Below are 288,358 nucleotides of genomic sequence, written 5' to 3' on the forward strand. Positions count from 1 at the left end.
TTTGAAGACTGCACTGTTTTTGGATGATAGGAATATACTATGTATTTTTTTTTCCAGAAAGTATTGTTGGGGGTATTTCACTACATTATGTATGACAAGATATGGGGATGCAATCTGTAATTTTGACTCTTAAACACAAGCCTCAAGCCCCATACAGAACAAACATACAGTGCCTTGCAAAAGTATTCACCCCCCTTAACATTTTTCCTATTTTGTTGCCTTACAACCTGGAATTAAAAATGATTTTTTGGGGGTTTGTATCATTTGATTTACATAACATGCCTGCCACTTTGAAGATGCAAAATATTTTGTATTGTGAAACAAACAAGAAATAAGACAAAAAAACAGAAAACTTGAGTGTGCATAACTATTCATCACCCCCCCCCCCTCCCAAAGTCAATACTTTGTAGAGCCACCTTTTGCAGCAATTACAACTGCAAGTCTCTTGGGGTACGTCTCTATAAACTTGGCACATCTAGCCACTGGGATTTTTGCCCATTCTTCAAGGCAAAACTGCTCCAGCTCCTTCAAGTTGGATGGGTTCCACTTGTGTACAGCAATCTTCAAGCCATACCACAGATTCTCAATTGGATTGAGGTCTGGGCTTTGACTAGGCCATTCCAAGACATTTAATTCCCCTTAAACCACTCGAGTGTTGCTTTAGCAGTATGCTTAGGGTCATTGTCCTGCTGGAAGGTGAACCTATGGTGGCCCTGAAGTGCAAAACACAAATGCAAAAAGAAAAATGCAATTGCAAAAAGAAAAACACAAAAACAAAAAGCAGAACGCAATTGCAAAAAGAAAAACACAAACGTCAAAAGAGAAACACAAAAACAAAAAGCAGAATGTTAAAGCAAAAGGAAAAACAGCAATGGCAATGGCTTTTTTCTGGTCACTCTTCCGTAAACCCCAGCTCTGTGGACTGTACGGCGTGAAGTGGTCCTATGGACAGATACTCCAGTCTCTGCTGTGGAGCTCTGCAGCTCCTTCAGGGTTATCTTTGGTCTCTTTATTGCCTCTCTGATTAATGCCCTCCTTGCCTGGTCCGTGAGTTTTGGCGGGCAGCCCTCTCTTGGCAGGTTTGTTGTGGTGGCATATTCTTTCAATTTTTTAATAATGGATTTAATAGTGCTCTGTGGGAAGTTTGGGATTTTTTTTTATAACCCAACCCTGATCTGTACTTCTCCACAACTTTGTCCCTGATCTGTTTGGAGAGCTCCTTGGTCTTCATGGTGCCGCTTGCTTGGTGGTGCCCCTTGCTCAGCAGTGTTGCGGACTCTGGGGCCTTTCAGAACAGTTGTACATATACTGAGATCATGTGACAGATCATGTGACACTTAGATTGCGCACAGATGGACTTTATTTAACTAATTATATAACTTCTGAAGGTAATTGGTTGCACCAGATCTTATTTAGGGGCTTCATAGCAAAGAGGGTGAATACATATGCATGCACCACTTTTCCATTTTTATTTTTTTAAACAAGTTATTTTTTTCATTTCACTTCAATTTGGACTATTTTGTGTATGTCCATTACATGAAATCCAAATAAAAATCCATTTAAATTACAGGTTGTAATGCAACAAAATAGGAAAAATGCCAAGGGGGGTGAATACTTTCACAAGGCACTGTATATATGGTTGAAATGTGTGATCCATATACTTTTAATGTGCCACAGTGTGCCACTTTTTTATATTTAAAATTTATGGTATATATCTATTTTATAGGTTGAAAATATATGGCGGGGTTAATTTCTATAATATATTTTAAATACACAACAAAGGGACAATTGTGGCATATGAAATGTATGTGTCCCACACCTATACTCACACTATTTATTTTAAGTCTTTCTGAATATTTACATCCCAATCTGAACCTAATAACTAGGTGTCTGCTCACTGCCATGTTATGAAATAAAATGAAATACAAGTCACAAGAATACCTGTGTTTCCTTTTTGTTTTGTTTAGCCATGTTATATTGTGAGATTCTACAACTGGTCTGTTTAACTAAGTAGGCCCCACTGAGCAATCATACCTTCCGTGGCGATTGTTTAGTATGGAAAATATTTTTCAGAGAGTAGTTACATTACAGCTGGACAAATGCACACTAAAGTTTATTCCCAGCTACAGATATTGACTTTTAGTGTTGTTCACCACCGTTTTCGCTACACATCGTCTCTGTCTTGTGTGTGTTTAGTTATTATTGATAGCTAATCCCGATTCTGTCCCGTCCGCGCACCGGAGGTCCGGCTGCGCTTTCGGTTTCAGTTTCGTTCACAAGAAGAAATCTCACCCGCATGAGGTGCTCCTCCGCTGGCTTGCGCCCGCACTCAGGAGATCTCACTCTCTCGGTTCGCCGAGAACGAGCACTGCTAGCCCTCCCGGTCCGTGCGTGCAGGCCTCGGTTTTAGATCCCGCTACGGCTGGTGGTCTACTACCCTTGGCCCCCGCGGACCGCGGACTCCACGTCACCTGGTGTCCACGGAAACCCCAGCACACACGGTGTGGTTAAGCCTACGGGCCTATGTGGCGCTTGTATCCAGCACCTGATGCTTGGTATACACAGTGTTCAGTCCGGCAACAGCAAGGTTACATGTGGTTGGTGTCGCAGCGCCCCCATGTATATAAATGTTCCGGGTGGAGACGCGCTCCACTTGTTGCAGAGGCGTTCCAGTTGTGTGCCCCCGGTGCAAACACTGATCGGAGCCTCTGCTGCACATTTCCCTGTGCATGCGCGTGTGCGCTCGGCGTTGAGCTCTTCTCGACCCCGCTACTGTGCCGCTTGTGGCCAACGCACCTTGCCCGCCTGGAGTGGGGAAGTCTTATGCCCCGTCTGTCTGGGCACCGACAGCGGGCGCGATTTGGCCGCGACTTCCGGAGGTCCGCCATCTTACCGTGCGCCGCCGCACTTGCCGCCGCGCCCGGCGATTCCCCAGTCCGGAGAATGACGGGGGGGCCTCAGGGGCGCTGGATCTCCGCCTCTCCCCGAGCCCCTCCGTCCCCTCCTCCAGGATGGTAGTGCTGGGGACAGCCGCGCCTCCTGTGCCGGCGTCCCCACCTACTCCCGCTGCTGCGCCAGCTGTCGCTCCCACACCTGCCACGGCAGCTGCCCCCCTCGCGACAGCCGCGCTGCCCCTGCCTGACGTTCCCGCGGTGCGCGCGAACAACGAGGAGGTGTGGTGGAGCAACACCCCCGGGCTCCCTCCCCCTCTTCTGAGTCTTCGCTGGCCTCCTCCCCGCCGCACCATCAGCGAAGGAGGTCAGGCTCAGCGGACAGAGAGCGCAATTATCTAGACGACTGGCTGGTTTGTTCTCACTCGAGGGAGCAGTTTCGGATTCACACGGACCTGATTTTAGGCCGCCTCTCCGAATTGGGCCTTCGGGTCAATCGAGAGAAGAGCCGCCTGACGCCAACTCAGCAGGCACAGTTCCTCGGACTGCGCCTCGATTCCGTTGCCATGCTCGCCACGCTGGTGCCAGAGAGAGTTGCCTCAATACACGTGTCTCTCCCTCTTCCGACTGAGAGCTCATGTCAGGGTGTCCCTTTGCCAGAGGCTGCTGGGTCTCCTAGCGGCTGCATCACAGACCCTCCCCCTCGGCCTCCTCCAGTTGAGGCCGTTGCAGTGGTGGTTCAGGTCTCTCAGGATGCACCCTCGCCGCGATCGAGCACGCCGAGTCACAGTTACTTTGGCGTGCTGGAAGGTGCTCCGTTGGTGGCGGAGCCCCCACAATTTGACCCTCGGTGTGCCCCTGGGGCCAGTTTACCACCGAGCAGTCATGACGACAGACGCCTCCAAGCAGGGTTGGGGAGCAGTCTGCGATGGACGTGGAGTCTGAGGCAGGTGGACGGAACCCGCACGGGCCCTCCATATCAACATCCTGGAGTTACAAGCAGTACTCCTTGGACTGTCTCATTTCCTGCCAGTCCTGCGGGACAGACATGTGCTGGTCCGGACGGACAACACAGCAGTGGTTGCCTATATCAACAGGCAAGGAGATCTCCGGTCGCGCAGACTGTACTGTCTAGCACGCCGTCTGCTTCTGTGGGCGCAACCACGGTTCCGTCCATCAGAGCAGTTCACCTCCCAGGCCTGTCCAACACGGCAGCGGACCTCCTCTCTCGGGGAGGCCCCCCAGTCTTTGAATGGCGCCTCCACCCGCTTGTGGCGGAAGTGGATCTCTTTGCCTCAGCAAAGTCCCACTATGGTTCTCCGCTCAGGAACCCTAGGGATCGACACGCTAGCCCACTCCTTTACACGTTCCCACCGTTCCCCCTTCTCCCGGTGGTCCTGGAGAAGGTCAGGAGAGAACGAGCGACAGTTGTGCTGATAGCCCCACAGTGGCTTCGCAGATTCTGGTTCACGGACCTGATCGCCCTCCTCCACGGAGAGACTTGGCAGCTCCCAGTGACAGCGGACTTCTTGTCAAGGTGCAGGGCACGCTTTGGCACCCCAATCCGGGCCTCCTCCAGCTCTGGGCCTGGCCCCTGAGTGGGAGCAATTGATTGCCTGGGGTCTGTTGGACGCGGTAGTTGCCACTATTCAGTCGGTGAGAGCTCCCTCTACGAGGTCGCAGTATTCCTACCGCTGGCGGACGTTTAGCACCTGGTGCCAAGACGGCGGTCAAGACCCAATTAATTGCCCCATCGGGGTCATATTGCAATTTCTACAAGAGCTGTTGGACCAGGGCAAGTCCCCGTCCACGCTCAAAGTGTATCTGGCGGTCATCTCCACATGTGTCCGTTTTGCGGGACATGGCTCCAGGGTCACGCTACGGCCTAACCCTGCATTCCTCCCGAAAGTGCTGTCTCCATTTCATGTCAACAGGCCTATTGAGTTGATGGCTTTTCATCCTCCTCCCTTCGCTTCAGAGCAAGAGAGTCGGCTTCACCTGCTCTGCCCTGTGCAGGCCCTCAGGTGCTATTTGGAACTCACTAAGGACATTCGGCACTCAGACCAACTGTTTGTGTCTTATAGAGTGCGGACACAGGGCCAGGTGCTTTCAAGAAGCGCCTCTCGCATTGGATTGTGGACACCATTACCATGGCCTACGAGTCTACCGGGACCCCGGTGCCTGATCACCTAGTGGCCCACTCGACTTGAGGCGTTGCCACATTGTGGGCCCTTTTTCATGGTGCCCCCTTGGCAGACATTTGTGCGGCTGCAGCTTGGGCCTCGCCGCTTACATTTGCCCAGTTCTACAGGTTGGATGTGACGAGATCGGTCCTTTCCATTGGGAACCCGGTGTTGGCTGCAGTTGAGCGCCAGTAGCCTGCAGGCTCTGGTTCCTGCCTTTCCTTTCCCAGTCTGCCCCTGTAAGTGCATCCTGAGGGAGCTGGTGAACCGTGTCTTTCCCTTCCACCGGACTATGCCTTCCAGTCGAGCACCCACGCGAGCTGCTCCTGGATGTACAGACAGCCCTGTCGATGTGTTCCCGGGGCTTGTCGTGCGGCCTACAGGCATGTTGCCTTACGAGGCCACCCTGTATATAGTTCGTTCATTGTAATTGTGTTGCGTTGGTGCATGCGTTTGGCCTGTACCCCACTCTGTGTATTGGTCAGCAGGGTTGCACTGGCCAAGGGTTGCAAGGTCGCGCGGGAGTCCAAGCTCCCGGCAAAAGAGGACGAACCTGCGCTGACATCACGTTTTATAGAACAGGAAGTGGGAAGGGACCTGTTCTGAGTGACGAGCACAGGCGCCAGTGGCAGCTTTGATAGAGTGACGTTTTGATCGGGTTCCCGCGGAAGTGCGCAGAAACCCCTCCCCCTTGAGCAGTGCTTCCTTTTTCAGATAACCGGGGTTGTATACGCAACCTATCGTTTTATTTATTTAGTTAGACCAACATGTCATCAACAATCCAAACACTATAACACCCCCAGCCAAAAGCTTGGATGTATACGGCATTATTAATACATATAAATAGAAAAAATAAAAAATAAATGTTTCCAAATGGTATTTAGATTGGTCATCATGATTCACCAAGGGCCATCTATAAAGTACCTTGGTACTGGAATCAAATCAATGATTAGTCATTACTAGTCATTATTAGTCATCCCACTGGGACCTCTGCTTAAAAAACAACATTTATTTATTTTTATCCTCAAAATAAATACATGTAATTTTCATGACCTAGCCTCACATAATTACCTTGATTTCTGTGCCACTGAGGGCTGTGTTATGGCTAAAAAAACCACTAAAACCTTTAGATTTACACGTGATACTATTTATCTGCCTGGCTCCAGCTCAGAAAAGTTCCCTTACTATAGAACTGTCAATCACATTAGCCTTCTGGCCCTAAAGTCTTTCACAATAGCAGACATTGGGAGCCTGCTGCCACTACCTCCAGTGTGGATTCATCAACTGCCACAATCAGACGAACCCATTGATCACAAGCAACAGTGCCATTTACTTATTGACTCGCCGTAGTGTAGACAGGCTTCATTTTTCAGCTGAAGGTGTCTGCTTTGTCCTTTTAGTCAGTCACTGACCGTCAGCAGAATAAGGTGGATGGGGGTAGTATGTGAATAAACAATAACTCCTCTGTGCCAGGCCTAAGTGGAGAACAGTATTTTATTGTGATGTATAGTACTGTGCAAAAGTTTTAGGCAGGTGTGAAAAAAGTAAGAATGCTTTCAAAAATAGACATGTTAATAGATTATATTTATCAATTAACTAAATGCAAAGTGAGTGAACAGAAGACAAATCTAAATCAAATCCATATTTGGTGTGACCACCCTTTGCCTTCAAAACAGCATACAGTGGAAGTCATTAAGAACTATCTTCAGCGTAAGGAAGAACAAGGAGTCCTGGAAGTGATAGTATGGCCCCCACAGAGCCCTGATCTCAACATCATCGAGTCTGTCTGGGATTACATGAAGAGAGAGAAACAACTGAGGCTGCCTAAATCCACAGAAGAACTGTGGCTAGTTCTCCAAGATGTTTGGGCCAACCTATATGCTGAGTTCCTTCAAAAACTGTGTGCAAGTGTACCTAGAAGAATTTATGCTGTTATCAAGGCAAAGGGTGGTCACGCCAAATATTGATGTAGATGTTTCTTCTGTTCACTCACTTTGCATTTTGTTAATTGATAAATATAATCTATTAACATGTCTATTTTTGAAAGCATTCTTACTTTCACACCTGCCTAAAACTTTTGCACCGTACTGTATATGTGTATTTTAGTAGTTTAATAGAAACACAATTTGTTTATGCCCACGGCAATCCCACAATGCCCCACAGCCCAGCTATTACGCTTATGTCCACAGTAAAGCTACATCATGGCTGTAATAAAGCTTGCAGAGGTAGTGAGCCATGATACAAGCCACAGAAAAGGTAAAGTATGATACAGTATAACCAGGGAGAATCGGGCCAATTACAGTGCAATTTTACAGTGGTAAACCTTCATGAGTATGAGGTACCTGGAACTGTTAACCATCTGATCCTGTAGGAGCATAAGGAGCCAAAGGATGTCACTGGAGGCACAGATAATTCATAATCAACCAGAATATTCCATCTACCCCTCCCTGGTGGGTCTGGGTTAATTGTCTGCTTAATTGTCTGCTTTTAAAGACTCCTGGATATATAAAGGCATTAAAAACATAAGCATTTCTCCTGCTCACCTTGCTAGGATGCATGTGATCTGTCAAGATCTAAGGACCTTGCCCCTCCCTAGCCTTAAAGAATGATGGCCAGAGCATGAGCCCAGACAAGACGAATGACTCACTGATGTTGTCTGACCATTCTGCTGACCATTCTAAATCAAGTTAGAGATCAACCCTATTTGCAAGCCTTTCATGTTTCTCTATTTGTCATATAACAGGGAGGGATGGGACAGAGAATTCACAGCAATTGTACATGCGCATATACAGGTTTAATGAGAGAGAGACAGAATGCGATACAATTGCGACAGATAATACACATGCAGCACAAAACCAAGCACAAAATGCTGGTTTAAACACTAAAATGGCAGTACACACCATGCAAAGCCTAACAGAGTTGCTTACCACAAAAGGTACTACACTTCTGCTGCACATCGATACAGTTGGAGGCAGATTTCTACAGTTGGCAAGTACTCAGTTTAATATGGGAGGATTTTACTGTTCATGTGTACAGTAAGAAATAACATTGGGTGCTTACACACAGGCTTGCTTTAGGGGCCCGATATTCAAACTTCAAGCAATTTCCTTTCAAAATGCGTGCCTCAACTTCAAGTTTTTAGGGGGGCTTCATGGGGCTGCCATTTTGTTTGTTGGTGTCAGAGTGGGGGGGGGTTGCTGACGTTGCATGTGTTAGAGTGATGGGGGTGGAGGTGGCTCACGTTGATGGTGTCAGAGCAGCAGAGGGGTGGTGCTGACGGTGCCAGTGTCAGAGCAGGGGGGCTCACGGTGACGTTGTCAGAGTGGCGGGGGGGTACTGACGGTGCCGGTGTCACAGCTTGGGGGGGTTGCTGACAGTGCCACATAAGAATAGAATTACAGTACAGACAATATTGTGGACATAGTAGTAATACATATTACCCAATACCCACAATTGTCTGTATGTATGTAGTGTCGTACTGTAGCATAATACACAAACATAGAATCAATTACTACTGCTGTGTGTCCAACATGAATGTGTCTAGCACCTACTGCACTGCTATGTAGCTGCAATATTCTTGGTGATATCCATAAGAAAGCTATTAAAGTGAGTTTATTTTTATCTTTTGAAAATACAGTGCTTACAGTTTGGGGTGCCAAATGTAAAACAACTTTTTTCGAGTCCAGATTTAAGTGAACACTCAAGCCGTTTTTCCCACATGTATATATATATATTTTTTTAAATAAATGCTAAATCTCCATTTAAAAATCTATAAATATATATTGATTCATTAAATATTTAGCTAAATTCTAAATATGGGCTTTGCAAACTAAACATTTAACTTTGAAATAAATATTTAACTTAAATCTTGAGTCACAAAATAACATGTGACGTTGTGCTGATGTCTGAGAATGTGTACTTGAGTAAGCGAGGGTTTAGGGTGCAGGGCAAAGCTAAAAGTGTTAAATGGGACACACTTCAGTGTTACCATTCAGCACCTTTACTTTTTACCAAGAAAGTACCAATGCAATCTTTTCTTGTCAGATTGTAGTTGTAGAATGGAGACTGCTGTAGCATTTGCATTGTTCCTCTTTCAAATAACTTTTTCAAGGATTTAGAACATAAGAACATAAGAAAGTTTACAAATGAGAGCAGGCCATTCGATCCATCGTGCTTGTTTGGTGTCCATTAATAACTAAGTGATTCAAGGATCACGTCCAGTCTATTTTTGAATGTTCCCAAATTGTCAGCTTCAACCACATCACTGGGGAGTTTGTTCCAGATTATAACAACTCTCTGTGTGAAGAAATGTCTCCTGTTTCCTGTCTTGAATGCCTTTAAACCCAATTTCCATTTGTTTCCCCTGGTCTGTGTGTCCCTGCAGATCTGGAAAAGCTCCTCTGGTTTAACGTGATTAATGCCATAATTTTGAAGACTTGAATTGAGACTTCAAGTGCGCACGTAGTCTTCGCATGTATAACCTGTGCGGCCAAGATTGTTTCTGCTGAGCCACTGATTTTAGTATCATCTGCAACTTTGACAAGTTTGCTAACTATCCCAGTGTCCAGATCATTAATATAAATTAGAAAAAGCACAGGCCCTAATACTGATCCCTGTGGAACTCCACTAACAACCTCACTCCAGTTAGAAGCAACTCCTCTAATCGACACCCTCTGTTTCCTATACATCAACCAGTTCATAATCCATCTACTTACATTACCCTGAATGCCTACAGCTTCCAATTTGAAGATCAGTCTTTGGTGTGGAACCTTTTTTAATATGGAGACAAGTGTGTGAAGAAAAATAACAAATCCAATCGAAAATTGAACCGAATCGAAAATTTGTGGAATAGTTACACCCCTATTAGTGAGCAAACATTTTAATAGCTTTGTGGCAAAACGTGAAGCCAATTAAACACATAATTCAAGTTCTTGCTATGGATATACTGCTAGAGGTTAACTTTTTCACTAGTATACACAGTTTAATCTAAAATGTATTATGTTATGTAATCCTATGCTAGCTGCTTTTTTTTCCAAAACGTGACATTTGACTTTCCTGATTTATATCAAAACGCAATATATCAATTTTAGCCAATTAGCATCACGCTAGTTTTCAGAATAGCACTGATCTCTCAAACGGTGAACGTTCACACAATCACAATGAATACATCATTCAGCACTGTTGACGAAACTTCAGACAATATCACAAATTACAAACCCGTACTTAATAGCAATTTGCTTTTTGGAAAGAGATGTTTCTTTAAAATACAAGGGACAGACTAAAACTAATGACAAAATGGAATGCTCATTGACTATAATGGGGAGTGCAATCCCCAGAGACTAAAATGTGGAAAACAAAGGGACGGTCTATATCTCCAAATCGCACACAGGAACCCTAAAATCCAGAATACACTTTCTTGAAAATAACCTAATATACACTCACCTAAAGGATTATTAGGAACACCATACTAATACTGTGTTTGATCCCCTTTCGCCTTCAGAACTGCCTTAATTCTACGTGGCATTGATTCAACAAGGTGCTGAAAGCATTCTTTAGAAATGTTGGCCCATATTGATAGGATAGCATCTTGCAGTTGATGGAGATTTGTGGGATGCACATCCAGGGCACGAAGCTCCCGTTCCACCACATCCCAAAGATGCTCTATTGGGTTGAGATCTGGTGACTGTGGGGGTCAGTTTAGTACAGTGAACTCATTGTCATGTTCAAGAAACCAATTTGAAATGATTCGACCTTTGTGACATGGTGCATTATCCTGCTGGAAGTAGCCATCAGAGGATGGGTACATGGTGGTAATAAAGGAATGGACATGGCCAGAAACAATGCTCAGGTAGGCCGTGGCATTTAAACGATGCCCAATTGGCACTAAGGGGCCTAAAGTGTGCCAAGAAAACATCCCCCACACCATTACACCACCACCACCAGCCTGCACAGTGGTAACAAGGCATGATGGATCGATGTTCTCATTCTGTTTACGCCAAATTCTGACTCTACCATCTGAATGTCTCAACAGAAATCGAGACTCATCAGACCAGGCAACATTTTTCCAGTCTTCAACTGTCCAATTTTGGTGAGCTTGTGCAAATTGTAGCCTCTTTTTCCTATTTGTAGTGGAGATGAGTGGTACCCGGTGGGGTCTTCTGCTGTTGTAGCCCATCCGCCTCAAGGTTGTACGTGTTGTGGCTTCACAAATGCTTTGCTGCATACCTCGGTTGTAACGAGTGGTTATTTCAGTCAAAGTTGCTCTTCTATCAGCTTGAATCAGTCAGCCCATTCTCCTCTGACCTCTAGCATCAACAAGGCATTTTCGCCCACAGGACTGCCGCATACTGGATGTTTTTCCCTTTTCACACCATTCTTTGTAAACCCTAGAAATGGTTGTGCGTGAAAATCCCAGTAACTGAGCAGTTGTGAAATACTCAGTCCGGCCCGTCTGGCACCAACAACCATGCCACGCTCAAAATTGCTTAAATCACCTTTCTTTCCCATTCAGACATTCAGTTTGGAGTTCAGGAGATTGTCTTGACCAGGACCACACCCCTAAATGCATTGAAGCAACTGCCATGTGATTGGTTGGTTAGATAATTGCATTAATGAGAAATTGAACAGGTGTTCCTAATTATCCTTTAGGTGAGTGTATAATATAAAAGTGTAATGACATGAAATGACAGCTGATTTCCCTGGAATATTGAAAACAGCCTCCTGTCCTGACCAGTGATGAAGTTAGTTTAATAAATAATAAAATAAAGTTGACAGGTGAAGTGAATAACACTGATAATCTCGTTATCATGGCACCTGTCAGTGGGTGGGATATATTAGGCAGCAAGTGAACATTTTGTCCTCAAAGGTGATGTGTTAGAAGCAGGAAAAATAGGCAAGTGTAAGGATCTGAGCGACTTTGACAAGGGCCAAATTGTGATGGCTAGACGACTGGGTCAGAGCATGTCCAAAACTGCAGCTCTTGTGGGGTGTTCCCGGTCTGCAGTGGTCAGTACCTATCAAAAGTGGTCCAAGGCATGAAAAGCGGTGAACCGGCGACAGGGTCATGGGCGGCCAAGTCTCATTGATGCACGTGGGGAGTGAAGGCTGGCCCGTGTTTTCCGATCCAACAGACGAGCTACTGTAGCTCAAATTGCTGAAAAAGTTAATGCTGGTTCTGATAGAAAGGTGTCAGAACACACAGTGCATCGCAGTTTGTTGCGTATGGGGCTGGGTAGCCGCAGACCAGTCAGGGTGCCCATGCTGACCCCTGTCCACTGCCGAAAGCACCTACAATGGGCACGTGACCATCAGAACTGGACCACGGAGCAATGGAAGAAGGTGGCCTGGTCTGATGAATCACGAGTTCAAGGTGTTGACTTGGCCTCCAAATTCCCCAGATCTCAATCCAATCGAGCATCTGTGGGATGTGCTGGACAAACAAGTCCGATCCATGGAGCCCCACCTCGCAACTTACAGGACTTAAAGGATCTGCTGCTAATGTCTTGGTGTCAGATACCACAGCACACCTTCAGAGGTCTAGTAGATGGACTCGACAGGTCAGGGTTGTTTTGGCGGCAAAAGGGGGACCTACACAATATTAGGCAGGTGGTCATTATTAATGTTATGGCTGATCGGTGTATAGTACTGTAGAACCGTCTCAGAAATAAGTGGAGAAGTCGTCGAGATAAAGCAAACAGAACTTTAATCGAGCCGGCTCGGAAGCCCCACGTCAGAAATAATTCCTTCAGTGAGACTTAATGTTTACAAACATGAGTACAACTTTATAAGAAAAAATGACGTAACATCTTATGGCCGTTCATCCAATCGGAAGATACAGGTCCGGGTCCGTTTACGATCTGTCCTCCCGTGAAGAGGTGATGGATACAAAAAGCAGATGTCCGTCTTTGATGTGCACTAGGAAGATGCGATCCCACGGTGGTCATTTACCTAGTGTCAATCGCTCAGTAACAGAAACATTCCTGCCTATCTTGAGAAACGATTAAGTCATAAACAAATTCACAGCAGACATCTGTAGGCTATTTCAGCACTGTGTAATCTTTCATTACTGACAAGAGATTCTAACAAACCAACCTTGTTGACCCTTTACTTGTCCTGCTAAATCTAATCTGCTCAGTCAGTATACAAACTACTTCTAATGCTAGTATTAATATAAAACATTATATAATTATCACAAAACACTTTCTTCAACATCCTATACAGAGTCTTCAGTACTATGCAAAATGTTTAGGCAGGTGTGGAAAAATGCTGTAAAGTAAGAATGTTAATAGATTATATTTATCAATTATCAAAATATTTGGTGTGACCACCCTTTGCCTTGAAAATAGCATCAATTCTTATAGGTACACTTGCACACAGTTTTTGAAGGAACTCGGCCGTTGGTTGGCCCAAACATCTTGGAGAACTGACCAAAGTTCTTTTGTGGATTTAAGCAGCCTCAGTTGCTTATCTTTCTTTATGTAATCCCAGACAGACTCAATGATTATTATTTATTATTATTATTATTATTATTATTATTATTATTATTATTATTATTATTATTTATTGGCAGACGTCCTTATCCAGGGTGACTTACAAAATATAATATAAGTAATGATGTTGAGATCAGGGCTCTGTGCGGGCCATACCATCACTTCCAGGACTCCTTGTTCTTCTTTACGCTGAAGATAGTTCTTAACTTTCGCTATATGTTTGGGGTCATTGTCATGCTGTAGAATAAATTTGGGGCCAATCAGATGCCTCCCTGATGGTATTACATGATGGATAAGTATCTGCCTGTACTTCTCAGCATTGAGGACACCATTCATTCTGACCAAATCCCAAACTCCATTTGCAGAAATGCAGCCCCAAACTTGCAAGGAACCTCCACTATGCTTGACTGTTGCCTCATTTGTGTACCGCTCTCCAGCCCTTCGGCGAACAAACTGCCTTCTGCTACAGCCAAATATTTCAGATTTTGACTCATCAGTTCAGAGCACCTGCTGCCATTTTTCTGCACCCCAGTTCCTGAGTTTTTGTGCATAGTTGAGTCTCCTGGCCTTGTTGCCACGTCAGAGGTATAGCTTTTTGGCCACAAGTCTTCAATGAAGGCCACTTCTGACCAGACTTCTCCGGACAGTAGATTGTTTTCTGCCAATTCTGAGCTGATGGCACTGCTGGACATCTTCCGATTGCTTCTTCAAAAGAGCTTGAACAACACATCTGGAAACCCCTGTCTGCCTTGAAATGTCTGCCTGGGAGAGACCTTGCTGATGCAGTATAACTACCTTGTGTCTTGTTGCTGTGCTCAGTCTTGCCATGGTGTATGACTTTTGACAGTAAACTGTCTTCAGCCACCTCACCTTGTTAGCTGAGTTTGGTTTTCCTCACCCAGTTTTATTCCTCCTACACAACTGTTTATGTTTCAGTTAATCATTGTGTTTCAACCTACATATTGAATTGATGATCATTAGCACCTGTTTGGTATAATTGTTTAATCATACACCTGACTGGCAGCAATTTTAAAGGGGCAATTTGTAGGATTTACTTCGAAGGTCAATTTGTCTCAAGACTTCATTGTATTTATCCAGAGCAATGGGTCAATGAATGACTAATGTGGATCGCAGGGTTTCGGAAGAAATAAACAAACCACATTGAAACAGAGCACAAACTCACAAAACCTTAAGGCAATCAGAAATCTGATTGAATACAATCTACAGAAGAGTCCAGCAGAATATTACACCCAGACAATATATTAACTGAGAAATAGGTGAATTATTGAGATTTAAACACTTACCTGCACCAAAGTCTTAGAATTTGAAAGTTGCTAAAGGTGTTTATTTAACAGATAGGCTTATCTGAGGAGAATGTTAGACACCCTGCCACGTTTTTATATTTATTTTTAGAATGCATAAATGCATCATCAGGAAGTTAAGCACTTAAGGATGTATCCAAAAAGCTTTTAGCTGAGCAGCCATTTCATTTTTATGTTTTGTAAACAAAAAAACAGCTGCAAAGGCTTTATTAACAAGCTATACAAGTCAAATGCTAATAAAATATTTAATCCCCTTGTGTTTGTTTTGGGAATCCTTCTCTCAGTGAGGTCCAGAGCAAACTTGTAAAGCTTTCTTAAAACAGTCATTGGTATGGAGCCAGTTATACTACCTGGCAATGATCAATTGGCAGTGATCTGTACATTTTCCCAGTGACATTCAAGAGAAGAAGCTACTCAATTTCCTATGGCTGCCTCATCAGAATAATCCCAGGTTTTATCAGGTTGTGAATCATTTGTTGTCTTTCTTTTTCAACATGTTTGTTAAGTTTGTTGATTATAAATCACATATAAGAAACTTGCCAATCGCAGAGCAGCATTTCCAAACATTTCTATACCTGTTATCTTGCGAATTGTCAGTATTGAAAAATTCTTAAGGAGCCAACATTTCAGTACACTTAAATGCTAGTGGTGCCATTTTCACAGGAAGTATATTTGATTTTAATAAATAGTTTTGTTAGGTTTAAGAAGCATAAAAACACAACACAGGCTACTGTAGGACAGTTACAAAGATCCAGAGGATCCTTTACTAAAACATTTTTACAGGAGTAAGGGGGTTGATTGTTAATTTAAAGTAAAATAAAAAAAATGTTCACTGTAAAAATATTTGTGTGTAAAAATTATGTTTGTTTTGATTTCTCAGCCTAATGATGGCTTGCTTCACTCACAGTGACAGCTCTTTGGACTTGAGAGCTATATTACATATTGAGGGTTAACAGCAACAGATTCCAAATGCAAATACCACACTCAGTTTCTCTCTCTAAAATTCCAGACCTCAAAGGATTTGCAACCAAGTATTGAAACTCACAATTTAATTCATGATTATGCTAGTTTGTCCAATTACTTTTGAGCCCCTAAAACTGGGGGGGCCACATATAAAAATGGGTGTAATTCCTACACCGTTCACCCAATTTGGATGTAACTACCCTCAAATTAAAGGTGACAGTCTACACTTAAAGCACATTCCCTTCAAATCCATTGTGGTGGTGTACAGAGCTAAAATGATGACAAATGTGTCACTGTCCAAATATTTATGGACCTAACTGTATGTGAATCTAGTAGAATCAGCATTACGCTGCATTTGTTTTGAATCTAAACATTTTATCATTAAGTAAAAACTCACTACTGACTTTCAACTGTGTTTCTGTTGTTCACCCTGACAGGTGTAAAGAAGTAAGACACAAAGAAGAAGAAGAAGAAGAAGAAGAAGAAGAAGAAGAAGAAGAAGAAGAAGAAGAAGAAGAAGAAGAAGAAGAAGAAGTCAAAGGCCAGAGATGCCTGAGCAGAGTAACGACTACCGAGTGGTGGTTTTCGGGGCGGGGGGAGTGGGCAAGAGCTCGCTGGTGCTGCGCTTTGTCAAGGGTACCTTCCGTGACACCTACATCCCCACCATTGAGGATACCTACCGGCAGGTGATCAGCTGTGACAAGAGTGTCTGTACACTCCAGATCACTGACACCACAGGCAGTCACCAGTTCCCCGCCATGCAGCGCCTCTCCATCTCCAAGGGGCACGCTTTCATCCTGGTCTACTCTATCACCAGCCGCCAGTCCCTGGAGGAACTGAAACCCATCTACCAGCAGGTGCTACAGATCAAGGGCACCATGGAGAACATCCCCATCATGCTAGTGGGCAACAAGTGTGATGAAACCCAGCGCGAGGTGGAGACCAAGGAAGGGGAGGCCCAGGCCACCAGCTGGAAGTGCGCCTTCATGGAGACCTCAGCCAAGATGAACTACAATGTCAAGGAGCTCTTCCAGGAGCTGCTCAACCTGGAGAAGAAGAGGAACATGAGCCTGAACATCGATGGCAAGCGCTCCAGCAAGCAGAAGCGGGCGGACAAGATCAAGGGGAAGTGCAGTGTGATGTAGGCCCGGAAAGAGGGACTGGAAAGTGGGTGAAGGGGATGGGGGTGAGGATGGGAGTGGGAGTAGGAGTAGGAGTGGGAGTGGGAGTGGGAGTGGGAGGGGAGGGGAAGGGAGGGGAGGAAGGGTTGGGTGGTCTTGCTGGAGAAGCATGAAGGCTCTCTGACAAGATACATATCCCGCACCTATGCTAAGAGCCAGCCCGCAAAAACTCTTGACCTCTGCATCCAGAACGGAGGCAGCAGATTCAGTCCCATTGCATCGGTTGTGCATTTAGAGTTCAATGATCATACATTTGGGAAAAGAGGTCATTCTTCAAGACCAGGGAAGTGGAATACCCAATAGCATAGCCTAAAATGTTTATGTAGGACTTTGAAAGAGAGCACCATTTTTCCATCCCACCTTCTCCTTCACGGTCTCACGCATCCAGCTCTGCCTCCGCTTCCAAGATCTCGTTCTCCTTACCTTACAAGTAGTGGAGGACTCTGCAGCTTCCCCTTCATAATACAGATGGAGGATAGGAAGAAAAAAGAATCTGCAAGATTGTCCTGTAGGATAAGATTAATTTGTACCATATATATCTAGATCTCCGAAGTTTCTATTTTTCAGAAGAAGAGTATAGGAACAAGAGAAATATGTATTAATTTGCCAAAATGTAAAAAGACAAGATTTGCCATTTGGAAAACCTTCCTTTTGGAATCTTCTTGCTCTTTAACCTAAGGCTGTTAATGACTAGCCCCTCCCCCAACACCCCCCTCCAAAACAAGATATATACAGTGAGGGAAAAAAGTATTCGATCCCCTGCTGATTTTGTACATTTGCCCACTGACAAAGAAATGATCAGTCTATAAATTTAATGGTAGGTGTATTTTAACAGTGAGAGACAGAATAACAACAAAAAAATCCAGAAAAACGCATTTCAAAAAAGTTATAAATTGATTTGCATGTTAATGAGTGAAATAAGTATTTGACCCCTTCGACTTAGTACTTGGTGGCAAAACCCTTGTTGGCAATCACACAGGTCAGACATTTCTTGTAGTTGGCCACCAGGTTTGCACACATCTCAGGAGGGATTTTGTCCCACTCCTCTTTGCAGATCCTCTCCAAGTCATTAAGGTTTCGAGGCTGACGTTTGGCAACTCGAACCTTCAGCTCCCTCCACAGATTTTCTATGGGATTAAGGTCTGGAGACTGGCTAGGCCACTCCAGGACCTTAATGTGCTTCTTCCTGAGCCACTCCTTTGTTGCCTTGGCTGTGTGTTTTGGGTCATTGTCATGCTTGAATACCCACCCACGACCCATTTTCAATGCCCTGGCTGAGGGAAGGAGGTTCTCACCCAAGATTTGACGGTACATGGCCCCGTCCATCGTCCCTTTGATGTGGTGCAGTTGTCCTGTCCCCTTAGCAGAAAAACACCCCCAAAGCATAATGTTTCCACCTCCATGTTTGACGGTGGGGATGGTGTTCTTGGGGTCATTCCTCCTCCTCCAAACACGGCGAGTTGAGTTGATGCCAAAGAGCTCGATTTTGGTCTCATCTGACCACAACACTTTCACCCAGTTCTCCTCTGAATCATTCAGATGTTCATTGGCAAACTTCAGACGGGCCTGTACATGTGCTTTCTTGAGCAGGGGGACCTTGCAGGCGCTGCAGGATTTCAGTCCTTCACGGCGTAGTGTGTTACCAATTGTTTTCTTGGTGACTATGGTCCCAGCTGCCTTGAGATCATTAACAAGATCCTCCCGTGTAGTTCTGGGCTGATTCCTCACCGTTCTCATGATCATTGAAACTCCACGAGGTGAGATCTTGCATGGAGCCCCAGACCGAGGGAGACTGACAGTTATTTTGTGTTTCTTCCATTTGCAAAAAATCACACCAAATGTTGTCACCTTCTCACCAAGCTGCTTGGCGATGGTCTTGTAGCCCATTCCAGCCTTGTGTAGATCTACAATCTTGTCCCTGACATCCTTGGACAGCTCTTTGGTCTTGGGCATGGTGGAGAGTTTGGAATCTGATTGATTGATTGCTTCTGAGGACAGGTGTCTTTTATACAGGTAACGAGCTGAGATTAGGAGCACTCCCTTTAAGAGAGTGCTCCTAATCTCAGCTCGTTACCTGTATAAAAGACACCTGGGAGCCAGAAATCTTGCTGATTGATATGGGATCAAATACTTATTTCCCTCATTAACATGCAAATCAATTTATAACTTTTTTGTTGTTTTTCTGTCTCTCACTGTTAAAATACACCTACCATTAAAATTATAGACTGATCATTTCTTTGTCAGTGGGCAAACGTACAAAATCAGCAGGGGATCAAATACTTTTTTCCCTCACTGTATATATCATAAATGCGTTGCAATTTTAGATATTTGGTCTTCACTGTTGTAAGAGTAATATAACAGCTCCACTAATAGGGTAATTCTAACGTACTACATTGTGTAGCAAAAGCTTTGTACAGAACATCATATTATTTTTTGCCCCTTGCCATTGAGTTGGCAAATACCTGGCTAGGCCCTATATGGCAAGATCAGAAAAATAGAAAGTTTTAGTCTAATCTGTGATTAATCTATATCAAGTACTAGGTACCATATGAATATAGAGTCTACAATTCAAACCTCCATCAAAAGTATTATCTTACAGTTGTTAATCTTTATCAAATCATGCAAACAATTATTCAGTAATAAGATAAGATTGGGGCAAATGGTCCATAAATAGAACAGATTCAGCATAATCATCTGCAGACAAATAGATCTATGTATGGTTAATGTTTGATTTCCTTCACTGAATCAGATATATTCTTGGACTTTCCAAATTGTAAATAATTTAATTGATGAGGACCACATTTCTGAAACAGATAATATTGCATTGGGAATTAAATCCTATAATGGAACAGTGGTAATAATAAAGTGGTTAGATGTTCTTTAGGTGTACAGAATGATTGAAAGTCTTCACCCCCCCTCCACTAGGTCTTTGCACAAAAATGCAAAACACAAGGTCTGCATGGTGCAGGCATTGATGAGAGTGAGTTTTTTATTCCTATGTTGTGTGATTCACCCTATGCAGTCCATAGTTCTGGAAGTGTTTACATTAGAATAAAGCTCAGAGAAGGAACATTTTCCAAAAGACTGGTAGGATGACATTGGGCTGTGTGTAAGGTCTAACTTGAGGTCTCCAAGCAATTTTTATTTTTGTCCTGTTTTATTGATTCAGGAAAAAAAAAACATTCATAGTAATCTGGGGTGGATGGAAGGCTTTCAGAAGTAAATTATTCACAGTACAAATATAGCACAGGCTTCCTTTTACAGGAATGCCCCTCTTGTGTGACATTGGTATCCCACCCACCCCCCATTACTTAAAATTCAAGTCAAATTGGTGGGTTTAAAAGGTGTCTTTTGAACAAAAGAGTCTGGGGCCTTCCCCCCTGGATACAGGCAGAATCACAAAGCCTTTGCAAGCTCAATTCATTTTCACCTTTTGTTTTGGAGACTGGGATTGTGAGTTTAGGAGAGACACAACTTTTGGTTTGTTACTGGATGTTGGTGTCTTCCAACCCAAACCAAAGCTAAGACTGCAGAGGATTCCATTTGAGCTCTTCCTTCTTCATCATTTCTCTGAAATTTAGGGCATTGCAATGTAGAGCAGCATAATCGTAAAGTATGTCCTCCACTGTCACTACAGCAGAAAGCTCTCTGGCCACCTACAAAGTAATTTTAATCCAATATGTAAGATCCCTTGTAATGAACAATCACGTATATCTGTCAGATCAGTGTAAGGAAGTGGTCTCCTAAGTGAACCCCAAACCATCAGGGTTTCTAGGTGACTAGATTAGTTCAATGTCAATCAATCTAAGCTGGTTTGGAGGGCACACCAGAAGGTCCTGTAGCTCTCCAGGACCAGGGATAGGAACCCCTGCTCAAAATCATCTAAAGCTGCTAATTAGATCTGAGACATTGAAACATATCGTTATAATGTTGAACCTGATGTTCACAGATTAGAAATGGGGGGGAATCCCCATTCAGTAAGAGGGTTACAGGCTGTTTTTTTTGGGTTACATTTTTGTTGCTTTTTTCTGTGTTTCAATCCTTTGCCTACCATTGACACACATACACGCCAAGACAGAATTTGTTTCCCCCACAGCAGTGATCTCCAACCCTGGTCCTGGAGGTCCCCAATCCAGTTAGTTTTACAGTGTACCCCTAAATGACCAATTTCTAAAGACTGTGAGCAAGTTAGGTATTGATCATTCAAGCAAGTATAGTCACTTGTTTATGGGATTTCTGGTTTTAATTAAAATACTACCTGTTTAAATTAATTAAATGTGTCCAAGTCTTTATAACTTGAGGGCTTATAGGTGACATATAGTACCTATAGAAAGTCTATACCCCCTTGAACTTCACATTTTGTTGTCAGTGTCTCAGGGTTTCATGCATTTAAATGAGGATTTATCTACACACCATGCTCTACATTGTTAGGGAGAAAAAGTTATTATTGTAAAAAACATATTTAAATACAAAACTGAAATATCATCATTGGATAAGTCTTCACCCCCCTGAGTTAATACTTGGTGTAAGTAACTTTGGCAGCTGTGAGTCTCTTGTCATAATGGCTAGATAGACTACAAAGATTGATAGTCGTGATTTTAATGGCATCTCTTACATGGGCTGGAAGATTGTTCCATAGTTTCAGGGCCCTATAACTAAGTGCTCTGGTACCTACATTTTTATTTGCGTATTTTAAGGATTGTTTATTTTAGGTATCATTACTCAGTTTTGTCATTGCATGATGAACTTTTAAATGTCTGTCCTTTTAAATTAGGACTTCTGTTTTATCAGAGTTAAGCATAAGGGAATTGCTTGTCTTCCAAGTTTTAATCTCAGACAGACAGCAGATTAATGTTTGTATGGCTATGGTATTGTTCGGATTTACTGACTAATATAATTGTGTGTCAGCTGTGAAAGTTAAGATTATGTCATCGACAAATATCACTTACTTTTAAAAAAGTACATGTCTGAGAATTGTGGTAACCTCAGTTAAATTTGAGCAGTTTTATTAATTTGTACATATTGGAGTCTGTTTGTCAGATATGATTTTAACCAGGACAGAACATGGTGAGATAAGGACATAAGAAAGTTTACAAATGAGAGGAGGCCATTCGATCTATCATGCTCGTTTGGTGTCCATTAATAAGTAAGTGATCCAAGGATCCTATCCAGTCTATTTTTTAATATACCAAGTTTTCGGCTTCAACCGCATTGCTGGAGAGTTTGTTCCAGATTGTAACAACTCTGTGTGAAGAAGCGTCTCCTGTTTTCTGTCTTGAATGCCTTGAAGCCCAATTTCCAATTGTGTCCCCGGGTCCATGTGTCCCTGCTGATCTGGAAAAGCTCCTCTGGTTTGATGTGGTCGATGCCTGTCATGATTTTGAAGATTTTAATCAAATCCCCATGTAGTCGTCTCTGTGTTAGATAGGCCAACACGGTTTTGGTGGTGAAGTCATGCCACAAATTTTCGACTGGAATTAGGTCAGCGCTCTAACTGGGCCACTCAAGGACATTTACTTTTTTGTTCCTTAGCCACTCCACTGTAGTTTTGGCTGTGTGCTTCAGGTTGTTGTCATGATGAAAGGTAAACTTCCATCCCATCCCTGTTTCAGTTTTCTGGCAGAGGGCAGCAGGTTTTCCTCAATTTCCTCAACTTTGCTGCATTTATTTTCCTTTTTATCCTAACAAGTGCCCCACTCCTTGACGATGAGAAACATCCCCATAATATGATGCTACCACCACCATAGGGATAGACTTCTTTGGGTGAAAACATTTTGCATTTAGGCCAAAATGTTCTGTCAGACCATTAAACCTTTTGTCACATGGCTACAGAAACTACTGAGTGTTTTATTGCATACTTCAAATGGGATTCAAGGTGGGCTTTCTTCCTTAAAATTACCATACAGGTGCTCATGGTTCAGTCTTTGCTTTGCAATGCACTACCCAGGGAACATACAAGAACTGCTGAATCTATCCTGAAATCATATGAATCTCTACAATTTAACACAGGTGGAGGCCACCTAACTTTTTAAATTATTTTTTGATAATTATTATTATAAAAGGTGATTGCTTACACCTGAGCTAATTTAGGATTGCTATTATAATGGGGGTGGACAGTTATTCAATCAAGCTATTTCAGTTTTTATTTTTAATAAATGTATACAAATGTTTAGAATATTTGAGGTAGGATGTGTAGATAAATGAAAAAAAAAAAACAACAACAACATGATTTTAATGCCTTCTCATTCCAGGCTATAAGACATGAGAATTATGAATGGCGGTGTAGACTTTCTATGGGCACTATATATAACTTGCTGGATTTGGGCTCTTCATAGTCAGGGTGGGAGATACCTACACTATAAAATCTTCTGGTAGCTCTTTAGTGGCACTGGACTACAACAAAGTGAATACAAAATACTGAAAAGAAATACAGAACATTAACCATGCATGTGATCTTGCATTTTCTTTAGGCTCTCATCCACATTATAGGCCTGAATTTTCCAAGCAGGTAAAGGATTTATGGAGTATTGGCATGTGTTTATTATAGATAATGTAACATATGTACAGCTTATCTTCTCACTCAAATGGTTGTAAAAAGCCCCCATAAATGTTCCTAATTTGCAAAACTGCAAAATGAAATACAATTAATTGAAATTGCTGGTCTTACTCATAAGTAAATAATTTACAAACTTTGGAAAATCACACTATCCAATAGTGGATCTAAGGAATAGATATGGGGTTCTGAAACCAACATGAATAATTTTTGCCAATACACTATATTTTGAGATGCAGTGTCAGACTTGAATTACAGATAACAAAGCAGAGCTCTCTGTAGCTATAGTGAGTTAATACAATATTTAAGGAACTCCAAAAGATTGTGGAGAAACTACACTGACACATTTTAGTGTCATCATAGGGGCAGTCCTTTCATTCCATAAATAATGCTAATCTGTTTAAATATTGCACACTGTCTTCTAATATAACCTGGCCTAACATTCTAGTCTGCATATCTAGGTAGCTGTGAATTTGCTATATATATAGGTATTTTACAACAACTGCTTATTTTGAATGGGACTTGACCGATGTTCGTGAAAATGCAACTCTCAGCCATGACAAGGTAGAGTCACACAGGCCACTGCGGATGGGAAAATAAACAAGCTCAGGAGTACTTTCCCAGATAATTAATTAATCAGCACCTTGATGATAAACACTATCCACAGGCTTGGTTGAGAAGGTGGCTTTTAGCAAATGCAGATAGTCTTAAATGGGCTGCTCAGCAATAGTGTTCAATTAAGAATCCTGTGATCTTTAATACCCTCTAAGTTTATTTTATGCTTGGGAGACCATAGGGATCTGCTCACATCTTTGGATTGCTATATACACTCACCTAAAGGATTATTAAGAACACCTGTTCAATTTCTCATTAATGCAATTATCTAACCAACCAATCACATGGCAGTTGCTTCAATGCATTTAGGGGTGTGGTCCTGGTCAAGACAATCTCCTGAACTCCAAACTGAATGTCTGAATGGGAAAGAAAGGTGATTTAAGCAATTTCGAGCGTGGCATGGTTGTTGGTGCCAGACAAGCCGATCTGAGTATTTCACAATCTGCTCAGTTACTGGGATTTTCACGCACAACCATTTCTAGGGTTTACAAAGAATGGTGTGAAAAGGGAAAAACATCCAGTATGTGGCAGTCCTGTGGGCGAAAATGCCTTGTTGATGCTAGAGGTCAGAGGAGAATGGGCCGACTGATTCAAGCTGATAGAAGAGCAACTTTGACTGAAATAACCACTCGTTACAACCGAGGTATGCAGCAAAGCATTTGTGAAGCCACAACACGTACAACCTTGAGGCGGATGGGCTACAACAGCAGAAGACCCCACCGGGTACCACTCATCTCCACTACAAATAGGAAAAAGAGGCTACAATTTGCACAAGCTCACCAAAATTGGACAGTTGAAGACTGGAAAAATGTTGCCTGGTCTGATGAGTCTCAATTTCTGTTGAGACATTCAGATGGTAGAGTCAGAATTTGGCGTAAACGGAATGAGAACATGGATCCATCATGCCTTGTTAGCACTGTGCAGGCTGGTGGTGGTGGTGTAATGGTGTGGGGGATGTTTTCTTGGCACACTTTAGGCCCCTTAGTGCCAATTGGGCATCATTTAAATGCCACGGCCTACCTGAGCATTGTTTCTGACCATGTCCATCCCTTTATGACCACCATGTACCCATCCTCTGATGGCTACTTCCAGCAGGATAATGCACCATGTCACAAAGGTCGAATCATTTCAAATTGGTTTCTTGAACATGACAATGAGTTCACTGTACTAAACTGGCCCCCACAGTCACCAGATCTCAACCCAATAGAGCATCTTTGGGATGTGGTGGAACGGGAGCTTCGTGCCCTGGATGTGCATCCCACAAATCTCCATCAACTGCAAGATGCTATCCTATCAATATGGGCCAACATTTCTAAAGAATGCTTTCAGCACCTTGTTGAATCAATGCCACGTAGAATTAAGGCAGTTCTGAAGGTGAAAGGGGGTCAAACACAGTATTAGTATGGTGTTCCTAATAATCCTTTAGGTGAGTGTAGATGTGTGCATGTATCAATCCAAGGATATATGTATGTATGTACATGTGTATACAAATGTGTGTGTGTTTGTGTATATATATATATGTATATGTATGTGTGTGTGTGTGTGTGTATATATGTATGTATATATATATATATATATATATATATATATATATATATATATATATGTAAAGACGTGTGACAAATTAAAGGAAAAACCAACATAAAGTGTCTCAGTAAGGTGTTGGGTCAACACAAGCTGCCAGAACAGCTGCAATGTGCCTTGGTATAGATACTACGAGTCTCTGGAACTCTACTGGAGGGATGGAACACCATTCTTCCAAAAGATATTCCCTCATTTGGTGTTTTGATGGTGGTGGTGGAGAGTGCTGCCTAACACGTCAGTCCAAAATCTCCAATAGGTGTTCAATTGGGTTGCGATCTGGTGACCTGCGAAGGCCATAGCATATGATTCACATAATTTTCATACTCATCAAACCATTCAGTGATGCCTTGTGCCCTGTGGATGGGGGAATTGTCATCCTGGAAGAGACCACTCCCATCAGGATAGAAATGTTTCACCATAGAATAAAGGTGATCACTCAGAATAACTCTGTAATGATTTGCAGTGACCCTTCCCCCTAAGGGGACAAGTGGACCCAAACCATGCGAGGAAAATGCCCCCCACAGCATAACAGAGCCTCCAGATCCCCTCACTATAGGGGTCAAGCAGTCAGGCCTGTATTATTCTCTTGGTGTCGCCACACATCCACTCACCCACTTGTCAAGAACATTAGCCAGTTGAGCAGTCTTTGTGACTGAAGCTCCTGCCATTCGTGCCCCAATAATGACCCCAATTTCAAAGTCACTTTCCTCTTGCCATCTTGATCCAAAATCGAGGTCAACTGGGCCTGCTCAGTGTTTTTATACATGCCACAGAGCATAATAGGATGTTAATTGCTTAATTGTATCATGCAGTACACTTCTTTGGAGGCATCTGCATTCGTTATGTTCCTCCATTTATTCAGGTTTTGCCTTTAATTTGTCACCCGTCTGTATATATATAGCATTTAATATAATATTCATATTGGAAAAAAAATCTTGTCTTCAATGGCAATGTTTTCATCCTAACTGAGGCCACACCCTGGTTTCAGAATTTTAACTTCGTCACAAAGCACTTTATATCATTCTGTTGAAACAAATACTTGAAAGGTTTCAACGCCTGCCCAACATGGTTCAAGTGACAGCTGTAAGACAATTAAAAATTCAATATGTGTGTCTAAATCATTTAAAAAGAAAATAGTTTTTATAAATCCACAATATTGCAAAAATCAGCATTTAAAACCTCAAATTTGGGAAATGCTAATTGTTAATCTGCTCACTGTTCACTTCTATGTGCTGGAGGAGGGATTGCGAGTGCTAACATAAACACACACACACATACATGTACTCAGAAACATGTGCTACCAGGCCACCTGCCTCTTCTCAAACAACCCAAACAACAGATACTGTATATATAGTTCTGTGGGGAGGACTGATGCAGCTCTCACTGACAACAGTTCAGAGCTCACAGCAAATGGTAAGAAAATGAAAAACAAACATGCTCATGATTAATACAAAAGTAGAGTACAAGTGTCTTCATCTGACTAACACAAGATTTAAATGGAATGCAGCCAAAGAGAAATCAGCTTTTCTGACTTCCAATTGCAAAAATTAAAAAGCACAATTTTGTTTAGTGTGATCCCAAGCAATAGTTTATTACCTGTACTATAACCTTACCACGCAGAATGTGGCTATCATAAATTTACTGCTGGGAAAGCCCTTAAAATTGATTTTATTTAGCACAGCTATCCAGTTTGTAGACCAGTATTTATTAGTTTTTTCAAATCTGTGTGAACTCTGAAAAGTCTGATTCATTTTCATGTGATGTATTGTTTTCACCCACATACATGAACCTGTATGAGTTTATTAATGATATATGTACCCTCAAGATATGTTTGAAATTTGTAATAATGAAAGATATCTGTAGATATTTATATATATGCGTTTATATGCTAAGGCACAGTGTAATTAGGATATAGTCCTTTCATGTGCTAACATACTTACGAACAGGTTAATAGAAAAGGGTAAATATACTGATGTCTAAGGCTGAGGTGATTTTGATCCTTTTATGTATCTTGTTTTCCCTACAGTTTTTAATGACACCCAAAGTTTCTGAAGTATAGACCTTCATTTGAAACAATATTTTTCAAATAAATTTAGTAAGTAGAAATCAATGAAGTAGCAGTCCAAAGTTTACACACCATCCGTCTTAACTCAATTTGGTCATCTGCAATCTTCTCAAGGCTGAATTAGGGTTCTGAAAATTCTGAGACGATATAATTTCTACACAAGTATACTTTAACAATATTTATTCAACCAAATGACTCACTGACTACTATTGTTTCAATGTATAATTGTGCATGCTTTAACTACCTATATTTACACTTATGTTTTGTATGTCGCTCTAGATAAGGGCATCTACTAAGAAATGTATAATAATAATAATAATAATAATAATAATAATAATAATAATAATAATAATTTATGAAACCAAATGAATCACTGAATCTTGTTGTTTCAAATGAAGGGTGTGAATATATTCAGCTACATTTGTATATATTAAAAACACACTTACAATGTTTTACAGTTAACAAGTTTCTGAAAGAATCCCTCTAAAAAGTAATGGATCCTATTGTGATCTCCCCAATCCAACAGTAGGCATTTTTTAAGTTTTCTCTTTTCTTTTATAGAGATATTCAGTCTCACTGCAGATCACCTATTCCTAACATCTGCTACAAATGGCAGCTTCACCCTAATCTTAACCAGAAATATAGTCTCCCTTTAAGAAATTGTCCATTACATTTTGGGGTAATACTTTAGATTAGGATGCAAATGGCATGTATAAGTGCTTCATAATTTAGAACATCTTAAAGTAGTCACAGTGCGTTATGAACCAGGTACTAACTGACATCCATTCATTTGTATGTTATGCCCAAATGGCACATTGTTCCTATATGTTTAATAAATGTATCATTCTGTGCTAATATGTATGTTTATGAAACATTTAGAAAGGGATATTTGCAACCCTTAAGTTAAAGTGTTGCCCATTTTGTTTATATGATTTTGCAGATCCAGCCCTCATACATTTTGACATGTTTTAATTAATTCAGGGTACCTTCTAAATGTCTTTATTTTCCATTGCGTGGATTTCATTGGGAGTTGTAATGGTGTTAGTCATCACTGTTCCCACACAGGACTCATGGCTGCCTTAAGTGTATGACTAGTAAAGCGAATCATTACTTTGTTTGGAAAAAAAAAACAAAGACACCACACGAATGACAGGATTAATTTAATTGCCATGGTTTTTGTTTTTGTGTTTTTAAAGCAGGTTTGACGTATTTTCCCCCTGTTTGGAATACTGTTGCATGATTTCAGAAGGCGGCATTTTACAGAGATCAAAATGCCTAATTTGCCTGATTTGAACATTATTTAATCCTTTTCATTCTGCTACTATCTTTAGATTCCAACATTTTTTTAAAGCCTCTATTGTCACACCTAAAGTATTGTGCTGTGGCTTGGCTCTGTTTATAAGCTTAACATGGGTTTGCTGAAAATACAAAACAAATTACTAAAATAAACCCAGAGACAATCACAACATCACTCACCGCCTCCACTTTTTTTTTACAATGTAAATTGTTATCTTTCTTTTGATTTCCGTGTTTAACATAACTGTAGGAGAACCATTTAAACAAGAACAAAATTAAAACACTAAATGTTTTGTTGATAGTGATGATTCCAAAGATACTGCTGTATTCTGTTGTGAGCCTTCTCCGATGTTAAAATGTCAGTGTTCTTTAATTGAAACTACATAATAACAAGAATCCAACCTTTTATTTGTCTCACTGACAAGTAGGGGGTACTGTTGTGTGACCATGTATCATTGGTTGGAACATGGAAATCATATGTTAGCAAAATTCTGCAATCGAGTTAATGCAGGAAACATAGAAACGAACAAGTGAAACAAATTAGCCACCGCTGTGTCTTCTATTCAGAAGAGAATAGTTTTTAAATGCATTTTCATTTCATGATGTACCTGAATTGAGGAAAATAAACCACTTGAGAACACAAGAGAATCACAAATTAAGGTGTTTGGGAATCTCAACAAAAAATGTTGTCAGTATGTCTACATGTAACACTTACTGTGATCCAAGGGGGAAAGAAGGTTAGTTAGATTGCTTTTCAAGCTAGAGGAATATACATTGCTTATACCTCTCTAACTAATAAATGCTTTATGCTTTATGCCCTGATATGTCATAAGGAAGGAATCCTGCTTCACTATGTCAGGTAAATAAGAAGCTTCAAGCTGACTTAGAAGCAAGATACTTTCTGGTTTGGGTTTTTGGATTTAACAAAAGGCACTCTTCTGCAAGAATCATGTATAATTCCTTTTGCATTACTCTGATGTAAATAAAACTAAAACAGACTTGTATACGTGTTTCGGGTAACAGTGGGTCGATGCTGGACATTTCAAGTCGAGAGGGTAATGAAAAATGATTACCAAGCCCTAGTTGCAAAATGCACAAAAACCCTTCTCCTGTATCTTGAAACTGTGTTGCCGATTAAAGCAGGTACCATTTTCCCCTGTGCCTAATTTATGTTGTCCAAAAAACAAAACACCACTATATAAAACTGTAGAGTATATAAAACTATATATTGTTTATTTTCTTTTATCAAATATAAATAAAATTAACAACGGCCAACTCATTTTATTTTTAAATCCAACCGGAATTCTAGTCCCATGGGCCAGATTCTCCAATCTCTAGGCAATTGGGTCTGCATCCTCTTTGGGGATTTGACCTGTCTTGCTTACCAGGTAGACAACACTAAATGTGGAAAATTTCCTTTAGCTAGGCTGACCATATGGTTCCATAATCCCCAGGGCATTTTCAAAGAGGGCAGGTTTTAAAATGTAAACTGGAAGAAATTAACACAAACTATTACACCTCAGCTAAGATGAATGTTGATGCCTAATTACTGTACATCACAAACAAGTCACTCCAATCAGCTGTTCCCCATTTCCTACTGCTGTCAAGTGTTCACACAATTGGCTGTGATTGGAAGAGAAACAGTAATTTTACACGCGTTTATAGCCTACCAGAGGACAGATGAGGTGACTGACATATTTGTGTCCGCAAAGAAATAATAATAACGAATATCAATGTTAATATGCTTTCTTTTCTAGTAAAGTAAAACAGCTGGTGGGAGAACCTTGTTTGCCATGCACTTGCAGTTCAACATCAGTATTTGTCTTGCTAAAGGTTTGATAATGTATTTGTTAATTTCTTTCAGTTCAAGGGAAAATCTTAAACCCTGTCCTGACCCCCCCCCCCCCCCCACTCCTTTCACTACCCTCTAAGTGTGTGACTCACCCTGTATGACCTCCAGAATACTGTCTCACCTGGCTGACCAATGCACAGCTCAGTCATATGCAAATTTACCCACTATCAACAGATGGGTAATTTGTTCTTGGTAAAAGGCAATTTTGCCTTGGGGATTGGGTTGTACTGAGGGATCTCTATGGTTGCTTGTAGTTAAAAGGCAACAACCAAGTTCAGGAAGTCTATATCAGGAAATGTAAAAAGGGGACCACACTCGATCTCATAGTGCAGAAATATTAAAATCCCATCCAGGAGGGCCACTTATAGGGTTTTTATAGATCTCTTTAAATCATCACCTGCATTAGATATAGGAAAGAGGCTTAGTTAACTAATTAGGATCTCAGGTGGAATTAAAACCAACAGGTCTCCACAACCAGGTTTGAAGAACACTGTCACAATCTGTCTTTTTCTGGTATCGGTGATGTTGATTTGGGGGGTCACCAATTAGAATTCAGTTGGTGCCATAATTCTAGAGATGGCTGGGGAAACCACAGATACATTTTGTCTCTCAGAACCTTACCCAGCATGGTCTCCACTGGTATCTAACAGTATACTAATGCCAGCATGATGGCAGGACAAAAACTGTGAAGCATCCTTTAATTTTTGTTTCACTATTATGAATTATTATTATTATTGTTTGATTTTTTGTATTCAATGTGAGATGTTCTAGCATTTGATTCTAGCAATAGTCTTCCTATTTAATATATATATATATATATATATATATATATATATATATATATATATATATATATATATGTGTGTGTGTGTGCTCATGCATCCCATGACAAAAGAGAACAAATAAAGAAATACAAATAAGTGCAAAATAATGATTTTTTTAAATAAAAAATAAAATAAAAAATGCAACAACTGAACTGAACCTCCTTTGTAGTCATTTGTAATTTGCCCAAGTGTGTGTACACATTGAACACAGGTTTGATTGTCACTGTTTACTACTTTGTTGTTTATAAATTAATCAATTAAGGGTGACCTCTAAATCCTCATTGACTGGTGGACGCGAGGGCTGGCAGTTAAAACAATATGACGTGCAAACACTAATACCTTGCGCAACTACCGAAAATATTAATGTTACGCAAATGTATCTAAAATCAAAAAGCATCTGACTAGAATTAGGTGAAAACCGAAAACGCCCACATAAAATTCAATCAAATGAATTGATGGTTAACTACACGCGGTTAAAAAAACATATGTATGGCTTTTGTTTATTCTTTAATCTGGAATGAATCCATGAATGAATAAAAAAAGATTAAAGTCTGACTTCGGGGAAATTAAAAGGTCCAGAGGAGGTTTTCCTGTTGTATTTAAAATATTACATTATCCTGTGTATGATAACTCTTAATTTATAGTTCTCTGTAATATATGCATTACCTTGTGGGTCACTTGGAGCCTGATGAAAAAACAAAAAAACCTTCCTTGGGAAGTACGACAGATAAAGTTGGATTTACCGTATTACTCGGTATAATGTCTGCTTCCTAGCCAGCTAACACACAGCGTTGCCAACGTTATGGCAGCATTGTGTGTCAGCAGGGAAGAGAGAGTTAACTGTGTGACAGGCGAGCGAAGCAATCGGTCCCGCCTGAGTTTTTCAATGGAACTGGAAGCACAAGCAAGCGCTCTCCCTCTCTGACCTTCACTGAGGCAGCAGGCAGGGTATGCCTCACAGGGCGTCATTCATTCAATGCCTCGCCGCCAGCTTGACTACGTGCCCTGTCTTCCATCCACGTATCCTCATCCATTTCTCTGTCGCTTTGCCAATTTACCTCACCTTGCTTTTCGTCACACTCTTGCATGCTTTCGTTTGATTCCCAGCTTCCCAACAGGTAGGTTACGTGTCCTGCATCTCGCCCTGTCCTAGACGTGGCTAATGATACATCGAATAAAACAAAAAAGGGACGGCATTTCTCTAACCTAACTGCATTAGCTCATTTACACGAGTTTGATTTTGAATGGAAGGGATATTGTCAATCACGGACCTATTTTGAGAAATACTATTTTCGATCGTTTTAATTATCTAAGCATCACTGACAGCTCCCCTGTAATCTGTAAAAATAAGTTGTTCTGACAGACGATGGCTGTAATTTCTCAAAATCTGAAACACTGAACCGCACAAGGGCGCCGGCAGGTGCAGCCCAGGGGACCATTCTGCAATACAACTGCTCTATACATCATAAAAACGTGCAACCAGCCAAGTCCAAAAAGCACGGTAAGAACAGTGTCGATCAATCATATTCGAGCCTGCTGACAGAGAAATAGTTGCTACTTGAATGAAATTTGCAAACACGATTCGTTTTCTGTTGTGGTTCATGACAATTTATTAGCCAATAGCCCTATGTGGCATTATGTTGTGGCTTAGGATTGTTATTTAACATAAGCCTATTTAGTGGGGAGCAACACAGCATTAGAAAATTATTTATCTATCTATCTATTTATTTATTTATTTATCAGCAGGCACCCTTTTCCAGGGCAATTTACAAAACATAAGAGCATGTCCATTTATACTGTCATTTATCTTTTGTTGGATTTAAATGTCAAATTCTGTTTGGGTACATCCAAACAGCCAGCTGTCATCAACCCAGGACTGGTATGAAATCAGATTACAAATCGCAGATTGCAGATTACATTTTCCCAAGTATTGTGACTATCATTATTCATGTCTGAAGTGTATAAGGCAACAACAAAATGTGTAAAATACTCTTAAAATAATTATAAAAGTTTTCTTTGCTATAGGTGGTGCAGTGCTATAACTACAGCTTCTAGCTGGATTTGTAGTCATTCTAATCTGGGGTCAGATTACTGTTAAAAAATGGTCTGTGATTTTGCACTGAAGACTTTTTCATCGGAACTCTAGAAAAAATGACAATTTCTAAGTGTTCAATTTAGGCCACATTAGCCCTGGCTTTTACAAGCCCATGAGAGACTTAAAACAGTTATTAACAAATATGTCTTTACCTATTAAATCCCATATACATTTGTAATCTTTACAGTTTCTGGAGAGAAGAACTTTAAAGTTAAAGCAACACACTGTTAAAAAACAATAATAATGTGTTCTTTAACACATTATAGAATGTAATTAAGCACAATTTATATTACACAAGCAGCATCAGTTATGAGGTGAAACACAGGGACAATACAGCATGCTTTCACATACAGCACAAAAAAGCTACACACAATTTATTAACACATGTTGTGTAGTTTTTACACATAAGTTTTAAGAGTATAATATTGGTTTAGAAAAAATACATCAAACTGAAGGTGAAATGGGATGATGTGGTCTAGATTTCTTTGAATAGCCTACATGAAAAAGACAATACAGGGATTCACCAAAATTGCTGAAAATACCTTATTTGAGTGATTATACAGACGTGCTCAAATTTGTTGGTACCCCTCCACAAAAATCTAAGAATGCACAATTTCCTCTGAAATAACTTGAAACTGACAAAAGTAATTGGCATCCACTATTGTTTATTCCATATTTAATAGAAAATATACTTTCCTTTTGATTTTCAAAATAATATTGTAAATAAAACAAATGAAAATGGCATGGACAAAAATGATGGGACCCTCAACCTAATATTTTGTTGCACAACCTTTAGAGGCAATCGCTGCAATCAAATGTTTTCTGTAGCTCTCAGTGAGACTTCTGCATCTGTTAACAGGTAGTTTGGCCCACTCTTCCTGCTTTTTTATGTTTTTCTTTCAAAAGTAGAGTCCTCCTGGGTCTTCTTCCATGGAGGCCACTTTTGCTCAAAAAGCGACAGATGGTTCAATCAGAAACTGACATACCTTCACCTTGGAGTTCAGCTTGTATCTCTTTGGCAGTTATCCTTGGTTATTTTTCTGCCATTCACACTATCCTTCTGTTCAATCTCGGGTCGATTTTCCTCTTGCGGCCGCGCCCAAGGGAGGTTGGCTACAGTTCTATGGACCTTGAACTTCTTAATAATATCTGCAACGGTTGTCACAGGAACATCAAGCTGCTTGGAGATGGTCTTGTAGCCTTTACCTTTACCATCCTTGTCTATTATTTTCTTTCTGATCTTCTCAGACAACTCTCTCCTTTGCTTTCTCTGGTCCATGTTCAGTGTGGTGCATACAATGATACCAAATGGCACAGTAACTGCTTTCCTCCATTTAAATAGGCTGAATGTCTGATTACAAGATTGGAGACATGTGTGATACTAATTAAAGAAACAAATTAGTTTGGAATATCACTATAATACCATTATTTATTATATTTTCTAAGGGGTACCAACAAATGTCTCCAGGCCATTTTAGAATATCTTTGTAGAATGAGAAATAATTAATCTCTTTTCACAGCTTCTTTGCTTTATTCTATGACATACCAAAGGCATGCAAGTATACACGATGCAATAGCTTTTAATTTAATTTAATCACTTTTCAGGAGGAATGAAGCATTATTTCAATGAGCTGTAAGGGTACCAACAAATTTGAGCACGTCTGTATAATAATAATAATCAACAAGAAAATCCAAAGAACTCAGTCAATTCACTCCTCTCTGATTGTTTAATTTATTAAACTTGTCTTAATGATGGTACTACTTTTTTAATTAAATGTTGGCATAACCATATACAATTGCTAGATTGCAAATCCTATATGAGTAATAACTGTGTTGTTATTCCTTATTTTGTAGGCAGGAGTGGAGAAATAGATAATGTTATGGCAGAATTAATTATATGAATAAAAAGCTGAAAATAATGTTCCGATCACTAATCTCCAACACTTGTCAGGGTAGTACTATTATATTTATAAAAAAGACATGGCAAAAGTTCCTCTGATATGATTTACACAAGGTATATTTTGAGAGGTCTTTATTCAGCTGCTGAAACACGGCAAACATTGGCCTGACATAATAGGCATAAGATGCACAGCAAGCATGATCATTAATAGGAGCACCCAATAACCATAAACCTCTTTCTTAACTATGTGCATTAATTATTTATTAATTAATATATATAATTGGAAGAAATGAGAAATACAAATCTGATCATAAATGTGTTTCATAGAAGGGATGACTGGCATTATATGAGGATTAATCCTGCAATCCAATGCATGGATTTTTCGGTCCAACATTAGTGGTTGTCTTTGAAGTTGTCTGTCGGGGGAAAATAACGTATAGGCATACATCAGCATAATTTCACGCTTGAGAAAAAATGAGGGCAATGCAGTAGAAAAGCATTTCTAAAAATAATACTGGCTACAAATTAGTCAACATGAGAAGGAAGGTGCAGTTTCGGGAGTTCAAAAGCTGTGGGGCCTGCCACTGTGTTTACAAGGCCCCATTGCACCAGAGGGGAGCCAGGCTCTGTGGTAACAGCTAAAGGGCTCAGAAGGCCTCCCTTCTGGGAACACAGTGGGGCTTTGACGACCTCCCAGAGTTAAGCTAATGTAAGTAATCAGACCGCGGGCTTGGCTTTCCAAGCATTTTCAGTGCAGACAGAGATATTGCACACCAAGCACAAAAAGATAGGGACGTATGATTCATGGCCGAAATGGGGCAATGTAGGCAAACTGAGATAATTATGAGGACATTTATGAACTTGGTGGAGAATTTGTGGTTTTGGGAAAAAGAAAGAAAAAGGAAAAAAGCTCAGACAAACAATTTTTACATTTGGCAGGCATTTTTATTTTTATTTTTCTCTACAGTCCATAATCATTCATGTACAGAAGCGATTGTACCTCAATGTGTGAATGCGTGACCTGAAGCTTTGCAACCTCATTCTTTGGTCTTTATATTCACTTGCAACAGGTAGGTATTTTCTGTGGTTGTGGAAAGTGACAGAAGTGACAGAAACGCTTTAGATTACATGGCCCAGTTTAATATTAAATAGATATTTAGTTGATAATCAATTAACATGCAACTACTTCATAGTTAATGTTCAATAGGACATTAATGTAATATCTTTAGATATGTAATGCGTGAATACATTGATATGTAATTGCAAAACCAAATTATATTGTTCATTTACATTCAATATCATTTTAATTAAGAGTCAGCATATATAAACTTTGGCACTCAACTAATATGCAACTGTAATAGCAACTGACTTCCAAATAAAATATATATTACATGTATTTTTAACAATTTAAAACCACGAATGAAGAGAATCCTGTGTCACATTGTCAATGACTTCTGATGGTAGGGGTGGTCTTACACATACTACATATATGAAAGGTTTTAATTTATATTATTGTATTTGCACCTTACCAAATGCCAGTTTGCAAGGACAGCCCTCAAGTCAGTCTCTACTTAGGTCACAAGGTGTACAAGGTACAAGGGTTTCAGGAATGTTGATTGATTGAAGGGACTGGGAGAAGTGACTGACAAGGAAGGGCAATGGCAATATCTAGTGGGGAAAGGTGGAAGTGCTTGGACTTGGAGAAGCATGCTGGTCTGTAGCTGTGACATCACCCCCCCTCCACGAGCATGTGCAGCCGAACCAGACTGGACACGGCAGGGCGGTCATGGGGCCGAGGAGCAGGCGCAGTGGAATGGGCCAGGTGAAAGTCTGCGATGAGAGACGGGTCGAGCACATCACAAGCAGGAACCCAGGAGCGCTCCTCTGGACCGTATCCCTCCCAGTCCACCAAGTATTGCAGTCAACCCCACAGGCGACGGGAGCAGAGCAGGGAGCACACTGAGTAAGCAAGGCCATCATCCAAATCCAGTGGAGGAGGAGCAGCAGTAGACGAGACAGGCTGGGAAGGAGAAGGTGAGGGACAAAACTTTAATAGGGCTTTAATAGGGAGACATGGAAAGTGGGGGCGATAGTGTAGTGTGGGGGCAACTGTTGGCGGTAGGTGACCGGATCGCAGAACCTGGAACAGACAGATATACCGGGATATACCAACAGAGTTTTTTGGAGGGGAGCCTCAGCTTGATGTCCGGGTGGACAGCCAAATCTCCTGTCCCGGCAGTTATTGAGGCGCTGGACGCTGATGACGGTGTGCTGCGGTTCTCTGGCGGTGGATCACGGGTTGCAGCTGGGTGTGCGCCGCTTGCCAGACTGCAGCACTGCGGCAAAACCAGTTGTCCAGTGCCGGGACATCCGTGGATTCCTCATCCAAGGGAACAGGGCAAGCTGGTAACCGAGGGTGCACTGGAAGGGGGTGAGGCCAGAGGAAGAGTGCGACTCTAGTCCTTCTGGGACATGCTGTAGTAGGAGCCAGAATGCAGGAGGGAGACTGGATGGATTCCACGGACTGAGGGGGCAGAAGAGGAGTCAAACTGGTGAGAGAAGAGAGGGAGTCTGCCTTGACGTTCTTCGATCCCGGGCAGTAGGTCAGTGTGAACTGGAACCGGGTGAAGAAGAGCGCCCAGTGCGCCTGACGGGTGTTGAGGTGCTTCGCTGACTGGATGTACTGCAGGTTCCGGAGGTCAGTCAGAACCAGGAAGGGATGCGCGGTGCCCTCCAGCCAGTGTCTTCCTCCTCGAAATTCACAGCGAGGAGCTCATGGTTGCCAATGTCATAGTTGCGCTCCGCCGGTGACAGCTTTCGGGAGAAGAAAGCGCAGGGGTGAAGCTTGGGTGGCTGTCCGTGACGTTGGGAAAGCACAGCCCCCACTCCGGACTCAGAGGCATCCATCTCCACAATAAACAGGAGAGAGGGGGATGCCTGAGGATGGGGGCTGTCGTGAACAGGGTCTTGAGGCGGGTGAATGCGGCAGTGGCGGAGTCTGTCCAGGTGAAAGTCCGGGGGGATCCCTTTAACAGAGAGGTCAGTGGGGAGGCAACAGTGCTGAAATTGCAGATAAACCGCCTATAAAAGTTTGCAAGCCCAGGAAGCGCTGCAGCTCCTTCACAGTGTGGGGCTGTGGTCAGTCGGTTACAGCACTCAACTTCTCCACATCCATGTGCACGCCGTGGGCATCGTAACCCGTAACCCAGGAACCCCATTAGCTGGCGGTGGAACTCGCAATTCTCTGCCTTGACGTACAGTCCGTTGCACAGCAGTCACTGGAGCACCTGGTGCACCTGGGAGACATGCTCGGAGAGGGAGGAAGAGTAGATCAGGATGTCATCTATATAAATGATAACAAACCGATGCAGGAAGGATCTCAATGCCTCATTCACGAATGCCTGGAAGACAGAAGGGGCATTAGCGATACCGAATGGCATGACAAGGTACTCGTAATGGCTGGAGTGTGTAATGAACGCTGTCTTCCATTCATCCCCCTCTCGAATCCAGATGAGGTTGCAGGTCCAGTTTTAAGAAGTAATGGGCTCCTCTCAGTTGCTCCAGAGCGGCCGGCACTAAGGGCAGCGGGTACCGGTACTTCACAGCTACTGCATTGAGCCCCCTGTAGTAAATGCAGGGCCAAAGACCCCCCATCCTTCTTGGAGACAAAAAAGAAGTCAGTGCAGTGGCAAACGGGAAGCCTGGGTCTTGCTGAACACCGCCGCCAGGTCTGTGTATTTAGGGGGGATCTGAGCAGAGAGAAGGGGGCTCTCTATGTGTGTTGCCCTGCAAGGGTGAGACAGGCACTGGGAAAAACAGCTCTGCCCCCAGGATATTATGTCCCCATCAGTCCAGGAGATGACTGGGTTGTGGTGATCAAGCCACTGCAGGCCAAGAATGATGATCTCCAGGAGAGTCAATGATGAGGAAAGGCAGGGTTTCTGAATGAAGCAGACTGATGGACATGGTGATGGGACTCGTCTTTTGGGACACTGGACCTGAACCAATGGGCTGGTTGTTGACAGCTCAGCATACACGGTGAAAGAGGGATGTGGTGTTTCATCACAGTCTCCCTGTTTATGAAATTCCCCGCAGAACTGGAGTCCAGCAGCACATAAACAAAGACACGTTTATCCCCGATCTGGATCCGAGCTTGAACATGGCACTGAACTGGATTGACAAGCGGGCACAAGGTGGCGCTCACAGGGTTGTCAGGGGGAGTGATGGAGGAGCCAGGACAGGTCAGACATGCAACCCGGAAGTGCAACGACTGACCGCAATAGAGGCAGAGGCGCTTCTGTAATCTCCTCTATCTCTTTGGGGGACAGGCGCATTCTGCCCAGTTTCATGGGCTCTCACACGGGGTTGGGTCAAGGGCCGAGGCTGGCAGGCGGATGAGACACAGCGGGAGTGGACCGGGTTCCCCTCGTCTTCATCAGGTTGTCCAACCTGACCGCCAGCTGGATGAGTTGCTCCAGGCAGAGCGCCTTGTCTCAGCACACGAGCTCGGCTTGCAGGTCCTGGTCCAGTCCCCAACGGAACACAGTGAGCAGAGCCTGATCAACGCATCCGCTGCTCGCTGCCAGGGTGCGGTACATCAGGGCATAATCCGCACCAGACGAGGATCCCTGGTACAACACGAGGAGCTGTTCTCCATCATCTTTCCCCTCTGCTGGGTGATGGAAGACATCCAGGAAGTGTTTCAGGAAGGCACTAAGGGACTGTGTCACCTCACCCTGTTGCTCCCAGAAGCCCATCGGAGTGCTTTCCTGGTCAGGAGGGTGGCGATGAAGGCGATCTGAGCCGCCTCATGGGGATGGACATGGGCAGGTGGGTGAAGTACAGCTGGCACTGTAGTACAAAGCCCTTGCAGTGGTCGGGGGCCGTCGTAAAAGTTTGGGAACCCCTGCACTAGATGTAGTTCTGTAATTGGTGCTGTCAGAGCTATGGTGTTTCTTGTAACTCAATGATGTCTAAAGGCCCTGTGCATGCTCCTTTTTTTTTTTTTTAAACGTATGAAGAACCTTCTTGTACCTGCCAACAACACCCTTGATGTCTTTTAACTGGGGGAAAAGAAAAACAAGCTCTAAATTTCATATTTGGTTCTCCTATTGCTACAACTTCGTTAGTACCCATGATTTATTGTTTCATTTATGAATACCAAATGTATAAAATATATAACAGTAATAATAATAGTATTTTCATTTTTTATCAGCATGCAAAAAATGCATGTATTACCTTTTCACATAATCATCATTGAAAAGGTATAAAAAATCAAAATGTATAGTTACTTGTATAATTTCCTGAAATAATATTTTATTGAGACTACCCATTTAGTTATGGTTTTCACCTCGCACCCTTAACCCTTGGATATAAAGTTTTTTGGTGCAACTAACTATATTGGTGCAGAAAATGTAATTATTAAGTGAATTAAGTTAAGGTTCCAGTTTCATCAGGTATATAAACATGGTTGCAAGTATAGTGTGGAGGGAAATAGAAATCATTTTGTGCTTCTGTGCTTTGTGTGCTGTGACCCTGGAGGTTTCTGGCAAGTAACTATTAATTTGCTTGCATTCTTTAATTATGAGAACCTGTTATTTTCTAATTTCTCAGTTACTCCTTTTTAGTTTATCAGCAACTTACATTCTCTACTTGTTTCTTATTAAAGTTGAATTGTTTCAAACCTATCTTTGTTATGACCTTCCAAATGTAGCTGGTAATTTAGAGGATATTAATTATTATTCATGAGTAATAATTGTAATAATATTGATGAGATGGGTAGGCTTATTTTAGAATGCCAATGAAATTACTAATCATAGTTATTTAGATTACCAATCAGACACTGTTTGTAAAATGTCAGACCCCTTGAGGGTATGTCCCAAAATGGGAATAAATGCTATGTAATTCCTTGAACTCTTTGGAAAAACAGCATTATACTTGTCTAATACTTTTTGTTGCTGTGTTCTGCTGTTTTTTCCCATGCACTTAATACATTCTGATAAGAACTGCTGACTCCAAATCTTTCTTCCAGCACAATAGATTTAGGTATAAAGACTTTACAGTTCATTCAGATCTCAAAAGAGGTGATATGTTTATTTTTCCAATACCTTCTGTTTGTCTTTTGGCCTTTCTTTTTCTTTTTTCAATAATCATCAGAAATGGACATTGTTGATGTAGAGGAGGAATCTGAATTCGAGGAGTTGACAGTGCTGCTGTGACCTAAGGAGATGTCTGAGTTTTCTTTTTGCCCTTGCATAAAAAAAGTAAAATGTATTAATCAATTCAGTCAATCAAATATATTGCAAACAAGTAAAAAAAATCAAAATCTCTACTTTTGTGGTGTCAGCAAAATTCCTAAATGCATTTTTGTTTGATCAATTATATAATTTTTACAATAAGATTAAATTAAACTGTTAATTTCATTGAAACAAAACTTGCAATGTTTTGTAACATGACCTACTGCATAGGAACTACTTTACCATCCTTTACACCATATCCCTGCCTGTGTGTGAGTTCTCACAAGACCCTACCCATTTAAAAAGCCCAGCACAGTGGGAACCCCCCCATGGTGTCACAAGTTGCAACACCTCAAACCTAAACATACATTTTATCAAGTTTGTTGTTTTTTAACAGTCATTTTGAAACACAAACACAATATTTGATAATTACATATTTTCAACTAAATAGTTTTTTTTGGCATAAAAAATGAAAACGTTGGACAATGCACCATGGACTAATGATCAAACAATCTGCAAATGTTTTTGTATTTGACAGCAACGTTTGAATAAGTTCCCTTTCAAGTCGAAAGACAACCATTACCGAATGGGAAGAGTCTTCTGACCTGCCAATCATATGAAAACTTGTACCAAAGCTGCCCAATAGGGGCCCTGCTGGGAGGAGGAGTCCCTCCCCTCATGTCTGCCATTTCCTCTTTCACTGCCGTGAATCAGACATGTGCTGCCTCACAGGATTATTGACAAATATTTTGATTAACTCTTTGTGGAGGTAAGTTTTGTGCAGTAGTATTCTTGCACATAGAGCTAGTTTTGGCTCCTTTACAGAGATCTACTGTGTAAATGACCTCTTTGTAACATATTCTTGAGGTGTGTTTTAGCTCAGCGGCTGCTTGTTCTCCACGAATCCTCGACGTCGACACATCGATATCGATGTCCAATCCTCAACGTCGACACATCAATATCGACATCGATGCATAGTTATTGGTGTCGAACATCCCTTATCCTATATCAAGGATCAGGATTTAAGCTCCTTTTTGGATAACTTATTAGAGGAGGCTATCAACATTAACATCTTCTCCCAAGAATTAAACCCTGGAATGAGGCAAAAAGGGGCCTTCCACCACTGCCTTCACACCACAGTGTGAAGCAAAGCTCCCTTCAGATGATGGGCATGATCTTACAGGTGAAGAGGGGTGCCGCCACTGCACTCAGATGCATGAGAATGGGGAACCCCTCCCTAGCCTCCTCCAAGGTGTCAGCATGTGACTGCAGAGGCAGAGGCTCAGCACAATCATCTGTCAGTTCTGCCAGAGGATGACCCCCACCAGGATAGGTGTCTCCGCCCCTCTGGTGCATCTTCTTCTTTTAGCTTAGGGGGCTTTCCAGCTAGAGAGCAATTGGCATCGCCCCCCGGCGAGCAGATGCTCACGTTCCCCACTCCCCTCACTACTTCTTCCCCAACACACTCCCCCACGGCAAATACCACCATGCTACATCGCTGGGAAAATGTCAATGGGCTGCACCCGGTTAGTCACAAACACTGCCAACTGACTGTGACTCCAGTGTGCAGGAGGACACTGGATTGGTGGCAAAATAACAGCAATTTATGCCTCAGATCTCCCATCAGATGCCTTCACAGGAGGGAAGTCATCACGACAGATGCCTCCAACTCCAACTGAGGCACAGTCTGGAATGAGATCGGGGTACAGAGGACATGAAGCGGTCTCTGATCATCCTCCCATGTCAATGCACAGGAGCTGCAAGCTGTGTCACTGCTACGCCACTTCCATCACGTTCTGTCGAACAAACAAGTCTTCATTTGGACAGACAACACGACAGTGGTGGCTTACATCAACCATCTCCAGTCGTTCAGGGCAATACACCTGCCAGGTGTCCAACATAGCGGCAGACCTCCTCTCTCAGGGAGAACCTGACAGCTTGGAATGGAGATTGGATCCTCAAGTGGTAGAGGCTCGGATGAGCTCGAGTCAACCTCTTTGCTACAGTGCCCCTGTGGTTCTCACTGAAAGCAGGAGGGGGTCCCCTGGGTGTGGACGCCTTGCAAATCCGTGGTCTCAGGAATTACTATACGCCTTCCCCCCACTGCCATGTCCCCCGATAGCCCCCCGGTGGCCGAGACAGTTATGGTTCGCTAACACTAGTGCAGATGCTCAGTGCAGAACCCTGGCAGCTCCCACTACACAGGGACATGCTGAGTCAAGCAGTTGGACTCCTGTGGAACGCAAACCCAGCACAGCTGCAGTTATGGGTCTGGCCCCTGAAAGCCTCCGTCTAATGTCACTGGGACTGCCAGACAGCATTGTAGAGACACTGTAGTTGGCCAGAGCCCCTACTACCAGAGCTCAATATGCTTAAAAGTGGTCAGCTTTCCAGAACTGGTGCCTAGCCAGAAACATGGATCCATTGTTGTGCCCCATGATGAAGGGAAATCTGCATCCACTCTGAAGGTTTATCTATCTCAGCATACCATGAGAAGATTGACACTGTCTCCCCAGGAGCCAACTTCCTGGAGACACAATTCCTAATGGGAGCGAGGCAGCTAAGACCACCATTGAAGGTCACAATTCCAGTTTAGGACTTGGAACTGATCCTTCAGGGGCTTAGAAGAGCCCATTTCCACAACGGAGCTCCACTTTCTCTTGATTAAGGTTTCTTTCCTTTTAGCAAAAACTTCGGCAAGGAGAATCAGTGATTCATGCCTTGTCTGTGGATAAAGCCTGTCTGATCTTCTCTGGAAGCAAAAACAGGGTCACACCAAGGATGAACCCGGCCTTCCTAACCAACGTTGTGTTGGCATTTCACATCAATCAACTCTCATCTTGGAGTCATTCCGCTCCCCTCCACAGGTGTCGGATGAGGACTGCAGACTTCACACACTGTGTCCGGTCTGGGCCTTGAGGTGTTACATGGAGAGGACTTCAGCTCTGACCAACTTTTTGTCTGCCTAGGGTCTACCACCAGAGGGCGGGCAGTGACAAAACAACGTCTGGCTCACTGGGTGGTGGATGCGATCCGTCTCTCATCTATGAAAATGCAAAGGTTCCTGTGCCAGAGCACCATTACCCTTCAGGGGTCGCTCGGCCAGACAACCTTCATGACAAAGAAATGAGGAGGAGATACTTCACGAGAATGGGGGTGGGACTCCTCCTCCCAGCAGGGCCCTATGGAAGAAACTCAGTCTTCAATCAGGTTGGAATGTTCATTGCAATGCCTTTATTACATGCAGCATGGAGAGGAACAGTGAATCAAGAAGATTCCAAATTTGCTCTGACTCACACACAAGTAAAATATCTTGTTATAATTTACAATTCATGACTATGTTATCTTAAAAGATAGCAAAGCATAATATATATCTTTATAGGTAATAGTTCATAGGTCAATACATGGATTAGGGAGCAGACACTTAAATCATACTGTTTGACATTGTCTCCAAGATGCTCATCGAAAATAACAAACAGAGGTCAAACTACCTTCTGGCCTGACCCTTGGCTTGACCTTTTCTTTCTTAAGTATACATGTAGTAAGCCTTGTGAGAGATTAATGTCTAGCTTTACTTCCACAGCCCCTATTGGGCAGCTTTGGTACAAGTTTTCACATGATTGGCAGGTCAGAAGGCTCTTCCCATTCGGTAATGGTTGTCTTTCTTTTTCAGGGAACCAAAGTTATGATAATAACCCAACGTTATTATACCTAACATAATATACCTTTATTCTATAATTCTATTTATACTAATATCTCTATTTTAGTAAAAACAACCAAAAATACAACTTTAACAGTCATAGATTAAGATTTTGCTCACTCCTCTACAGACGTGTGGTCATGGTGAAACCTGGGATTACTCAATTCCAGAAAGCCAATTTGATTTGATTGGATGTGACAAAAAGGTGGCATTGGCATTATACAACATAGTGTGGGAAAAAATACTGTTTGAATAATATAACAACAGTAATGCTGCATGGGAAGTAAGCCAGCACAATCTGTCAAATGACCTACTCTCGTACATTTATAGAAAGGAAACACCACGACAATCTAAAAGGCATATTAAGTGGCTCTTGACAAATTGTTCACTGAATCCAAAAGTGAAATGTACCCACTGCAGGCAGGCAATGACATTGGTAGAGCATTGCTCTGGAAAAGATGGTTTCAATTTGTAAGCTACCAATTTGATATATTACTGCACTGTACTGTAGCTTCTTTGTGTTTTTCTGTATTTTTGAAAGTATACAATGTAGGCTATTAATAAATTGTGATTAATATGATAAACCACAATAATGAAATGCAACACCCGAAACCTTATGATTTATATTAATTGTAAATGTGTGCGTGCATGAAGAACCCTCAGATTTTAACAGGCTTTCACTTTAAATCGTGACAGGGAATAAAAAATGTGTTAGACTTGTGGTGGAACCCAAAATTCTTCAGCAGCAGCACAATCACCAAAATAATTATAGTCCTTGAAATCAATCAAAATGGAGCGCTGAATAGCTGCCAACTCCCTCCACTGGTCCCAGTCTTCACGCCCCTCCATCCATCTTCCTACTCTTCTGTCTGCCAATCAGCAAGCACAGCCTGTTTTGCAGAGGAAAATAAAATAATAATAATATTATAATAATAAATAATGATAATAAATCTCTCTGATTTGGGTAGAATGTTAGTTTTCAGGAGAAGCAAAGTCTGTGCTGGAGCACGAAGAAGAGAAAAAAAAAGACAACTGCATTCATGTTCATGTATAATGCATCGGAGCGTTCCTGGGCATCTGACAGAAATACCCTTTATATCTCAGCTCTCCTGCCTTTTTTTCCCTCTTGCCCATGGAAGAGACTCTCGAGCTTGTGTGAATGTCATGTGAGAGAGGCAAGAGAGGAGAGACTAGAGATGGAAGCTGATGATGTGAACACTGTGATTGGAATACTGAAGCGACTGCTCCCTTACTCCACAGAAGGCAGAGAGGGAGAGAGAAAAAAGTGAGGGATGGAGAGGGAGGATGAATGAGAGAGGGGCCTGACTGAAGCAATCCCTGAAGCAAATCCTGCTCCCTGAACAGCTACCCCTCATAAATATATTTTTATTTCTCTCTTAGCAGGACATAATCTTCAATAAGACGGACTTCACCTTTCCTAGAAAATAGTTTTGTGTGTCATGTTTTTACCTATATTTATATTGCCACTTGCATCAGATTTCTACAGCAGAATTCAGTTATAATCTAATGCATATCATGCATAGGCTTATTTTATTTGGGGGTAGTGTGCCAATATGCAGTTTCCTTTAATACCCTTCTATATTTAGAATCACCTAATACAACACCTGTGTTTAACTCAGAAGAAAGGTGGCTCAACCATTAAAAGCTTGAGCCCTATATTCTGGACAGAGTTGGTTCCAGTCTGAACTATGTGAAACAGCAGAGACTATCACCTTGGAAAAGTCCTAGTAAAAACAGATTTTTAAACCAAATCAGTGAGGTGAAACCTGGGTCTTTCTTGCCCTATTTCTTAGACACCACTGCTTACAATGTGTTGCCTGTCTACCCAAACTGGGATAGAGCGTAGGTATCTGTTGATCAGCTTGCGTTGGCTGGGATTACCAGGCATCTGTGAGCTCCGCAGTGAAAGCTGCTTCAGTCCTCCCCATGATGCCCTAGCTCTGCTCTGCTGAAGCACTGTGAAAAGATGCAGGTGGCTTAGCAAGTGCATGTTCAGGTGGACGGGTGTGTAAGAGTGTGAGTGTGATGGAGGCCTACCTCCCCTGCCTTAAGTTTAGGAACAAGCTGACTAATGGTTATTAGTGACAAAATGAGATGGTGCAGTGGAGGAAGAAACAACCAAGGAAATTGAGGATTTGCTCCAGATAAAGACACAAGCGACAAATAAGACCTCAATGAAGGTGCAATGCTACAAGTTATACAAATCTCAGAGTTAGTCACAGTCCATTGAACAGAGATACAGATCTGCACATTCCACCTTTCAGTTGTTTTGCTTTCTTGTTTCTATTATGATCTAAGGACCCAACTGGGAACAGTGTTTAGCCTAAAAAAGTTCTCTAAATAATTGAGGATAACGCTTATCAATAAGTAATGGGCAGGTTGTGGAGTTGGAGGTTTCTCCCTAGTTCCCAGATACTTGCTGGCAAATCCCTGTTGTAAACATCCAGTATCAAAATGCAGGAGTTTAGAATCACTTGCATCGGTGAGCAAATAGCAGTGGAAAAAACTGAAGCATCCTCTTGTTTCTTATGAGTAGATATGTGGGTGTCCTAATTTTCTCACCACTCCCCCCTCTCTCTCCCCACGCTAGTTAGGTTTATAGGTCTTTGTTCTTGTCGGAGAGTGTGAAGTGTCGGGTGGCTTCTGCCCCCCTCTCCCCACAATGTTTATGTTTGTAATTCTTTGATCTTGTTGGTCAACTGTAGGGGGTGAATGGGTCAGATCCTCCTGTATTGGTGGGGGCTTCTGGGGGGCACCCAATCTCTTAATTAGTGACTCTGCAGTCTCTGTTTGTTTTTTTAATATACATGTAATGGTTTAGGAAAGCAGATCAACAATGTCTATTGTCTTTGATGCAGTCCAGTCCCAACCATCAAAGGTTTCAGGCCCCCCTCCTCATAGTGTGATTATCCTAGTCTGTTTTAGATCTTTATAGTTATTCTCTTGGTACAGGGTAATTTCTAGCTCTTATAAATGACAGAAATAGTCTTAGTGTTAGTGGGTTATAGACAGTGATGGCTCCAGGATTTGAATATTGACCGGGCAGGACAAAATCATTGATTGGCAACAAAAGATTAAACAAAACCTAAGTTCCCTGGACCACTAACATGCAATAACCTATATAACCTATATATTTTTTTTAAATGCATCTAGGGCTGCAAAATCAATCTAATATTTATCGCCATCAGAATTTTGCTATACTGATAATTGACCTGCTTCTTTGTGTGCAACAAATTAAGTGCTCAAAGTACATAAATTAAGGCAATAGGCAGCATTGAATACACATGGTTTTAAAACACTATGCCATTGATAAACAATACAATGTTTGCTTCAAACAAATTATTTATTATGCCACAGGTTAAACATTTTTTTATTCACTCAATTCTCTTAATGGTTTACACAATATGTGGGCATTAGGTAATGGCAATTACTTATAACATGAATCATAATGCCATGTAGAAAATTAACTAATTAACTTTTAAATTTGGAAAACCTCACTTAAATGGGAAGTGCTGGCCATTTTCAGTAGAACGTGAATAAGTGGATATAGCCTACCAATTAAAAGAACATATCCCTTTCAAACCCAAATGTACTAGTCCTACTAATTGCTACTAAAGTAGGAGGCATTGAGGTTTTGTTTTAAAAATGTCTATAACCTCATCATAATTTAAGCTGTCTGTAAGATCACTCTCGAATGTCAACAGACACAGTGAGTTCAGGCGCCCTGTGAGCATGGAGCTCCTACCCGCTGTCTTTATACGATTGACGCTGGAAAAGAGTCGCTGAACAGTGCATGCAGTCATTGGAAGGGTAATAAGAACCTTGAGAAAATTGTATATGTTTGGAAATATCTCGTCACTGCAGCAGTCCAACACTTCGACTAGAATTGAAATTGAATCTACTGTTCAAATCACTAATCTGGCAGTCCAGGATTTCATTGGCCATAGTGCACAGATCAGTGTAGCTGTTCACCCTTCTAGATTTTCCTAGGGAAGTTGCAACAAAGCCATCCTCCTGCCGACTGGGGAGCTTTCGTTTGCGTGATGGGTGTGCAACGTCCCAGTTTTGAATATCAGTTTTCTCAATTAGTTCTTGTGATAATTGCACAACCTTTTGGTAGACATTGCTGTCACTTGAACGCAAATCACTAAATGACTGCTTAAGCCCTTCAATTAAATTAATACATTCCGTTACAGACAGAGTGGCTGACTGTAAGCCTTTTGTGGCAAAATCAGAGAACTCAAATAGCTGTCCAAATAAAACGAGCAAGAAACTGAATTTTTTAGTTAGTATCTGCTGCAGCTGTGTTTGTCCAGCCGCACCCTCTGAATATTCTGTCAAAAAATTCACAATTACGTCAAAAAGGTTGAGCACCTTTGTCACTGAGGTTGACCTTGAGTTCCACCTTGTGTCGGATCCCCGTTCAAGTTCAAGTTCTGTAGCTCCAAGAACCGGGCGTGTTGCTGAGCCCCATTCATGTATGCGTGTAGAAGTTCAGAGTGTCAAAAAAAGTGGCGGCGTCAGCTAATGTCTATGCCACAGTTGATAGCACCATGGCAGTGGATGTACATGGCATTAATTAATTTGCGTCTTAGGATGCCTTGAACTCCCCCCTTATGCCCAGACATGACCAACGCCCTGTCAAAGCTGAGACCAATACATAATTCAGGGTCTAGTTCAAAAGGGTTAACAATCTCTGTTATTTTTTCTGAAATGCCCTCCACTGTCATGTCAGCAGTCTCCAGGAAGCCAATAGCCCTCTGTTTGATCTCCACATTATAAATATAATGTAGACAGACCGCTACCAGCTCTGGTTTTGAAATGTCCTTACACTCATCAGCTAGGATAGCAAAGTAGGTGTCCTTCTTCTCGTGCACCTCCTTCTTTATTCTGCGCAGCAAGCGAGTCTACTCTATGATTGGTTAATGGATGCAATTACGTCTTATAGGACTTACTTTATATGTATATGTATTGTTACATAGCAACAGCAAAATAACAAAATTCATTGTTGATTGCAGAGCAGTTAAATTATAATCTCTCTAGATGGCTCTGGATTGAATTGGCTGCGATAATTCTAATATTTTACATGTTTATCTTCTGTTCCATAGCAACTAGAAGGACAACATGATTGGGTATTGTTTCGATCCAGATCCTTACACATTTTTAGGCGGGTCAATGAGTAAATTGGCCCCAATAGTGCCGCCAATGCTCACAAACACCCCACCGCACTTTCATAGGAATAAATATGAGGGCAAGGGGACAGCACAGAAGCCTCATAATCACCTTTCAATTTAAGTGAAGACCACGGCTTACTGAAGATCTACAATGGCCTGAAACAGCATCAGCGATTTTTATTTAAACACATTTTTCGGTAAGTCTTCAGATTCATTTAATTGTTGCAGCACGAATTCATGTTCATGTTTTGAAAATAAGGCTATAGCATCTGTTTTAAGGTCTGTAACCTTATTTTACAGACAGTCAACAGGAGTTAATTTCAAACACCAAGGCGATTATTTGCAACACCTCTGTGAGCTTTTTGTGTTTCTATAGGTCTGTGTATGAAACGTCTGTGTGCTTGTGTGTGTTTTTAATCGGTTCTTTAGAGTTTTGAAACGTTTTAAGTTGTATCATGGGTCTGTAAGATGTTTGAGTACAGTTTTGTTAATTTTAAAACCTTATCCTTGTTAACAGTTTTAAGAAACGTGGTCCGAGACAACGAAAGGCCCTCCACATTGAGTCCACTAGTCCAGCCATAAAACATAAGAAAATGTTATTCTGTGAGGGTAAGTAATGTCTTTCAAACTTTAATGTTTAAAATGGATTTGTTTGTTTGGCCCGCTGAGGGCTTGTGGGTAATGTCGTGGGGTGTGAGCCCATTTGATGTAAAGTGCAGGTTCCTGGGAAAGGTGTTTAGGAGGCGGGGCAGGCCTGGGCATGTTCCTGGGAAATGTGTTTAGAAATGGCTGATTGCCCGCCCATCTGGTTATGAAGTCAAGCTTAGGCTGTCAGAAAGGGTTTAGTAAGTAGTTTGGTTTGTCTACAGCTATTATACTTCTGTTTAAAATGTATAGAGAGGTTTTTTTTTTTTTTTTTTTTGTTAAGTGTTTGTTGTAAAGGATTAATTGTATTCATTTTATTTATTTTTTAAATAGCTTGTGAAAACGTTCCTGAAGCAAGAAGCCCCGGGATCAGGCAGTGTTTACACTTGGAAGGTTCGTTTAAAAGCGAAATGTGGCTAGTGGTATATAATAATTTGTTTTATTATTAATAATAATTATATTATAGGGCTTAAATACATCGTTTATAATGACTTATTTACATTGTATGTGTATTCTGTTTTACATTTATTATAATGCTTTAGATAGCTGTTTGTATTTTATTAAGTCTGTATAAGTATATTGTCTGTAAATAATAGCTGCGTTGTGTAGTGTGAGTTCCTAAGGCTTTTTTTCAAATGTCTAAAAACAACAAAAGCATAGCATTTAAACCCTTTGATTTAAATTAAGTTTGATGGTTTCTGTCTTCCCAAGACTCATGGGACAGTCATTCAGTGGATGATCTTTTCTGGGCGATTACTCTGTTTAAGTGGGACCACACATCTTCAACGACAAGATCGCTGAGAGGAACACCCTCGGTGGTCCTGGAGACTTGGGTCACCGCCAGCCAGAGCTATTTCAACCCCCAACGCTGGTCCGGTTTCAATGTCGTTTGGACCACCCCCTTTCTTGGCTACAAGAATGCGGAGCGGGACCCCCATCTTTGTCAGGTTGTGAGTCTACTTTCGACCCCTTCATCCATCGGCAGGCTTGCACCGATCGATCGAGATTTCCTGGATCCACCCCCCTTTGAAGCCGCTCCAGAACACCAGCCCCCGGTGCTAATCCCGGAGGCTCTGCGTGAGTTGCTAACGGCTTTGTTAGAAAATCAAAGACTTGTGGTAGCGGGGCAAAACCTGGTTATAGAGGGGCAAAACATTATTATTAACACCATTACTAACACCTTAGACCGTTTTAAATGTTTTAGTAGCCACAAAATGGCTCAATAGCGAGAGAGGGTGTTGTGTTGTGTCCAATACCATTTTCATGAGTGGAAACGCAACAAATACCCGAAACAGCAGTGTCAGCTCTGTAATGCAGACTTAACCCAGGAGGCCGAACACTAGTGATTTATTCAGCCTGTTAAAAAGGCACCGCTGCACAATCTGTATGTCTTTTTTTAATTTTTAATGTCGCCAGGAAAACGGGGTCCATGTGGCCAATATATCCATTTTATAGACATGTTGGTTCGTGAGTGGGCGTCCCAAGGGGAGGGTTGTGTCCGGGATTTCTTTATAAAATGCCACTGTCCAAAATACCTCAGTTACACGTTTATTGTGCACAATGCTAAAGGTTATGATTCTTACCTTTTGATGAATTATCTGGTGGAAAACGGTGTGACCCCTAAAATTATAGCGCAGGGGAGCAAGATCATGTGTTTCACTGATGAAACTTTCAACCAGCATTTCATAAAAATTTTGCTGAATTTTCTCCCCATGAAATTGAGCACTTTGCCTAAAACTCTGGGTTTTGAGGCTCAGAGGAAAGGTTGGTTCCATTCCACAGAATTCTTTACATGATACAATACAGTTAAGGGTGGTGTTTTTGATTTCAGAGAGGAGATGGCCACCTATTGTAAAAACAATGTGATGATCCTTAAAGAAGCCTGGGTATGTTTTCGATCCGAGGTTATCAAGACTTCTGGGCTCGACCCTTTGCAATGCGTGACCATAGCGTCTCTCTGCATGACAATGTATCGCACCAGTTTCTTGCAGAAAAACACTATAGCCGTCACCACTTCTGACAACTGTTGCACTAGACAAAAAAAGTTTTTGCCTGTCGCCATACAGTGGCTGGAATACCTAACAGCCAGGGATAACATCTTGATCAGTCATGCTTTAAATCGCAGGGAAGTCAAAATGGGTCCCTACTACTTGGTTTTAGCGAGGTGTCTGGGTTGCGTACCGCTTACGAGTTTGCCGGTTGTATTTACCATGGGTGCCCGCAATGCTTTAACTCTGTAGCACAAGAACTCTGTGGTGATATGTACTATGATTTCCAGGAATGAATTGAAACTTTAAAAAGCGCCTATGGGTTGAATGTGGTGGTGATTTGGGAACACGAGTGGACCACCCTGAAGCAGCAGGATGAGGGGGTGCAGGGGTTCATGGAAACCTATGACTTTCCAGAGCGTCTTGAACCCCGGGATGCGTTATTTGGGGGTCGTACCAATGCCATTTGTTTACATTATGAAGTAAAGGAGGGGGAGAGAGTAGATTACTATGACTTCACTAGTCTGTACCCATTTGTCAACAAGACCAAAATTTACCCCTTGGGGCACCCGACCATTATTTATCATGACTTTCTCGAACTCAGTCATTACTTTGGTTTGATCAAGGTGACCATGTACCATCCCCAAGGTCTGTTCTTGCCCATGTTGCCTTATAGGTGCTTAAGAAAATTGATGTTACCTCTGTGTAGAACGTGTGTTGTCCGCACAACGATGAAAAGACATCGCTGATGGGGGTCTGGTGTAGCATTGAGCTTGACAAGGTAGTGAAGAAAGTTTACAGAGTTGTTAAGGTGTATGAGGTTTGGCATTTTTCATAAAAATCTTATGCTCTTTTTACCGAATACATTATGACCCATCTGAAAGGGAAGCAGAAGGCCTCCAGCTACCCCTCTTGGTGTGCTGACGACACAGACAAAGAGCACAACATGCAGCAATATTTTGAAAAGGAAGGGATCCAGCTAGAACTGGACAACATAACTGTAAACCCGGCTAAAAGACAGATGTTCAAACTGATTTTAAACAGTCTGTGGGGTAAGTTTGGGGAAAGAAATAACCATCTAAACACCTTATTGATTAGAAGCCCTGAACAGTTTATAGAATTTATGTTTTCCAAAGAACAGAATGTATCACACTTTTAATTCTTAAATGACCGAGTAGCCCAGGTCCAATGGAGGACCCCTAAAGATTTCCCGGCAGCACAGAAATAGTATAACCAAAAACATTATTGATAGTTTGTATTTGCAGTAATAAGTTATCTCAATTTAAGATACATCCAGGTACATTACAAATAGTTCCTGTGCATCCTAGCTGGTTCTGTGATCTTAACAATGAAATAATATAATAACAAAATAACAACATACATAGCCTAAAACAAAACAAATCACACAAACTGAATAAACTAGTCCTAAGCCATGGCTCTTAAACAGAGTGCGTTCAGGGGTTCCTCACATTTCAAACCTTTAAACTTTTACAAACTGATAGATAGATAAAATATTGTAAGACGTCAGTAATGTGTTAATTGCAGAAACAAGATGCATAACATTCCTTGTTGATACTTAAAAATAACGCCCTAATTGCATTGATTTCAAACTGTGTTTTTGGTGCTGGTGAATTGAAACCGGTGATAACAATAACATGGATGGACAATACATAGTGTGTAAAACCCCTTTATTAAAACAAGTTGCTTAATCAGTGTATCTTCACAGATAGAACAAAAGAAACTGCAGTCTTTATAAGCATGAAACGTACTTACAATTTACAGACAAGTTTTCAAGAAAATGTGTTTCAAGATAACAGTGATTAGCAGAAAACAGAAACCACCTCCTACATGTAAATGACTGAACGTGATGCACATTCTCTGACATTAAGACATTAAAACAAAATAAGTGTATCAAGATCATGCCCCCTCAGTTGGAATATTGTGCCCCTCACATTTTATTTTGATCCGGTTATTAATTGTCCATGTAGAAATGTCTTATGGTAATGTGCATTCTTGTTACAAAACTGATGTGCATTTTACTTCCCCCCCGGAGCGCACTTTGCCGGCACCCTCCACCCCTCCCCCCCGCCCCTGAGCGGAACTTCGCCAGCACCTTGGGGACCCCCGAGACCTCAGACACAATTCGAGCACTGACTGCACCGCCCCTCTAATCAAAGACCTACTTGTGCCTCCCTGCCGAGTTCATCCTGCCGCCGGGACTGATCAAGATGCATTTTAATTGTTTGATACAAATAAGCAATTTCAATATGTCATCCATATTAGAATGTGTAGTACATTTTGTTTCACTTCTGTTTCACTGCTTTTGTTTTTTAATAAAGAGAAAAAAGTATTCCAAAAGTAATCTAAAAGTATTCTGATTACGTTACTGACTTGGAGTAATGTATTGGATTAGGTTACAGATTATTTTCATAACAAGGTAATCAGTATTCTGTATCTTGCATTCAGTTGCATCCACAACTGAACGACCTACATTGGAAAACAATAGTCTTAGCTGCGTGCACTCCGACTTTAAGATCCCTATTAAGTGTTGAAGAAGTAGCTAGAGCGACTTCGTGGAATGAGGTCTTAGAACTAATAAGCGAAGCTTTTGGTTGGAATGCAGCAGATTGGGGAACTACATTTTATTCTGCAACACAAAGAAAAGGCAAACATGTAAGGGCATATGCCCTGTGAAAACGGACTCTATGTGTTTCTGGATACAATTGACAATGATATATATGACGAACAGTTAAAGAAATCCTTTTTACATGGATTACACCCTGATTTGAAAGCAATCCTGGGCATCTCAGTTGATGCAACCAAGGATTGGGACAATGTGTTCCCTAAAATTCACAGAGCACAGGAATTAGTAAAACAGGGAGCTTGGAAATCTGTTAAAATTGATAACAATGTGACTCCTCCCACCTATGATGAGTCGAAGGCAGCACCGACTGCTCCTCAGTACTAAACTCCTCCCCTATATCCGCAGAATGAGGTACTGCTCCTGCGACAGGAAGTCCAACAACTGTGCGCTGATATCATAGGGAATGCAGCCCATGCACAACAAGCATAGGGGTGCGTGGCCTCCCTGAAGGTAGAAACAAAGCTCTACCGGGACAGATGGAATAGGCCGATCTTAAGAGCAGCTGTTGACGGAGGCCCACAGCAATGCATGCTCTTAGACACTGGTGCTTCTGTATCTGTCCTACACACTCAATCTCCACACACACACCCTTTATCTACAGGTATTACATCTGGGTATCTGGGTTTAAGGGATACATGACTACTGCTATGAAGGTTACTAAATGTAATTTGAAAATAGGGGATTATCAAACAACTTGGTCTCCTATATTAATGCCTTTACTCAGGTCAGTCAATTATTGGTTTGGATGTCTTGAGAACTGAAGGTGTAATATTTGATTACGCTATTAATCAGATTTGGTTTAACAAAGGCAGAAATGTTGTGTACACTGTTAGTGATTCACATGCAGTATGTACTATTAAGTCACCAGGTGAATTACTGCTACCATTCAATGAAAAGTGCAGCAGTGTACAATGTCAGGAAATTCAGGAAAAAGGCAAACATATTCTTAAATGGTTTCACATCAATCAGGTAAAGACTGTTAAGTGATCACTGCTACCCTTGATCTTTCAGGTGTTCCTGAGAGAAAATGGAGACCCAGATGTTGTTCCTCGTTGGTTTCCTGGGGGTTGCCATTGATGATGCAATAGTTCACAAACAACCATGAGACTCCATAACCATTATGGGGATTGCAAGACTAAATTTGTTCTGAATGTTGATAATCTTGACTTGATGTAGAAACTGCTATACAGATGCTCATTCCTACTTATACTCTAGGATTTGTTTTGATTCTGCCATTGTATACTGCTGAAAATGTGATGAGGTCCCTGCGTAATGTGTATGATTTAGGTGTTATTGCACATGGAATAGTGATAACTCAACCACAATTATCTCCATTTGCAGGTCAAATGAGAAGCTTATGGCATGTTGTTGATCGTACTGAATGTTGTATTACCTATCGCTCTACTACAGGGGTGGCTAACCCTGGTCCTGGAGAGCCGCAATCCTGCAGGATTTCCAGGTCTCTCTTAATTACCTAATTAAGACCCATAATTGGTTCAATTAAGCAGTTAACGATCTGGATAAAACAAAAACCTGCAGACCCTGTGGCTCTCCAGGACCAGGGTTAGCCACCCCTGCTCTATTATGTTGTGTACATGTGACGTTATTGGAGAATCATTAAAGTTTAGGGTTGGTAATATTACTAAGTTATCAACCTTACATACTGTACCTGTGGGTTCAACAGGATACTTGCAAGCTCGACTAGTAGGCAATCACATGTGATGCATTACAACAGACAATTCTTATTACTACTGTATACTACTTGTATAATACTACTACAGTTTAGAATGTCAACTTATATTCCGCAAGATTTAAATTTCTCACCTACGTTGCGGGCTATGTTTGTAGAGATCCTGAAACCTGTTGATGCCGAGATTTTAAAGAAGTTAGAGCCTTTGTTGAAACATTCTGATATAACTCTCCTCAAACTAAAAATTCAAACACAAAAAGTTCAACAGGGGATACAACATATGATTTCTGAAGGAAATATGGAGATAACTTACAAATGTTCTCGGTAGAATTTTGCTTTTAAAGGTGCTACTTTCTTGTCTGTGTCTGTGTTAATGGTTACTATATGTATGTTTTATTATTTACATTGTCTGATATGTACTTATTATAGTGATGTTATCACCATTCGTCGTGAGACATTAGTCTCACATAATAAGCTTGTTTGGTAAATCCAGGTTTTATAATAAGCATGGTTATCCAATCTACCTCACAAACTTATATAACCTCACAATTACATATAATGGGTGCATTCACTAAATGTATTATGATTATTTATTTATTTTATTATTATTTACTGAAAGGTCAAACATCTGTTGAATGTTTTTTCCCTCTCAAGGTGGGGACTGTAAGATATTATTTGTTAGAATGTATTTTTCTATGGGAAATACACTCACCTAAAGGATTATTAGGAACACCATACTAATACTGTGTTTGACCCCCTTTCGCCTTCAGAACTGCCTTAATTCTACGTGGCATTGATTCAACAAGGTGCTGAAAGCATTCTTTAGAAATGTTGGCCCATATTGATAGGATAGCATCTTGCAGTTGATGGAGATTTGTGGGATGCACATCCAGGGCACGAAGCTCCCGTTCCACCACATCCCAAAGATGCTCTATTGGGTTGAGATCTGGTGACTGTGGGGGCCAGTTTAGTACAGTGAACTCATTGTCATGTTCAAGAAACCAATTTGAAATGATTCGACCTTTGTGACATGGTGCATTATCCTGCTGGAAGTAGCCATCAGAGGATGGGTACATGGTGGTCATAAAGGGATGGACATGGTCAGAAACAATGCTCAGGTAGGCCGTGGCATTTAAACGATGCCCAATTGGCACTAAGGGGCCTAAAGTGTGCCAAGAAAACATCCCCCACACCATTACACCACCACCACCAGCCTGCATAGTGGTAACAAGGCATGATGGATCCATGTTCTCATTCTGTTTACGCCAAATTCTGACTCTACCAACTGAATGTCTCAACAGAAATTGAGACTCATCAGACCAGGCAACATTTTTCCAGTCTTCAACTGTCCAATTTTGGTGAGCTTGTGCAAATTGTAGCCTCTTTTTCCTATTTGTAGTGGAGATGAGTGGTACCCGGTGGGGTCTTCTGCTGTTGTAGCCCATCCGCCTCAAGGTTGTACGTGTTGTGGCTTCACAAATGCTTTTCTGCATACCTCGGTTGTAATGAGTGGTTATTTCAGTCAAACTTGCTCTTCTATCAGCTTGAATCAGTCGGCCCATTCTCCTCTGACCTCTAGCATCAACAAGGCATTTTCGCCCACAGGACTGCTGCATACTGGATGTTTTTCCCTTTTCACACCATTCTTTGTAAACCCTAGAAATGGTTGTGCGTGAAAATCCCAGTAACTGAGCAGTTGTGAAATACTCAGACCGGCCCGTCTGGCACCAACAACCATGCCACGCTCAAAATTGCTTAAATCACCTTTCTTTCCCATTCAGACATTCAGTTTGGAGTTCAGGAGATTGTCTTGACCAGGACCACACCCCTAAATGCATTGAAGCAACTGCCATGTGATTGGTTGGTTAGATAATTGCATTAATGAGAAATTGAACAGGTGTTCCTAACAATCCTTTAGGTGAGTGTATCTTATTGTCTGGTTTGATTCAGGAAGCCAACATCTCCCTCTTTTTGCCTACTTCATGAGAGTCCGAGGGGCATGCTAGCAGTTAAACTAGAGATAAGAGTACAAGGGCAAACACCTCAAAGAGGCCAAACAGTTAGGTTTCTTACTGCCATACTGAAATATGGTGTGATGTTGGCAAAATGTGATTGGTTAAAGACAAAGAGAAGAGAAGAAGAGAGAAGACAGAGACAAGAAATAGAGGAAGAGCAGAAGAAGAGAGGGAGACACACCTGCTGCCGACCTGACCAGACTGAACTAAACTGCCCTGTGAGGAAAATAGGAGAATAGGGCTTATATCCTATCCTTTCTGTAATCCAGCAGAAGCTTTATATTACTTATGTTCAGTAATGTAATTCAATTATATTGGTTTTCTATTTTTGCTTCATCCCTCTAAAAAGAATCTTAAAAGAGAAACCAATTGACCTGAGTTTTCAGTTCGACTATTTGTTTAGATTGACTGAAAAACCAAGCATATGGAATTCTTTTACACATTAATGTGTTCATAGCTGTTTTTACCACGGCTTATGCCGGGCTTGAACTGTACAACTTAATGAAACAACTACAGGAACGCACCCTCTATCATGATACCGACTCTGTAATCTTTGTCACCAGACCAGGGGATTGGGTCCCACCCCTCATGCACTACCTTGGGGAGTTAACGAGCAAGCTAGATCCTCAGGATCATATAGGGGAGTTTGTTTCAGGGGGTCCTAAGACATACACATACCGAATGGCTGCTGGTAAGACCTGTATGAAAGTTAAGGGGATCACTCTGAATCATTTTAACAACAAGCTCATTAACATTAAGTCTCTGACGACCGTGGTCCAGAGTTTTGTAACCAAAAAAGACGATCCTCCTCATGAGATTATTACTTCCGTACACCAGATCTGTTGGAATAAAAAGGGCTACACGCTGGAAAATAGATCACTAAGCAAATGGTTCATTGTGGTGTACAATAAAAGAGTGTCTCGACAACATAGTGTGGTGTTACTTTTGCTGGCAACTGCTCTATGTTGATTTGGCAGCGAAAATAAAAAATCTGAAATTTGTGCAGGCCCTCCTCGCTTCGTTTTGTGACAATGAGTTGCTCCCTCCCAGTCAAACTAATGTAGTGGTCCTTGACGACATGATGGAGCTGGCTAGTGACAATAGTGAGGTGGAAAAAGCCTTCACAAAGTACACTCATCATAGGAATTTAAGTATTATTTATTTAGTTCAAATATTTTTTCAAGGTAAAAACAGCCGCACTATTAATTTAAACGATAATTATATAATTATTTTTAAAAACCCCAGAGATAAACTACAGGTTATCGTCTTGGCTTGTCAAATGTACCCCAACCAGACCAAGTTCTTTTTGGAGGCATTTGAGGACATGACCAAAAAACCCTACGGGTACTTAAAAGCACAAACCCAGGTTTGTGCCCCCCAGATTGGCCAGCGGTGTATGTGCTAAAGAAAAGGAAATAAGAATGTCTGTTCAGATTAAAAGAAATCTGCCACTTTTGCAAATGTTATTTGAGGGGAGCCCACGCCAGAGGAAAGCTGTGCTGGCAGCGGCCCCTTCGGATTTGATAGAGACCCTGTGCGAAATAGCTTTAAACATCTTGCGTGGAAACATCCCCCTAACCCCTTCTCAACATTCTAAACTCAAAAAACAAAAAGCTTTTATCAAGATCATCACTAACAAGAAGTATTCTATTAAAAGAAAAAGAAAGAAGATTAATCAAAATGGAGGGTTTATAGGTCTGCTCTTGAGCATAGCGGTACCTTTCCTAATCAGTCTTCTGACTTCGAGAGTGGGTTAATAATGGAATATGCTCAGAAAAAGTTTTTCATCCCTCAGGAAAAGCTTGAGAAACTGAGAAAAAATGTTGTCATTCCAGAACCCATTAGAGAAACTGCCGAATATAACCTGGACTCTGAAAAGAAATGTTATTGGCACGGGCCGACATAAATCAGCATTCCAAAGCTCAGTTGCATAGCGCCATGTTACAACACTGTTGAGGGTGCTTACTCAACCACCGTGTGAAGCACCTAAGAAAAAGTCAAAAGTACAGCTTTTTGCAAAATAGCACAAAGTAAACAAACCAAAATGATTTTAACATGTTTAACATTGTGTGTATAAGAACTCCAGGTTAAGTAGTACAAAGTTGCAGTGTTTTATTATTTTTCTGATCTCTTTTCTTATTTCTTTTTCTTTTCAGGAGGAACAAAAAAAGTGCTGATGCTAAAGTGCAGGAAGCAGTGTACTGTTTCTGAAACCTGAATTTAGCCAGAGCTGCTGTTTTTCTTTTAAATGTATTTATTTCATTATTTATCTTCTTCTCATTAACTCCAGAGGAAAGGTATGCATTTCTATTTTAATAACATAAGAACATAAGAAAGTTTACAAACGAAAGGAGGCCATTTGACCCATCGTGCTCGTTTGGTGTCCATTAATAACTGAATGATCCAAGGATAAATGTTCCAAAATTTTCAGCTTCAACCACATTGCTGGGGAGTTTGTTCCAGATTGTGACAACTCTCTGCGTGAAGAAGTGTCTCCTGATTTCTGTCTTGAATGCCTTGAAGCCCAATTTCCATTTGTGTCCCCGGGTGTGTGTGTCCCTGCAGATCTGGAAAAGCTCCTCTGGTTTAACGTGATCAATGCCATAATTTTGAAGACTTGAATCAAGTGCGCACATAGTCTTCTGAGGGTGAAGAGGTTCAGTTCCCTCAGTCTCTCGGAGTAGGACATTCCCTTCAAACCTGGAATAAGTCTGGTTGCTCTCCTCTGAACTGCCTCTAGAGCAGCGATATCTTTCCTGAAGTGTGGAGCCCAGAACTGTACACAGTATTCCAGATGAGGTGTAACTAGTGCATTGTACAGTCTTAACATTACTGCCCTTGTTTTAAATTCTACACTTTTGACAATATACCCTAACATTCTGTTAGCCTTTTGTATTGCTTCCCCACATTGTTTGGATGGAGATAGTGAGGAGTCCACGTTGACTCCTAGATCCTTCTCATGCATTACTTCATCTAGTTCTGTTCCTCCCATAGTGTAATTATAGTAGACATTTTTGTTACCTGCATGTAATACCTTGCACTTGTCCACATTGAATTTCATCTGCCAGGTGTTGGCCCACAACTGAATATTATCTAAGTCCCTTTGAATAGCCTGTGCTGCCGAGATGGTATCTGCTGAGCCACCTATTTTAGTATCATCTGCAAATTTGAAAAGTTTGCTAACTATCCCAGAGTCCAGATCATTAAAATAGATTAGAAAAAGCAAAGGCCCTAGTACTGATCCCTGTGGAACTCCACTAACAACCTCACTCCAGTCACTCCAGAAGCAACTCCTCTTATACATCAACCAGTTCATGATCCATCTACTTACATTACCCTGAATGCCTACAGCTTCCAATTTGAGGATCAGTCTTTGGTGTGGAACCTTATTAAAAGCTTTTTGAAAATCTAAGTATATCATATCATATGCTTTCACATGATCTACAGCTGCAGTTGCATGTTCAAAAAATTCTAATAAAATAGTAAGACATGATCTGCCTCATCTAAACCCATGTTGACTATCTTCAAGAATATGACTTTCATTAAGATGCTCCTCTATTTTCTGTCTAATCATTTTTTTCCAACATTTTACAAGTGATGCAGGTGAGACTGATTGGTCTGTAATTTCCTGGCTCAGTGTTTTCCCCTTTCTTGTGGATTGGTATGACATTTGCCATCTTCCAGTAAGTTGGCACATCCCCTGTTCTAAGCGCCATTTGGAATATTTGAGATAGCGGCAGGGATGTAAAGTAACGAAGTACAAATACAAAGTAAGTTTTTCGAGAATTTGTATTTTACTTAAGTATTTTTTTTTCAGACTACTTTTACTTTTACTCCACAACATTTATTTACAAATAAAGTATACTCCACTACATTTCCCACAGATGACTCGTTACTGTTATTGTAATTGGAGAGAGGAATTACATACATCTACGTGGAATTAACATGTTTCAGGTTTGCTAGATACTTGTGACCAATCACGCTGTAGCATAATGTGCAGCGCTGTAGTGAGTCAATCAGTGAGCCGGATACACGGCTCAAATCCACTCCCTCTCTTGTTCATTAGCGCTTTCATCGCTCTTTCCTTTCCTGATCAAAGGTGGACTCGGACCCGCAGCTGGACCTGATACTCCGCACTGAGCGACACAAGTTATAACCTTTCAGAGGCAGGTCTCTATTTTCTGAAGGACCCAGCAGAGTGAGTTATTGAGTGTTCTGATGCATACATTCATCTACAAAGGCTGCTTTTGAGCATTCAGAGGCTGTTTTGGGGGTTTGAAGAGGTTAGCCTCCCTAATTTGGTTCATGTCTCCGACCTTAACAGTTTCATAGAATTAGTACGAATCGCATCCTTCTAAAGCGTTTGTCCTGTGTCAGAAATTAATATAAAGTCTGTTGGTGGTTCACACTGTACGAGCGGAAATGGTATAACTGCCTGTATTTCAATAGGAGCTCCACAATGCTTTAAGGAAAATTAGCATCACTAAGATTTAAATGGTCTACTTTCTTGATTATTTCGCCATGACTGGAAAGAATCTGACCAATCAGAAGTGACGTCAACCCACGTGGAAACACGTTTGTTTCAGCCACTGCCCCCCGTTAGGCTGTGTTATTGTTCAAAGATGTATAATTTTAAGATTTGAGATTCAAACCCAGTCTGCAACATAGTGCAATAGATTACATTATAACAAATGTGATCACTACAGGGGTACATATTATATATTGTTTATTTTGTTTTGTGTTTTATTATACAACTGTTTGGGATATATGTATATGTGTGTGTGTGTATGTTTGAATAGTGAGTTTTCTAACAAAACTCAAAATTATTTAAATAAATCCCCCAATGTTACCCTTTGTTAATACTGAATACACATGAAATTAATATCCAGATATGTGCCTAAATAGCATTTAATTTTTGTTGAATATGGTTTTCTTCAAGATAAAATTGAGGAACCATAAACATACCTTGATAATTTATGGAAAATAAAATGTTGGATTAAAACATCAAATGAATCGCTTGTATGCCCCCTTTATAAGGCTCACACACAAACACATCCACATTCACTAAAATCACAATTTACTTTTACTTTTATTTTTGATACTTGAGTACTCTTAAAAGTAGCTACTTTTTTACTTTTAGTCAAGTACTGTCTGAATGGGAGACTTTTTACTTTTACCGGGGTACATTTTTGATAGAATATTTTTACTTTTACTCAAGTATGACTTCCGACTACTTTTTACACCTTGTTTGCGGCCTATAAATAATGTCCCTAATTTCTTTCAGTAATGTTGGAAATATACCAATAGTTCTTGATGCCTCCATTTAGTACTTTTTTTAGTTAAACAAGGAGCAACATGCAAAATGACAAGTCTAAAAAACATTATTTTTAAAAGAACTGTGTAAATTATTTCATGTTGTTTTCTTTTTTTATTATAAATGTTTTTTTTTTCCCATAGGAACCCTGTCACACGCACACACACACACACACATACACACAGTTGATGCTGTGACAGATTTTCCAGGTCAGATCCTAACATTGAGATCATTGAAATCCCGGGTGGGGCAGTGCTGTTGTACCCTTGAGCAAGGTGCTTCACTTAGATTGCTCCAGTACAATGCCCAGCTGTATAAATGGGTACAAATGTAAGTTGCCCTGGATAAGAGTGTCAGCTAAATAATAATAGTATTATATATTATTATATACATACACAATTGAATTTTAGGCCCACTATATATATATACACACCAATCAGCCATAACATTATTCTCTACACTCGCTCCCTGGGCCCCCTCATCGCTTCCCATGGCTTCTCCTACCACTTCTACGCTGATGATGCCCAGATCTTTTCCCTCTTCTGACCCTCTCATCCCCTCACGCATCTCTTCCTGCTTGTCTGCCATTTCCGCCTGGATGCACTCGCACCACCTCAAGCTCAACCTCTCCAAATCAGATCTCCTCTTTTTCCCCCACTCTTCCTCACCTTCTGCTGACCTCCCCATCTCGATCCCCTTGGAATCCACCACACTCTCTCTCTCCTTCTTCTTCCGCTAAAAATCTAGGAGTCACCCTTGATCCTGCGCTCTCCAACACCCAGCACATCACCACGCTGACACGCACCTGCAGATTCATCCCGAGCAACATACGCCGAATCCGACCCTTCCTCACCAACTACTCAACTCAGCTGCTCGTCCAGTCACTGGTCCTCTCCCGCCGGGACTACAGCAACTCCCTCCTGGCCGGCCTGCCTACAACTACTACCCGCCCGCTCCAGCTAATCCAGAACTCTGCGGCTCATCTGCTATTCTCTCTCCCCCGATTTGCACACACTACTCCACTGCTCTGCTCCCTCTACTGGCTCCTGATACCGGCACGCATTCAGTTCAGGACATTGGCCCTCACCTATCGCTGTCTCGACCACACTGCACCAAGCTACCTTCAGTACCTCATCTCCCCATACATCCCCTCCAGACTACTGTGGTCTTCCGGTGCCAGAAGACTAACCCTGCCTCCTCTTCACTCCCCTTCCTCCAGAGCCTGCTCCTTCTCATCCTTGGCCCCTAAGTGGTGGAATGACCTTCCCACTGAAGTCAGAGTCCTTGACCTCCTTCCGGCGCTTACTCAAAACACATATTTTCAGACAATACTTGTAATTTTAGTCCTTTACTCTCCCGTAGGATAGCATTTTACATTTCTACTTGTACTCGTATTATTTTGATTTCCCCTTTGCTCCCTTTCCCGTAGCCCTTGACTGTGACCTAACATCTTGTCCACACTTAGCTTTTAATATCCAGGATGTAAAACCTAATTTATTGTATTCACTGTAAAATGTATTATGGTTTGAATTGCATTATATTATGTAAATCTGAATTTGTAATGTTTGATGCCTTGTACTGAACTGCATTTTTGCACTTTGTATTGCGCTTATGTTTTGCAAGTTGCCCTGGATAAGGGCGTCTGCCAAGAAATTAATAATAATAAAATAATAATAATAATAACATAATTGTGAATTCAATTATGAGTTTCAGTACTTGGTTGCAAATCCTTTGCAGTCAATGACTGCCTGAAGTCTGGAACCCATAGACATCACCAGATGCTGGGTTTCTTCCCTAGTGATGCTCTGCCAGGCCTGTACTGCAGCTGTATTTAGTTCCTGCTTGTTCTTGGGAACATACTCCTTTCCTTACTCCTCAGGCTACTTTTAGAGTGCAACAACAATCCTCTGATATATATGTTGACTAAGCTTAATGCCACCAGACACAGATGGCTTGTTGCTCTCTCAATGTACAGTTTTGACAATGGAAAACGGAATGTGTACAGAGGTCGGCTGTCTGGAAGACCCCATGGACCTCTGGAGGATGATGTAGACTGAGACATTGGACAGGAAGATCTCCATGTTCAGGGATCGAATCAGTCACGACCCAGGTGAATTTTGGTGACAGTGTTGCTGTGGCATAATGTGCAAATTCCAATGAAGATGGTGCAGGGTGAAGATTAAGATGTCTGATGATGATGTAGGAGTGGATGCCATTGAAACCCTTCTCTGTGCTGTTCCCAATGAGTTGCCCTCTTTCCCGTCTCTCTCACTCTCACACACTTTCTGTTCCATACCTGCATCTTTTCTATTTTAAGGTCATCAGGCAATACCCAAAGTTACACAATTGTGCAATATGTCATTCCTTTGTAAAACGTTAGTATACCACCAGGCAACTGGTTTAAATAAATGCAACACGTACCACTAAAAAACATACATTGAGTGACCGCCCACAACAAATATTCCCCTAGTGTACTCCTCCCAATATACAGTTTTACTGGAATATTAGATCATGTAAACAGTTTTCCTTCACACTTACACTTACAGAAAGTCTGAGCTTTCATTGCATCAATGGTCATATCCTGTGCAGAATGAGGAAAGTCTGCACAACGTGAACGTACTCATTTAAACAAACCGACAGAGCATTATTCAATAAATGGGGTGAAATTAAAGAGCTGAAAAAGGCTGGGGTGTCAGACTCCAGTCCTTGGGGGCCTGTGTTTTGTTCCAACAGGAATAATGTCATTATTGACACAGGTAGGCTTATCTAGAACTTTCATTTATTTTTATTTTTATAGCCGATACCTTGCAATTGGTTGATCACTCAAAACACTTAACCCACAGAACACTTCAGACTGGAGAGAAGTGTTTAATTAATCCAGTTAATTGTTTAATTAGACCAATTAAGGAGCCAAGAGCTGGGATGGAACAAAACCCAGCAGACACTGAACAAAGGGGTGAAATTAAGAACATAAGAAAATTTACAAATGAGAGGAGGCCATTTGACCCATCATGCTCATTTGGTGTCCATTAATAACTGATCCAAGGATCCTATCCAGTCTATTTTTAAATGTTCCCAAATTGTCAGCTTCAACCACATCGCTGGGGAGTTTTTTCCAGATTGTGACAACTCTAACTGGAGTGAGGTTATCAGTGGAGTTCCACAGGGATCAGTATTAGGGCCTGTGCTTTTTCTAATTTATATGAATGATCTGGACTCTTGGATAGTTAGCAAACTTGTCAAATTTGCAGATGACACAGAAATATGTGGCTCAGCAGACACAATTTCATCAGCACAGGTTATTCAAAGGTACTTTATTCAGTTGTGGGCCGACACCTGGCAGATGCAATTCAATGTGGACAAGTGCAAGGTATTGCATGCAGGTAACAAAAATGTCCACTATAATTACACTATGGGAGGAATAGAACTAGATGAAGTAACACATGACAAAGACCTTTCCCCCTTTCCCCATCCAAACAATGTGGGGAAGCAATAAAAAAAGTCAAACAGAATGTTAGGGTATATTGTCAAAATTGTAGAATTTAGAACAATGGAAGTAATGTTCAGACTGTACAATGCACTAGTTGAACTGGAAGAAGTAATGCATGAAAAAGACCCTGCCCTCTTAATGTGTTCCCAGGGTCTATCATGTAGCCACCAGGTATGTTGCCTTACAAAGCTGCCCTGTATATACTTTGTTTATTATTTAATTGCAGTGGTGCAAAGTAGTTTGCTAGTAGACTGGAGCGTCACTGCCGCTATTCCCAGCTGATGGCACTCGAGCTGTTCTTGCTGCCTTGCTGTGTATATAATTCCTTGGTCAGCAGGCTGTGCGCCATGGAGTTATTATGACAGCACAGTGTAGCTGGCCGCTCTGTTCTGTTCAGTTGAGTGTGATTGCTCCTGTGCTGTGAGGAGGCAACAAGAATGTTCCTGCTGTCACGCTGTATATACTGTTGTGTCCAGCTGTGACAGATTGACAAGCCAGCTTTGTGTTATTTCAGGGGGTCTGTGGCCCTGGTCCTGCAGGATCAGGGGTCCACTGTCACATTAATGTGCGGAGGGCGCACAAGTTGCTTGATTGCCCTGCACCATATATTGTTGCAAGTAGATATACAGCCTCACTCCTAGCTCAACTAGTAGAGCAGCCGGCTTTGCTATTGTAAGTGGAGGGTGTAAGAGTTGACCTCTGTAGCCCAGCTTTGTACATTCTGATTGCAGACAGTTCCTGGTAGAGCGTAACTGTGGTCCTCACTCCTGGGCAGCCAAGGTGTGGCCCCAAGGGGGCCCTGTGGCTCCTGTCTGGAGTTGTGTTGCCGAGGCCTCCTAGTGGTACGCCTCGGGGCAGGCTCCCTTATCAACTGCTGCCTCTTCCCATGCGATGGTTTTGTTATTTACATCCCAATCTGAACCTAATAACTATGTCTGCTCACTGCCATGTCATGAAATAAAATTAAACGCAAGTCACAAAAACACCTGTGTTTACTTTTTGTTTTGCTTTAGCCATGTTATATTGTGAGATTCTACAATTGGTCTGTTTAACTAAGTAGGCCCCACTGAGCAATCATATCTTCCTTGGTGATTGTTTAGCATGGTAAACCTAGAGGAACCTAGAGAACAGACATCCCACTGCACTATTCTTTTCCTTTCTTCATTCTCCTTTTCTCATTAATGGCATAAGGATTCAAGTAAGATTGAACCAGCACTTTGGGACAGTTTAAATTCAGGACTGTGTTACACAAAATCAAAAACATTTTAGTTTGGGATTTGGGATAAATAATTTCAATGCTTATATTTTATTTAAAATATTTTGGGTTGTGCACAACAAAAGCATTAAATGTTGCAATGTATGCCTATAGTTTTTTTTTGCTTTTTATTTTTTATATTGGTTAAATTAATTACTGTATATGTTTAACAAAGGTTGAAGTATGATTCTGAATGCCATGCAATTTGTTTTCCATACACTGTTACCAAAGCAAACTATTAATTGCTTTGTAATCCACAATTCTGCTGATTGTATACCATGTGAATTAAATTCCTTGTTTCTCTTGGTTGGGTTACAATATGTGCTGTTATTAACATATTTTCACCTATCGTGTACTGTGGATAAATGTTATACCTGAGTGAACTGTTTTAATGCAAACATCGTTAATAACAATGTTATGTACTGTAAGTGTAACGTGCCCTCATTTTGGTTGGGACTAACCCTTATAGGGCTGAACTTAAACTACCAATAACAGTTGTTATTAACAGTAAGAAACGGGAAACATGGGTAAGTATTGCCATAGTCTCACATAAAGAGTGAGTGCTGCAGTCTATTTATACAATCTGTTTTTGGATTTTGGAGTCTAATAGAGATTGTTAGGACTTGGGTATTTAATGTGTAGTGATGTGTGACTTCTCCTGCAGAGTTTTAAAATACATGAATCGAAAACATGCGGCTGCAATTACCGAAAGAATTTAGCACGATTTGAATAGCTCAGGGAATGGGGTTGATTTAAACAGCCTAGGATTGACGGCTAAAATGTGTAGGGTCTTTATCTCGGAGCTTGGTTAGCTATTATATTTTAATTTTCATGCTGCTGTTGAGGGCTGAATGAACACCAATGGGAATTGTAAAAGGAGCTAGCTAAGAGGGGGAAAAACAAGAGCTACCTGCATCACAAATGATGTAAACAGTGCTGACATCTAAGGAGTTTGGGTGCAAGAAGTGATTGCTGGAAGGCAGAACTGTGCGGCCTACTTTTTAGTAGGTTGGCACAGGTGTATGTAACCAGGCCATACACATTTTGTATTATACATTTAATTATACAATACATTAAAAAAGGAAAATATGCAAATGAATACATACTGGTATGTTATAGTTTCGATTCAGAGTAATATTTGTTTCCTATTATCTGGTGTTTTGCTTTTGGTTTTCTCGCGTGTACTGTCTGCAACCATTATTAAGATAGTGTCTTGTTTCTAGTTTTTATTTTATTATTTTTTGGTGGAGGGTTATCTTTTTCACAAACCTTGTGTTAAAACAGACCAAATTACAACACAATAATGTGTATTTGTAACACAATAGTGGGTATTTTTAACACATTAATGTGTTTTTCCCACACAAAATTGCCTTAAAAATACACATTATTGTGTTGTAATTTGGTCCATTTTAACAAAAGGTTGTTAGTTAAATTAGAGTGCAGGTGAATTCCAAATTAGTGTATATAATTATTTAATTAGAAAAGAAAACTGATATGCTACTAAGTCATAATTAATGAACAATTCTTAAAAAATTAATGGTAGAGGTACATTTCTGAAAATATTTAAATTTTTATTTATTTATTTTTGTTTATTCAGATTTTTTTTTTGTGTGCATGATACAATCTCCTGTGGATTTCACTCAGCTATCACTAACTTGCATATAAAAACTACAAGGAAAAAATTAATCAACAGTTCTGGACTAGCGAAGTTATATGCTCATTATTCTCATAGTTCCCACAAACTATGATATACTTGCAGGCATAGCCTACTGCAAAACAATTTGTGAACGTATTCCATAGGTTTCCATTTTAAGATGAACCCCTGATATAAAAGGATTTCTACAGCATAGATAGGTCTATGCTGAAGATTTAGACACATGATGATCATAATTATTATTATTAGAATGCCAAACAGTGGCATCACAGTGAAGATCTGCCTGTAGAGGGCATTGTTGCTGCAGATTGGATGGTGTAGCCTGGGTTTAGTTCTAGATTTTGTTCTCTGTATTCACTATTTACATTATGTTTGTTTACATTCAATGACAAGAACTATACAGATAATTATACTATACTGTACTGTCTGAAATATATTACTCCAATATATTAAATCAGAATCGGTCAGAAGTCTGTTCATCTCTACAGGTTATTAGGAATTTGATATTTCCATTTCAATTTAATATTTAATTTCTAATAATTTAAAAAGAGAAAAATCCAGTTAATGTATATATACATGTCTGACAGAAAAGACAACATATAGAACTTTAGACATTCAATAGCAGTGCCCCATATATGCATTACTGTACCCCTTTGCTCCCTCACATGTACTCAAAAGCCACAAAATCCAAACACAACATTTTAGTAAATTGACAAGACAGTGAGAATGGAATAGATTACTGCAAAGGCTAATTCCAGATTTAATTATTAAAAAAATTAAACACTGTTTGTGCTTCTGTGTATTCATGTATATTTTTGTGGCCTTGTTTTTGTACTGGAGGTACTATATCAACATTAAATTATTAATCCTGTGACAAGAAGACCTTTTTTTTATTATTATTATTTTGTGTTGGGTGGGGTTAATAGATTTAATGGCTTAAAAGCAGAACAAAGAAGTGTTAGATGTAGTGTTGGGTGTTTGAACAGAAATGTATCAAGTGTCCTCATCATCATCTTAGCTTATGTGTCCATCATTGAAACCTCTGTCCCCCATATTTTAATACACTTCAAATTCAGACAGAACAGTGTTGTGCTTTAAAAGTGTACTGGGATAATGCGCAAAAGTACCCCCCCCCCACCCCCAGATCTATAAAGCACTCTTATTCATAGTCAGCCATTGTATGTAGACACTTATTTTTCTGGTATTGATATTGGAGTACTGTTATGGAAAAACAAATTAACATTTGCATTTACAGATATCTTGGAATATTTGCTAAATATCCTTAAATCATTTAGAGATTGCAAAATTAATTTGAGATCTCGTTCAACTCTATTTACAGATATCTCATACTCATTTCAAGATATCTATTTACAGATATCTCGTACTCATTTCAAGATTTCTCTAATTAATTTAAATATATCTGAAATATGAACTACTGACCAGGAAATTATAATGTCAGGCAACATATAGGGTTATTTTGAGATATCTCAACATATATTTCAGATATCTCATAATACACAAGACATTATTTTGAGATCTTTGTGTATTTCAGATATCTTGAAATGAATTAGAAATGAATGAATTGAAATTGAATCTTGAATTTATTTGCAGATATCTTAAATGAATTGCAGATATTGTAAAGTAAATGTGAAGGTATCTTGAAAACATTAAAAGATATCTGAAAAATATTTCTAAATCTTTCAATATTTGAAGATATCTTTCAATAACTTTGTGATAAGTGTTAATTTGGTTTGCTATACTGTTATTGCACATTAGCTAGACAAAAGTGGGGGTTACTGTATAGTTATGTAGTTACAGATTATTTTTGTTTCATAATGGTACAGTTAAGGTCTGGAAATGCAGGCCCTAGCTGCTTTAATGATTACAGGGTGCTGGGCAGTCTAATTCTAGAAACTATGGGCCGCATTAAATCAAAACGTGGACCCACCCACTAATAGCAAAGTACAAACCTGTATATAGCGGTTACATTTCTGATTAGAAGAAAGTGGCATCTTACTAAAAATGAAGCTGCAACTGAGTACAGTTCTGTAGTTTTCTAATAGTGGGTGGGTCAAAAGTTTGATTTTATCTGGCCCTAGAAATGGGTGTGGACTGATTGTAAGTGATATTTGCAAGTGTGCAATGATTTCTTCGCCTATCATTTTGCAAAAACACGTTTTCATTCTGATTTTAATTGTGAAGCTTTAGTAGTATGGTTATTGGTAGTATCCTAGTTGTGTTACAGCAGTTTACAACATTGTATATATATATATATATATATATATATATATATATATATATATATATATATATATATATATATATATATATAGTGAAAAAAAAAAAAAAACATACCTAATGTTCCAAGAAGAGAAATGATGCAGGTCAGGATAACTCTGGTTTGCTATTATACATTTCAATAACTGCAATAATATTTGTATATCGATATACACATATAAAGCTATCCAAACATAGTAATAGCAGAAGTATTCATTTGGCTACTGGGTATTATTGCTCTAAGATTGTAATTTACACAATGTTGTGGCATTTTGATTAAAATTAAGAGGGCTGTGTATGCTTCCACACGATTCCTAGTTGGAAACCAGCGTCAATACTGTGAACAGGCCAGGTCTGCCGTTGCTGTACTGAAACAAATCGATGGCTATCAGAGACGCAACCTAACTTCCACTTGGCTTGACAGAAAACAACGGTTACTAGTACTGATTGGTTTTCAAGCCTGTCGAAGAGCCGCCTTTCTGAACTGAGCACGTCCCTTCTTTGCCTGCTACTCTAAGGAAACAAAAAGAAAAAAGAAAAAGAAAACGGAAAAAATAAGCAAGTTTGTGTGTGAGTACGCTGTCAGTAGCGAAGAGGGGAGGCGGTGTGTGTGTGTGTGTGTGTGTGTGTGTGGGGGGGGGGGGGGGGGGCATAGGGAGGACTCTTGTAAGGGGGGGGAGTAGTGGTGGAGAAAGAGACGGAGAACCTGGCCCTTTAAATCGAACATCTATTCGGCGGTGAGTAGCTTAATACAACGCTGTTTAAAATGTATTGCACAGGTGCGAAAAAGCATGCATTTCTGGCGTTATTTGTGTTTTCTTGCAGATGGGGACGGGGTAACACGCCGCTGGTGTTCACGTCTTGAACGGAGGCTTTAATTCGGTGTCGCTTTGAATGTTTCGCTATAATGTGCGGTGGAGGAGTGAGGAGGAGTGTTTTAGCTATAGCACCAAGTGGTCTTTGAACGCACACATTATTCTGTGTTTATTATTTTTCGGGGGAGCAGGAGGGTGGAGGGGGGATGCAATATACGGTTCCACAAATCATTGGGTTAGTTCAATTAAAAAGAAGAGACATTACAAAATACGCCAATTATTTATTTGTACATATTTTTAGACACCGCACAAAACTGCCTTATTTCGCGTGTGCAAAGTAAGATGTCTGGTTGGTATTTGGAGGGTAGTGGGTTTTTTTTTTTTCCCTCTCTCCTGTTAAAGTGTGTCGGAGAGGGACACACACACACACACACACACACAGTAGGTAAAATTGAGGCATGATTAGGGTTTATGGAACATAGTAGGCCAGCGAACAACAGAATACAATGGAGTATGTGGATTTCATATCGAAATTTGATTGAATAAAAGGAATGGTTGTTTTGCGAGCTACTGGTGGGTTTTTAATTAATTAATTATTTGTACTAGCCAGAAGCCTCACAAGCAAAACGAGATTCGCGAACAATAATACTCAGAAGCACATCACGTTAATAAGAATTGTTGCTTCACGATTCCAATTAAAGGAATAATGATTATTTTACTGACGAATTTCAGTTGTTAAGAGGAAGACGTTAAATATTAAGAAGAATTATTATTATTATTATAATTATTATTTATTGTAATGTCGGGGTATATTCCAAAATAATGAGTTGACAGAACTGTCTATCTGTTCTTGTATTATTATTATAATTAGAACGTATTTTTACTAAAGTTTATATCATAGTCAAACAACACTTAATTTACTTAAGCAGTAATCACTCGTTGAAGTCAGAATTAATTAATTTAATGGCATACACTGAGAATTAACAAGGTCCTTCTAAGACACATTGGGAGTTGCAGCACTTTTCTAGCTAATTACCTGTTGTTGGCACAAAAGTATTCTATGCAATTCTTGAACACACATCTAAGCTGAAAGTGAAATTCTGTGTAATGTAGTTCCTTCTTATTTACCACTGAAGATGAAGATGGTGTTACCCCAGTCTGCTTCACCAATGAACAGTTACAGTACCCTTATGATTATTATTTTGCTGACCTGCAATGAGAAATTGGCAATGAGCTATGCAGAGAAAATGAATAATTTCTTACAGGGTTGAACACTGACACTGTGCTGCATCTCAACAAATATATAATGTATACATTACACATGATCACAAATAGCCCTATATTACAGGTGATTTAAAACTACCTATCCCAAAATAACCAAAACAAGCATTGATTTAGACTGGCATCCCCTCCTGGGTGTATTCCTGCCTTGCGACCTATACCTGCCTGGGTCGGCTCTGGCTTCCCCGCGACCCTCACCAGGATAAGTGGTTTCGAAGATGGATGGATGGATGGATGGATGGAGTATTGATTTAATATATTTTTATTAAAGTTCAGGTTGTTACTGTTTGTGCATCAAAACCTCTGATTGGTGTAATACTATTACTAATTACTATTACTAATAGCTGGGCTCTGGGCTTTCTGATCTTACAGTGTGAGAAATACAGCAGCCAACATTGACAGTGTGTGTGTTTTGGGGCACAGGTGCTTTTTTCTGAGCTTCCTAAAGATGCAATGATGCAATTCCAAACAGGGAGGAAAAATAATGAAAATGATTATATATTGAAAAGAAAATGAAAATGTATAAGCAAAATATGCTAGCAATGGGAAATGAATAATTGGCTAAGCTTTGAGAGGTTACAGGAGTGCCCAGAACCAAAATAAGCACAGTCTGTCTTGCACAATCCTGCATGAAACCTCTTTATGGGAATATGCATTTGTTGATACACTGACTGGAACACTTTCTCAAAAAAGGCCTTAAACTTTTATTGTAGCTATACTGACATTACAATTGGAATAATATAGTAGCGCTGTTGGAATAGAGATCCCTCTCATGTGAAGTTTGATTCACTTGGTTTTGCATGTTATTTACCTACCATATTCTGGAAAGTTTTATAATCTTGCATCTTGTTTTGCCAATTCCTCACAGCATGTGGACATTCGGGAGTTTACTATTGTAGGTTTAGGAATATAACATTGTGGAGGGCAATATAAATAACAGATTTTTTATAGGCTGCATATATAACCCTGTAACCTCCAAAAACAATACATTTGTAGGTCTTCCTGAATGTCTGTAACACTGGAAATGGAAATCTTCTGATAACAAGGCTTGTAGCATGTGCTTTAAAAAAGTTGGTTAATAAAGAGGTATCTGAAGAGCCACTTCCTTTGTCTCCATTTTGCCCATGAGACACATAATGAGGAGCACTGGGTAATAAATTCAAGAATGCAACTTGATTATCATTGTTAAAAGTAGCACAGGCTGGTGTTTTTTTGCCTTCTGTTGGTGGTAGGACACTATAGTAAGAGTGAGGATGTCCTCTTGAGTTGCAACTGTCAATACTGTTCGAGACGCGTGATGTTTAAGAAAAGGATTTGCATCATGAGACTTTCGTGTATGGGGGTATTAAAATGTGTTTTTTGTGGTTCAAGTCAGATTGTTGCCAGTGTTTAATCAAGTTCCAGAAGCTGACAAGCAAGAAAGACCTTGATCTAATAATAACAGGTCATTACAGATTGATTTATGTATTTTATTGATTTTGTTTTAAACCTATTCACTGGTATAGTGCAAATACCTATACATAGATTTTATTTTTATCTGAGGAATCCCAAATTATTCAATGTGACCTATAAGGAAACCCAGTCTGGAATCTGCGCTTTCTGGACTATAGGGCTCAACCTCCTCTCAGAGCAGAAGCATTTATGAGTTCCAACGACTTGGGAAGGGGGTTCTGGATTGCAGTTTTATTATTCACAGCTCTTTTCCACGTCAACTCCCATTGCCTCACCTAGCTAAACAGGGGCTTAATTTGTGACAAAAGCTCTGTGCCTGGGGAGTGTCAGCACAGAGGTCTCCATCTTGGTTTTGAAAAACACCAGCCACTCCATTGATTTCAACTCTCTGGTTCATTCGCTTCAATAGGTGTGTTGGAATTTGAAAACATCGTGCAATTACTGCTCTGTTTTGAAGCCTTGTCTGATTAATTATGCCCCCCCAACAAAAAATGAATAATAATACAGGGATGATAAATTGTGTAAATTATCTTCATGGTGATGCAACTAAAATATGGAGGGTGTATTCTCCCAACATTAACTCACACAGCTTCAGTAGGGTCTTTAGACTTGGAGTCAACCGCACTATCACTCTTCTCATTAGGAGAGTGCCGAGATGCTGCATCATTATTGCCTGTATTTAAAAGGGAAACGGGGAGAGCAGGTTAACCCACTGTTGGGACATATGATTTGAATGCTGTTTATACAGGACTGTTCCCCTATGACTGTACAGTGCTTTATTACTTCTAATTTCTGTAATGTTTACCTGCCAGCTGGTTTCAAAACTGGCTTTACAGCCTAAATTAATTTTCAAAGCCTCAAACCTAGTCCAGGGGCCTCATGTACAAAGACTTGCGTTGAATTCATACTAAAACATTGCGTACGGACAAATCTGTAAATGTGCGTACGCACACAAAAAAACAGATGTGTGATTCTCTGCATACGCAGGATCCTACGCATATTCTCTTTGTACATCCCAATTAACGTGAAATTGAGCGCACATGCACGAGCACAACACCCCACCCTGTCTCCTCCCTTAATTAAATACATTTTAATGTATTTAATGAGTCCACTGTGGCAAAAGCAAGCAGCAAGAAAATGGCAAAAGCCAGCAGCAAGAAACGAAACTTTACGGAAAGTGAATTGGAGGTGCTACTATCGGAGGTAGAAACGAGAAAAAATATTTTATTTGGAACTTTGTCCTCCGGAATTAATAACAAAAGGAAAAAAAATGAGTGGGAGAGTTTAGCTGACGCCATCAAAAATCGCACTGTAAATGACCTTAAAAAGAAATGGTCTGATATAAAGGTGGAAGTTAAGCGGACTGCACCGACAAAATGTGGGCAGAACAGGCAGTGGTACAATTGGTCAAAAAATGAACTTTGTCTCTGATTACCATTTATATTGTCGCAATCACATGTTGACGGGCCTGAATGGCTTGTTGGTTGGGCTGCACATACATTGGTCCTGGGTCGGGGTCATCCGGCGGTGCCGCCACCTCACCAAGTGGTATGCCGTGCCTGTGCGCGACATTGTGCAGCACACCACAGGCCAGCACGATGCGGCATACCTTGTCAGGGTGGTATAACAGCATCCCCCCGGTCCTGTCAAGGCAGCGCCACCGACATTTCAGCTGCCCAATCGCCCGCTCTACAACTGACCGAGTGCGAGAATGGGCATCATTGTAGCTGCGCTCTTGGTCAGTTTGTGGGTTGGTGAGGGGGGTTAACAGCCACCTTTTTAGTGGATAACCGCGGTCTCCTGATGGGCAGTTAAATAATTAAATGGCAAAAACAATAATAAAAATAATATTAAATAGAACCATAACTTTAAATGCATCACTCACCAAGAAGCCACCCATCGCGCACCCTGCCAGCTTGGAGCCTCATCCCAACCGTGCTGTTTGTAAGGATGTGTGAATCATGGGTTGACCCAGGCCTTGCCACAATATTTGTTAGGCGCATTTGTGCATCACATATTTTCTGCACATTTATTGAATGGAAATGTTTCCGATTCACATATGCAAATTCTTCTTCAGATGGTGCCTTTATAGCAATGTGTGTGTAGTCGATCGCTCCGATTACATTAGGAAAACCGTCTATCGCTGCAAATTGCACTTTAATGTTTGGCTGGTCAACTGCATCGTATGGGAACCTTATATAACTGGTAGACATGCTCCCGTCTCATACAGCTGGCATTGCATGGCTCAAAGACGACTGGCTTATTCCTGAGCGGTCTGCCAGTTCCCTTTGGAAAGAACCAGTTGCCAGGAAACCAAGTGTTGTCAGCCCCTGTAGGGGAACGGGTATTGCATGGCTCCTCGCTGTCTCTCTTTCCAAATTCGGACCCAACTCAGCACAGAGCTTCAAGAGGATAGCCCTTGGAAATCTGAAACGGCTGATAAGCCAGTCAGCATCATGGGCCAGAAAATCATCATCATCATTGTGGTCCCTAAAAACTCGTTCTCCTCGGATTCTGCCATTAGCAAAGTCCTCTAATAAGGCCAACGCTGCCATTGCCATAGACTAAGGGTTGTATCAATCTGCACATGCTTTTATGTTCTTACTTAATTGCATAATTGATAGAATATTCCCATGAGGCTCGTGTGACAATAGTATTTTAGTTAGTTTATAAATTGCAAATTAATAGCAATGCTTCTCACAGGTGGTGGTGCGATAGACTTGTACAACAATTCATAGTGTAATGTTTGCAACTTCACTTCATTGCTTGTAAGAGTTGCCAACGGACAAAAACCATGAGAAATATACGTACGCCAGACATGAAGTTGGCGTGGAGGAACGCACATTCTTGCGTTCATTTCACTGTTAGTACATACGACCGTGAGCGTGAAAGATGGCGAACGCAAAGTTCTTGTGTGTACGCAGCATTGATACATGAGGCCCCAGGTGTTTTGGTCCAGTAATTTGAATTACCACTGTTTAGATTCATAAAGTATGTTTTACATTGTAAAAGGTGCTGGAGAATATCTAGTGAAAAGTAAATGGTACTTGCTTCTGCGCAAAGTACTGGGGTGCACTGTGGATGTGTTCAGTGACTTAATGTGATAGTTCTGGCCTTCAGTGTGTTCAGCAGCTCTGTGGTACAGCTTTGGTCTTCAGTGTTTTCAATGGCTAATTTTAAGAGTGCTAGGCTGCTACGCTCAATGTGCTGAAAAACTTAGTGTTGCAAAGTGGTGCTGCAGTATTTGCTCAATGTAGAGTACTAGGCTGGAGTGTGTTCAGTAGCTCAGTGTTAGGCTGCAGTGGGTCCATCATGCAGTCAAAGCTTGCAGTAGTTAAGGTAGTTCATTATACCTGAACATTATTGATTAATGTACAATAATGTACAGTTTTGATTACCAAAAACCCAATAAACAGACGAAGTGTGTAAACATGAGCTGTGACCATGCTATGTTTTCTAGTCCAAGTTTTGGGCTCAAAGTGTGTAACTTGGAAAAAATGTACTGTTCACAGGAAATTATTTTTAAGGACTAAGAAAAAAATTGGCCATGAACTCAGATTTCTGGATGTAGTCTAATCTATCAGCCTCTAGGGAATGTCTCTGGCTGTAACGTAGCCCATAGAAGAGGAAATAAAACAATCTTAAATTTCCACAACCACCCTCCCACCCATTTGTTATGGCCGAAGTTATGCGTGATTTGAAATGCCCTACTCCCATGTTACTTAAGGACTTGTTATTCGTTGACCCCCCCCCCATGAACACCTGCCTAACATTCAACTCCTCATAGATTTGAATAATTCTGTATACCCTCACATAATTTATTTTTGCTTGTAGATCCAAAATCCTATAGATTTTACAAGTCTCTCTAAATTATCAATCACTGAATACCTTCAACATATTGGAATTGCGACGAATAAAGCCCAAACGTTTGCTTGATTAAGCCAGAGGTTCCCAAACAGGGGTCCAAGATGGGGCACTGTGGGGTCCATGGCAAAATCTCCGCCCCCCCTTAATAATTTTCATTATTATTTTTTTTTACATAGTTGATCAATTATGAATGAACGTACAAGGCCATCCATCTCATTAGGATTGAGTGGAACTCTTCTTTGAATCTGAACTTGTCAGCTAAGAATGTTCTCAGTTTTTCCTTTTATTAACGTAGTATAATGAGGCAGTTGCTACATTTTTTTGTAGGTGGGGGTCCTCAGCCAGAATCTGGTTAGCAAAGGGGTCCTTGTGTAAAAAAGAAAAGTTTGGGAACCCCTGAGTTAAGTACTTAAAGATATGGATAACATAAACACCAGAAGGCACTGTGGCTCTCCAGGACAAGGGTTGGCCACCCCTGAGCTGGCCGAATAAATGTTTCCCTGAAGAAACTAGGGAGACTGTCCAGACAGCCAAAGCTGTAGAAGTGTTGAATAAACCCAATTTCAAGCTGGGCCTGTCGAGATGTAATTCGTCTTCATTGGCTTTACAGCAGCAGATTGGGGGGAAAAATATATTTTAGATCCAGCTTACAATGTGGTTTGTAGCAGTAAGGTTGATTTATTATAATTTCACTAATTTCCAAAGAGCCCATTGTATTTAGATGGGGACGTAGAGAAGCAGAAAGCATTTTAATCTGCTTAGAGAATTATATTTACAGGAATGCCCCCTGCATCCACTCCACCCCCCTGCTAGTCCTTGCATTAAACATAAGCTGTATATTTTTGAAAATATAAGCTACTGAATATGTCAGCTAATTTTGTGAAAGCCTTGGCTAATTTTGCAGCAGTCTGTTTCAATCTGTGGCTGTGCACTAGTGTAATGTGTTTGCGACTCTATAATGTAATCTTGCAGTATTTATGCAATAATTAGCCTATACAGTACCTTTCCTGAATAATGTAATGTTGTAAGATGGTTAGGCACTTGGTTAAGGAATTTAACCATTAATTATTAGTTGTTTATAGCTGTCCTGTTCATGTGTTTTTTTTAGTTTTTTTTTGCTGTCGTATAAATAACCCATCGCACACAAACAATAACACTACAAGCAAACACCATGCAAACTATTGCAAATCATATATAAACTTCCATAAACTTTGATCTAAGGTTGGATTCAAAAGCAAAATACCAGGCAGTAAGATGCTGAAAGTTGTGAAGAGTCAAGTGGCCTGAGCAGTCCCTTATTTACTCATATAGTGAGTTAGCACCAGATTTTTTTCTTAATAGGGATGGGTTGGTTTTTCCAATAATTATACACTCATCAGTGGCAGCAGTGCAGAGTAGTGGTTAGGTGTTGTGGATTCAATCCCAGGTGGGGGACACTGTTTGTGTACCCTTGAGAACGGTACTTTACCTTTGCAACAATTGTAACTTGCCCTGAATAAGAACATCTGCTAAGAATTATAATTATAATAATCAGTGTTGTTCATATCCAGTCCCTGAGTGCTATAGTTTAGGGATCACAGGCTTGGTCTTTTTAGTGGTGATGCACCTTTGTATCTACTCTGTAATGCCAATTTGTGTGATTTCAGACCTGGTGTTTAACATCCATAAGGATTTACAGAAATGAATTAAAGAAAGTCACCCAGCTTTGCTGCACCGCACTGGGAGATGTCTTTTGGGCATTGGTGAAACACTGGATTAAGGCCTGTGCTGAAAGTGCAGGGTGTGTCCTATGGAATGGATTAAGCTCTCCAGTCCTAACTATGCTGTTGCTTTAGTCAGCTGTTGCAACCCCCTACCCCCCCGCCCGGACCACAATCTGTCAGCATATATATATATATATATGGACATGTATCAAGTTAGTTAATGGTGTCGTCAATAGTAAAAGTTTGAGAACCCCTTATATATATATATATACACTCACCTAAAGGATTATTAGGAACACCATACTAATACTGTGTTTGACCCCCTTTCGCCTTCAGAACTGCCTTAATTCTACGTGGCATTGATTCAACAAGGTGCTGAAAGCATTCTTCAGAAATGTTGGCCCATATTGATAGGATAGCATCTTGCAGTTGATGGAGATTTGTGGGATGCACATCCAGGGCACGAAGCTCCCGTTCCACCACATCCCAAAGATGCTCTATTGGGTTGAGATCTGGTGACTGTGGGGGCCAGTTTAGTACAGTGAACTCATTGTCATGTTCAAGAAACCAATTTGAAATGATTCAACCTTTGTGACATGGTGCATTATCCTGCTGGAAGTAGCCATCAGAGGATGGGTACATGGTGGTCAAAAAGGGATGGACATGGTCAGAAACAATGCTCAGGTAGGCCGTGGCATTTAAACGATGTCCAATTAGCACTAAGGGGCCTAAAGTGTGCCAAGAAAACATCCCCCACACCATTACACCACCACCACCAGCCTGCACAGTGGTAACAAGGCATGATGGATCCATGTTCTCATTCTGTTTACGCCAAATTCTGACTCTACCATCTGAATGTCTCAACAGAAATCGAGACTCATCAGACCAGGCAACATTTTTCCAGTCTTCAACTGTCCAATTTTGGTGAGCTTGTGCAAATTGTAGCCTCTTTTTCCTATTTGTAGTGGAGATGAGTGGTACCCGGTGGGGTCTTCTGCTGTTGTAGCCCATCCGCCTCTAGGTTGTACATGTTGTGGCTTCACAAATGCTTTGCTGCATACCTCGGTTGTAACGAGTGGTTATTTCAGTCAAAGTTGCTCTTCTATCAGCTTGAATCAGTCGGCCCATTCTCCTTTGACCTCTAGCATCAACAAGGCATTTTCGCCCACAGGACTGCCGCATACTGGATGTTTTTCCTTTTTCACACCATTCTTTGTAAACCCTAGAAATGGTTGTGCGTGAAAATCCCAGTAACTGAGCAGATTGTGAAATACTCAGACCGGCCCGTCTGGCACCAACAACCATGCCACGCTCAAAATTGCTTAAATCACCTTTCTCTCCCATTCAGACATTCAGTTTGGAGTTCAGGAGATTGTCTTGACCAGGACCACACCCCTAAATGCATTGAAGCAACTGCCATGTGATTGGTTGATTAGATAATTGCATTAATGAGAAATTGAACAGGTGTTCCTAATAATCCTTTAGGTGAGTGTATATATATATATATATATATATATATATATATATATAGCAATGGCAAGAATGCATTCTTCTCATTAAGGTGGGGCGACTTAGGTCTGTGGGAATTCCAAAACAATTCCAAAACAAAAAGAATTGCAGTATAACAAAATAATCCATTAATGCTGACCACTATGAATACTAATGATAATTTGGATAATATGTAGAACAGGGGGGAGTTACTCTACTAGAGTCTCCCATAGTCATGTCTTACAGTAAAACAGAGCAGTTTGTACAGAGTTTCTACTCATCTTTTCTTTTTTTCCCTGCCTTGTCTTTGGCTGCTTATGTTGGAATACAGAGAAGGCTATGCACTATAGCCATAACGTCACAGAGAAGAGTCCTTCAGTTCTTGGCAGACAGAGACATGGGTTTGGTTTTTGTTGAATATCCTGGTATTGTTTTCTTGGGAGCCTCCATCACTGAGTGGAGTGAAAGGTCATGGGTGTGTTCATTTTACTGTAAAAAAATGTTTTCCGTTTGCTTTTTAAATTTTTATTTGTAAATTATGGTTTTGTTATTAATGGTAAAAAATAATATTTACATCCATTTGAAATGGAGGAAGCCACATTATGAATAGCTGATTATATATTTTTTATTATTGTTGTTAATAATAACAATAATAATAATAATAATATTATTATTATTATTATTATTATTATTATTATTATTATTATTATTTTTCTTCTTAGAAGATGCCCTTGTCCAGGGCAAAACACAAGAGCAATACAAAGTGCAATAATAATAATAATAACACTATGTAACACAGTTTTTGTTCCTGTTAGTAAGTGTTATTTTCTAATTGCTTATGAATCAAAAGTATAGAAAATGGTTACTATACAAACTTTGCTTTTGTGACCAGGACAGTGATATTTAGAAATTTACCTATTTCCAATGAGAAAATGGGCGAATTTGTGTCTTTTCGTTAAGATATAATCAGAAAAAAACAACATGAATCCAAATTAACATGTATTTATTTTAAAGTAATACAAAAATTACTACAAAAGAATTAGAAGTGAGTAGTTATCCTTCGAGTTGAGAAACTGCCCAGAGGGGGAGGGGCTATTCAGTTACTCAGGGGAACTCTGTGAACATAAGTGTATCAAAGCTGCCTACCGGCAGACCCCCTCTTCCGTCTGCTATAATTAGTGGGGGGGACACCCCCATTCCTCCTCTTTTGCAGTTCACGACTGGGACTCGATCCACGGATTTGTGAGCATTAAAGACAATTTACATATAGACATTCATTGTCTTATTAAATTGTATTGCTGTGTCTAACCCCCCTTTATCTGCAGGGTTTCAGGATCTTCAGCCTGGTTTGCCTCGGTGCGTCCGCGTCTCAGCGCCGCTCCACTGCAAGTCCAGAAGTCTGAGTACATCTCCGCTGTATCCATGTGATCTTAAAATCGACCTTGACTTTGCAAAGTGTGCTCCGCTACCTGTGGACCCCAGCACTTGTGCATTTCGGTATGCCTTGGTTTGTTCGAGCCCGGCACAGTTTCTCTGTGCGTGTGGGTCCAGCGCAGCTGGTGTCGTCAGAGGCTGCAGTGCCTACACTCTGGGCCAACCATAACTGCCCCTGAGTTGCTGGTGACACATCTAGGTTGCACAGTGCCTGTTACACAGCCACAGGTGCTTGCGCCGGCCGGCGTTTCATTGTCACCTGCCTGCTTGCTTCCACCATGCTGCTTCTCTGTTAATAGAGAGAAGTACATTTTTGTTGTTTTACACCAGTGTCTGGTTATTTACTCTCTATTGACCTGGTTGCATATACAGAATATATACTATTATTATTTTTGACTTACCAATAGTGTGTTTATAAGTGTATATCCATCTATTGTGTATATAATATCTTTTGAGCAGCCCCCCACCCCTGCTATGATGGAGTGCGGCACCGCAACCACCCCACGCCTGTGCACCTCCTGCGCCACTACTATGCCCAGCGCTGACACTCATGAGCACTGCATGGCCTGCTTAGGTCCTGAGCACGCCACCAGAGCCCTGGAGGAGGCGCAGTTTTGCCCTATCTGCATGCAGTTTGGTATTGAACCCCTGCGTGACAGACTGCCCAGAGCATCTGTCCAGAGGTCGCTTACAGCCTCTCAGGTCAGTGCCTCTCAGGCCTCAGGCTCGGTGCCACTGCTCCGGCTCTCACCCAGCCGGTCCCCGATCTCAACTACTGCCATTCCTTCCGCACAGCCGCCCCCCCTATCAGGTGACAACGACGCTCCGCCCGGCCTCAGAGCCACCACGCTGATGTCTGATCGCTCAATGACCGCCTCGACCAGCTGTGGGACGTCCTGCAGCTTCAAATGGCGCCACAGCAGGCTCAGACCGTGGCTCCTCAAACCTCTGAGCCAGCTTCGGCCTCTGGGCACAGGGAGCCACCACCACTGATGGCACCCCTCCTCACTGAAGGGAGCATGGCGGCCTCATGGGCAGAAGACAGCTTGTCCTACCTGGTCTCCGACTCGGAGGACCTGGATGAGGACATGCGGAGCCAGGAGGAGGACAGACCCTAACCGACCCCATCCTCCGCTGAAGCTGAGGTGGTCCCCCTACCACCGCCACCGCCGGACTTTATTGATATACCCAGCGTGCAGCCCAGCACCTGCAGGTCCCATGGCCAGAGGACCCGTCGCTTTTTGAATGCCGGGCCCCTTCCCACTGGCCCCCAAGAGAGATTCCCATGCTGCCTGATTTCTTCACAGAGTTGCAGGCCACGTGGAACAGGCCGGCTTCGTCTCCCGCCCCAAGTCCAAGGCGCTCAGGAAGCTGGTCTCCTGTCCTTTCCCTTGGTGAATTCAACCATCGCCACCCTAGTGTCACTCCTGCCGGTGTCGGCTGAACCCCAGGACCTCGCCTGCCCTAACAGGCAGTGCAGGGTTACAGAGCGCCTTCTCCTAAAAGCCTATGCAGCCAGGGCCCAGGTGGCATGAATACTGCCAGCCTGTTTGCTCTCTGCATGGCTAGCTTGATAGAGACCCTTGGCCCTGAGTCTGCGGGCCCCCTCAGAGAACTGGCAGCTACGGGTGACCTCCTGGTGGACACGCCTATTTCACCCGGGTTCACATTTAGCCCTGTGGTCGAGGCCATGCTCACCCGCTTACTGCGAGCGAGGGAACGGTCTCCCAGCTGGCTCGGGTCTACCCACAACACAGACCTCGATTGCCCCGCCCGCAGCCACTGCCCCCGCCCCCACCCCCACCCCAGGCTCTTTCCGCCCTGGCAGGCGCAACCGAGGTCGTGCCATCACAGCCCGTGCCCGGCTGGCCGTGCAGGCACCACTTCTGCCTCCGCCCTAGCCACGCCCTGGATGGTTTCAAGCAGTCTCTGGCCGACCAATACACCTCACAGCAACTCTCAAATTGGCAGAAATGCACCCACGACTCTTGGGTGCTCCAAACTGTTACAGTCGGTTACTCCCTGCAATTCCACGCCTGGCCTCCCACCTTCCGGGGCGTGACGCGCACACGCGTGAAGGACAGCTTGCAGGATGCTGCACTTTGTACAGAGATCTTGGCCCTGCTCAAGAAGCACGCCATCCGGAAAGTGCCCCCTCTGGCGTGGCACAAGGGTTTCTACTCTCCATATTTTCTGGTGCCCAAGAAAGATGGTGGTCTCCGCCCCATCTTAGATGCCACTCGAAGGTCTTGCCTGCCATTCGGCCAGGGGAGTGGTTCATCACGGTCGACTTGAAAGACGATTACTTTCATGTCCCGATCGCACAGCACCACAGGAAGTTTCTACACTTTGACTATGCTGTCCTCCCCTTCGGCCTGTCGCTAGCCCCTCGCACTTTCAGCAAGTGCATGGACACCGCCCTGGCCCCCCTGCGGTTTCAGGGAGTCCGCATCCTGAATTACTTAGATGACTGGCTGGTGTGTGCACAATCCAGGGAGCAGGTTCTAGCCCACACAACCCTGGTCCTCGACCACCTCCGTGGTGGTTGCTGGTCCTCCTGGTGGCTGCGTCTCAAGCCCTGACCCTGGGCCTCCTGCAGTTGAGGCCCCTGCAGTGGTGGTTTGCTTCTCTTCACGTGCATCCATGACGCGTTCGAGTGTGTGTCACTCCAGCGTGTTGGAAGGTGCTCCATTGGTGGCGAAGCCCTTCGAATTTGACCCTCGGTGTGCCCCTCGGGCAGGTTTGCCACCGAGAGGTTGTGAAAATGGACGCCTCAGACCACGGCTGGGGTGCTGTCTACGTTGGTCGTTGAGTCAAGGGTGTGGGGTGTGGGGTGAAGCTCACTGAGCCCTCCACGTCAATGTGCTTGAACTCTGGGCCATCTCCCTGGCGGCTCCCCCTCTCGGCGAACCAGCTGTTGCAGGCCCAGGGCATGCTGTGGCATCTGAACCCAGGCCTCCTGCAGCTCTCGGAGGCAGTGGTGGCTACCATCCAATCTGCGAGGGCTCCCTCTATGAGGTTGCAGTACTCGTACCGCTGGCAGGCCTTCCTCTCCTGGTGCCTGGAGAGAGCTCATGACCCAGTCACCTGTCCGCATGTCCACATTGACGGTGAAATCACCTGGAGCACATTTCCTGGTGTCTCAGTTCCTGAAGGGCACACGTCGGCTCTGGCCTCCACGTTTTTCTTTTCTACCAGCATGGCGTCTGGATGTAGTGCTGGAGGCACTTTCCAAGGCACCCTTTGAGCCACTTCACTCAGATGAGTTGAGGCTGGTCTCGATGAAATCGGCATTTCTGCTGGCCATCACGTCTGTGAAACGCATAGGTGAGCTGCGGTGCACCCATCTTGAACTCTCTTCGCTGGCAACGGGTCCAGGGTCACACTCCAGCCTAACCCTGCTTTCCTCTCTAAGATCCTCTCCCCCTTCCATGTCAACTCGCCGGTGGAGTTGATGGCCTTCCATCCTCTGCCTTTCTCATCCAAAGAGGACAGGTGACTGCACCTGCTTTGCTGTACCTGCGGTTAGGGCTTTGTGGTGCTACATGGATTGCACTAGGGGGAGCCGCGCTACGGATCAACTCTTTGTGTCTTACGCGACACGGACGCTGGGAAAGGCTGTCTCTAAACAACAGCTGTCCCACTGGATTGAGGACACGATCGCTATGGCCTACGAGTCAGCACGTGCCCGAACACCTGGTGGCATGCTCCATTCGAGGTGTGGCAGCTTCGTGGGCCCTCTTTCAAGGTGCCTCGCTTCCCGATATCTGTGCTGCGGTGAGCTGGGCTTCACTGCACACCTTCATTCGCTTCTACAGACTGGATGTGACAGGCCCAGCTTCCTCCATAGGACATCCGGTGTTGGCTTTGGTCAAGCCTCAGTAGCCTTGTTGGCTCTGGCCCTGGCCTCCCGTCTAGTGTCGGTGGTTGAGCCCTGCTCCCCCTTCTAGTTTTCTGTCCGTCTGTGCCCCCCTGGTCATGCACATCCTCGCAGGCTGTGGCCTCAGATGTGCCCTTCTACCTTCTTCAACGGTAGGGTTCAGCCCCCAGCCTCTCCCCTAACTGATAGGTTGCGAATGCAACCCCGGTTATCCGAGAAAGTGAAACCGCCCAGAGCTGGGTTGTCGTGCAGAAGTCTAGCTCCGGCAAAACAGGAGGAATGGGGGTGTGAAGTCACCCCAAAACTTTGCTTTATGAGGGGGCCTCCCATGAAGCAATTTGTCTTGAATTTGTTGACCAAACTTGGTGAATATTAAGAATTGTAAAATTACAAGATTAATAAATCAAATTAAACCTTATATGATGAATTTGCTGGGTATTTAAAAGCACTATTTTGTATTTGAAAATATAGATTTCACAAGTTTCCGGAGCTAGCGTCAGAATGATGGTCACACGGATAGATGCAACAGAACAACAAAAATTTAGAAAAACTGTTGATGACCATAGTAAATCAAAACATTTTAGATTCTTCAAAAATGTTATGTTCTATCAATTATTATAATCTACAAATTGGTTTTGTCATGTGCTTAAAATGAACAGTGCCCTTGAAAAGCCTATTAGCACATGGCTTGAAAGCAGAATAAGTATTTAATTTGTTCTACCAACAATAATAAACATGGTCTAAGTGTTTTATTTATTATAAAGATATTACAAGTTTACATTAACATTATAAAAATGATTGAGGTTAATTTTCCATGGACCACTGTTGTTCTTAATAAACCCACTAAGCTCAGAACCCATTGTACCTCAAATTAAAAAAGCCTTAAATGAATTAATATTACATCCTTTTCATTCATGAACTTAACTACTTACCTTATTTTCATTTATGGGGACAAAATGGGTAGGCAGAGAAAAAAATGATAGGGACTGCAATAACATGATGGAAGCTTGTTACGAATTTCATGCAGATCATGGATGGTCAAGTTAGAATAAGAATAAGTTAGTATTCTTACAGTAGAGTATTATGAGAATCTGTTATTGCCAAAGATCTCTGATATGGGACAGTCAAGAGTTTACATTTTTGATCATCATGCCTCAGATATTTACCTGGCACTTGCGACCAAGGCCAGAGAAAATGGGGTCGTGCTTCTCAGGCTCCCATCTCACCTCACCCACATCCACAAGTCAAAAGTAGGGATACGAAAATTCTGGGCTGATATCCGATATTCATATAATAAGATTGGACGATACTGATAACAATATTTTCCTATTATTTATTGACCTATAGATAGGGATGGGGATCGTTAATTTTTATTGATATTGATACCATTTTTGAGATTGCTTAACAATCTTTATCGATACCACTATCGATACTTTTCTATCATTTGGTGGAAAGATGAGACAACGATAAATTCTTAACAGAACTGTTATTGTTATTATTGCAAAAACGTTGAGTCTTTCATTTCTGATTTCAACATAACTATGAGAACAGTAAACTAATATATCAGCAGCAAAATGTCCAACACGTTTTTTCCAACAACAAATAAAATAAATAATATACATAAATAAAATAAATATTACACAACAAAAAGAAAAACGAATCGACAGCACTTCTTGACAGCTCTTCACACACTGTGCTCGTAAATAATTTTTCCGGTTCGTGCACGTATCTAATTTTAGGGGCATATGAGAAATAATGAAATAGTTGCACTGTAGATCCCTGAACTGGCTTATTATTGTCAATGATGGAGACTTGCTACGAAGTTGGGGTGTGTTTACCATGCATACCTTGGGTGGAGGTGGATGACTGTCCTGCAATGGCAGCGGAGTTGGCACTGTTGCAACCCGAACACAGTCGAAGGTTCTGCATTTTCCCTTTAACTGATGCACAACGTTCAGATGCTTAATCATTGCTGTAGTGTTGCCCTCCTGCAAGAAATTACCTGTGAACATAAATTACATGTCGCTTCCTCCTTATCTTTGGCTTTATTAAAATGTAGCCAAGTCTTTGACGGCTTAGTACGTTCAGCCATCCTAGCAAGCAACGAAATGAGAATTAAGCGAATTAGGGCGTGACGCAATTAAATTCTTCTTCGTTTAGTTTAAAGGTGGTTGGCAGGCAATTCAGTTGACTTTAGTAATTTTATTAGACAATCAATGTACATGCAAATCAATTTATAACTTTTTTGAAATGCGTTTTTCTGGATTTTTTTGTTGTTATTCTGTCTCTCACTGTTAAAATACACCTACCATTAAAATTATAGACTGATCATTTCTTCGTCAGTGGGCAAACGTACAAAATCAGCAGGGGATCAAATACTTTTTTCCCTCACTGTATGTGCACCAGTGATTTGATTTAAATGACATGACTCTTGTCTCTTGAGACATAACTTAACATTACATTATATTACCCACTAGTCTCGATAGCAGTATCGATAAGCTCGGACCTTATTGATCTTCGGGTTTTGAGAAATTTGGAACCGGGTCCTTAATAGAACCAGGTCTTGATCCCCATCCCTACCTATAGAACGAGAGCGGTGGGGGGGGAACGTGCGTCATTCATATTAAAGGTACAAGAGTTCAAATCGTATTCTTAGTTATGCGCAATAAAAGCAGCACCATCAGTCACCATCACCATCACTATCAGTCAGAATTATCGGCCATTTTAAAGCAATCGGCCGATAGCCGATATAGTAATTTTTTGCCATTTTGTCCCGATACTGATCGGTGTATCTCTAGTCAAAAAGTAATGCAGGAAAGAACTGTGTATTTACAAGTTGCCACAAACAGACACAGGACAGTACAAGTTAGAGGCAGCCATCTTGTTGTTTTCCTAGTTTCAGACCTTAGCATTACTCATTTTGTTTTCACTTTGCCTTAATTGAAGTCAATTCAGTTCAGCTGCTTAGTTGGTGAAAGTAAATAGGTTGTAGAAAGGTAATTTAGTCGAGGACATGCAGGAATTCTGTTCCAGGAGAAGCCAGGTGGGGTCAGTTAGGTCTGAATTGGAGGCAGGTAGACAAAAGCTACTTAAAGCAGCTGTTGCTGTTTCTCGGTCACAAAAAGTTAAGCAGTTGATCAGGGAACAGGAACCAAGAGATTGAAAAAAATGTAACATTAAGAAGCATGTGGCCACTACAGTGTCAGGTTTGCAGAATGATTGCCTTTCTGGATGAACTCATCCAGGAAGATTTCATTTGTGAATGTTGTCGGCATGTTGAAGTCCTAGAGATCAAGTCCGTGATCTTCAGGCTCGGCTTGTTGATCTGTCCTGTATTAGTAATATGGAAGAATTAGTCAATCAGCCCATGAGAGAGATGGTGTGCACGACAAAACCTAGGAGAGTTGAGACCTTAGAGCAGGACAACGTAGAGAACTGCTGTGTTACAGTAGGTTGAAACCGCAGAAAAGTGTGAGCACAACCATTAGAGACATCCCAAGAGCTAGAAATGTTCCAACTGCTGGACACCGAATTGGACAGTGACAGCTCAGAGGGTGATGGGCGGGCAGTTGAGCACCAGAGCACCATGGTGCCAACTACCCCCCAGAACAGGGATGTAGTTATAGTAGGAGACTAGAGGCGTAGATCACACAGTGTGTTCTAGTGATAAGGAGACACGCATGGTATCTTGCCTGCCTGGTGCTCAGGTTGCAGATCTCCCTATACTAGTAGATGGGCTACTGGCCAAAGCCGGGGGGAATCCACTGGTCATGGTCCACATTGGAACCAATGACATAGGAAAAGGTAGAGCAGAGGTTCTGCAAGACAAATTTAGTTAGGAAAGAAACTAAAGAGCAGAACCTCCACGGTAGTTTTCTCCTACATACTTCCGGTACCACGTGCATGGCCAGGGAGACAGGCAGAGATTGGAAAGGTTAACATGTGGTTAAAATCTTGGTGTAGGGAAGAGGGTTTTAGATTTATGGAGCATTGGTCTTTCTTCTGGGATAGATGGGACCTGTACAAACTGGATAAGGAGTAGTATAAGGAACAAGATGTTAGACCTAGAAGCCACAGTGCTGGCCTGTGACTATAATGTTGTAGGAGTGACAGAAACATGGCTTACAGAGAATGACGGGGATGAATACAAGTTGAAAGGATACACACAGTTTAGGAGGGACAGGCAAAAAATTGAAGAAGTGGTGGGGTAGCATTATATGTCAAAAATGACATTGAGGCAGAAGAACTCAAATTAGATCCTAGTAACGAAACAGAATCTTTGTGGGTTAAACTTTTGAACAAAAGATCCGGACTATTAGTGGTAGGAGTGTGTTACAGACCACCCAGCTCAGATATTCAGAAACATGTTGCATTGTACAATGTAATCAGGACTGTATGTAGCAAGGATGTCACTGTTATAATGGGGGATTTAAATTTCCCAAACATAGACTGGGAAAGTACAGTTGGGACTACAGAAGCAGAAATAGATATGGTTGAGATGGTAAATGACTGCTTTCTAACTCAATTTGTCAGGGATCCAACCAGAAAGAGAGCATGCATTGACTTGATTTTTTCAAATGACCAAGATAGAGTCAGAGGGACACTAGTTGGAGAACCAATAGCAAACTGTGATCACAGTATGGTTAGCTTTGAGGCATACTTTCAGAAAACAAGGACCAAGTTTAAAACAGCGGTCTACAATTTTAGAAATGCAAACCTTGAAGGTATGAGGCGGCACAGAGTTAGACTGGAGCACACTGGATTCAGATTCAGTTGAAAATGGATGGTTATATTTTAAGAATATACTACTTGAGGCTCAGGAGAAATCTGATCCAAAACTTAGCGAATTGAGGACCAAAAAAACATTGACCAAAATGGTTTAATAGAAGTATGCGAGAAAGAAAATGTTGTATAGCGCATACAAAAGCGATAGAGATGAAACAATACAAAGAATATGTTGAACTGCAAAGAGATCTTAAGAAAGGAATTAGGAAAGCAAAGAGGGAAATAGAAAGAAACATAGGTCTTGGAGCTAAAACTAATGCCAAGAGCCTTTTTCAATACTACAATATCAAAGAGGTCAATAAAGGAGGAAGTGAAACAGCTAAAGGGCTAAAATGGAAGTATCTTGGCAAATGTTCTCAATGAGTATTTGACAGAGGTTTTTACAAAAGATAAAACAGTTAACATGCCACAGGTTAACAACCAGTCCAGTCAAATCCTAACAGAGATCAGGATAAATGAGGAGGAGGTACTACAGGGACTAGCAGAATTCAAAACAAACAAATCACCTGGGCCAGATGGTATATTTCCATCAGTACTTAAAGAAATGAGCAAAATTATTAATAGGCCGCTAACTCAAATATTCCAAATGACACTTAGAACAGGGGATGTGTCAACTGACTGGAAGACGGCAAATGTCATACCAATCCACAAGAAAGGGGACAGAACTGAGACAGGAAATTACAGACCAATCAGTCTCACCTGCATTACTTGTAAAATGTTGGAAAAAATGATTAGACAGAAAATAGAGGAGCATCTTAATGAAAACCATAGTCTTGGAGATAGTCAACATGAAGAGGCAGATCATGTCTTACTAATTTATTACAGTTCTTTGAACATGCAACTGCAGCTGTAGATCACATGAAAGCATATGATATGATATAATTTTCAAAAAGCTTTTGATAAGGTTTCACACCAAAAGACTGATTCTCAAATTGGAAGCTGTAGCCATTCAGGGTAATAAGAACATAAGAAAGTTTACAAACGAGAGGAGGCCATTCAACCCATCGTGCTTGTTTGGTGTCCATTAATAACTAAGTGATCCAAGGATTATGTCCAGTCTATTTTTAAATGTTCCCAAATTGTTGGTTTCAACCACATTGCTAGGGAGTTTGTTCCAGTTTATAACAAGTATCTGTGTTAAGAAGTATCTCCTATTTTCCATTTTGAATGCCAATTTTCAGTTGTGTCCCTGGGTCTGTGTGTACTTGCAGATCTGGAAAAGCTCCTCTGGTTTGATGTGGTTCATGCCTTTCATGATTTTGAAGATGTGAATCACCACATACTCTCCTCTGTTCCAGGGTGAAAAGGTTCAATTCCCTCAGTCTCTGTGTAGGACATTCCCTTCAGACCTGGAATAAGTCTGGTTGCTCTCCTCTGAACTGCCTCTAGAGCAGCAATATCTTTCTTGAAGTGTGGTGCCCAGAACTGTACACAGTATTCCAGATGAGCTCTAACTAGTGCATTGTACAGTCTCAACTTGACTTCCCTTGTTTTAAATTCTACACTTTTGACAATATACCCTAGCATTTTGTTTGCCTTTTTTATTGCTTCCCCACATTGTTTGGATGAAGAAAGTGAGGAGTCCACATAGACTCCTAGGTCTTTCTCATGCATTACTTCATCTAGTTCTATTCCTCCCATAGTGTAATTATAGTGGATATTTTTGTTACCTGCATGTAATACCATGCACTTGTCCACATTGAATTTCATCTGCCAGGTGTCAGCCCACAACTGAATATCATCTATGCCCTTTGAATAACTTCATTATAGTGTCCATTAATAACTAAGTGATCCAAGGATCCTATCCAGTCTATTTCTGAATGTTCCCAATTTGTCAATTTCAACCACATCTTGTTTGTTTTCTAAGATACTTCAGGCCACGCAGGCAAGATACCATGTGTGTCTCCTTATTTATTTTTTATTTAAGCTGTTTCACTCTCTCCTTTAATGACCTCTTGCTGTTATAGTATTGAAACAAGTTATTTGCATTAGTTTTAGCTGCAAGAGCTGTTTCTTTCTATTTCCCTTTGTTTTTTCTGATCCCTCTCTTAACATCTCTTTAAGGTTCTATATATTCTTTGTATTTTGTTCAGTCTCCATCCCTTTTGTATGTGCTATACAACATTTTCTTTCTCTTTTTTTTTTCTCCTGAGCCTCTAGCAGTATAGCCTATTCTTGAAATATAACCCTCCATTTTCGACTGAATGTGTATCCAGTGTGCCCCAGTCTAACTCTTCTAAGTGCCGCCTCATACCTGCAATGTTTGCTTTTCTAAAATTGTAGATCATTGTTTTAGACTTGGTCCTTGGTTTTTGAAAGTATGCTTCAAAGCTAACCATACTGTGATCACAGTTTGCTATTGGTTCTCTAACTAATGCCATTCTGACTATCTTGGTCATTTGAAAATATCAGATCAATGCATGCAGTTTCTGTGGTTGGTTCCCTGACAAATTGAATTAGAAAGCAGTCATTTGCCATCTCAACCATTTCTATTTTTCCCAACTGGGCTTTCCCAGTGTATGTTTGGAAAATTGAAATAATAATCGGTAGAGTTGTGTACAATGTTGTTGTTTTTTGTTGACCAAATTGTACTGTTGTTCCAGTTAAGCCCAGTGTGCTCTTTTAAGCCCACTTACATATACTGTGTATGTAAAATGTATATTACCACAGACATGGGGCAGGATTAAATCAAAACTTTGACCCACCTGCTAATAGAAAACTACAGAACTGTACTCAGTTGTGGCTTCATTTTTTGTAAGATGACAATTTCTTCTAATAATAAATGTAAGCACTATGATGTACAGGTTAATAGTTTGCTATTAGTGGGTGGGTCAAAGTTTTGATTTAATCCGGCCCATGAGCTCTCCAAGGATAATCTTTTTTTTTATATATAACTTTGGTTTTATTGACAAGCATCACAATCAGTACATCAGTACAAATGCTTTACAATTATGATACAGCATACAGAACATGCACCATTTCATAGTTCTGATAAGTTTGTTTGAAGTATGTTAATTGCACTTCTAAAACTGGTAGCATCCAAGCAGGGAATATTCAATTAGGTTATTATTGTATCAGATTCTTTAGTTTCAGCATGATTTTACTTAATTAATTCTGCGGAATATTGTAAAAATTGTGAACATACCTCAATATATTTTTCTTTGTTTATTTTATAATGTAGCTGTGATTTTTTTTCCATATCGGCTAATTCACCACTCAATCCCAACCACAATGCTGTAGAGGGCACTCGGTCAGCATTTCCAGCATTTTGTTATGCATTTTCTAGCTGCCGCCAATAAGTACCCCATACATTTATTAGTGTCTAAGGTATTAGGAAGGTTAAGTCCAAGAAGAAAATATAAGGGGTAAAGAGGAATAGTAATTTGAATTATGTTATGTATTATTTGTTGGGTTTGAGTCCAGAATGTCTGTATCTTTCGGAAGTCCCACAACATATGACACAGTGTGCCCACCTGTCCACATTGTCTCCAACATAAAGAGGGTATTTCTTTATTCATTTTAGTAATTTTGTAAGGAGTTAGAAAAAAAACCTATTAATTAATTTAAACTGAAACTCTCTAGTTCTGTTACAGGTAGTGGCTGAGTGGGTTATTGTCCACACATTCTCCCAAATCCCTTCTAGTATTGACCTCTGCAAGTCAGCTATCCAGTCTGCCCTAAAGTAAATTAGAAGTCTTTTTTTAGGTGATAGAAAGGTTAAATTATCTCATCAATAGGAGTCATTTGCTCCCTCATTTTCTGTATTAACCAATTTGTAGTCATACAATGCCTAATCTGTACATATGCAAAACAAATTGCTTTAAATCCCTGAGATGGGCTGGAAGAGAGACTGGATTATGGAATATAGGTGAATGTCTGGAGAGACCCCCACAGAATTTATATTGATGCTCAACACCTTGCCAAATTCTAAGGGTATGCATTATAATTGGGTTATCTTTGATGCTGTCTGTTGATTGTGGATGGTTTATAAATGGTAAGTAATTTGATGGTATTGATTTACAATATTCTTTTTGAATTTAAATTTCTGTGTGAATGGAATTGTACAATTCTTGATTTGGCCATTCGTTGTCTGGGGTATAAGAAAAAAGTCAATACGTGTCTAGCTATTATGAGGTTTAGAGTAAAAGGTAAAGTGTTTAGTTGTAGGGTGTTGGTATCGCCAGACATCCATATATCCTTGTTCTTTACAATGAAAATGGATGGCCTTGGACATTTTAGATTGTGAGGCGTTTGATAGGATTTGTCTAAACAAAGTACAGTTAAAGTCCCCAGCAATTATTGTACATTATTGTAAACTGTTCCAATTAATTGGGGGGAATCCTCATTTGGAGCATATAAATTAACCAAGGTGAGGTTTGTTCCCAGTAAGGAGCCATGTATTAAAAGGGACCTACCTTCTGAATCTGTAGTTTTATCTCTAAAAGTATACAAACTCCATTCTGTTTGCAGTATGGGTGTGAGGAGTAATAAACCTGGCCCACCCAATCACGTCTAAGTTTCATATGTTTGTTATCTGAGAGCCGAGTCTCCTGGAGGAGGGCTATATCACAATTCATATGTTTAAGCTGCGTTATAATCTTTTTTGGTGTTTGATAGGATGATTAATCCCTTTTAAATTGTATTTTATTATTTTAACAGGTACCGTGTTATTGTTAGAAAAAAAAAATAGCTGTATTAAAAAAAAGTGTCTGATTAGTACCTAAACTTGCTATTTTTAAACTTGAACCTACATTCGAACCCACATATAGGACTGCTTGTTGGTTGCTTTTTTCAGAAAATCTAATTTGAAAAAAATGAAAAAAGAACAATACAATAAACAATACTAAAGTAACTGAGAAGATCTCCATTTTACAACTAAGAGATCTGCCCCAAACAGTATAGAAAATAAAGGACACTTGAGCCTGACAATCCCTGATCCCTGGGATTTATTATCCAAGATCACATAGCTTGATGGAAATGTGTCAATTTTGGGTGAGGCAGTCATCATAAGACCTAGTTATTGGGCATTTGTGAATATTCTAGGATGTTCCTATTTGTATTAACATTAATCCTAAAACTAATTCCTGTTATTTATTTATTTTTTTAAATTTTTATTATTATTTTTTTTTCATATTAATATAACATCATTGTCTAATTATTATCATTATAATAATTATTTGAGTATTAAGTGGTTCCTGCCTACAATATAGATGAGGCATATTCTGAGAACTGGAAAGTAACACTGTAGTGATATGAAGTAGTTCAGGTGGCAGGATGGTATTTAAACCAACTATTTCATAAAAAATAATAATAACAGGACACACAAAAAAGATGTGCCCTGACCCGTATAACTCCAGATACAGACCTTACGACATCTGTAGGGAAGGAAGGTCATGGTCAAAGGGAATGAACAGCCAGCGTACACAAGATAGTTTAGCTGTAAATGGGATTTATTTTCCATCCAGCAGTGTGGATACATGAGAAGCTTCTGGTATAATTCTAGTGTCTCTATGTTAGAAAACATCTGAGCTTTTGCATAGGCTGTTATCCATTAGAAACCTATCTATATATAGCAGTGACAGCAATCTAATCATTTTAAATGAAATAATGCTCGATTGTCAACTGTATTCGTGCTACAGGGCAGGATCTTAATTGTCCTCACGTTTTGACAGGGTGCTGTGATGTACTGTTTCTCATCTAGCGCCATACATTAAAGAATAGTAAATGATGTCCCTGTGCTCTCCCCCAGAGCTCTGTAAATCAGTGTAAATGCAGTTTACAGCATTTACGCTGCAATCTCTTACAAGAATCTGCTGTAAGATGTTAAAAAAAGAAACACCTAATTTATAGACTATGGGGAAATGAGAAAAATGTGCAAGCCAAAGCAGGAGCTCCATCTAAGACCCTTCAGGTATGAATTTCCTTATATTTTCCTTTTTTGAGTCCTTGGAGGCACTGAGGCTTAATTACTGGTAGACTTGCACTGCACAATAATTACTGGAATAAATCACTTACCTTTTATAGTAATATAATTATCTAGAATTCCTCCTTGTTAATTATACCACATGGTCTGGTTGCATGGAGATAAAAGTAGATCATTCTGGTCTAAGTAGCCAGACTGGACTTATTACTCTGTCTGGACAAAGTTAAAAGCTTAAAGTTACATGCTTTTTGCGGGTGTGTGCGTGCACATGCTGGCTGGTTTGTTTTTAATTTTTAGAAATACATTTTTTTTTTTTTTCTCTCCTAACTTGGAATTGACATTGTATACTACTACTATTTCTACTACTACTACTACTACTACTACTACTACTACTACTACTAATAATAATAATATTTCTTAACAGACATCCTTATCCAGGGATGTACTCATTACAGTACATTACATGATTGCTACATTCAAATTACCCATTTGTACAGGTGTACAGGCTAAAGTAACTTGCTCAAGGGTTCAACAGACTGTCCCCCATCAGGGACTGAATCTAGAGCCCTAACTACTACTTTTTTGTAAGTCGCCCTGGACAAGGGCATCTGCTAATAAATAAATAATTAAATAAATAATAATTCACACCGCTGTCAGCTGAGGAAACCCTGGCTGACTGGAGCCCACGCAACACCAGGAGCACTTGGACAATTGCCTGCCACCCTTCCCAGGGAATCCTAGTCACAGTCAGTCAGCTATAACAGCCCAAATTGGATCCAGCACTGCCTAAATATAGGGCTCTACCCGCACTTGGAGGCTTTTACTCATTGACCCGCTAAGGCAGTGGTTCCCAAACTTGGGGTGGCGCAGGTAAAGAGCTGAACGGTTAGAAAGTCAAGACGAGATGCATGAAATCCACAAGGGGATCCGATAGCTGGTCTGCCACTGAAATTGCATTGGATAAACTGATTCCTTTTGTTTAGACCTACCTTTGTGAAATGACTTTTCCCACACTTACATACATTAAAAATAAACTACGGTCACGACTCACAAGAGTGGAAATCGGTTCTGGGTTATTGGATCATGCCATATCCAGTAATGGCCAATCAGAATATAGGATTGAAGCGCACTGTCTGTGGGCCACTTTTCAGACTGGTTTCAGACACAGCTGTTTATGTGAGGTACAATTACAATAAAATAAATACATACAAATAACTTGCAGTTCCAAAATGCCAGGAATCTGTGCTGCAATATTTTGGAAAAGCATTAACAAAAGATAAAATGTCAGTAACATAAAAATGTAATCGATGACTGTGGGGTTGATAGTGTGACTGTTAACCTTCTTCTTGGGAGGCTTCTGTGTCTGGTGTTTGAACGATACATCTAGTCACTGATCTACACCCCTGAAGGCAAACCTCTGTGCCCTTGGCAGCCTGTGTTTTTATAAGTGTATCCTGGTTGTTGTTGACATCCCAATTTGTATCCATGTAATTTGCCTTCTTTGTTTTGCTGTAATCGGGAAGCTTACAGATAGATTGCAAGCATCAATACAAGTTACAAAAGTTATAATTCAGATATAGGCTAGTACTTAATTTTTGTATTTTCCCCATAATTCACAGGTAGCCAAATGTGTGTCCAGAGACAAGTTTCTTTCAGGAACATAAGAAAGTTTACAAACGAGAGGAGGCCATTCGACCCATCGTGCTCGTTTGGTGTCCATTAATAACTAAGTGATCCAAGCATATTATCCAGTCTATTTTTGAATGTTCCCAAATTTTCAGCTTCCACCACATCATTGGGGAGTTTGTTCCAGATTGTGACAACTCTCTGTGTGAAGAAGTGTCTCCTGTTTTCCCTCTTGAATGCCTTGAAGCCCAATTTCCATTTGTGTCCCTGGGTGCGTGTGTCCCTGCTGATCTGGAAAAGCTCCTCCATGCGTTACTTCATCTAGTTCTATTCCTCCCATAGTCGACCTCATGCTAGGTAGACCCTAGCCTGATATCACTGTTCCCTTAAAAAGTATTTTTTAAGGATCTGGGATAGTCTTTTTTTTATAAAGCTATATTTTGAAGGATGTGTGTGTTGCCTTCGACTGTCCTAGGGTGGAAAGTCCGGGTCAATAAGATCTGGGCATTCAAAAATCACGGATTCACTGAGTCACGGAAAATACACTTAATTTTTCAATGAAGTTCACGAATGGTCACGGATATATTTTATATAAAAACTGCTAAAACCGCATTTTAATATTTTTTACACAAACAATATCGCTCCCATAGTTAATGCATTGATCAACCGTCGTGGCATTGATTACAGCAGGTGAGGAGAAAATTGCCGCCACTCCACTGGCCTTACCCCCATGAGCCAGGCAGACAGCCCCCTCAGAGGTCCATTTTCGACTTGAGGGGCCTCATGTTTTTGAAGAAAAGAAACTTGACAGCACAGCGTATCCTCCAGACTGGTTCACGTCATTCAGCCTCAGGGACTGTAGCTTTAATGTCCTCATCCTCCCAGCACACAGGAAATATATGAGCTTTGCCTTCCAGTGCTAGGCATATGAGTTCTGTGTGCTGCTGTTCGGCCTCTCGCTGGCACCCCGGACATTTTCAATATGCATGGACACAGTGTTGGCTCCTCTCAGGGAGAAGGGGATAAGCATCCTGAACTACTTCAGGATGAGCAACTGTCTGGTGTCTGCAGACTCCAGGCTTAAGGAGGAGGAACAAACAGCAGAGGTCATATGTCATGTGACTGCTTTAGGTCTATCAGTGTACATGGAGAAAAGCTCTCTCAAACCTGCACAGATGGCAGTGTTTTTGTGAATGCGTCTGTACTCCATGTCCATGCTTGCTCATCTGTCAGAGGACAGAATCAGGGCATTGGAGAGCTGCCTCATGCTATTCAGTCACAGCTCGGTTCTACACCTGGTCCATTTTCAAAGACTGTTGGGACTGATGGTGGCCACTTCTAGAATTCTTCCCCTTGGACTCATGCAAATGCATCTGTTGCAACACTGGGATAACACCCACAAGCTACACCCGGCAAAACACAGACATCACTGCAGACATTAACCATGACTCTGCGATGCAGGAGGACACTGACCTGGTGGCAAAACCATCACAACCTGAGACTGGGGTCCCCCATGTGCTGCCCTCACAGAAGGGAAGTCATCACCACATATGCCTCCAGCACAGGATGGGGGTGGGTTTGGAATGGAATCGGAGTAAAGGGGACGTGGAGCGGTCTCTGGTTGTCTGCCCACATCAATGCACAGGAGCTACAGGCAGTGTCGCTGGCACTGCCTCACTTTCAGCACGTCCTGTCAAACAATCACGTCTTAGTTTGCACAGACAACACAACAGTAGTACCAGTGGGGCATGCGCTCACCTGGACTATATCATGCGACTTGCCAACTTCTCCTGTGGGCCCAGGACAATCTCCAGTCGATAAGAGCAATACATCTGCCAGGGGTGTCACATCCTCTCTCATGGAGGGCCAGAGAGCTCAGAATGGTGGCTGCACCTCCAAGTCGACCTCTTTGCCACCCAAGCAACAACCCACTTCCCCCTGTGGTTTTCCCTTTGCTCACCCATGGCCACAGGAATTGCTGTATGCCTTCCCCCCACTGCCACTTCTTCCACTGACACTGAAAAGGATTCACCAGGAAGGAGCTCACATTCTCCTGATCGCCGAGTCGAGACAACTATGGCTTGCAGCACTGGCGCAGATGCTCAGTGCAGAATCCATACGCGGCGCTAGGGGGGGGCTAGGGGGTGCTTCAGCCCCCCTAAGAAAGTCCATAGCACCCCCACAGCACCCAAACATTTTGATCTGGAAGGAATTATATACAGCCTACATTTTAATTAATAAATTAGTTAATAATTTGAAACAACAACATAAAATAAAATAAAAACATTTGAATCATTACATGTGCGCAGCTCACGCAATTTCACGTAACGTGAATTGCAGCTACGAATGCTGTCAGACTTTCGCAGTCGTAACATCTAATTTAAAAATGGACATTTTGCACACGCGGTTGGCCATGGGCTCCGTCTAGAGTGTTCACACTTTCTGGATTCCAGAACTGGCGTAAAGCAGAGCTGAGGTTCAAATGCAGCACAATGCTGATGCAAGTGCAGCACATACGTTTTCTATGGAGGCATGGTTTATTGACTTTAAATAGAGGATGTACGATGGCTCAAAAATACTGAATGTCCTTGGTAAAGGACATTCTAAAGTGGTCGAAGAAAATCGGCACTATATGAAGGCTGTGGTGGAGAGTTTGCGTTACACGGCATGTTAGGGCATTGCTCAGCATGGCCACAGAGAGGATGAGCAGTCGGCGAGCAGGGGAAACTTTCTCGAGCTCCTCAATGTCATCAACATGTTTGGCAAAACTGTTGCTAAAAAGATAGCTGACAATCTGTCAAATGCAAAATATACTCACCACGAAGTACAAAATGAGATCATCACTATTATGGCTGATATGGTGAGGAAACAGATCAGTGAGGAACTGAGAAATGCGGGTTATTTTGCCTTAATTGTGAACGAGAGTAAAGATATTAGCAAAAAAGAACAGATTTTGGTGGTACCTACATGTCGGTAATGTTATGGAGGAGTTTTTAAAGTTTATGCCAGCTGATGGATTGGCTGCGGATTCACTTCTACGGTCTATTAAGACAACTGTCATTGCAACATTGATGTCAACGCCTGCATCGGCCAGTGCTATGATGGAGCAGCGGTGATGTCAGGGTGTCACAACGAGGTGCAGGAAAAGTTCAGAAATTAGGTTCTGCGTGCATTATATGTGCACTGTCATGCACACAGACTTAACATTGTTCTGGTGGACTGTGTAAACAATGTCCAGCCTGCTTCTGAGTTTTTCGAAGGAGCTTGAACCCTCTGAACAGCCAGTCAAGTTAACGAAACTCTGTGAAACACATTGGGCATGTCAGCACTGCGTTGTGGGCAATTAAAAAATCCCTCCCAGCCATTCTGTTCACTTTGCAAGATATTAAAGGACAAACGAACGCAAGGTGAAAAATAGATGTCAGGGCAATGGAGGGGCTTATTGACCAACAATTTGTTTTGCACCTTATTTTATTTGAGGACGTTTTCTGGGCCACCAGATTTGCTTCAGACCAGCTGCAGTCACCCAACCTGGACATCTCATCAACAAATGATTTGATCCAATCTGTCATTACAGCACTATCCGAAAAACGTTCGGAGGAATCTTGGAGCAACATACAAAATCGTGTAAAGGAACTGTGTGCCAAGGCTGGCCTAGCATCAGGGAGCTTACCACCACAGAGGAGAGATGCACGACAACAATGTCAAGGACTTTATCATTGAGGCCCCTATACACCGTGCTCACGCCTCTGATGATGATTTGTGCACCCAGTGCTTTTATCAAGTAATTGACAAGATGGTCAGTGAATTGACAAGATGCTTTTTCAAAGAGGCCGACAATGTGCTGATGGGGGTCTCAACCCTCAGTCCACAACACAAGTCATTCTTGGATAAGCAGTGCCTATTGCCCATGGCACAGTTCTACGGCATCATTGAAGAAAATGAAGAGTTGCACCAAGTCCGGCGTTTGCTTGAAAGAAAAAAAACACAAGGACAATCCACTATTAAAACTACGTTTGAATTGCTGTTGCTGGAGCCGGAGAGCGAAGGCTCTGGATGTTCAATGCATCATAGAATAATTTTCCGTAAACCACAACAACCGCTGCATTGTCCTGGTTTGAAACTTCCAATAGTAAGTGATTGTGAATATATCCACAATGCTTATGGGTGCTTTTTGATGTCACATTGCACTTGACGGAAATTCCGAAACATTTGTTCTATCAATGTCTATATGCAAAATCTTTGGGAAGATTTGAGCTATGTGCTTGTTTAATTTAATAAAAATAAAAATGGTGAGTAATAAAATAATTAAGTAATTATCATTAATAGTATTTATTATTAATATTTAAATAAATAAATACAATTAAAATGGAATGGCCAAGACCTGTTCTGCTCATATTCTTTAGTATAATGGCAATAAAAATTCTCTGGCGCCGCCCCTGGCAGAATCCTGGGAGCTTTCGCAATGAAAAGACTTGCTCAGCCAAGCAGACGTCTCCTGTGGCACCCCAACCTAGCACTGCTGCAGTGGGTTTGGCCCCTGAAAGGCACCATCTAGAGGTGATGGGACTGCCAAATAGAATGGTGGAATAGTTACAATCAGCCAGAGCCCCTACTACCAAGACTCAATATGCCTACAATTTGTCAGTTTTTGAGAACTGGTGTCTGACAAGTGGACCAGTTTTAATTTCGTCAACGAAAACTGACGAAAAATATTAATCAATTACCTATTTTCATTGACGATAACTATGACAATAATAAGACGAAATACTGTGGGAAAAAACTAAAACTAAAAATAAATGTCTTCTAATTTTAGTTGACTAAAATGTGACGAAATGAAAACTCAACACAAGACTAGTGGACATGAACTACAGTATTTTATGAGGTGGCTGGTTAAGGGGCTGTTTCATAGTCTAATCATAATCATGCATGGATTGACTCGGTCATTGCGTTCATGTAGCGCAGCTAATTGCAGTTCTGTGCAGATCTGCACTACTCCACCAATGGGATCGATGGGACTCTGCAGATCTGCGCAGAACACTGTAAATCTGCGCAACAGAATGTGACCCGATTGTACACAAGCGTGTGTTTTGCTAAACACGCTTGGTGTGGTTTATTGTATTGGGATTAACGTGAAGTTAATACAGATTGTGTGACGTTATAATATGCCTGTTCTTGTATATAGGACTGGTAATTAAACTGGTCTTGTAATTTGTAAAGTTAGGATCTAATTGGTTAACTTATAAGTAGAGTAAGCCACATTATGTGCTTACAGCATGAAGTGCAATTCATGATTGGCTACAGTAGAGCTCAACAATATGCTTATTCTTTTAATATCACTTTAAACATTCAATCTTTTGTGTATCTGTGGGGGAAGTTTTTGAAGATGAAATGTTAATCCAATAGCCATTTAAAATGTTAATATTGTTGGCGAATGTGCATACTGGAATATAAAAAATATAACTGGCATGATTGTTTGTATTTTTACTTAAATAAAGCATGCCTACATGGAAAATGAAAATGCAACTGTAGGATTACATTTGTATTTGAATAAAGTCCACTATATGCTTCCATACTGTTCTTGTACTCTATTCTTATTAAAAAAAAATGTAAATAGAGACTTTAAACTTAAAAAAATGAATTACAGTAATTTGTGACCATAAAGTTTATAATAGCTGTTTGTGACTTGATTTCAAATAAATTTCAAATTAAGTTAATCAATAGTTTTATGTTTTGCATCTATCCACTAATTGATGTAAACATCTGGCATCAGACATAATGCATAATGGTGATAATGAAAGAAATAAAATACATTGACTAAAACTAGACTAAAATGATAGGAGTTTTTGTCCACTAATATTAACTAAAACTAAAGATGTAATGACTAAAATGTGACAAAAACTGATAAGCATTTTAGTCAAAAGAGTAAGACTAAAACTAAATCTAAAATAGCTGCCAAAATTAACACTGAAGTGGACCTGGTGTCATGTCCCATGGCAACCATACTGTGCTTCCTGCAGGATCTGCTAGAGGAAGGCAAGCCTGCATCCACCCTCTAAGTTTATGTTGCAGCTATATCAACGTGCCATGATAAAATCGATTTGTTCTTGCACTATTTAGTTCCTGAAGGGAGCCAGGAGGCTCAAACTACCATTGAAGGACTCAATGACGGAATTGGTTCTAAGAGGACTTAGCAGAGCTCCCTTTGAGCCCATTTCCACAACGGAGCTTTGTTTTCTCTCGTTTAATGTTGCCTTCCTTGTAGCAATAATTAATTATTAATAATAATAATAATATCGGCAAGGAGAATTTGTGAAATTCACACCTTGGTTGTGGATAAGGCCTGTCTTATCTTCTCTGGAAACAATGACAGTCACTTTGAGGACAAACCAATTGAACCGGAGTCTTTTCACCCCCCTCCACATGTGTTGGATGAGGACTGCAGACTGCACACACTCTGCCCTGTCAGGGCCCTGAAGTGCTACATGAAGAGGGCTGCACACCACCGCAGATCTGATCAACTGTTTGTCTGCTACGGTTCTACCACCAGAGGACGGGCTGTTTCCCAACATCGACTGGCACACTGTGTGGCGGACACGATCCGGCTCACCTATGAGACTGCTAAAGTCTCCATGCCTGAAGACATCTCAGCGCACTCAACGTGGGGACAGGTTACGTCGTGGGCTCTCTTCAATGACGCCCCACTAGCATACTTGTGTAATGCTGCAACCTAGTCTCGTCATCAGACGTTCACAAGATTCTACTGCCTCAATGTAGCGGACCGGCTGCGCCCAACCCTGCTGCGAGGCTCTGCTGCATTTGCCATAATAGGGTTGGGCTTACATCAGGTGTCAGGACTCGTGACAGCTCTGGTATAGCCTTCCCATTCGGTAATGGCTGTCTTTCAACTTGAAAGGGAACGATAGTTTGTCATAACCCCAGTTCCCTGAAAAAGAAAGAGCCATTACCCTTTTGGGGTCACTCAAGACGACCTTCATAACGAAGAAAACGCAGGTTGCAACTGACAGGAGGACGCTTTTCACAGACACCAGGGATGGGTCTTCCTCCTGCCAGCAGGGCCCCTATTGGGCAGCTTTGGTACAAGCATTCACTGATGGCTGTCTTTCTTTTTCAGGGAACCGGGGTTATGATAATAACCTATCGATTCTGCTGTGAAAACGCGGATTGCATCCAGTGGCAGAGAGGAGACATTCATTGTGGATCAAAAAAATCAAACAGCTTTGTACATATGGGTCAATCAGTAACAACTGCTGCTTGTGATTGACATGGCATCCCACCCTAATTTCCAGAGTGGGTTGTTTAACCTGTCGTCTTAGTAACACAATTCAAGACACCGACACCAAAGATCTACACATGGAGGATTTGCACACAGATCAACTGCCCCACACTGTAGCATTTATGTGACAAATTGTGAAATAAACAAGGAACGTGAATAATAATGCAACATTTTATGACCAAAATAAAAATGCTAAAATCACAGGAACCAGTCAAATTCATGATTTCCGTGAAGTCCTGAACTTTACAGTTCTTTACAATTGGCTAAGTCATACAACAATTAGTGTAATTTGCTAGAAATGATTGTGGTGGACTGGTATCCTATCCAGGGTGTACCCTGCCTTGCACCCTCTGTCTCCTGCTCACCGTGACCCTAGTAGATTAGTAGATTGTTTTCTTTTTTTCTTTTTGCAATACGAGGAAAGGTTAAGATGAAGAATGCTTTGTAGTCTTCCTGTAAATAAAGTAAAGTGCAGGTCTGCTGCTGACTACATACGGGTTCGCAGAATGTATAAGTCTACATCAGTATTCTTGAATGACACATGATTGTCAGAGTGGAAATGCTTTGCTGGACATCAAGCTTTAGGAATGTTCTTGCTCATCTCCATGCTAGCATCAGAATGTATTGACTTATAAAGGGGTCTCTTTAAGAATCCTTCTTTGTGTGTATGGTGTGCTCTGTATTACCAAATCTGTGATTGGTTTGTTTCTTTGTCTTAAGGTCCTGGTTTTCTGGTTGGGGCTGACTGTGTGCATGCTGTATTTGTGGTCAGATCTACCCAAAGCACAAAGGTAGTTAAGAGTGCTTTCATTCTATGCAGGAAACGGTAAAATGGATGATTGTAAATGTCCAAATCTGGCGTTCAGTTTTGGAAGCCACAAATCGGTTGCAACATTGCTAGCGCTGCATGTTTACTTGGGGAGAACATTTCCCAGCATAAAAAAAGTCACAGAAAAATGCATGGTTTATTTTTAGCATCCAACTTGGTCTACCTGCAAAAGCATAAATAATGGGAAGGATAATGGAGAGTATTCTGGCTTGGCTGTGTGAGAATACTCAGTGTGGACTTACATTTCTTAACATCTAAGGGCACTTTCTGTATTAATCCATATTTTAATAAAGGACTTTTATTATTATAATTATTATAATTATTAGTAGTAATAGTAATAGTAGTAGGTGTCTTTATCTAAGGATATAACATGGGATATTTCACAGAAATAAAGACGAGCAGTTGCGATCGAGCAAAACAATATTGCTGTTTTGAAGAGTGATTTAAAAAGCTGTTGCATTTGAGCATGATTCCTTCTAACTATACAAGTTATTCCTCCAATTCAGTCTGATTGAAGACTCCTGTTGAAGCAAAGCAAATTGAAAGCTAATAGAGTAATGTTACATGGCGGCAACAGTACATAAATAAGGCAGCATAACTCACAAGTCCTGCTAAAGCAAATGTAAACAAGGAACTACTTTACAGAATATAAGCAGTAAATGTTGTAAGTAAACTTAAATGTTGTGAAATTTGTCTCCAACCCATGTGGGACATTTTTTTAAAATCAAAAATATTGCATTACTATGTATGTTAATGTGGTTAATCATATTTTTTATTTTAAAAATAACAGAAAAACAAAAATTATTAAACATATCACCTTGACTTTGTCGCCCCATTTCATTATGCTGTGACCCCAAATGGGCTCATGACCCCCAATGGTTAGGAACCATTGCAGTAGAGGATGGGTCTCAACCATAGTGTGGTAGCTCTTTTGTGAAATAAGGGAGGAAAAGCAAATGTTCTCAAACAAATCAAAGAATAATCTGATGAGAAGAGTGAGTATTGTATTAACCCCCTGGTGGAAATCACAATCACAGTGCTTGAACAAGAAAGAGCTACATTTATTTACAGTATGGGCAAGCTCAGCACTAAATAAAATAAGTACAATTTGAAATATGACATGAAGGATTTGCAGTGGAACCAAGCTAACTCGGAAAGGGCACTTTTTCATTTTGGGTTTAGAATGCATCCACTCTTTATTTGATTTATGAAAAGTTACAAATGAAAGCAAGCTATTTGAGACATTTTGCTCTTTTTTTATTTCTTTTTTTAAGGTCATCTGCTTCGGTTACAGGGTTAGGTAGCTTGTTCCAGACCCACACAACTCTCTGTGTAAAGAGGCATCTGTGGTTTTCAGATAGTAATTTCCTTATAATCTCTGGTCCCTGTTTTGTTACTGAGAGTTTAGCATTTTGGGATGATATGTTCTACCCCCTAAAGGTTTTTGCATTCCTGAATTAAATACCCTCGTAATTGCCATACAAGACTGAAGAGATTCAGTTACCAGTTTGTGGATGCAATAAAATACAATTAAACTCATAAGAAAAGGCTGTAGTAGACTGAACATTTCTGTTATCTTCATATTAACATATTAACAAAAATACATCCCATACGGTGAGGGAAAAAAGTATTTGATCCCCTGCTGATTTTGTACGTTTGCCCACTGACAAAGAAATGATCAGTCTATAATTTTAATGGTAGGTGTATTTTAACAGTGAGAGACAGAATAACAACAACAAAATCCATAAAAACTCATTTCAAAAAAGTTATAAATTGATTTGCATGTTAATGAGTGAAATAAGTATTTGACCCCTTCAACTTAGTACTTGGTGGCAAAACCCTTGTTGGCAATCACAGCGGTCAGACGTTTCTTGTAGTTGGCCACCAGGTTTGCACACATCTCAGGAGGGATCTTGTCCCACTCCTCTTTGCAGATCCTCTCCAAGTCATTAAGATTTCGAGGCTGACATTTGGCAACTCGAACCTTCAGCTCCCTCTACAGGTTTTCTATGGGATTAAGGTCTGGAGACTGGCTAGGCCACTCCAGGACCTTAATGTGCTTCTTCTTGAGCCACTCCTTTGTTGCCTTGGCTGTGTGTTTTGGGTCATTGTCATGCTGGAATACCCATCCACGACCCATTTTCAATGCCCTGGCTGAGGGAAGGAGGTTCTCACCCAAGATTTGACGGTACATGGCCCCGTCCATCGTCCCTTTGATGCGGTGCAGTTGTCCTGTCCCCTTAGCAGAAAAACACCCCTAAAGCATAATGTTTCCACCTCCCATGTTTGACGGTGGGGATGGTGTTCTTGGGGTCATAGGCAGAATTCCTCCTCCTCCAAACACGGCAAGTTGAGTCGATGCCAAATAGCTCGATTTTGGTCTCATCTGACCACAACACTTTCACCCAGTTCTCCTCTGAATCATTCAGATGTTCATTGGCAAACTTCAGACGGGCCTGTACATGTGCTTTCTTGAGCAGGGGGACTTTGCGGGCACTGCAGGATTTCAGTCCTTCACGGCGTAGTGGGTTACCAATTGTTTTCTTGGTGACTATGGTCCCAGCTGCCTTGAGATCATTAACAAGATCCTCCCGTGTAGTTCTGGGCTGATTCCTCACCGTTCTCATGATCATTGAAACTCCACGAGGTGAGATCTTGCATGGAGCCCCAGACCGAGGGAGACTGACAGTTATTTTGTGTTTCTTCCATTTGCGAATAATCGCACCAACTGTTGTCACCTTCTCACCAAGCTGCTTGGCGATGGTCTTGTAGCCCATTCCAGCCTTGTAGGTCTACAATCTTGTCCCTGACATCCTTGGACAGCTCTTTGGTCTTGGCCATGGTGGAGAGTTTGGAATCTGATTGATTGATTGCTTCTGTCGACAGGTGTCTTTTATACAGGTAACGAGCTGAGATTAGGAGCACTCCCTTTAAGAGAGTGCTCCTAATCTCAGCTCGTTACCTGTATAAAAGACACCTGGGAGCCAGAAATCTTGCTGATTGATAGGGGATCAAATACTTATTTCACTCATTAACATGCAAATCAATTTATAACTTTTTTGAAATGCGTTTTTCTGGATTTTTTTGTTGTTATTCTGTCTCTCACTGTTAAAATACACCTACCATTAAAATTATAGACTGATCATTTCTTTGTCAGTGGGCAAACGTACAAAATCAGCAGGGGATCAAATACTTTTTTTCCCTCACTGTATATAGATGATCACCTTGTACACAGTACAGCACACACAAAGATCCAGCCTCACTTCTCACCAACCAAAATTAGAAATGGCACCAAAACCAAATGAATGATACTAGTCAGTTTAAACAAAAATAATACTAGCAGAAATCAAAAAGAGGTTTTGGGGCTATTAGTCTTTAGTGTTTATATTCATAATAAATGAGCAGTAGAAAAAATATTTAAGGTTGTGTGAAGTTTGTGGATTATTGGTTTGAATGTGTCTTATATTTTGTTGACTTATACCACCATTCTGACATGTTATCCCACTGATATGAACTATTATTAATTGTACTCATCCTGATTGCATTTGAGCTGGACCAAGTAAATATTTATTCCTAATGAAGGTATAAGGAGGAATCTCCAGTCCTAGGTACTTAGGAGCTCCAGTGCATCAGGTTTGAATCGTCCCTCTTGTAATCCTCCATTTAGAAAGATCTGGAAACATTGCATTCTGATCAGTAAAGCAGATGCTTTGTTGAATCCAGTAATTTATAAATAATTTACGGCAAACACCTTATTCAGAGAAAGGTGTTTCTAAAGAAAGGTTCTAATTAAAAATGTATCGAGCCGTACATATTCCGATGATACATTATTCTTGTATTCAAACAGAATAACCCCACCCATCCATGACAATTTTTGATCTATTCTTCCATGTCTTCGAGTCATGGACAGGAAACTAGCCAATGGGGAATCTTGTTCTTTCTACCTTCCTCTTGCAGTTCAACCTTTTCCTGAAAAGCACAGTAGGTGGCAGCACTATCAATGAGCATTAAAAAAAATATATGTAAAACAAAATAGATACACACCTACCACATAATTGGAAGCAATCATTCCAGAGGCAAGTAAACACTGCAGTGAACACAACAAAAAAATAACTGAACTGCACATTTTGTAACACTTGTAGTCTCATGTCTGTAACATTTTTGGCTCAAAACACAAACCTATAACTTTCTCATTAAGTTGGACACTTGGAAAGTCCATTAATTAAAACTCTTACCAAATGTTTCTGCCTTCTGAAACATTTTTCCCTTTTTTTTTAAATTTGGGAATGTGTATTCCACACTTTACTAAATTAACTTTGATCATTTACACCAGGGGATCCCAAAGTGCAGCCCAGGGGACAAATGCGACCCTTGAGGATGTTTGGTGCGGTCCCCCAAAGCCAACCTTTAACTACCCCTTTTCTGAACCTTTACTATATTGTTACACTTTCTGAAATGTTTCTGTTACAAATTACATACAGTTAGGTCCATAAATAGTTAGGTACATACAGGTTCATACAAATGTGACTGCTGACAAAAGCCGCAGGATGAATTCTGAAGTGTTTAGGGCTATATTATCTGCTCAGATTCAGCCAAATGCTTCAAAACTCATTGGACTGCGCGTCACAGTGCAGATGGACAATGGCCCGAAGCATACTTCATAAGCAACCCACTACTTTTGTAAGGTGAATAAGTGGAATGTTCTGCAATGGCCAAGTCAATCACCTGACCTGAATCCAGTTGAGCAGCATTTCAGGCAAAACTGAAGGCAAAGCATCCCTAGGACAAGCAGGAACTAAAGACAGCTGCAGTACAGGCCTGGCAGAGCATCACCAGGGAAGAAAGATCTGGTGATGTCTATGGGTTCCAGACTTCAGGCAGTCATTGACTGCAAAGGATGTGCAACCAAGTATTGAAACTCACAATTGAATTCATGATTATGTTAGTTTGTCCAAATACTTTTGAGCCCCTAAAATTTTGGGGACCACATCTAAAAATGAGTGTAATTCCTACACCGTTCACCCAATTTGGATGTAACTACCCTCAAATTAAAGATGAAAGTCTAAACTTTGTTTCTTTTCAAATCCATTGTGGTGGCATACAGAGCCAAAATGATGACAGTTGTGTCAACATCCAAATATTTATGGACCTAACTGTGTGATTTGGGGGAAAATAATAAAACAACAATTTCATTCAAGTTCATAAATGTTTCCTAACTGAGATGCATAAGAAATAAAAAGGTATGATTTGGGACATATTTAATTTTCATCAGTGGTTCATTTTCTACTGAGGCCCCCCCAACCAATGCAACCTCTGGAAATTGGCCCTCCATCACCAGACATTGGGAACCCCTGATTTACACAGTACATTTCATATCTGCAAACCTGCATCTGTCACTTTGAACCAACGATTTTAATTGAAACATATTCCGCATATCATTTTAAGTGAGGAGAGATTCCCTCTCTCTTCCATTATTGTTATTTTATTTTAATAGAAATGACTAAATGCCGGCAAAACATTTATTGCATTCAGACTACAATGTCAACAATCTTTTTTATTTTATTTTTTTTATTCTGAAAGGACATTCTTGCATTTTTTGAGTGAAGTCTCCATCGAGATTTCCCAACATCAGTTTAGAGCACTGCATTTTGTGAAATCAGTATTCCAATTTTGTAGTGGAAGAGGCTCAGTCTGTACAACAATGTTCAAAATTCTCAGCAATGTAAAACATTTTAATATCCATCAAACTGTATGATATTAACTTTTAATAACCTTCTGCCCTGTTCTGTTCAGGACAATAGTTATCTTTATTGAATAACTTACACAGTGTCTGATTTAAGCGGTGACATCATACTAAGTGGATTGTAATGTACTGATTCACGGAATATAGGCATTGTGTTGAATATATATTTGGAGTATAATTGAGTCCCATCCCTGAAGAATTCGTCAGCGTCTGATCACTGTGTCTGTGTGCTTGTCCTACAGGAGAGAGACATCATTCTACAAATCTTTAGAAGCAAGCAAACTCTGAACTGCCACAATCCAGGTAGGAACAGAAATTATAAACCACATCTACCCTTTTACTACTCACAGTACAACGATGAGATCTTTGATACAGGTCCAGCTAATTATGCTACCCTTGTTTGCCCTAATGTACAGTTCAACGTTTCAGGCTGAACTTAATATTTTGCCTTTTCCTTTTAATGTACTCTTATTGAAATTAACATTCAGCCCAAGGGGCTCACTGTCCTATCATAACCATCTTGAGCTGGACTGCACTAGAGCCCCTTTCAGACTGGCACACCATTTTTTATGATTATGATTTTCATGAATGACAAGTAATGTAGGAGGTCCCCCAGCTCTGATCCGGGGGAAATGGACGAAAGGCACTGCACACTGTGATCCTCCTTCAGTGGCTATAGATCTAACCCACTTATTGACATTGTAGTGTTTGATGCGGGTAGAGGATACCAATGTGAAAGGGGTTTGGGGGGGGGGGGGGGGCTACAAAGTGATGAAAGAGAGGGAGCTTTGACATATTTAGGGACACTAACATTAGAATGCCCAAGAAGTCTTTCAAGAATGTGGAAGAGACCCATACCAAAGCCTGTCTTGAAGAAAGGTGGGGAGCCACAAACTTGCAGCTGTTGTGGGTCTCTGTAAATCATCAAGTGAAGAATACCTTGGGTAATGTTGACTAATTAAGCGCAATAATTGAATCAGTTAACATTGGGCTATAAAACAAAAACCAAAAGGCACTGTGCTTCTTCGGGATGAGTTTGCCAGCCCAGAAATATCCCAGAAGTAAGCCTAATGTTTCTAAAAATGTGGATGTTTAAAATCCTTGATCACAGTCAGGAATGCACAGCTCTGATCCTGGAAGGCCACAGTCTATTCAGGTTTTCACTACACCCTGAACTCCTCACTAACTCTTTCAGCTCATGAGTGGTTGAATTAGACCAGTTTACACACATTGCTCAGTTCTTAAGCTGCTGCTGATTCTGAGAGTGGATTTCAGATTTTCTAATTAATTACAGGGGCAATTTCACCTGTAGCCAGTTAATTTGACCTCTTCTCACAATATCCGACCCAGGTTGCCTGCACATTGGGGACCAGGGTTGAGGCTCATGCATGATGAGGAAAATTAGAAGTTTAAACAAAAACCCTGTTGCTGAATTTATATAAGACTATAAGAAATGTTCTTGTGTTGATTCCATACCAGTGTGTTTCTGTTCACCTTGTTGCTCTACTTTTTATGATAAAATATCAAATCCAGTTACATTAAAGCAAACAGCCTTTACTTAACGATCAGTAAATCGATACATTTTTATATGTATAGTACCCTACGCAGAGTGCTTTACAGATTCATAAATGTACAATAAAAAAAAAAAAATAATTAACCATATACAATTTATAAAATAAACTAAAATAAACAATCAAGGAGGAGATAAAAACAAAAACTCCTATGGATGGCAGATTGTTATGCCAGAAAATAAATCTCTGGGGGTCCACGGCTTAAGGCCTAGGCCTAATGGACAGCCTCCAGGCAGTATAATTCTATGTTACAGCAGCAAGATGATTAGAAAGTACTTACATGGTGCTGCTGGCTGTGGTCTTCCCTCTGGTGGGGGCCCCTCACTGGCCATTGGGGGAGTGGAACATCAACAGCCCTTGGGTGGCGATGACTCGTCAGTCCTTGTGGTCTGGGTGCACTGTTAGACCTCCGTGGTGGGGTGCCTCATCAGCCCTCTGGGGTGGGTTGTGCCAGTTTTGGGGCCCTTTAACTAAATGCTCTGCCACCTGTGCTTTTCTTGTGTATATTAGGGACCAATAAATAACCAGCTTCCTGGGATCTCAATGGCCGACCTATAGTGTAATTTGTAGAAGATCTTTTAAGTAGGGAAATGCCAGTCCCTTAAGTGCTTTAAATGCTAATAAGAGAACTTTAAAATATATCTTGTAGCCTATCCTTTAGTACACTGTGAGCCAGTAGAGATAAGCTAATATTGGAGTGATATGTTCATGTTTTTTTGTTTTTGTTAAGATCCTTGCAGCAGCATTTTGAACTAACTGAAGTGGAAAAATAGCTCTATTTTACTACCTGAAAGAATGGCATTACAGGAATCCAATCTAGATGTATTCTGAATGACATTCTGAATGTGTGATTCAAATAATACATTTAATGAAGGTAATACAGTTGTCAAGATACCAACCACAAAATGGAGCACGCTCATTCCAGATCTAGTAAACCTTTGCCATTGATAAGGTGTGATTCAGATGGCTAATATTTACATAATAGGTACAGGTTTGTGCTTGTTGTGGTTGTGTGTCTGGGGTGGCCGTTGTTTTATTATGGAAAGGTATTATACTGTATGTGTATGTGTGTGTGGATTCTAGTAATAGTCAGATCACTGTGTAGATCTTTTAGATGTGTTCCCTCCATACTATGAAGGTCTGGCTAGATTTGATTAATCAGTCTGGTTGATTTTTAGGTCAGTGAAAATAATTGTATATGATGGGTGTCCTTTTCAAGACCACTAGAGGGCGCCAGTACTCTATGAAAGCATGTGGCCACCCATAATGAATACCCCACTTTTTTACAGTCTTCTTAAATTAATTAGTGGACACCAGCATGACTACAGTATAACTTTGCAGTAGCTGCAGTTTAACATATTCACTGCAGTTTCTCAGCATTAATAGTCATCAAGTTGGTAGCATTTGTGAGAATGCTATTTAGTTGTTTTTTGTGTGCGTTTTTTATGCATTTGCAGTAATGCAGTATGTAACAGCTAATTTGTAAGAATTAAAAAATATCACACAGAGAATGCAAGAATAAAGCATTTACAACTACACAATGAATGCAGCTAACTATAAACATTTTTAAACATTTTTACGAAAATGCAGGTTGCTCTAATAATTTTAGTTACTATGTAGTGCTATATATGCAGGGTGCTCAGGGGACCTATTCAAACAACTAACAGGAGTAACTATGTGGAACAATGTATTGTGGTACACATTCTTTACATAATGATTGGTTGAGATTCTGAGCTGGCAGTTTGTAACATTTTTTTTCTTATTTTCTTGACACAAGTGTGCATAGAATATATTCTGGAGAAAACGTGTGTGCATGCGTATGCTTATGTGTGCATGTTTCTCATGTTCTGAAAGAAAGTAATTGGTGATTCAGATTTATTTGAGTGGAAAAATAACCCCAGTGAGGCATAGCTGAATCACACTTTCCTGTCTCCATATCACTGCCCAACTTTGACATTTCATTTCTCCTCTTGGTACAGTTCCCTGCAGTGATGCATCTTTCAAGAGCATCCCTGGAAGCCAACGGCAAAATAAGCACAATACAAAAAGCTCACAACCTTGCTCTGTCGATCCCTTTCCTGATTTCTTTTTAGCACTTTGAAGCGTAACACTTTGAAGAGAACATATTTATCCCTCACATCTGTCATTTGAAAGAGGCTGCAGCAAGTTTAGTCTCCTAACTCTATGCTAAGCCGACCTTATGAGCAGAAGGGATTGCAGTGTGACTAGGGAGTGTGGTGTGATTTTTTGTTCAGAACTCTGTGTAATGCCAACAACAGTATCTACTTAACAGTACATGTAGGGCTAATCATTTAGATGAAGTAGCACAAAAGCCAACATTAAATATACATTAGTTCCTAGCCTTAGGAGTTCTTGACATGCTTGACATGAGCATGAATTAATAAAAGCCTTCTCAACATGTGCATCAGTCATTTTAGTAGGACTTGGAAACTAATAAGTCTGTCCCTCGCCCTCTGTTTTTTCTTGTCTTTGCTTTGCCTATCTTTGCTTTGAATGAGGATATGTTTGAGAAGTGGTTGTGAGTTTCTTCATAGCAGGGACGCTGAAGCTCCCCCTGGAATTGGCAAAGCACCCACAAGAAAGAATTGTACAAATATTTAAAATGTAAACTACGCTTCGTCTTCTAACTTACTCATCGGTGTATGTTGTTTATGGGTGTTCTAGTCTTTATTCTGTCCAATAGCACTCCCTTAACATTGCTGGCTAATTTAACTGCAAAGTAATGCCTCTGGTCTAGATCCCTGCATAAATGGACATTCAAAAGCATAGGTGACGCGTAACGGTTGAAAGTGGGTCAGTAGTAGAAAAAAGGAGTTTTCATAACCCCCAAATCTCTCGGGTATAGATTATTAGAAAAACAACTTTATATCAAATACAGTAGATGGCGCTTATTTTCAACCCCTTGGTACAGTACAACCAATGGCCTTAGTAAAAAGTAATCAAACTGCACATCCTACAGAAATGTAAACAATATGCACCCTTACATGTAACGTTATTTGATGTACTAATGACTCACATAATTGAATAACTAATTTAAAAGCACATCACTGGAACCCACGTGTTCTTTCTATTCACAACGAAAATACAAAATAAACAATTATGAAATACTGAACAAGTATAAATTAAAAACTTCCAGCAATACTGTACTCTACTTACAGTGCAACAATTTCATGTAAACCTACAACAGAAAAGTAAACTTCAATTATACGACTTACAATCATGACGAAGCACGATTTTAAAAGATGGCTAGAACTATTCATTTAGTTCATGGAATTCACATGCACTATATACATGATCTATAATGCACAGCAGAGGCATGTTTAGAAATACTGTTCTGTAAGACTTGGAGTGTCATCTTTGTGTTATTATCTTGCCCGTGGTTTTTGTAGTGTAAATAAATTGACCCTTCAACTTGTTACAATGGGCTCATACACCTACATTCAGTGACAAAGCACCCTCATAGCACCATCTATGGAAAAATTCTGGAGCCGTCCTTGCTTTATAGTTGGAATCCCCCAACCTGGTCCTGGAGAGTCCCCATCTGTTTAGTTTCACAGGTCACCCTAAATCACTGATTTCTAACTACAGGGAAAGCATGTTAATGATTGGTCAGTTAAGGCAACTCTGGCCCTTGAGGGATGAAGAGCATCTTAGAGTGACTGAGTTTACCAAGTCACCTGTGTAACTGATCAGATCAAGCTGTTTCAAGTATTTTAGAACAGCAATTTAAGTGATGACCTCAAATCTGGTGGCTTTCGGCTCCCTCCTGTCCAACAGAGTTCCTTTGGCAGTGTTGTTTTTTAAGGGACTGCAGGGATGTTATGTTATTTTGTGGGTCAACAATGAGATCACAGAAAGCATGTTTATTGTACATTGCTAATTTGCTTCCTGTCTTTGAGAAACAGCAAGCAGTGGAGAAGGAAGCAGGGGCACCGCACAGGGAGAGCGTTGGGAGTGTGTGCATGTGTGTGCGTGTTGTGGGGAGTGTGTCAAATTATTCTTCTATGTAACTAGGCCAGAATGTTAGAGACCTTCAGGGTTTGTAATATCATTCAACAAACAAATGCACTGTCATTAAAACACTGTGCTGTAAAGTCTCATCTCAAGAAGTATAATTAGCCTAACCCATTTTATTTAATCTTGAACCTCTCCTTTGAACGGTTCAGAAGAATTTGCATCCCATTGATTGCCTAGATGCATTTTAGCTTCCATAGTGGGGATGTGCGCTTTAGAATAAGCTGTGTTGTAATCTGCAGTCTTCCTGCCCGCCTCCTGCAGTGTGGAGTGGGATCTGCAAAGAGCGCTGTGTGTCACTTTCCCCATCACATCCACAGGGAAGCTCAACCCCACCTCTCTGAGTCTATTGTGCGAGACAAGAGAAAGTGGGTCAATGTCCGGATGCGAATGGCACACAGTAACTGAACACACAAAGCGCAGGTGGAACCTAGGGAAGGCCTGGTGAGGAACACGTGAAACTTAACACATGCATGCACATGCACACACACACACACACACACACACAGTTTCAAATTCAGCACCTGCTGACACTGACAAAGCACTTTTCAGCACAATCAGGGAATACCAAACCCCCAGCTAAGTTAATTCAAGTACATTGAACTGAACTACATTGTACATTTTGAACTGAAAATGAAGAGGGACACTTTATTTAATAGTTACAAGAACAGGTGAAAATGGCCTCCTTGTTGTCATAACCTTATGTGCATGTGTTGCATACCTTACAGAGAATGAACAGGCTTCTAAGGTCTTTTCCACTGATGTTTCATACTTTAAGATTTACCCAGGAATGATTCTCAAGGCAGTGCTTCAAGGGAGGGCTGAACGCAATACAGCCAACTTCAACTTCAACCATCCATAAAATATATAATTGCACTTCTCTCTTTGACCAGAAGCTATCCTTTTATGTATTTAAGGGGAGGGGGGGGACTCTCTCTGTTGTTTGCACCTACTTGGAGCATACAGGGTAAACATAAGCAAAGCTACATTGGTAGATTATTGTTCTGAACATCTCATCTGGTGAATGTGCTCCTAAGACAGCCAACAATAGGTCTCTGATAGCTTGTTCCAGACTCCCACAACGCTTTGTGTAAAGAAGGGTCTGTTTCCAGTTGCAGAAGTACATATTCTTTATTTCTATTTGTGCCCACAGGTCCCTGTTTCACTGCTGATTATAAAGGAGATCTCAGGGGCAACTTTCCAAATAGCTTTGATGATTATTCATGAAAGTAGTTATATCAGCCATTGCCCACTGGAAACAATAGCAAATGTAAAGCATTCATGGCAAAAACAAGGTTTGACTTCTAAATATTGCCCCAGAGTCTTTGCTGTTCGAGCCCAAGTTCTTTTTCTGTATTTATTACATTTTCCCCTTGAAAAGCATCCTGAAGAAGGCAATTTTGTACTGAAAGTAGACATAGGTGGTAAGGTTTTATTTTTTTAATATAGATGATCAAGATAATTGTCATTCATCCTGAAAGTTGCAGAGGTTCTGGGAAAAATCTGAGGATATTTTAGTTGGAGAACCTCGAGGAGCCGTTACAAAGAAAGAATAAGCAATTTATTTATGAGACTGAATGCCTGTCTGAAAAGTAAGATCCGAGACCGAAAATAACAGACATGAAATGTTAATTTGTCTCAGGATACAGAGGACTGAAAATCAAACGGGCAAAAGTACTTACATATAGTTTTGTATAAACATTTTAATAGCGCTATGGGACACTATTAGTGGTACTAAAACTCATTGAGGAAAATAAATCAAATCTTATCTCAAGATCACAAGTTAATTGTTACATCATCTTCAGCTTCATACAGTAGACTCTACAATACTTAAACTTACAGTAGCAATGCACATGTAGCATTTTTGCTTTCGAAACAGGCTCAAATTAGCCTGTGTCTCTGTGTGATGCACATCCCCCCCCCCCTCCCCCCATTATGGGAGATAAAGTTGAGGCTGCTGAGTGGTTGCTGAAAGATGTCAGAATCATTAAGTTGTACCTTCTCCTGATCAAAGGGGACCAAGCCTATAAAAAATAGTGCCAAATCTGTACAGGAAGCTACCTAAACTAGTAAGAACATAAGAATTATTTTAGTATTTGTGTATGACCTATGGATATAATAAAGAACTGCAAGTGGCTAACTGTCCTCCTTTTTGCGGCAAACTTGAACACTTCAGTAGCTTAGTAGAGTGTCAGCTACTGTCACTGTGAAGGATTCTGTATGAACCAAATCCGTTTGGCCTGTTGCAGTGTAGCAGTTGGGTGGGTTTTTGGACTTTATATAGTAAACAGTACGAATGGGGGCACATTTTCTGCCCTGGAGGGCCACAATCCTGCAGGCTTACTTATTTTTAATAACTGGGTGGACAGTTGGTCCAGTTAAACCAGTAAGATGTTCATTAAAAAGGAAAATAAGAACAGTTAAGATATTAGTGGAAATTAATTAGTTAAAGTATTGTGCACCTTTGGATTTGAGTATGTACTGCATACATCATCTCTGATAATGATCGAAAATAATTGAGGATTATGTATTAAATCAATCTGTCTGTATACAAGGCCATTGTAGGCTACATGCAATTTAAGAGAGAAACAGATCTGTTTTTCTCAAGCAAAGTACTGCATGCACCCTTCTTGTAAGGAAAACAAACTGTTTAATCCCCAATTGTCTGTATGCTGCTTTGAATACATTGTACATACAATGTTAGCAATCTTTTGTTGTTCCCCCTCACACAAATGCATTTCAAACCAAAACCTGTTCAAAACGACCACTAGAGTCTTAAAGTCTACATACAAGGCCTGATTCCTACTATAGTAGAAGAAATTAAATGACTCGGTAGCATGAATGTGTAACTTCAAAGAAAGTGTGTGTGGGTGTTTATTCACCGGCCACAGGAAAGTACTGCAGAGTAACCAAACTTGGAAAATGCTGTAAAAAGTGATAGGAGGCAACTGTGTTCCGTAGGTTACATAGAGTCCTCCTACACAGAGGAATAATCCAGAGCTTGTTTTGTCTCTTTTCAATTCAATAACAGGGCACTACAGAATACAGTGAGGGAAAAAAGTATTTGATCCCCTGCTGATTTTGTACGTTTGCCCACTGACAAAGAAATGATCAGTCTATAATTTTAATGGTAGGTGTATTTTAACAGTGAGAGACAGAATAACAACAAAAAAATACAGAAAAACGCATTTCAAAAAAGTTATAAATTGATTTGCATGTTAATGAGGGAAATAAGTATTTGATCCCCTATCAATCAGCAAGATTTCTGGCTCCCAGGTATCTTTTATACAGCTAACGAGCTGAGATTAGGAGCACTCTCTTAAAGGGAGTGCTCCTAATCTCAGCTCGTTACCTGTATAAAAGACACCTGTCCACAGAAGCAATCAATCAATCAGATTCCAAACTCTCCACCATAGCCAAGACCAAGCTGTCCAAGGATGTCAGGGAAAAGATTGTAGACCTACACAAGGCTGGAATGGGCTACAAGACCATCGCCAAGCATCTTAGTGAGAAGGTGACAACAGTTGGTGCGATTATTCGCAAATGGAAGAAACACAAAATAACTGTCAGTCTTCCTCGGTCTGGGGCTCCATGCAAGATCTCACCTCGTGGAGTTTCAGTGATCATGAGAACGGTGAGGAATCAGCCCAGAACTACACGGGAGGATCTTGTTAATGATCTCAAGGCAGCTGGGACCATAGTCACCAAGAAAACAATTGGTAACAAACTACGCCGTTAAGGACTGAAATCCTGCAGTGCCCTCAAGGTCCCCCTGCTCAAGAAAGCACATGTACAGGCCCGTCTGAAGTTTGCCAATGAACATCTGAATGATACAGAAGAGAATTGGGTGAAAGTGTTGTGGTCAGATGAGACCAAAATCGAGCTCTTTGGCATCGACTCAACTCGCCGTGTTTGGAGGAGGAGGAATGCTGCCTATGACCCCAAGAATCCAAGAGGTGGAAACATTATGCTTTGGAGGTGTTTTTCTGCTAAGGGGACAGGACAACTGCACCGCATCAAAGGGACGATGGACGGGGCCATGTACCGTCAAATCTTGGGTGAGAACCTCCTTCCCTCAGCCAGGGCATTGAAAATGGGTCGTGGATGGGTATTCCAGCATGACAATGACCCAAAACACACAGCCAAGGCGACAAAGGAGTGGCTCAAGAAGAAGCACATTAAGGTCCTGGAGTGGCCTAGCCAGTCTCCAGACCTTAATGCCATAGAAAATCTGTGGAGGGAGCTGAAGGTTCGAGTTGCCAAACGTCAGCCTCGAAACCTTAATGACTTGTAGAGGATTTGCAAAGAGGAGTTGGACAAAATCCCTCCTGAGATGTGTGCAAACCTACAAGAAACGTCTGACCTCTGTGATTGCCAACAAGGGTTTTGCCACCAAGTACTAAGTCGAAGGGGTCAAATACTTATTTCACTCATTAACATGCAAATAAATTTATAACTTTTTTGAAATGCGTTTTTCTGGATTTTTTTGTTGTTATTCTGTCTCTCACTGTTAAAATACACCTACCATTAAAATTATAGACTGATCATTTCTTTGTCAGTGAGCAAACATACAAAATCAGCAGGGGATCAAATACTTTTTTCCCCTCAATGTAGTGGTGAACAGCCAAATAGGTTTCATAGGCCTTTCTGAATTATCGGGACTTTCATGGGGAAAGTGGTTTCTTTTTCCCAAATTAAGCAAAACATTTCTTAGAAATAGGTGCCCTGTGGATCTCTAGGAACAGTGCTGTAAACTACTGCTGAAGAGAGGGAACATATGAGTGAATGAATGAAGAAACAGTCTTGTTTGTTTTGCTACAGACCCTGTTTTGTTAAGAAAAATAAAATACATTTCAACCAGGGCTGGGTGATATGGCCAAAATACAATACCGTGGTATTTTTCACATTCTTGACGGGATGACGGTATTTTTAAATGGCCATTTTATACTGTTCATAAATCAAAAATAATAGGACACAAATGACATTGAATTGCGTTTCCTGTTCTGTGTCAGTTGTCTTGAAACCGAATAATGTCCATACTATCGACGACGCATCTTTATTGGGGACTGATTCACTGGGTCACTTTGCTGTGTTTTCAACCACACTGCTCTCCTCCATCTCGTCTTCATTCATTGTGCATTGATCACGTTTGTTAATTTCAACACGCAATGCACATGGAGTTTATTTAAGATATCTGGTTGAGGCGCATTCATTCCAAAACAAGGGTCGAGTTCGAGAAGCGCAGCTCTGCGCAGAGATTCAGACGCGTGTTACTGCAGTGTTTCTGCGTGACGCCACTAAGGACCAGCCACAGAAATCAGAATCGCGCAGCGCAGCTCTGAGAAGCTGCTGCGGGAGGCGATCTGTGGCTGTGAAACAAAAGATTATGCAGAAATCAAGAGGGACGTGTTAAGCGATTGAAAACTACTACAGTCCCCTTGTTAGCCGAGGCGAATGTCAACTTTCATTATACAATGAAGCTGTGAACAGCATTGTCAAAAACATAGATATGGAATTCTAGATCGACACTTGTCAATGCTTTATTAAATAATTACATCAATTATTTTTTACTAAAATATAAAAATAATAAATAATCCAATTACATTGATTTCTGCAGGGTTTGTGAAGAAAGGTGGTCACGTTCTTGTAGCGCAGATTTGCGCAGATCTGCAGGATCCAACCTATCCCATTGGTGGAGCTGTGCAGATCTGTCGAAATTTGCGTTACACGAACACTATCGGCGTTTTTTGATCAGAAGCGTCTCATGTCAGACAGCGCAGTCTCAAGTAGCCGGCGCACCAAGTTGTGGCATACGCGAACACAATCCAGTTTATTGGTAGCTGAATGCTATGACTCAATGACAAAGTAAATAGTAAATTATTCAAAACTTTAAAATACCGGTATGAAGTTACATTAAAATTCCAAACCGGTCCGTAAATGAATACCGGTATATCGTTTTTTACCGTATACCGCCCAGCCTTAATTTCAACCTTTTACTTGCAAAACTCCATTTACGCCCACTAAAGATGAAAGCCATGACAAGTCAACATGTTTATTGACCATCTCCTTTTTGTTCCCTTTCAAGTCAAAAGACAGTCATTACCAAATGGGAAGAGCCTTCTGATCCATCAATCAGTGAAAGCTTGTATCAAAGCTGCCCAATAGGGGCCCTGCTGGCAGGAGGAAGACCCGCCCACAGTGTCTGAGAAAAGTCTCTTCCTGTCAGCTGTAGCCTGCCATTTATTTTTTCACTGCCCAGTGAGAGCTGCCTTGATAGTTTCTGAGAGATTCGTTCATTACTGAGAAGTGTGCTACCTTCTCTCTGGAGTTGGTTTTGCATCGACTCTTAGGGGTATTTTGCTGCAGATTACTTCTCCACGGAGGTAAGTCTGTGGTGGGAGTCTCACTGGGAGCTGGTTTTGACCCCTCCATAGAGATTTGCCATAAAAACATTCCTCCCATGCCTTTTCCTTACAGATTAGAGAGGACAGGAATGCGACAGGAGATGGACGATCAACCGGAGCAGCTCGCTGCGAATCCATGGTGATTCATTTTCCCCCTGCAGACCCTCGATCGATCTCCTTCGGAGTGCCTTTCTGTGACATTCTGTAGACAGATCAGCTTTTTATATTGACGACATCTGACGTCATCATCTCCTGCAAGGCATTGGGGTAGTTGCCCCGTGATACCCCAGGATTTCACGTCGTTCCTGGCAGGTCTCCAAGAGGAGGACATCCTGACTGACCTCTTTATGCCCACCTTGCACCCCACCTCCTACCAAGAGGGGCATTCCATCGCTGTATCAGGTGCCAGGGGAAGCTGCCCTCAGACGACGGGCACGACCTCTGCGCATGTTGTCTGGGCACGGACACTTCAGGGCAGTGCTGACAACTACTGTCAGATGCCTGAAAGGGCGAGAGTCCTGTCGCAGGAGCTCTCTGTGCTGGGGGAGAAACGAGCGATACGACTAGTGGACAGAGAGGACTCTAGGGGCAGGGTTCTACTCAGGATACTTCCTAGTGCAAAAGAAAGATGGAGGGTTCAGGCCCGTTCTTGACCTGAGAGGCCTCAACACGTTTCTGAAGAAATGAAACTTCATGTTGACAGCACAGCGTATCCTCTAGTCCGTCCGGCCAGGCAACTTGTTCACATCAATTGACCTCATGGACGCCTACTTTCACGTCCCCATCCTCCCAGTGCACAGGAAATATCTGCACTTTGCCTTCCAAGACCAGGTGTACGAGTTCTGCGTGCTGCTATTCGGCCTCTAGCTGAAATAGAAAGATATCCATTACCCTTCAGAGGTTGCTCGACATGACGAACAAATTACGGCTGATGGGAGTAGACTTTTCACACACACCTCCTGTCAGCAGGGCCTGTATTGGGCAGCTTTGGTACAAGCTTTCACTGATTAACGTGTCTGAAGTCTCTTCCCATTCAGTAATAGCTGTCTTTCTTTATCAGGGAACCGGTGTTATGATGTTAACCTATTATTTTCTACTTACCCAGAACATTAGCATACCAACTGAGTCTGTGACACCCCCAGTGTTTTTTAGTTTTTGTTTGGATTCACTAAAGAAAAACATGATTTCATTTTTTTTTTTTTTTTAAAGCTTGGGTTTGCTGGGAAAAATGTAAGCTGGGTCCCTGAGGAATGAGCAAGTGTACACAGTGAGGTTCTAAACAGAGAGGTCAGGAAAAGATCACTTGTTAAAATCTCAAATGGGCTATATCATTGACAGTCCAATATTCTGCTAGCTATGACTGAGGATTGAGGCATGTGAGCGAGGGAGAGACACACTGTGACGCACTCACTAATATGTCATTTAGGGCTGGACGAAAATCCCAACTTGGAAAACAAACATACAGCCTCTACCACAAACCACTCCCTGGCTCCCCTCTTTTACAGCTTCAGTGTACAGTAGTACTCCATACATAATCACCTCAAGCTCAATTGATCACTTTACTAAGGATCTTTGCCAATTAGAATACATGGGCCAACTGATTTAGAACATAAGAAGATTAAAAAAGTTTACAAATGAGAGGAAGTCATTTGCCCCATTGTGCTTGTTTGGTTTCCTCAGTCTCTCCGAGTATGACATTCCCTTCAAACCTGGAATAAGTCGGGAACTGAACCTTTTCACCGTAGGGATTTAACCCATGACAGCCCTGTAGAAGAATCACTGTGAAGTTCACTAACACTTACTTTCTATTACCTGAATATTTTACACCCACAAGCTGAACCACAATACGTATATTTGGAATTTTGAAATCCTGTTTTTAAATCCTTATTAAAACAGCAGTAGCCCCTAATAAATTATTATGCACATCCTTATCAAAAGTAATTTAAGGGGACAGTCATGTAGTCTGTACAATTTCATTAAAATTTACAGAGATCTATCATGTTAATACCATTTAATTGCTTAGCATTTTTATATTATCTGACTGTCAACACAAACCAATAACCTTAACAAATGCTTGGCCAACAGAAGCCTCAGCTTTTTAATGTGAATTAGAAGCAGGTAATCTGTAGAAAAATAGCCATTGTCTGTGTTTAGTTTAATCTAAATAAATAAAGAGCTTAATATACACTCACCTAAAGGATTATTAGGAACACCTGTTCAATTTCTCATTAATGCAATTATCTAACCAACCAATCACATTGGCAGTTGATCAATGCATTTAGGGGTGTGGTCCTGGTCAAGACAATCTCCTGAACTCCAAACTGAATGTCTGAATGGGAAAGAAAGGTGATTTAAGCAATTTTGAGCGTGGCATGGTTGTTGGTGCCAGACGGGCCGGTCTGAGTATTTCACAATCTGCTCAGTTACTGGGATTTTCACGCACAACCATTTCTGGGGTTTACAAAGAATGGTGTGAAAAGGGAAAAACATCCAGTATGCGGCAGTCCTGTGGGCGAAAATGCCTTGTTGATGCTAGAGGTCAGAGGAGAATGGGCCGACTGATTCAAGCTGATAGAAGAGCAACTTTGACTGAAATAACCACTCATTACAACCGAGGTATGCAGCAAAGCATTTGTGAAGCCACAACACGTACAACCTTGAGGCGGATGGGCTACAACAGCAGAAGACCCCACCGGGTACCACTCATTTCCACTACAAATAGGAAAAAGAGGCTACAATTTGCACAAGCTCACCAAAATTGGACAGTTGAAGACTGGAAAAATGTTGCCTGGTCTGATGAGTCTCGATTTCTGTTGAGACATTCAGATGGTAGAGTCAGAATTTGGCGTAAACAGAATGAGAACATGGATCCATCATGCCTTGTTAGCACTGTGCAGGCTGGTGGTGGTGGTGTAATGGTGTGGGGGATGTTTTCTTGGCACACTTTAGGCCCGTTAGTGCCAATTGGGCATCGTTTAAATGCCACGGCCTACCTGAGCATTGTTTCTGACCATGTCCATCCCTTTATGACCACCATGTACCCATCCTCTGATGGCTACTTCCAGCAGGATAATGCACCATGTCACAAAGGTCGAATAATTTCAAATTGGTTTCTTGAACATGACAATGAGTTCACTGTACTAAACTGGCCCCCACAGTCACCAGATCTCAACCCAATAGAGCATCTTTGGGATGTGGTGGAACGGGAGCTTCGTGCCCTGGATGTGCATCCCACAAATCTCCATCAACTGCAAGATGCTATCCTATCAATATGGGCCAACATTTCTAAAGAATGCTTTCAGCACCTTGTTGAATCAATGCCACGTAGACTTAAGGCAGTTCTGAAGGCGAAAGGGGGTCAAACACAGTATTAGTATGGTGTTCCTAATAATCCTTTAGGTGAGTGTATAAATAAATAAATAAATAAATAAATAAATATAAATAACCAGGGCTATCTGAAACTCTCGAATAAGCTTTTTTGTAGAAGATTCTTGACAATTGTCAAAACTGGTCTTAAATCCAACAGGCCAAACCATGTGACCTCTTTGCAGCATTCAGTCATTCAAATTGGTTCCCATTGAGCCGTGGACATCTGTTTCTCAACTGCACTACATGTGGCCACTACAGTTTGCAGAATGATTTCCTTCCTGGATGAACTAATCCAAGAAGATTTATTTTGTGAAGGTTGTTAGCATGTTGAAGTCCTAGAAATCAAGGTCCATGATCTCGAGGCTCAGCTTGTTGATCTGCGCTGGATTAGTGATATGGAAGAATTGGTCAATCAGCCCATTAGAGAGATGGTGTGCACGCCAAAACCTAGGAGACTTGAGACCTTAGAGCAGGAAAGTGTAGAGAACTGCTGGGTTACAGTAGGTCGTAACCACAGAAAAGTGTGAGCACAACCCTTAGAGACATCCCAAGAGCTAGATGTATAACCCAACAGGTTGCAACTGCTGGACACCGAGTTGGACAGTGACAGCTCAGAGAGTGATGGGAGGGCAGTTGAGCTCCAGAGCACCATTTTGTCCACTCCCCCCAGAGAGGTAGTTATAGTAGGAGACTCAATTCTTAGAGGTGTAGATCACACAGTGTGTTCCAATGATAAGGAGACCCGCATGGTAACAGGTTGCCTGCCTGCCAGGCCTGCCTGGTGCTCAGGTTGCAGATCTCCCTAAACTAGTAGACTGGCTACTGGCCAAAGCCAGGGGGAATCCACTGGACATGTTCCACATTGGTACCAATGACATAGGACATGGTAGGTCAGAGGTTCTGCAAGACAAATTTAAAGAGTTAGGAACGAAACTAAAGACCAGAACCTCCAAGGTAGTTTTCTCCTAAATACATCTGGTACCACGTGCCAGGCCAGGGAGACAGGCAGAGATTAGAAAGTTTAACACGTGGTTGAAATCTTGGTCTAGGGAAGATGGTTTTAGATTTATAGAGCATTGGTCTTTCTTCTGGGAGAGATGGGACCTGTACAAACCGGACTAATGCATTGGGAGAGCGTATGTGCAGTAATTGAGAATCTTTTAAACTAGGGACCAGGGGGACAGGGAGATCTGACAATGGGAGATGTTCCACTAAGTACAGAAAACAAAGGGAAACTGCTAGTAGGAAATATCTGAAATGTTTGTACCTCAATGCCAGGAGAATAAGGAACAAGATGTTAGACACAGTGCTGGCGTGTGACTATGTTGTAGGAGTGTCAGAAACATGGCTTATAGAAAATGATGTCGATGAATACAAGTTGAAAGGATGCACACAGTTTAGGAGGGACAGGCATAATAAAAAAAAGGTGGTAGAGTAGCATTATATGTCAGACATTATATTGAGGCAGAAGAACTCAAATTAGATCCTAGTAATGAAACAGAATCTTTGTGGGTTAAACTTTTGAACAAAAGGTCTGGAGGATTAGTTGTAGGAGTGTGTTACAGACCACCCAACTCAGATATTCAGAAAGATGTTGCATTGTACAATGTAATCAGGACTGCATGTAGCAAGGATGTAGCTGTTATAATGGGGGATTTCAATTTCCCAAACATAGACTGGGAAAGCCCAGTTGGGACTACCAAAGCAGAAATAGAAGTGGTTTAGATGGTAAATGACAATTTAACAGAGAACCAACCAGAGAGAGTGCATGCATTGATTTGATCTTTTCAAATGACCAAGATCTTTCTAACTCAATTTGTCAGGGAACCAACAAGGGAGAGAGCATGCATTGACTTGATCTTTTCAAATTACCAAGATAGAGTCAGAGGGACACTAGTTAGAGAACCAATGGCAAACTATGATCACGATATGGTTAGCTTTGAGGCATTCTTTCAGAAAACAAAGACCAAGTCTAAAACAATGGCCTACAATTTTAGAAAAGCAAACCTTGAAGGTATGAGGTGGCACTTGGAAGAGTTAGACTGTAGCACACTGGATACAGATTCAGTTGAAAATGGATGGTTATATTTTAAGAATATACTACTTGAGGCTCAGGAGAAATTTGTACCAGAACTTAGCAAATTGAGGACCAAAAACATTGGCAAAAATGGTTTAATATAAGTATGCAATAAAATATCAAGAGAAAGAAAATGTTGTATAGCGCTTACAAAAGGGACAAAACTAAATACATGAATATGCTGAACTGCATAGAGACCTTAAGAAAGGGATCAGGAAAGCAAAGAGGGAAATAGAAAGAAACACAGCTCTTGGAGCTAAAACTAATGCTAAGAGCTTTTTCAATACTAAAACAGCAAGAGGTCAATAAAGGAGGAAGATCTTAGAACACTAACAATATGTGGCAAATGTTCTAAATTAGTATTTCACAGAGGTTTTTACAAAAGAAAAAACAGATAACATGCCATAGGTAAACAATCAGTCCAGTCAAACCCTAAGAGAGATCAGGATAAATGAGGAGGAGGTACTACAGGGACTAGCAGAATTAAAAACAAACAAATCACCTGGGCCAGATGGTATATTTCCAACAGTACTTAAAGAAATGTGGGAAATTTTGTATAGGCCGCTAACTCAAATATTCCAAATGACACTTAGAACAGGGGATGTGCCAACTGACTGGAAGACGGCAAATGTCATACCAATCCACAAGAAAGGGGACAAAACTGAGCCAGGAAATTACAGACCAATCAGTCTTGCATCACTTATAAAATGTTGGAATTAGACAGAAAATAGAGCATCTTAACGAAAATCATATTCTTGGTTTAAACATGGGTTTAGACGAGGTAGATCATGTCCTACTAATCTATTAGAGTTCTTTGAACATGCAACTGCAGCTGTAGATCATGTGAAAGCATATGATATTATATACTTAGATTTTCAAAAAGCTTTTGACAAGGTTCTACACCAAAGACTTAAAATTAGAAGCCGTAGGTAATCGGGGTAATGTAAGTAGATGGATTATGAACTGGTTGATGTATAGGAAACAGTTGATTAGAGGAGTTGCTTCTAACTGGAGTGAGGTTGTTAGTGGAGTTCCACAGGGATCAGTACTAGGGCCTTTGCTTTTTCTAATCTATATTAATGATCTGGACTCTGGGATAGTTAGCAAACTTGTCAAAATTGCAGATGATACTAAAATAGGTGGCTCAGCAGATACAATCTTGGCAGCACATGCTATTCAAAGGGACTTAAATAATATTCAGTTGTGGGTCGACACCTGGCAGATGAAATTCAATGTGGACAAGTGCAAGGTATTACATGCAGGTAGTAAATATGTCCACTATAATTACACTATGGGAGGAATAGAACTGGAAAAAAGACCTAGGAGTCTACGCGGACTCCTCACTCTCCCCATCCTAACAATGTGGGGAAGCAATTAAAAAGGCAAACAAAATGCTAGGTTATATTGTCAAAAGTGTAGAATTTAAAACAAGGGAAGTAATGTTAAGACTGTACAATGCACTAGTTACACCTCATCTGGAATACTGTGTACAGTTCTGGTCACCACACTTCAAGAAAGATATCGCTGCTCTAGAGGTAGTTCAGAGGAGAGCAACCAGACTTATTCCAGGTCTGAAGGGAATGTCTACTGAGAGACTGAGGGAACTGAACCTTTTCAACCTGGAACAGAGGAGACTACGTGGGGACTTGATTCAAGTCTTCAAAATAATGAAAGGCATTGACCACATCAAACCAGAGGAGCTTTTCCAGATCAGCAGGGACACAAATTGAAATTGGGCTTCAAGGCATTCAAGACGGAAAACAGTTCTTCACACAGAGAGTCGTCACAATCTGGAACAACCTCCCCAGCGATGTGGTTGAAGCTGAAAATTTGAGAACATTTAAAATAGACTAGATAGGATGACTGGATCATCTATGCCTCGGCTCCGCTGGCTTAAGCGTCCGTGCCATGCCATGCCTTGCAATTTGATACATCTCAGATTAGAAACCACAAACACGGGGCTTTCTGTGATGTTCCTGCAAGAATCATGGCCTTGTTAGCTGTTCAACACCTATCAATTAATTTGTTGTATTTAGAGCAACCAAAAGAGATAACCTCTTTGTGGTTAATTGGAAGGTGATTACTAATTTAGAAGAATACACACAAGGGCAAATAATTAGTCCAAATAGTTAATTGTATGGGAAATGAATACTGATGTAAATTATGTGAAAAGTACTTGGTATAGGCTATATGTGAATCCTAGTGTGTAAAATACAGTATTATTGATTTCTCTGTCACATGTATCCATTTATTCTCACTACAGGGTACGGCAGCAGCGTCTTACCCAGGATTTGAACACACTACCGTCTGGTTACAAGCCCAGACCTTAAAACACTTTTCCACACCGCTGCCGAAAATAAAGTACTGTACCATACAACCCCTCACAACTTTTGCATTCACAGAGAGGACAATGGAGAAGATTATAAACGTATATATATTGTATATTGATACAAATACTCAATGTCCTGAAAGGTATTGACAAACCTGACTGCTTCAGGATCAACAAGGAAACAAGCACCTGATGAGGAAATTAAGAGGAAGTGCACATAAGGTAGAAGATGATGATGATGATGATGATGATGATGATGACAGTTTTATCCCTGATGACTTACATACTTTAACAAATGCAAACATGCATTGCTCTACACACACATCATTACAAAGGTGACCACATCCCTATAAAAATGAATTTGCACATTAAAATGATTACAATTACATTACAAGAATTATAATGGTGTAAAGGAGCAATTTAAACAGGAGCATCTTAAGGAGGTATCGAAAGGTGGTTAGACACTGTGTTGTCCTGATGCTCACAGGCACTCCATTCCATCGCTATATGATCCAGGAGATCCTTCATTAAGAAACAACTGATCACCAATGATAATGTCAATTTAACAAGTCAAATAGCTTTTCGTGTTGGTAACCTTTCTGATGCCCTTCGGGAAAGTTGTTTATAGGTCAGTGGGATAGGGAATGAGTCAGCTTTGTAAAGTATAAGGAGAGGGTTAAGGATGATAGGGTAGGGAAACCATGTGATTGAACTACATCGTGGATCATGGCCTCATGTAGCTGCCCAGAAAAAATATGTTTTTATGGAGTGTGTTTTAGGAGTGCATGATATGACAGTTGCAACCCAACACTGGGGAGTGAAATATGCTCCAAAAAAAATAACTGGAAGAGGGGAAAGGGTCTGAAACCTTGGAAACAATTTTTTTTTTGTTGGTTGGTTTTTGTTTTTGTTTAATTCCTTTTTTATAGCTTTCCATGCCCTTCCTGCCCCCTTCTAAAAGTGATCTGCTGTCTTTACTGCAGGAGTTTAAATTTCCAGTGTTACACCCTAGGTAGCTAGAGCTTAATTGCTTTCTGTTTCTCGTGCAGAAATTTACGCTAGTTGGCTACTTATCTCTACTTTCTTATGTTCAAGTGATGTTATGTTCTTATGTTCAAATGTAGCAATAATCCAACTAGCAACCTAATGCAAAAGGTAAGGTAATGCACCCGAAGTTTATCCCCATCTTCCATAAGCAACAAATATCATATTATCTTATATCATATTACAACACAAAGGATGAATATAAAAAAGGGGCCAGGTAAACGAGAGGGAGAGACGCATCTAATCACTGCGGGCTCTGGATGGGAATGAAATCGTGTTTGTGTAATGTGTCACTAGAAGCCTGTCAGTCCAATTAGGGGTGATGCAGCACCAAGTACGTTACAGTGGGGATTTTACACAACACCCTCTGATTTAAAAAGGAAAAACAAAAAACATGAAAATCTGGAATTAATAATAATAATAATAATAATAATAATATTTTCTAATATGGTACTGTATCAATCACTATCTTTCGCTTTACCGCCAGTTCATCAGACTCACATACAATAGTGGTAGAGAAATGAAGATGAAATTTGGAAATTATCATTGGACGAACGCAATGTCAATACTGTATTCTGGTTGTTGATTGGTTAGGGAGGACGTCCTCCCTTGGAGCATCATTTTAGGTGTTTCGGCCAATAACAGATTAGCATGGAAAAAAAAATGAAGTACATTAAATTGATATAAGCCCATCCTCCTCTGCTCCCCCCCCACCACTTTACACATCCTGCCCTTTCCCCTCTGCCTGCAGGTGTCACTGTTGAAGGATTTTAAACATAATTTCAATAATGGATTTTTTCCAAAGACGAGATAAATTATTTTATAAATTATACTGAGATTTGGTAATGCTTTATTTCAACCAATTACTCTTTTTTTATATTATGATCTCCCTCTTGCCTCTCAAAAATAGAGGAGAGTGACCTCTTCTGCCTCTATGGACCAGCCTCCTCTGGCTAATTCTCTCCAGGACTTCTGCATCTGTCAATTTACTTCAAAATCGTATCTGAGCCAAAATGCAAGACCACTGATATTTCTTAAAGGAATTATTGTATGCAGAGTGACTCCCCAGAGAGTACCAACTGTTAACTTTACAAAGGGACCTCTGTTGCCAAAAGAAGACTGGATTAGTTGCAAAATTATTAGCAGGGAAACTGTGTACAATTGACCAATTTGGGGGTGGTGGTGGTGGTGGGGTACTATGAATAGTAATATCTGGATATCTTGGTATTCTTAAATAAATGTTTAACAAAAGCATGAGTCACTTTAGGCTTTGTGTCCAATCTTTGAGGGAAAACATTGTAACTTTTCTAAGGGAAATAATGATTGGATTTCAGACCACAGTTGAACAATGTATGCTATACTTGTCAGAAAGACCCTGTTTTTTAAGCTTGGTTACAGAAATTGCTTATTAAAGGGAAGACGGGAAAAGATTACTTTCAGACTTGTATATTTTTATACACTATTCAAGACTCCGCTCTATATATGCCCATGTATAGTCTTGTGTTTAAAGACGTGTGGCAATGTGGGCTGCTAGGAAGTGAAACATTTTGAGTGTTTATATTATTTCATATTGGAGATTTTTAAACTGTTATGAAATTCAGTTCTTGGAAGTAGTTTAGAATTTGTCCACATCTCAGATTCACCTTGTTCTATCCCACATGGAGATGGAGATTTGATTTAACACGGCGGAGGCACAGTACAGTGCTTGGGGATGAGAATATTTTTTTATCCCTGCAAGAAATTTGCAGCAAAATAATTGTCCTGTTTGCAGCCAAACCCTCACCTTTCTATGAAGTTGCAGTAAACATGTATGAAATTACTCAAGTTATACAGTGAATTGTACATTACTAAGTTATCATTACGAGGAACGAACATTGCGTTTTCCAAATTGGGTCTGAAATTGGTCTGTCGGTCATCCTATCTTCTAATGTTATTCCAGGAAAGCTACAGGCACTGTTATTTTATTTGCACAGTAGTGTTCAAATGTATAAGAACATTCCATTGCTTCTGTTGGTTTTGAAGAGCATCTAAAAAAGTCAGAATAGGCCAGTTATTAATTCCCTAAGTATACTGATGACATTATAATATTTTCTCTATCTTCTAAGAAAGATGAAACACAATCCATAACCATCTCCTCTATTTAAAAAAAAATACATATGCCCTCATCACAGTGAGTTAAAAGCGCAGTACTTTTTTTCGAAGCTTCCAGAAGAAGGAAAGAAAATTACCAGCTGTTTTGAGAGAGCACAAATCCCACAGAAAAACCTTTTATACAGAGCGTTTGCTGTTGAAAAAAAGTGGTGAGGGGGGTAAAAAAGATACTGTAGTAAATGAATAATGAAAATGAATAATGATCTCTGTTTTAGTTGGGGGGTCAGAGAGAGGGAGAGAGACAGAGAAAGCTCCTGAAATGACAAGTAGATCTTTTAAAGAAAAATGCACAGAATCTGTTGGAACTGTGTTATTTTCTGCAGGCTGACCACAGCTTCCAGCCCTTTCGTCTGTGAAGGGCTCCTAGAATAAACTTGGGTTGTAGGTATATGTCATAGGGGGGGTAGGGGGTTAGGGGTTGTGGGGCGGTCCCAAGCAATCTGGTTCCTCCCTGATGTTGCCATGTTTGTGTTTCTCCCTTAGCTCCCTTGGCCTCCCATGTATTTCCCTGGCTCTTTGCCCAGGTTTACACATGTGTTTGTACTTGGCCACCTGCCACCCAGCAACCCAATCCCAATCCCCCACCCCTCTGACCAGACATAGACTGGGAGGGCCTGGAAAGTTGAGGGAGGGGATGGAAAATCTCACTCCACACTTTCCTCTGTCTCTCTCTGGAAACACCTCTCTCTCTCTCGCTCTATTAAAGGAAGCCTAGCCTTTATTAATCCTCACTCCCACTGTGTTGGGCAATAGCTTGTCAACAATGGTCCCTGCTGTTGCTGTGTTATCATTTAGGAGGGGATACCCTTTTGATGCCAAGGGTTAGTCACCAGGGAACCCCAAGTGGAAAAAGTGCTACACCAGCAAAATCGCAATCCAAGATTAGGTAAAATGCAATGTCAGTTTAGGTGTAAATTATGCTTGTTTCAGTCCTTCTTTTTTTTTTTATATATATACACACTGGGCCGTTTTTTCCATGGCAAGAGGGGGGGGAAGGCATCTGCTGGTTTGTGTGCTGCCTGAAAATCGAAAGTGTGATCAGTTGATAGCAGCTCCATGTCTGTAAAAACACAAGTCACAGAGTAATCTTGTACCTTTTTTCCTCCCCCACCCAGCAACGCTTCTTCAGATTACTCCCTTCCTGCAGAGATCTTTGGGAAATCCCCCGTCTCCACCCTGGTGTTTTATTGAAAACCAAAAAAAAAAAATCTTACACTTTGACAGTGGATAGCTCGTAGGTCTGTTCCCGTATAGTAAACAAACAGAGAAGCAATTTGAATGATCTTTCAGACTCTTTAAGGGTTTTCAGCCTAGTGCATTGTTTACACCTGCCACTGAATCATGACATGCTTTCAGCTTAATGATAAGGATTATTAATTTAGCCGATACTTTGTTTCCTCCACATAGACTGGAGGTGAAGTACAGCATCAGCAACTGTAATGATGCTACAACAGGACCCAGTTTACATGTCATGTGAATCCTAGCAGTGATTTGTCCAGGGTATCAGAGAATGAGTCTTTTGGAGAGCTAGGGCTTGAACCAGGAAAGTCCTAGAAACAATGCATCTTAACCACAGGGCCACCTAGCCTGTTTATGCTGTTTATGCCATAATTGCCATTTGATGTATACCAGCTACAGTAGTTGATAGCTTGTAATTCACAGTATCTGAATAATGTTGAAGGCTTTTTACAAAGTTGAGCTCTTGGATTATTTAAAGATTTGCACTGAAATGAGCACCAGGGGGACCCCAGTTGAAATTCAGAGGAATCCCTATAGGTTGGGCCAATGTTGGTTAACTGTCACTGCTTCAAAACCAGCAACATTGGGAGCAATATAGTTTTGCTTATTGGTCTAATATTGGCAGAGCAATACAGAACCAGTGTAGTTGCAATGCTTGTTACTGGACCATCCATGACAGCAATGAACCATTGTTGGCCAATCTCTGCACTGGTTTACTATTTGCTCACTGACCTAACATGGCCCACAAAGTTCCATTGGTACTGTTTTGCTGGCATTGACGTAGTGACAGTCAACCAACATTGGCACAATTTATTCTGGTTATATGCAAAGTGCATTAAAAACGGAACATATGAGGCAGTACTTTACACAAAGGGAGGTGGATGTCTAGTGCAAGCTGCCCAGCCATGGTGTTGAAGCCAGATGCCTGAGATCCATCAACTGGATGAGATTCTGGCATCGATAAGCCTCTAGTACCCAAATTAACAAAAGCCATGGCTTCCTCTTTTTCTTTACTTTTGCTTTGTTCTAATAGAGAGTTAAAAACAAATTCAGTCTCAATTAATGATCACAACTGATGTTCAGATTTCATAAACTGGTAATTGCTTTTTTATGTGGTTGGTTTCATACACCCCACCCACCGGAACTGATGGTCTAGACCAGGAGTTCCCAAAGTGCGGCCCGGGGCCAAATGCAGCCTTGAGGATGTTTGGTGCGGCCCCCCAAAGCCAACCTTCAACCCCCCCTTTTCTGAACCTTTACTATATTTTTACACTTTCTGAAAAAATTGTTACAAATTGCACATGTAATGTGGGGGAAAATAATAAAACAACAATTAAAGTTCATAAATGTTCCCCAAAATAAATGTATAGGAAATTAAAAGGTATGATTTTGGACATATTTTGTTTTCATCGGTAGTAATTTTTTACTGCAGCCCCCCGATCCCGTGCAACCTCTGGAAATTGGCCCTCCATCACCTGACATTGGGAACCCCTGGTCTAGACTTATACATGCATAGCTTGATCCACATTTACAGATACTGTGGAGCCCTTACTTACTTACTTAAAATAAGTGATCCTTGCAGACAGTTGCATGGGATCCAATCCTCATAACAGAGATCAGCACTGTTTCTCCCGACCCAGAAATGACTCCTAATTGCACAGGATCTGTAACAGAACGTAGTGCAAGTTGCATAGCGTACTGTAATATGGGCTGAGCCGTGATTTGAGGCTGATGCCTGGATTTATCTCTTAACCTTAAACTCCCCTGCTTGTACGAATCATCCTGTTGTTAATGCCACTATACACTGAAACAGTGAATCCCTCCATGTCTGTGAGTCCCCTGCAGGGCCACAGTGATGTTATTCCCAGGTCCTGTGGAGTTATTGCTGTAGCAGAGCTTGTTTGTGCAAGGGACACTGTGTACTGTACTCTGCAGTGACGGAAGTCTATGACAGCAGTGCCTGTAACCCTCCTCCTACTGAACAGCCTACTCATCATCTCCCCCTGCAGCCCCCCCCCCCCCCCACACACACACACACACACACACACAAACACCCTCCCCCCTCCTTCCTGCTTTCTGATTGGTTCTCCTCCACTGACATATTCTGCCATGATTGGTTATGCCTGTGGACTGCTTATTCCTTTCCGATTTCCCCCCCCCCTTTTCTAAATCTTTTGGGAAAGGCAACTGCCGTATGCTGCCTGCTTGCCTGGCTCACTCCTTTTCCAGGAAATGCATCCTAGCATCCGTTCCTTCATGCTCTATTTCCAGTCTGGCCTAAGAGAGCCATAATCGCATCACCTATAAGATAGATGCCTTGAATTAATAATGCGCTTCCAGGCAGAGCTGCAGCAAAATGACTCACTGTAGTGTCCATGCACTGTGAGGCTCCCTGTAGCTCTCTGTCTGCATGCTTTAGGAAGGAAACTGGGCCACTCCAATTATCTAAGAGGGGAAAAAACAAAACTAAAACACACTCACGAAAAACGTGATAACACCCCCTGCAGACTGACTGATCAATTGGGATTAATATTTTTGAGAAAGAACACTCTGGAAAACAAATAAGATTTAATAGAACTGCAAGGGAAAACATTTAGAATGCATTTAGTGTTTGTGTGTATGTGTGTGTGTATACTTTATTGGTCTTGAATTGTATAGATTGTATAGCAACAAAAACAAATAATTTAATTTAAAATGTAGAAATAAATCTCTTGTTCAGTTCCCAAGGTATTTCAAGTGCAATTTCACCCATTCTGTAAAGACATTGGATCCAAAGCTTAACCCATTTCAAGGGTCTATTAAACTTTATCTTTCCTTCTTTATTTGCAAATTATTTCTTATTTCTCTGGATTCTAAATGAATGTGATGGTATGAGAGAATTATAACCCTGTAATAATGAAAGGCTAGGACTTGGGAAAGTATCTGCCAATTTAACTAACCATCCCAGAACAAGAAACTGACGTTTTTATGGATGTACTTACAATACTCTGAAGCCAATTTGTGTATGTGTGTGTAACACTGAAATTCTCACTGAAACTATTTCCTCATGTAGCCATGAGAGGTATTTTACAGTTGCAGAATTACGTCTGGGTAATAACTCCCATTTTCATTAAGATATTTAGTTTTGATCCCATGCAATCAATCTGACTCCTCTGTTGATTGTTTTACAATTTTGTACATGCTATGAAAGGCTTTAAATGTTACTGCTGCACTAGTGTTAGCACCCCTGTTCATGTTGCAGACTGCAGAGAGCCCCTGAGAAACACAACAGGATATGAAACATGCCCAAATAAAATGTCAAATAGTATCAAATAAATGCATATGCACTTATAGAATGACATTGAGTATATTCAATGAAGATTCATTTCTGCACATTTTTTGTGTGAGAGCAAGTGGATATATCCCTATTCTACCCCAGATAAAAATAAATAAATAAATAAATAATCTGTTATTAAAAGCACTGTTCATGCACAATTGAGATATTAAGTAGAAGCCCTGCAAAAATAGTTATCCCCCCTTGTACACTACTATTATATGAATACAGAAAAGCAGTTGAAACGTACCAGCAATTACAATCGCTGAAATTGAGACCAACCACATTAAGATCTCATCTTGATGAAGAAATAAATAAAAAGTCCACAAGGTGGCAGCACCAGACAACCTAAAAGGCAGATCACCCTTTTTGTTGTATGCTCTCAACTGGAGACAAAAGTCTAGACTGGGCAATGTCTTCAGGATTCTTTCAGCGTGACATCAGTTGAACACAGACTCTGAGTCAGGACAGCATTTTAGACCATTTGGTGTCTCGTCTCCAAAAAACACACCTAAACCACCTTCAGGGAAAACACTATACTTAAGTCTAGATTTTGTTTTGTAGTCTTTATTCCTGCACAGGAAACTGTAATTCCCAGTGGACTAATTTTGTAAGGTACAAAGATGTGTGGTTATCAGCCGTAATAGAATTGGATGGATAGAACTGTGTATATGTGTAACAAAAAAAAGTAAAATTATCAGTTTGCTTTGTGCCAAACCTCTGTATTTTTGACTGCAGAGTACTAAATCTTGAGAAACTTTGCAAACACAGAACACAAAGCAACTCAACCTGTGCTGTACAATTAATAATCACATTTTTTTGTTAAGCACATTTTCAACACAACATTTTTCCTTTTTAGGGTCCTGTAACCAGCTCTAACATAGTACCATAGAAATCATAGTTTACTGAATTTGAATGCACAGTGGGATTTGCCTGTTTCCCTTAAGTTATTACTTAAGTATTTATATCAATATACATTGTTATAAGTAAGTACCTTTAAAGGTCTTCAGCCATTGATGAGTGAAGGTGCTTTTTAAGAAGATTAATTATGGAATTGTGTACTGAATTATGCTGCCTTTTAAAATATATATTCCATTTAGAAATTAGTAGATTAAAGATCTCTTGCACGTTGATTTAAATGCAAACATAATTTTATATATATATATATATATATATATATATATGCATACACACACGTTATAAGAATTCTTCCCTCAGTCATAGTATTTCTTGAAAGCCTTTGATATATACCCACTGATTCCTTTAAATGTACAAGTTAGTTATTGACTGTCCGGTGGGTAGATTACTGTGTTTAAAGTCATGGTGAGAGTACAGATTGATTCAGTGAAAGCCTTTACCCGAATCTCAATGCATCTCATTTATCCAAGTGTAACCAGTTCTGCAGAAACGGGGAGTAGCTACAGATATTACAAGAAGTGCTCAGTCATTTAAGGCACGTGGAACTCATCCTGAGAACTTCCTGTTTTAGTCAGCATTTTCTGCTCCTGATGAGAGAGCGCTTGCCTCACATTTGTTTTTTATTCCTCCTTTTCTTCTCCGTGTGCTTTCTGAAAACAAAAGCCTTGAAAGTGGTTGTGGAAGTGGGTATATATATATTTATTTTTTCAAACATTTTGGGATTTCCCTCATTCATTTTGTATAAAGCCTTGTTATCAACAGCGGATGCAATGAAAAGCAAAGTAAATTTGGTGTGAATGAAGGGAATCCCCACTGAAATAACACTTCTATATATTTTATTTAGCATCTTCTCCCCATAGGCTTATTTATTATCACTATCTGCTGCATTATCAGTGATGATTGGGAAAAGATTGAAAATATGCTTGAAAAAGACATCTCCCCATTCAGTGTTTAATATTTGGTGCTGTGATGTAGATCTGCATTGACATTCAAAATTGTGCCGTCTGTGCAGAAAAGGAAAAGCTTCGATACCAGAGAGATAAAAGGAGTTTTGCTGTGATACAAGCTTAAATGTTAAAAGCTCAAGATGATAAAATTAAAGATATTGGATCTCTGTTGAGCCTTGTTATTCCTATATTAAATATGTTCCCATGTCTACCCCTCGGGCCCTGGAGAGCCATAGTCCTGCAAAACAATCTCTGCTATAGAAAAAAATAAACAAAAGACTATGCTGATTTTTGTAACAATTTATTTGTCACAAATGATGGGTTCCTACAAGTTAACTGAAACTTTGAAAGTTATTGATATACACATTCTAGGAAATAATGCTGAAGACATATTAGTAATAAAGGCAAGCATGACTAAAAAATATTCCATAGCTACAGCCTCTTAATCAAAGCTCCAATGTGCATTAATAGAATGACTAATTGAGATTATCTGAATTCTGAAAAAAATGTATCTCCCCCATGTACAGGCATATTGGTCTTAATATGCAGAGGTACGAGAACCTTAATCTCAAGGTCAGGGAAACCTTATATGAAACTGGCTATAAATCCTTTATCAGCATGACCCTTATAATGTTTTAAGGAATCCAATCCAATCAATATATAATGCTAGATTTACAACATTGCAGAAGTACATTTTCCTGGATACCACGAGTAACACTGAATGCATTAAAGTAATAGAGCAAAGTATGCTTCAACTCAAGACAAATGCAACAGCCATGCAGGTTAGTACAGCATAGGAGGCACAGAAGAGGATACAGTCAGAACAGATGTGGTTTGAGCAGTATTGACAGTTACCACCACAGCTACAAATACTGTTCCTTTTCAGGTTTCTATAGAAATTGGCCCGCTTCTCATATGGTTATGTTGGTTTGTTCTGGACCAGATTTCTCTGCTTGCCTTTTCTTTTGTATTTTCTCCTTAAGAAGAACACTCTTCCTTCCCTCTCTCTCTCTCTTTCTCTCTCTCTCTCTCTCTCTCTCTCTCTCTGTCTCTCTCCACAGTCCCTTCTCCACTCACCCTCTCACACTCCCACCCACACGTGTATTCTAACCTTTTGTTTCAAGTTCCTACAGAATGTGGGGTGCCATACACACAAACACACATGCACGCACTCATGCACGCAAGGACAACACAAGCCCAGCAAAAGTGGAGACATGGGTGTACCCTTTTACACGTCTTCCTAATTCCCTGACCTTTTTTCTTGTTTTGACAAAGATCTGCTTTCAAAGCACTGTGTTCAAAGTGGGGATGTTACATTACAGCTGTGTGAGAATCATTGTACCACTCTGCTTTGTAATGCAGACACAGTTCTGCAGAACTAGGGAGAGTTGGACATGTTTTAAACCGTTAATGCATCAACACTATTCATCCAGACTACGTATTTTGGCCTGTACAGTGTTGGGAAGCAATAGGCTATAAGGAAGAGAAGGCATAGAAGTCTGATCCATACAAAAATAAATAATAATGATCCACAGTGTAGAAACCATCCTTTTCTTTGTAGTATGCTCGGCAAAGCTGAATGCAGCACTTAACCTGCTAATGATGACATTTGTGAATAGGCCCTGTGGCAGTACTATGTGGATAACAAGAGGCCTCATAACCTGTCCCATTAGATTAAGTCATTTCCACAAGGTGCCTCAGCAATACAGCACAAAATGACATTGACTTAAACCAATGATCACGTGCTACCATTTTTCTGTACATTGGTTTCTGCTTAATATCTTAGGAGTTGAAATCTTTCCCAGTGTAAAAATGCTAAATGCACAATTACACACTCGCCATCCAAGAAGGTGTCCAGATGTACAGCTAAAACATAGGAGGCAGTGTTAGGTAATCTGTGAACATTTAATTATGTGTGGGAAGTGTAAATTCCTGTGAAGTAAACAGTTGGGACAAACAGTTTCTCATTAAACCTTCTTGTCAATTTTATGTAATTTGATCACTCCACTTTTTATATGTTTGCAATATTATAGATTTCCCTCCCAAAACTGAGCAGAAGATGACTGCATTCAATCAAGTTCACACAACAGTTTGCAGAGATATTAAAATGCAAGCTCCTTACATGGATGTTAAAGGAAGGATGCAAATCCTCCCTCTCTCCCTCCCTCTGTTCTACAGCTTTCATAGTGAAAGGACACACTGAACTCCACCAGCTTCTATAGTAAATTTCATAGAGGTGTCAGTTATCAGCTTGGGCACAGAATGATTTTACTATTCTAGGGAGTAGAGAGGAAAAAAGAACAAACTTAACAGAAGTATTTACAAGTTGCCACAGACAGACCCAGGACAGTACAGATGAGAGGCAGCCATCTTGTTGTTTTCCTAGTTTCAGACCACTCTTAGCATTCCTCATTTTGTTTTCACTTTGCCTTAATTGAAGTTAATCTTGTCTGTAGTTTGCCTAAATTGAAGTTGGTGAAAGTAAATAGGTTGAACAAAGGGGATTTAGTCAAGGACTAGCAGGAATTCTGTTTTAGGAAGAGCCAGTTAGGTGTGAATTGGTGGTAGGTAGACAAAAGCTACTTAAAGCAGCTGTTTAGAAAGAGATGCACTGTTTCTTGGTCACAAAAAGTTAAGCAGTTGACTAGGGAACAGGAACCAAGAGACTGAAAAAACTAACATTTATAAGCATGTGGCTACTATAGTGTCAGGTTTGCAGAATGATTGCCTTCCTGGATGAATTCATTAAAGAAGATTTCATTTGTGAACGTTGTTGGCATGTTGAAGTCCTAGAGATCAAGGTCCGTGATCTGAGGCTCAGCTTGTTGATCTATGCTGGATTAGTGATATGGAAGAATTAGTCCATGAGAAATCAGCCCATGAGAGGGATGGTGTGCACACCAAAACCTAGGAGAGTTGAGACCTTAGAGCAGGAAAGTGTAGAGAACTGCTGGTTTACAGTAGGTTGTAACTGCAGAAAAGGGTGAGCACAACCATTAGAGACATCCCAAGAGCTAGAAATGCCCAGCAGGTTCCAACTGCTGGACACCAAGTTGGACAGTGACAGCTCAGAGGGTGATGGGCGGGCAGTTGAGCACCAGAGCACCATGGTGCCAACTCCCCCCCAGAACAGGGATGTAGTTATAATAGGAGACTAGAGGCGTAGATCACACAGTGTGTTCTAGTGATAAGGAGACACGCATGGTATCTTGCCTACCTGGTGCTCAGGTTGCAGATCTCCCTAAAGTAGTGGACGGGCTACTGGCCAAAGCTGGGGGGAATCCACTGGTCATGGTCCACATTGGAACCAATGACATAGGAAAAGGTAGGGCAGAGGTTCTGCAAGACAAATTTAAAGAGTTAGGAAAGAAACTAAAGAGCAGAACCTCCACGGTAGTTTTCTCTGAAATACTTCCGGTACCACGTGCATGGCCAGGGAGAGAAAGGCAGAGATTAGAAAGTTTAACACGTGGTTGAAATCTTGGTGTAGGGAAGAGGGTTTTAGATTTATGGAGCATTGGTCTTTCTTCTGCGATAGATGGGACCTGTACAAACCGGACGGTCTACATCTAAACAGAAGGGGGGCTAATGCATTGGGAGAGTGTATGTGCAAATCTCCATCAACTGCAAGATGCTATCCTATCAATATGGGCCAACATTTCTAAAGAATGCTTTCAGCACCTTGTTGAATCAATGCCATGTAGAATTAAGGCAGTTCTGAAGGCGAAAGGGGGTCAAACACAGTATTAGTATGGTGTTCCTAATAATCCTTTAGGTGAGTGTATATATATATCTGGAAATTGAAAGTCTACATGATCTACAGCATACAGTCATTGCATTCCTTGGAAGGTTTCACAGGAATATTTTTGTTTCAGAAATGACAATCAGACTTCACTCCAAAGTTCACAAATCTGCTTGTCAGTTCCTGGAAATGAACACCTGTTCAGAGAACTGGTACAACTGTTGATAACCTTGTAATTCTACAAGTATGTTAAACTGAGACACTCAAGCCAACTGCAAAAACTTTAACTCTTTACTTGATCAGAGCTTTTTGAAAGAATGATTCAAACACTGCGAATTCAGCATTAGAAAATTTGCATTAAACCTAAGTGCTGGGTTTCCAACTTCTCATTAATGGAGCTGTTTATATGATCATACCCAGCAGTGTGGAGTAGTGGTTAGGGCTCTGGAGTGCAGGGTTGTGGGTGCAATCCCAGGTTCAATCCCTGCTGTTGTACCCTTGAGCAAGGTATTTTACCTAGAATGCTCCAGTAAATGCAAGGTTATATAAATGGGTACAAATGAGGGAAAAAGGTATTTGATCCCCTGCTGATTTTGTACGTTTGCCCACTGACAAAGAAATGATCATAATTTTAATGCTAGGTGTATTTTAACAGTGAGAGACAGTAACAGTAACAGATCCAGAAAAACGCATTTCAAAAAAGTTATAAATTGATTTGCATGTTCATGAGGGAAATAAGTATTTGACCCCTTCGACTTAGTACTTGGTAGCAAAACCCTTGTTGGCTGACGTTTGGGAACTCGAACCTTCAGCTCCCTCCACAGATTTTCTGTGGGATTAAGGTCTGGAGACTGGCTAGGCCACTCCAGGACCTTAATGTGCTTCTTCTTGAGCCACTCCTTTGTTGCCTTGGCTGTGTGTTTTGGGTCATTGTCATGCTGGAATACCCATCCACAACCCATTTTCAATGCCCTGGCTGAGGGAAGGAGGTTCTCACCCAAGATTTGACGGTACATAGCCCCGTCCATCGTCCCTTTGATGCGGTGCATCGTCATGTTTGACGGTGGGGATGGTGTTCTTGGGGTCATTACTCCTCCTGCAAACACGGCGAGTTGAGTTGATGGTCTCATCTGACCACAACACTTTAGGTCTTATTCTGTCTCTCACTGTTAAAATACACCTACCATTAAAATTATAGACTGATCATTTCTTTGTCAGTGGGCAAACGTACAAAATCAGCAGGGGATCAAATACTTTTTTCCCTCACTGTATGTTGTAACAATTGTAAGTCATCCTGGATAAGGGTGTTTTCTAAGAAATTGGATAATAATGTGTCTGGAATCTATCCTGCTAATCCTGTATAGAATTATCAATGCTTGATATGGGATTGTTTTGATGCAGTATAATTAACACTTGTGCCACATTAACCAAGATGTTTCAGACCGGTTAAAGAGAAGAATAATAAATTAGGACAGACTTAAATTTCCTCAACATCTTGAAAGCGACACCCCTACAGTGACATTTCTGCATATTGTGGAGGTATTTCTGAAACCAAGGACTGAAGGGAAATTGAAGAAGCTATTAAAGAGAAAAAAGTTCATTAAGAAAATAATTTAATGAAGGGCTCAATAAGTCTATGCATGTTGGAAATAGTTCTCTACTTCACTATGCATACATACATATAACGTCAGCTAATCACTTAGCTGCACCTTCCCATTTTCATTTCTTGAACTTCAAGTTTATAGCTTTGACAAACACAACCTGTCTTTTTATTCAGAATGTACAAGTTGCAATGGTCTGTTTTATCTTTTCCATTGTATCATTTACCAATATGTGCAATTTGTGGTTAGAATTTGCACTTGCACTCACAGTTGTGTATGTTCTCTGTCCTGTTTTAGGTCTGGATTAAATTTATATAAATAAAACTTTGACCCACCCGCCAATTGAAAACTATAGAACTGTACTCAATAATTATTTATTTATTTATTTATTTATTTATTGGCAGACGCCCTTATCCAGGGCGACTTACAAAGTAGTACAGAGTTCAAAAATACAGTTCAGTACAAGTCAAATCATTACAAATTCAAATTTACATAATACAGTGAAATTCAAAGCATAATACATTTCACAAGTTCCACAAGTGTATACAATATGAGGTCTTACATCCTGGATTGTAAAAGCAGAGTGCAGACAAGATGTTAGGTCACAGTAAAAGGCAAAGGGAAAGGGAGCATAGGGGAAATCAAAATAATACAAGTACTAGTAATGCAAGGCAAGAAGTATGATAAAACTTTGTAAAGTGCTATCTTACAGGAGAGTAAAGGACTAAATTAGTACTGTCTGAAAAGATGTGTTTCGAGTAAGCACCGGAAGGAGGTCAAGAATTCTGCTGTTTTGACTTCAGTGGGAAGGTCGTTCCACCACTTAGGGGCCAGAGATGAGAAGGAGCGGCTCTGGAGGAAGGGGTGTGGAGAGTTAGTCTTCTGGCACCGGAAGACCGCAGCGGTCTGGAGGGGATGTATGGGGAGACAAGGGTCTGAAGGTAGCTTAGTGCAGTGTAGTCGAGACAGCGATAGGTGAGGGTCAGTGTCTTAAACTGAATGCGTGCCGGTATTGGGAGTCAGTGGAGAGAGTGGAGCAGTGGAGTAGCATGTGCGAATCGGGGCAGAGAGAATATAGGGGCAGACGAGCTGCAGAGTTCTGGATGAGCTGGAGCGGGCGGGTAGTAGTTCCAGGCAGGCAGGCCAGCCTGGAGGGAGTTGCAGTAGTCCGGGCGGGAGAGGACCAGGGACTGGACGAGCAGTTGAGTCGAGTAGTTGATGAGGAAGGGTCGGATTCAGCGTATGTTGCTCAAGGTGAATCTGCAGGTGCGTGTTAGTGTGGTGATGTGCTGATTGTAGGAGAACACAGGATCGAGGGTGACTCTTAGGTTCTTAGCGGAAGCAGAAGGAGAGAGTGTCGTAGATTCCAAGGGGATTGAGATGGAGAGATCAGCAGAAAGTGAGGAAGGGGGGGAAAAAGAGGAGATCTGATTTGGAGAGATTGAGCTTGAGGTGGTGTGAATGCATCCAGGCGGAGATAGCAGACAAACAGGAAGAGATGCGAGAGGGGATGAGAGGGTCAGACGATACATTCTTTTGCATAATAGCTTCCTAGTAATTTCACACATACATTGCAATCAACATATAGTTGTTGCATTTGATAACTACATATATTAAGTTTTGTAAGCTGAAGTATTTACTCTTTAATTGAAAGTAAAAGTTAAGGAAGGGTGTGTGTGTGCATGCTTGTGCGTGTGTGTGTTTGTATATGTGTATGGGAATCTGTGGTGGGGGCTAACAGGACAGCATTTTCAAAGGGGGCTTGTGACTAATGATGAGTTGCTTTGTGTGTTATCTGTTATAGAACACTTGTGGAGACAAACTTTTTTTTAACTGGCAACTTGGTGTGGCTTGGAGTTAGGTGCAATTCTCTCTTCCCAGTGTTTATGACTACAGCACTGGCTGACAGTTGGGAATGTCTGTGGTTTCGGGTCTGAAGTGTATAGAGACAGCAGGGATAAAGGGTACCTGAGATCTTTCAGGCTGTGCCAGATACTTTGCATTCCAGCGTGTGTTGATGTGAATTCCTGAGCTACGCAGTCATTGAGCTATTAATAGCTGCCTCCTCCTCCTCCTCCCTATAGGACTTTGGTACTACTCACTGTGCAGTAGTGTTGTGCACAATAGGCAAACTGATGCATGTAATTTAAGTTAGGTAGTTAGAGAGTGTAAACTGGCTTAGGGTAATGAATCGAAGCCCCTGTACTGCACTTTGGCCATACACAGTCAAGGAGTGTAAATCTGATATAATGTATAATATAATAAGTGTAAAGACATGTAAGGAGGGTGATGACAATGAAGACAAGCAAACCAATGCTTTAATAGTGTTCTCAAATTAGTGCTACACAAAATGCTTACTTGACCATTTGAATGGTGTTTCCTGGGACGGGTAGGCTACAGATTGACATTGAACGAGGCAGTCATCACCTGAAACTGTACAAAAGGAGTTTGCATTGAATAAGTCAGTGCAGTGTGGTGATGACACAGAGAGAGAATTAAGGAGAGAAGAATCCTGAAAACATGGTCATGTGAAGAATAATTCTCTCTCAATAAGGCAATTATTGGGTTGATGGTGGACAGTGGGAGAGGATTTAACACATTGGAAAGCTGCTTAAATTCACACTGACCATCTTCTCTTGGGCAGCTTGTTTTTTTGTTTAACTTTTCTGATCTAAAAGGTAATAACTGGTGTGCTACTCTTCCTTCCTGTCAATAAGTTAAATTCAATCACATCTATATCCCTGTTAGAATCCCATTTCCCAGGTTAATAATGTGGAGAATGTGTTTATGACTATGAGAGCTCCTGAACAGGGCAATCAGAAAACAATGAAGCAGACGCTCTTCAGCTGAATCAGTTTAAACAGCTTGAGGGCTACAGATTGCAATGGACCCATGGTCTGAATGACCTAGTTAATTGCCTTGGTGTGCCAATTTAGCACCTTCAAAAATCTTTGGAGCTGCTTATGTCAAGATAGGGGGTCTATAAAATGCAATCATGCACCACTGTTGTATACCACTACACTATAATCTTATTGCAATACACTGCCTTTGCAATAGAAAATTCTACCACCTCAAAGTAAAATATGACAGTCCGCTGAAATGAGCAGTGTGTTACAGTGGCTTATAGTAAAAAATCAGTGCAATTTTTGAGTGACTAGATTTGTTATTAGCAGATGGTTGGCAGATGCCTGTAAAACAAAAAAGTAGGATTGCCACCTAGCAGTAGCAGGACTGCAATCAAATGTTCTCTGTAGCAGTGTAGGAATACAGGAAGTTGGACAACGTGGCAGCCATGTGACTGCACTATAGTAGCAGGTGGTTTTATTGTTTTCATGTCTTTTATTGTCTGAACTTTTATGTTTTTTAATTCTGATGTGTTGCTCTCTATTGTTTGTATTAAAAAGTGCTTTGGCATGTACTGACATGAAAGGTGCTATATAAAATAAAGATGATCCATCCATTTTTGAAACTGCTTATCCTGGCGAGGGACTCAGGGAAGCCAGAGCCAATCCCGGCAGTCATAGGGCACAAGGCAGGAATACCCCCAGGACAGGATGCCAGTCCATCGGTGGGCAGCATACACACACACCCACAAAGGGTAATTTAGGTAGACCAATTATCCTAACCTGCATGTCTTTGGATGGTGGGAGGAAAATGCAGTGCCCAGAGAAAATCCACACGGACACGGGGAGAGCATGCAAACTCCACACAGACAGGCACCCTGAGCTGGGACTTGAAGCTGTGAGGCAGCAGCACTAACCACTGTGCCACCATGCCGCCAAAATAAAGATTATTATTATTATTATTATTATTATTATTATTATTATTATTATTATTATTATTATTATTCCTGACAGAGATTTTTGTCAATTTGTAATACTCTATATGTATTGCAATGCTCCCATTTTTCCTTGGTAATGTTCACCCTTGGTTTAAATATCTTCCTCCTCTGTGATTTGACAAGATAGTGTTTAGGTGTTTGTGCTTGGTGATCTGCACAGTATACATGAGAGAAACCCATCAAGGATCATGATCATAAAGAATTTAATGAATAAATAAATAAATACACAAACAAACAAATATACATTACATTACATAAAAACTCAAGATCCACATTTATTTAAGAGCATATACTATACCATTGCATAGTTTCATAGCATAACTGATAGCACTTTACATATTTGATCAAAAGTGTATGACATATTTTGTGAATTTGGGATTAAATGTTGCATATAAACAAAACCCTGGATATTTCAATACAACATTCTTAGAATTCTGGAATTTATTGTTTGTTAAATACCAAGAAGGCAGCATATGGGTTTGGTCCTTAATTGGTAATAGCTCACAATCTGTGTGGCACCTTTTGGAGCAGGATTATCATGTTTTCCAAAGTGAGTAACACATGAAGATTGTCAGCTAAGTTAAAATGTGTGTAGGCCCACATTATTGTCTTTAATAATGGGATCCAACAAAATTGCAGTAAAGAACGTGAGTGTTGCACACAATAGGATATAATTTTCGGGAAATATGCAAGACGGTTGAACCCAATAAGGATGTACATTCTAATGAACCTAAGAATTGAAATCACTTTGTGAAAGGGATGCATTTCCTGATAGCCTTTTGTAAAGCAAGAATGACCTTTAACCTGTATTTGTTTTGCTAAGTAGATTATGTTGGCAAGTGAAAATGAGGTGTACAAATTCTAAGAAACAAGAAGAGAATCGCTTTGTTTATATCCCCTTTTGATCTCAAAAGCAATTTTTGTTTTGTTTTGTTTTTTACAGAGACAAAACATTAAGCAATACTACACATTTTGATTGCAAAAAACAATGGTACAGTGTTGTTTTATTGGGGAGGGTTGTTCTTTTAAAAAGACATCCTAAAATGTTACACAATAGGACATTTAAACCAGTTTAAACTTAAACTTTTTATCCATATAAAGATTGATGTGGAAAACATATTTACAATTATGCAAAACTTGCAGACAGTTATTTATATATGTATCGCTCTGTGTGTGTATGTATGTAGGCTATGTATTTCTGATCCCAAGGGGAAGATGTAACTTTAAGTAAACGGACATGAACTGCTTGAAATTGGGTTTCATATGGCGTCCAGTTTTTATATTAGCTAAGGGGAAGAGAGCTTGGCAAGTTCTTAAAACAATTGGATGGGATACCACAGGTGTTGCGCAGGAAGTGCAGAGATCTGAGATGGACTTTCCAGGGTTATGTTGAATTGTTTGCCTGTGCCTTTGCCTGGCTGGTCAGAAATTCAGAGGTCATATTTCTGTTACTGGTTAACCAGGGCTCGGAGTCCTCAGCCTCTTGTGTTGGTTTTACATGTCCTGTTCCCTTTTTATTGCAGCCCCTTTGAAAAGCAAGTGCGCTCTGGACAAAACAGTGCATGTTCTTGTTGGGGGTGGGGGGTGCAGTACAAAATAAATAAGGAGTAAGTAAGTAAGTAAATTAAGTAAAAACACTGGAAAATGTACCACACCTACTGCCCAGCAGAGACCTATACAGGCAGGGCAGAACTTGTTGGCACATTGAGACTGACTTTCCACATCTGCTGGCCAGACCTAACTTGAGATACCCGTTTTATAGTTAGATATATGACAGGGCTGGTTTGGGTGGGGTTGTGCATCGTCTCATATCTGAGTGAATATGATCAATAATCTTTGTTTCCCCCCCACCTGAATATTAAGCCCAAGAGGAAACAAACACACTGAAAAATGGCCCTTCTTTATACAAAGTGTGGTGGGTGTCTGGAACAGATAACCCAAGCTGCCTTGTTGAAGCCGAATTTCTTGCAGTTCTTTGTTCAGAAATGACTGGATACAGATCCTTGGGATTGATATGCTCACAAACCCAATAAGCAAGATAGGCCAAACACTCACCTCTATCTTATGTTTCTAACATAATCCATTCTCTGTGCTACTGGAGTGTCACTCTTCTCTAAAGCAGGTGGGAACCAGTCATGTGCCTTTAATCAGACACCCCTGCCTGGAGATTGTTGGCACTGAGCCTTGATTCTGCCCATATGGGGTCACAACCATCTGATGCGCCCCTCCGTGCTTGCCCAAGAGTTGAACCAGGGTGACTGTTCATGGAACCAATAAGACTGCACTGTGTCCTCTTCCTTTTTGGCTGGAGTTCTAGGTGTTTCTAAATCCAAATGATTGGCTTGTGTTCTGTATAAATGGAGCACAGACATTCCCACCCCTCCTTTGCACATTATTTAGTGTTTTGCTTGTGTGTAGTTAAGCCTGTTTTTATTTTTATTTTTTTATTTTTGTATTCTTACTGGATGTTTCCAAATGGCAATCTGCAGCAGAACACATAGTACAAGCTGTACCGAGGGAAATGTATTACTGATCATAACTCTTGCCACGAAACCAAACTAGTAAATTTATATATTCCTTTGAGGCACAGAATGGATGATCTTTAGAGAGGAACATACTGTGATATATATATATATATATATATATATATATAGAGAGAGAGAGAGAGAGAGAGAGAGAGAGAGAGAGATGAATAAAACCTAAAGCCTTAACTTGTTTATCACTCATGTACATTGGCAAAATAGGAATCCATTTTGATGCTGCCCTTTTGACTTTATACAAAAAAGAAAAACACTGTGTGGATGACCTATGCAATCTTGCACTTTACAGAAGTGGCCTCCAATCCAGGTTCCACCGAACCCCCAGTTTATCAGATGTCAAAGGCATATTCAATCAGTGACTACAGAGCATTTTCATCTGGACTAATTTTCAGAAATTGCTTCAGTTATTTCATTAGGCTTTGCTGCATTGCATACCAGAAGATATCGTAGCTCTGCGGGATCAGGGCTGGAGACCCCTGCTCTACAAAACTGCTTCCAATTCCTGACACAGAATCAAACAGATAATTGCAATCCAGCTTTTAATTTCTTGTATCCATTGAGACATGTTGGGAATGAATGACTTTCTGCGTTTCCCAAATATCCCACTTATGTGCCCCTCCAAATTCCTTTCAAGACAAAAAAAAAGTGTTGTCTCTGCCTTGTCTTTTGTCTGGACTACACGAGTTCAGGCCGTAGTATTCCCCATTAGTTAAACCAACACTTAACCCCACGTGTTGCATTCCCACACCTTGGAATCCGAGGTGACAGCAACTTTAATTTCTTACCTGTACTGTTTTAACCAATCACATCCCCACCCCTCTGACACAATCACAATTAAGATCATCTGAGCTCTGCAAAATGTGTTTTTGACTACTCAGCAGTGTAGTGTTGTTTTTCTAATATTAGTTGTTTGCCAAGAAATAGTGTTAATACAAATTCTCCAGCATCCATAACTTGCCACTCAGTTTTTTTAATTTTTAGATTTTTGAATTTGTGTTATGCAGATTAACTGCTCACAACAAAGTTTCAGTCAATTCAGTTTGTTTGCAGGCAATACTTAGGCAGTTCATAATTCAAATCTTTTGAATAACCACACCACTTTTCCCCTTTTAAACGTGTTCTGTACTTTCTGTGTAAGTTCAAGTTATGTGTCCTGCCCCTTTGACATTTTAAGAACAGTATGTGATTTTTGGTCTGTGAAATACAGATGAACCGTCATTTATTTTTCAAAATGTTAATAAAAACAATAATAAAATAATGACCTTACCACAGAATTCATACAAAAAATTAAATGTGAATATAAATCAACTAACTGTTTTGATCTGTAATTTTCCTTCTGAATATCTATGTTTTTATGTATTATCAATACTTAACAGAATGTGTCTGATAGACACAGTGGCAGTTCTGTAAGAAATCTACAACCTTGCATATTACTTGAAGGGCCCCTAGCTAGCAGGTTAACATATACATGAGCATTTGGTTATGTGTCAACAATATTAGTAACAAACCAAACAAGAACAGGAAAAGTACTTATTGAAGTCATCATATAAAGTGAACTGAACATTTAATTTTTCTTTTATAAACTTGATTTCACCCCTGGACCCCTGCAGTGCCCAACCTCCCTGCCTCGTCCTTTCTCCCAAGCTCTGGCCCAAAAGGTGTCAAACCCAGTGGCCTACTCTCCTCCCTGTTACCACCTGAAGCAGGCTGCTAGATTTTACACCAATGCTGAGACCCTTTCCCAGGGCTGCCCCTGAGCTGAACCCTGTGAGATCTACAGCCTGACCTTTGGGTGGGAAATCTTTTAAAGTACAAATATCTAATTCTCTGCAGTGGGGTACATTTAAAATAATGTTAAACACTTTACTACATCAAATGTCTTCTTTGTGTGAACAGCTGTTTATTGTCTGTTCACATTTCACCAGTTGTTTCTTGTCCCTGCTGCAAAGTAAGGATTTATCTGTTTTGTAGTAGTTTTCTACCCTTCTTTACAACATTGGATTGCTATTAATAAGGATTAAGTATGGAAATGACTTGTTTATTTTGTGTCAATTGACCTTGTAGATTTGATCCTTCAATTGGGGGGTAGTTCTGCACATATACTAGAAAACTTAATTCCTTTAGACAAAGAGTTATGGTGGTCAGGAAGAACCTTTCTAGACATGTTTTTGAAGGTGACTTTCTGGGCTCCTCTCATCTGTAGCCTACCTTATCTCATTCTTATAGAATCTCTCAGCTGATGTGAAAATCTCAACCTGCGATGGATTGAATGGTTTGATGTTGTCCTTAGAAATAAATAGTCCAATCTACAAAATGTACTGTTAAGTGTCATCTCTCTACCAGATCCGTGTCACAATGGCAACATGTTTTCTTTGGCAATTCCTGCTTCTCGGTGCTTACTAAATGCAGGCCAAGGACTTGCCTGTAGTTAACCTCTACTGCAAAAGAATGGCTAACATCATGTTCCCTCTCCCTTATTTGCAAACTAGCCACGCACCACAAATATAAACATGACTAGCCTGACAACAATGTGCTGAGGCTTTGCTTGGGATCATTAGGGTTCAATGGGAACAGGGAAACAGGCAGGTGACCTTCTTTTAAAGTAAACAGACCAGAGATTTCCTGTTCAGACTGATGGATCTAACTAGGAACAGAGGTCATGGATATTGCACATAGTGCAGGGGTGAATAACATATGCCCCTAGGCCAAATATGGCCCTCCACTAGACTCCATCTGGCCCGTGAATTAACAAGTCACAATTAAACAAAATATGTATAATAATATCCTTAATTTAATTATTATTTTTCTGCATGTGGCTAAAACGTCAATGTAAGTAGAATAATTGTATATAGCACACACATTGATCTGATATAAAGTATATAAATATCATATGTTATAAGTTGTGGGAATGGGCATGGACCTTGTGTGGCCCTTTGTCTGATTACTTTTCATGGGACTGGAAGTTCAAGAGGAGAGAGAGATGCACACACACACTTTGGAACTTTTCCACTCTGCTGTCATCAAACACTGGAAATATGTTCTGTGCAGAGGACATGGTGTTTTCACTTATAATTTTTAGCATACGTCCCCAGTCCAATTTACAGGCATTATTTGGGACCTTTCCAAGACCTTCATAATGAAAGGTTCTTTGCAATTTTGTTTAGTTTGTTTCATGTGTGCATGTTGCCCTGCAATGGAATTGTACTATCGTTCCTTGATAATTATCTGTAGAGTTTGTACCATGATACCTGCCATTAGACTCTTACAAAACAAAGAAAACTGCAAACCAAGTGACCAAGGCAATCAGGGTATTTAATCAGTAGATTGTGGGCATTACAGGTTGGTTGCACTTCACTCACAACCTTTCTGATAAGTAGTGGATAAGGTTTCAGTTCACACATAAGTGCATAATTTGGGTTAATGGGCAGGTGGGGGCACTGCTGTTGTACCCCTGAGCAAGGTACTTTACTGAGATGCTCTGCTAAATGCCCCACTGTATAAATGGGTAAATGTCAAAATAATAAATAATGTGGTATCTTGTAGTCACCCTGGATAAGGGTGTCTGCTAAGAAATTTACAGCTTTGGTTATATATTGGCAGATTGCACACTGTTATGCCCAGGAAACCAAAATCATACTTTCAGATCAGTCCTGGAACAGGTCACATCTGATCTGCTTGGCAGCTTCCTCTAGGTATGGACAGGAAATGGCAATAAAGATAAATTAGTCCAAACAATTGACCAAACAAAAATGTACAAATATAAGCCCGTAAGGCTAGTAGGACAGCTTATACTAGGCTAATAAACCGCTTATAGTGAAATTTCCTCTTTAGCATTCCTTGAGTTTAAGGTTGCTACACAAAGGACCTTAACATAAAGTCAATATATAGGTAAGATCATAGTGCTACAGCAAATTGATTCTAAAATAATAAGAAAATATCCCTCATTTCCTCTGCACATAAGCATGCTATGAAAGAAGATACTACATTTCTGTCAGTTTGATCCCACTTTCAGCTCTTTATGACAGATCTGTATCTGAGGTATCCATAAGAAAGTTTACAAATGACAGGAGGCCATTCGACCCATCGTGCTCGTTTGGTGTCCAGTAATAACTAAGTGATCCAAGTATCCTATCCAGTCTGATTTTAAATGTTCCCAAATTTTCAGTTTCAACCACTTCGCTGGGGAGTTTGTTCCAGATTGTGACAACTCTCTGCGTGAAGAAGTGTCTCCTGTTTTCCATCTTGAATGCCTTGATGCCCAATTTCCATTTGTGTACCCGGGTGCGTGTATCCCTGCTGATCTGCAAAAGCTCCTCTGGTTTGATGTGGTCGATGCCCTTCATGATTTTGAAGACTTGAATCAAGTCCCCACATAGTCTCCTCTGTTCCAGGGTAAAAAGGTTCAACTTATTCATTGCAGTTCAACATATTCTTTATATTTTGTTTCGTCTCCCTCCCTTTTGTATGCGCTATTCATTTTCATGCATAACATTTTCTTTCTCTTGATATTTTTTTGCATACCTCTATTAAACCATTTTGGCTAATGTTTTTTGGTCCTCAATTTGCTAAGTTTTTTGGTAACAGTTTGCACCCTTTATGCCAATCATAACTGACACTGCTCGAGCTTTAGAGGATTTGTGTTAGTTGTAGAAAAGCATAGAACGTTTTTTTCGGGTGGGTTTTGCATTCATGTATTTTGGCAAAGGTTGTCGTGCAAAATGCAATGTGATAGCATTTTATAATTGACCTATTTATTTCTGTTAGTTTATTTTCTTTTGTGTGTTTTTCTTTTTTGTGTAATTTGTTTTTTTGTACACAGTGTCCAGAAAACTACCTTGAGAAACTCCAGTGGGGTATTAAACTTAATTGCAAGATACAGGACTGATAGTGGGACTGAGTTTAGGACAAAAACACTCCTAAAAATGTTAATAAAAAATCAATTTGGAAGTTGAATAATAAATAGAACCTCTTTCCAAACAAAACCAAATGAAAATAAATATATAAGAGTAGGCAGTGGTACCTTGGCATTAGAGTAGCTAGGTGTGTAACCTGTAAAAGGAACAAAGAAAGCTATTTAACAATGCAAAATCAAAGAGGAAACAGACTATTTTCTGGAAACAGACACTGCTGGGAAGCTTATGAAATCACTGTTTGGATTGATTTAGTCATTAACAGAGAACAGTCTTCAGTGCTTTTTGTAATTTATCTTGGACAGATGAAATAGCTACCAGCAGGGTATTTTGCAGAAACTCAGTCTAAATTCCTATACCATTGGAGGTGTAGGCAAATAATCATCTTGTCATTCCTTTCATTCTCCTTTTAGGGTCAGATTGGCTTTAACTGAGCTGTTAAACAATTACAAAAGGTGTCTCCCAGCGGAGTGATTTTCAAGCTGGTGTCTAGAAACAGTTGGGGGTCTTACTCTAAAACGTAGTGATCCCTCCCCCCTGAAAACTGAAGTATATACAATCTTGCCTTAGCAGGTTAGCAGCTTAGTTCAGATGTTCTGTTTCTTATTTTTCTTGTTGTTGTAGTAACTTTTCTTAAACTTCCCTCTTAAATTGGAGTTTCCCTATTGAAACAAGTTTGAAAAAGGGGTCTACCACACAGGAATTGTTTTTGGTGCTTTCTGCAGCTCAAAAAATTCACAGACGAAGCATAAATTATATGCCAGCTACAGTGCATTCACTGTGTTCACTGTGCTCCTAGATGTCTCAAGGATAAAACTATGGAGAATCATTTGTGCCAAAATTGATATATATATATATATATATATATATATATATATATATATATATATATATATATATATATACATGATATATACACTCACCTAAAGGATTATTAGGAACACCATACTACATACTAATACTGTGTTTGACCCCCTTTCGCCTTCAGAACTGCCTTAATTCTACGTGGCATTGATTCAACAAGGTGCTGAAAGCATTCTTTAGAAATGTTGGCCCATATTGATAGGATAGCATCTTGCAGTTGATGGAGATTTGTGGGATGCACATCCAGGGCACGAAGCTCCCGTTCCACCACATCCCAAAGATGCTCTATTGGGTTGAGATCTGGTGACTGTGGGGGCCAGTTTAGTACAGTGAACTCATTGTCATGTTCAAGAAACCAATTTGAAATGATTCGACCTTTGTGACATGGTGCATTATCCTGCTGGAAGTAGCCATCAGAGGATGGGTACATGGTGGTCATAAAGGGATGGACATGGTCAGAAACAATGCTCAGGTAGGCCGTGGCATTTAAATGATGCCCAATTGGCACTAAGGGGCCTAAAGTGTGCCAAGAAAACACCCGCCACACCATTACACCACCACCACCAGCCTGCACAGTGGTAACAAGGCATGATGGATCCATGTTCTCATTCTGTTTACGCCAAATTCTGACTATACCATCTGAATGTCTCAACAGAAATCGAGACTCATCAGACCAGGCAACATTTTTCCAGTCTTCAACTGTCCAATTTTGGTGAGCTTGTGCAAATTGTAGCCTCTTTTTCCTATTTGTAGTGGAGATGAGTGGTACCCGGTGGGGTCTTCTGCTGTTGTAGCCCATCCGCCTCAAGGTTGTACGTGTTGTGGCTTCACAAATGCTTTGCTGCATACCTCGGTTGTAATGAGTGGTTATTTCAGTCAAAGTTGCTCTTCTATCAGCTTGAATCAGTCGGCCCATTCTCCTCTGACCTCTAGCATCAACAAGGCATTTTCGCCCACAGGACTGCCGCATACTGGATGTTTTTCCCTTTTCACACCATTCTTTGTAAACCCTAGAAATGGTTGTGCGTGAAAATCCCAGTAACTGAGCAGATTGTGAAATACTCAGACCGGCCCGTCTGGCACCAAGAACCATGCCACGCTCAAAATTGCTTAAATCACCTTTCTTTCCCATTCAGACATTCAGTTTGGAGTTCAGGAGATTGTCTTGACCAGGACCACACCCCTAAATGCATTGAAGCAACTGCCATGTGATTGGTTGGTTAGATAATTGCATTAATGAGAAATTGAACAGGTGTTCCTAATAATCCTTTAGGTGAGTGTACACCGATCAGCCATAACATTATGACCACCTGCCTAATATTGTGTAGGTCCCCCTTTTGCAACCAAAACAACCCTGCCCCGTTGAGGCATGGACTCCACTAGACCTCTGAAGGTGTGCTGTGGTATCTGGCACCAAGACGTTAGCAGGAGATCCTTTAAGTCCTGTAAGTTGCGAGGTGGGGCCTCCATGGATTGGACTTGTTTGTCCAGCACATCCCACAGATGCTCGATTGGATTGAGATCTGGGGAATTTGGAGGCCAATCAACACCTTGAACTCGTTGTTATGTTCCTCAAACCATTCCTGAACCATTTTTGCTTTGTGGCAGGGCGAATTATCCTGCTGAAATAGGCCAATGCCATCAGGGAATACCGTTTCCCTGAAAGGGTATACATGGTCTGCAACAATGCTTAGGTAGGTGGTACATGTCAAAGTAACATCCACATGAATTGCAGGACCCAAGGTTTCCCAGCAGAACATTGCCCAAAGCATCACACTGCCTCCGCCGGCTTGCCTTCTTCCCATAGTGCATCCTGGTGCCATGTGTTCTCCAGGTAAGCGATACACACGGACCCAGCCATCCACGTGATGTAAAAGAAAATGTGATTCATCAGACCAGGCCACCTTCTTCCATTGCTCCGTGGTCCATTTCTAACCATTGTAGGCACTGGTCTGCGGCTACACAGTGTATATCGGTGTATATCCATTCATCTTCGAAACCATTTATCCTGTTGAGGGTCACGGGGAAGCTGGAGCATAGGGCGCGAGGCAGGAATACACCCAGGATGGGATGCCACTCCATTGCTGGACAACACACACACACACATACACACATAGCTACCTATAGTGCAATTTAGTGAAGCCAATTAACCTAACCTGCATGTCTTTGGACGGTGGGAGGAAACCGGAGTACCCAGAGAAAACCCACATGGACACGGGGAGAACATTAAAACTCCACACAGACAGGCCCCCAAGCCGAGACTTGAACCCGGGACCCCGGAGCTGTGAATCATATGCTATGGCCTTCACAGTAACCAGATTGCAACCCAATTGAACACCTATGGGAGATTTTGGACTGACTTGTTAGGAATATTTAGTTTAGGCATCTGCAGGTAAAACACAGCATAACTTTCTTATTTCTCTCCTGTTAATTTGAAATGAGTGACGGGTTCTAAAGATGGAAACCATTACATACTACTTAATTCTCCAAAGCTTCCTCAGGTATCTCTGTCCAGTCATCCTCTGGGTTGTGCTATTCATGCACTGGGGATTCCCCTGGCCTCTATTCAGCAAGAGGCTGTGAGGACAGCACCTCTGATTGGCTCTGTGCAAGAGTTATCCAATGGGTACTACACCATGCCTGCTCTGTAGCAGGCACTTCCCTTTCATTTGACATTGTGGAAGAATTTGCATCCCTCCTGCTGTGTTAGGTGCCACTTTCAGCTTGGCATCTGGAATATGTCTGGAACTGCGTGCATATCTCTGTGTTACTGAATTCAGCACCGAGTTAATGCTCATTTTAGTAGAGTTGGTAGAGTTCCACAAGCAATCTCCCGCCTGAAGTGACCTCCAGTGATATTCTTCTGCAAGCAGCGATGTCAGGTGGTATATCTGCTGGGAATCCGGATATCACTTGGACAGGTAAAGACATGAGGCCATTCACTTCAGTTGGTACAGGGAGCAGATGAGCTTTGTCCGTAATACACCAAAGAAACCCACATTGATGGCAAAACAGGCTGTGCTGAATGTACGGTACACGGCAGGCCAGCCTCTTCTGAACCAGCAAGCCGCTGATACTTTGGAAAGGTGTTTCCAGGTCCACCCCAAAATAACCATATTCTTCAAGTCATACAGTGGATGGATGGATGGATTCTGGGCAACACAGGCATTTTCGGTAGCATGATAACGGTCAGGAAAAGTGGCATAGTATACCTGAAAGTCATACATCAGTGACTGCAGTCTTCTTGTACCTTTGGACACCTGGCACCAGAACTAATTTGGGCTTTGGATATGTGCGTTTACCGCTATCGTACTTTATATTGGAAACTAATACTCTTTGAAGTATTAAGGTTTTCATTCCTGTTGTAGCTTTTCTGCCTGAAATTTGCACTGCGGGTACATGCACAGGCATCTCGGCAAGGCTGGAGACTGGACTCTGGGATTCCTGGGATTCTATAAACTCATCTCTGCATAGCATCTTATTTAAGCTCTTCTCTTCCTTACATGAAGCATTTGTTAGTTGGACAAAGTAAGTGCCTGGAGGTGTGGCTGACATAAATTCAGAGAACTTTGCCTGCATCTGCTGTCCTGAAGAAAAATGAGGCGCCATTATGGTGCATTCCATTTTAGTTGCATGGTCATACAGTTTATGTCACTCACCAGCTGCTTGAATTCAACAGTTTATTCTTCTGTCTGGATCCAGAATTCCCAGGGGCTGATTATAAACTATACCATCACCAGGTAAGATCTATTCAGTTTTAGAGTTTGTGGACTGTTGTTCCCAGCATTGCTTCCAAACTGCTTTTAGAGGGGACATAGAAATTGTGTTTTTGGTAATGGCATTCTCTTCAAGAACGTTCTCAGTTAATAGTTCATGCTTCTCTTTCAATGTAAACAAGTTTTTAATGTTCATTTTATCGTTTCTGTAGAGAGTGACGTAGTGGATACCTGTTGACTGGTTTTGAGACTAAAATGTTACATCCATTGTCTGGTGCAGTACTAAGGACTTCAGGTTGTCAATCTGAGAAGCTAACCATCCAGCACCCTGCTCGGTTAAAGCAAGCATGGAACACACGGAGGTTACACAAGGTATTGAGATGTATTCACTAGCCAGCTGTCTGTCGTCACCTGGAACACATCTAGATCCTTCCAGAATACACTTGCTTCACCTCCACCACATTCTTGGAGACAATGACCTTGTGTAAAACTGATCTGTACCACCTGGCATCACTTCCTCTCAATGCACAGGGGGAGCCCAGAGTGTCAGGTCTTAGCTTCTCGTGGGATAACCCTGCTTCATAGTGCTGTGTCATCTTCCCTGTAAGTTTCTTTAGCCCTGGAGAAAAAGTGTTTAGCTGACAAAAAATCTGGGAAGTTTATTACCTCTGTGACATATACTACCTTCACTGTTCCTGCCATTAACTGTGGGAAATTGTAACTTTGCTAATTGTACTTTCTTTTTTTCACTGCTGCAACATAGTGCAAGTGCAGTATAGTATTTTTGATGTGGGTGTTATTTACCTAAATTGTTTATTAGTTGTTGCTGTTATTTCAATGTGCACAGTGCACTATTTAGGTTTGTATTTATTACTAAATCTATTTTTTAAACATGTACAGTGTATGTTTAAAGTGCAATACATGTTCTGGAATGTGGAATATTTAAATGTTTGTGTGTCTTTTAGTTTTACCTAAACATTTTCTCTCTGCCATAAAGATGGGCACCACTAAAATGTTTTGCAGTGAGGTGGGGGGCACCACACTCATATCTCACCTATGGCTCCCAAAAACTAGGGTTGGCCCTGCTCCTGGCATTTTGCTCCTAAACCGATTTTGTCCCCTTTGTTTTGGGGATCATTATTTATCTGGAGGATGTGTACCTCAGATCTCAGACAGAAGATACTTCAGGATTTTAGGTGGTGGGGGTGGTTATCCATCCAGCGTCTTGTATAATAAAGACATTCTCCCCCCTGGAGAGACCTGGTATAAACCTGGAGCAAGGGTTATAGGGGGAGGGGGGTGCAGCTCACACCTGCACAGCTGAGGGCATTCTCAGTCTGTGCCCAACCAGGGGTCCTGGTAGTAAAAAGGGGGGCTTGATAGGTCAATGTGTGTGAAGCGGAGGTGTGAAACAGTTTTGTTGTTCCAGCTAATGACATTCTAAATACCCCCAGAACTCTGGTGTGGGAATTAAGCCCTCAGCCCTCTCCCTGGATGGTGTTGGCAAGTTTTGATTCATGGCTCGAGTGCTTGTCTAACAACCTCTGTCTTTCACATCTCTGGTAGTGGACATTATCCTGCTTCACACGCATTACCGCAGTAGTAGACCAGCTTGTTTCTAGACATGTTCCATCTTGTCTGGTGTCGTTAAGATTGGAGTCGGCTGGCAGTTTGGGGTCTAAACTTAGCTTTTCTGCAGTAGGGGAATTGGGAAGCAGGGCCCTTTCTTCTGGATCTTGTATGAGACAGATTGATAAGCACGGTACATAACTTACCATTTAAGTCGGTGGAAGTCTACAATTTTTAAATAAAAAGGAATGGGACTAAAAAATGGCCTTGGACTTTAACCCAGACCAGCCCACCACAACCAGTCGGATACCGGATACTCCACCACCCTGCCGACGCACACACGTTCACACACCAGCCCAGAAACCACCACCTAGCTGCATCACAGCCATTGTTGTACACTAAAGCTGAGGGGACCCCAGTCTATACTATGTAGAGAATGTAGATTGAATGTTTATGGGTAGCCAATTATATATATATTTTTATATGTAATATGTATCATCAGTTATTTTCATAATTTATTCTTAGGCTATAATAATGAATATTATTGAGCAAATAAACATGTTAATGAACCTAACTGTAAATAGGAAGAAGTTTAAATGTTTCTATTCCATGATTTCTACATTACCATCATTGAACAAAGCAATGAATAAGTTATTGATCCGCACCATGTGTTCTCCTAGGACAGTGGTTTTCAACCCTAGTCCTGGAGGACCCTCTACTCTGCTGGTTTCAGTTCCAACTGAGCTCTCAATTACTTAATTGAACCCTTTATTGAACTAATAATTTCCTAAATCAGAGCTTTTTAATTATTTTAAGCAGTAGGGGGTTTAAGTTGAGTATAGCTTTGTGTAAGGAACTTATTAAAGAACCAACTCTTTTATTACATAATTTTAAAAGTAAAATCTAAGCAGATTGTTACTTCAATTAAGCTTGGTTGGAACAAAAACCAGCAGGGGAGGGGGTCCTCCAGGACAAGGATTGGGAGCTCCTGTCCTAGGATATACAACAACTTAATAAAAAAATACAGAGACAAAATCAAGAGTACAATGTAGGAACTTAAAATATGTTTTATAAAGTATGAGTAAATTGGTTTATTTAAAATGCTACAATTTAGATCATGTGAAAGCATATGATATGACATAGGCTTAGGCCTTTTGATAAGGTTCTGCACCAAAGACTGATCCTAAAATTGGAAGCTGTAGGCATTCAGCGTAATGTAAGTAGATGGATTATGAACTGGTTGATGTATAGGAAACAGAGGGTGTCGATTAGAGGAGTTGTTTCTAACTGGAGTGAGGTTGTTATTGGAATTCCACAGGTGTCAGTACTAGGGCCTTTGCAAGTGCAAGGTATTACATGCAGGTAACAAAAATGTCCACTATAATTACACTATGGGAGGAATAGAACTGGAAGAAGTAACGCATGAGAAAGACCTAGGAGTATATGTGGACACAAACCCACCCCTCCGCTAGCACAGCGGAGAAAACACCGTCAACCAGTCAGAAACACCGTTCCCAAGCCCCCCTATAACGCCCCTGGTTACAACAGTTAAAAAAGGCACTTAATTATGTAAGTCAGGACAAATTGACCCAGGTGGTTAGAACTTACTCTGAGATCCCTAATTTTTCACAGAATAATTTTAGTGAGTTTCTACAATTCTAAGAGCAACCAAAGAAGGAAGACGGACTGAATTGTCTTTTTTTTGACACTGTCGTTTTGTAGGCTTAGTGTAAGTGCTATAAACACTCCACTTTGTCATTAGGACTTTGTACAATCAATCTGGAAACAATGTAAAAACCTGTCATAAGTGCCATCCTCTGATGAATCTCTTGGAATGGAGTGGAATGGAGATTACAGTCCAAGACATTCTGGAATACTCTGTTAGCAACAAAAAAGCATGTCTGTAGTTGAAACAACCTGTCTATAGTTGGGCATTAGTGGAGTATAGAATAGGTCATTCTGAACCAGTCTTGTGAATAAAACTAAGGTCAACAAAAATAGTATACCAGTACTGTTATATAACTGTCAAGCTGTACCTTTTATGTATTAGCAGAACCTTACAACACAGCTGTGACCCACATAGGTACATAGTGGTACATTGCAAATCAAACAAGTGGTGTTTTTGTTTTGTTTTGGGGTGGGGGGCATTTCTATCTTTTTCTGATGTACTTGTCTTCCTTTGATGCCAGTAACTTAGGGGAGAGTCTCATTGTCATTACCCTGCAATGTTTGGCTGAGTTCTCTAGCTAGAGCTGGGTGTTCAGCTATGGCTAGTGTCTGCTATTGGCTAATGCATAGAGGGTGTTTTTGCACTCTTAGCACTCCCCTTTCACTAACTCGATCTGGTAGGCCTTGACTTAAGGACTCGAAAGAGAAAATTACTGTATACAGTTATACAGTTATATATACCTTAATGGGCACAGTCATTTCACTTTCCTACACAAAAAGGTGCTGTAATAATGCACTCATCCTGTTCTTTAATGATTACAAACAGGAAAGATCATAAAGATTGAGCTGATATGTGCATTTTATTCCACCTGAGTTCAGTTGCTTGAACTGGTTATTTATTTTCTTGATTTAGACATGTTTAGACATGTTTCCATCTCAAAAACCTTTCACAAAAGGTCACAACTTTTTAAATACCTTAACCATTTCAACTTTTAAGGCATGGAAATCTAAAGCTCAGAATATGTTATTTAAATTTGTATTTGCAAATTTTGGGTGTCTCAACTGCAGTTGATCTTCATTAAATGTCAAGCCAAAGAGAAAGTAGTGGTTAGGGCTCTGGACTCTGAAGCAGAGGGTTTTGGGTTCAGTCCCAGATGGGGGACACTGCTGTTGTACCATTGAGTAAGGTACTTTACCTAGATTGCTCCAGTAAAAACTCAGCCATATCAATGGGTAATTGTATGTAAAAATAATGTGATATATTTTAACAATTGTAAGTCACCTTGGATAAGAACAACTGCTAAGAAATATATTTATAATTATAAATACCTTAATACCTTAACAAAGTACCTGCTATATGTATTATTATAATACACCTATATTCAGGACGACTCACAATTGTTACAAAAGATCACATTACTTTTGCTTTTTTTGTACAACTGGCCACAGCTCCACAAGCAGAAGAGCATGTAGTTGTCCAATTATCATCAAATTCAGAGTTAACAATGCAAACAGGGGAGCTATTGCATAATATTGTGAACTCATGTAGCTTTCACACATAACAATTACGGATTTTCAAATAAGGAGGCTTAAAAATTGCCTTTCTTTTTTCAATAGAATACAAATTAATGAACAATAGCCTCTTCACCCCTGGAAAACTGAGCAAGCCACTCCAATCCCCAAACACCCCCCAGCCCCACCTCTCTTTGCTCTTTTCTATTCCAACGTACAGGGCATTTGGTGTGTTGTGTGTGAGAGAGAGAGAGAGAGAGAGAGAGAGAGAGAGAGATTAAGATTGAGAGAGAGAGAGAGAGAGAGAGAGAGAGAGAGAGCAATAGGCATGGTACAGGGACCTGAGGGTGAAAAATCTATGCTTATAGGGTGCTTTACTTGCCTTGCGTGTCTTAATTTGAATAGTTCACATGGTAAAGGTGGGGCCTAGCAACATCACAATATGTAACAAATGGTAACCTCTGTGGAAACGTTCAAGAGCAATATTTAATTACTGATACCTTTTACTCAAGAATTCTACAAACAGCAGAATTTTAACTAATTTTAATACTTTTAATACTTTAATGTAGAGGTTCATATTTGTGAAGGGTGGTCTTTTCTTGTACTGACATCCCATGCAGGTGTAGGGAGGTGGGGGAGGTGTGTGGGTGTGATGGAGGGGGAGGAGGAGGGCTGCTGGTGTTCTGCAGTGAGGTGTCAATGAGCAGCACCATGCTTATTACCAAACACTCCTCTAAGAACCAGGCTGTGACTCATGTGGCCTTGAGAGCTATACTGTGACACAAGCTGCAAAAGGGGAACAAAGGGAAGGCAGAGAGGGGTGGGTGGTGGGTGGTAGGAGAGGGAAGGGCATGTGTTATGTGCACTACACAACTAGCAATTTCTTCTTGCAAATATTGGTGTGCTTTGAAGTGCTTACCCTGTCAAACATGTGTACTCAAAACCTAGGCTGCGGAGAGAAAGAGAGAGAGGAAGAGAGGGGGACATGTCCCTTTTCACCTGTTTGCCACTTTGACCACCAATGCTGGACAACCATACAGTACCCATGCACCAACTATACAGTACCCACCCACCTCCTCCTTTGACACACAGGTCACCAAGAGCATTGGGGGGTGCAATGGCATCATGTGTTCCAGATGGCCTGATGTTATGTTATTTATTTTGCCAAGTGGACTTTTTCAATATTAGCGTAATAATATCCTCATATAGTCCATTACATTTTATATATATATATATATATATATATATATATATATATATATACAGTGGGGGAAAAAAGTATTTGATCCCCTGCTAATTTTGTACGTTTGCCCACTGACAAAGAAATGATCAGTCTATAATTTTAATGGTAGGTGTATTTTAACAGTGAGAGACAGAATAACAACAAAAAAATCCAGAAAAACGCATTTCAATAAAGTTATCAATTGATTTGCATGTTAATGAGGGAAATAAGTATTTGACCCCTTCGACTTAGTACTTGGTGGCAAAACCTTTGTTGGCAATCACAGAGGTCAGACGTTTCTTGTAGTTGGCCACCAGGTTTGCACACATCTCAGGAGGGATCTTGTCCCACTCCTCTTTGCAGATCCTCTCCAAGTCATTAAGGTTTCGAGGCTGACGTTTGGGAACTCGAACCTTCAGCTCCCTCCACAGATTGTCTATGGGATTAAGGTCTGGAGACTGGCTAGGCCACTCCAGGTCCTTAATGTGCTTCTTCTTGAGCCACTCCTTTGTTGCCTTGGCTGTGTGTTTTGGGTCATTGTCATGCTGGAATACCCATCCATGACCCATTTTCAATGCCCTGGCTGAGGGAAGGAGGTTCTCACCCAAGATTTGACGGTACATGGCCCCGTCCATCGTCCGTTTGATGCAGTGCAGTTTGATGTGTCCTGTCCCCTTAGCAGAAAAACACCCCCAAAGCATAATGTTTCCACCTCCATGTTTGACGGTGGGGATGGTGTTCTTGGGGTCATTCCTCCTCCTCCAAACACGGCGAGTTGAGTTGATGCCAAAGAGCTCGATTTTGGTCTCATCTGACCACAACACTTTCACCCAGTTCTCCTCTGAATCATTTAGATGTTGGCAAACTTCAGACGGGCCTGTACATGTGCTTTCTTGAGCAGGGGGACCTTGCGGGTGCTGCAGGTTTTCAGTCCGTCACGTAGTAGTGTGTTACCAATTGTTTTCTTGGTGACTATGGTCCCAGCTGCCTTGAGATCATTAACAAGATCCTCCTGTGTAGTTCTGGGCTGATTCCTCACCATTCTCATGATCATTGAAACTCCACGAGGTGAGATCTTGCATGGAGCCCCAGACCGAGGGAGACTGACAGTTATTTTGTGTTTCTTCCATTTGCGAATAATCGCAACAACTGTTGTCACCTTCTCACCAAGCTGCTTGTCGATGGTCTTGTAGCCCATTCCAGCCTTGTGTAGGTCTACAATCTTGTCCCTGACATCCTTGGACAGCTCTTTGGTCTTGGCCATGGTGGAGAGTTTGGAATCTGATTGATTGATTGCTTCTGTGGACAGGTGTCTTTTATACAGGTAACGAGCTGAGATTAGGAGCACTCCCTTTAAGAGAGTGCCCCTAATCTCAGCTCGTTACCTGTATAAAAGACACCTGGGAGCCAGAAATCTTGCTGATTGATAGGGGATCAAATACGTATTACCATCATTAACATGCAAATCAATTTAAACTTTTTTGAAATGCGTTTTTCTGGATTTTTTTGCTGTTATTCTGTCTCTTACTGTTAAAATACACCTAACATTAAAATTATAGACTGATCAGTGACAGTGGGCAAACATACAAAATCAGCAGGGGATCAAATACTTTTTTCCCTCACTGTATATATATATATATATATATATATATATATAGCTGTGGACAAAATTAAGAGACAACTGCAAATTTATCTTAAATCAGCATCTCTACATGTATGGCAGCCATTCCATTCCAGTGTCTGTTGAATTCCAACAGAGGCACACCTATTCTACTGAATGAGCTGCTGATTAGGTGATCACCTGAACCAAATCTTATTTAACAAGGAAAAGTATAAAAACCACTGCTGTGGTCATCACTATCCTCTTGCAATAGCACCAACTGGATGGCAAAAACAGTGCTAGTAGTACCTCAAAAGTAATTGGAATTAAAAAATAACTATTGACCATGCCAAATAGTTTAAAGGAAAGTTTTGAAGGGTTCAATTCTGGCTTTACTGGCAGAGGGATATAGTGAGTGTCGGGTTGCTTCCATCCTTTAAATTTCAAAGACGGTGGTTCATAAGAACAAGGTCAAGCAGCAGACATTGAGGACAACAAAGCTACAGAGGGGCAGAGGGCGAAAATGACTCTCCACTGACCGGGATGACCGCCAACTCATTCGAATGTCACTCAACAACCGTAGGATGACATCAAGTGACCTACAAAAAGAATGGCAAGCGTCAGCTGGGGTGATGTGCATGGCGAGGACGGTTCAAAACAGGCTCCAAGGGCCAGGGCTGAAGTCATGCAAAGCTAGAGAAAAGCCCTTCATCAATGAGAAGCAATGAAGAGCCAGGCTGAGGCTTGCAAAAGACCATAAGGATTGGACCATAGAGGACTGGAGTAAGGTCATCTTCTCTAATGAGTCAAATTTTCAGCTTTGCCCAACACCTGGTCATCTAATGGTTAGATGGAGACCTGGAGAGGCCTACAAGCCACAGTGTCTCACACAAACTCTGAAATTTGGTGGAGGATCAGTGATGATCTGGGAGGGCTTCGGCAAGGCTGGAATCGGGCAGATTTGTCTTTGTGAAGGACACATGAATCAAGCCACGAGCCACAAGCCTTCTGCTCTGATAATGTTCCCCAACTCTGAGGATTGTTTTTTTCCAGCAGGACAATGCTCCATGCCACACAGCCAGGTCAATCAAGGTGTGGATGGAGGACCAGCAGATCAAGACCCTGTCATGGCCAGCCAATCTCCAGACCTGAACCCCATTGAAAACCTCTGTAATGTGATCAAGAGGATTGGATAATTGATTTGATTTGTCACTTCTTTATTCACACTTAATACAAACATTTAACATGTAATGTCTGTGTCCGTGGGGTTTACTACAGCTGTGATTTTAATCTTAACATTGTTCATGTATAATTGTAAATTTTTTAACAATATGCAATGCTAATCTAAAAGTGTTATTTTTGAAATATGTAGTGCAATTTAAAAAATGTTCTGTGATAAAATATTATTGTAATTTTTTTTGCTGAAATTCTGTTTTCGTGAACCAGTCTAGTTTTCTGAGACACATTTAGATTGTACATTTCTAGAGATATTCAACCAAAACATGATCATCAGAGAATGTTTTTAAATTGGGTTAATTATAATAATATTTATTGCAATATTTATTGTTCATCTTCAGTAAATAAAAGGTAAAATTTTGCTCCCAGTTCTGTTTTTTAGTCCTATTTTAGTTCTGTACCATTCATCTGCAGACTAATCACTGGGGCTTTTCAATCCACATAACCAACAAACTGCAAAAATCACAAACAAAAGAAACCATCTTTTAATCAAATAGGGCGACTCAATGATTGATTGATCTGTTATCTTTTTAAGGCCTCTGTGATAATTGCTGAGGGTAGAAATCTCGGGTGATAGGGGTCACATTAGCAGTACATGTGCATGCTATTGTGAACATGAACATGCCCAGACATTAGTGTCACAGGATAGTTTTAAGGGATTATGGTCAAGAATAAATATAAATGATCATATGTTTCATAACAAGCTTTCAATTAGTGTAAAACGCAACTGCAATGTAAAGACAGCAGTTGGTATTTCTCGTAATAAAAGCCCCCTGTCCCTTTGGAAATTAATTATCAGGTTTGGGGGGGATTTTGGATCAGTTCTGTACTATTTGGATCTGACTGCCAGCTTCCACAGTGGCAGAGTACCCAGAAGACGACATAAAGGGTTGAAAAAACAACAACAAAGTTCCTTTCTTGTTCATCTATCTACTTGTCTATTGCAGTACATTGCTCCTTCATTCCTGTTGTTTTGCCTACTGAGAATATAGACATGCTTGCAAATATGAACCAGTGCTGCAGATCAAGAATATCAGTTCTGACTTCTAGTTGAATTATTAATAACAAATATTTTAAAAAAAGATGTGCTCCACAAATGTAACATTATGCCATGGTGGCATGGGAAATGAAAACTGATGGTATTTAAACTGTTGATGTTATGCTTCAAATATTTTGGGTCTGCCTTTGCAGTGAAGAAGAGTCATGGTGGTAGGCTTGGGTTGACTGGTTGCCGATTGGTAAATTGGTTGAGAAATGTGGAACAACAATTCCAGAGATTCCAGATTTTTCAAGTCTTAACACTGCAGCTAAACCTTAGAGGCTTCCTTGCACTGCCCAACACCTGCTTTTCCACCTCTCTGTCTATACCTAAGATAAATTTGATTGTGAGCCTGAGTGATTGTATCAGTCTGACCAGTGAAATGGACCAATTGATGAATAAACTGGTTAATAACTTATTAAAAGAGACAGGATGAGTTTAAGTGCACCACAAGGGAACAGGCTGTAACTGAATGGACTGGGCAAGTTGGGATCTCGTCTTTTCCTCACATACTAATTTGCATATTCAGTTACAAATTACACACATACTTTTAGACTGGCAGTTGTAGTCGGTTTTTGAAAGTACATATTCAATTCAGTAAATAAATATGCCAAAATAAATAAATAAATAAATAAATAATCTAAATACATAGGCCTCAATGCAGCAATTGGCAGTTCTGTACAATAAAATATGACACAATACTTTTATTACCCTGTAAGGAAAATCACAGTAGAGGACCATGCAGACAACAATTCACATGCATCCCCACATAAAGCACTATTTATATATGGTATATATAGTAAATATACAGTTATTAATATTGAAGAATGAATATCATACACATACAAAATCCTTATATAATCATCCTCAAATTATTATTTTTTAAATAACAAGTAATTTTAAAAAGGAAATTTAGTCCTAACATGTAACCCTAGGAAATCATCCCAACCTTAAGAAAGTACATAAACTAATATATTATCAACATTTTCACATTTGCTACAAAGACATGTTATGGTGATAAAACACTGTGTTTTTCTCAAGTTTGACAGTGCTGTTTTTTTTTGCAGCTGCTGAATGTAAAAACTACCACTAGAGTTGAGACTTTTACATGTGTAGAAAATTAGAGGTCAGATTAAGTAATCCTTCATCCCTTTGCAGTAAAGCAACAAATTGTGTGCAACACAAAGACACTCAAAGATTATTCTCTCCCCCAGTTCCACAACATTAAATTGTACGAGTATGTGTATTAGTATTGACATACATTTGCTCAGAAGAGCCTATTTCCATCATAATTATAGTTGAAAAGCATGGTACTAACATATTATGAGTTTGTCTTTAGTTTGTGTCCATGTGAGGGTATTTAATGCAACTTTTTTGGACATGTTAATCACATTGCTTGAAAATGCGTTCCATTGTCTTCCATTGACAACAATGACAGAGAGTATGAAATGTACCTAGCCCATCTGGACAAAAAACATTAAGGCTTGACTATGTAACACCGCTGTTGTAATTCAGCCATACCAATTAAAATGTATCACCTTAGAGCATGACATTTGGTACAACTGAAACTGCACAGTACCTGAGAGGGAAAATCTCACACTGGAGTTGGTAGCAGTAGGAGTAGTGTAGTAGGCCAAGAGGAGGCTCGAGGTTTACCACGGGGGTTCATCCTAGTCAGGGGGGTATAGACATCTGAAGTTTCACAAGTGACTCATGTTTCTGGGCATTGGGTATCAAACCACATTGACATTACAATACCTGCTGATCAAAAACCACCCTGTTTACTGTAACTAAATGCCAATAACATTAGCCTGAACTCAAACCTTAATTACATCTTCCTTGCAACTCCCAAACCTGATTAATCCTGATTTATCTCTGATCTTTTTTTTTTTAATCTTATCTGTAGTCCAATTACAGATTTGAATATAGACTACAAAGGAGTGAGAGTTCTGTGTAGGTATCTGCACGTGACTAACAGACAGTGGTAAAATAAATAAATTTGTGGTGTAAGTGTTTCCATCAGCTTTACAAAAGGGTAGTCTCACTAGTGACTGGATTAACTCTGAATTGGACACACCTAGAAAGAACATAAGAAAGTTTACAAATAAGAGGAGGCCAGTCAATCCATCTTGCTCGTTTGGTGTCCATTAATAACTAAGTGATCCAAGGATCATGTCCAGTCTATTTTTGAATGTTCCCAAATTGTTGGCTTCAGCCACATCGCTGGGGAGTTTGTTCCAGATTATGACAACTCTCTGTATGAAGAAGTGTCTCCTGTTTTCTGTCTTGAATGCCTTGAAGCCCAATTTTTATTTGTGTCCCCAGACTGTGTGTCCCTGCAGATCTGGAAAAAATCCAGATCATTTGATGTGGTCAATGCCTTTCATGATTTTGAATCAAGTCCCCATGTAGACTTCTCTGTTCCAGGGTGAAAAGGTTCAGTTCCCTCAGTCTCTCAGTAGGACATTCCCTTCAGACCTGGAATAAGTCTGGTTGCTCTCCTCTGAACTGCCTCTAGAGCAGCGATATCCTTCTTGAAGTGTGGAGCCCAGAACTGAACACAGTATTCCAGATGAGGTCTAACTAGTGCATTGTACAGTCTTAACATTACTTCCCTTATTTTAAATTTTACACTTTTGACAATATACCCTAGCATTTTGTTTGCTTTTTGTATTGCTTCCCCACATTATCTGGATGGAGAAAGTGATGAGTCCACATAAACTCCTAGGTCTTTCTCAAGTGTTACTTCTTCTAGTTCTATTCCTCCCATAGTGTAATTATAGTGCACATTTGTGTTACCTGCATGTAATACCTTGCACTTGTCCACATTGAATTTCATCTGCCAGGTGTTGGCCCACAACTGAATATTATCCAAATCACTTTGAATAGCCTGTGCTGCCAAGATTGTATCTGCTGAGCCACCTATTTTAGTATCATCTGCAAATCTGACAAGTTTGCTAACTATCCCAGAGTCCAGATCATTAATATAGATTAGAAAAAGCAAAGGCCCTAGTACTGATCCCTGTAATTTCCCTAAAATGCAGAGAGAGTTCAAATCCAAAAAGAAAAGCTTTGGCAAGTGAACTGAAAGAGTTTCAGGACTGCAAATATGAACCGTTCTTAGCACCACTCTGAACGCAACTAATGATCCCAAAAAGTTTCTCATTGTATCCTCTACAAACACAGGTTGATTTATTTTTATATTGATCTTTTCAAGTTATGGTAGTTTTCTTGAAATACCGGCCTACCTGGCACTGTAATATTTGAATGCTAAGCTGCAGTTTTGCTCTTTTCCCTTTAAAACACAGTTCCTTTTGTCTGAATTATCATTGTAAAACGTGTTCAGTGCTGACAACCCCCCTTGTTTTAATTCTTCTCTCATCCGCAAACACCCACACATTTCTGTCCTTCAATGAGCAACAGTATACTTTACTAGTTAGCTGGCGTCATCAAGAGACAGTCTGAAGTATATGGGTTTCTGAGGATTACGTACTACTTAAACATGCAGAAGGATGTTGTTCAAGAAAGCAATCCTTTGACCGACATGGTCCAATCCGTGGGCAATGTATACAGTTATAAGACTCCTAATGATGTTGAGCATTTTTTTTTGTTCGTTATTCAATGCATATACTGATCACAAATATTTACATAAATAGGAGCTAATATACTCTATAGCAGTGGTTGTCTACCCTGGTCCTACAGGTTCTCCGTTACTTTATTAAATCATTACCTGAATGGTCCCCACTAATTTAACCTAACAGACAACATAAATTAAAAAGTTAAGCTTATTCTAATTTACCTTGTTTCCAATTATGTTAATTTGAGCTCAGCTGGGACACAAACTGGGGTTGAGAACTAGTGCTCAGAAGCAATAGTAATTTAGCATTTACATTGGTCTACTTTACATGCTGAAAATTATTAATTTATTACTCCTTCACCGGCATCTTAGGAAACATGGCCTGTCCATGGTCTTCCAATATTACAAAGTCAGGTTATGGACAGAATACATTTGCAGAAAAAAGGAAAAAACGTTGAAAATGTATTCCAAATGGGCAAAAATAAAATGATCTCACGGTGATTTGTATATAGTTAATTTAAATTGTGGACAGGTTCAGGAGGTTGATATGCGATACACTTTCATATGATTCCTTTGAATGGAAAGTGACCCCAAATGAGGTTTCCAAAATGACTTTGTAAGCAGCTTCTTATGTTGCCCCTTTTTGCTAGTTGTTTGCCTCGTAGTTCAGCACATTTTACCACAAAACTAAAGGCTGTAGGTATTCTGAGCAGGAAACAAAAAACAAACTTCTCACTATGGCAGCCACACAAAGCCGGTCACAAAGGTAGACAATGCATCATTTGCCAAATGAGAGAGAATTGAGGAGGGAGGGGGGGTGGACAGAGAGATTAAGCTGTGCTACATTTGCAGCTATACTTCCCAATCTCCCGCCACAAAGAAGGCCTCCCCCCACCCCTCCCTTCCCCTCAGGGCTTTGTGTATGTGGCTGTGAGGGGAGTGTGCACACCTGTGTGTGTGTGTGTGCTCAAGTGAGTATTTTTATTCTAGTTTGCATGTTTCACCTGATCTTATCACCTGTTCCAGGGTGGCATGCTGTCTCTTGTTGATCAGTGACAGGTTAAGTGAGGGCCTTTTGTTTGGGCTGTGACTGATCAGCTGGAGAGCACGCTTTCTCTCATTCTTTCCTTTCTTTCCTTCCCGCCAGTGTGCAGCGGCGCGTCTTCCCTCCTTCCACCTCCTCTCTCCCTCTCTTTCTTCCCTCCTCTGCTTCCTAAGCAAAAGGATCTACTAGACTGTGAAATGCCCAGCGTCTCATTTAGAAACATTTGGAGGAACTGAGAGGCAAAACAGACAATAGAAGCCTACCAAAGCATATTGTGCCTTGGCTACAGCTTAGTATTGACTACTGAATGCATTGTTTATAAGTAATAGTGTGTAAAATATTAACATACATGGATTGATGTGGATTTGGGTCAAACATTCAAAGTGTGTAATAGTTTCAAACCAAACCTCAAACCTCAGCCATGGAAGGGTTGTGTCTGGGAACTAAACAAATGCACTTTTTTGTGGAATCAACCTGGGGAACCATAATACTGTTGCGCACAATACTCTTAATAAATGCTTTTCTTGTATGCTTTTTCCTTTGTCAAAAGGGGAAGTGAAAGAATTTAAGTTGAAGACAGAAAACCCATTAAATTGATCCAAGAACAAACAAAAAATCATTGAAAGAGTGAAAATGTTACATTTGCAAATGACACAAGAACAGACCAAAGATATAAACATTCAACAGAGCAAAAATACATATATATATGTCACAAGCTAAAATGTGTCTCAAGCTAAAACGTCACAAGCTAAAATGTCTCAAAACCATATGAGCACAGGATGAAACCCATATTAAACAATATTCATTATAGCAAGAAAAACAAGACAGGTGACTAACAGCCTCTTTTACTTGAAAATCTGATTGTGATCTTGTACTTTAAGATCTTTCTTTTTTACTTTGTGTTCCTAAGGTTCCTAAGGGTGCTTAGAGATTGTCTGGTGATTGTGTGGTGATGGCCTCAGGGATGTTATTACTAAGTTAAGTTAAGTTAAGTTTGCCGCTTTCACAGTTTGCAACTTCTTACAACGGCTAAAAATCCTTTGCCAAGGGCCCCCTCTGTACAATGCGATTTGGGCAGTGTTGTGTGGATACCCAAATCTGCACTGATTTGCACAAAAACCGGCCTCTATTCCCCTATTGGAATGTGTACTGGAACAGGGGATTGACTGTTAACACAGAATTTGCATCTCTGTGAGTAAGACTCATGAACTAAGTTGAAACTGACTATCTCCGTGTCTGTTTCACCAGACTCTTTACTTTCACTCGACTCCAGATTCTGTTTACAGTGTAGAAAAGCAGTTCATTTTTCCTCTCTCTCTAAATCTCTTTAAACTAAATGATTTATTTAAATTATGGGGGTTATAGGATTATGAAACTCAAACAGACGTCACTCTTAATTAGGAAATAAGCCAGCAGTGGAAAAGATTTGTTTTCTGTTATTTATGGCCTGTGGTGAATGGATACAATGAAATGTGATTGGGGATAATTACGTCATAGAGATGCGAGATGAATACCAGTGTAAAGACATATTTCCAATTGAAGAAATAACAGTATTTGATCACTTTTGCCCAATCCCACCCCACCGCCTTGTGTATGTGAATTGACCATGTATACTGTGGTATTTTGTATAGACTTTTTCCACCATTCCCTACTATGAATGTAATCCATGCACATGCACCTTTAGGATACAATTGAATAATTAAGAAACAATGAGTGGCAATACAGGATTTTATAGAGGATCAAGTATTTTCTTCAGATTTCACACAGGGAAATATCTAGATGGGAAACCTTTGTTGTTAACACTTATAACTAAGCTTGTAGCTTTTTGAGGTCTATTTTGTATGCATGTTTTACAGTAATAAAACACCAGCCATATATATTCCCTTTAGGCTACTCTTATCTATAATTCGCAAGCCCTTTCCTCCCCATTCCTCCTTCTGATGTTGTTCCCAAGGCGTATTACTTTATTATAAAAATAAGATGCTTTATTGTGATGTAAGTTGCTATAGAAAATGCATTTACAATGGAAACTCTCAAACAGAGGCTCCTAAATATAGATAGAGTGGCATTGTTTGTACTAAAATGATCTTGCTGCAAAATGTTCCCTGTGATCCTGAAATGTTATGCGAGAGAATGGCAGTCTTGCCATATAAAGGTAGAACCTGCAAAAGGCGGAATCATAAATGTGTTCATTTGTGTCTACCAAAAGGTGGTTTTGCTGTAGTTGTCTTTCCCATCCGACTAGGCTGCTCGTTTTAATCTAGCAGGCTGCTGTTCAGCAAAGAAATAAAGCAGCAAAAAAAGGAAATGAAGAAAAAGACCTTAATCAACTTTTGGCACTGAAATGGAAGCTTCAGCACAGTGTGTATAGTATCCTATCCTATACCGTTTGGCTGCAATATTTGAGCATGGAGATGTATTGGCACTGCAGTGTGTGACGTTGTCTTTCTTGATTTATTCAAAGCAGATTCTAATGCTTAGCATAGCTTGTAGTGCCTTCAGTGCAAAAAACAATCTTCCTCTTCTCTCTGTCAGTTAATGACCTAAAACACCAAGAGCAGAGAACATGCATGCATGGGGTGGAGGAGGTGGGGGGCTAGCTAGGCTCAGGTATTAGCCACAGAGAGTGGGGTAGAGAGCTAGGGGGATGTACTCACAATGCATTATCGTCATCAACGCTCTGATCTAAGAGGTATCTGTGCAAAAGCCTGGTAGCGTCATCAGTGTGTCAGCAAGTGTGAAGAGGTGGGCTAGTGTGTCAGTACAGTGAGGGGGGGTGGTGGGGGTGAGACGATGTTATGTCTTTTTGTTTTTTTTTCATATGTACCTTGATACTTTCACCAATGTTTCTCACTAGTTTGGTGACTACATTTTGACATTGTGTGTGCACTACTGCTACTACCACAACTACTATCATTATTGTTATTATGAATCTGGCGCCTGTATTCAAGGTGAACACCATTCAACAAGAACCTGTAAAAAAAAAACGTGCACATTGCTGCAGAGTTTTAAGCACAAATAAATAAATACAGAATTTAGTCTAAAATGCCAATTGTTATAGAGGGAATAAAATACAGAATAATGCTGCAGACTGAATAAACAAGACATAGGAATTTTAGTATGTTTGTGTAGTTTGTAAGCAGAACTGAAAAGAAACTTTGTGATGTGTTTTTGTGCTTTTCTCTCGGGCATCTGCAAATTAAAAATTCTACAGAAGAAAAAAGTGGACAACAGGTTTAACACCATTCTGTGGTTGTGTCTGTACAACGTTTTAGAGTGCAGTTAACCAGAGGGCACTAAACCCAGGCTTAATGTAAATTTCCCTGTCCATCTGCCCATAGCTTTAAAGTTCCACTAAACAATGATAATTGAACCCCCTCCTTTATTCTGATACAATGCAGCCCTGTACTTTGGATGGAGTGTCGGAAGCAATTTTTCTCTTTCATCAGGGTTGACCCTTTAGCTTATTCAGAATGGCGCCCTACTAACCCTTCCTTGCAATGTCTCACCTGAACGATGAGCTCTGACTTTAGCTGGCTGGCCCTGTGCTAAAGCCTCTTTAGAATGGGGGCGGAAACATAACCTGAATTCTAATGGCTTTTGGAGATGCGACTGGCAAATCGTTATGGAAGAGGCTGTGTGTTTCCCTGGCAATGGCCCGGGCTTCTGTCGGCGGGTGTGCAGTAATAATTTCAGCAGCTTCGCTTTCATGTCTTTAGGTATTGTCAGACTGGGACTCGGGATCTGTGTCAATGTGTGCATGTGTGTGTAGGGGTATTAGAGTTGAGCTGTTAAAAGATCACAGCTCTGGCAAATGTCTTCTGTAAAGGTGTAACGATAAAATCGAATATCGGTATTTGTATCGATTTCCCTCCTTAGTATGATGATTGATAATAAAAGTGGATCATCGATAATGGAAAAGTTACTTTTTTGGGAATTTATAAAGTATACGTTAAGCAAAGTTCTTATTTTCAATCAATCAATCAATCAATTTTTATTTGTATAGCACCCTTCGCAGGGTAGCCACAGAGCGCTTTACAGACTGGTAAACATACAACAAACGTATAGCAAAATAAAAAACATAAATACAATAAAATCAAATATAGACCTGTAAACATTTTACATGATCTAGAATAAAGTGAGTGAACATTTAAGTAAATAAACCATTTTGTCAATTAATTACATGATGCTACCAATCTCCCTGAGAGGTACATTTGACTGTCGTTTCTGAGCAGGATCAAATGCATAGTAAACATGCATGTAAACGTGCCTATTGTAAATTGTAAATTGTAAATGGTGTTTTAATTTGTATGTAAAACAAAAAACTCTAAATATCGATTTTATTGAACGATTTCATATTGCAGCCTCAATTATCGATTTAAGTTTTTGTGTTAACCTGACACCCCTAGTCTCCTGTCACATCCCTCTGCCGTACTTGGCATGCTCCTTCCAGCAATTTTCAAGTTTACACAGTATGCATGGAGACATTTTTCCTCTGTGCTTCACAGGTTAAATATTGACATTTTTTTCTGCACCAACTGTTTAAAAATTGTGACTGTCATCCTTTTCATTGTTTGTTTGTCCTGACATGGACAATTTATTAGAATTCCAGTCAGCACATAGTCGTGCAGTAGCACAGACTAGGCCAGTGTCTGAGACCTAGCCTATAGTTTAGTCCAGAAATCTCTGGTTTCACTTGGGTCTCTGTAATCCAAAAAGAGCGAGCAGAAATCTTACAGACCCCTCCCCTGTTAATAGCAAAGCATTTGGGTTGCTCAATTTAATGAGAAATGTTTCAAGTATAGTATTATTTTATGCTTCACTGGCATAGGGATCAGTACAAATCTCCTTATTAAACATTGCATTAAGAAATGACATTGAAGGAACATAGTGTGTGTCTCAGGGAAGTCTGTCAGTTTTTCTGTACCAGTGTAGACGGGCAGGTGGGTTCCCTTTACCTGTTGCGCAGGAAATGAGCAGCCAGTGTTTACCTGTAAACTTACGGTGCTGTGGAAGGTGAAACAGGTTGAATGTGTTGTTGGAGAGCGATAGGATGAACATTTAAGAAATGGATTTGGACTTCTGAGAACAAGTAAGAGCTTGCAATGTTTATTTTTTTATTTTATCAATCAAAGCAAGATCGTCACCTTTTTTGCCTGCCAGTTTGTCTAAGTGCCAGTATTGTTTCGTGCTGAGGAAAAATAACAGGGGAGGAAAAGAATCACAATCCACTTGGTCTGCAACTGTGTCTCCATGTAATACAATCTAAAACTGGGCTGTGGTATAGGCAATGTACACTTGTTTATAGTAGTGCTCCAAGTACAGAAGAAAATACATGTAGGGGCATCAGGATACAAAAAAGCTAACTCAAAAGTTATTTAGGTTTGAGTGCGTGTGTGCACTAAATCTTAGAAATGCAACTAACAGGAGTGCAAATGTGCGATAGTGTAGAATTCGCAGTGTCCTGTTGCTAAGAGGATTGACGGGGATTGCCAGCTAGCAGTTTTATCTCAGCCTTCATCTTTGTGTTGAAGCACAAGCTACACTGGCTTTGTAGGTGACTGCTAGAACCTTCCTTGACAGTGGGAAGGTGGAGAAGAGTGGGAAATGTAAAGTCTTGGTGTCTCAGTCTCCTCAGCATCAGTGTGAGGAGCTCTTTGTGGGAGGCAGGGCGATGCGTAGCTCGTCTTTGTTTCACACTCTGCTCATAGCCGCGTAAGTGCGTAAGGAGGAACCAGTTGTACGTTACGGAACAGGGGGAGGAGGGGAGCGTTGAGGGGGCTGCTGGCGTAATCACTGCAGAGTGTGGAGGGGATTACCTAGTGAGTGGGTGGTGAGTGTGTCAGAGAGAGAGAGAACTGGAGAGAGCGAGAGGGGGGCAGTGGGTTAATGTATTATTGTAATGGAGCTATCAACTATAGAACAGTTTTTTTGTCAGTTTTTTTTTTTGTTTGTTTTTGTGTGGTGTGACCTCTTTGGTCTCTGAAGGCAAGCCACAAGTGTGACATTTAAGTTTTTACCAGGGGAATTGTTTGCTGATTTATATCCTCTATTATCAAGATTATAACCTTTCCTAATTTTTTTTACTGGGGGGGACTGATACAGTTCAGTAAAATACAGTACACTCACTAACCAAAAGGTCATTGGTTTCTTCCAAATAAAAGGTCACTGCATGAAAAGCAGTTTACAGTAAGCAAGCCATGATCAAAAGTCTTTGCAGTTAGATTGCAATCAGATAAATATACAGTCACCTTTCAATCTTGTCTACACTTTTATGGGTACTTTTTTTTTTAACATTGCAATGTAGGGGGTGGGGGTGCAATGATATTTGAATCCCATTACATACTTAAATCATGTCTTGAATGGTTAATCAGCACTTTTAGATTATGTTTATAAACCAGATTCCCCAGAAGTACTTAACTAAATAACAATGGAAATACCAGGTTCAATGATATTAACTGCAGCATAGGCTCACCCAGGTTTTTATGCAGTGTTACAGAGAAAACACACAAACACTTTCCATTTCTACAGAAGCTGATTTGGAATACTTAATTTTCACCTGACTCAGTGTGAACATCAAAAAAGGCTTAGTTTCTGAGATGTTGACACAAATTAATTTTCACTGAGCCCAATCGAGTAAGTAATCTCTTGTAAGTACTTTTAAGTAGTAAATCTACCTTTCTCATGTCCAGTTTTTCTTAATCTAGGCTAGACTTTCATCCAGACATTTCCTGATGCAACTTAGAGGGGGTTGTAATTACAAGACTTGTTCCCTAGCCCCACTACTCTTTGTGTAAAGTGCCTTGATGTATCCAATACTTCTTAAAGAAGAGAGACCAGAGGCTTCTTGCAGGACCTTCTCAAATCTCAAGGCTGGTCTCTTCATATCACATGAGATATATCACTGTCCTTTGTGCAGTGGGGTTCAATCTTTCTGAGACAGAATTTGCTTCACTGTGTCACACTTTTACCTTCATGGCCAATGGCCCTGCAATCTCACTGTGAAGTACTCTTCTAGACCAAGCCTATTTTTGTCTCTCTTGTTTTTTGACCCAATCAATCTATTTAAACAATTTTCTAAATGTACTGAAATTCTTTTAGCTTTATTTGAATTCTGCCCTTAGTCAGTATTTTAGAAAGTCATAATTTCTCACTGTGTAAAGAAAGCAGAATATTTGTTAGAAGCATTATTGTCTTTATAGTGATTCAATCAGCTATAGAGCACAATCCTGGAAATAATATATTTATTTGTATTGGTGTACAACAGCAGTTTCCAAACCGGTCCTGGAGTACCCCCTACCCTGCTGGTTGGTGTTCCAACTGAGCTCTTAATTTTTTGGTGTGTGTGTATTGGGGGTGGGGGTGGGGTTGTTAAACAGTGAACCTGACAACCTATATTGACCTCCCAGTCCTTTCATGATCTCCTTATTTAATCTACTTACTTTGCATTTTGTTTTCTTGTAGTGCAAAGTAAATGCAGTGGAAAACCTCAATTTATTTTCCTTCCCCTTAGAAATGCAAGCTTGTGTGTGTGAGAGAGAGAGAAAGAGCGAAGGAGGGTAACGTGCGTACTGAAAACCACATGGTTCCTCTCGGTACAGCCTACTTCCTTCTCATGTTCCTCCTCAGCCCTTATTTGGTCACAGGTTCCCAGCAGTGCCCAGCAGTCTCCTCATTGTGTGCTGACACTGACAGTACAGAGCACACACTCTCTGTTATACAAGCACTGCAGGGCCAGTGTGTTTTAACACAGTAGCAGTTGCTCACATAATAGATTAGGTTAATATATAATAATATATAATAATATAATATATTAATATATTATATATAATATAATAGATTAAGTAGGCATTTACAGTGATGCTTATGTGTTTTTGATTTTTCTTAAAGGGCACCCAGTCATTTCAACTCAACTTTCTTTTCCCCCCTTTTCATATTCTCTTATTTAAATCTTTGTTCATTTTTTCTTTTTCTATTTCTGTCTTTTTGTTCATTATTTTCCTTTAATTTCATTTTTTGATTATATTTCCTTGATTTTAGTTTTTTTCCTTTTACAGCCTTTTTTCTTCTTTCCTCCTTTTTCTTTCTCATGCTTCCCTCCATGTTTATCCTCTCTCAAGGCTATTCACTCATTCTCTCCACAGGTGCCCTGGATTGTGCATCAAGCAAGAATTCTTGTGTACTTTGCGCATCACAGTCCCACTCAGTTGAGTCACCCTGTGTGAAATGGTCAAAAAACACACTGCAGTTTAACCAGTGTGCCTGCACAGAGATCAGCTAATATTCCTTCCCCCCTTTCCCTGTTCTCCCTAACTGTACCATTTGGGAAGGACTACACCTTGACTCAATCCTACAGCTAGAGCCAATTACATACCAGGTCTTTTTGCATATTTGCATCAGTGTGAGTAAGTGCGTGGCATATGTACCCTCCCCCTTCCCCCTTCAGTATACTGTGTTTCCCAATTCCAGTTATTTAATCCTCCCTTTTCTTTCCATGAAAGCTTCCTAGAAAGTTCTCTTAACCCCTTGGCCCTGAATGTGCAATTCCACGTCACACAGGCAGCTGCTGATCCCACCTCTATCTCTCTCTCTCTCTCTCTCTCTCTCTCTCTCTGCATTAGTGCTATCAGTGTCTTGATTTTTCTCCCTCTCTCACAACTCTGGCTCACCCTCATTACCTTCCGTGTCCCTTTCTTTCTCTCACCTACCTCCCTCTCACATTCAAGGTTGCCATTACAATCTCTCTGCTTTTCTGTCTCTTACTGATCCTTCTTTTGTTCTCCTACACCTCACTCTCTCACATTCAGGCATCTCTCTACCTCTCCCTCTCTCCATCTCTCACCCATCGACCTCTCTTTCCTTCCCTTACTACACCTCCTTCTCTCTCCCATTCAAGCTTGCTGTCACTGTCCATCTCCCTCTCTCTCATCCCTCCATCGTGGGTAGGATCTGACAGTGTGTGGATCTCCGTGTTCTGGCTTTGAAGAGCTTGGAGTGGCCGTGCTGTTTTTGTTTTCTCACTCCTTGATGGGAGGAGAGACAGTCTTAAACCCACATGCTGCTCACCAGCTACACAGTGACATTTAATGTTTTTTTGTTGTTTCATTTTACGCAGAAATGTCGGTTTGAGCTCTGTAATGATGTTCTGACGATCGCAAAAGAGCTCCAGTAATTAGTTTCATTGATATTGTAATGTGGCCCGCATAATGTTGTCCCTTGTTTGATCCTTTGCAAAGTATTGATACTTTCGGATGTCCCAAATTCATAGACCTACAACTGTTGTTCCTTTGCATTTTGGACTCATTTATGTTGATACAATCTGCAAACAGATCCACTCTACAGCAGGTGCAGGATACTTCATGTGTATGTGACTTTGAGGCAATTCTCAAATTGACCTGACCTGAAATAGAACATATACATTAATATTTATGTATGTGTTTATTAATGGGTGCTGAATGAAAATGAATGTATATGAAGTGACTAAGCTGCAGTTTCGTCAACATGCAAAACACATTTGTTATTATTATGATCAAAAAAATCAGGGAAAAATAATGGTTGAAATATTTAAATTTCCTGCCACTGGGTGAAGCTGTACAGTAGTGATTGCAACAACACTCCCGCCCTGGCGGCACACATGGGGGAAATGCACTTTGAGTTTATAGAAGAGAGATTTGCTTAATTAATAACTCGGCATGGTTGCTTCCAATGCACTCTTGTGGTCTTTGCGTTTCCTCTGATTAATTAACCGTATAATACACTGTGGAGGAGACGTTCATTAATTAATTTGGATGTCAATCCCCAGGCTTTTTTCTTTTCTTCCATCAATAGCAATGACCAAACCAGTGAACTTCAACCCATGTCCCGAAGAGCCACTCAAGCCAGCCATTTTTAAAAAGATGGATAACATGTACTTTATTGATTGATTAAGCCCCCTGTCCATGTAAGATAACTCTTATCCTTAAGGGCTGGATTCCATTCAGGTGTTTGTTCTATGTTATCTATACATTACTGAATTTACAGAGGATCTCCTAAATAATAAAATGCTGTAAGTGCAATGGATCTGCAAGCAAAATTATATAATACTTGCATAATGTGGTGTTCCACAGGGATCAGTATTAGGGCCTGTGCTTTTTCAAATTTATATTAATGATCTGGACTCTGGGATATTTAGCAAACTTGTCAAATTTGCATATGATACTAAAATAGGTGGCTCAGCAGATACAATCTCGGCAGCACAGGTTATTCAAAGGGACTTAGATAATATTCAGTTGTGGGCCGACACCTGGCAGATGAAATTCAATGTGGACAAGTGCAAGGTATTACATACAAGTACAAAAAATGTCCACTATAATTACACTATGGGAGGAATAGAACTGGAAGAAGTAATGCATGAGAAAGACCTAGGAGTTTCTGTGGACTCATCACTCTCCCCATCCAAACAATATGGGAAGCAATAAAAAAGCCAAACACAGTGCTAGTGTATATTGTCAAAAGTGTAGAACTTAATACAAGGTCAGTAATGTTAAGACTGTACAATGCACTAGTTAGACCTCATCTGGAATACTGTGTACAGTTCTGGGCTCTACACTTCAAGAAAGATATCGCTGATCTAGAGGCAGTTCAGAGGAGAGCAACCAGACTTATTCCAGGTCTGAAGGGAATGTCCTACTGAGAGACTGAGGGAACTGAACCTCTTCACCCTGGAACAGAGGAGGCTACATGGGGACTTGATTCAAGTCTTCAAAATCATGAAAGGCATTGACCACGTCAAACCAGAGGAGCCTTTCCAAATCTACAGAGACACATGGACCTGGGGACACAAATGGAAATTGCGCTTAAAGGCATTCACAAGACAGAAAACAGGAGACACTTCTTCACACAGAGAGTTGTTTCAATCTGGAACAACAGCAATGTGGTTGAAGCCGACAATATGGGAGCATTCAAAAATAGACTAGATGTGATCCTTGGATCACCAAACGAGCACAATGGGTCGAATGACCTCCTTTCATTTGTAAACTTTCTTATGTTTCTTATGACACATTTTCAAATCACTTTAAACCCCAGCCGCAGGGCATCAGATCTGACTTGTACTAGAGTACAGGTAGAGTATTGGAGCATTTAGTCACAATGTGCAGTCTTGGTAATCTATGACATTTAAAGAGTATTTTTGGAATGGGGGGGTTCTTAATTTTTGGTTCAGAATTTGCACTTTCATCCTAGAAGCTTCTCACTAGTGCTAAAAAATGAGTGTACAGTTCTTGGATTGTATCTCTGTATGTCTAATTAGTAACATAACCATTCATGTTCATGTGCTTTTTAAATAGTGTGCTAACATTCTGCATTTTCCTTGATTTCTGAGATTCTGCTGTAGGTTGATGTGGCATATGGAGTTTTCTTCCCCAGCACGTGTTAGAGATATACTGAGAAAGAGCCAATGGTAAAGGAAACCAATGCCAAAGGTGCCTGTTATCATTATATCTTTCAGTGGAGAGTAAAAATAATGTAGGAGAGCAAGCCTGCGATGCATTTAAGCTGTCAGGGTGCCTTATGAGTGATATATCAAATAAAGCCAGTAATGCCATCTTCCTCTGTATAGAATGGAGGATGATGCTCCAACCACAGTCCTCTTGGGAAGAACCCAAATTATGTATCAAAAAATATATAAAGAAAAACAATTGAGCTCAGAGCTGTATAATCCAGACAGTTCTGGTTTCAATCTGGGTTTTCATACCAACTCTGACTATGATTTTCTATGGGTAATGGCAGCTTGTCATGCATCAGTAACCAGATCCCTGTAACTAGGGCAAACTAGGCTCTCACTTAGGGTCTGATGTGTTTGGTGATGGGTGCCCATGAAAGCAGTTCACTTGGGGCATAACATACCCATGCACCAGCCCTCCCTGTAACTTATCAGGCACCTGTGAGCTTCACATTGCTAGTGTTAAAAACCTGTAATTTTAACTGAAGTTAGTAGAGCTGATGAGTGGATACTCAAACTGATTTAATTAACTAACATGTTCTCAATCCATTTGTTTATTTTATTTTATTTTTTTTTAATGACATAACCCAAAAGCATATACAGTGAGGGAAAAAAGTATTTGATCCCCTGCTGATTTTGTACGTTTGCCCACTGACAAAGAAATGATCAGTCTATAATTTTAATGGTAGGTGTATTGATTTGCATGTTAATGAGTGAAATAAGTATTTGACCCCTTCGAATTAGTACTTGGTGGCAAAACCCTTGTTGGCAATCACAGAGGTCAGACGTTTCTTGTAGTTGGCCATCACAGATTTTCTATGGGATTAAGGTCTGGAGACTGGCTAGGCCACTCCAGGACCTTAATGTGCTTCTTCTTGAGCCACTCCATTGTTGCCTTGGCTGTGTGTTTTGGGTCATTGTCATGCTGGAATGCCCATCCACGACCCATTTTCAATGCCCTGGCTGAGGGAAGGAGGTTCTCACCCAAGATTTGACGGTACATGGGCCCGTCCATCATCCCTTTGATGCGGTGCAGTTCTCCTGTCCCCTTAGCAGAAAAACACCCCCAAAGCATAATGTTTCCACCTCCATGTTTGACGGTGGTGATGGTGTTCTTGGGGTCATAGGCAGCATTCCTCCTCCTCCAAACACGGCGAGATGAGTTGATGCCAAAGAGCTCGATTTCACCCAGTTCTCCTCTGAATCATTCAGATGATCATTGGCAAACTTCAGACGGGCCTGTACATGTGCTTTTTTGAGCAGGGGGGCCTTGCGGGTGCTGCAGGATTTCAGTCCTTCACGGCGTAGTGTGTTGCCAATTGTTTTCTTGGTGACTATGGTCCCAGCTGCCTTGAGATCATTAACAAGATCCTCCCGTGTAGTTCTGGGCTGATTCCTCACCGTTCTCATGATCATTGAAACTCCACGAGGTGAGATCTTGCATGGAGCCCCAGACCGAGGGAGACTGACAGTTATTTTGTGTTTCTTCCATTTGCGAATAATCGCACCAACTGTTGTCACCTTCTCACCAAGCTGCTTGGCGATGGTCTTGTAGCCCATTGCAGCCTTGTGTAGGTCTACAATCTTGTCCCTGACATCCTTGGACAGCTCTTTGGTCTTGGCCATGGTGGAGAGTTTGGAATCTGATTGATTGATTGCTTCTGTGGACAGTTATACAGGTAACGAGCTGAGATTAGGAGCACTCCCTTAAAGAGAGTGCCCCTAATCTCAGCTCGTTACCTGTATAAAAGACACCTGGGAGCCAGAAATCTTGCAGATTGATAGGGGATCAAATACTTATTTCCCTCATCAACATGCAAATCAATTTATAACTTTTTTGAAATGCATTTTTCTGGATTTGTTTGTTGTTATTCTGTCTCTCACTGTTAAAATACACCTACCATTAAAATTATAGACTGATCATTTCTTTGTCAGTGGGCAAACGTACAAAATCAGCAAGGTATCAAATACTTTTTTCCCCCACTGTAGTGTTGTTATAATGTTATTTGTCCTTTTCAAACATCTGTACGTTAAAAACATAGAAATAGGATCCTGAGTAATAATAAAACCCCAATGAGTACCAGTTATTACTCAAAGCATAAAGCTGCATTGGATATAAATTTAAGTACAGGCAGCATTCATTTTAAAAGAGCTTCTGAAGTCCCCTTCTGGGAATTTAAACTGACAGTGCCAAAGGGGGTTTGGGTTGGTTGTGTGGTGGGTTTGGGTCTGGCCCTGAGGGAATAGATGATGGGTCGTCCCCTCAAATGGGGGGGTTTGTGCCACATTGAACTAGTGAAGGAGCTGTTACCTTCCCATGACCCTGCCCAAGAGAGAGGAGCAGTGAGGATTCCCCTGGGAGTTTTTCCTCTGAGAACCACAGCAGGGGATATGACTCAACCCCACCTCATCAAGCGAAGCTGTAAAATGTGGTGTTTTTGTGTGTGTATGTATGTGTGAGTGTGAGACAGCTGCTTTATATTATAGGACTCTATGTTTAAATAAACTGCCTTGACAAGCAGAGGGCACTTATGTAAGCATATGTTAAAAAAAACAGTAAGCGATGCCAACTATCAAATAGAAGACATTCAACATTAGGCCATGCACTGTGCACAAGACAAAGGTGTGTGTATGTATATGGACTTGCTCCATTTTGTGCTTGGTAGTAGACACCAGTAGACACTGCAGCCCCCCATAACTGGAGTCAGACACCTCTGGTATATATGAGTAAATATGTGTATAAAAACAAGTGACACTCCTCATATCAACAATAATTTACTTTTTTTTTTCTCTTTCTCTCCTTTACAGGAACAGTCTGTGGCACAGATAGAAAAGGTAAGGATGCTCCATGAAAATGTGCTTCACAGCCTTTTGCCCTAAGACAGTAGCAGAACATGCAGTCATATGAATCTGTCTAGCTGTGTATTCAGTGAGAGGGCCTATCTGCATGTGGAAACCCTTAGACTGTAGCCAGGGAGCACGTGGCTATTTACAAGCCTGTAGCACCCTCAGAGCAAGCACAGGAAATCTATTAGCAGTCTTCGGATGAGTAGCTGCCACTGTCAGCACAATCCATTTCTCAGCCTGTTACTTCAAGGGCACAAGCAGTACAGTTCCTCATTTTGGAGTAAATGTTTATATAGGTGACTGTAATGAGGTAATGCTGATTCATTAACAGCAGCAGAGCATGATAAGATCTGATGTTGCTGTGTGGAGATACTGACTGTGCAAAGTAGGGGGAAATAAATGTACTCGGGTTCAAGCATTGTTATGAAATGTTTAATAAATCATTAGATCATAGATCATAGATCATAATTCCTTCGATTTTTATCACATTTTCACCCATTTTGTCTTATAAGTTTAATTAGTACTCTATCACACCTGTCAAACAAAAAAAGACTAGGTAGGTAAATTCAGATGCACTGAATTGGGGGTGCTTTGGTGGTGGTAAATTGGGAGATTTGTACAGGGTAAAAGGGATCTTGAAGAAGAAAGGCTAGCACTCCATTTTGCAATGCCATGCCATACCCTGTGGATGGCGCTTGATTGGAGTCAATTTCCTCCTACAACAGGACAATGACCCAAAGCACAGCTCCAAACAATACAATAACTATTTAGGGAAGAAGCAGTCTGTCTATAATGTAGTGGCCAGCACAGTCACCGGATCTCAACCCTATTGAGCTGTTGTGGGAGCAGCTTGACCGTATGGTATGTAAGAAGTGCCCATCAAGCCATTTCAACTTCTGGGAGGTGCTTCAGGAAGCATGGGGTGAAATTTCTTCAGAATACCTCAACAAATTGACAACTAGGATGCCAAAGGTCTACAAGGCTATAATTGCTGCAAATGGAGGATTCTTTGATTAAAGCAAAGTTTGAAGGACACAATTATTATTTCAATTAAAAATAATTATTTCTAACCTTGTCAATGACTGTATTTCCTATTCATTTTGCTATATTTCCTATTCAAACTCATTTCATGTATGCTTTCATGGAAAACAAGGACATTTCAAAGTGACCCCAAACGTTTGAATGGTAGTGTGTATACATATGTATATATATATATATATATATATATATATACACTCACCTAAAGGATTATTAGGAACACCATACTAATACTGTGTTTGACCCCCTTTCGCCTTCAGAACTGCCTTAATTCTACGTGGCATTGATTCAACAAGGTGCTGAAAGCATTCTTTAGAAATGTTGGCCCATATTGATAGGATAGCATCTTGCAGTTGATGGAGATTTGTGGGATGCACATCCAGGGCACGAAGCTCCCGTTCCACCACATCCCAAAGATGCTCTATTGGGTTGAGATCTGGTGACTGTGGGGGCCAGTTTAGTACAGTGAACTCATTGTCATGTTCAAGAAACCAATTTGAAATGATTTGACCTTTGTGACATGATGCATTATCCTGCTGGAAGTAGCCATCAGAGGATGGGTACATGGTGGTCATAAAGGGATGGACATGGTCAGAAACAATGCTCAGGTAGGCCGTGGCATTTAAACGATGCCCAATTGGCACTAAGGGGCCTAAAGTGTGCCAAGAAAACATCCCCCACACCATTACACCACCACCACCAGCCTGCACAGTGGTAAGGCATGATGGATCCATGTTCTCATTCTGTTTATGCCAAATTCTGACTTTACCATCTGAATGTCTCAACAGAAATCGAGACTCATCAGACCAGGCAACATTTTTCCAGTCTTCAACTGTCCAATTTTGGTGAGCTTGTGCAAATTGTAGCCTCTTTTTCCTATTTGTAGTGGAGATGAGTGGTACCCAGTGGGGTCTTCTGCTGTTGTAGCCCATCCGCCTCAAGGTTGTACGAGTTGTGGCTTCACAAATGCTTTGCTGCATACCTCGGTTGTAACGAGTGGTTATTTCAGTCAAAGTTGCTCTTCTATCAGCTTGAATCAGTCGGCCCATTCTCCTCTGACCTCTAGCATCAACAAGGCATTTTCGCCCACAGGACTGCCGCATACTGGATGTTTTTCCCTTTTCACACCATTCTTTGTAAACCCTAGAAATGGTTGTGCGTGAAAATCCCAGTAACTGAGCAGATTGTGAAATACTCAGACCGGCCCGTCTGGCACCAAGAACCATGCCACGCTCAAAATTGCTTAAATCACCTTTCTTTCCCATTCAGACATTCAGTTTGGAGTTCAGGAGATTGTCTTGACCAGGACCACACCCCTAAATGCATTGAAGCAACTGCCATGTGATTGGTTGGTTAGATAATTGCATTAATGAGAAATTGAACAGGTGTTCCTAATAATCCTTTAGGTGAGTGTATATATATATATATACACTATATCACACATGTGCTTTGGTTACACTCTTGTTTGGAAACTGGGGATAATCAATTCCACCCTTGTGTTAAGTCATGCTCTTGAAAGACCATGGGGTGGCACTTCCTGTTAAACTAAAATGGTCTCATTACAAGTGAGGGGAAAGTAGGGAGAGGTCTTTCGGGCGTCTCGAGTGAATAACAAGCACTGGAAGCCTTTTTGGCCAAGCCGAAGCATGTCTCCCTTGGTTTGCATTCAACACTTGTGTATTGAACTCTCAAGGAAGTCTGCCACTGGAGATAGTGAGGAGAGAGAGTCAGATCTTGATAAAGCAGGAGAGGAGGCAGTTTGCCTTTGTTTGACAAGGACATTTGCATAGCACTGTCAGTGGCCTACATGGAGATAAGAGCCTGCAAGACTATGTATTATATGCCTCCTGAATGCAAATCACAGGCTCACTTTGTAGAGCCGAGCACACCCTGAGACTCTGTGCTTTGCATGCTCACACCCTGCAGGGCTTTCAGTCGGGCTGAAGTAAAAAGGCCGCTAATGTTGTGTAACACCCTACTACTCCCCAACCCCTGACCTGCAGCTTTGACCTGCAGCACATGTCTGTCTGTGCTGGTCTGCTCCAGTTTGTGCTGCTGCAGTATGTGGGTAATTAACAATCAGAATGAGTAATCACAAAGGAACCAGTAAAAATATATGTATTTTTTAAATTTTACAGTATATATGCTGTAGTTATATATATATCTTGGAAGACCCCCTTATCCAGAAACATTTTAAACCATTATAAAAGTGCAGTCTGTACAAAATACAATAAGCATACATCCTAGCACAATGAGTTAATAAGTGCAGACATAATACAGTTAAGGTCCTAGGTATGTGATAAAGGGAGGGGAAGGCAATGGAGAAGTCAGAGCAACACAATAGAAGTGCTAACAATACATAAGTGCACAGGAGCATAAGGAAGCATAGTTTAATAAAGTGCAAAATAGCAAGAGTGCTGAGCAGCCCAGGATATTATTAGGCTACTATATTACAGGTACAGTCTGAACAGGTGTGTCTTGAATAATTGCCAGAAGGTGGTCAGTGCGGTCTTTACCTTAGTGAGAAGGTCGTTTCACCACTTAGGGGCAAGGGTGGAAAAGGAGTGGGCTCTGTAGATTGGATTTATACTTCTGCGTCTGTGTCTCTGCGTAAATGCGCGGGCGTCGTACACAGACGTTCGCATAGCTGTCTACCAACATACTTGCACGTAAGGTTGATGCGTCCATAGGGGGCAGTGTCGCATTAACAGCGCAATCTACAGACAACGAAACCCGTTTTTTATGGTGCACCAATGATTGTATAAATGTAAATCAACACATATTGTTAATTACATTTTATTTTATTATTATTACAGAAACTACAAGCACACACACACAAATGCAAATTGCATCCTGTATGTGCAGATCTATATTGTCTTGCTATAGTTGGCTAGAGACTTAACACTAGAACATACATACATGCGTATGTGAATTTATCCTGCATATCCGTTCTTATATGTTACTAAATATTTGAATTAAATACATATATGGCACTTCAGCTGTTTAACTCCTCAAAATGAATGAGTTATAAATTCGTTCTTCTCCAACCGCCAGACCCACAGTTTATGTAACAGTCTATAGCCTACTGAATATAATAAATATAGCCGACAATATGGGCTTTGTAATCACATTAGTAATTGTGAAAGATTTATAATCATATTGATTGGTGAAACATGCAATTTTCTACACATATATTCATTATTATAATTATTTATTGTATTAAATTTGCACATTTGCACAAATCGGCTCAGCAAGTTTCTAACTTGCAGTATGGTTGAGACAATGGTAGGTAAGAGCCAATGTCTTTAAGTGAATATGAGCCAAGATTGTAAGCCAGTGAGGGAAGTGGAGTAGCAGGTTTGAATCGAATTAAGAGAACATCAGACGAGCAGATGAGTTCTGGATAAGCTGGAGCAGGCAGGTAGCAGATGCAGGCAGGCAGGCCAATATATAGATTTTCCAAGTATCTGCTCAGGCCTGTCAATATAGTATACTTTAGTATAGTATAATATAATATGATAGTTCAATATTGCTAAAGTGCCACCTCTGTGTTTCGTCCACACTGAATAACCACCTTCATTTACATGTTACATCAGAAGGGATGTGTATAACGGGTCATTATGACATCTAAAAAAGAGGAGCGGGGGGGAACTTAAAGACTAATGCAATTCCCTTACCCTGTTCCAATACACAAACCCTTTTTTATATACAGCTCTGAAAAAAATTAAGAAACCACTTAACGTTGATTTATGAACTTGGAGTGGTCTCTTATTTTTTTCCAGAGCTGTATCTGTTGGTTCCTCTTCCCATAATTGTGCTGAGGTGATTATCTCAGTGGGGTACAGAGCTGGCTGCAGGTGGGACAGGGGGCGGGGAAGGTGACCTCAATCCCAGCTCCCTACATTCAGAGAGGATGAGCTCCTTAGTTTGGCCCCAGGCTGCTGCCCACTCTTTCCAAGATATCTCCCTGTTAAGCCTGTCTCGCCTGTTCTGTCAAAAACAGGTTTCCAGTCCTCAAGCCTCAAAAAAACAACACCCCATAAAACATCTAAAATCATAGATGAAATAAACTATAGTACTCCACAGAATAATTTACTGTAACAAAGTGAGTGGGGGGTGGGCTTTGACTGAAACTGCTCTGCATGTTGTTAAGGTGTATCAGCAGCAATGGAATTTTTTCCAGTTTCTATATTTAGTTTGTTTTCCTCTGTGTGAAAAATCTGGGGTTTCCTAGAATATCGTGCAAAAAATAACTTGCGATCCAGCTGGTAAGCAATTGTTAATCTGTCTTGAAGGAAGTTCTGGGAGTTTCTAGTTAACCGCTAAAGTGTTTTGGTCTAGCAACTGTACAATTTGTAAGTGTTTTTTCTTTACTCTTGGGAGGGATTTGAATTGATATGGATCTGTAATTGAACTGTGCACCCATTCAAAACACAAGGTCTAGTCATTCTGCTCTGTGGCCTTTCAATGCATATCAGATGCCAAAGTCAATGGGGACAATTCAAGTCTGAGAAAAATCAATCATGCTTAAAGATTCCCCCTGATCACCTACTGGCTGTGCAAGCAAGATTTTTGCTGAGCTACAGCCTTGACTTTTCTCATTAATGGACAATGAATTTTCCTGATGTGAACTTAACCACTGGCCTGATGTGTCTGTCAGTGCTTGGGTCAAAACCAACCATAGGGAGACAGCATGCAAGCAAGCAGGCCTTTTTGTGGAGATCCAGTCAGTGAGGATGTAGTTTTGTAGGATGTTGCATTGATAAGTGCATCCTATGAGGCGTAGCTTTAATCATTGGTTTAGCTGCTTGCAAGAGGCCACAGCACTGGGAAATTAGCAGCTGTGACAATGGCCGGTTTCAAACACCCACCCCTAGACTGGAGCCTTATAAAGACAAAGGATCTTCCCCTCTTCTCCAGTGTCAATACTTGCATCACACTTTCCCAGCATTTCCCTCTAAGAGTCTGCTTAGCTGCTACTGTGTCCAGCACACTCCGAGCTTCCTGTGCACCCCCCCAGCCTCTGCCCAGACTCCGTGACTCTCCGGTCTGGTCTCTGTTTCCCGAAAAGCCACAGTGCTCACACTGAGGACAGGAAGAGAGCTGACTGGAGGAGGGGGGGGTGAGGACTGTGGCTGGTAATTGAGTGGAAGGAGTGTCTCACATGACTGTTGCACACACTATGCCAAAGCATGTGGAGGAAGAAGGCTGACCTTGTGCCAAGGAGGTCTAGATGTCCTAATCACACATGCTGTGCTTTGTCCTAGCAGTTTCAGATCCACATTAAAACTTAGCAGCCTTGTCACAGAGATAAGAATGACTGTCACTGGGTGTGTGCATGCTCATAAGGCAAGATCATTATGAAAGCTCGTGCCCGTGGACAGGGGGGGTTCAGGTAGTTCGAACGACCCCCCCCCCCCCACTGCCAAAGGTCCAGAATTTAAGTACGTTTTTTTGTATTCATTAATATCATCCTTTACAGGAGTATGAACTCATAGCAAAATCTGTGAGGCCAACGACATCCAGCTGGATAGTGAGTATGGGGCGAAAAGAGCAGGAGAGACAGAAGAGAAAGCAGGCAGCAGCGTCATTATTGCAGAATATTGAACATATTTTCATAAAGACTGCCAAACAGGGTAAGGGTGTAGCATGGGTCATGGAAGAACACAGTAAATTCTGACCATTATCCGTCCAGTGGAACTAGCTAGCTACAGTGACCGATTCGGAAGGTTTTTACCCTGAATATGTGTGATGTGTGTTCCTCTGTGTCGGCTCTCCATTCACGTGTGTGTGTGTGTGTGTGTGTGTGTGTGTTTTGACTGAAAAAGGTGGTACATAATCTTGGTAAGCAATTTGACAACATTGTAGTTAATATTTTCAGTGCATCAAAAAGCCTGCTGGTTAAGATACCAGCAAACAAGCTAATCCAACACAAATTAGTGCATAAAAAGTCACCAAAATGAAGTATTTGAACCTCATAATTAAATACAAAATGAGGAGAAAAACTGCAAAAAGTTCCACTTTTTGAAAAAAAGAACCCCCCCTTCCACTAGGCTGGCTACCGGCCTGGAGCTCATGAATTGTTACTGAAGTTCAAGCTTCCAGTGCTTCTCTTTGGATCCATATAAGGGCACCTGTACGATGGTGTAAATATAATTTTGAGAATTGATTGTATTGCATTATTCTTAGCCATATAATTCACCTTGGATATAGGGCCCTGCCAATATAATTATAAATATTATAAAAATTTGCTATCTTCACTGGGATAAGCATTTCCACCTGTCCCTGTCCCTTATAGCTATCACTAAGCAAGATGATAATAATGTTATTATTATAATAATAATAATAATAATAATAATAATAATTATTATTATTATTATTATTATTATTATTATTATTATTATTATTATTATTATTATTATTATTTTAGCTTTGTTTAAAAAAGCTTATGTCTGCATTGGTCAGGCCTTCTATATGTGATTGTAGGAGGTTAACCACTTGATTGCATGACAATACAAGTGGGATGTCTGATACTGGTTTTAGGAGCCTTGCCTGCTGCAAGTGTAGAGTACTTGAAAACTACAGGGTGTAAAATATACATGCCAGGATCTGAACTGGAAAGCTCTCATTTATTATACCAGTCTACAAAAAATAAAATCTGGTTTTGCTTCATTTTTTTTCTTTCCCCCTTGTACTTTTTGACAGGTGGCTGAAATTTTTTTTTTGCTGTAAATGCTCAATTAGCATAGCAAATAACAGCCTCTGGAGGAAAGGGGACATGATGATTTGGCATGGAAAACATAATGACATTGCACAACAAACACATGAACCCTCTCGTATGTGTACACATATAGAAAATTATTATTATTACTATTTTTACTTCTGCAATATTAATAAATGTTTCTTTGAGGGGACCATAATTATATTTTTGGCATTACTATTATTTATCTTTAATAATTTTATATACTTATATTATAGACCTATATTCAGAAATGAACTTTAAAAGTTTACGTAAATGCTAATGAAGAACTTTTGTTTTTATACCTTGTTTACAGAATACAGGGGTATTCTCAAATCAGTTGCATTTAATTTACGGTTTTGCATAAGTCAAGAACTACTTTAAATTGTTGTAATTAACTTTGTTGGATAGTGATCTAAGATAACTGCAGTTTTCCTCCTTATGAAGCAATTTAAAACATTTTGAAAGTATCTATAACTCAGGTAAAAGTAATAGAAAATATCTAAACTGCTACTTTATCGTTTTATGAGATCAGTTTTTTTTTGTCTGGGAGAGAAAAACAGGCCTTGAAATTGCAAAATCCAGAAAGTAAAAAGCTGGAATTTCCAGCACTAACTCTACACCTGTGTATGTGTGTGAGACAAAGGGGAGAGACAGTTATGTGTTATGACTGAGAGTAAGGCCTGGCTAGGCACAGCTTGCTCCATTTCTGAGTAGGAGCTATTTGAGAGTGCCGTTTAATATAAAGGCAGCTTCAGTTCACGTGACCTGGTTTGCTTTGCTTTTCTGTTTTTTCTTTTTTCCTCTGGAGTTTCTAAACTGCTCTGGTTTTAATACATTTTTCCACAGTGTGTGTGTGGGAGTGGGCCCAGTGCCCATTTTCACATGACTGTAATGGAGTGAGCTGTTCTCAACAGAACTTGCTGTGCAGGGACTTAACCCCAGCAAATGATACTGGGCAGAATCCCTTATTTACTTGTTTGAATTGAATTGTTATGATCTCAATGTTGGTGCAGTATCCAAAAATTAAGTTGGAATGAAAACCTTTTAAAATCAATCAATCAAACCCGGTTTCAAAATTCAGCATTTCTCCAGTACATTTTGCAAAGAAGAAGAATCAAATCCTGGCAGTATATTTGAATTTATAAATATGCAATATTAATCTGTTATGAGTCATATGGAGTGCGAAGCCTGTGGTATTCAATGCACCGAGCTTTAATCGTTAAGAATTGACCTTGGGTCTACCACAGACACATTTTACTAACCACACTGACAGCATTAAAAGTATAGGTGTGGTAGATTTTGAAACAGTTAAGTAGCCTGAAGGTGTTAAAGGGATAATTAAAAAGTTACATATTGATACACAGCCCTGAATTCACTTGTCAAAAAACTACAGATGTGTATCTCCCTGTATTCCACACAAGGCTCCCAAAAGTCTACACTTTCCCCTTTAGTGCTGTATAAGTACAGCCAATACAATTAAGATTGATTCCAGCATTTATATCTCAGTGTATCAAAACATTGTGAGGGATGTTACATACAAACCATTTATTGGGTTATTTAGCTTTTTACACTAAAGCCATTATTGCCTGTTACTCACACATCTTAGTAAGATGCATAATGACAAAGTGGGATCATATTATTTGCTCAGTACCTGACTTTTGAACCACACAAATCTGAGATCATACTAGAACGTTGTGTAGTGAGTTTTTACCATTGACTGGGTGGCTGGACTTTGGCTTGCTGCTGGTAAAACATTATGAAATTAGTTCTATGCCATCAAAGAGTTCAATTAGGCAGTTAAGAGCTCAGAAGTGAACAAAAACCCCAGGACCAGGACTAAATCCCCCTATTCTGTGGTCATGAGCAATTTGAAAGTTCCTTCCTAAAAGCTGCCCTTTTCTACTATTATTATCAGTTAAATTTCATGTCGTCACTTCCGCTCTCCTATTTTGTCTTTTGTGGCCTTTTTCGAGTGTTTAGGCGAGACAGAGTGGCTGGGTGTATTTTGGTGCAGTTTATTTTTTATTTGTATCATTATTTCAGTCCCAACCTTTTGGGTATTCTCACAAGCAATGGAAAGCTAGATACAAATTTAGACACCATTCATCAGTGTATGGAAGTAGTCCGGTCTGAAATTGCCCAGCCTGTTTTTTTTGTTTGTCTGTTTTAGGATTTTTTTTTTTTTTCCATTTTAGACAATTTGCCCTTGCTCAGCTTGGCTAACTGAGGCCTTATACAGTTTTGGCAGGGCATAGTCCTTTTCCCGCCTGTGTGTTCAGACTGTGGCGGCTTCTAACTACCCCCTTCCCACCCAGACAAGCTTAGTCAGCTGACTGTGAGCAGGATTTTTTTCAAGCCTTTGGAAAACTGTCAGCAAGTTTGTGTTGTGAAGTCATAGTTGCTTTGCATGCGTGTGTGTTTTCCTAGCTTACTCAGTACAAGCAGGCTAGGAATGCAAATCAAACCACCAGCCATTCCCCATCCAGACTATTAATAGACCTCCCTCCTTCTTCTCCCTGAACACTTTCCGCAGCAGAAACTTGTGAAGTTTTTTTTTTTTTCACATGCTATGACACCGTCACAAAATGAAAAACAAGTGGTCTCTTCCTCGCCCCAGTTCTTAAAAGCTTCAAATTTGACAGATGTGTAAATGCTTATGGACAACTTGAAGAGTTTCACTTCGAAAGGATGTGGAACGATGCAGAAGTACATTAGGGACTCTGACATCATACAGTGAGGGAAAAAAGTATTTGATCCCCTGCTGATTTTGTACGTTTGCCCACTGACAAATAAATGATCAGTCTATAATTTTAATGGTAGGTGTATTTTAACAGTGAGAGACAGAATAGCAACAAAAAAATCCAGAAAATGTGCTTCTTCTTGAGCCACTCCTTTGTTGCCTTGGCTGTGTGTTTTGGGTCATTGTTATGCTGGAATACCCATCCACGACCCATTTTCAATGCCCTGGCTGAGGGAAGGAGGTTCTCACCCAAGATTTGACGGTACATGGCCCCGTCCATCGTCCCTTTGATGCGGTGCAGTTATCCTGTCCCCTTAGCAGAAAAACACCCCCAAAGCATAATGTTTCCAAACATGGAGGTGATGGTGGGGATGGTGTTCTTGGGGTCATTCCTCCTCCTCCAAACAGGGCGAGTTGAGTTGATGCCAAAGAGCTCGATTTTGGTCTCATCTGACCACAACACTTTCACCCAGTTCTCCTCTGAATCATTCAGATGTTCATTGGCAAACTTCAGACGGGCCTGTACATGTGCTTTCTTGAGCAGGGGGACCTTGCGGGCGCTGCAGGATTTCAGTCCTTCAAGAGAGTGCTCCTAATCTCAGCTCGTTACCTGTATAAAAGACACCTGGGAGCCAGAAATCTTGCTGATTGATAGGGGATCAAATACTTATTTCACTCATTAACATGCAAATCAATTTATAACTTTTTTGAAATGCGTTTATCTGGATTTTTTTGTTGTTATTATGTCTCTCACTGTTAAAATACACCTACCATTAAAATTAAAGACTGATCATTTCTTTGTCAGTGGGCAAACGTACAAAATCAGCAGGGGATCAAATAATTTTTTCCCTCACTGTATGTCCACCTTGTTTGGCTTCTTATGGGAATTAAGGAGTTTTAAAGCAGCCGGTGAAAGTCTCTGCTCAGAGTGCAGGTGGAGCCCTGTGTGTGCGTGCGTGTGTTTGTGTGTATGTGCATGTGTTTGTATGTGTGTGTGCATTTGTGTGAGTGATTGTGCGCGTACGGTAGCTGTACAGTAGTAGTGATTTGTTTCCACATTGGGAGGGCACAAAAGAAAAAAATAATGCAGATTCCACATGTATTAGCTTATATAATAATAATTGCTTGCAATCTGATCTTCTGTAGCAGGCGGTATAAAGTAGCACATTGTTGGTGGTGACGGTAGACAGAGAAACATGAATCATAGAGTGTGCAGGTGCAGTGTGGAAAGGTGAGCCATTGCATCGCATTGCACTGCAGGAGTGGGGAAAGGTCTAAGTGTACACCTTTGCTTTGAAGTCAGATTGCTCTGGCTGAGGAAAGCTCCTTTTAAGAGCCGCAGCACAGTCAGGCTTTGTTACGGCTTCATCAGAGTCGATTGACCCGTGCGATCCGATTCTGATGCAAGTGAGGTGAAACTGTAAGAATTCTGTGTGTCATGGGCATGACAGGGAAAGTTTTTGTACAGATTACAGATCTGATGTGGAAGGGGCTGTCCCTACTAGAGCAAGAGGGGATCTCCCAACTCTACAACAGAGTATGCAGGATTAGCAGGGAAGGCCATGGGGGGCTTTTGCAGAGATGTCAAGCCCTGGTCCTGTAGATCCCCCAATCGCAGTTACTTCTAGATGTCACCCTTGCAGTGGTGTGCACAGACATTGTGGGTGGCATGGGCTCAAGCCAAAAAAAGGGCACCCTGTGTTCACCCTTTGTTTAGTGTGGTCCGGTGGTGGGAAGCTGCCGAAGTGTGTTCGGGTTTGGGGGGGGTTGGGGGAACCGCCAAAGTGCTTTTCAGGGGTGTGGGACCCGCTGAAGTGCGGTCCGTGGTGGGGGGGAAATCTGCACCTTGAGGGCTGAAGGGTTTGATTAGCTGTTTGATCTCAACATTACTGAGTTTACCAACCCACTGCTTTGTTTAATTGATAAGAATTAAACACTTCTAAGTCTTCATAAAATGACGCTTCATAAGGGTGACTGATGCACTATTTCCTTAAAAAATCCAATTGATAATTCAGTGTTTAGGGTCTATCCTTGACAGGATAAAGCAGAAGTGATTAGAGTCTAAAAACTTCTACCTGTGGATCTCACACCAATGCTTAGAAGAATGTATACCAGAATGTTTTCCTTCATGCTTGAAAATGTCATTTGTATTATTATTTTTAAGACTCATAACAGTTTAGAAATTAAATTCCAGGACTGTTCTTGAACCCAATTTTCTATTTTCTTCTCTTCTGTACTACCATTCTAACTCACTGCACTTCTGTTGTGTAATGAAAATATAAACGAGCTGGTGCTGTTACTGACAGGAAAAGGACTGCAACTTGTGACTGACATTATTGCACAGAACGGTCAGGTGGAAAGTGGCTCTCTCTTCTTCCCCACTCTCTCTGGCTCCTGGAAAAAAGCAGATCTCAGCCATTACACAGCAGCATCTCTCTCTCTCTCTGTGTCATTGTGCTCTGGTCACAACAGCAGTTTTGAGACTATGATCTCAGCCACAGGAATCACATGACAGCATCTGACTAACAGAAAAAAACACAAGCGCCTATATTCCTCCCTTAGTCCCACCTCCCTCTAACTACCCCCCAACTCCTTTCTCAGCCTGTCCTTCCCAACACTACAGGCCACTCACAGCTTCCCGGAAGGATCAGGAAAGCAGCAAACTCACTCAGAATGTCAGCCAAGTTACAGAGCAGTATTTTAAAGGCACCCCCCCATTGTACATGCACACACTGATGTAATCCTGTATTTCCAAGCAGTGAAATCAGCACTGAACCCAGTGCCAGCTGTTTGGTCAAGGGGCTGTTTGTCACTGATGGGGCTAACGTCAGAGCTAGGGTGAGAGAAAGGGAGAGTGAAAGGGGTTTTGGCTTTCACAGGCCCATTGTTTAGCTGGGCCCCAGCGCCTCTCCCTTTACAGTTGAGAGTAGTTAATTGATGGCCTTTTATGGTGAGAAAATAAAACGACTGAAAATGAGAGGAGGCTCAGTCATTTCAGCAATAAAGTGAGAAGGGGTTTCCCATCACATAGGGCTTTGGCATTTTTGGTGATCAATATATAGTAGCTGGATTTTTTTTCACTTTATTAACTGAAAATGAGTTATTTCTGGTTCATAGCAAAGAAAACGAAAATCAAAACCTAAAAATAAAAGAGGGATCAAATCAGGATCTAGGGTAAAGGGTCAACATTTTGGACTTTAATAGCCATCACAACAGGCTCAATAATGTTCCCTTTTTGTTTTGACTCAAGGTGCATTGGCATAGAAACAAAACTATGTGATCTGTACTTAGCTCTTTGAAATAACAAGCAACTATTGCACTCCTTCTTAAGTCCCAGCTCAAATCAAACATTTGACCATCAGCTAATCACAAATAACCATTCCAGTGGTTGTTTGTTGTTTAACAGAGCATTATTCCCTCTACCTAATGCAAACCCACCATTGAGAATTGTGTAATTTATTGTTGCTTTTGGGAATTTGGGATGAAATTTTTGAATTGGTCTGGCTCATTATTGTACATCGCAGTAAATCTTGTATTCCCGCCTAGGTCTCGGCGACTTTAGTTACCTTCTATTATTTCAATTGAATAATAATAATATTATTAGATGCCTAACTGGATGAATTAAGTATTTGTCTGCAGGTCTTCAAAAAAAGAAAATGTAAGTTGTGCAGAACAACAGTTTAACAGTTTTAGCTATCAGCTGCAATATCTATACTCCAATTAGATTGAAAACCAGACAATGCACCCATCAACACCAGGATCTGTGTCTCAGCCCAATGGTATGTGTAAAAGGACAGCCGTGTGGAGTAGTGGTTAGGGCTCTGGACTCTGCAGTGATGGGTCATGGGTTCAGTCCCAGGTGGGGGACACTGCTCTTGTATCCTTGAGCAAGGTACTGTACCAGTATTGCTAGAGACTCTGTATAAATTGTTAATTGTATGAAAAAGAATATGCTATTTGGATAAGAAATGTACTAATAATAATACTCTATAGTTAAATATGGACCTCTCAAATATCAAATATCATACAGCAATAATTACAGCTTGTGTATTAAATCACAACTAAACTCACTGTTTGCAGGCTGGAGCTTCTGAGACTGGGATAGTTTTCCCAGTGTACCAATTACCCTTGCACCAGCCTTAAGAACAGACATTGTTTCCTATAATTGAGAACCTAGAAGTAGTGCCCCTCATTAGAGCTCTGAGTGATTTTGAACTCCTGAATCTCACTTCCCTATTCTTTCGGTCTGTCGAAAGGAGTAGACAGTGCATTACAGAAACAGGAAAGGGCTGGGGAGAAAAACATGACCCATGAGAGATGCAGGAAGTGTGAGGACTGTGCATCTAAGGCCTGACTAGAAACACTGTCTGAATTCCCCCTTCTCAAGCCAAAAAATCCCAAAATAGCTTTGAATCAAAAAACAAATCCAGACTTGTCTATAAAATTAAGAAGCACCTATTCCACCCCCTTTAGGAACCAGATGAAAGGAAAAGCAACAATCAGAAACCTTGAGGCACTAAAAACATAACAAAGACTCAGAGAGGACAAGACACATTAACAAAAATTACAACCTGTAGTCATATTCTGAATACCCCATGAAGGTTAATGTATGGAAGAAAACCAGTAAAATATTGTGAATGTGGCAATCTCTTGCCTAAATACTAAATACTATTACTATGACTATTACAAATGAGGTGGGAGAATAAGTCTGGAGCTGAAGGAATGGCTGTTCACTATTTTCCTTTGAATGTCACTATTCGTGTAGAATAGCATCATCATCACATTATCCTTATTTGCCCTGTATGTATTCCAATATGCATTTGGCACTTTTCTTTTGAAAGTCAGAGAAGTGGTTTGGAATAGGAGATCCTTGTAATTTGGGGGTAAGCTTATGGTCTGATTAACATATTTTGCATTTGCTCAATCTGTCCCTTCTGCTACATGTTGCCCTTTGCTAAACCCAGTTAGCACAAAGAGATCTCTGGGAAGGATTTGCAATACTTTGGCATCACACATTGGATTCTTTGAACAGGTTATTGTATTGTTCTTGTATGGAAATCTACCTAGTAATTCAGACCTCCGTGCTGCACTTTCAAAAACTCAGACACAAATATGAAATCTCTCTCTCCTGTTTTTATCAGCTTGAGGCAGACAGAGGGGCCTGGATAGACAGGCAGCAGAATGTAAACAGGTTTCTGCAGTCAGATCTGTGCGGTCAGACTTTGTAGACTGTCTGGGGGGAGAAGAGGCATTCCTGTCCAATTACAGCAAAAAGCAAAAATGCAGCAAGAAACTATCGTCTGATCTTTAGTGCACAACCTCTCTGTCTGAAACCATGGCAGATTATCGCCAAATATTTCCACCTTTTTTGAAGATCACTCCTGGGACGGAAAAAATAAATAAACTTTGATCAAAGGTATGGCAAGAATTGACACATGGATGCCAATAGCTGAGATGCTCGCCTTTGTTCCACTTTGTTTCAGATATCTCGAGGTTAAGAAGAGCATGTGTGAATGACAGGTGAAGTGAAGGGAAGCCTGCATTCTTTCTCTATTGTCATACAGTATGCAGTAGATGGGACTATCACTTAGAACATACATTTAATATTATTAGAATATAAACAATAATAATAATAAGGATTCATTTTGGTTGATTTTCTGCAGGATGAACATGGTTCCATTGAAGAAACCTTTAACATAGTTTAAGAATTTTATAGGACCTTTGGGAATCAGAAGGGGGAGCTTTAAAACCTTAGCTTGGGGTTTGACAACTCAGCTTGGGCATCTTGATCTCCAATATATAGTGCTGTGGCACAGTGAAACTCTTAATCGTACAGGATGCTTTCCTGGGGGCTCATAAATGACTCCAGCAAAAGACAGATCACTCTATTAAGGCTGTTTACAAATCCATTTAAAGGCAATTTCCAAGACTGTTCAGGCTCCTGTAGTGTTTGCTTCCTGTCATTGACCACTTCTGATCCTACCCCCCCACCCCCCTTAGCTGCACCAGTGTCAGAAAATAATTCTTAGTTTGTTGTTGTTATTGTTGTTGGGGAATTTGAATCTTAATTTATGTTTTGTTTTATTCCCATACCTATCTGGAATGTGCACTGTAAATCAACTTGACTTAACACCCTACTATATTTAAAAGGTAGGGGTGTAGGCAGTTGACATGCATGCACACATGCACATCCTCTGAAATGTGTGCTGCTAAGACACTTGCTTCTTTCCCAAGTCTGTAGCACAACCAGCAGATGTAAAACATCATGGGAAGGGCTGATACATCTTTCACTGTTAACACTGTGGAGCTCACAGGTGCTCATAAAGGTGCAAGGGTTACTGTTTACTCCACAAACTGTGGAATCTCTGGCCCACTCAAGCTCAAGCAACCCCCAGCAGGCCTCGCTCACCCCTGTGGGGGATTTCTGATCAGAGATGCCTATACCACTGTCCAGACTGGAACCAACACAGTCTGAACTATAGGGTTCAATCTGCATTCTAAACAGAAGCTTTTACTCAATGAGCCACTGAGGAGCCCTTCTAGGGTTGGGGTATAATTATGTGCCATCATTAAAATTAATTGTCTGGAAGGTGTTAGATATATAGATAGACAGAACTGCTTGTAAAGAATATGTAAATGGCTGTTGTTGGTTTGGTAGCATGGCTGAGTGAGGCACAGCCCTGAGCTCCTTTGGAAACAGGACAGCCTGAAAGAGAGAGAGAGACAGAGAGAGAGTGTATGCAGAAGAGAGAGAAAGCCCTGTCTTTCTATAAATGTAATAGAGCCCTAATTACAGGAAACCTAGCTGCTTCAAAAGAGACACTCTCCTTTCACAAGGAGTCTCGTTCAGTCTGCACTACCACTCCCCCAACTCTGTAACCAGTAGGCCCCATAGGAACCTATGTGGATTTTCCAGGTTGGAATCGGGGTTGGATCTGGGGTTGGGGTTGGGGTTGGGGTTGGGGTTGGGGTTGGGAGGGGAGGGGGGCCTCAACCACAGAATTTACTTCGAAGAAAGATGCCCCTGGAGAGCGGTGCTGCTTTTTCTGTGGCGCCGTGCGACATCCCTTCTCTCATTCAAATCATAATTTTGTTATGTATCTCTGTGTGTTTAAAAGTCTGCATAAGTATGCTTCAAAGAAATAACACTTTACAGTTACCCGTGCGTAAGCTTATACCCTTCTTTCACTCAACTATATTAAGTTGTGGTGCAATGGAAAGGAAAACCGTTAATGTCTATCTTATACTTAGCAGAACAGAGGTTCTAAAATTGAGGAAAGAATATATAATTTAAGAAAACAGTATGGTAAGGTTTAACAAGAGAGACAGGTCAAGATCAGAATGGTCTTACTGTTCAATGTTGTTTTTAGAGTCACATTTTACACTGGAATTACAAAGGGTTACATTTTGCTTTGTCCTAGGTGTTAGAATACCCATTAGATATAGATTTACATTTAAATTGAGATCGTTCTCTTGAATTAACTTCAGGACCAGCTCAATAGACACATGCAGCAGGTTAGGTAGAGTTTATTTTGGCAGAGAGTCACTTGACTAAGGGAACAAAGACCTGACCTTGAGAATGAGCCCCCCCACACACACACTAGATAGAATGAGCCAAGGAGCTGCTGCAAAGGTGGTGTTTGGGCTGGAAGGATGCAAAGCAGGGAATGCTGGGAACATGCGTTTGTTTGCCGGAAACGTATACTTTGGAAGTGAGGAGTGAGATAAAGGTTGTCCTCCTCCCGAACTTTAAAACTCCATTAAGCTGTGTAGAGCTGCAGAGTGGGCATAATGTAAATTTGGGTTTGAATGGGATTGGGTTTTTGACTATTCTGAGGACAAATAATTGCGTAGGTATTTTATTGGGTAAAGAAGCTTTGCGGAAAATGGACAGCTCCTTTATTTACTTTATTTATTTTTTAAGAGAAGCTAATTTTAATAAGACAGGGCTCAATATTACCTGGAACTGCAGAGTTCAATACCACATACTGGAATAGTTCACCATCAGAGGATAAATATGGGCTATTTACATTTAAAGGCATTGACTATGGAAAATGTTTGACAATCTATTATTTTAATGGTGTTTGTCCTGAGGATGTGTTTATTATTTCTGGGTACAGCTCTACCTAGAATAGGAGTCTTATCTTATCAGGACAGAGCTGTGGAATGCACTTTTTCCCCTGTGGCGCAGGTGGCCGATTTCGAACAAGTCTCTGCTGTCAAGGAAAGACAAATAGGCCCTAGTGGAAAAAAGATGCCAAACACAACTGGCACTCATAGCAACAGGTAGCAACACTGACCCTCTGGCCTGTTCAGATACTCACTCTCCCTGCTAGAGGTCATTATCAAGGAAAAGCATGTAAGAAGATACTTGCTCCTGTAGCTTTTTGTAGAAATCTGAATGGGTGTTTTTGTAAGGGCATGAAAAGTGCAGTAGACTGGAAAAAGAAAAGGGACAATATACTGATATGATAATTATAATTATAATTTTAAAAAATCCTGAACCCTTAAAACCCTTGTATTGCCTTCTGTCTTTGTCAGTTGTCTTAGACCAGAGTAAATTAAATCCAATCCTTCAGTCCAGCAGGTTTTATTGGTGTCTTTAAATCATCCCTTGCATTTGACCCTGGGAAAAGGGTGAGGGCATAGCCAACCAAGAAAAATAGATGGTAAGAGAAAGCAATTCAAGAAAAGTCTCTTTAAAAAAAAACGGTAAAAATATATAAGAGCAAAAAGACACCATTACCAGAATACAGATACCAGTGACACAGGGGCCACCTGAACTGCACCCTGTACCAGAGTGCTAATCTGGTAGATAAAAAGTAATCTATTAACACTTGACTGAGTTAAACAGATATAGAGGAAAGCATGAAGTCCATAGAAAATAAACTAAGCCAGAAAAGACAAAGTTTGAAACAATTAATAGTTGTACTGTTTTTCAGTCAAAATCATCAATATGTAAAAATTCACAATGATCCACAAAGTAAATAGTGAAATGTTGTTTTTAGCAAATGCTGATAAAGACAATAGGCTACCACTGATTTATGTGTAAAACCATTAGAAGTTATATTATTTAAAGAATGTAGATTGAGAAATAAAGAAATGAAAGAGAAAGAAAGATGGAGAAATAAAGATAAGAAAATGCAAGTCCACAATTAGCTGCTTTCAGGGCAGTGTTTGTTTAGTAATTACTACCACACAGTTCCATTCTGTCATGAAATTAAAAGTTTTGTTAAGTTCAGGTGAAATGTAAACCAGAAGGCCTCTGTGCCTCAATCGCTGGATTTGAAGAACAGTCTTAAACTAGTGGTCTCAAAGACATCTGTTCTGCCTTTTGTTCCAACCAAGCTAACTTAACCTACCGAGTCTGGTGAGATGATTAACTGGTTGAATTAATAAATCTCGAACAGGATGCAACTGATACTGAAGTTTGCATACCTTAATATCTAAGTTAATCTCTGTGTGAGAGCTTTTAACTTTGAATAATGTATGTATAATTAGTTAAACAACTAGGTTAATTAAGTAATTGAGAGCTCCAATTACTGGAAGAAAAGGCAGAAGATCCTCAGGTTCCTTCCTGCAACTGAAGGAAGGAAAACAGTTGACAGGAGAATAGAGGAAAACACATAAGCTTAATAATACTGTCACTTCTCTCTCTCTCTCTCTCTCTCTCTCTCTCTCTCTCTCTCTTAACATGCATATTTGTAAATAATTAAAAACATTGCATGAGAAACAAAACTGTTAAATACGTTACACAGCTTCTGCAAAACAATAGTCTGCAGAGCAGCATTTTCATGGGGAGGGGGTGCATTAGATCTTTAATATCTCAGATATACCCTTGTATGTGCAGTGGTACCATCCATTCCCCTGATTCTTTGAGACTGGGTGTGTTGTTAAAATTAAAGAAATTAAGGAGGGAAAAGAGTGCTAGCCTATGCTAAATTGATATTTATATGTACGTAGCAGTATGTTAGTGGCCATACATCTTCATTTAAGATTATTCTCCTCAGTCAAATAATGAATACTGATCACCTAATCACACAATAGAATTTCTCAACTGCAGTGAACAGATCTGACCGTTGAATCTGTTCCTGAAATGGAGTTGTGGGTTTCCAGTTGTTTTCAGTCCATCTATGGTAAAGATGCAAGCTTAAAACCCATACAGAATTGGTCTACTCAAAATGCTTAATTATACTTATATATACTTAGTATACACAGCCTTGTGTTAATTGAACAATAATATGATTTTTTGTTTAACACTACATTCGCACATTGATTTCTTTCGACTCCTTTAACTCCAAGGCCTGTCTCTGTGTGTGAGGGGGAGAGACGCGACCAGATGCATCTTGGCTGCTGTTTTCTGTTTTGAAGATATGTTATCATGACTTGTTAACATGGCAGCCCCCAGCTTCTGAAAATGACCCAAATCTGCACGAGCGGAAAGTTATTGCCCGAGCCAAATGGCACTCCGACGCAAAAACCAGCATGAAAGCAATTGCAGAGGACACTGTTACAAATCAGCAACCAAATTACAGGAAACCATTCATGTCCCCTTAAACCCACTGACATAAATGGTACAGAGATCCCTCCCCCCAAACTCAGGACATGTTTTTGGAGGAATGCATTGGTGAACACCTTGTAAATGCACACTTATGCCAACTTACACATTGTATTGTAAACCTATTGTAAAAGCAAGCTTGTTCAATTTCAGTATTTATTTTTCTGAAGAACAGACATTGCAGTATATTGGAACAGGGAGTTTATCTGTTCACTATGAATGTTTGCTGTGAATTAGCTGATTTTAATGGTGTCAATCCTAAACCGACCATATGCATCAGTGGCCAACTCTGTTCCTGGGGAACCACAATCGTGCTGGGTCTTTCTAAATCATTAGTCTCAGAATACCTGGAACACTTGGTCATTTTGACTAATTATGCCCAATTATTGAAATCAATTAAGTAGTTAATAGTTTGTATCAAACTTACTTAAGCAACCCTGAGTTGGTGCAACAATGAGTTGTAATTTGCAGGAGTCTCAAAACATAGTGTTAGGGCGTCATTGTAAGCTTTCAAGAGGTGCCAGACCAAATGCAAATTGTCTAGCAAGGTTATTTTACTTCACTAACAAGCTCAAATGGATAGCTTTAAGAGACATGCATTGTTTTAAAAGAGGATGGTGTTAAACCAGTGCATTAAAAACAAAACAAATATCAAAGTAAGCTTGTGCAGAAGGAGAGAATTTTGTGCACAGCTATTTTCCTTCATCTCACATGTTCAGTACTGTAAGTGATTTGTGCTCAATCTGGGTTTTATTATAACAGTGGGTGTTCAGGCCAGTAAAAGTCAAAGGGAGGCACTGCACGTGTGCACATGCATATGTGTGTCTTTGCATACACACTCCCAAACAGAGGTGCCGTGTGTTTACTCAGGGAGGGCCTCGTACCAGGAATCATGTTGTGCCCTGGTTTTTCCCTAGGAGAACGTTGGTTCCAGCTGCAGACAAAGCCTAGCCATTGAGAGAACCTTTCAGAGCGCCCATATTTCTAGGAAAAAAGGTGAAAGGTTAGCAGTGGTATAATGGGGGAAAAGGTGGGGAGGGGGAGGAGGGCTGGTGTCTGTTTGCATTAGGAAAGTTTGACAGCCCTCTCCCCTCTCCTGCGCTTTCTCACACAACTGGCCCATTAGGAAAAAAACTACTCTGAGCTTTCAGCAAGATGTGAGCAAGAGGCCTTGTCTCAAGGGGATCATCCAGCTTTTGCCATATGAAACAAATTGTCATTGTGCTGCGATTTGTGCCCTTCAGTGTCTGTGTAGACCTCCTGTGTGCAGAAAAAGCAGACATTCAGGACAAGCAACTGCTCCTCATTTGATGTCTTTTGGCATGTCTGATTCCTGCAGCTGGAACGATAGTCCATTTCCAACTGCCTATCACTTAATTAACGTAAAGTGAAGGCTCCAAAAGAATTCCCTCGTTTTGTTTTGAATCAAGCCCAGTGATCCTCTATCATTTACTATAATAGCCGTGTCTACTGCAGGCAGCTTAGGGAAAAAGGAATCCTCAGGCTTTAATAATTTTTCCACATGTGTAATTTATTGATGTATTTGAAAGGATCTGAGTTTAATTCACAATGGGTTTTAAGCATTTACAGACTTCTGACTCAGACTGGGTACTGCACCTCATGATGTTTTTACAGGATCAGTCCCCTCTCCCCTTTGCTGGGTTTACTGGAATAAACCTTTTCCCTGCTGTAACCCAAAACTCACAAAGACGTCTTCCTACAGCCCAGGGCAATGTACTATAACACTTCCTGACCAGCTGTGAAAAACGTCAGCTAAGATTCTTAAAAAGGTGTCCTTCTGTAATTGCCAAATCATTCTCAGGAGGGGTTCATAGTAACTGGACCAGACAGAAAACAAATAATCAAACCCAGTTTCTCAAGGTGGTTGGGGGGGTTCTGTCAGTGTGGGTATAGGGATGGAGTTGGATCATATATATTTTTTTGCATAGTGTAAACACAGAGCAACGGCTTCCACATTTTCAATGGTATCGCAAGTAGCTTAATGTTTTTTTTTGCATTCATCCCATTTCCAAGTAAACTGAGCTAGATTCTTGAGAAGTGAATTTTATGTGAAAAGGCTCTCAAACACGGCAGTTCAGTGGTCACTTCAACTGAAGCAGTTTTTCCCTTCCGTTTTTCTCTGTAATGCCTCATCCTCAATGTGCAGGTTCAGCACTCACAAGCTCCCCCTTCTTCATAACAGATTCTAGCAATAGCTTCCTCTCCTGCAGAGTCTTGACAAGGAGATAATACCTCTGCAACAAAATACACATCATAAACTCAAGCATGCACCAAAGCATTTAGTATCTGGTCACTTTCAGGGCCTGATAGAGATGGTGACGGGGAGGGATGATATTTATACCATCAGTGTGGCAGAACAACGGCAGAGTTGAACAATTCTATTTGTGGGAGGATTTTGATTTAAAATAATGAGAAAAGTCTCCTTAGGCTTGTGATTTGCTTTCCTGGACTTCATTTATTTCATTTTAACAACATACCCGGTCTCTAAATTCTTAGTGCATACACTGGGAAATTAACCAGATGGCCCTGCAGCCCTGCATTTTCAACGAAAAGTGACTTGATTTAAGAGGAATATGCCTGTTTCTGCGTGGTATATAAAACAGTAACTAATTTGTACACCCCATAAGGAAGGTTAAATATTTGGCCCATCTTTTTTCATTCAATTGCTACTTATTATTCCCAGTCAAGTTGCCTTCTCAAAGGATCCTATTGGTTGATAGTGGTTGAAAAGGCTCAAAATTCAAATGTATAAAAAAAAAAAGAATACACCAGCTGTGATAAATACTTAAACATTAAAAATAAATAATGGATTTATGTTTTTAAATAAATTATTTATAGTCAACATTGGTCAATTTCATTATTATTTTTTGAGCATGAATAGCATCATCCTGTTTGGACAAAACAAAAATGGCTCATTTGGCACCTAACACAAAGCATACAGTGAGGGAAAAAAGTATTTGATCCCCTGCTGATTTTGTACGTTTGCCCACTGACAAAGAAATGATCAGTCTATAATTTTAATGGTAGGTGTATTTTAACAGTGAGAGACAGAATAACAACAAATAAATCCCGAAAAAAGCATTTCAAAAAAGTTATAAATTGATTTGCATGTTAATGAGGGAAATAAGTATTTGATCCCCTATCAATCAGCAAGATTTCTGGCTCCCAGGTGTCTTTTATACAGGTAACGAGCTGAGATTAGAAGCACTCTCTTAAAGGGACTCTCCTAATCTCAGCTCGTTACCTGTATAAAAGACACCTGTCCACAGAAGCAATCAATCAATCAGATTCCAAACTCTCCACCATGGCCAAGACCAAAGAGCTGTCCAAGGATGTCAGGGACAAGATTGTAGACCTACACAAGGCTGGAATGGGCTACAAGACCATCGCCAAGCAGCTTGGTGAGAAGGTGACAACAGTTGGTGCGATTATTCGCAAATGGAAGAAACACAAAATAACTGTCAGTCTCCCTCGGTCTGGGGCTCCATGCAAGATCTCACCTCGTGGAGTTTCAGTGATCATGAGAACGGTGAGGAATCAGCCCAGAACTACACGGGAGGATCTTGTTAATGATCTCAAGGCAGCTGGGACCATAGTCACCAAGAAAACAATTGGTAACACACTATGCCGTGAAGGACTGAAATCCTGCAGTGCCCGCATGGTCCCCCTGCTCAAGAAAGCACATGTACAGGCCCGTCTGAAGTTTGCCAATGAACATCTGAATGATTCAGAGGAGAACTGGGTGAAAGTGTTGTGGTCAGATGAGACCAAATTCGAGCTCTTTGGCATCAACTCAACTCGCCGTGTTTGGAGGAGGAGGAATGACCCCAAGAACACCATCCCCACCGTCAAACATGGAGGTGGAAACATTATGCTTTGGGGGTGTTTTTCTGCTAAGGGGACAGGACAACAGCACCGCATCAAAGGGACAATGGACGGGGCCATGTACCGTCAAATCTTGGGTGAGAACCTCCTTCCCTCAGCCAGGGCATTGAAAATGGGTCGTGGATGGGTATTCCAGCATGACAATGACCCAAAACACACAGCCAAAGCAACAAAGGAGTGGCTGAAGAAGAAGCACATTAAGGTACTGGAGTGGCCTAGCCAGTCTCCAGACCTTAATCCCATAGAAAATCTGTGGAGGGAGCTGAAGGTTCGAGTTGCCAAACGTCAGCCTCGAAACCTTAATGACTTGGAGAGGATCTGCAAAGAGGAGTGGGACAAAATCCCTCCTGAGATGTGTGCAAACCTGGTGGCCAACTACAAGAAACGTCTGACTTCTGTGATTGCCAACAAGGGTTTTGCCACCAAGTACTAAGTCGAAGGGGTAAAATACTTATTTCCCTCATTAACATGCAAATCAATTGATAACTTTTTTGAAATGCGTTTTTCTGGATTTTTTTGTTGTTATTCTGTCTCTCACTGTTAAAATACACCTACCATTAAAATTATAGACTGCTCATTTCTTTGTCAGTGGGCAAACGTACAAAATCAGCAGGGGATCAAATACTTTTTTCCCTCACTGTAGACACAGAGACCATAGTTGAAACAAGTATTTTATCCGGAAATTTGCTTGATTGTTGAACAATGAATTCACATCAGACAATAATAAGCCTCAAAAAACATTAAACACCATACCTCAATCTGGTACACAAAGTCTTGAATACCATCTACAAATTACAAGTGATTGTTCCAACACCTTGCAACTCTTGAATGCCTTTTAGCTGAATTTCCTTTTGTGTCCCTGGGTCCATGTGTCCCTGCAGATCTGGAAAAGCTCCTCTGGTTTGATGTGGTCAATGCCTTTCATGATTTTGAAGACTTGAATCAAGTCCCCTCGTAGTCTCCTCTGTTCCAGGGTGAATAGGTTCAGTTCCCTCAGTCTCTCAGTAGGACATTCCCTTCAGACCTGGAATAAGTCTGGTTGCTCTCCTCTGAACTGCCTCTAGAGCAGCAATATCTTTCTTGAAGTGTGGAGCCCAGAACTGTACACAGTATTCCAGATGAGGTGCATTGTACAGTCTTAACATTACTTCCCTTGTTTTAAATTCTACCCTTTTTAAAATATACCCTACATCAACAAGCTCATAATCCATTTACTTATATTACCTTGAATACTGATTTTAGGATCAGTCTTTGGTGTGGAACCTTATCAAAAGCTTTCTGAAAGTATATCATATCATATGATTTCACACAAAATAATTTTGGAAATATCCCATCTGGCCCAGGTGATTTGTGTGTTTTTAATTCTGCTAGTCCCTTTAAGTACCTCCTCTTAATTTAATCTGATATCTCTTGGAGTTTAACTGGACTGATTATTAACTGATTGTTAGGTTTTTTTTTTGTAAAATCCTCTGTAAAATACTAATTTAGAACATTTTCCACATCTTGTTAATTTTCTTTAAAGATACTTCCATTTTTAGCTTTTAGCTGTTGTTCCTATTGACCTCTTGCTGTTATAGTATTGAAAAAAGCTCTTTGCATTAGTTTTAGCTCCAAGAGCTATGTTTCTTTAAATTTGTATTTTTCCTTTCCTGATCAGTCTCTTAACATCTCTTTGCAGTTCTATATATTCTTTGTATTTTGTTTAATCTCTATTCCATTTGTATGCGCTATTCAACATTTTCTTTCTCTTGAATATTGCATATTTCTATTAAACCATTTTGGCCAATGCTTTTTGGTCCTCAATTTGCTAAGTTTTGGTAAAAAGTTCTCCTGAGCCTCAAGTAATGTATTGTTGAAATATAACCATCAATTTTCGACTGGATCTGTATCCAGTGTGCTCCAGTCTAACTCTTCTATGTACTGTCTCATTCGTTCAATGTTTGCTTTTCTAAAATTGTAGACCATTGTTTTGGACTTTGTCCTTGTTTTTTAAAAGTATGCCTCAAAGCTAACCATATTGTGATCACAGTTTGCCATTGGTTTTATAACTAATATCCTTCTGATGCACTTTCTCTGGTTGGTGCCGTGACAAATTGATTTATAAAGTAGTCTTTTACCATCTCTACCATTTCTATTTCTGTTTCTGTAGTCCCAACTGGGATTTCCCAGTCTATGTTTGGGAAATTGAAATCCCCCATTATAACAGCCACATCCTTGCTACATGAAGTCCTGATTACATTGTACAATGCATATAAGAATTGGGTGGTCTGTAACACACTCCTATCACTAATCCTTTGGATCTTTTATTCAAAAGTTTAACCCACAGGGATTCTGTTTCATTAGCAGTATCTAATTTGAGTTATTCTGCCTCAATGTAATTTCTGATATATAATGCTACCCCACCACCTCTTTGATTTTGCCTGTCTGTCCTAAACTGTGTGTATCATTTTCTGTAAGCCATGTTTCTGTCAGTCCTACAACATCATAGTCACATGCCAGCACTGTGGCTTCAAGGTCTAACATCTGGTTCCTTATACTCCTGGCATTGATGTACAAACATTTCAGGATTTGCCTACTTGCAGTTTCCCTTTGGTTTCTTTCATTAGAAGAGCATCTCCCATTGTCAGAGCTCCCTGCTCCCCTGGTCCCTAGTTTAAAGGATCATCAAGTACTTTGTATATATGATCTCCCAATGCATAGCCCCCCTTCTGGTTTGATGTAGACTGTCCTGTACAGGTCCCTTCTATCCCAGAAGAAAAAACAATGCCCAATAAATATAAAGCCCTCTTCCCTGCACCAGGATTTCAAACACATGCTGAGTTTTCTAATATCTGCCTGTCTTCCTGGCCTGACACGTGGTACCGGAAGTATTTGGGGGGAAACTACCATGGAGGTTCTGCTCTTTAGTTTCTTACCTAACTCTTTAACTGCATCTTGTAGAACCTGGCCGATAGCTCATCTACTAGTTTAGGGAGATCTGAAACCTGAGCACCAGGCAGGCAAGATACCATATGGGACTCCTTATTACAAAACACACTGTGTGATCTGTGCCTCTAAGAATTGAGTCTCCTACTATAACTACCTCCCTGTTCTGGGGGGAGTGGGCACCATGGTGCTCTGGTGCTCAACTGCCCTTCCATCACCCTCTGAGCTGTCACTGTCCAACTCGGTGTCCAGCAGTTGGAACCTGTCGGGAATTTCTAGCTCTTGGGTACTCTCTTCTAAGGGGTGTGCATGCTCTTTTCTGCAGTTACAACTTACATACAACATACGACTGCAGCTTGTGATGAATTTGCATTTGAATTTTTACATTTATTTTCTACTCTTGTGTAGTTATGCTTTTCAAGCCTGGTTTTGGAGTTCACCAGCTGCTTTTTGTTGTTGCTGAGCTAACGAATCCTTGAATCCTTTCCTGAACAAGAATATAACAGCTGACAATAAATTAAGAAGGTCTATAAAGCAATTATAGTTTAAGTTTCCAAGTAGTTGGAACAAAAACCTGCAGACAAAGGAGCAGAGAACCACTTTTCCATAGTGTCCACACAAGGCACTTCATCCACACACTTAACAGATTTAGGTCATCACGAGGTACACACCAACTGCAAGAATATACACCTATGTGTTTTATTGGAGGAATAAATAATTAGTTATTCGGGTATTTCAAAGTTATTTATTACACCACTGCATGGTATTTACCCCAAAGGGCAGAAAATAAATCAATATCCCACTTTTAACAATTATAGGTATAGCACCATCCTGCTTTTTCCTTCATTCTGACAGATTCCCCCTTATATAGTTAAAACAAAAGTCAGCTATCTGTGTTCTTGGAAATGCCTCACCATTAAGAGAAAGGCAAGTACTGTTTGTCCAAATATGAGGACAGTATACAGGACCTGTCAAATCTAGAGATTTTATTGCCTGCTTGAAGTTACGGAGAAATGCAGAGGTTGGATTTCATGTCTATTGTTTGTTTGTTTTAGGGGAGTGGGGATGGTTGGTAGTGTGTTTTTATTTTTATTTTATTTAGAAAACTTTGAATGCATCAGCAGAAATCCAAGTCCTGATACATGAGGAATACTGGCTGTGCTCTTGCTATTTCAGGACCAAAGGAAATATTAACAGAGGGCACCCACTGCCTGTTTTTCCTTAGTGAATCCCCTGACTTTCACAGTGGATATTTCCCCTCAGATGCTGTAGTTATTAGTATAGGACATTTTGTTTTGTATTCAAAATCAAATGGCATGATGTGTATTACTGAGGGTCTGAGATAGATCAATGCATATGAAGATAATATATGATAAGAAGGTGATGCCAGATTCAAACTGTAAACACCTCCCTAAATAGTTTTAACATGGTTTTTTATGTTCAGTTTATTTCAGATTGTATGAATGCTTCCCTTTGCTGTTTAACCTGCACTTTCAATATACCAAGAACAGGCCACAAATACTATCTTGAAGTGTCTAGTTATGTAGGTTCATCAGCTGTACATCAGTAAAACACAACTACAGTCCTCAGAGGCCAAGTTTAAAGAGCTTTTACAGAAACCCTTCTTCTCAATCTGTGCTGCCAAGAAGTAGATTTCACACAGAAGAGAAGAGCTTTAGACAGACCACCTTCTACACATATGAAAATTGCCATCTCAAAAGTAACTGTACTGGACTTTATTAATTTTATGAAATGGTTCATTTAAGCCTTACAAGGGCCTCAACTTGTGAAAACCTGTACCCATTGTGAAAGTTGAGCGCTGTTGCCCATTCAGCACTTGTCGAATCTGAGCTGTGTCATATCTGACTGTGACCGGGATTTCCCTCAGGTTTGTGTGTTGCAGTTGGCTGCTGGGGTTTGGATTGCTCCCTCAGCCTGTGTTTTATTGGCTTGTCACACAACAACGACTTCTGTGGATTACCAGGCACCTGTAATCTGTGCAGTGTCATCGGTGTGAGCTGCTTCATTCCTTCTCCACACAGTGTGAAAAGAAGCAGATGGCTGAGTGGCACACTTCTTGGAGTGTGTGCATGTGTGCAAGTGTGCGAGTGTATGTACGTGGATGTGTATGTTTGCTGCCTACATCCTTCTTCCGTTAGGTACAGGAGCATTAGCAGGGATTAGTTGATGGACTATAGCAGATTGCAAATTTAAATACAAAAACTTAATACTAATAACAAGAATGTGAAGGATGTGAAGGATGGAAAATGTACAGCTGGTTCGCTTTAACATTTGAAGCAAAACTCACATTTATTTTTCATATCCCCCTCTTTATAGCTCTTCAGATTGCCAATCATAGTCTTGTTGTTCCTGGTGGTAAATTGTGCCAAAAGTTTGGAAAGAGATCCTAAGTCTTAACCTGGCTTTATTGCACCAGACTCTGTAGTTACCGTATTGGTCGGATTGGTACCTTGTTGGTCTCTGCTGTTCTGTACTTGTTTTCGGGGCACCTCTATATTCTGTAGGTAGGGGTTCATCTTGATCCTCATCCACCTTGTCTGGAGCACGGGGAATGGAAATTGAAAACCTCGCTGCATATACACTCACCTAAAGGATTATTAGGAACACCTGTTCAATTTCTCATTAATGCAATTATCTAACCAACCAATCACATGGCAGTTGCTTCAATGCATTTAGGGGTGTGGTCCTGGTCAAGACAATCTCCTGAACTCCAAACTGAATGTCTGAATGGGAAAGAAAGGTGATTTAAGCAATTTTGAGCGTGGCATGGTTGTTGGTGCCAGACGGGCCGGTCTGAGTATTTTACAATCTGCTCAGTTACTGGGATTTTCACGCACAACCATTTCTAGGGTTTACAAAGAATGGTGTGAAAAGGGAAAAACATCCAGTATGCGGCAGTCCTGTGGGCGAAAATGCTTTGTTGATGCTAGAGGTCAGAGGAGAATGGGCCGACTGATTCAAGCTGATAGAAGAGCAACTTTGACTGAAATAACCACTCGTTACAACCGAGGTATGCAGCAAAGCATTTGTGAAGCCACAACACGTACAACCTTGAGGCGGATGGGCTACAACAGCAGAAGACCCCACCGGGTACCACTCATCTCCACTACAAATAGGAAAAAGAGGCTACAATTTGCACAAGCTCACCAAAATTGGACAGTTGAAGACTGGAAAAATGTTGCCTGGTCTGATGAGTCTCGATTTCTGTTGAGACATTCAGATGGTAGAGTCAGAATTTGGTGTAAACAGAATGAGAACATGGATCCATCATGCCTTGTTACCACTGTGCAGGCTGGTAATTGGTGGTGTAATGGTGTGGGGGATGTTTTCTTGGCACACTTTAGGCCCCTTAGTGCCAATTGGGAATCGTTTAAATGCCACGGCCTACCTGAGCATTGTTTCTGACCATGTCCATCCCTTTATGACCACCATGTACCCATCCTCTGATGCCTACTTCCAGCAGGATAATGCACCATGTCACAAAGGTCGAATCATTTCAAATTGGTTTCTTGAACATGACAATGAGTTCACTGTACTAAACTGGCCCCCACAGTCACCAGATCTCAACCCAATAGAGCATCTTTAGGATGTGGTGGAATGGGAGCTTCGTGCCCTGGATGTGCATCCCACAAATCTCCATCAACTGCAAGATGCTATCCTATCAATATGGGCCAACATTTCTAAAGAATGCTTTCAGCACCTTGTTGAATCAATGCCACGTAGAATTAAGGCAGTTCTGAAGGCGAAAGGGGGTCAAACACAGTATTAGTATGGTGTTCCTAATAATCCTTTAGGTGAGTGTATATATATATATGCTTCCCAGTACCACACAGCATTCAGTCTGTAAAAGGGCATGTGGTGTACACATTTGGCATGGACTCTTGTTACCTCTGACAATCCCAGCAAAGTGACTGAATCCCAGGACTGTCTGGGTTTTATAACAGGACCTGGGCAGAGCATTGGACCAATTATACTTCGAGGGCACAGATGCTATAATCTCCTGCAGTGCTGGGCTGCAGTGTTCCTGCAGAGATTTAAATACTCTGGAGTTTTTGTGTTGCTGCTGAAACAAGCATGCGTGCACACACAAACACATGCATGCACACACATGGTCGTGTACACACACACATACACAGTGGCGATTCTAGAGTATGAGTAAAATAATTCCTGGCGGTGTTGGTATTTTTTCCCGTCAGAGCAGGGGGGCTCCTGTGAGAGCGGGCCCCAGGCCCCCAGCCCGGGGCAATTGCCTGGGATGCCTACCCCCTTGCGACGCCCCTGCACATACATGTACACACGCCCAACTACATGCATGTGTACACACACACATCTGCATACATGAAAACCTGTATTTCCTGGGGACCATTGGCTACTGACATCCTGTTTGGAGGTTTGCGTTAGAAATTGATAATTTGATGCTCTATGCTTCCTTCATTCTGCCCATCTTTGTCTTGGAGGACTGTAGTGTTTTCAGGTTTTGATTCCAACTTCGCTACCAAATTCAATGCAGTACATTCTTTATATAAGCTCGTCCAAATCCTTGGAATGTGAGTGATATAAAGTGAGCTGCAGAACCTGCTGAATCTGTGTTTGTTCTATGCATTGTGATGCTCCAATGAAAGTATGGGCATACTTGATAATTGGCTTTTAAACTCTTCCAGTAGATCAAATAAAAAACTTGATTTTTAGACCAAAGATGCTGATTTTTTTTTTCCAGAAAGATTTTATATTATCTTTACTCCTTTGCTTTTTACTCAGAAATTACCCATGCACAACACTCGCCTTTAAAAGTTCAGTATTTTGCCAAAGCCAGCTCTGACAAATGAGCAGCAATGTTGGTCTGCAGACTTGGGGTCAAATGCAAGTATTCTATTCTATTCAATGTAATGTAAGTCTTAACCCATCATGGAAGAGCTTATAGTAGGTGCCTTTAGATTGTACATTGTCAAACAATAAGATGTGTTGAAAAGTTAACAGATTCAAATGGATAACGTCAGAGAAATGCTATATTTCAAAAGTCAAGGTGTTCTATTAGTCAAATCTGTGTGTCCATCTAAAACATGGACACAGAAAAAGAAGCAAGAATGCTAAATTTCATGTGCTGCCATAATGCCATTAATGTTGAATGACCGAAAAATATCATCCTGATCAACATAAGCAGTCATTTATCCAGTAATGTAGAGATCATTAGCAATGTATTCATGAATTCCCTCCCTGCAGTGTTTCAAGATTCCTCCAAACTGCACTGCACAAATTACACTACAGTTAGCCGATCAAAACCGTGTGGTGCAAGTCTTTATCAATTAATGTTTAAGCTAGGAACCATGCAGGTTCAGATTTCAACTGTTCAGATGGGTTTTTATGGGAGCAGCATGGAATGAATACTACAAAGAATAGCTGCAGGAGCTTTTTGCTGATTCATCATCTGTGTGGGAAGAAACCACAGGAAACTGACTCACCTGACCAGAGAGAGAGAGAGATTGAGAGAGTGTCTTAGAAAACTACAGCACGTGCTTACAGCCATCCACTGTCTCAGTGACACAGGTATCATTTACGTTTTCCTTAAGGTGGGCCCACATTTTAGCAATCACTGTACTACTGCAGTCACTTATAGACATCTACTCAAAATACCAGCTGAGTGACACGCCACTTGATCTTTAGATTTGTGGTGCACAACACTTAATCTGTACAGACACACAGACAGAATGTGGACGCACCCGGGCTGAAATGCTGCGTGCACCTTCTTCAAGATCCTTGATGTGTGGCTATGAGTCTAGGGAGGAATGCTAAGTATTTGTCACTGATTCCTACACACAGATCGCAGGTTAGCTCAGTTGTGTAGATGCAGGGAAGTGGAGGGGGGATAACGCAGGTGGTGTTCAGATCTCAAACAGAGGAAAGCCATCAACATTTTTTTATTATTATTTGCAGTGAGATTTGCTTCTTGAAATAGATTAATAATATCTGTAATTAATGTCCCTTTGCAATGGAAAATAAACTACTGTCCAAACAGAGGTAGGCCTGGCACAAGCACACGTTTCAGTACTAATTGATTAGACATTCCAGATTGGAAGTGTCTGTTCTAACTTCTTGTACTGCTATTTGGCTGCTCTACCTAAATTAAGTCCTCACTGCATGTACTTAGGTCCAACCAGAGTAAAAGAAAAGCAAAACGCCCTTACCAATATATTAAGAGGCACAGAGTGTCCTTCTGTGGTTAGCATCCTTCAGGGAACAAAATGTTTCTAGGGTGTGTTAATTAAATTGAGTCGCAAGGGCAAGTCTTTTCTCTTCTTTTCTTCCTCGATGTTTGTAACTCATCACCATCGCCAAAGGCTCAGGTGTGTGATCTAAAGATGGCGTCAATATTCTCTTAGTCTGCCATTACAGTTTCCTTTCCAGGAGCCCCATGCACTGTTTAACAGTGCCACAAATGCAGATTGTTAGTCAGCTACATAACTGACTTGGTTAAAGAGAAAGCTGTGGAAAGGTTTTTGCATTCAAAGAGGAGCTTATCACACCAAACATTGGACAAATGTCACATGTGGAACTAGCTATTTTCGCTTCGTCCTAATCTTCTGCAGGTACTGCTCGGCTCATGATCTATCAGCCCATGTGTACAGTGCAGACAAGGCTTGGATCTATGGTGCAGATCACGTCAGGCTTGTGTTGTGACAGTGTTAATTTTGGCACATATTTTAGAATTCTTTTGACTAAAATGCTTATCAGTTTTAGTCACATTTTAGTCATTTCATATTTCATTAGTTGCACCAGTTTTAGTTAATATTAGTTTACAAAAACTGTCATTTTAGTCTAGTTTTAGTCAGTGTAATCTTAGTCACATATTAGTCCATGTATTTTTTTTTAATTTCATTATCAACATTATGCATTATGTCTGATGCCATATGTTTACATCAATTAGTGAATGGATGCAAAACATAAACATATTGATTTATTTAATTTGCAAGCGTTTTCAGTATAGAGAGCGCAAGGTTTGATGTTTTCAGTGTAGAGAGCGCAAGTGTTTTTCAATGAAAATGTCCCTAACGGCGCCTCATATGCTAAAAGTTAATTGGGAGATTGCTTATGAAAGACCAGCAGCCATGCCATTTTATTTATTTATCCACTAAACTCAGGAATGCGATAAGATTGTGTTCACGAGCATGGCCGATTACTCACATCTTGCCGAATTAGTGATCAAGGTGAGGAAATAACCACGTCCTTCAGGGCAGATTCCTTATATGGAGAAAGGGAAGTGTTGGGGTTGAAAGATGGGGGGGTTGAATGCCTGTGTCTTTGATAAGAGATCAGACAGAACCTTATACAGTTATGAGTCACAAGCATTCAACAAACTCTCAGTCACACCCAGACCATGACACAAACTTGCGCCTCGTAAACTAGTCAGTATCGGAAACCTGATTAGCACTCTGTGGGAACAACAAATCAATTCCATACTATGTACTCTGAACTAATAAACATCTGGTGGATTTTGAAAAGCTTACCGATGACTAAAGCAGTGATTAGTTGGTGTCTGACTTTCCTTTTATTTTTCATTTTAATGAAGCAGCTCCTGTATGTATTGGAAGGTCCCTGGAGGGAGTGGGGTGGGGGTGTCGGACACGATGTTAAGCACTTTTGTTGTCTAGATGACACGGTTCTGATGTCATTGTTTGTGTTGTTTTGATTTCTTACCTCCCTTTTCACCTCCTTTTTGTTTGTTTACCACGATCACCTGTAACGACAGTGCTGTGAGGGGCTGCCAGAGACGTTATCGATACCACAGCCTAAACCCATGGGGCACTTTTATCTCTTACACCATCTTTCATCGCTGCACTGTGTACACTGCCTCCTGTTTTTTCATTTGAACCCCTCATCCCCCAAAAAATACAACAAGAAAACGTGCATTTTCAAGTTCAGGTAATATAAGTGTGCCCTTTGCTGATCAATCGTTTCCCAGAAGTGTCTTAGGAAAAGGTGGAGGAAGACTGAGAACAAGGAGAGATTTACTCAAAGAACTTTACACACAATATGGCAGGGGTCTCTATCCCTAGTCCTGGAGATTGCCTGTCCATTCATTGATTTAACGATCAATGTAAATAAAAAGAATAATAAAAAAAACTGAAACAACTAATTGAATACATTTAGCAGGTGTGTATGTTGGTAAACATTATTTGAAACAAACACCTGAATGCCATCTTCTTCCTTCAACCATAAGTTCCTTTAATGGAAAAAGTGACCCTACTTAATTGATTGATTTTATTTTATTTTTATTAGGATATTTTTTATACACGACTGGTAAGTGCGGATCTTGTAATAAGTAAAGTTATGATCTAATTGGTTAACGTATAAGTACAGTAAGCCAAGTTAAGCGCTTACAGCATGAAGCACAATTCATGCTTGGCTACAATATGCTTATGCTTTTAATTACACTTTAAACATCCAATCTTTTGTGTATCAGCGGGTGAAGTTTGAAAACGAAATATTAATGCAAAAGCCATTTGAAATTGTAATATTGCCAGCGAATGTGCATACTGGAATATAAAAATACAAATAAAATAATTGTATTTGCATTTTTACCTAAATAACGCGTGCATGAATAAAAAATGAAAATGCAATTGTGGGATTACATTTGCATTTGAATAAAGTCCACTGTATGCTTCCATACTGTTCTTGTATCTCTATTCTTATTACAAAAATTTTCAAGAGAGACTTCAAACTTGTGACCATGAAGTTTACAATACCTGTTTGTGATCTGATTTCAAATTAAGTCAATCAATACATGTTTATGTTTTGCATCCATCCACTAATTGATGTAAACATCTGGCATCAGACATAATGTAATGTGACTAAAATTACATTGACTAAAACTAGACTAAAATGGCAGGAGTTTTCGTCGACTAATATTAACTAAAACTAATGAAATATGAAATTACTAAAATGTGACTAAAACTGATAAGCATTTTAGTCAAAAGAGTAACACTAAAATTAAATCTAAAATATCTGCCAAAATTAACACTGTACTGACCCATACTGACCCACTTTGAGTTGTAGCATTTATCCTGTGGTTACCTTGATAGTGTCTTTACAGTCAGGCATGTAGTCTTTATTTATCAATAATCCACTACTGAATTCAATCATATTTCAACAGTGGACTTGGAATGAAACCACCTACCATTCCACCACAGAAAAACTATCAGACCCAATTGTGTGCAACATTGTGTGCAAGAGGTTGCAAATGTATGTACACTCACACTCCCCCTACACAGCACACAAACTCTGGTACAAATCAATTACCAGCACTGCTCCCAGATGAAACAGTACTTTTGGTAACATGGTGTAATTTAAGTTTTTAATCATTAGGGTGAAAGTGATTGCCATCCAATATAAAACAGATGTCTACACTTATTGATGTTACCTTGGCTACACACAGAGATAAGTGCTAATCAAGCCATGATAAATGTTTTTTTGTTGTTGTGATGTTAAAAAGTGTTTCAGTGAAGCTCTGTTAGAATATTGTTTTTGTTTTCTAACCACCTAAGGGTACAAGTCAGTCAGTGTCTGAATACAGTGAATGCAGGACCATGTTATGAAAGAGTAACACAATGCTTTTTGTATTTTTTCATGTATTATTATTTTGGCATTGATTTCTATTATAACTTCATGTCTCTGCAGTATTTATTTTTTAAAGCAAGTAACATGCCAACTGACAACAGACCTCTAGTTTCACAAGGTTATATACTTGAGGTGTGCATAAGTTTTCCAGGTTTACCACAGGTTTTTCCCCCTGACTTTAGACAGATGTCATGGCTGATTACTGGAAGATGTGCTCTTGAAACATGCGAAGAACAGGCCTTTTAAATCAAACTGTAGGCCTTGTTTTGTTTGTGACTTTGCTATCTTTCTCTCTCTCTTTCTCACAGTGTTTTCTCTATTGCTGGGGCCTTGAACCGATGGCAGAGAATGTCAACGACTAATAACATAGCACAGGCCAGAAAGCTGGTGGAGCAGCTGCGTATCGAGGCTGGGATTGAGCGTATCAAGGTGATAGCTGGTGATAGGTGTAGCTAGCTACAGAACTCTGACACAGAACCTGCCATATTGAACAAAAAATCTGGGGGGGGGTTTGACAATTATTTCTACTTTAATACCTGACTCCCCCCATTTTAAGGACGTTCATTGCATCAGTTCATCAAACATAATTTATTAGTGAAAATAAATAATCATATAATAAATAAATAGCCATAGAGAACCAACTGAGGTAGTCAAAAGTAACTGACCTATGGAGGAGGAACAGAGAGGGAAAGAGGGGATCGGGGAGAGACTACAGATGTGAACAATGTAACTGTGATGTGATATGTGCTTGCTGATACTGTGACCTGCTATTTCCCCATAGGTGTCCAAGGCAGCGGCAGACCTGATGAACTACTGCGAGCAACACGCCCGTAATGACCCCCTGCTGGTTGGAGTCCCTGCTTCCGAGAATCCTTTTAAGGACAAAAAGCCTTGCATAATCCTATAGCCCTCCCCTTCCGGCCCCAGCCGCCGCCCCCTCCTTTAAAAAGGGCCCCCTAGGAGTGTCCAGTTAACACCAACCTTTAACCTGTGACACCAATCTCAGAGAAAACCAACACTAGCGCGAGTGAAGGGGCAAAAAACAAAGGGGGGAATCTAAACAACATTAAAAGGGGGAAATCAGTCGGTCAAGGTGAACGTGGGGTTTTGTTTTTGTTATTTGTTAACCTATTGATTGCATAAAGGTTTTCAATAAGGGAGGGACACATTTCTATTTCTGGGGTGGAAATCCAAGTTTCCTAAAGTGGGCGGCATAGTATAGAAAGAGGTGTTTGGTGTTTGGGATCGATCAGGGCAGAATCTGATTAAATCTGCCAATGCAGACTGGCTGGTTAGCTCAGTCAGGGCTTTTGGTTGCTCTGTATTAGTTTCTCTTTGCCGTTTGTTAGTTTTGCAAGTGGCTATTTTTTTATTTTATTTTTATTTGTGGAAGTGTTTTGCCAAACTGCTGAAGATGCACCATCTCTTTTACAAAAAAAGAACTCTTTTACAGTGTATGCCATTGAAATTGCAAGGAAAAACTACGGATGTAAGCACGTTAAAACTGGCATACTAGTTACCCAGTCTATGCCCAGTGCACATGCAGAGAAATGGGGAACTAGACTAGCCAAAATAATTAAACGGGACACCAGCGTTTATGTCAAATGATAATATTTAAATGTAAATAATTCAAAAGCGGAATGACATGAATATATAATGCCTTATGTCAGACCAGAATTGGGATATTTAAAATGTAGGCCTTTTATAAAGGGTTTCAACCAAATATATAGCATTTCATTATTTGTTCCCGTGAATTTATTTTGTTAAAATGTGTAAGCCTGTAGACCATGTAGTGGAACATTATATTCTCTCATCTCTCATAAGCATTTTCAGTCACTATATATCATCCAGTTGCCATGCCAGTATGGAAAGCAGTGTCAATGGTCTTAGGTTAGCATAGGATCTGACATATCACATAATACTGAGAGATTACAGCATTAGAAATCAAAAGAAACTTCTATCATTAGCTATTTATAATATATTTATATTATCTTTTGGAGGACTTTCTTTAAATCTGTTACAGATTAAACAATGTTTAACCTTCTGCATTTGCCATCAATGTAAATGACCGTAGGTCATAAGAAGACATAAGCCCCATTCACACTGAAACAAATGCATTTTGTTGCCGGCAAGGTCTGTGTGATTGGGTTTATGCCGGCATTTTGACACCAGCAATTTTCCACCTTGGGACCTAGTCTAAATGCCAGCATTTTTCCAGCAACAGGTCTGTGTGAATGGAGCAGGAAAACGAATGCCGGCATATGACGCATCACGTCCTTACATTCCCAATGCAGTGTGTTAGCTAACTGGAGCAACCAATAAGAATAGGAGCGCGTTTTTGTGTTTTGACAACAATGGAACATGGTTAATCCACCTTTGACGAAGAACTTGTGGTCATAACCGTAATCAAAATCGGACCGGGTCGTTTTGAAAATAACAATGTTAACAATAGCAATGTTATTGATGAACCAACAGGTTGGTGATGTATATAATGCTAACTATTGTCACACATATGTCAGAAGTTATATACCAATAAATCATGCAAAATATAACATCTCTATACATAGACAAACTTCTTAAACTGCATTATAGGATACACTAACGGTTGTTTGTTTCAAGTTATTTTATTTTAAGGCAGTAATGTCTAATGAAAAATAAAATAAGTTGTTTTGAGCCATCAATCAATTGCAGATCTGCACACCCAGACTATTGGTATAGATATAGATATACACACAATGTAATGTCATACTTTTTTTGTCATTTATTGTAGTTGATTTAACTTTGTTGCAGTATATGTCAAGACCCCACACAGTGCCTCTCATTACACAACCATTAACCGATAGCCGAGTCTCATATTGGGTTCACTGGTTCAAATTATCTGTGACCACTGGGTCCAGTGACCACACCGCAAAAACACGTAACCTTACAACCTGATGACCTAGTCATAGAGTAAAAATGCACCCTAGATTGATGTATCGTTAGTGTTTCCATACTATTTGTTCTTGGTAGTGAGTACGAACCAAACCAGCGCCCTGCTTAGAACTAATAACCCAGTAAACACAATGGAAGTTGGCAAAATGGGGAAATTATCGAACATTTACAAACACGTCCAGAATATCGGCCCGTGTCTCCTCTCCTAAATCCACAGACTTCTGTAGCATCTCGTTCCCAAGGCTACAGTGCTAATGCCAGCTTTCTCTGTTTTCTGTTTGAAAGCGTACTTGCCTGCATTTTGCCAGCTTTCAAAGCCAGTGTGAATGGGGGTGCAATAGGAAAAAAGCAGTAAAATGTTGCCTGCATTTTTCTGACATTTCAGTGTGAATTGGGCTATAGATACATATATACTTTACAGTACATCATTTGGATGCCTTTGTTGAGAATCTGAAAAACCATGCATGAGGATGGAATGGGATTGGGATTGGGAGTGAATGTTCCCTTTAGGATGAGGGATGAGAATGGTGGGGAAAGACAGAGTTTTAGTACCTGGTCTCCCATCAGGTAGAAGCAGCTATTTTTTCTACAGTGCCAACAACCTAGACACCTCTACTAAGCCATACCATCAACAGAAAAAAAAATGATCTGCACTTTTCTAACTGTAGAACTCCCATTGCTTTCATACATCAGTTGGGTAGAGAATCAACTCTCAGAATGCCGGCCTTTATGGAGTCAGGGGACGCTATTGTTACCTGCAATCTCTGTAGCGAGGGTCTTGAGAAAAAACATGGTTGTGCTCTTTCAGGATGGCGCACAGCGGAAAAGGGAATGGGCTTTGTCTGTTCAGAATCCAACCTGAAACTGGTTTAATCTCAACAACGATGACAAGGATCTGACTTGCACACGTTCCATTCTCAGTAATAGCAGTAATGAGGACGTTCAACCTCGTAAAACTTCCAAGTCAAAAGTACTAAGGTGCTCCGTGGTTCTGTCTGAGCAGTGTACAGTATTAGCCAGCAAGAGTGCAGTGTGACAGGATACCACCTCCACTGATACCATCTCTGTAAGTGAGTGCAAGACTGTCTTCTCTGGCATTTCTGTAACCCAACTCAGTTCTTTCCACTAACTTCGGTTCCTGTTATTGGAATCACATTTGCAAAGGGGTTGATTCTCCATGACCTACTTGTCTAAGAAACGCTGTTCCAGTCCCCATCCCTTGCAAGGATCTCGTTTGCCATACTTATAAAACTTTAATTTTCCCCAAATCTCCCAGGTCCCCTCGTGACTGAAACCAAACATATTGAAATGGGAAGTATCTGTCTCCTTCCTTCCTGTGGAAGCCCATGAAATATTAATCTTCCCACCTGCCTCTGTCCTCAGCCACCTATATTGTCATGGTTCTTCAGTGCTGCTCACTGAGCCAAACCAGGACCCTATTATATCCTGGTGGTATAAGTTTGATTTGTTCAAGGGGCAACTATACTGATGGGGTCAGATGTAAAATTACAATCCGCCTCATGTTCACAATCCCATCATGTAGTGCAGCACCAGTGGCCACTTCCTTAGAGAGCAGAAATCAAACAGTTACAGTACCCCCCCACATTAGAACACATACTAACCACAGCAAAAGGGTTCTTAACTGGATGTGGGGGGTGGGGAACTTGAGGACTTGTATGATTGCCTGCTGTTCATCTGAGCATTTTGGAAGCAATAAAAACCGCCAAAATATCTCAGTAGAGAAGTGTTGTAGTATTCTTGTGGTATGCAGTGAAAGAACAACCTTATGCAGTGCAGTGCAACAAAGCAGCAGTGCCAGTTGCAGACCCCCCACCAAAAAAACAGTGCAAAGCTACTTATTTAAAAACAATTTCAAAATGTCCTGGCTGTGTTTTGGTCCGTACAGCAGTGTTCGATACACCACAAAAAACTGTGTATTGTGTTTCCCAGACCTTGGTTAACGATGGCATACTTATACCATCAGTGCACCAAGGCAATAAAAACACCATGCTTATTGTAAATATGCATTAAAAAGCGGTCTGGGTAGTTCTAGACTAGCACAGCCAATATGAAAAACAATATGTGAAACAGACTCAGCTGTTATCTGAGCCCTGATTTATTTCCTGATTATTTTCCTGCAGAATTAAACCCTTGATTACAGAAGGATAGCAGGATAAAACTCAGCCAGTGCTTCTCAATATTTTATCAGACTGTTTCAGCAGGGAGTGAGAAATCAAATCTGCTGAAATCAGAAGGAACAAGGGGAACACATCCTGGTAAAAGATTAACAATAGGGAGAGAGCCTGGTCTTAAAATACAGTGTTCTGGATGACTGGTTAATGGCTTTGCTCTTGCAAAATCTATTTAAATTAGAACCATTGGGAAGAATGGGGGGAGGATTCTGTCCCCAGAGTTGTGGAATCTGAACACTGAGGCTTGGGAAATACCTATGAAGGGAGATAGATGAGATTCACAAGCTATGTATCCTATTGGTGCTTTTGATGTGTTGGATCCAGGTTCTGATAGGAGGTTGGCTCCTAAGTGGGTGATATTAAAGGAGCAAGGCCTGGGAACTAAACCCAGTCCCAGCTATGTCAGTCAAAATTGTCTATTAGCCTTCTAGACAAAACAGCTACTATTATACTTTACAGAACACGTCTCCATCAGTCTGTGCCCTTGAGTTCAACATTTTGCCCTTTCTATACTACATGTACTTCAGGCTACCTCTTTTTCATTCAACAATTTCAATTTAGTTTTTTGTTTGTTTTGTTTTTACATTAATTACATTACATTAATACATTAATGGCTTAACAAAATGCATTATTTTATTTTCATTTTAAAATGGGGATAGTGCATCTTGAAGAATAACATTCAACTGACAAATCTGTTTTAGACTTTATAAATAAGGGTGGGGGGGAAACAAAAACTAGAAAGTGATTTTGTGTTCAAACGAGTATCTGTATTGTTCAGTGTATATTTTCGTGACCAAAAAAAGGTGAATCTTTACCACTTTTTTGTTTCATCCGAATATTTGCCAATTTAAGCTTTCAAATGCCATTTAAAAGTAAATTCAAATGGGGATTAAAGAAAGGAACATGCATATACATATGCATATACATACATGCAAGTCCAGGGGATGACTGCTTAAAAGAATTGGATTTAGGAAATAGACCTATAAAATGTTAAGTCACTATAGATAGTTGGAGACCAGCACAATCCAGTGTTTCCGATAAAAACAATTAAGGATCCTGGATACAACAACCATACTGCATTTAACAGCCACACTTAGGCCAGTTCAAAAAGGAAGGGAAAAACCATATTGAAAATGAAGAAAAACATTTACATTTGTTAACATTTCTTTAATTTTTTTACTGTTAACAACAAAAGTCTTCAGAAAAGTGTTTTAATTTAGTTGTTTTTGTTGTTTGTTTTTTGCATTGACTTTCAGATAAATGAGTGTTATCATACTGTACAGTATTTGTAAAATAAATAAGGGGGAATCACTTTCTATAGTACTAATACTTTACAATTGCTTATCTTCACTTGTGAATGGCCTTTTATTTTATATATATATATATATATATATATATATATATATATATATATATATATATATATAATCAAAATCTAAAATTTTTGATTGAGCTAGCTTGCCTTTAACTGTTGTGGACATTTTGGTATTTTAATGTGACTTTCTATTATTAAATATAAATTAATGAATATTCATGTTCTTATTTTGCTTCATGCAGGTGTCAGTGGGGGTGGTTTATACGTTGGTGAGTGAGGAATTGGGTACAGTGCTGTGTGTGTTCAGTAGCTCAGTGTCACTACTGAGCAGCAGTGTTTTCAGCAGCTCAGTGTCAGAGACCTGGGCAGCTGTGTGTTCAGTAATTCAGTGTCTCTGTGCTGCAGTGTGTTCAGTAGCTCAGTGTCACAGAGTGCTGGGCTGCAGTGTGTTCATCAGCTCAGTGTTAGAGTGCTGGGTCGCCGTGTGTTCAGTAGCTCGTTTGTGTAGAGCCCACTCTTAGAAATAAGCGATAAGGAAATTAAATGTAAACCAGAAACAATCAGGTCCAGTACAAGCAATTCTCTGTTAAAAAATAGCTGAAAAACACACAGAGGAAAGCAAGCTTCAAGTATGTAGTGTTAAAGCAAGGATGCCCAAGGGGTTATGCAAGAACCATGTGTCTGGCTTGTCACTTGAATGTCACATGGGGGCTGCTTGATTACAGAGGGCCCACTTTGCTTTTGTTGAGTGTGAGCACTGAGGAGGTTCGGCAGTGACAAATAATGATAAATAACTATGTGCCACGAAAATGTGGCTTCCGAAGACCAAATAGAAAGCTGTTTTTTTGCGGGGGCTCGTTGCTAATGATAGGAGCTCTTAATATCTTCTCAATGCACTGCTTGTGTTTTAAATAGCAAAAGAATAGTTCTCCATTAAGAAGCAAGAGGCAGATTTGTTGAATGCTCTTTTAAGTCCGTACACGCACAGAATGTTGATGTGAGTATTCATGGCCCTGTGATTAAAAAGCAGGGGCAAATAAAATCAAAATGAAAACGCCATGATGCATCTTGGTCAAGCTTTCTTTTTTTAATCTGTCTCTAGAGAACTACTTATCAACATTTACTGTGAAAAAAACTAAAGCTAAAAAGCAGTATCATCTTGATGGCTGACAGAATTTTTCTTTCATATCTCAATCCAAAGAAAAAGCTGTGCTCAACCAGCATTGCATCTGTTAACATCTAACTTTTAACAATGCCAGCCTTAGGATAAAGTTGTATAGAGCAGGATTTTGATGAATAGGGTTTCCTATTTTTTTTCCAAACAAAGAAAACAGTTCCTCTATTGTAACCCATTTCCACAAAAAAAAAGAAATGCCACTGCAAAAATTAGAATAAAAGTGATCAAATACAACATACCCATGAGCTTAAGAGCTATTCCTTAGGGCAGCGGTGGGCATGGCCCACTAGCCGCATGCAGATCAAAGTGCATCCACTTGTGGCCCACGACCACCCTAAACAAAAGAATATAGTATATTTATGACAACTGCTTTTTATTTTGTATCAATGTGTTAATCCCCTATTACATTGTTGATATGTATATACTGCATTATATTGCTCTTTTCGAATTAAATTGTAGCATTTGTGACTTGTAATTGTAGTAAAAGTGGTCTCACAGCCCTGCCTTAGGGGCTGGAAGCAAAATGTGTGAAATCTGTGCAAATAATTTCAGATCAAGAGATTTTTTAACAAACCCAATTTCAGTGATCCAACACAGGTTTGATGCAGGATTAAGTTATAATAAAACGCTGAATTCTGGGCTGGTTTAGAAAGTGTGTGTTACAAAGCCCAGATAGCCCTGAATGCACCGTCACCACTATCCAGTACGCCTGAATTTGCAGTCTACATTTAAGTGAACTAGACACTTTACCTCAGCTGACTGACCTAATCTGTGTAAACGCACCTGGACAAGAGAGCTTGCACGCACAGTTGACTGACCCCATAGAAGTCTGTGCTGGGTGGGGCAACATTTATTAAAGGATTATGATGCAAACTGCCCTTCCTTATATATACAGTGCCTGGGCACTTGTTTATTCAGTTCTCAAGATGACTTAAATAAGTCTTTAAAGGTGTCTGGATGGAGGCAGAATAATGTGTTCTTGCAACCCAAAATGTTTATAGTAATCACACAGCAGACTATAGTATAACCCTTCTGATATGTAATGGAATATTGTGTAGCATTTTTGTGCTATTATTCCCAAAGGATATAAGGACAGATGGAGATTTAAGATAGCAGATCCTGGGCTGTCTCTGGGACTCAGGGAGTTGGGATCTGTAACTGGCATAAAGCAAGAAATTGCCCCTATTGCCAAGGCCCTGCTATCAGGTGGACTACACAGTAGCCAAGCAATGCAATGCAGTGCGCTGAACTACAGAGTAAGTGAAAGAGTGAGAGTGTAAAGCCAACAAGTCTCAGCACAGATAATACAGCTCATCTAGTGCTAAGCTGTACTGTGCAGTGCTCTACCATGGAGTGGCAGTCTGCTCTGTGCAGAGAGAGTGCTCTGTTCCCATTAGACGAGATTGTACAGTCAGGACAAACATAATGAAGGCTTCACACAGGAACTGTGCTGCACTCTTACAAAAACAGAACAGTTAAACTAAAGATAAAAATAAGAATATGGGTGTTATTGAATTCTATTTTTCTATTATTCTTTATTTCCTAGTAATTTCTGTCAAGCTAGCCAGGTTAGGCCTGTATGGTGTCACAACTGCAACAGTCTTCAGAATAGCTTGGGATAATTCTTCAGTTATCTGGGCATCCAGTGTAGTGAGGGACAGTCTGCAGTCAGCTTTCAAATGTATTGGTAACCACACTTTCCCTCTTTATGTTAGACAAACTGAAAGCAACTGCCTTCATGGGAAATTCATAGGATATTGCAGGGTCAGACTAGCACAAGGTTATGCAACTCCTCATAACCTTGTGTGAATCAATTTTATACAAAATTAGTTCAATTATGTAATTAAAACCAGAAATTAAGGTGGCACTCCTAATCCTGGTGCTGCCTCCCCCTGCACTAGCAAACACTTTGATATCTGTCATCACGGGTGCACAAATAACATAAATAACATAATTGGAGTGTATTGAAAATATTTTCAGTTTTTCTTTTTGTTCCGGTTATTTTTATTAAAGACATGCATAGTTTGGGTACTTGGGTGCTAGTTCTGTTCATGTTAAGAGCACGTTCAGCTGCTTGGGACAATAATGTGAAAAGGAGGTTAAGAATTACATCTACATATCCAGATACTACCAGTCGCTGGTGTCTTTCTAAAAATATATTTACCCATAGGTTGCAAACCCCCACCACTCCATTCTCTCCCGCAATTTAATAATTTTCTTCTGTTTTACAAAGAGCAGTTTTTGTGTATGTAAAATGTAATGTAATACATTTTTCTCTTTTTTGCCTTGGAATAATGACAATACTAAGAATTAATAACTATAATTTTTTGTAATGGTTCTTCTCTGATGTGCCATAGCCTATGTTTCTTGCACACTGTTTTAATATTTTGTGGATTCGTTGTTCCAAAAAATAAAAAATAAAAAAGTAGATCATATTAATAAAAATGAAAACAAAAAAAAAATGAATGTTAAGATTATTTATTTATTTATTTATTTTTGTTCTCTGTATGATTTTGAAACTTGTGCTGTTATGGAGTCCTTCCTAATGTCTCTGTGAAATAAACCTACCTATCACATTCAGGCTATATCATTTTCATGTGCAATTGAGATTGCAATCGCCTCTATTCACTCAGGTGAAATTATCTTAATCACAGTTCTATGTTTTGCCACCCTTTCAGTTAACCACTTACATAAAAGGTGATTTTAACTGAATTGAATTGATGGAGGTGCGATTAGGTCTCTCTTTGAGGTATAGGTGTACAGTCTTAAAACTATAGCTTCATTAATTTGATCCTGAACTGAAGCATACTAGCACACAAAGCTTTCCTGATCTGAAGCGTGCCAATGGAAGAGAACACATGAGCAGCCTTTTTTACTTATTTGCAGGATGATAAGCATTTATCTAAATTTAGATTGACATATTCCCAGATTATCTCTGTGCAGTAGGGTACAGTGGTGGAAAGAAAAGCAATTTGTTTCAAGATGTTCTGAAGACCCCTGGGAAGTGACAAACAAGGCCCTGCATCACATTACAGTGCACAAGGTGCAATGCCAAGAACAAAACAGAGCACACAACAATACAGCAGTCATCTTATTCAAATCACTTGATTTTGCTTGGGTTAATTTATATCTTGTAAATCAAATCAAAGCAAAATCAGGTTGTTTTGTAAACCATTTCTTACCCATTTGCTGTGCGAATATTGTCAGATTAGTGTTTTTGGGTTGGGGGTCCGGTTCATACATGTGGAGTGTGCAACATCAGCATAAATAAAGTATCTATCTATACAGCAGGTTGTGAAAGTGCTGCAGCCAAACTGGTCAATTCTGCAATATTGGGGATCTGTTTATATTTTTGCACACATGCAAAAACATTTTCCTAGAGGAGTACAGAAAGGCAGCTCAGGTGCTTGGAGCAAGTTTTAGAGAAAAAGCCAGTCTGTGTTGAGTTGGAAGGGGAGGGAGAGGGAAGAAATGTGAGCTGTATCTTGTTTCCACTGAGCCAGTTGCTAGGTTGATATTCCCAGCTCTGTGATGTTCTTACGCAGCCTGGAGTATTCCATTCCAGCACCCTCCAGCACAGGCCAAGGTGGAATTCTATTGACATAATCAATTCAGTGAGAAACTGCCCACTGAATGGCTCCCCTGACACTGACGCTACATGGCTAATGACCAGCTGGAAAAGCACAAGGTGTGCGGGTTACAGCAGTGAAGTATGGTTTCCATGGAGTCAGTCCATACAACCGTAAAACTGGAGCATGGAAAGAGTTGGGGGTTCCCATCAAACTAAGATACAAGCTGTTGACAATTGGGGCAATGTCTCTGAAATGGGGGTCAGAGTTTTGGTGGGAGTAACTATGTGCATTACTCATTTCCAAGTCTGTAGTACATCAAACAACCTACAGCCCCACCAAACACTGTGCTTGATTGCTTGGATACCTCAACCTGGGTCAGGGTGATGGGGGGTCATTTTAAGGAATTCCCGTGACTACCATTGCCCTGCACAATGGTGAAAGCCAGCCGACGTCACAACAGAGCAACCCAAAACAAAACAAAGGCGGAACATCATCATGTTGCTAGGCAGCTTGCACACAATTGCCTTTGACAATCACACCGCTCCCTCCTGTCCAGTGGCGATTCTAGTGTCTGTTGGGGCCCAAAGCAAAAATTCCCAGGGGCCCCTCCAACCAGCATTCAGCACCATTAGGTTATGTTATAAATAACGTTGGTGGCCCCCTAACGGCCTGGGGCCCCAGGCTGTTGGCTGCCTTGCCTGTTCACAAGCTGCACCTCTACTCCTGTCAGTGGGGCATACATAACATGGGAGTGATTAAGGAAGCAGGTGGGAAGAATCCACCTATTGCAAGCTTCCATAGGTCTTTAATTATGGACCTGTGTCAAAAGATCTGTTTCTTCTTTAAAGTTTGTTCACCTCTCTGGAGTAACCCTATTGATCACACAAGATCCTTCTTTTGCTCGGGTCACTCTCCAGGCACCAAGATGCACAATCCTGCATGTTACTCAATTTATATATTTTGTATAGTGATCTTTGTTCATTTCATAGACAAACATGGTGACTTTCTAGGTCCACTACACGATTAACCTGGTGCCTGTCCACAGGGAAATGCAACATGTAGCAGTGGTGATTTGGGACCATCAAAACAGCCTTCAATAAGCAGATTTTTCCATCAAACCATAGTCCTCATAGTCCATACCCAGAACACAGTCCTAGTCCTCAGGTTAAATACCCATTGCAATGAAATGGGTGGCTGAAGCAGGTCTCCAGCTGCAGACTAAAAAAGGTCTCCATTGCAATGAACCCCAAAATCACTACTGCTGCCCTGAGGAGACTGAGTACGGGACGGACTAACTAAGGGGAACAAAGTGTTCCAAATCACAAGGTATGGACTACTTTTGTAACTGAACTACTCATAACTCAATTCAGAACCACTAATTATTTTGTTTTACATATCAAATAGTTACATTTTTGTTTGTGACATTGACAAAATGTAATTTACTAATAATAATGCTCTGGTGAAACTGAATCCACAACTAACAAAAAACATAATTAAAATAAATTGTCAGTTGAAATATTTTATTAAATTCTCTGAAATAACTGAGAATATATTGAAAGCTCTACAGGAATTATTACCCAACTGGAATTGCAATGCAATATTATATTAATAATATGCAGTGGCGGTTCTAGACCCATTCGGGGCCTGTCTGGGGCCAGTTGTAACAGTAGGGGGGCCTTCAATTTCTCCGTGTTGCTGGAGTAGGGGGGTGTATTGTTCGCTTTTTAAGGGGGGGGGGGGGGAAGCTGACGGTGTTTTCTCCGCGATGTTTGGGAGGGGGCTGTTGACGGTGATTTCTACGCAATGTTAGCTGGGGTGTTGTCAGTGTTTTGGCCGCCGTGTTGGTTAGGGGGGCCACAGGGGGGCCAAGCAAGTAGTCACGGGCAGTGGCATGGTTTCCCAACACGCAAACCATGCAATGGCGTGGGGCCCCGAGCTGGAAGGGGGGCCCCCAAAGACGACTGACACCCCCGCTTACACCGGATAAAACTCCGTTAAACACCTGATCCCGAGATAGTACAGTACTAGCTAGTGCGCAACTTAGTACAGAGCTGCGTAATAACTGTGAGTTCATTGCAATTGACCCAGTGAGCCGTATCGTAACCTAAACTGTCGTGGAAATATGCTAAACGTTTTTCCTAGGATTGGATCCTACTCCCAGTTCAAAGTAGGTGTAAGAGACTTTATGACTAACTTTTACCTCCTACTCTGAGCGAGGAGTAATCTTACTCCTAAACTAACTTTTAGCGTGATTCCTATGAGTAACTCTGAGATGTTTTATGCATACGGGCCAGGTATTTGTTTTAGGCTATTGCTTATGCTTATTAAACCCTATATTATATTAACAATTTTATTAATTATATATATTTTTTCTCATTCCCGGGTACTAGTACTAGTGTTAAAGCCAAAACACATATACACACACACACACACACACACACACACACACACATATGTTCTGGCAGTCAGAATAATGATGTACAGACTCGGGTGGTAGTTTCAAACACTCCCATAATAAGCATGGTTAATTGTGTTGAGCATCTCTGTTGGTTAAATAGCATACACCTGGTCACTGAAACACCTAAATGAGAGAAATTCCCAAACCCCAAATTGGTGGTTAATTCTCTTTTCTATGGCTACATTAAAATAGCTTTAACAAATAATAAAAAGTCTAAACAAGAAAATTGTTCAGTGAAAGAGATCGAACGAAACGAACGAAAGCAGAAGTGGAAAAGCACCAGGATGAGGGAACATGACTATACTGCTGGTCGGTCTCACTACCGCCGCTTTAGGAGGAGGCACAGTAGGTCTATGTGATCCTTCCCGCTCCCTATATAATCTTCCTGGAAGATTATTATTTTATTACACAAAAAAGTATACATGCTGTGTATGCCAGGGAAAAACCGGGAACCTTACTGGAAAACACAGGAGTGATACAGACTGGTGTCTGCCAGGGAAGGAAGCGAAAAAGCTGCCAACACGTTGAAGGAATGTCAAAAATGAAGCTCCTGCACTGTGCGCTGCGAAGGGAAAACAAACCAAGTATGAAATGAATACATGTTAAAAACCTGTTGAGAGAAACAAAGCATTGTGGTGTCCCCCCCAAATGGTATCAATCTTAGTCCTCACAGCAGAATTGTTGTAAATAGCTATATGTGGCTCAAAATGTAGAAATTGTAATGTTGCAAGGCTGTCTTTATTCATATATGTAACAACTGTAAGTCTGCTAAGAAATATTATTATTATTATTATTATTATTATTATTATTATTATTATTATAAAATGAAAACCTTGCACGTGCACTAGGCAGTGAAAGCCCACATCTGTCCACATCTGTAACGGCACTGTCTGCTCGTTTACACGCAGGTACGGTTTTATCTGCTTCTCAGAGCCGCGCATATTGTTTTGAAACAGAGCGCCGTTATCCAGTGCGTGTAGTTTTACTTGGAAATTGGAAAGCACCTGTTTCGCGGGGTGGGTGGGACACTCTTTCCTGACATTCATTGGGTATGAACGAGCTTCCACGTCTTGCAAATCGTTTTGTAAATTTGTCAGAGGAACTTGAAAAATGCAAATGGTTTAATGTGGAAGAAGGAACATAAAATGCGTGTAGTTTCCGCACCTCAGGCAGGACGTTGACCCCGCTCCGGCGCGCTTCCATTCAATGCCCTTGCGTTTGAAATTACCAGCAATAACTTCAATGGAGGATGGTTTCCTGTTTTTCGAAGATAGTGATAAGAGTCACACATGCATCTGCTACCCTCCATGTTTACAGATACATTGTTGTGTTTAAATCGCAGAAATATAATCTCATCATCGTTTTCCTTCGCAATTATATTTTCAAAATATTTTGTTGAAGAGAGAAATACATCGTTACGTGTTCATTCACGTACGCTGGAGCAGAATTGATCTCATACGTTAGTCTGTCTAAGGCACAAGTGTATATATATTTGGTGGAATTTACTGATGCACTACTTAAGTATTAAAAACAAGGTTGCACTTGATATGCCAAAGTAACAGAAGTGATTACATTGAACAAGAAAATAAAGGCGTTATGGAACGTGACCTTCTGACCTTAGGTGCAGAATCAACAATACATAATACTTTATTGTATTTATGTATTATTTTATTTTGCTGTACATTTTTTGTATGTTTAGCAGTCTGTAACATGCTCTGTGGCTACCCTGCAAAGGGCGCTATACAAATAAAAATTGATAGATTGATTGATAAGCCTTTATCAAAATTATTATTATTATTATTATTATTATTATTATTATTATTATTATTATTATTATTATTATTTCAGAAAGAGCATTTCAGCTAGATCCCGAATGCTGACGATTTTTCGACCAGAGGGGTATTTGCCGGTATTTGTCGGCCAGTCCTCAGGCCTGTGTGTAGTGAACAAATATTAACATATTTGCCTTTCTGTGTTTTAAATTCAGTTTCTATAGATCTCTGCATCTCTTAAAATTGATCACCACTGCTACGCAGTTGGAGCCTTATTTCTAATTTGGACGTGCTTGACTCGCTTTCAAAAACCCTGGATTTTATGTACAATCCTAACCCTAATATTTAAGCTTGGTGTGACTACTGGAGACAGTTTAGTTACAACCTCCATGATGTCTAGAAAAGCAATATCTCCACTTGCAACACATTAAAATGTATAGTGGATTAATCTGCTGGACAAATAATCTTTTGGACACTCTAGAAGGTGGCAGAAGCTTCCCTTCATTTTGATATATATTCTCTGTAGCTTCTCTTAACTGACAACTCTGGCCTGTACAGAGAAGGTGGGGTGGCTGACCTGATAGAGATTGTAGCACAGCCTGTATTCTCAGGGTAAGCCAGGAAAGTTTCTATAAATATCACACAAGAGTAAGTTAGCAGCTTCTGGATTGCACCAGAAAATAGCAACTCAAAAGCCAGATGTTGGAATAAGCAAAATGTTTTTGGTTAAGGCTTACAGCACACAGTATCACCAGCACAAAATCTAGCTCAGTTGCAAATAGCATAAAAATAGGAAGTTGCAATAAAGTGCAGTAAAATAAACATTACAAATTACAATAAATGTATGTCCATTTATGCATTGAAAGTGAATCAATACTGTTTTTGGTTGAATGAGTACACTTGGGGCATTTCAGTAAGGATGTGAGTCAGGTACCTTCTTGCAAAAATACCAGACTGTCTCAACTGGAGGGTAGTGTTCAATTTACATGTTGCACTTATTCATAATCATTCTCTTTTAAAACAAATATTTTTGTATTACTTTTTCAGAAATCTCTTTATAAATCTAGTGCAGCCAAGTCCATTCTGGGGTAGCAGGAGGGTGTAGAAGGAGGCCTATTGTTTAACTCAGGACAAGCATCATTCCATCATTTAAATTTGGACTAATCTGTTTTCCTCTTATAGTTATGTACAGGTCAATCCCTGACAAATTGTTCTTTTGTTGTTGTTGTTGTTTTTATTTTTTCTGTATATTACACATCCACTTGCTCTGATACTGTAAGGAGATTGGAGAGTTCTCAAGTTCATTCTTAATCGAAAAATTGTGAAATCTGTATCTGATTGCTGAATAGGAAAACATTCAGACAGGAACAAAGTTTGTAAAAGTTTAAACCTACTCCCAAAATCCCCAGCCATGTTATTGATAGCCCTTGTACTGCGCTGTATGTATACTGGGTGATCAAATGTTGTAAACAGGTTTCATAAGTCGCTATTATTAGCGTTATATATATTGCTGTTCGCTCAGGCATGATAGTGGTTGGCCAGTATCCAATTAAAAACTTCTTAGTCACTCGAATACAGCAGAGGCAAAAAAACATTGTGACACACACATGCTCAATATATGTTTTGCACTTTCCTGTGTTTATGCTGTGTTTATGCGATTGTCCAGCTGTGTTTTGTTTTTCCTTTTTTCTTTTTTTTTTCTTTTCAGCTGCAGATTTCCATTATCTTGCACTACAACACGAGAAAGCCTTCTGTTCTCAGCTTCCTATTTTCTTGTGCAGTCCCATACTATTGCAGAATTCAATTAAATTCCAGACTATATACATATATCACTTTGTTTTGTTGAAGCTTTAAATACATTTCATTTTTTTACTTATTTCTTTAGTTTTTCACTTGGTTTGGAATTTGAGTGACTGGAAATTTATTAAATCATGAATAATACAAATCTGTGCCTGGATTTTTATGTTTGCATTTTACCCCTTTTTTAAAAAACAAATACAAAATATAATATAAAAAAATATACATTTTTTCCCAAAGAGTTGAGCAGAGAGAGAGAGAGAGAGGAAAAAAAGAAAGAGATAGCAAGTGGCTTCTTGAGAACAGTCACAAAACACAAAAAAGTTTTTATCTGTTGCTCAGTGGAGGGTGTCTGCTTTAACTGCTTACTTGGAAGCAGTTTGTTTTCGTTACTCGAGCATGTGGCAGTCAATGCTCTGATAACCCTTTCAACTCATTACTTGGTTTACCACTCTATGGCCTCCTATCAGCAGTTATACAGTGTGTCGGTCACAGGCATAGACACACTGCTCTTTGTTTTTCTGTTCTGGCCTAAGAGGGAGAGAGGGAGGGAAGAGCTTGAATTGAAAACAGCAACTCCCATCCACTTTTTCCTGCAATCCCCCTTTCTATAGCTGTAAATAGTTCATGCAACTCCGGAAAACACACTTAAAACTGCAGGATGATTACACCTCATGCAGACAACATAAGCGGTATCACAGTGGTCCCCAGTTTAGGTTGTTTTCTGAGTCACCCTTTATTTACCAGTTTCTAAAGTCTGGGGATACGTGTAAGCTACTGAGGAACTATTGAAAGCCACTGATTCAATTTACTCTGATATTTTACAGCTTTAGGTGTCTTATTTTCTAAGTCATTGATTTTTAAAATGTGTTTAGTGAATTATTGAAAACACCTGCTTCCTTGAGCTTTGATAAACGGGTGAACTTCAAAAGCTGCTCGATCAGACTATACAGAACCAAGGACAGAAACTCCTGCTATCCAACTGCAAGAAATATGCTTTCCTATGCTACAGACAGACCTTTTACTATAGGGCTCCCAAGGGCCTTATTCTGTAAAATGGGAACAGGTTGGGCCCTGTGGTCCACAAAGAACTGGTTGAAATCTAGACTATATCAGAGCCTACTGTGATCACGATGCCCCCAGGGATAGTGTGCAACTGGTCTGCAGTGTTATTAGTGAGGGCTGAATAACTTATTCCTACATTGCCTTAGCCCTGCTGTTTACACAATGGACTGACCACATCTAAAGAAGTAGACTGGCCTGATAGTGTTTTGGAGGACATGTTTTGAGATGTCTATATGGAAATGCTTAACAACTGGTGATTCAGAATTGTGCCTTTTCCAGGTCTAGAGAGGGGCAGTACAGAAGCAGAGGTACTATTTGGTTCAGATCAGGGGTAAATATAAGGGTGCATGTTGTGAGCAACAGTCCAAGATCACCTGAGTATGTATTTTTGAGGTTCTATGGAGCAGCACTTACACACCATTTTCTTCACTTGAGATCTGGCAGAAGACCAAGCAATGTCATGGTTAGAGTCACTGCAGTTGCAAAGTTGTGTTATTTTGCTGTAAGACACAGTCAGATTGAATTTGCCAATTGATGTGCACAAATGTAGGTGAATGCATTTCTGTGAAACATGCTGAAGTCTACTGGATCAGAAATTAAGAGAAAGATGAGTATTCTGCAAGCACAAGTTTCCATAGCATATATCTTTCATTCTCCAGACACATAACTTTGCAAATATCTTTGTTGGAAACTCTGCATTGCAGAGTTAGGTCACATATTACTGTAATGCATAGCACTTGAAGAATCATAAGTGGGGGGGAGCAAACTTCTGGACAGTGAACAGTCCAGTCCCAAGCAGGCCCGGGGAGTAAACAGGGGACGTGCCTCCAGAGAAAATATTCTGTACAGACATATGAGTGGCAGACACACAGACTGCAAAAAAAGAGTCTTACCCAAGGGCTCACCAGGGTACAGCCAGCAAGACCTTTGCCTGACTCCAATATGTATGCAGGACATTCAGAGCGACACAAACAGCCAAAAGGCACAGACGAGGCATTGCGCAACAGAGGAACAGGGTAGAAAACAAGTTCAACAAAAAAGGGACCTCACAGCTTTTGTTGTTGTAGAATGTACTGGCTCTGTAGCCGACTACTCGCTCACCCTGCTGAGAAAGCAACAGAATGTCCTGTATCTTTTTCTGGACTTTTTTTTTTTGCATTTACTTCCAGGAAAAGGGAAGGCGTGGAGGGCTGGGGGGTGGGCAGAGTGACTCGTTGTTAATGATGCAACAAAGATTAGAGCAATGCAACTTTGTAGTAGTACTGCAGTATGCACTGTCCCCCTAACGTTGTCTCATCCTAATTAATTGTGTGCATGTGTTTGGTTTAATTACATTTTTTTTTGTATGATTTGGTGTTTAACCATTTCTGCACCTTTCAACTTTCTAATATACCTTTTTCTTTGTTATTTTGGGAGCATTTTATTCTGTTCAGTGAATACACATTGAACTGCTTTTCCATTATTTCCATAGCAGGTGCAAATTGTGGAAAAAGGTAATATTTTGAATGTGAATGTTGCTCTGTTGTCTTGTGCTTTTCTAAGAAAGAAAGAGAAAAAGAGAGCAAGCAAAAAGCCATTAGCAGGTTATTCCAGAAGCCTCGATGAGTTTCTCACTGTAGCTTGAAGTCCTAGGTCAGGTTAACCTGCTCTCTCTCTCGCTCTCTATGTGTGCTCAATGATCCAGCACACACTCTACCCCCCAACTCTCCCCCCTCTGCCCCCTCTGCAACTACAAGCACTAAAAAAAATTCCCCCAAAAACCTAGAACCACTGACTGCCACAGGCATCAAAACCGGAGGCCCTCTTTAAGGTAGAGGCCAAGGTGACGTCCAAACTGAAGCACATTGAGAATTTGCATGAAGAAATGGGTCAGATACATTTTTTTTAACAGAGCAGACACTCGCAGAAAGAAAATTGATGCTCCAGGCAAAGCCACTGAAAGGCTCCTAAGAAAGCGATTTCCTGATTAGAACAGTGGCGACCTACTTGGAGCCAGTTCTTAGGGAATTATTTCTTTCTTTCTGAATTCAGTCTGAGTCTTGAGGTGACTGTCACTAAAATCAATCCAATTCGGAATCTGTGCTAATAGAGCCATCTTCATCACAGTCATGCCCAAAGCCTGGTTTAATGTAGTCTCAGAGTATGAACACGATAATATGCTTTTACTAATGCAGTCGCCTTCATTCCTCTATCATTGTGCCCTCTGTGATGCTGTCTGTTGCAAAGCTAAAGAACAGCACACTTTTTTTGTCTTCAACGCTGTAGTATCCAGTTCGGTTATTCTGCTCTGCTTGCCACAATTGATGATAAGACTTTAATTCAAGGTGCACCAATTTTACTTTAGAAATGGATCATAATGAAGACAGTAGCATAGAATGATAAGGTCACAGAATTAAAATACTTAAGCTTGAGTTAATAACATACATTTTATCATTAGCACAAACCACCTGTGACTCAATTTATTTAAAAGGTATATCATTATTGTCCCATTGTATGAAAATAGTGCCCCTTTAAAGCATACCTGTCATTAACTCTCTTGCATGTTAATTCTGCATACATATGTTACAAGCAAATAATAGCAAACAATTATTAAAGCCCCTACAAAATCACGTGTTTACACTAAAAATAACATTGTGTATAAGGTACTTATAATGTTATATATTTTTTTAATATATAAATATAAATAGCTGTATTTAATCACCTAAAATAATTGAGTGCTCCAAGCAGGACAGTTTGACAACCCCCCCATTTAAAATTCTCTCCGGATCTGAGCAACTGACTTGTGTACATTTACATAGCTGGTGAAGAAGACATATAACAAATGCCAGCAAGGGAAGTAGCACAAGTAATGCAAGTCTGCCGGACCCAGAAGTATGCACCCACTTTTCCACATTATACAATGCTTCCAAACGTTGTGATGCCATTCAGTTACTGGAGACATGGGTCCCACTACCCCCAAATAAATATCCACCTTCCATTTTGTAACCATGCTTTCAATTAATCTCTCAACAGAGCTGTCTTATAAGTGATTCCATATCTGTCGTCAGTGAGCTGAAGACCACAGTCAAATTTCTTTTGCATCAAGATCTTAAGAAAAGCCATTTTTGTTTTAGTCTGAGAGATATCAGAGAGACAGCAGGCTAAAGACACATAAGTCCCCAGAGTCAAATGCAGGCTGAAAAGCTAAAAGTGAGGGGAGGTGATTCCAGTTCAAATTGAAAAACTTACCAGGTTGTGGATGTTAAAAAGGAGAGCTGAGAGTGTGAATCCCATCATTGTGAAAGAGCCGGCTGTGACAAAGTCAGAAGGAAAGGTTCACTACTGCAAAGCCTGAAAATCTGGCATGTGAAGTTATGCCAGTGTGAATGTACAGTGCCTATGGAACGTCCACACCCCCTTGAGAACTTTTGTTGTCAGTGTTTCATGCATTTAAATTAGGAGATTTCCCCACTTATCTACACACCATACTGCACACTGATAAGTGAAAAAAAAGTTGATATAAAAATTATATATTAAAAATACAACTGAAATATCATAACTGGATGTCTCCACAACACCAGGTTATCCTCAAGGCATTTTCTATACTTTGCTCCGTAAAATTTCCCTTCTATCCTGACAAGTGTCCTAGTCCCTGTCAATGAGAAGCATCCTCATAACATGATGCTGCCACCACCATGTTTCACAGTAAGGATGGTGTTCTTTCGGTGGTGCGCAGTGTTGGGTTTGTGCCAAACATAATGCTTTGCATTTAATAATCATCTTAACCATGCTCCAAAGGATGTTCAAGGCCTTTGATATTTATTATACCATTCCCTGATCTGTGCCTTTCAAATGCTTTGTCCCAGATTTCTTTTGAAAGCTCCTTGGTGCACATGGTTCAGTCTTTGCTTTGAAATGCACTACCCAGCATAGGGAACCTACAGGAACTGATTAATTTATCCTGAAATCACGTGAATCACTACAATTTAACATAGGCGGAGGCTACTTAACTTGGAGTGTGATTTTGAGGGGGATTGGTTTCACCTGTGCTAATTTAGGATTGCTAATACAAAGGGGGGGACACTTATCCAACCAAGCCAATTGTTTTCATTTTTCATTTAGTTTCTAGAATATTTATTACACTTGGAAGTTGCGCGTAGGATGTGTAGGGGTGGGGGAGCTTTTACTGCATTTTAATTCCAGGCTATGGATTGAATGATTGCAGATTAAATATAAGGGTAGAGTCTACATAACTAACAGGTTTTATTCCTTTGTAGGGTGAACATGGATCAATGCTTCTAAAATAAGACTTGCATATACCAATGATACTGGATGCCAGGGGCAGTGTGACATTAATTGACAACTGCAGGGACTTTAGTACCTCCAGCACTAGGTCCCTGGTTTATCAGAAGTTGTGTGGGGAGTGCTTTTGACATTGTTTCGAGGTGACACTGAAGAGAAGGTGGTACATGTTTGAATACAATGTAAACTGTGTTGTGTTGGGTTGAAATATGACAGTTACTGGCCCAGCCCATGTCATCTGACTGTCATTCTCAATGAGGTCAGAGACCTACAAAAGAGCATTGGGCAACCTAAAGGAAATGTTTCCACTTGACTGCACTCAACTGCCAAGTCACTGAAATCTGATCAATTTCCCACTACATTGTGTGTAGCTGACAAGTACACATAGAACACATTATCCACTTGATAATTGTACCGGTACAAATTATTAGCTGAGCATACATTTTTTCCCCTCAATGCTTAACTTGTTGCAAATCTGAAACTTAAAGGAATTGACGGAAGGGCACCACCAGGAGTGGAGCCTGCGGCTTAATTTGACCCAACACGGGAAACCTCACCTGGCCCGGACACGAAAAGGATTGACAGATTGATAGCTCTTTCTCTTTTGCAGACTTATATTAAAGAGCTTTGTATCTGATATTCATGAAGTTAACTGTGTGTATATATATATATATATATATATATATATAGTGAGGGGGAAAAAGTATTTGATCCCCTGCTGATTTTGTACGTTTGCCCACTTACAAAGAAATGATCAGTCTATAATTTTAATGGTAGGTGTATTTTAACAGTGAGAGACAGAATAACAACAAAAAAATCCAGAAAAAGTTATAAATTGATTTGCATGTTAATGAGGGAAATAAGTATTTGATCCCCTATCTATCAGCAAGATTTCTGGCTCCCAGATGTCTTTTATACAGGTAATGAGCTGAGATTAGGAGCACTCTCTTAAAGGGAGTGCTCCTAATCTCAGCTCGTTACCTGTATAAAAGACACCTGTCCACAGAAGCAATCAATCAATCAGATTCCAAACTCTCCACCTTGGCCAAGACCAAAGGGCTGTCCAAGGATGTCAGGGACAAGATTGTAGACCTACACAAGGCTGGAAAGGGCTACAAGACCATCGCCAAGCAGCTTGGTGAGAAGGTGACAACAGTTGGTGCGATTATTCGCAAATGGAAGAAACACAAAATAACTGTCAGTCTCCCTCGGTCTGGGGCTCTATGCAACCTCGTGGAGTTTCAATGATCATGAGAACGGTGAGGAATCAGCCCAGAACTACACGGGAGGATCTTGTTAATGATCTCAAGGCAGCTGGGACCATAGTCACCAAGAAAACAATTGGTAACACACTACACCGTGAAGGACTGAAATCCTGCAGCGCCCGCAAGGTCCCCCTGCTCAAGAAAGCACATGTACAGGCCCGTCTGAAGTTTGCCAATGAACATCTGAATGATTCAGAGGAGAACTGGGTGAAAGTGTTGTGGTCAGATGAGACCAAAATCGAGCTCTTTGGCATCAACTCAACTCGCCGTGTTTGGAGGAGGAGGAATGCTGCCTATGACCCCAAGAACACCATCCCCACCGTCAAACATGGAGGTGGAAACATTATGCTTTGGGGGTGTTTTTCTGCTAAGGGGACAGGAGAACTGCACCGCATCAAAGGGATAATGGACGGGGCCATGTACCGTCAAATCTTGGGTGAGAACCTCCTTCCCTCAGCCAGGGCATTGAAAATGGGTCGTGGATGGGTATTCCAGCATGACAATGACCCAAAACACACAGCCAAGGCAACAAAGGAGTGGCTCAAGAAGAAGCACATTAAGGTCCTGGAGTGGCCTAGCCAGTCTCCAGACCTTAATCCCATAGAAAATCTGTGGAGGGAGCTGAAGGTTCGAGTTGCCAAACGTCAGCCTCGAAACCTTAATGACTTGGAGAGGATCTGCAAAGAAGAGTGGGACAAGATCCCTCCTGAGATGTGTCCAAACCTGGTGGCCAACTACAAGAAACATCTGACCTCTGTGATTGCCAACAAGGGTTTTGCCACCAAGTACTAATTCGAAGGGGTCAAATACTTATTTCACTCATTAACATGCAAATCAATACACCCACCATTAAAATTATAGACTGATAATTTCTTTGTCAGTGGGCAAACGTACAAAATCAGCAGGGGATCAAATACTTTTTTCCGTCACTATATATATATATATATATATATATATATATATTATTAGCAGTTTTTTATTTTTTTAATCATGTCTTCAAATCCTCAGAAATCTAATTATCACCCGACAAGAAAGCCCAGTTTTACTCATTAACGTAGGCAACATTTAAAAATCCAAATGTATGTGTGTGTTTTAGCTGTACTTTTATTTTCACTTTTTTTGTGATGCAAGAGTATCACATGTATTGAAGTTTGCATTCAGTTTTAGTTTAGAATTTAGCAAATAAGAAATTTGTAATATATGACTAAATTAGCATGATGAAATGCAGACTTAACTTAAATCCACTGTCATACCTGATCTGCCATACTTAAATATCCTGTTACATGTAAAACAGAAAACTAATGATAGAAACTGACATTGGCTTTAAACTTTTGGTTCAGGAACAGGATACATAATTTTGCAATTTCAACAAAGGAAGCTAGTGTCTGTGTATTTCACACCATTTCAAACCTAGCATCATATTATTATTCAGTCAATGTCTGTGACTGAATGACAACTCAGCCTCAGCAAATGGACAATCTCTGTATTAATATATGTTTAATATAACTATTACAAATGAATGCCTAACATTAATGTTTTGATATTTGAAAGCAATATTTAAATATTATCCTGTCTCCAAATGTAATGGTGATGCAGCTAGTTTTATAGCCTGCATCTTTAGTAAAAACATAAGAACATAAGAAAGTTTACAAACAAGAGGAGGCCATGCGACCCATCGTGCTCGTTTGGTGTCCATTAATAACAAATTGATCCAAGGATACTATCCAGTCTATTTTTAAATATTCCCAAATTTGCAGCTTCAGCCACATCGCTGGGGAGTTTGTTCCAGATTGTGATGCCTCTCTATGTGAAGAAGTATCTCCTGTTTTCCAATCTTGAATGCCATGAAGCCCAATTTCCATTTGTGTCCCCAGGTCTGTGTGTCCCTGCCTACATTGTATCAGGTTAATGTCTAAAAATGGAACACAAACACTGCATCTTTGACCATTCTGTGTTGTTGAGTGGGACATAATAAGGATGTAAACATGGAGAACAAAACTGAAACAGAGACACAATTCAAGAGGATGCAATTTGTGGACTGAAAATGGGAGATTTCTTTACACACAGGGTTGTGGGAGTCTGCAATATGCTACTCAGTTAGGGTTGTCTCATTTGGAATCCTTGTTGCGTCATGATTTGTAAGCTATAAACACTATATTAGGTTAGATCTGTTGATTCCGAATGTTCATTATGCATGCAAATACTTGATTTGTGTGGCTGCCCAAAAAAATGCGTTAAGATTTTGCCACCAGAAGTGCTCCCAGCACTTTGTGTGGCTCACAGATCAACAGCAGAAATCCTGTTTTCTCAGATGGGGACTCTCTCTGTGTCAAGTGCTTATGACTACTACTGAAGTATTCTACTGGAAGAAAGGGAAATTGTTCTCTATGTCCCTAACAAAACTCAGGGCGAGCATCCAATCAACTGCAGATGCAACTGGCTCATGCTCATTGCCTCTGGGGTAGTGTACTGTCAGGAATACCTTGGTATACATCACCTGTAAAGCAGCAGTTTTTGTCATATTACACATGTTGTATTAACTGATAAAGGGTTGGGCATGGGATGGAATTACCCATTCATCTGACAGTTGGGTTTTTTGTTCTGCATGTCCTTAAAGCACCTTTAAAGTGGTCGGGTAATGCTAATTTGAAGTTTGATCATTAGGAATTTTATTCTTGTGAAAACCAGGAGGGTCTATGCCCCAAGAGGACTAAAGCTGGATTTTTAGTCACATTATTACAGTATCTCTATAACCCTGCTGTAGACTGAGCTGCAAGACTATTGAACCAGACTAGAGGCTTTTAGTTAAGCTTACTTACTTATCTATAATGTAAAGTATCTTCCAAACCACCAAAGGCTAACCGATGCCATTCTGAGCTTTGAATTGTCCTCTTCCCTTGGTTAAAACAATCTGTGTAGAAAATAGGGGCAGATTACTTTTCATGATGATTTCAGTCATCTGGAGAATGAAAATGTTAGATTTTTAAGAAAACCACAATCACTGAGACTGATAGAAAAAATGTATAATGGTCACCTACACAATAGTAATAATAAATCCTGCAAGATTCCTGTAGATATCATTCCTGCATGATAGATCAAAATTCTTACAGATTCAGTATTGTGTGGGATTCTTCATTATTATTATTATTATTATTATTATTATTATTGTTATTGTTGTTGTTGTTGTTGATAATAATAATAATAATAATAATAATAATAATAATAATAATAATAATAATAATAATAATAATGTGTGAGTTCATGTGCACTTTTTCTGAACTCCAGTCTTGGAGACAGCCAAGAACTGCATGTCGAGTTGCTTCATTCACGGTCAGTTGACAGTGGAGACTTTTCCCAGGAAAATTAGCCTCAAGATCCCAGCAAGCAAACGAGTGGGAAAATGCCCGCAGCCTCTTCAGGCTTACTATGCAGTCGATCTGTTCCGCATTGATTCTGCTGCTGCAACAGGTGCGGAGGTGGGCTTGATGCGCCTGGGAAACAGGGAGTTGCTGACACTGCAGTGCCGACAGACCCATCTGTCTGTGGTCTCCTGGGGACGCAACACAAACGAGCAGGTGGGGAGATGAGCCACTGATGGGTGAGGGCCTGGTTAAAAACTAGCTTGTTAGAGGAAATCTAATCTGACAAGTTACCTCAATAGAACTGTAATTAGAGACACTGACAAGGTCGCCAAAGGTATAACGATTACCCTGCACTACCTCTGAATGGAAATATGTACTTAAATTATGATGTTTTAAGCAGCCAGATCGGGTTACTGTACATTTCTTTCATTTTCAACATTTCTTATACACCCAGTATTTAAACCTGCAGATTGAATTCTGCAGACCTTCATAATAAAACTCATGCAAAAAGTTACTGAAATTCAATTTATCAATTTAAGTATATAATCGTTGTCCTTTATCTGATTGAAACCCGTGCAACTCATTGTATGTGATATTGAAACGTGTCTGCACAAACCAGGGACTCTTAAAAGGTGCGGTGGGTAATGTGCTTTATGAGTCCGGCCTGTATTGAAGATCAGATTCCTCTTTAGTATCACCATACCTCTGCCAGATTCATTTTCATTTGTAACTTTGCCAAGAGGTGTATTCTTGTCTGCGGAAGGGAAGAAGAGATTTGCATGTTTTTCGAACGAAACTCCCGCAGGCGTGCTTGTTAGGAACTGCATACTCGCCCTTTAAGTTACCTCTGTAAAACAATGCAAAGCAAGTTCTGGATTGAGCAGAAAGTAAACACAAAACCCACTGGTTAGCTTTAGCAACAACTGTGTATCAACAAAAAGATGCACGGAAGTGCTAAAAAAGAAAAAAAGAAACTACGCAATAATAATTTGTAGCCGACTGTGTATTAAGATTTCGTGCATAATGTGAATAACGCCAAGGCTCCAACGGAATTATTTGACCGTGGACCTTTATTGAAATACAGAAGTGATCCAGACAATGTTATTTATTTAAAACAACGCTGCAGGGAGATATACATTTATCATTGCCCGTTTATACAACCCACGCTCTCACGCCACGAAATGTACTTTTTATATTCTTATTTTCGTGTACATTTGGGACGTGCTGATATTGCACAGGTTTCATTCCTCAATTTTTAACAAATCACGGTGTTTATATCTGCAGTCTGTCTCGGTGCCGTCTGCCTTTTCCCCACATGCAGCGTGATCCTGGCATCGTGATGCTTAAGGAGTCGTGACTTCCCCCCGACAGAGACAGAGAAACCCGACTCCACTTCCCTAAAATCAAATAGTTGCGATGGGACTGCCCCCATATTCCACAGCACATTGCAATTCCCGAGAAACAGAAACTCTGCGAAAATAAAAAAATAAAAATAATAACAAGGTTTACTGCATTTGGAATTTGCAACAATGCATACACATGAACCAACAAACAAATATTTAGAATGAGAATTGCGAAAAAATGATGCAACAACTATATATATATATATATATATGGTGATCACCTGAACCAAATCTTATTTAACGAGGAAAAGTATATAAACCACTGCTGTGGTCATCACTATTCTCTTGCAATAGGACCAGCTGGATGGCAAAGAAGTGTGCTAGTAGTACCTCAAAAGTAATTGGAATCAGAAAGTAACTATTGACCATGCCAAGAGTTGAAAATAAAAGTTTTGAGTGAGGAAAAGAAGGGTTCAGTTCTGGTTTTACTGGCAGAGGGATACAGTGAGCATCGGGTTGCTTCCATCCTTAAAATTTCAAAGACGGCGGTTCATAAGAACAAGGTCAAGCAGCAGACATTGGGGACAACAAAGAGGGGCAGAGGGCGAAAACGACTCTCCACTGACCGGGATGACCACCAACTCATTTGAATGTCACTCAACAACGGTAGGATGACATCAAGTGACCTACAAAAAGAATGGCAAGCGGCAGCTGGGGTGAAGTGCACAGTGAGGACGGTTCAAAACAGGCTCCTAGGGGCAGGGCTGAAGTCGTGCAAAGCTAGACAAAAGCCCTTCATCAATGAGAAGCAAATAAGAGCCAGGCTGAGGTTTGCAAAAGACCATAAGGATTGGATCGTAGAGGACTGGAGTAAGGTCATCTTCTCCGATGAGTCAAATTTTCAGCTTTGCCCAACACCTGGTCGTCTAATGATTAGACGGAGACCTAGAGACCTAGATGGATGGTCACAAGCTATCAAACAAAGCCGAGCTGCTTGAATTTTGTGCCAGGAGTGGCATAAAGTCACCCAACATCAATGTGAAAGACTGGTGGAGCGCATGCCAAGACACATGAAAGCTGCGATTGAAAATCAGGGTTATCCCACCAAATATTGATTTCTGAACTCTTCCTAAGTTAAAACAGTATTGTGTTGTTTAAAAATGAATATTAACTTATTTTCTTTGCATTATTCGAGGTCTGACAACACTGCATCTTTTTTGTTATTTTGACCAGTTGTCATTTTCTAAATTATTTGGATAATTTGCCAGACAACGTTTTGAAACATGTTTCCTTCATGTTTAGGATGATGAAACTTCAACACCCACGAATTTCCGAAGCAAGGGAAGCTTTTTTTTTTCTTGTTTCTTTAAGTTGTGGGAAAAATGCTCTGCAGAGAAATGAGTCCCAAATGAGCAGAGTTTTGTTTCATTCACATCCTAAATGTAATATGAGTATTCCATTTGTGGTCCACTCTAAAGGCTGACTTTTTTTAAAAAGTCATAAAAAGTTGATATGTTCTTTGTGTGCGTTCAAAGAAGAAGGGAAGAATGTCGAAATGAAATAAATGAATGGAAGAAACCCTATTGGAAGAGTGCTGCATGGGCTTTGTGCTTCACAATAACATTTCACAATAACATCAAGCTAGTGCTGATGTCACTTCTATTAGGGCTGCGCTGATTTCTTTTTATTTTGGTTATTTATGTGTTTATTTGTTTATCAACAAGCTTCTGTAGATGACGTGGGTCCAGTTTGATGACATCAATAGCATGAAACCTATGTCTGGAGAATCGCCAAATGCTGTTAACAACGTCAGTCTATTTTTGAATATTCCCAAATTGTTGGCTTCAACATCGCTGGGGAGTTTGTTCCAGATTGTAAGAACCAATCAGATCTAATTAAACTGATTTCCACTAGGCATCTCATTTATTATATACACATTTTATTTTTCCCTTGTTTTTTTATTTTTCTTACCTGTAAGAAAGGGATAATTTGTCATGTACTACAAATCCCATTAGGCATGACTAGTATGTTCAGGCATGCAGTATACACCCTTAAATAGCACTTTACACAGGTATCTGCATGAGTAGAAACACACCAAAACAAATATATGATTTTGTCTGTATGTTGATGTGAAAAATCAGGTTTAAGGCAAACCCAGTGACATGTGTGATTGATTTGCACACACTTACTCCCCATGGTTGGGGAATGGAGTTGGTGAAACTGAAAGCTTCCCATAGCTGTCAGTGTGTTTTGCCTTGTGCTGGCTTAATAAATCAGCACTTTCCCATTACAGTCCAGATAGTTCCGGAAGAAAAGCACAGCAGCTCCTCTCATTACAGGGCTGTGTAAAAGAAAAGAAGAAAACCCCCAACTAATTTTAGGAGTCTTCTGCTGAGTGGCTTTAGTGCATATTTGTGATTTTGTTTTTTTCACATTGAGTACTATATGAAAAAGGATAACACTCAATCTAATAAAATAAACTTAATTGTATTGCTCTATAATATGTCCACATTTAATTCTTAAGACAACAGCTACCAAAATTACTTGGCTGAAGAGTATTATCCTTTATGAAAAGTTATTGAAACATCATGCACTATATATATATATATATAGCTCTGGAAAAAATTAAGAGACCACTGCAAATTTTTCTTAAATCATCATGTATGGCAGCCATTCCATTCCATTCATATTTTTATTTGGAATTTGGGAGAAATGTTGTCAGTAGTTTATAGAATAAAACAAAAATGTAAATTTTACCCAAACATTAATCCATTTTCAAAACTGCTTATCATGGTGAGGGTCACAGGGAAGCTGGAGCCAATCCCAGGAGGCATAGGGCACAAAGCAGGAATACGCCCAGGATGGGATGCCAGGCCATTGCTGGGTAACATACACACATACCTACAGGGCAATTTAGCATGGCCAATGAACCTGACCTGTATGTCTTTGGACAATGGGAGGAAACTGGAGTGCCTGGAGGAAACCCACATAGACACAGGGAGAATATGTGAACTCCACAGAGACAGGCACCCCAAGCCAGGACTTCAACCCGAGACCCGTGGAGCTGTGAGGCAGCAGTGCTAACCACCACATCACCATGCCACCCTTAACCTAAACACATACCTATAAATAGTGAAACCAGAGAAACTGATAATTTTGCAGTGGCCTCTTTTTCCAGAGCTGTATATATATATATATATATATATATATATATATATATATATATATATATATATATATATATATATAGGCAATTACATTTGTATGTATATATGTATATGTGTGTGTATATATATTCAGTCAGTCAGTCTTGGTGAGTTTTATACTTTACACTTTATTCTGAGCTCTGTCTCTTATCACTTTATAATGGTTTAAGTTTCTGAAGTCATTCCCCTGCAAGAAGAAATACTGACATATTTTAGAAAAGTAAAGTAACCCCCCTCCCCGCTCCAGACCCACTCTCCCTCCCTCTCTGGGGAATACTACTAAGAATAGGAGCATGCTACAGACCAGAGGATTTCCCCATTACGTTTAAATACTGTAACCCAATCCTACTAGGGATAATCGCATTACAATATGAGCGCTTAAAATGGTACAGTGTTAATCATGCTAGTTTATTGTGCATATTCAGTTTATTATTTGCAAAAATACTATATCACATTACAAGAAAAATAAAAAATAAATCTAAATACAATCAGATGGCCAGGTGATCTGTTTAAAAAGTGCATCAGGAGCTGAATAGGACAACCTTTTGTTTTGGACATTGATTGATATTTTACTTATGATATATATATATTTTTATGAAGTTAGGTAAATTACCGTGATTAAATAAAAGCAACATTTTCTGTTTAATAATTTGAATTAACAATATTTAATTTCTCACTGGCTGCAGTAAGCCATTCCCACTGAAGCCCCATTCACACTGAAATGCCGTAAAATTGCAAGCAACTGGAAGAGTTAGGATTAGCTTTATGGTTATATGTAATGGTGGGATAAGATCTAAATGTTACTGGTATTTAGAGAAAAGAAAATGTGTTTTGTCACTTGGGGTGTGGGGCTGGGTGGTCCATGGAAATGCTTGCATCAGCTGACTGGTCTGTGGGTCAAAAAAGTTTGAGAAATACTGCAGTAAATCAACCATGGGGTTTTTGCACTTTGAACATGGTTTTACTATGGTTGTATCATAGTTATACAGTGGTTTCCAATGATTTTAACATGGCTTCACTGTGCTTTACTGCAATCTAAATGGTATCCCATGGCCTAGTATAGTAAAGCATGGTGAATGCATGCTGAACCCAATAAGAAACCACTTTAAAATCACAGCAAAATCATGCTAAAAGAACAAAAATACTATTGTACATTTATTTTATTCTTTATGAGTGGAAGTTTGTGGTGCGTGTGTGTATGTGTGTGTGTGTTGGCGGGGGGGGGGGGGGGTCACAGTTCATTGTGGTCATTGTGTGAGTTTGTGGAAAAAAGTGTTTATATATATATATATATATATATATATATATATATATAACACAATGACACAAAAGAACAATAACACTAACAGAGGTTAACAGGAAGTAGTAATATAAAAAGTAAAATAAGAGGCCTTCTTCACAGTGGAAGTTTGCATGTGGAAAAACACTACTAAACCACATAGTGGAAGCTGATTCATTAGGATCATTTGAAAAACATCTTGATGAAGGACTGGTGTTTAATATTCCACTAACAATCAAACAAGATATGTGGGCCAGATAGACAACCCTTATTTGAAAACTCCTCTTATGTTCCAGAGATGAATAAACTCCCACCTTGTCACTTTGCCAAGCTGTTTATCTGATCACTGGCCTCGCAGCAATGGTTCTCACAGCATCACAGCACTAACCCCTGTACCCCTGTAACTCTGAAGGAATTTCATAGGAGTTTCAGTACAAATATTCTAGCCTGGAGGTCTCTGGCTGCATTGTTTTCTCTTTCCATCTCCCAGTGTTATTTATCTCTTTCACTCCCTCTTTCCAGCTCTTTCCCATGTTTGAAAGGTGTGAGAATACCACCCCCAATAACAACATCTCCCCCTCTCCATAACAGCTGATCCTCCCCAGCTGCGGAGGACTGGGGGGTGGCCCATGCTTGTTGGGCCACACAGGCCTCAATCCTGGGAATTTCTGCAAATAATCCTGTCTTGTCTTCCCACAGACCCAGGAATCAGGCTCAGTTATTTCAACCCCTCAGCCCAAGCGCCCCCCACTTCTTCTTATCCACCCCCATTCCCACCTCAGCCCCTGTCAGCAATGTTCCCAGACACACAGAAGAGGGAAAGGTGGGTGTTATCACCGAAACTCAGGAAATGTAAGGAAATAAATAGCATATGTATGTATGCATACACGACAGAGGCCTTTCTGCTTTGAATTATGTTAGTATATACTTCCTGGAGGATTTTAAATGGGAGGAGAAAAAAAAACTTTTCCAAGGCTGAATTAACTCCTCAAAAACACACATATGAAATAAAATAAACTTCTGATAGTTCAACACTCGAACAAAATTATTTGAATGCACCTGAATGTTCTTCCTGAATTGAACTTGCACTAATGGCATCACAAAATGTGTCCAATTGTGTACGTTTCCTCGATTACACTTAGTCTCGCCATCTGTTGAGAGAAGCGGCATTTACCTTGGTTGTGAGATCAGAGTTAGAATAAAGCCCCCATCAGAGCCTGGGACTGATTCCCTTCACTATATGGGAAAAGAGACCCTGTGATCAGCAACCTCAGTGTATTGGATTGCAATGCAGCCCTGTTTTCCCTCTTTGAAGAGATTTAATTTATGTATTTATGTACTTGAATCAATTATTCATATCATTAGCTATAAGTATTTGGATTTATTCTGATATATATACACATATATACATATATGTATATATATACACCGATCAGCCATAACATTATGACATATTAGGCAGCAAGTGAACATTTTGTCCTCAAAGTTGATGTATTAGAAGCAGGAAAAATGGGCAAGCATAAGGATCTGAGCGACTTTGACAAGGGCCAAATTGTGATGACTAGACGACTGGGTCAGAGCATCTCCACAGCTGCAGCTCTTGTGGGTTGTTCCCAGTCTGCAGTGGTCAGTACCTATCAACAGTGGTCCAAGGAAGGAAAAGCGGTGAACCGGCGACAGGGTCATGGGCAGCCAAGGCTCATTGATGCACGTGGGGAGCGAAGGCTGGCCCGTGTGGCCCGATCCAACAGACGGGCTACTGTAACTCAAATTGCTGAAAAAGTTAATGCTGGTTCTGATAGAAAGGTCAGAACACACAGTGCATCGCAGTTTGTTGCGTATGGGGCTGCATAGCCGCGGACTAGTCAGGGTGCCCATGCTGACCCCTGTCCACTGCCAAAAGCGCCTACAATGGGCATGTGAGCATCAGAACTGGACCACGGAGCAATGGAAGAAGGTGGCCTGGTCTGATGAATCATGAGTTCAAGGTGTTGACTTGGCCTCCAATTCCCCAGATCTCAATCCAATCGAGCATCTGTGGGATGTGCTGGACAAACAAGTACGATCCATGGAGGCCCTACCTCGCAACTTACAGGACTTAAAGGATCTGCTGCTAACGTCTTGGTGCCAGATGCCACAGCACACCTTCAGAGGTCTAGTGGAGTCCATGCCTCGACGGGTATTGGCTGTTTTGGCGACAAAAGGGAGACTTACACAATATTAGGCAGGTGGTCATAATGTTATGGCTGATCGGTGTATATGAAATAGTGTATGTATATTTGAATGCTTTATAGAAGTTATGAAGTTATGATATGATATGCCCTGCTGTTGCCCAGAAACCTCACAAGGCTACCTTGGTTCCCAAAACTTAAATCAATCAATTAACATGCAGTTATAATGAAGGTATGGTTTTGATATGCTCCAGACTGTGAATTAATAGATTTTTACAGAAGTAGATGCTTTTACACAAGGTGACTTACATGTTTTTTTTAGCCTCTGACCTACAATTTATTACACATACATACAGCACTACAACAGATTGGGCATTAGGACAAAAACGTTACAGTGAGCAACAGCAAGTCATGTACAGTAGCCTTCTATGATGGAACTTATTTGGTGCACAAATAAGGGAGATTTATACAACGGGGAGGAAAGGGCACAAGCATTTGAACAGCAAACTTGAATGACAGAATGGCAGAAATGCATGCAAGAGTACAAGCATTATTTTTTCAGTGTTGCCAAATGGCAGAATTAGGAATTGTAAAGCGATAATAATAATAATAATAATAATAATAATAGCATTTTATATAGCGCCATTTCAAGCAAAATCATCTCAAAGCGCTACACAAGTAAAACAACAACATAATTAATTAACAGTACTTAAACAGCGAGAAGTAAAAACAACAAGGGACACATTCAGAAAATGGAAATAACAGAAGTGGGCATTTCACACTGAAACTAAAATAGGTTTCATTTATATACGTTTTTATGTAATTTTTAAAAACAAACGTTTTTAAAAATAAAATGTAACACTGCCTTTGTAACACAGCTATTGAAATTCAGCCGTTTCAACTTGTCACTTAAAGCATGACATTTAGCACGACTGAAGCTCACAAGTAAACACAGCCATTGCCCTGGTCTACTGTTTGTGATTTGCAGTGGGAAAGAAAGAGTTAAACACTATTGCACCTGCAGTGGGAACTGGAAATAATTTGGACACAAAAAACTGGGAGATACCAGGAGCTGCCGGAAAGATTAGGGCCCCATTTCCTGGAAAATGACAAGTTAGAAAAATACCAGTCTGGGCTGATCTTTGAACTCAGCAGAAACAGAGAGAGAGGCTCATCAAGAAGAGGCAGGGGCTGTACTGCTGGGAGTCAGAATCTGCTTTCTAGGAAAACTGAGGCTTCAGCACACTGTAATTACACAGTGTTTAAAGTGGTCCCAAAAAGGGAATGTTTTTAAGGAGAGGGGAGGGAGCCCACATTGCTTGAAGATATTTAACTGTCTTAAATACCTCCAAACCTGAATTATGGAGCTCTATTAAAGTAGGCTTTCAGTGAAATACAAAGTTTTGTAAAATTATTTTGTGAAGTAGGGCTGCCCCCTCAGGATTTCTGCTGTCTGTCTTAGTGTTCATCTGTCGGTCTGTCTCACCTTCCACAGACAGGGAAACATCCATTAAACCTATTGGAAACAGCCAATTGCAAAGCAAGGTTTCTAAATCTAAAAACTTTCCGGGGTGCCAAGAGCACAAAGATAAGTGTCATCCCACTTTTCTCCAACAACATGGGGTTGAAGCATGAGGCTGTATTTTTTGAAAAGGCTGGTCTAAACAGGTTAATGGGAGGTGGTATAGTTCTGGTCTCCAGAGACATGCAAGTTGAATTCTGCATCCTTTTGAAATCATAGTCAGTGCAGTAGTCTCGTGTTCTGGTGAGGTAATGCTTTTGCTTTTTCTCCACTTTCTATAATGGCCTGCAGTCAAGTCGTCTGTGCCCCTACCTTGATGGTAAACCCCAGAGAGAGACGGGAGAAAGAGAGGTCTATGGGCGGAAGCGACTGTCAGCTGACCGTGACAAAGGAGTATTGTGCTTGAAGCGGCTGGAATAATGTGAGGCAGGACTGGGAATGAGGAGGGAGAGGGGAGCACAGAATTGAACCACAGGGACAATGCACAGGCCGGAGCCAAGCCGGGAAGAATAGAAAAGGGAGGAAGAGTTTTCTCTCCTGCAAACGAGCCTCTCATTGTCCCCTCGTCCTGCCACAGGAAAAGGGCCCGAGAACATTCTCATGCCCGGTGGTGTTGAAGAAAAGACAAAAGAGACCGAAGAAAGAAAAAGATTTTTCACACCTTTATAACAGTGACAGCTGCTGACTCAAGGCCAATGTTAGCCCCATGAAGGTACACCAGAAGATCACTGAACAGTGCACTGTAACATGAAAAAAACACAAAAACAGAAAGTGATGTGGTTTGTTTTAGTTATAGCATTTTAAATAGGATCCTGATGTTGAGAATCTTAATGCACTGTGTGATTTCATAACTGATAATGTCAATTTCTGACTATGATAAATTATTATCTGTACACATTAAATGGAATTTAAAATGCATTGCCATAATACATTTGAGAATGAAGAATGTTCGCACTGTGAATTTGAAGAGTCCTCTAACCCAATCAACCCTTCCCCATCCCAGGAAAACTGGACTTGGTGGCTTAGTAGCCCCTGAGAGTTCCCAACAACATTCAGCTAGTGGCATACCTTGGATTTAAACCAGCAGACTCCATGGTAAAGGGTAGAAGAGCCTTTAAATGAACATATCATATGAATATCAGAGTACCCAGTAGATGACAGGACAGGGAAGGGTTCAGTAATGACACCTTGTAGAACCACAGCACAGTCAATGGCATGCAACCAAAGTGAAATGCCCTCCTATTTTCCCCATTAAGCGTTACTTGAGTTTAAAGTGCCTTAACAGATTCAATCCAATATGCTAGTTAAGGGGGAAATTGTTGTGCAATATTTAAGGGCCACTGGTCTCTAGAAGGGCTCCATAGAAATAAAGAGTAGTGTTTTTGAAAGCCTGTTTAATTTAAAGAGAAACAAACTTCAAAATCACCAGCAAGTGAAACCCAAACACATCCACACACACGGCAATGCCCAGCCCAGTACAGTCAGGTTTCTTAATAATCAGAACCCCCATCAGATTAGTTAAAATCATTGCCATCTGCCACTTTAAAGACTTGAATGCATTAGGCAATAATAGCCAATATAATTAAAATTTTGGATATAGAGGGAAGGAAAATGGGGTAATAAAGGAGTTATCAGTACAGACACAAAAGATCGCATTTAGCAAGTTGAAATTACAGTCTTGCTCTCTATTCAAGAGAATGCATCTTCACTGCAAAATCTGTGCAGTTGTGGAAGTGAACGATGATTGAACTAATGATAATGGAAAAAGGAAAAATTATTGGAAGTGCAGAGCCAATCTTTCACTAGCATCAGACAAGAGTGTCATTGAATTCAACCTTCTCATTCCCACCTCAGTTTCATTGACAAACAGACAGCTATTCCATCGTGTGAACAGGGAATAAAGTCCAAACTGTAATTCCAAAAGATTCTAACTTTCGGTCTCTTGAATCAGAATCAAGCTATGGTGATTTACACAATTTTGCACTGTAAGAGAAAAAAAGGAATAACTAATGTTTCAGAGTGGAAGTTGATTGCTTATCAATTATGTTACCTACATGAAAAAGCAATTAGAGCAATTAGACGATCAACGGGGGTTCTGCAGTATTAGACAGTATTAAACAAGTTTCTATACTGAGGTCAGCGGGGAAATCACTGATCAATTCAAACAATTTATCAACAGATTTGACATGTCACAGCAGTCAGAACTACATCTGATTTAGGTAGCATTACTATTAACACTGTCTCCTGCAGAGTTTGAGGAACAGATCGTAATAAAAGATTGTATTCCTTACACTGCCACGACCAATTTAGAGATACCAATTTCAAATTTAGTACAATAAAATAAATATTGAGGACACTTGTATCCATCCACCATCCTGTGATCGATAATTTTCCACCAGTGCATTTTCTGAAGCATTACATCTAATGCAAACACTAATCAAAATAAAGCAAAACCAATAAATCCCCTTATTATAATTATTATATTTCTTTGCACCGTTATCCAGGGAAACAATTGTTTTATACAATTACCCATTTATACAGCTGTTTTTTACTGGAACAAACTAGGTGAATTGCTCAAGGGTACAACAGCAGTGTCCCCCATTAGGGATTGACCCACAACCCTCCAGAGCCCTAACCACTACTCCACACTACAACCCTTAATGTCATGTGCTATAATGTGGCAGACAGTGGTGCTAAAAGTGGAAAATACATCACATCCACCTTTGCTTTTCAAATGAAATATACAATTAAACCACTTAAAATATAAGGTTGGGAATAGTCTTGAGTCTATTAATCTAATTTCTTCTGAGAGATTTATGGCTGAATATAACCCTAATATTTCTTTGTAGGACATTTGCCACCAGCTCCTTTGGTTATATAATAGCTATACTCCAGTTTAATCGCTGGCTGTAACAAGGTCCTGCAGCTGAATGGCTCAGTCGTAATAGTTTTGAGAATCTCTATGTGCCTTTCTGCTTGCACTGTTGTCAACTAGCCAGCCTGCCTATATTAATAGCAGGGAAGCGGCTGCCAGAGATTTCACTCACTCGGGATGTCCTGTACCCACAGTAAAGTTCATTATACCATAGGGGAAAAAGCCTAGTTTTCTCATCGTAAAATACTTTTGGCTCTCCATAGCAATTTAGCATGATAATGATTTAACCTATTCATGGACATGGTAAGGATTACTCTGTATTGCAAGGGTAGGGTCACCTTGATCAGATCAAAACATAGAAAGACGATCTGTCAACAGCAACAGCAATGAAACTGGCTTTAGCTTTTGCAGAGTTATGGTCATGACATTTGCAACTTGACGTTAAAAATAAGACTTGAGAACAAAAAACAAAGAAGTGGAATGCTTTGCTGGATACCGACAAAGATCAGACAATCTAGTGGAGCACTGGTGGGAGCATTTGGATTATTAGCTCAGAGAAAATAAGTTTGAATTAAAGCAAACTTTACATGCATGTGGTGGCAAATGAAGTAGAGGAATAGACAAAATCTCAATTTAATGCCAAAGGATAAATGCTCTGTATAATGCAAAACACAGTGAGGCTGATATCACACACCTTTGCAATTAAATTAAGCAATATGATGTGACTGTATATCTTTTATGCAACAAACTAACATTTTTGCAATTTATTTGGTTGCCTCAAACACATACACTTAAAATGTGTACAGTCTGCATTTCAAGAGAATACACTCACCTCTCTTCATTCTCAAACAAAATCGTTTAATGTGCATTTGACCTGAGATCCTTGCAACAGCCATACTAATAAATGGCATGTACTTTAATTTAGTGGAACAGTGTGGAACCCAGTGGGGTCTATTTGTCACTGCAAGCACACCTGACAAACGTGCCTGCTTTGCCCCTGTACCCAATCTTGACAGACTGGTTGGAGATTTTAATAAGAAACACAAATTAACTTTTTTGCTACCATTTGAGAGAGAGCGTGAGAGTGAGAGAGCAAATAGTGTCACGCAAGCTTTAAGAACATAAAAAAGTTTACAAACGAGAGGAGGCCATTCGACCCATCATGCTCGTTTGGTGTCCATTAATAACTAAGTGATCCAGTCTATTTTTGAATGTTCCCAAATGTTCAGCATCAACCACATTGTGACAACTCTCTGTGTGAAGAAGTGTCTCCTGTTTTCCGTCTTGAATGCCTTGAAGCCCAATTTCCATTTGTGTCCCTGGGTGCGTGTGTCCCTGCTGATCTGGAAAAGCTCCTCTGGTTTGATGTGATCAATGCCTTTTTATAGACATTCCCTTCAGACCTGGAATAAGTCTGGTTGCTCTCCTCTGAACTGCCTCTAGAGCAGCGATATCTTTCTTGAAGTGTAGAGCCCAGAACTGTACACAGTATTCCAGATGAGGTCTAACTAGTGCATTGTACAGTCTTAACATGTTTTAAATTCTACACTTTTGACAATATACCCTAACATTTTTTGCCATTTTTATTGCTTCCCCACACTGTTTGGATGGAGAAAGTGAGGAGTCCACGTAGACTCCTAGGTCTTTCTCATGCATTACTTCATCTAGTTCTATTCCTCCCATAGTGTAATTATAGTGGATATTTATATTACCTACATGTAATACGTTGCACGCAGGTAATAAAAATGTCCACTAGGGTCAAGTGAGGATGTACCGATTACACATGTCCATAGCAAAAACTGGACTGCTTCAAGTTAGCACGTACTAAGTTATTAATGGACATGATAGGTCAAATGGCCTCTACCCGTTTTTAACATTCTTATGTTTCTTATGGTAGTGTGTTGTTTTTAAATTGTTTAATTTTGGCAGGTGTTTTTTTTTTTTTTTATTATTACGCAGTGTGCAAAATCTACAACACTTTCTTGAAGTATAGGTGTTGCATATTCTCCACATGAGAGACACATGCACACAGATTAGGGACTGAACTGGATTTACTACTTTATACCTCCAGATGTTCAAATGCAATTAGCCCCTCAGGGCGAGGTGGAGAGTGATTCTTATTACATCCTGTGAGGTTTGACCACACTCAGCAGCAGCAGATCCCCTGCCCAAAACCACGCATGTGTGTGCACACGTACGTGTGCAGAATCCCTGTGTCAGTCATATTAAGCCTCCCCATCAGGTGCTAAGGGTCCTGGGGCTGACCTTTGTTCCCAGGCAGGCTAGGCAACATTGATTACTTCCTGTGCTGCAGCAGTAAAGAGCAGTTGGGGCAGGGAGGCCAAGAAGGTGATGAGTTCACAGGGGTCATAGGGTGAGAAACTAAGAAAATGTCCAGAGGTGTGTCAAATACATTTTCTGGGCTTTCATTTAAGTGTGCAGAGTGTCCTGCTCAGCTGTGCCAGAGTCTCCACTGGGTGTCCATGCATTTTGACAAACAAGACACGCCACTATATGTGTGCATGCTTGGGTCCTTTCTTTAGATTTGAAGGAACGCATTTGTTTCCATTACTGGCTACTGAGTGGCAAGCATCCTAGGGAAAGAACACAGTGGACGACCAAGACAACCTTAAAAAAAAATGTGTGTGAGTGAGGAATCGGAATTCATTTGTGTGCTTTTGGAGGAGTGCGCTGGCTGCACATGCAGGCTTGGTCCATTCAAACAACTGTATCAGGAAAACTGTGCACTGTGGAGCACAGAACCAAGGGGGACATGTCATCCAACCATCATGTTGCCCTCTTGAAACCTGGACAGCTGTATATGAGGCCACACATTTGAGCTAACTCAGACACACATGGTCACACTGAGCCACCATGTCATGTGTGTATAGTAATTGTATACAGAGACACATGCCTCATTTGCACCAAATTTGAATGCTTCACTGCACTGCACACAGTTTTCACTGTACAGTTGTTTGCGTGGACCAGCCATGAACCACATAGGCAAGGTTGGTCAGCAGATCAGATCAGTTTTGTTGAATCACAGAAGTGATGTAATCAATAGTAAGACTGAATGAGCTGCCTGTACATGCAGAGCAATACATAACTCTGGGGCTGCATTCACCTACTTAAGGCTCAGACATCTTACATCTTAAGTAATCTTCACACTATTTCTTTCCAATTCCGTCAGTGACTTGACGTCACAGCCTCAGGGTCTCATTTATAAACTTTTACTGCACTACACTTTTGTTTATTTATTAGCTGATTTCGCAAATAGACTCTGAAATGTCAGTCAGGCCCACTAGCCTCCAGTCTAGCCAATGGCTGATTTCCAACACTCCCTAGCCATGCATGACGGGTGATGAATCACAAAGTGTGTATATTTGAAATGACTCGACACATGCATAGACATATTACCTGCCCAGCTTTCAGCAAATATACATATACATATACATATACATATATATATTATACTTTACATTTTAAAATATTTGAAGTAGCTGGTTAATACAGTAACATATATATATATATATATATATATATATATATATATATATATATATATACACACTCACCTAAAGGATTATTAGGAACACCTGTTCAATTTCTCATTAATGCAATTATCTAACCAACCAATCACATGGCAGTTGCTTCAATGCATTTAGGGGTGTGGTCCTGGTCAAGACAATCTCCTGAACTCCAAACTGAATGTCTGAATGGGAAAGAAATGTGATTTAAGCAATTTTGAGCGTGGCATGGTTGTTGGGGCCAGACGGGCCGGTCTGAGTATTTCACAATCTGCTCAGTTACTGGGATTTTCACGCACAACCATTTCTAGGGTTTACAAAGAATGGTGTGAAAAGGGAAAAACATCCAGTATGCGGCAGTCCTGTGGGCGAAAATGCCTTGTTGATGCTAGAGGTCAGAGGAGAATGGGCCGACTGATTCAAGCTGATAGAAGAGCAACTTTGACTGAAATAACCACTCGTTACAACCGAGGTATGCAGCAAAGCATTTGTGAAGCCACAACACGTACAACCTTGAGGCGGATGGGCTACAACAGCAGAAGACCCCACCGGGTACCACTCATCTCCACTACAAATAGGAAAAAGAGGCTACAATTTGCACAAGCTCACCAAAATTGGACAGTTGAAGACTGGAAAAATGTTGCCTGGTCTGATGAGTCTCGATTTCTGTTGAGACATTCAGATGGTAGAGTCAGAATTTGGCGTAAACAGAATGAGAACATGGATCCATCATGCCTTGTTACCACTGTGCAGGCTGGTGGTGGTGGTGTAATGGTGTGGGGGATGTTTTCTTGGCACACTTTAGGCCCCTTAGTGCCAATTGGGCATCGTTTAAATGCCACGGCCTACCTGAGCATTGTTTCTGACCATGTCCATCCCTTTATGTACCCATCCTCTGATGGCTACTTCCAGCAGGATAATGCACCATGTCACAAAGGTCGAATCATTTCAAATTGGTTTCTTGAACATGACAATGAGTTCACTGTACTAAACTGGCCCCCACAGTCACCAGATCTCAACCCAATAGAGCATCTTTGGGATGTGGTGGAACGGGAGCTTCGTGCCCTGGATGTGCATCCCACAAATCTCCATCAACTGCAAGATGCTATCCTATCAATATGGGCCAACATTTCTAAAGAATGCTTTCAGCACCTTGTTGAATCGATGCCACGTAGAATTAAGGCAGTTCTGAAGGCGAAAGGGGGTCAAACACAGTATTAGTATGGTGTTCCTAATAATCCTTTAGGTGAGTGTATATATATATATATATATATATATGAATTAAATTGAGTTTCAATACTTTGCAGTCAATGACTGCCTGAAGTCTGGAACCCATAGACATGCTGCATTTCCTCCCTGGTTATGCCCTGCCAGGCCTGTACTGCAGCTATCTTTAGTTCCTGCTTGTTCTTGGGGTGTTTTGCCTTCAGTTTTGCCTTAGAAATCAAACCAAACCAATCAGAGAGATACCAAAAACATTAGGTGTGGCCAAATCAACTATTCGGTACATTCTTAAAAAGAAAGAACGCACTGGTGAGCTCAGGAACACCAAAAGGCCTGGAAGTTCAGTTTTGCCTTCAGCAAGTGAAATGTATGCCCAATTGGATTCAGGTCAGGTGATTGACTATTGCAGAACATTCCACTTCTTCGCCTTCGGCAGAAGATACATTTGAGATTTTAACATCTATTTACAGTCATTTTGTTGTCTGTCTCTCTTGCTGTGTTCCTTGCAAAGAGTCACACTCATGAGTGAAAGGCTGTAAAAGCAAGAACACTGCGTCCTTGCCAAAATATTCCTCCCTCCTGCCTTTGAACAGGCTCCATTAAACCTGCAAATACACTGGCAGCGGCATTCAAAGATCTTTAAAGCCAATATTCATGACGGAGACAGGGCAGAGGAAATGGAGAGAGGTTAACAGGTTGGGGCAGCAGTGTGCGTGGCGAAAACCTGATTAGTGGAGACTGGAAGAAAGGAGCACACACAAACACCCACATGCTCCGCACACACGCTCCCTTCACAGAGCTGCCTAAGGCGTCTTACAAAGGAGGAGACCAATCCGGGCTTACCCTCCCACATCTCCAGGGCAGCCCTTTGGTAAATGTCAAGCGGATTTGTCAAATGCGTGTCTCCCTGACAGCTTTTCCCTTACCGAGGTAGATCCTTGTTCCTTTGGGTTTTTGGCTTCAAAAAAACAGGAGGTGGGGTGACTAATTAGCACCTGTATTCCAACTGGTATGAGTATAACCTTTTCTAAAAAGCAATTGTGTGTGTGCATACCAGTGTGATTGCATGCATGTGGTTTCCAATACTCCCTATCCATGTGTTTCTTTACTTTTTATTTATCTATTTATTGATGGATTGATTTTTTGACTTTTCTTGTGATTTGGATTCACCAAGCAGTCCGGTATCCCACCACAACAATCTTTATTTAATAGCACCTTTCACAACCTATTGCTACATAGCCCATAATGTGGTTGTGTATTAACTGTATATTAACAGTTGTGAGCACTCCAAAGAATGAAATACATAAGAACATAAGAAGGTTTACAAACGAGAGGAGGCCATTCGACCCATCTTGCTCATTTGTTGTCCATTAATAACTAAGTGATTGAAGCATACTATCCAGTCTGTTTTTAAATGTTCCCAAATTTTCAGCTTCAACCACATCGCTGGGCAGTTTGTCCCAGATTGTGACAACTCTCTGTGTGAAGAAGTTTCTCCTGTTTTCTGTCTTGAATGCCTTGAAGCCCAGTTTCCATTTGTGTCCCTGGGTCTGTGTGTCCCTGCTGATCTGGAAAAGCTCCTCTGGTTTGATGTAGTCAATGCCTTTCATAATTTTGAAGACTTTAAACAAGTCCCCACATAGTCTCCTCTGTTCCAGGGTGAAAAGGTTTAGTTCCCTCAGTCTTTCCAAGTAGGACATTCCTTTCAAACCTGGAATAAGTCTGCTTGCTCTCATCTGAACTGCCTCTAGAGCAGCAATATCCTTCTTGAAGTGTGGAGCCCAGAACTGTACACAGTATTCCAGATGAGCTCTAACTAGTGCATTGTACAGTCTTAACATTACTTTCTTTGTTTTAAATTCTACATTTTTGACAATATACCCTAGCATTTTTTTTACCTTTTTTATTGCTTCCCCACATTGTTTGGATGAGGAAAGTGATGAGTCCACATAAACTCAAAGGTCTTTCTCATGTGTTACTTCTTCTAGTGTTCCTCCCATAGTGTAATTATAGTGGACATTTTTATTACCTGCATGTAATACCTTGCACTTGTCCACATTGAATATCATCTGCCAGGTTTCAGCCCACAACTGAATATAATCCCTTTGAATAACCTGTGCTGCTGTTATTGTATCTGCCGAGCCACCTATTTTAGTATCATCTGCAAATTTACTGATCCCTGTGGAACTCCACTTCAACCTCACTCCAGTTAAAAGCAACTTCTCTTATCGACACCCTCTGTTTCCTATACATCAACCAGTACAATAGAAAAAGTCATTGCAATAGGTGAACATCATTAGCAGGCTCCACATTTCTAAAATAAACAGCTGACAGTGAACAGATGCTTCACACATGCAGAGATTCCTTTCACTTAGGCTACTGTGCCTTTAAGAAATTGAACTAGTCTTACTCTGACCGCAGGTGTTGACCCTCTGAGAAAGAGAGAGAGTGAGAGAGGCAAGGATCCAAACGATAGGCTTTGAATCTCAGCCAAGATTGGGCGTTGTGTTATGCTGGAGAAAAGAGCAAAAGGGAGAGGGAGAGCAGGGCAGTGCTGTGAACACACACACACACCCCAGGCTGCTTTTTTCCCAGACTGGCAGTGTCAGCCAGCACACAAATCACTATCACTTGAGCCAGCACCCCAGCAAGTCCCACGGCTCAGACTGTCTACCCCTGAGAGTCTGTGTGTCTGTCTGTGAGTGTGTGTGGGATCTGGCTTGGCTGGCTCTCCTTTTAGTGTTCTGGGAAAAACTAAACTTCCTGACCACTGCTTGTTACAAAGCCTCCCTCCTCTTTATTAAATTTGGGAACATCATGCCCTTTGTGCATAAACACTGGCACCTGGTTTTCAAATGGATACAGGAGACACTGTAACACAGCCAAAATAAGTTAAGGTTAATTGCCTTACAACAGTGCTGTATTTATTACCTCCTTTGGATTAAAGCGCAAGATACTTAGTGTAAAACCATTTTCACTGGAGCTGGGTAAATGACAAGTCCATGTATGTACAGTTTAACACATTGTTCACAAGCTTATTATTTTTGCAAAGTCTAAACAACAGATTTAGATTTTATTTTAATTATTATTATCATTATTGTGTGCTATACATCTGTAAAAAACAAAACAATTTGCAAAGCATAGAGTTGGTGGTGTTCTTTGCTTTCAGACAATGGGGAAAAGCACTTTATTGTCGTGATGCATGGGATATCTGTTTAACCTTCAGAGCAGGCAATTGTTACTAATAGTCACTATCTGGGTCACACTAGTCCCTCAGAAGATAATAGAATACATTCTGTAGGGGCTGGGGGGGGGTCAACTTGTGTCAAATCATGTTTACAAACATGGACACATGTATTACTGTTACAGCACATACTGGACAGATAAGAACATTTTGTGATTAGAACAGCTCATTCAGCAAATCTGAACCATTGTCCTATACACTATATGATTCTATGATAACATCCAACTGAGTTTGAAAAGAACAGCCTCAGCAACAAAGTCTGGCAAATAATTCTATGCTTTGTTATAATCCTTGGTCTAGATTATAGTTTTTTTCTACATGGATATAGTGTAACAATGTACTGAAGTGTTTTGTATGGATTAATGGAGGATGTGAAAAAAGATGTTGTTTTGAGGTTTAATGTTAGTTACCTATTTGTCTCCCAGTAGGGCTATTGGTCACCCAGTTTCTTGGATTTTATAAGCTCTGTTTTACAACTACAAAGATCAGCAGCTTGATTTTTATACATCTGTGTGCTCTACCAGCCTTGACTCACCAGAGTGGGTTCTACAGGAAACCTCACAGACTCCCAGGCTTGTGTTACTCCTGTTTTACTAACAACGTGATTGACCCCCCTCTAAAATCCAGACAGGAATCCTTTGAAAGGATAAAGGCTCAGATTGCCTAGGGTGTCCAGATCTACGAAAACTCCACAAAGAAATGTCTGATTACAATTGAATTGAATTGAAAATTAATGGTTTAATTATCTATATGAGCACTGAGACTGAAATGTAGGTCTCCAGGAAAAGCGAGTGGAAACCCTTGACTTAAATACAATACAATACAATAATACAATAATACTTTATTGTCCACACAAGGTGGATAATTGTCTTTGGTCTCACTCGATGAAAAACACAACAAAATATAATCCATCCACATATAGATAATGGGATAAATGTAACATTAATTTATCTGGGTTATAAATTAAATAGTGCCTTTATGATGCAAAAGTGGAGGAAATGTTCTTTGGGAATTCTGCAGACATGCTGAACATTTGTGCCAAACTAAATCCATTAAATCCATTATATTAGCGTTTCACTAAAATGACTAAAAGGGACTTCTTTGTCTGTCTACAGCTGTGACTTGAACAATCATATTGGTCATGCTTGCTTCCTATAAAATGGTTTATTGGCTTGACCAGTTCTTTCCTCTTTTCAACTTTGTATTATTAATGGTCACCTTTGAAGTACTCGTCCAATCTGTTTATACCAGGCATGGGCAACTTTGGGCCTTGAGGGGAGCCAGATCCACTGGATTTTATTCCAACCCAGATCTTAATTAACCAAATGAACAAAATGTTTGGCTAAAAAGTCGAATCACTTGCCATTTCCAGAGATGACTCACCTGCTAATTGAAGCGCACATCCAAAACCTGTTGGAATACAGACCTCAAGGACTTAAATTGCCCAATCTGAGATTATACGATTATACAAATTTAAAAAAAAAGTTTAGCACTAACAAAACCGACCTTATAGAAAACATTAGTGTGGGATAAGAGTTTCTTTCCTCTTTTTGCAGGTGAGTCACTCTTTTTCTGTTATGCAGTTATGCAGCTGTGTTTCCGTTGAAAGGCCTAAATCATCCTAACTAACTTCCTCATTGAACTACTCCAGATGCACAAATAAAATTCCAGGCAGCATCTGGGTTAGTCTTGTATCCTCTATTACATAACTGGACTAATTATTGCCTGAAGCAAGCGTTCCCCTCTAAAATACTGTGGAGGGCCCATCAGTAAGGGTGTGAAAATTTGGTGGGCCACAGAGCTGTACAAATACCCCCCTAATCCCCAAGCATTAGAATCAATTTAGCGTATCCTTATTCATCCTTATTCAACTTCAGGAACAAATTAACTGGCTTCTAATGTGAATGGAGCTCATGGAATGTGGTTTAACAAAACAAGTTGTATAAATAAATCATTATGAAACGCATAGTGTGCAGGTTATTCAGAGGTAGCTGAAGAGCCAGGCCTCTACAATGAAGACTTTGGACTTTGGCTACAGGTTTCAAACTCAATTTATTGGAGTGTCTGCAGTGTCCTCTGCTTTCTGGAGTTCTTAGTTATTTTATTAACCAAGTAATTTGATCAAGTAGGCATATATGACTTTGTTCAAAGGCCTTTTTACAGTTGCTGGTTGATAAGATTCTTTTGATTGAAAGGGCCCTTCCCTTAAACTCATCTGCAGTCCAGAAGGAAGTGTAAAATTCATCCAGTTGATCAGTGAATCAGCTAACCAGTTTTTGTGAGATTGGTTTAAACAAAAAGCAGAAGTCACTAAAGAGATTAAATTGATACCTACCCCTGGTTTAGGCTCTTAGGTCTTTTGTAACACTGGGGCTACTGGGCAATACTCGGGATCTGCTTTTCATCTTGTGGGCGAATTAGACACTTCACAACCTACAGATGCATCCTACAGCAGTGGCTTTCAAATACAATCCTCATGGGCAAACAAGCCTGCAGGTTTTCTGGCAGGCTTTTACATTCTCACATTCGACCCAGCAGAGGGGTGACAGCATTTGTTCAGTTGAGAGAATAATTAGTTCAGTTTAGTAATAAGAACTTGGGTAGCATGGAAATCAGTACAGTGGTTCCCAACCCTGGTCCTGGAGAACCCCCTACTTTTTGTTCCAACCTATCTCTCAATTACTTAATTGAACCTTAATTGAAGTAACAATCTGCTTAGTTTTGACTTTTTAAATTGTGTAATAAAATAGGTGGTTATTTAATATGTTCTTTATACAATTCTATACTTAACTTAAACCCCCTACTGTTTAAAATAATTAAAAAGCTCTGATTTAGGAAATTATTTGTTAAATTAAGGGTTCAATTAAGTAATTGAGAGCTCATTTGGGACAAAAACCAGCAGGGTAGGGGGTGCTCCAGGACCAGGGTTGGGAACCATAGCTTTAGGATATGGTTTGAAAATCATTGTCTAGTAACACCCTAGAACTGACAGTCAGTGCATGGATGGATGGCAACAGTTTATTGCATTTGCAGCTGCAGTGCATTACTTCTCCTAAAATAATCTGTAAACTTACTAGACACTTGCTTTGAATTCTGCCTTGCTGTTTACACCCATTCCTATGTTGCTGGGGTTTCTTCTAATAGCCAACATGCATATGCCTTTATAAATGTTGCTAAACCATGAATGCAGGTCCCTCTAACAGCAGGATGTTGTCTGATCCAGTTGGTTTAGTGTAGTTTGGTGTGTTCTTAGGCTTGTATGTCTTTCTAATTCTTTGTTGTTTAAAAACACATACCACATCAGACGTATTATATGAAATTCCATGGTCGCTTTCTGTAAGATTTAATCAACAGTGAGACTTTATACTAAGACTTCTGTCATTCCATTTACTTTAATGATGCTTGTGTACTCTTAACTCATTACAAACAGCCTCTTAAACCACAAGTAAAAAAATAATTTTACACCATGTTGTCTCCAGCCCTTGCTTATTTATTGAAAACATTGTTGGGTCACATTTTACAATCTGCCACTGCCACCAATTCCTGGTGCTGGGGGAAATCAGGAACCTGATGGTTATCTGTTTGTTCTGCTTCTTGTTTTAGTTTGACCTGACGTTTAAACAATCTGATTGTTGAGAATTAAAAGAACCTCAGGAACCTTTCTCCCAGTCAAGTAGGTGAAGCTATAGCAAAGCATAGAGAGCCTGCTGAACTGTGACCCCAGAACTTTAAGGGAGATGTAGATGAAGGAAGGAAATGTGTGAGTGTTGGAGTGTGTGTAGAGGGTGTATTTAGAATTGAAGCATGTGTACCTAGAATAATAGAAGCTTCAGTCCTGGTTTGATCTCAAAGGATGCCGCAGACATAGGGAAGATGTAGGGAAGCATAGAAAGCCTGCTGAACTGTGACCCCAGAACTGAGCACCACTGACCCAGACAGAAACTTAAAACAACTTCATTTACAAGACATTGCCATAGAAAACAAGCCAGCTTAGTGCACAGGATGTCATTAATGTGGCCCAGGATCTTGTCTCCAAGTCTGGCAGGAAATGCCAGCAATGCAGGAGTGAACTCAGTCAAAAGTCAAAGTTCATCGAAGATGGGCGATTTGAGGGAGATGTAGGTGAAGGGAGGAAGTGTTTGTGTGTGAGGAGGTTTTAAATATTTAAGTTTGTGCACCTAGATTAATTAAGCTTTAGTCTGTGTCAGCTGATCTCATAGGCTGCAACAGACAGAATGCTTTAGAATTACTACAAAGTCTCCAAAAACAGAAAATGCTCCTACTGTCCAGTGTTGAAGTGAGCACTCCCTGTAGGTCACGCCTTCCACTGAGACACAGCTCTGGGTTTTCAATAGATGGTCAGTACTAAGTTTACAAAGAGAGTTTGTTAGTTTCACATTGTCAATCCAGTCCATATTTTCCACCTGTTGAATCACATAAATTACTTTCCTTTCTAAATTGCTGCACACTGTGTATAATACCCGAACGGAAATCTCAATTGATTCAAAACTGTGAGGCACATGCAGGTGTACATGAGTATGTCATAATCAACTATTTTGAATTGGCTGGATCAAAAAACTATTATTTTAAGGGGGGAGCATGGGGGCATAGAGTTGTGGGGAGTTCAGAATCTGGTTAGCACTGGTTAATAGTACAGTATCGCTTTTAAGAAAAGCACATTCCAAATTACACCTGCACCTCCAGACACAGGCTCCACTGGCTTCATTGTGTCAGGGTCTGGGTGTCTACATGTTGCAGTCTGCCTTAATCACTATCTTAATAATAAGCTATGGGAGTAACCACTATTATAAAGAAACACAAAACATAGCCTCTGTCTCTTGCAGAAGTGTAGAAAATATTTTTTAGGCCTAATATGCGATACCATTGTTTACTAGCAAAGTGATTTTGCTTTGGGTGGAACTCTTTTATTATTAACAATGAAAAACTTTTAGGATTTTTTGAATGGGTTCATCTTTTGATGTAAACAGACAGCATTAGGTGTGGCTAAATAACTACATAGTTTGCTGCACTGTGGGTATCTGCCTCTCCACATACAATGTTGGTTTATATAACGTTATAAATATTGTGTGCAGGTATGCATGTTGTTAATTAACAGAAAAAATAAGCTGCTGCTCCCTCCTTAAACTAAATTCTATTGCATAGACAATTATATTTCAATAGATACCTAAAAAAATGAAAATGATAGTAAAACATTTTTTGTCTTTGTATTTCTGTGAGTAAAACCATCAGTGGTCTTATTGCAAATGTGTGTGTGTTTTCACTCAAAATACTCAAAATATGTTACCAACATGTTTGTATCCAGTTTAGACTTTAATGCGGGACACAAACTTTACAAAAATAAACATCTGCAGTAATTTGAAACAGCTTGCATGCTTCTTGCAAAGTAAAAATGTGACTCAAATTCAAGTAGATGCATACTGTAACCTTCCGGGGGGGTGGCAGTGTATACGAGACAACATGCCCATGTTCTCCAAAATATGCGCCCACATTTGTCAGCAAGGACTTGAAATTACCTTGATCTTCTTTTATAAACCAGTGATAGGAACTATCAGCTATTGTTGCGGTACTTTAGTAGCATATAACACTCAATTAATATGGCCAGGGAAGACTTTCTGTCTTTTTGCCAACAGTGAGATGTAATCGCTGATTCACAGAGATTCATAACAGCCTGAATAAAAAAATTAAGAAAAAAAAGTTGCAGAAAATGTGTGCTTTCATTTGGGTGAGATGAATTCCAAGTATTATTTTTAAAGTATGTTTTAAACAAGATAATTTTAGTTTTTAGCAGTCTTTCTTGTTAGTCAAAAGGAAATGTTTGTTTTTACTTTTACCCAGTGCTTGTTTTTTGTTTTGTTGATATGAGGTAAATATTCATAGTAGGCTAATAAGTAATGTCCCTCATATATATTAAGTATAATGCCTTTTGTATGCACTACATAACTTCCTCAACTGTTTTACCTTGTGGAGCCTTTTCTCATTTTCTTAGCCAAACACACACAGGGTCACAAACAGGGTCCCTGATTCAGTCTATCCCTTTGAAAAGGGGAAATGTATCAGACAGTCTAGATAGTCACTTTCCCCTGCATATGCGAGATCAGACAGTCTAAATAACTTAATTTTTGTTTTCATCCCAGGCCGCGCTCCGCCTAGACGGGCCCTGGCTGATTTGGGAGCGATTTCCACACACAAACCAGACAGAGAAGCCAGCTGTGGCGGTGATGACTCGAGCGGTCTGGAGGCGGGAATCGGGCCTGAGAGAGTTTCACCAGGCGGCCCCTCCTTTTTTCCCAGATACTGAAAAAAAAAGACAGAAAGAAACACTCTTTCCCTTATCCCTAGACACGCAACTGCCCCAGGGTGTTAGTGATTTGCCACAAAATATAGCAGAGACAAAGTTTGGTAAGAGTCGTCAGGTTTAATGACATGGGAGACAGGGACAGGACTGGAAATACTGGTGCCAAAAAAAGGGAGAGGGGAAGTTGGGAGTTGTTTACTTTCCATTTAACACAAAGAAATCTTTCTTACTAAGCCGGGAACAAACGTTGTTTCCCTGGGTTGTGGCAGGCTGTAGTAGTTTTCAGTAGAGGCTGGGATTTTTTTTTTTTCATTCTCATAGTGGAACGTTTAAAATTGCTTATTTATTCAATTTTCACGGGGTTGTTTTTTTCCATTATGCGCCTATTCTTAAATCATTTTGAGTGTCACGTTTCACCACTGTAAAAAACAATCAATTCCAATGTGGATTTATGTGTTTACTATAGGCATAATTTTCCATCTATCCACAAGACTTTTTTCCACGTTTACTTTTTCTTTTGAATTGGTTTGGGGGTGTAATCTTAGAATAGGATAAATATGACTTTAACATATAAGGTGTTCCAAGCCATTGACACCTCATCACCACAGAGTTCGGGGGTTAGTAAACCACATATTACATAACGATTTTGCACAGTTGCTGTGCTGTAGCCAGGTGGCTTCAGAACATTTCTAAAGCCATGTCACTGGAATTAAAGCCTAAGACTAAATGCTAATTATATTATTATTGATGGATCACTTTCTCATTTAAAGGGAAACCTATGGGATCGCAAGAGTTAACATTAACGAGGAGCCAGAACAGGACACAACTCTATAAGCAGAGTCCTCAAAGTTACCAGATTGTTTTTTATAAAATGCATTTAAATGAATGTGGTGCAACAGTATCTTGCAAAATTTAAAGGAAACAACATAGGAATTACCTAAATGATATACCTGGATCCCAAATGTCTACACAGGACACAAAAGACCAGGACAGCACCAAACAAATGGACAGCCAAAGTGTCTTAAGTGGATCACAGGCTTTAAGGCCTGTCTTTGATTCCACCCCAAAAAGTGACAAACAAACTTATGACCATATTTGTCTAGCCACTGTTGTAAACTTCCCAGTTCTGCACTCATGAAGCTTGTGGGGAAGCTTGTTTCTGTTTTTGAACAATCAGTGGTGCCCTGGCATTGGGCAGAGGGTTTTCCCAGAGAAGGTGTGAGTCAGTCCTGGATAGAATTCCACAGTAGTCTGCTGCAGGAGACTCCCTCGGAAGCTTGGGAGAGAGAGAGAGACATAGACTGTCATTGCCTAACTGTCTAATGCACCTCCTCTGTCTGTCACCTACCACAACATAGACAGGAGCAGATCAGTTCCCCACTGCATTGTCCTCATTTTGGTGATTCATTTACTTTGTTGTTGTTGTTGTTGTCAACTGGTAAGAATGCAGTTCAGGTTGAGAGCATCTTCAGGGAAGC

At 40.5% G+C, this 288,358-nt stretch overlaps 2 protein-coding genes and 1 long non-coding RNA gene across 5 annotated transcripts; all 3 read left to right on the forward strand.

Annotated features, from left to right (window-relative positions):
* Positions 1-16,311: 16,311 nt before the first annotated feature.
* diras1a (DIRAS family, GTP-binding RAS-like 1a) lies at positions 16,312-17,013 on the forward strand. The gene has a single exon (XM_066695509.1). It carries the CDS (start codon positions 16,397-16,399, stop codon positions 16,991-16,993), a length of 597 nt encoding a protein of 198 aa, XP_066551606.1. The 5' UTR covers positions 16,312-16,396; the 3' UTR covers positions 16,994-17,013.
* Positions 17,014-74,575: 57,562 nt separating this feature from the next.
* gng7 (guanine nucleotide binding protein (G protein), gamma 7) lies at positions 74,576-234,709 on the forward strand. Of its 3 annotated transcripts, XM_066695284.1 has the most exons (6): positions 74,576-74,653; positions 116,282-116,342; positions 192,478-192,577; positions 195,406-195,432; positions 233,295-233,415; positions 233,768-234,709. In XM_066695284.1, exons 5-6 carry the CDS (start codon positions 233,335-233,337, stop codon positions 233,891-233,893), a joined length of 207 nt encoding a protein of 68 aa, XP_066551381.1. In that variant the 5' UTR covers positions 74,576-74,653; positions 116,282-116,342; positions 192,478-192,577; positions 195,406-195,432; positions 233,295-233,334; the 3' UTR covers positions 233,894-234,709. The 3 variants fall into 3 exon arrangements, with proteins under 3 accessions (XP_066551381.1, XP_066551379.1, XP_066551380.1); XM_066695282.1 differs by lacking the exon at positions 192,478-192,577; XM_066695283.1 differs by lacking the exons at positions 74,576-74,653; positions 116,282-116,342; positions 192,478-192,577 and adding an exon at positions 186,134-186,210.
* A 25,435-nt stretch (positions 234,710-260,144) lies between these two features.
* Positions 260,145-270,621, forward strand: LOC136717981 (uncharacterized). Its single transcript, XR_010805251.1, has 3 exons — positions 260,145-260,386; positions 266,701-266,824; positions 269,986-270,621. It is a non-coding gene; the product is annotated as an uncharacterized LOC136717981 (long non-coding RNA).
* Positions 270,622-288,358: the final 17,737 nt, after the last annotated feature.

This window comes from Amia ocellicauda, chromosome 22 (assembly GCF_036373705.1).
Source record: "Amia ocellicauda isolate fAmiCal2 chromosome 22, fAmiCal2.hap1, whole genome shotgun sequence".
NCBI lineage: Eukaryota > Metazoa > Chordata > Actinopteri > Amiiformes > Amiidae > Amia > Amia ocellicauda.

What these genes read in the sequence shown, in the direction of transcription:
- diras1a (XM_066695509.1), top strand. Translation starts at nt 16,397, where the DNA reads ATGCCTGAGCAGAGTAACGACTACCGAGTGGTGGTTTTCGGGGCGGGG.
- gng7 (XM_066695284.1), top strand. Translation starts at nt 233,335, where the DNA reads ATGTCAACGACTAATAACATAGCACAGGCCAGAAAGCTGGTGGAGCAG. An exon ending in CTGGGATTGAGCGTATCAAG is followed by an intron (nt 233,416 to 233,767) that starts GTGATAGCTGGT and finishes ATTTCCCCATAG; the next exon opens with GTGTCCAAGGCAGCGGCAGA.